The following is a 288,358-nucleotide window of genomic DNA, read 5'->3' as shown; positions in this document are numbered from 1 at the left end:
AACTGCAGTCAGGTCAAGAGCCTGGTGAGGAGGACGAGCACGCATATGAGCTTCTCTGAGACGGTTTCGGACAGTTTGTGCAGAAATTCTTTGCTTGTGCAAACCCAAAGTTTCATCAGCTGTCGGTGCGGCTGGTATCAGGCGATCCCGCAGGTGAAGAAGCTGGATGTGGGCTGGCGTGGTTACACGTGGTCTGCTGTTGTGAGGCCGGTTGGACGTACTGCCAAATTCTCTAAAATGACGTTAGAGAAGGCTTATGGTAGAGAAATTAACATTAAATTCTCTGGCAACAGCTCTGGTGGACATTCCTGCAGTCAGCATGTCAATTGCACACTACCTCAAAACTTGAGACATCTGTGGCATTGTGTTGGGTGACAAACTGCACATTTTAAAGTGGCCTTCTATTGTCCCTAGTACAAGGTGCACCTGTGTAATGATGACGCTGGTTAATCAGTTTCTTGATATGCCACACGTGTCAGGTGGATGGATATCTTGTCAAATGAAATGCTTACTAACAGGGCTGTAAACTAATTTGTGAACATTTGAGAGAAATATGCTTTTTGTACGTATGGAACATTCCCAGGTTCTTTTGTTTCAGCTCATGAAAGATGGGACCAACACTTTACATGTTGTGTTTATATTTTTGTTCAGTATAAATGTGTTTTTCAAATAATGTGGCCCGAATCAACTACTTCAATTGGAAGTATTTGAAAGTATTGTCAAATCATTTCCTATAAATAGCCTACAATTTGAAAGTATTTTAAAATACTTATTTGAAATACTATCTTCAAATACCTAGGTTACATGCATGATAGTGTATTTGAGTCAATGTTTTTGAGTATTTTCAAATACATGCCAATACTTTCCAAGTTTTTTCCCAAATACATTCCAATATTCAACTACTTGTCTGAAATAAAACATATCTGAATACTGACTTTGAAATGTATGTGAAAGTAATTTAGATATTAGAAATAGTATTTGAACCCAGGTCTGATTTCAATAGCAAGAAATCAAAGCAGAAATGTATCAGTTGCCTATTTATGTATTCGGCATTTGTCTACTTTTGCAGATAATCCACAATAGGGTAGGGTTGACCTAATTTACAAGACAGATGATCTTGCATGGTGGGTGCTGGGGGATTTTACAGTTAAACGCATTTCAGTTAACCAACAGATAAAAGCATTACTAAAAAGACACAGGGAGGACCCTGTCTATCAAAGGATTCTTTGAGTGCTTTTTTCAAAGAAACCACTGTCTGCACACGAGGCTCATCCCATCCTTCTGTCTGTTCTCTTTAAAACAGATCTGACTTCCGTCCAACCCCCCCCACTGGCCCCCCCACTCCCGGTGTGGGAGACATTCCTACAGCAGGATGGTTGAATGGCAGCCCTGTTGCATGTCAGCCTAGGCGGCAGCAACAGGCATTTTACAAGGTCCCTGCTGTGTGGAACTGTGACCTGGCCCTCTGAGCAGCGCTCCCAGGTGACAAATAAAACACTATCCCCCACATGAGTAGAGCAGGCCCTAAAGACTTCACAATGCTAATCTAATTGTAGCTCGAACTCCAAGTGGCCAGCTAGCACTTTAGCCCCCCCCCTCTCTCTCTCCCCCCCGCTCTCTCCGCTAGCCATTCAGAGGACTAGGTACTGCTAATTGGGTAATAACGGTGTGTAATAAATTGGTGGTTTTAATGTGGGGCCTTAAATGGTCACTTAATGTTCATGTTTCTCACACAGACATTGTTCGGTAGAAAAATAAAAAGTTTTGGACCTTTTTGAAATATTACAAATTAAACACTACGCATAGGTTGTTCAACACCATTATTGGTAATGGTGTTTCGATGTGTTCTGTTTGACTGCCAAAAGGTGCCTTTACCAATACAGCACAAATCAAATGACCTTTTATTTGTCACATACTGTAAAGCTCTGGGCGTAGTGGGTGAGAAGTCCGGCGCAGGAAGCAGAGAGTACAGGGTAGTGCTATTTATTGTACACACGGCGAACATAAGCCACCCCACAAAACACATGGTGCACACAAAACAAATGCCCCAAACACGGGGACTCAAACAGTCCGGAGAAAAACCCATGAACGAAACACGTCAACATCGAACGTGCTCAGAGCAACACAAAACAATCCCGCACACAGAGCAGGCGGGCCTACTGGCTAACATAGCCCGACTAATCAGCCTACACACAAAACAGGTGAAACCAATAAACAGAAAGGGGAAAAGGGATCAGTGGCAGCTAGTAGGCCAGTGACGACGACCGCCGAGCACCAGCGCGGCGTCGCTCATTCAGCCGACAGAAACTTTCAACCGGTTTTCCCCATTAAGCAACGAGTCGGAGTCAGAGGCCGTGCCTTCTCGTCTCTACTACTTCCGTTACGGGGTCTGAGATGCCAAATCTTCCCACCATTAGCTCTGACAAATTGAAAACTTTAGTCATTGGCGACTCCATTACCCGCAGTATTAGAGTTAAAACAAATCATCCAGCGATCATACACTGTTTACCAGGGAGCAGGGCTACCGACATTAAGGCTAATTTGAAGATGGTGCTGGCCAAAGCTAAAACTGGCGAGTGTAGAGAGTATAGAGATATTGTTATCCACGTCGGCACCAACGATGTTAGGATGAAAGAGTCAGAGGTCACCAAGCGCAACATAGCTTCAGCGTGTAAATCAGCTAGAAAGATGTGTCGGCATCGAGTAACTGTCTCTGGCCCCCTCCCAGTTAGGGGGAGTGATGATCTCTACAGCAGAGTCTCACAACTCAATTGCTGGTTGAAAACTGTTTTCTGCCCCTCCCAAAAGACAGAATTTGTAGAATTTGTAGATAATTGGCCCTCTTTCTGGAACTCACCCACAAACAGGACCAAGCCTGACCTGCTGAGGAGTGATGGACTCCATCTGAGCTGGAGGGGTGCTCTCATCTTCTCTACCAACATAGACAGGGCTCTAACTCCTCTAGCTCCACAATGAAATAGAGTGCAGGCCAGGCAGCAGGCTGTTAGCGTAGTCAGTGTAGTCAGCTCAGCTATCCCCATTGAGACCGTGTCTGTGCCTCGACCTAGGTTGGGCAAAACTAAACATGGCGGTGTTGTCACGTTTTTTCAAAATCGAACCCAGAAGCAGACCAGGACAAGGAGAGTAGGAAGAAGGTGAGTATTTATTTACAAGTGAATGTGAATGGGTAGATATATCCAGGTGGCGTAGCGGGCAGCGGTGGTGAGATGATGGGAGTAAATAGGTGGATCCAATGGGGTAGCGGAATCCTCCGACGAACAGGCGGGAATGGGGTAAATGATCCGGGTGAGTAATGTTCATGGCTAACGATCCGGCAGGGAATGGATGTCAGGTCAGAGCTTTTGAAGGGGAGAGGTGATGATCAGAACAGGTGTGCAGATTACTGATGGGATACAGGTGCGGGTGAACATCGATCTCCCAACAAGCTAATTCGCCTGGCAACCAGACAGGGTGCATTCCAGGACACCGGAAACACACTCCAGGACAGAAACACAGGCAAACACAGACTCAGGAAGCGGGATTCCTGACAGTACCCCCCCTCCGACGAACGCCACCGGGCGGACTACCTGGAGCGCCAGGGTGGAGGCGGTAGAAGTCACAAAGCAGGTCGTCATCAAGGATCTGATGCCGAGGAATCCAACTCCTCTCCTCTGGACCATATCCTTCCCAATTTACGAGATATTGGAAACCTCGACCCCACCGTCTGGAATCCATTATGCGGAGCACCGTGTAGGCAGGACCACCTCCGATCATCCGAGGAGGAGGAGGACAAGGAGGAGGGGGCAACAGAGGACTGAGGAGAACCGGCTTGAGGCAGGAGACATGAAAGGTGGGGTGTACTCGAAGCGTTGCCGGCAATTTGAGTCGGACCACAACAGGGTTAATGACGGACCAATGAACGTTGGTGACAGTTTCCTCGACTCAGTCCGTAGAGGAAGATCCCGTGTAGCCAACCAAACCTTATCTCCGATGGTATAAGCGGGAGCAGGAATGCGGCGACGATTCGCCTGGATCTGATACCGGTCAGAAACTCTAAGGAGGACCTTCCTGGCCCGATGCCAGGTCCGGTGGCAACGACGAATGTGGGCCTGGACAGAAGGAACCGAAAGATCCCTCTCTTGTGAAGGAAACAAGGGAGGTTGGTATCCGTACAGGCATTGGAAGGGGGACATCCCAGTGGCAGATGAAGGAAGGGTATTATGGGCATACTCGACCCAGGGTAATTGAGATGACCAAGAGGTGGGATCAGAGGAGACAAGACAACGCAGCGTGGACTCCATCTTCTGGTTGGCTCTCTCCGCCTGACCATTAGATCGTGGGTGAAATCCAGATGTGAGACTGACTGTAGCTCCAATGGCCAAACAGAAGGATCTCCAGACAGCAGAGGTAAACTGAGGACCACAGTCAGAAACAATGTCACTGGGCAATCCGTGGACCCTGAAAACCTCCCTAACCAGGATCTCGTACGTCTCCGTGGCAGATGGAAGCATGGAGAGAGGGACAAAATGAGCAAACTTGCTGAATCTGTCCACAATGGTCAGAATGACCGTGTCCCCAACAGAAGGGGGCAATCCCGTGACAAAATCCAGGGCCAGATGCGACCAACGTCGCCGAGGAATAGGTAGGGGGTGAAGAAGCCCAGAGCTGGGCCGATTGGTACTTTTGTTCTGAGCACAAACAGGACATGCGGCAACAAACCTCCGGGTATCTTCTCCCATGGCAGGCCACCAAAATCGTCTGCGCAGTAGCGCCATAGTCCGAGCAACGCCAGGGTGACAAGCTATCTTGCTGGCGTGAAACCACTGAAGAACAGCAGAACGGACCGACTCAGGAACGAACAACCGACCGGGTGGACCGTTACCGGGGCCGGGCTGCGTCCGAAGGGCCGCCATCACATCCTCCTCAATCCTCCATGTAACGGCTCCCACGACAAGGTTCTGGGGAAGAATCGTCTCAGTCTTGGCCCCACTCTCATCCGTCTTGGAGAACATCCGGGACAAGGCGTCCGCTTTGCCGTTCTTAGACCCAGGTCGGAACGTCAGGGAAAAATTGAAGCGTCCAAAAAACAAAACCCACCTGGCCTGACGGGAGTTGAGACGTTTAGCCGATTGCACGTAAGCCAGATTCTTGTGGTCAGTCCAGACCACAAACTGTTGCTCCACTCCCTCCAACCAGTGACACCACTCCTCCAAGGCAAGCTTCACAGCGAGAAGCTCCCGGTTACCCACATCGTAGTTTCTCTCAGCTAGTGAAAGACGACAAGAGTAGAAGGCGCAGGGATGGAGTTTACCATCAGTGGAGCTACGCTGGGACAGGATGGCGCCCACCCCCACATCAGATGCGTCCACCTCAACAACAAACTGACGGGAAGTGTCAGGTTAAGAGAGAATCGGCGCGTTGGTGAATCGGCTCTTCAAGTTCAGAAATGCTCAGTCTGCCTCAGGAGTCCAACAGAAACTTCTGGTGCACGACGTCAGAGCAGTTAAAGGGGCGGCCACCCGGCTGTAATCACGGATAAACCTCCAATAGAAGTTCGCAAATCCCAGGAATCTCTGGAGCTGCAATCTCGTACCGGGCCGGGCCCAATCCCGAACCGCCCGAACCTTCTCTTGGTCCATCTTGATCTCACCCCTGGAGATGATGTACCCGAGGAAGGACGTAGTGTGGGCGTGAAAATCACACTTCTCTGCCTTCACAAACAGACGGTTCTCCAATAACCGCTGCTGGACCTGCTTAACATGCTAGATGTGGCTGGAAAGCTCCTTGGAGAAAATCAGGATGTCATCCAGGTAAACGAACACAAACAGACCGATCATATCCCTCAGAACGTCATTCACCAAACTTTGGAACACTGCTGGAGCGTTGGAAAGTCCAAACGGCATCACCTGGTACTCGAAACGTCCCATAGGTGTATTGAATCCAGTCAACCACTCGTCCCCCTCTTTGATCCGAACCAGATGATACGCATTGCGTAGATCAAGCTTCGTAAACACAGTAGCACCCTGTAAAGAATCGAAAGCGGAGCTCATCAAGGGCAAGGGGTACTTGTTCTTGACCGTAATATCATTCAACCACCGATAATCAATACACGGTCGAAGAGAGCCATCCTTCTTACTCACAAAAAGAATCCAGCTCCCAGGGGTGATGACGAGGGACGAATGAGACCTGCAGCAAGAGACTCCTTTATGTAGGTCTCCAGGGCTTCCCGCTCAGGTCGAGAAATACTGTATAACCGTCCCTTGGGAAAGGCAGCTCCAGGGAGCAGCTTAATGGTACAATCATAAGGTCAGTGGGGAGGAAGTGACTGAGCTTTCTGCTTACTGAACACCTCACCCAACTCGTGATATGTTTCAGGAACCAGGGACAAATCAGGAGGAGCAGACTCACTGAGAACAGGCAGTCCTGAGGCAGTTAGCATGGCACTCAATGCTCCAACTAGTTACCTTACCGGTCACCCAATCGAACTAAGGATTGTGTTCTCTTAGCCAGCGGTTTCCAAGAACCAGAGGAACATGGGGGGAAGGCAAAATGAAAAATGAAATAACCTCTGAATGATTCCCCGACAACAACATCTTAACTGGTTCAGTCCTCATAGTGATCAAATCAAATCAAATCAAATCAAATGTATTTATATAGCCCTTCGTACATCAGCTGATATCTCAAAGTGCTGTACAGAAACCCAGCCTAAAACCCCAAACAGCAAACAATGCAGGTGTAAAAGCACGGTGGCTAGGAAAAACTCCCTAGAAAGGCCAAAACCTAGGAAGAAACCTAGAGAGGAACCGGGCTATGTGGGGTGGCCAGTCCTCTTCTGGCTGTGCCGGGTAGAGATTATAACAGAACATGACCAAGATGTTCAAATGTTCATAAATGACCAGCATGGTCAAATAATAATAAGGCAGAACAGTTGAAACTGGAGCAGCAGCACAGTCAGGTGGACTGGGGACAGCAAGGAGCCATCATGTCAGGTAGTCCTGGGGCACGGTCCTAGGGCTCAGGTCCTCCGAGAGAGAGAAAGAAAGAGAGAATTAGAGAGAGCATATGTGGGGTGGCCAGTCCTCTTCTGGCTGTGCCGGGTGGAGATTATAACAGAACGTGGCCAAGATGTTCAAATGTTCATAAATGACCAGCATGGTTGAATAATAGTAAGGCAGAACAGTTGAAACTGGAGCAGGAGCATGGCCAGGTGGACTGGGGACAGCAAGGAGTCCTCATGTCAGGTAGTCCTGGGACATGGTCCTAGGGCCCAGGCCAGTTGAAACTGGAGCAGCAGCATGGCCAGGTGGACTGGGGACAGCAAGGAGTCATCATGTCAGGTAGTCCTGGGGCATGGTTCTAGGGCTCAGGTCCTCCGAGAGAGAGAAAGAAAGAGAGAAGGAGAGAATTAGAGAACGCACACTTAGATTTACACAGGACACCGAATAGGACAGGAGAAGTACTCCAGATAAACAAACTGACCCTAGCCCCCCGACACATAAACTACTGCAGCATAAATACTGGAGGCTGAGACAGGAGGGGTCAGGAGACACTGTGGCCCCATCCGAGGACACCCCCGGACAGGGCCAAACAGGAAGGATATAACCCCACCCACTTTGCCAAAGCACAGCCCCCACACCACTAGAGGGAAATCTTCAACCACCAACTTACCATCCTGAGACAAGGCCGAGTATAGCCCACAAAGATCTCCGTGCCAGACTACTGCCGTTCAGAGTGGTTGCTTCAATGGCTTCCGGTAATTGCTCCTTGGAAAGCCCCAGCTGTTCCACTAAGTCGGCATCAATGAAGCTGTCATCGGCACCTGAATCGATGAAAGCGTTAATCGCTAAACTCTGATTCTTATTTATGAGGGTAGCAGGAAAACGAGGTCTGACAGGGCTCTTGAGAGGTTGAAACTGGCTCGCTAACAAACCTCCCAAACATAACGAACCTAGCAGTTTAACGGACACTGAGGACAAACGGAGATGTAATGTCCCAAGCTACCACAGTAGAGGCAGCTGTTGGTCTCACGTCTACATTGGCGCTCGTCCTTAGTTAACCCGTGCCGCCCCACTTGCATAGGTTCAGGATCTGGTGGCAGGACTCCTCCACTAGTCCCGTGTGAGGGAAAATGATCAACCCATTCTGGTCCACTTCCTGACCAGAATGGTAACCGAGTTGCTGATTGATTGGATGGGCCCCACTGCTTCTCCCTCCTTCTCTCTCGGACTCTATTATCTACCCGAATAGATAAAGTGACCAAGCTGTCTAGGTCACTAGGCTCTGGATAGGATATCAGCTCGTCCTTGAGTTGCTCCGACAACCCCTGGTAAAAAGCCGCTTGTAGTGACTCCTCATTCCAACCACTCTCCACAGACAATGTCCTGAACTCGATCATAAAGTCTGCCACACTGCGAGCTCCTTGGCGAAGAGTGAACAAACGTTGTATTTTCTGGGTCAAGGTTTGGCTTTTTCAAGTACACATCCGGTGGATAGAGAGACGTTTATTGTGTTCAACATAGGAGGGCCAAGCACAGGAAGCAGCTCTTTCAGTAGTTTAGTTGGAATAGCGTCCAGTATGCAGCTTGAAGGTTTAGAGGCCATGATTATTTTTATCATTGTGTCAAGAGATATAGTACTAAAACACTTGAGTGTCTCTCTTGATCCTAGGTCCTGGCAGAGTTGTGCAGACTCACGACAACTGAACTTTGAAGGAATACACAGATTTAAAGAGGAGTCCGTAATTTGCCTTCAAATAATCATGATCTTTTCCTCAAAGAAGTTCATGAATTTATTACTGCTGAAGTGAAAGCCATCCTCTCTTGGGGAATGCTGCTTTTTAGTTACATTTGCAACAGTATCAAGAAGGAATTTCAGATTGTTCTTATTTTCCTCAATTAAGTTGGAAAAATAGGATGATCGAGCAGCAGCTCTTCGATACTGCACGGTACTGTCTTTCCAAGCTAGTCGGAAGACTTCCAGTTTGGTGTGGCGCCATTTCCGTTCCGATTTTCTGGAAGCTTGCTTCAGAGCTCGGGTATTTTCTGTATACCAGGGAGCTAGTTTCTTATGATAAATGTTTTTAGTTTTTAGGGGTGCAACTGCATCTAGGGTATTGCGCAAGGTTAAATTGAGTTCCTCAGTTAGGTGGCTAACTGATTTTTGTCCTCTGACGTCCATGGGCAGACAGAGGGAGTCTGGAAGGACATCAAGGAATCTTTGTGTTGTCTGTGAATTTATAGCACAACTTTTGATGTTCTTTGGTTGGGGTCTGAGCAGATTATATGTTGCAATTGCAAACATAATAAAATGGTGGTCCGATAGTCCAGGATTATGAGGAAAAACATTAAGATCCACAACATTTATTCCATGGGACAAAACTAGGTCTAGAGTGTGACTTTCGGCAGTGAGTAGGTCCAGAGACATGTTGGACAAAACCCACTGATGGCTCCAAAAGCCGTTTGGAGTGGGTCTGTGTACTTTTCCATGTGAATATTAAAGTCACAAAAAATGTGAATATTATCTGCTATGACTACAAGGTCCGATAGGAATTCAGGGAACTCAATGAGGAACGCTGTATATGGCCCAGGAGGCCTGTAAACAGTAGCTATAAAAAGTGATTGAGTAGGATAGATTTCATGACTAGAAGCTCAAAAGACGAAAACGTCATTTTTTTGTTTGTAAACTGAAATTTGCTATCGTAAATGTTAGCAACACCTCCGCCTTTGCGGGATGCACGGGGGATATGGTCAGTAGTGTAGCCAGGAGGTGAGTCCTCATTTAACACAGTAAATGAATCAGGCTTAAGCCATGTTTCAGTCAGGCCAATAACATCAAGATTATGATCAGTGATTAGTTCATTGACTATAATTGCCTTTGAAGTAAGGGATCTAACATTAAGTAGCCCTATTTTGAGATGTGAGGTATCACGATCTCTTTCAATAATGTCAGGGATGGAGGAGGTCTTTATCCTAGTGAGATTGCTAAGGCGAACACCTGTCACGAATCTCGCTTCCACCGCAAATCCACCGACCACCCCTTCAGCAGTGAGGTAATGGCCCTGGCCAAAACCCCGGATAAACCTCCGGTAGTAATTGGCAAACCCTAAGAACCGCTGCACTTCCTTCACCGTGGTTGGAATCGGCCAATTACGTGAGGCCTTAACGCGGTCACATTCCATCACCACCCCCGAGGTGGAAATGCGATAACCCAGGAAGGAGCCGGCTCTTTTGGAGAACACACACTTCTCAGCCTTGACGTATAGGTCATGCTCCAGCAGTCTACCAAGCACCCTGCGCACCAGAGACACATGCGTGGCGCGGGTGGCGGAATAGATCAGAATATCCCCGATATAGACAACCACACCCTGCCTGTGCAGGTCTCTGAGAATCTAGTCTACAACGAATTGAAAGGCATGACGAGGTACTCATAATGACCCGATGTGGTACTAAACGCGGTTTTCCACTTGTCTCCATCCAGAATACGTACCAGATTATACGCGCTCCTGAGGTCCAGTTTTGTGAAAAACCGTGTTCCGTGAAATGATTCCACCGCCTTAGAGATGAGAGGTAGCGGGTAACTAAATCCCACCGTGATGGCACTTAGACCTTTATACTCAATGCACAGACACAGACCTCCCTCCTTTTTTCACAAAAAAGAAACTTGAGGAGACGGGTGAGATGGAGGGCCGAATGTACCCCTGTCCCAGAGATTCCGTGACGTACAGTGGGGAGAACAAGTATTTGATACACTGCCGATTTTGCAGGTTTTCCTACTTACAAAGCATGTAAAGGTCTGTAATTTTTATCATAGGTACACTTCAACTGTGAGAGACAGAATCTAAAACAAAAATCCCCAAAATCACATTGTATAATTTTTTTATAATTCGTTTGCATTTTATTGCATGACATAAGTATTTGATACATCAGAAAAGCAGAACTTAATATTTGGTACAGAAACCTTTGTTTGCAATTACAGAGATCATACGTTTCCTGTAGTTCTTGACCAGGTTTGCACACACTGCAGCAGGGATTTTGGCCCACTCCTCCATACAGACCTTCTCCAGATCCTTCAGGTTTTGGGGCTGTCGCTGGGCAATACGGACTTTCAGCTCCCTCCAAAGATTTTCTATTGGGTTCAGGTCTGGAGACTGGCTAGGCCACTCCAGGACCTTGAGATACTTCTTACGGAGCCACTCCTTAGTTGCCCTGGCTGTGTGTTTCGGGTCGTTGTCATGCTGGAAGAGCCAGCCACGACCCATCTTCAATGCTCTTACTGAGGGAAGGAGGTTGTTGGCTAAGATCTCACGATACATGGCCCGATACATGGCCCCATCCATCCTCCCCTCAATACAGTACAGTCGTCCTGTCCCCTTTGCAGAAAGGCATCCCCAAAGAATTTACATTTACATTTATTACATTACATTTAAGTCATTTAGCAGACGCTCTTATCCAGAGCGACTTACAAATTGGTGCATTCACCTTATGACATCCAGTGGAACAACCACTTTACAATAGTGCATCTAAATATTTTAAGGGGGGTGAGAAGGATTACTTTATCCTATCCTAGGTATTCCTTAAAGAGGTGGGGTTTCAGGTGTCTCCGGAAGGTGGTGATTGACTCCGCTGTCCTGGCGTCGTGAGGGAGTTTGTTCCACCATTGGGGAGCCAGAGCAGCGAACAGTTTTGACTGAGCTGAGCGGGAACTGTACTTCCTCAGTGGTAGGGAGGCGAGCAGGCCAGAGGTGGATGAACGCAGTGCCCTTATTTGGGTGTAGGGCCTGATCAGAGCCTGGAGGTACTGAGGTGCCGTTCCCCTCACAGCTCCGTAGGCAAGCACCATGGTCTTGTAGCGGATGCGAGCTTCAACTGGAAGCCAGTGGAGAGAGCGGAGGAGCGGGGGGTGACGTGAGAGAACTTGGGAAGGTTGAACACTAGACGGGCTGCGGCGTTCTGGATGAGTTGTAGGGGTTTAATGGCACAGGCAGGGAGCCCAGCCAACAGCGAGTTGCAGTAATCCAGACGGGAGATGACAAGTGCCTGGATTAGGACCTGCGCCGCTTCCTGTGTGAGGCAGGGTCGTACTCTGCGGATGTTGTAGAGCATGAACCTACAGGAACGGGCCACCGCCTTGATATTAGTTGAGAACGACAGTTTGTTGTCCAGGATCACGCCAAGGTTCTTAGCGCTCTGGGAGGAGGACACAATGGAGTTGTCAACCGTGATGGCGAGATCATGGAACGGGCAGTCCTTCCCGGGAGGAAGAGCAGCTCCGTCTTGCCGAAGTTCAGCTTGAGGTGGTGATCCGTCATCCACACTGATATGTCTGCCAGACATGCAGAGATGCGATTCGCCACCTGGTCATCAGAAGGGGGAAAGGAGAAGATTAATTGTGTGTCGTCTGCATAGCAATGATAGGAGAGACCATGTGAGGTTATGACAGAGCCAAGTGACTTGGTGTATAGCGAGAATAGGAGAGGGCCTAGAACAGAGCCCTGGGGGACACCAGTGGTGAGAGCGCGTGGTGAGGAGACAGATTCTCGCCACGCCACCTGGTAGGAGCGACCTGTCAGGTAGGACGCAATCCAAGCGTGGGCCGCGCCGGAGATGCCCAACTCGGAGAGGGTGGAGAGGAGGATCTGATGGTTCACAGTATCGAAGGCAGCCGATAGGTCTAGAAGGATGAGAGCAGAGGAGAGAGAGTTAGCTTTAGCGGTGCGGAGCTCCTCCGTGATACAGAGAAGAGCAGTCTCAGTTGAATGACTAGTCTTGAAACCTGACTGATTTGGATCAAGAAGGTCATTCTGAGAGAGATAGCGGGAGAGCTGACCAAGGACGGCACGTTCAAGAGTTTTGGAGAGAAAAGAAAGAAGGGATACTGGTCTGTAGTTGTTGACATCGGAGGGATCGAGTGTAGGTTTTTTCAGAAGGGGTGCAACTCTCGCTCTCTTGAAGACGGAAGGGACGTAGCCAGCGGTCAGGGATAAGTTGATGAGCGAGGTGAGGTAAGGGAGAAGGTCTCCGGAAATGGTCTGGAGAAGAGAGGAGGGGATAGGGTCGAGCGGGCAGGTTGTTGGGCGGCCGGCCGTCACAAGACGCGAGATTTCATCTGGAGAGAGAGGGGAGAAAGAGGTCAGAGCACAGGGTAGGGCAGTGTGAGCAGAACCAGCGGTGTTGTTTGACTTAGCAAACGAGGATCGGATGTCGTCGATCTTCTTTTCAAAATGGTTGACGAAGTCATCTGCAGAGAGGGAGGAGGGGGGGGGGAGGAGGATTCAGGAGGGAGGAGAATGTGGCAAAGAGCTTCCTAGGGTTAGAGGCAGATGCTTGGAATTTAGAGTGGTAGAAAGTGGCTTTAGCAGCAGAGACAGAGGAGGAAAATGTAGAGAGGAGGGAGTGAAAGGATGCCAGGTCCGCAGGGAGGCGAGTTTTCCTCCATTTCCGCTCGGCCTTCCGGAGCCCTGTTCTGTGAGCTCGCATTGAGTCGTCAAGCCACGGAGCGGGAGGGGAGGACCGAGCCGGCCTGGAAGATAGGGGACATAGAGAGTCAAAGGATGCAGAAAGGGAGGAGAGGAGGGTTGAGGAGGCAGAATCAGGAGATAGGTTGGAGAAGGTTTGAGCAGAGGGAAGAGATGATAGGATGGAAGAGGAGAGAGTAGCGGGGGAGAGAGAGCGAAGGTTGGGACGGCGCGATACCATCCGAGTAGGGGCAGTGTGGGAAGTGTTGGATGAGAGCGAGAGGGAAAAGGATACAAGGTAGTGGTCGGAGACTTGGAGGGGAGTTGCAATGAGGTTAGTGGAAGAACAGCATCTAGTAAAGATGAGGTCGAGCGTATTGCCTGCCTTGTGAGTAGGGGGAAGGTGAGAGGGTGAGGTCAAAAGAGGAGAGGAGTGGAAAGAAGGAGGCAGAGAGGAATGAGTCAAAGGTAGACGTGGGGAGGTTAAAGTCGCCCAGAACTGTGAGAGGTGAGCCGTCCTCAGGAAAGGAGCTTATCAAGGCATCAAGCTCATTGATGAACTCTCCGAGGGGACCTGGAGGGCGATAAATGATAAGGATGTTAAGCTTGAAAGGGCTGGTAACTGTGACAGCATGAAATTCAAAGGAGGCGATAGACAGATGGGTAAGGGGAGAAAGAGAGAATGACCACATGGGAGAGATAAGGATCCCTATGCCACCACCCCGCTGACCAGAAGCTCTCGGGGTGTGCGAGAACACGTGGGCGGACGAAGAGAGAGCAGTAGGAGTAGCAGTGTTATCTGTGGTGATCCATGTTTCTGTCAGTGCCAAGAAGTCGAGGGACTGGAGGGAGGCATAGGCTGAGATGAACTCTGCCTTGTTGGCTGCAGATCGGCAGTTCCAGAGGCTACCGGAGACCTGGAACTCCACGTGGGTCGTGCGCGCTGGGACCACCAGATTAGGGTGGCAGCGGCCACGCGGTGTGGAGCGTTTGTATGGTCTGTGCAGAGAGGAGAGAACAGGGATAGACAGACACATAGTTGACAGGCTACAGAAGAGGCTACGCTAATGCAAGGAGATTGGAATGACAAGTGGACTACACGTCTCGAATGTTCAGAAAGTTAAGCTTACGTAGCAAGAATCTTATTGACTAAAATTATTAAAAATGATACAGTACTGCTGAAGTAGGCTAGCTGGCAGTGGCTGCGTTGTTGACTTTGTAGGCTAGCTGACAGTGGCTGCGTTGTTGACACTACACTAATCAAGTCGTTCCGTTGAGTGTAGTAGTTTCTACAGTGCTGCTATTCGGGGGCTAGCTGGCTAGCTAGCAGTGTTGATTACGTTACGTTGCGTTAAAAGAACGACAATAGCTGGCTAGCTAACCTAGAAAATCGCTCTAGACTACACAATTATCTTTGATACACAGACGGCTATGTAGCTAGCTATGTAGCTAGCTACGATCAAACAAATCAAACCGTTGTGCTGTAATGAAATGAAATGAAAAATGTGATACTACCTGTGGAGCGAAGCGGAATGCGACCGGGTTGTTGAGTGCGGAAGTTCTATTCAGTAGACGTTGGCTAGCTGTTGGCTAGCTAGCAGTGTCTCCTACGTTAAGGACGACAAATAGCTGGCTAGCTAACCTCGGTAAATTAAGATAATCACTCTAAGACTACACGCTCTAAACTACACAATTATCTTGGATACGAAGACAGCAAAGACAACTATGTCGCTAGCTAACACTACACTAATCAAGTCGTTCAGTTGAGTGTAATAGTTTCTACAGTGCTGCTATTCGGTAGACGGTGGACGTTTGCTAGCTGGCTAGCTGCTGGGCAGATAGCAGTGTAGACTACGTTAGGACGACGAAATACGAAGTTGCAATAGAAGTGCTGACTGTTTCACTTTGTTGTCCTCTTTCTTTTCCTTTTTCTTCTGTCCTTCTTTTGTCCTTATTTTGTCTTCCTTTCTTCTGTTAACTAGATATTTTTTGTTGTTATTCTTTGTAAGCTAGCTAGCTTCTTCCAGGAGAGTCCCTAGCAACTGCTTAGCAACAAGTAAACAATTCTGCTAGCAATTCACCTAGCTAAGATAACTGTACAATTTTATGAAAAAAAATAGTTAATTTTTCAAAAGCCTGTCTTGTTTAGTTTGTTCCTTGTTTTGTCTTCTATTGAATCTTGCAGTTTTCTCTTGATTTTTTCGATGTACTTCACTCTAAAAAAACATTTAAATCTCAATAAATACAGGAGCTCATTTTTCAGCAGCTGCTCAATTTAGAACTCCGGAATTTCTGAATGATGATGAATGATGAATGAATGATGTTTCCACCTCCATGCTTCAAGGTTGGGATGGTGTTCTTGGGGTTGTACTCATCCTTCTTTTTCCTCCAAACACGGCGAGTGGAGTTTAGACAAAAAGCTCTATTTTTGTCTCATCAGACCACATGACTTTCTCCCATTCCTCCTCTGGATCATCCAGATGGTCATTGGCAAACTTCCGACGGGCCTGGACATGCGTTGACTTGAGCAGGGGGACCTTGCGTGCACTGGCAGCCCTGGCACCCAGCCGCCGCTCCATCGTACTCCCGCGGGAGCGCAAGATGAAGGGCGCCGGAGCCGGACACAGGAGGAGGAGGAGGTGGACTCATCGGAGGAACCGGAGGTGAAGAGAGGAGACCACTCCTCTCACATCGGTCCATTCTCTCCATCATCTGATCCATAGCCGATCCTATCCGATGGAGGATGGTGGTATGATGGAGGACACGATCCTCCATCGATGGTAGGGGGTTGGCAGCTCCTCCTGCTGACTCCATTGGCAAGGTGCGGTATTCTGTAACGCTCTGGGCGTAGTGGGTGCGAAGTCAGGTGTAGGAAGCAGAGATTACAGGGTAGTGCTATTTATTGCACACACGGCAAACATAAGCCACCACACAAAACAAATGCCCCAAACACAGGGACTCAAACAGTCCAGAGAAAAACCCATGAACGAAACACGTCAACATCGAACGTGCTCAGAGCAACACAAAACAATCCCGCACACAGAGCAGGCGGCCTACTGGCTAACATAGCCCGACGAATCAGCCTACACACAAAACAGGTGAAACCAATAAACAGAAAGGGGAAAAGGGATCAATGGCAGCTAGTAGGCCGGTGACAACGACTGCCGAGCGCCACCCGAACAGGAAGGGGAGCCACCTTTGGTAGGAGTCGTGACACATACGCCGAAAACATAAGGTGTAACAATCCCTCACACACCTTATGTTTTCGGCGTATGTGTCACGACTCCTACCAAAGGTGGCTCCCCTTCCTGACCTTAGAGTGAAATGCTTACTTAAGTCCTTAACCAACAATGCCGTTTAAAAAAATCTGTGTTATTTAAGAAAAAAAAATAAAGAAATAAAAGTAACAAATAAGTAAAGAGCAGCAGTAAAGTAACAATAGCGGGGCTATATGCAGGGGGGTGCCGGTACAGATTCAATGTGCGGGGGCACCGGTTAGTTTAGGTAATATGTATATATAGGTAGAGTTAAAGTGACTACGCAAAGATAATAACAGAAAGTAGAAGCAGCGTAGTGGAAGGAGGGGCAATGCAAATAGTCTGGGTATCCATTTGATTAGCTGTTCAGGAGTCTTATGGCTTGGGGGTAGAAGCTGTTTAGAAGCCTCTTGGACCTAGACTTGGCGAAGCCTCTTGGTACCACTTTAGAAGTCTCTTGGTACCACTTTCCGTGCGGTAGCAGAGAAAACAGTCTATGACTAGGGTGGCTGGAGTCTTTGACAATTTTTAGGACTTTCCTCTGACACCGCCTGGTATAGAGGTCTTGAACAGCAGGAAGCTTGGCCCCAGTGATGTACTGGACCATACACACTACCCTCTGTAGTTGCCATACCAGTCAGTGATGAAACCTGTCAGGATGCTCTCAATGGTGCAGCTATAAAACTTTTTGAGGAAATGAGGACCTATGTCAAATCTTTTCAGTCTCCTGAGGAGGAATAGGTTTTGTTGTGACCTCTTCACAACTGTCTTGGTGTGCTTGGACCATGTTAGTTTTTTGGTGATGTGGACGCCAAGAAACTTGAAGCTCTCAACCTGCTTCACTACAGCCCCGTCGATGAGAATGGGGGTGTGCTCGGTCCTCCTTTTCCCGTCGTCCACATTCATCTCCTTTGTTTTGATCACGCTGAGGAAGAGGTTGTTGTCCTTGCACCAGATGGCCAGGTCTCTGACCTCCTCTCTATAGGCTGTCTCATTGTTGTCGGTGATCAGGCCTACAACTCTTGTGTCATCGGCAAACTTAATGATGGTGTTGGAAGTCCAGGATCCAGTTGCAGAGGGAGGTGTTTAGTCCCATCGTCCTTAGTTTATTGATGAGCTTTGAGGGCACTATGGTGTTGAACGCTGAGCTGTAGTCAATGAATAGAATTCTCACATAGGTGTTCCTTTTGTCCAGGTGTGATACGCAATAGATTGCATCATCTGTGGATCTGTTGGTGCGGTATGCAAATTGGAGTGGGTTTCGGGTTACTGGGATAATGGTATTGATGTGAGCCATGACCAGCCTTTCAAGCATTTCATGGCTACAGACGTGAGTGCTACGGGTAGGTAGTCATTTAGGCAGGTTACCTTTGTGTTCTTAGGCATTGGGACTATGGTGGTGTGCTTGAAACATGTTGGTATTACAGACAAGGAGAGGTTGAAAATGTCAATGAAGACACTTGCCAGTTGGTCAGTGCATGCTCGGAGTACACGTCCTGGTAATCCGTCTGGCCCTGCGGCCTTGTGAATGTTGACCTGTTTAAAGGTCTTACTGACATTAGCTGCGGAGAACGTGATCACACAGTAGTCTGGAATAGCTGATGCTCTCAGGCATGCTTCAGTGTTCCTTGCCTCGAAGCGAGCATAGAAGTTATTTAACTCGTCTGGTAGGCTCGTGTCACTGGGCAGCTCTTGGCTGTGCTTCCCTTTGTAGTCTGTAATAGTTTGCAAGCCCTGCCACATTCGACGAGTGTCGGAGCCGGTGTTGTACGATTCGATCTTAGTCCTGTATTGATGCTTTGCCTGTTTGATGGTTTGTCGGAGGGCATAGGAACATTTCTTATAAGCTTCCAGGTTAGAGTCCCGCTCCGTGAAAGCGGCAACTCTAGCCTTTAGCTCAGCGCGAATGTTGCATGTAATCCATGGGTTCTGGCTGGGGTATGTACTGTACATACAGTCACTGTGGGGACAACGTCATCGATGCACTTATTGATGAAGCCAGTGACTGATATGGTGTACTCCTCAATGCCATCGGAAGAATCCCGGAACATATACCAGTCTGCGCTAGCAAAACAGTCCTGTAGTTAGTATCTGCTTCATCTGACCACTTTTTTACAGACCGAGTCACAAGTGCTTCTTGCTTGTAAGCAGAAATCAATAGGATAGAATTATGGTCAGATTTGCCAAATGGAGGGCGAGGGAGAGCTTTGTACTCGTCTCTGTGTGTGGAGTAAAGGTGGTCTAGAGTTTTTTTCTCTCTGGTTGCACATTTAACATGCTGATAGAAATGAGGTAAAACTGATTTACATTTCCCTGTATTAAAGTCCCGGGCTACTAGGAGCACCACCTCTGGATGAGCATTGAGTAAGGTTTTAGTGCCAGCAATGGTCTGTGGTGGTATGTAACAGAGATGATGTTTGAATGTATGCCATCTGTGATGTTTATGTTGACATTCTACGTATCTCACCTGGGTTAGTTTATGGATTAAATTTCATCTGTTTTTTGGTCCTCCCCTTATCGAGCTGTGTTGTGTTTCACATACTGTAATGTGAACTCAACTTACTGAATGGTTGTTCATTTAGTCCTATGCTTTCTTGGTTGGGACCATGCAAGTCTATAATTTGTGAAATTACTGAAAGAAAAGAGTCAATTAAATTGTATCAATAGTTTTGCCTCAAAATAAGGGAGGCAAGTGGGCAAATGCTAGATTAGAGAGTGTGGCAAAGGGAGATAGGTGGAGGTTAACTCAGGTAGTCACATGTAAAGCCAGACAAGACAAGTGCAGCTGCCATAGAAATAGAATCTCATTCCTGTTCTGTGGGTCCAGCCATGGTAGGTGTTGATGGAATGGTACAGCATAAAGAGATATTCTAGACTCAAGCCTGTAGGCCTACTGTACTGTAGTGATCAAAGTCTCAATCTGTTCTAAAATTAGACCAATAACAATTGCCAGAAACTGTAGACAGCTATGAAAAGTACAGATAAAAACACTTTGGGTAGATAGTGTGGTCTACAGCCAATCATGACATACTCTACCTCAGGCGAGCAAAACCTCGAGATTTCCTTAGATATCGTTCACCAGCTGTTGGTTACAAATATGCATAGGCCCCCGTTTTTAATGTCCCGTTGGTAGGATATTTGTTCCTTCAGTTCGTCCCATTTATTTTCTAGCGGTTTAACGTTAGCTATCAGTACGGAGGGCAAAGGCAGATTAGCCACTCGTCACCTGATCCTCACAAGGCACCCTGATCTCTTTCCGCTATATTTCAGTTTCCTTCTCCAGCGAATGACGGGGATGAGGGCCTGTTCGGGTGTTTGGAGTATATCCTTCCCGTCTGACTCATTAAAGAAAAACTCTTCATCCAATTCCAGGTGAGTAATCGCTGTTCTGATGTCCAGATGCTCTTTTCGGTCATTACAGACGGTAGCAGCAACATTATGTACAAAACAAGTTACGAACAATGCGAAAAAACTATCAAAATAGCACGGTTGGTTAAGAGCCAATAAATACAAATACATCTAACATTGATAAAGTCAATCATGTGAAGAAAAAAAAATACATTCTCTAACCAGGTCAACAAAATGGTCCCAGTGTCCAATGAGAATCATTGTAAATAGGGTCTCTGTCCCTTGGATCAAATGGGCAGGTTCTCAGCAGGCTATCAAGGTTGTTAACGTTGGCTGTAAACCAAACCTCCCCTGGGGGTCAAAGGTTGAAATGTTCGGGCTTCAGAGAGACGCCAATGGGTGAAGCATGGCCAGGATTTACAATGAATCCTGACACATAGTTACCGCCAATGACCTCTCCCCAGCCCCAACCTCGGCCATCAGGGAGTTCCATTCTCAGGAAACACACACACTACACACACACAAAGGCAAAAACTCATGCTCATACATAACAAACAGACACACACACGTACGGACACACACGACGTAACAGAAAGCAGAGAAAGCACAGAGATGATAAGGAATAATCTAAAGACTGATATGGATTGTTGTTGTCAGACTAACTCAAATTTACAGTATGGAATGATAATAACAAAGTCATTTGGTCATGAAATTTAAAACCATGACCACTGAAAGGGCTGGAAGGAATACTAGTGCCCCGACTTCATAATGACACCCAATGATGTCATGCTGTTGGTGAGTTACAGTTGTCAGTTAGGATTCTTAGTTGTTTCATCTAACAGAGATGATGTTTGAATGTATGCCATCTGTGATGTTTATGTTGACATTCTACGTATCACACCTGGGTTAGTTTATGGATTTAATTTCATCTGTTTTTTGGTCCTCCCCTTATCGAGCTGTGTTGTGTTTCACATACTGTAATGTGAACTCAATTTACTGAATTGTTGTTCATTTAGTCCTATGCGTTCTTGGTTGGGACCATGCAAGTCTATAATTTGTGAAATTACTGAAAGAAAAGAGTCAATTAAATTGTATCAATAGTTTTGCCTCAAAATAAGGGAGGCAAGTGGGCAAATGGTAGATTACAGAGTGTGGCAAAGGGAGATAGGTGGAGGTTAACTCAGGTAGTCACATGTAAAGCCAGACAAGACAAGTGCAGCTGCCATAGAAATAGAATCTCATTCCTGTTCTGTGGGCCCAGCCATGGTAGGTGTTGATGGAATGGTACAGCATAAAGATATATTCTAGACTCAAGCCTGTAGGCCTACTGTACTGTAGTGATCAAAGTCTCAATCTGTTCTAAAATTAGACCATTAACAATTGCCAGAAACTGTAGAAAAAATAGAAAATAAATGGACATCAACAACATGCCAGTCCAAGTGTATGAATTGGAAACCACAAGAATTTAGTCTGAGAAAGCAGTAGGCCATCATTGTAAAATAAGAATTAGTTCTTAACTGACTTGCCTAATTAAATAAAGGTTCAAATTAAAATTTAGAATTAAAAAATGATAGATGGTGAATGATCCCATCCATGTTATCCAAAATAGAAAAGCCAGAATGACTTCAACGGGAATTACGGCCGACAGGGGAATTTCAAATAATGGGAAGCACAATAGCCACTGTGTGTGTGTGTCTGAGATGCAGACTTGATAAGAGAAAATGCTTCATAAGAAAATGTGTTTAAATACCATTATAATAAAGTTCTACAGACTTTTTCAACAGAAAGGATGCACTGATCAATGCCCAAATAAAGCAATACATTAATCTGACGTTCCCTATAACGTTTTATAAATGAAATTCCACGGACAGATGCATAGATAAGAAATTTAGCAAGCTTTCCCTCTCAACTTCCTTTTTAATCATTTGGCAAGCAGCAGACTCTGGCAAGCACCTCAGTGTGCCTCTCTCTCCAGTGTGGTCTGCAGGATAAGAGAGGGATGATGATGATCTAGCAGCAAAGTAAAAGAACATTAGGCCCAGACCTTGACTGCTAGAGTGACGTGAGAGAGGGGAGAGAGAGCGAGAGAAAGAGGGGAGAGAGAAAGAGAGGAGAAAGCGAGAGAAAGAGAGCGAGAAAAAGAGAGAGAGAGAGCGTGAGAGAAAGAGGGGAGAGAGAGTGAGAGAAAGAGGGGAGAGAGAGTGAGAGAAAGAGAGTGAGAGAAAGAGGGGATAGAGAGAGGGAGAGGATGAGACAGCATCTTATCAGTGCATGGCAGGGAGCAGAGATTACATGAAACACACACCTGCTGGATCAGGGAGTTCTCATTTAACCGAACGGCTGCCCATCCAGGCACCTTGAATGGCAATAACACTAAGATTGAAAAGAGTTATTACAAATCACTCACCATGTAAATACATAATAAATACACAGAGAAGTTGGATTTAGTTCACATCATACAAGGGATTTGATTCCCCCATCTTCAATGGCGAGTCACCTATCATTCAGGTACACACTTAGCACTTTTTTTTCTATCTATAATCTAAAAGGGTTCTTCAGCTGTCCCAATAGGATAACCCTTTGAAGAACCCTTTTTGGTTCCAGGTAGAAACCTTTTGAGTTCCAGAGGGTTCTACATGGAACCCAAAATAGTTCTACCAGGAACCAAATAGGGTTCTACGTGGAACCCTTATTTCTAAGAGTGTACTTCCGAATGCTCGTGTTATGGGACTCCTCAAAGACATTAACTCAAATGCTCTAACTGTGGTTCTATACTATTTAAACATAATTTACTGCTTGTGTGTATATTCATTGGTTTATTTCCCCCATGTGACAGCTTCATCACAAAATTGGTATGATCTATCATCTGTCTGACTTGTCTAAGTATTTCAGCACATATTGTAGCAAATGGCAAATATCTAGATGTCAAATTAGTCCACTAATTTGACATCTAGTAAGCTGGAACAGTTAACAAGTAAAACAAAAACACAGACTGTTATGTGAGCATAAATAGGGAATAGTCAATCATTTCTGCTTTAAGATTTAGTATCAAATAATGTTTCTGGAGGGAATGATTGCCCTCTCGTCCCAGTGAGCAATGCCAGCGGAGGGAGCCCCTAGATGAGAGCTATTGTAAGAGCTGCTAATACGAACCAGATGTTAAACTTGTGTCCTCAAAATGAATGGGCCTATTGGGAAACCAAAGCTGGGTCTCCGGGGACATTCCAGTGAAGGCTAAGCTGATTGGTTCGTATTGAAACAACATGGCAAAGATAAACGAAAGATTTTCAAGAAAGGGGGTCTCTGGACTCTGAGTCTAAAATAAATCGCTAGTGCTAAAGAAGGATCTTAGCTCATCCTCTAAGGAAAAAAGAGAGTTTTGCAAGTGACTGACACACATGATGACTGTGGCGCCAGGGAACCTCGGTCTAGGGCCCAGTTGTGGGCTGCTGCCTGGGCTGCATGGGAAGTGGGGAGCATCGGGGGCCCAGGCCATGCTTCCTTTGTGCCGATGTCACATAGAATAGAGAATTCCTTTTTCCAAATTGTGATATTTATTTTCCCCGCATGACTTGGACTGACTGTTTTTGGAAGAGAACAGAACTCAGCTCAACTCAAATGGTCTTGTAAAAAGAAAGAGTAGCAGCAGCATAATGCTTTTGCTAATTCAATCTGATAGAAAAGCTTTCTAAATGTAATGGAAAGCATAAGTACAACAGCTTCTCTGATGATACATCTTCTCTTTGTTTATTTTCCAACCAAAATCCAGACAGTATGTGAACAATGGAAACAGTGTCATAGGGTAATAAATATATATAAAACCATAAAACATTCATTTTTAAAATAGTTTAAAACCCATTATTCCCAACATTTCATCATCTATTTGAATACTAATGTTGTGTATTGTCTTTAAAACAATAAGACTAAGAATAGAAAGTAAATACATTTGACAATAGCTATTTATTTTCTATGATTACGGGTAACAAACTTAGATTTTATCAGACCCTGATGACTGCAGAATGATTTTTTATTAAGTCTGACTTTCCAAAAATCAATGTGTTTGTGGAGCCTTTCTTTACAGCCCGTTGGCAACAAGAGTTTGGAGGGGGTTTTTCAACACAGGAAGCAGCTCTGTGGTCACAGTTTGCCCCCAAACTACCTCTAGCAGACAACAGTCCTCCCCATATTATACACATTGCAGTTGTTGACATAAGCGTAAATAAAATTTTAAACAGCCTATGAATGTGTTATGTATAGGTTATGAATGTGTTATGTATAGGTTATGAATGTGTTATGTATAGGTTATGAATGTGTTATGAAGTCCTAGGTACCCTTCAAATGATCGCTGATAATACAGCAAAGCTTTCTGTTCCAGTGAATTAGGGCAGTGATTTGACTGTACCATCTACAGCTAAAATGGTAAAAAAATCAAAAATAAAGTCAAGGTCACAACAGTGACATGTTAATTAGCTTGAGGCAAGCATGTAGCTACAGTAGGTGACGTAGTTACCGCCGGTGCCATGTCTCTTCCGGCTCCCAGAGCTGTGTCGGTGCTTAACAGTACAAAGTCGAGGTTCTAAAAAGAGAAGCACACTTCTACACAATAGCTGGAAAGCAGGAGTGTGGCGGTGCTTTCCTCCGCCAGTGGGCTGGCCCGCCTGTTTTGTAAGCACTTCCATCCTGTGAAAGCCCCTGGTAGACCTCCACCTGCTAGCTAGGCCCAGGGAGAGAGGGAAGGAGAGAGGGAGGGAGGCGCCTGCAAAGCCAGCCTCTCCCCCTCATTTCACTGGCGCCAGCGCTCAATGGGCCCTGCACTTTGATTATTTGTGTTAACAGTTAATGTAGCACCACAGACACATGTGCCAAAGCTGGCTTCACTTCCTCATGCATCACCAACAAATGTGACTTTTATGAGTTCCTTTACACAGGGCCACCCCCTCCACTCCTCTCGCCAACTCACTCTCTCTCTACCCCTCCACAGACACCCCTCTACCCCTAACTCCTTCTACCTCTCTCTCTACCCCTCCACAGACACCCCTCTACCACTAAAACATTCTACCTCTCTCTCTACCCCTCCACAGACACCCCTCTAACCCTAACTCCTTCTACCTCTCTCTCTACCCCTCCACAGACACCCCTCTACCCCTAACTCCTTCCACCTCTCGCTCTCTACCCCTCCACAGACACCCCTCTACCCCTAACTCCTTCCACCTCTCTCTCTACCCCTCCACAGACACACCTCTACCCCTAACTCCTTCTACCTCTCTCTCTACCCCTCCACAGACACCCCTCTAACCCTAACTCCTTCTACCTCTCTCTCTACCCCTCCACAGACGCCCCTCTACCCCTAACTCCTTCTACCTCTCTCTCTACCCCTCCATAGACACCCCTCTACCCCTAACTCCTTCCACCTCTATCTCTACCCCTCCACAGACACCCCTCTACCCCTAACTCCTTCTACCTCTCTCTCTACCCCTCCACAGACGCCCCTCTACCCCTAACTCCTTCCACCTCTCTCTCTAACCCCCCGACTCCACTTGCTTGCTGCTTGGTTCAGTCCCAATCTTTTACACATCTTACATGAGGGTTATTTCTGGCTCCTCTGTTCCCAATGTTTGCATTATTAGGAATACATTTCATGTCAATTTATGGTCGGTTAATACCACATACTTTTTTATTGAGATTTTCTCTCGATCCAGTTAAGAAGAAAAACCTTAAGCCCCCGCCCCTGAAAAACAAAAAGCTTCGGTCACATTTTCAAACAACTTTTCCCCCATTTGGATCATGCAGGGCTCATGAAAATAACTGCTGGAAGAATTAAAAGAATAAGTGTTTCGTAGCCTACTTATTGTCAATTACAGGCAGTAAAAGTGCAGACAGTTTATTGAAACAGTTGACTCCAAGTTTTATATTATAATAACCATAAGGACTACTGAACCCTTGAGGATCACTGTACTCTGAGAACCAACGTTTAGAAACCTCATTTTGAATGAATATCGAGATAAAGCTGATACTCTGGCTGCACATGTTCAGTTTCAGTGTAATGGAACAACTACTGTATATAGGCCCTCTCACTAAAAATCCCCACCCTCGGTTCTCAGTGGAACAACCCTCCCAAGGGTGTAGGGGAGAAAAGCATCTTGAATGACAATGTAAATGCCTAGTTGAACTCAGGCACTAGTACTTCAAGAGACTGGGAAGGGAACAGTGCTGAGAGTGCTCAAACTAGCCACAGCACACATGAGCTCATGCCAGAAATATGCTAGCAGAAGGCCACAGGAGCCATGGAAATATTTGGACATCTTTTTCGCTCCCTCTGCTCGTCTGCGATGATACCAACTGCATCATCTTTTATGGTTTAGAGGCGTTTTCATGTGGCTCGAGGGAGGCAGAGCGTTCAGAAGTTTGGTCTCGTGTTTTTGTCTTATGATATTGCATTTGAACCACTAAAAATTTGACCCATTGTCCCATAAGGTCGACCCATATGCCTGTTTGATTACAAACTCTCCAATCAACCATGATACCATGTCCTTTTATAACTGTCAATAATGAACATTGATTCAGCATATACCATAATGTTGCACAATGAAACAACAGTAAGGAGCTGCAAACTGTAAACATAGCGTCTGTTTGGCAGCTAGTTGTAAAAGGTCACCGTTTGACCTTGTTTGGTGTTTTCTAGTGTGTAGAGACTCCCGCTAGAAATGGTTATGAAAACATGATAATTACATTGACATAATTGTAACGTCGTTCGTCTGTTGAAGAAAGAGAGTCGGACCGAAATGCAGCGTGTAGGTTACTCATGACTTTAATGAAAGAATCGCGGTACATGAAATAACTGAAACTAAATACAAAAACAACAGAACGGAACGTGAAACTAATTACAGCCTATCTGGTGAATACTACACAAAGACAGGAACAAACACCCACAAAATACAAAGTGAAACACAGGCTGCCTAAATACGGTTCCCAATCAGAGACAACGATAAGCACCTGACTCTAATTGAGAATCGCCTCAGGCAGCCAAGCCTATACCACACCCCTAATCAGCCGCGATCCCAAATAATACAAACCCCAATACGAAACACAACATATAAACCCATGTCACACCCTGGCCTACCCAAACATATAACAAAAACACAAAATACAATGACCAAGGCGTGACAGAACCACCCCCCTAAGGTGAAGACTCCCGGACGCACCTCAAGAGCATAGGGAGGGTCCGGGTGGGCGTCTGTCCATGGTGGCGGTTCTGGCTCGGGACGTGGACCCCACTCCATTAATGTCCTAGTTCCTCCCCTTCGCGTCCTGGGATAATCCACCCTCTCCGCCGACCATGGCCTAATAGTCCTCACCCAGATCCCCACATAACTGAGGAGCAGCTCGTGACAGAGGGGCAGCTCGGGACAGAGGGGCAGCTCGGGACAGAGGGGCAGCTCAGGAAAGAGGGGCAGCTCGGGACAGAGGGGCAGCTCGGGACAGAGGGGCAGCTCGGGACAGAGGGGCAGCTCGGGACAGAGGGACAGCTCGGGACAGAGGGGCAGCTCGGGACAGAAGCAGCCCGGGACTGAGGGGCAGCCCGGGACTAGTAGGCTCCGGTAAATCCTGGCTGGCTAGCGGAACTGGAAGATTCAGGTTGACAAGCAGATCTGGAAGAGACTGGTTGTCTGGCAGATCTGGAAGAGACTGGTTGTCTGGCAGATCTGGAAGAGACTGGTTGTCTGGCAGATCTGGAAGAGACTGGTTGTCTGGCGGCGCTAGGCAGACTGGGAGCACTGGCGGCGCTGGGCAGACTGGGAGCACTGGTGGCGCTGGGCAGACTGGGAGCACTGGCGGCGCTGGGCAGACTGGGAGCACTGGCGGCGCTGGGCAGACTGGGAGCACTGGCGGCGCTGGGCAGACTGGGAGCACTGGCGGCGCTGGGCAGACGGGAGACTCCGGCAGCGCAGGAGAGGAGAAAGGCTCTGGCTGCGCTAAACAGGCGGGAGACTCCGACAGCGCAGGAGAGGAGAAAAGCGCTGGCTGCGCTGAACAGGCGAGGCGCACTGGAGGACTGGTGCGTGGTGCTGGAACTGGTGGTACTGGATCGAGGACACGCACAGGAAGCCTGATGCGGGGAGCTGCTACCGGAGGACTGGTGTGTAGAGGTGGCTCTGGATAGACCGGACCGTGCAGGCGCACTGGAGCTCTTGAGCACCGAGGCTGCCCAAGCTTACCTGGCTCGATGCCCACTCTAGCCCGGCCAATAGGAAGGGCTGGTATGTGCCGCACCGGGCTATGCTCCCGCACTGAAAACACTGTGCGCTCCATAGCATAACACGGTGCCTGCCCGGTCTCTCTAGCCCAACGGTGAGCACAGGGAGTTTGCGCAGGTCTCCTACCTGGCATAACTATTCTCCCTTCTAGCCTCCCCCCAATAATTTTTTGGGGCTGCTTTTCCAGCTTCCAACCGCGTCGCCGTGCTACCTCCTCATACCAGCGCCTCTCCGCTTTAGCCGCATCTATTTCTTCCTTGAGACGGCTATATTCTCCAGGCTGAGCCCAGGGTCCTTTACCGTCTAATTCCTCCTCCCATGTCCAATTCTCCAAGTGGTGCAGCCTCTCCCACTGCAACTGCTCTTCACGATTAACAGGGAGAGATGGCTCAGGTCTGAACCCTGACTCAGCCACTCTCTCTCTCTGCGCTCTCCCCCAATAAATATTTGGGAGTTACTTTCGGTTTTCGCTCTGCGTCGCCGTGTTTTCCTTTTAGACTCCATTCGTCTATAGCCCTCTTCGCACTGCTGAAGCGAATCCCAGGCGGGCGCCTGCACTCTCTCTGGGTCGGCCGCCCACCTGTCGATTTCTTCCCACGTCGTATACTCCATGCCTCTACCGTCCATAACGTCCTCCTTTAGATCCTGCCAGTTTAGACACTGCTCGGTCCGTGAGCGGTGGGTGTTTCTGTAACGTCGTTCGTCTGTTGAAGAAAGAGAGTCGGACCGAAATGCAGCGTGTAGGTTACTCATGACTTTAATGAACGAATCGCGGTACATGAAATAACTGAAACTAAATACAAAAACAACAGAACGGAACGTGAAACTAATTACAGCCTATCTGGTGAATACTACACAAAGACAGGAACAAACACCCACGAAATACAAAGCGAAACTCAGGCTGCCTAAATAAGGTTCCCAATCAGAGACAACGATAAGCACCTGACTCTAATTGAGAATCGCCTCAGGCAGCAAAGCCTATACCACACCCCTAATCAGCCGCGATCCCAAATAATACAAACCCCAATACGAAACACAACATATAAACCCATGTCACACCCTGGCCTACCCAAACATATAACAAAAACACAAAATACAATGACCAAGGCGTGACAATAATCCACTTTGCCCCCTTCTGTGGCAGATGGGGTTTAGTCTGGCCGGGCGCACCACTCCTCTGAGCACATGAGAGGTACCAGGAAAATCAGTGCATCCATGTAGGTTTCATTTCCTTAGCAATGTGACTAATCAATGTGACAAACTAATGTGACTAAGGCTGCAGATAAAAAGAAACTGGAAAATGGCCCCGAAAACAGCCATTGCTGCCATGCTTCTAGCTCTTACGAAACTTTGCAGTATTTCTTTTCTGTCTGATTTCTTACATTATTAGCCAAGAAATTGTTTTGTGTTATTGCATACAGCCGGGAAGAACTTTTGGATTTCAGAGCGGCGGTAACTCACCAGCATTACGACCAGGTATACACCTTTCCTGAATCAGATCCTTTGTTTGTACCCTCCTGGGCAATTTAACTGATTCCAGAGCATGTTCCAAAACACCGCAGGCAGACAAGAGGTACTCTTTGGACTTTTAGTCTGACTCAGGAGGCGCGAACGCCAACCACCACTTCCGAGTATATTACTCGCTAATTTTCAGTGTCTGGATAATAAAGTTGACGAGCTCAGGGCATGTGTAACGGCTGTCGTCGGTGGAAGAAGGTGAGGACCAAGGTGCAGCGTGGTATGTGTTCATGATTTTTAATATAATTAAAACTGAACACGAAACAAAATAACAACTAGGAAGAACGAACAAACGAAACAGACCTGTCTAGTGATGACACACAAAACAGAAAATAAACACCCACGAAACACAGGTGGAAAAAGGCTACCTAAGATGATTCTCAATCAGAGACAACTAACGACACCTGCTTCTGATTGAGAACCATACCAGGCCAAACTCAAAAACCAACATAGAAACACAAACATAGACTGCCCACCCCAACTCACGCCCTGACCATACTAAAACAAAGACAAAAAAAGGAACTAAGGTCAGAACGTGACAGAAAGGATTTCCTTCCAGAGAGACATCAGCAATTGTAACATACTCTGTTTCACTGAAACATGGCTCTCTCGGGATATACTGTCCGTACACTCAGTTGGGTTCTCAGTTCATCACGCAGACAGGAATACATATCTCTCCGGGAAGAGGAAGGCCGGGAGTGTATGTTTCATGATTAACTACTCATGGTGTAATTGTGATAACATACAGGAACTCAAGTCCTTTTGTTCACCCGACCTAGAATACCTTACAATCAAATGCCTACCATATTATATCCCAAGAGAATTCTCTATGGTTAGTCACAGCCGTGTATATTCCCCTTCAAGCCGATACCGCGACAGCCCTCAAAGAACTTCACTGGACTTTATGCAAACTGTAAACCACATATCCTGAGGCCGCATTTATTGTAGCTGGGGATTTGAACAAAGGAAATATGAGGAAAACGTTACAGAAGTTCTATCAACACATTGACTGTAGTACTCGTGCTGCTAAAACACTCGACCACTGCTACTCCAACTTCCAGGATGCCTACAAAGCACTCCCCCGCCCTCCCTTAGGAAAATCTGATCACGACTCCATTTAGATCCTCCCCTCCTAAAGGCAGAAACTCATACAGGAAGTGCCTATCCTAGTCTGTTGTCCCCACATGCTTCAAGAAGCCCACCATTGTTCCTGTACCCAAGAAAGCAAAGATAACTGAACTAAATGACTATCGCCCTGTAGCACTCACTTCTGTCATCATCAAGTGCTTTGACAGTCTAGTCAAGGATCATACCACCTCTATCTTACCTGACACCCTAGACCCACTTCAATTTGCTTACCGCCCAAATAGATCCACATATGATGCAATCGTCATCGCACTGCACACTGCCCAATCCTATCTGGGGAAGTGGAATACCTATGTAAGAATACTGTTAATTGACTATAGCTCATCATTCAACACCATTGTACCATCCAAGTTCATCATTAAGCTCAAGGCCCTGAGTCTGAACCCCGCCCTGTGCAACTGGGTCCTGGACTTCCTGATGGGCCACCCCCAGGTGGTGAAGGTAGGAAACAACCTCCACTTTGCTTATCCTCAAAACTGAGGCCCCACAAGGATGCATGCTCAGCCCCCTCCTGTACTCCCTGTTCACCCATGATTGCATGGCCACGCATGCCTCCAACTCAATCATCAAGTTTGCAGATGACACAGCAGTAGTAGGCCTGATTACCAACAATGACGAGACAGCCTACAGGGAGGAGATGAGGGCCCTGAGAGTGTGTTGCCAGGAAAATAACCTCTCACCCAACGTCAACAAAACTAAGGAGCTGATAGTGGACTTCAGGAAACAGCAGAGTGAGCACCACCGTATCCACACCAACAGGACCACAATGGAGAAGTTAGAAAGTTTGAAGTTCCTCAGAATACACATCATTGACAAACTGAAATTATCCACCCACACAGACAGTTTGGTGAAGAAGGCGCAATAGCGCCTCTTAAACCTCAGGAGGCTGAAGAAATTTGTCTTGGCACCTATAACCCTCGTAAACTTTTACAGATCCACAATTGAGAGCATCCTGTTGGGTTGTATCACCACCTGGTACGGCAACAGCACCGCCCGCAACCGCAGGGCTCTCGAGAGGGTGGTGCGGTCTGCCTAACGCATCACCGGGGGAAAGTTACCTGCCCTACAGGACACCTACAGCACCCGATGTCATAGGAAGGCCAAAAAGAACATCAAGGACAACAACCACCTAAGCCACTGCCAGTTCACTCGACTATCATACAGAAGGCGAGGTCAGTACCGGTGCATCTAAGCTGGGACCGAGAGACTGGAAAACAGCTTTGATCTCAAGGCCATCAGACTGTTAAATAGCCATCACTAGTACATTAGAGGCTGCTGCCCTATATACATAGACTTGAAATCACTGGCCACTTTAATAATGGAACACTAACACTTTACACATTTGCATTACTCATCTCACTCTTAAAGTGGCCAACTGATAGAGACTTATATCAATCCTGCCCTGCCTTTCTAAAGTCTTCGAAAGCCAAGTGAACAAACAGATCACCTACTATTTTGAATACCACTGTATATTCTCCCCTACGCAATCTGGTTTCAGAGCTGGTCATGGGTGCACCTCAGCCACGCTCAAGATCCTAAACAAAATCATCATCGCCATCGATAAAAGACAGTACTGTGCAGCCGTCTTCATCGACCTGGCCAGGGCTTTCGACTCTGTCAATCACCACATTCTTATCGGCAGACTCAACAGCCTTGGTTTCTCTAATGACTGCCTCGCCTGGTTCACTAACTACTTCTCAAATAGAGTTCAGTGTTTCAAATCGGAGGGCCTGTTGTCCGGACCTCTGTAAGTCTCTATGGGGGTGCCACAGGGTTAAATTCTCGGGCCGACTCTTTTCTCTGTATATATCAATGATGTCGCTCTTGCTGCTGGTGATTCTTTGATCCACCTCTACGCAAATGACACCATTCTGTATACATCTGGTCCTTCTTTAGACACTGTTAACAACCCTCCAAACGAGCTTCAACGCCATACAACACTCCTTCCGTGGCCTCCAACTGCTCTTAAATGCTAGTAAAACTAAATGCATGCTCTTCAACCGATCACTGCCTGCACAGACCGCCCGACTAGCATCACTACTCTGGACGATTCTGACTTAGAATATGTGGACAACTATAAATACCTAGGTGTCTGGCTAGACTGTAAACTCTCCTTCCAGACTTACATTAAGCATCTCCAATCCATAATTAAATATAGAATCGGCTTCCGCCTTCGCAACAAAGCCTCCTTCACTCATGCTGCCAAACTTACCCTCGTAAAACTGACTATCCGACCGATCCTTGACTTTGGCGATGTCATTTACAAATTAGCCTCCAATACTCTACTCAGCAAATTGGATGCAGTCTATCACAGTGCCATCCGTTATGTCACCAAAGCCCCATATACTACCCACCACTGCGACTTGTATACTCTTGTTGGCTGGTCCTCGCTACATATTCGTCGCCAAACCCACTGGTTCCAGGTCATCTATAAGTCTTTGCTAGATATAGCTCCGCCTTATCTCAGCTCACTGGTCACCATAGCAACACCCACCCGTAGCACTCGCTCCAGCAGGTATATTTCACTGGGCACCCCCAAAGACAACACCTCTTTGGCCACCTTTCCTTCCAGTTCTCTGCTGCCAATGACTGGAACGAATTGCAAAAGTTACTGAAGTTGGAGACTTATAGCTCCCTCACAAACTTTAAGTGTCAGTTGTCAGAGCAGCTTAACGGTTGCTGCAGCTGTAAGTTAGCCCATCAGTAAATAGCCCATCAAACCAACTACCTACCCCATCCCCATATTTGTTTTTCTGCTCTTTTGCACACACATATTTCTACTTGCACATCCTCATCTGTACATGTATCACTCCAGTGTAAATTGCTCAATTGTAATTACTTTACCACGATTGGCCTATTTATTGCCTTACCTCCTTACTTCATTTGCACACATTGTATACAGATTTTTCTATTGTGTTATTGACTGTACGTTTGTTTATCCCATGTGGACTCTTTGTTTTTGTAGCATTGCTTTGCTTTATCTTGGCCAGGTCGCAGTTGTAAATGAGAACTTGTTCTCAAATGGCCTACTTGGTTAAATAAAGGTGAAATAAAAAATATATATGTATATACTGTATTCTATCCTATTCTACTGTATCTTAGTCTGACATTGCCTGTCCAAATATTTAAATATTCTTAATTAAATTCCTTTACTTTAGATTGTGTGTATTGTTGTGAAATTGTTAGATATTACTTGTTAGATATTACTGCAATGTTGGAGCTGAAAACACAAGCTATTTGCTACACCCGCAATAACATCTGATAAACAGTTGTATGTGACAAAATAAAATGTTCTTTGATATGACAGATATGGGCCTGTTACTAAATAACAGGTGATTTTCATTGAAGAGAACAACGACAGCTTAATGTTGTGATGTTGTGTCAGCTCTGTGTCAATGCTTTGGAATAGTCTCTTGAAAAGAATAAAGGAACAACAAATCATGAAACATTAAATCAAAGACATCGGGAGATACCAGAGACAGAGAAGCCTTTATTATCATTCACAGAGCACGCAATGAGACAGGCAGAATGATGACCAAGCTAACTCAAGCCAAGCCCCGAGGGACAGTGAAGAGTCATTCATGGTGGAAAGCTCTTCTCCTCGTATCCTTTCTTCACTCTTCTCTTCAAGACAAGCCCAGGAGGACAGTGAGTAAGGAGTCATAGGGGGGGAAGGCTCTTCTCATCAAGACAAACAGGACTGATGATGATCACTAGCTTCCATCCAACACAAAGCCCAGGATTCCCTCCTCTTCCTTCCCAGCATTGTCTGACATCCTGCAGGGCCAGGTTCCCTCTGTGGCCCTGTGGATGCTGCATGCCACAATAGCACCAACCAACCAACCAGTAGGCCCTGGGCATGGGGGGGGGGGTGACCACGGGGACAGACAGCAGCAGTCAGCTCAGCTTGATGGGATGTAACCAATGACTGTTGGGGATGTGACACACTTCTTTTCCTCAACAATTAACTACACTACAAAGCAAAATACCTGACACGACATGAAAGTCTAACGTAACATTATAGTCATGATGGACTCTGGTTGACAGGTCTACAGTACTATGAAGACAAACTGTTTATCACGCAGTATGTACAAGTGGCCACATACTATTACATAATTTGGTGCTGAATATTAACTAAATGTCCTCCCCTTATAAATGTCCTTAAAAACAATATGGCACCGATCAATGCGGATATAGAATAACAAACATTTGAAACACAAGCTACATTATATAAAACACTGAGGGAAATGACATGATGGACTGAACCATCTCAACATGTTGCACATTCCATGTGGCGGTAGGGCTAAGAGAAAAGGAGGCTGGACAATCAGTCTGACTCCTCCAGACTTTGGTTACCATTGCACACAGTCCTCCTCTCAATATTAATAATAATATTACTGATGGCACTGCGCTGAGAGAGCAGGATTAGTCTTTATACTGCAGGATGAGAGTGGCCGGCCGCAGCGCTCCCTGCTTTGGCTGCTATACATATGGGATTTGACTTGACTTTCTTAAACACAGCAAAATGGGAAGTCAAACATATTTTTCATTTAAAAGCAATTAAGTGGATACCAGTCAGAATCACTGGCTCCAGCGCGCAGCGGAGCGAGGGAGTTTTTCTTTTTCTGGGTTTTATTACCCATTTCCTTTCCCCTTGCGCCAGCAGAAGGAACGCTCACTTTTCTCTCACTAAGCCACAATTCCAATGCCAGAAACACACATACAGGGAGCACCATGAGCCAGTGTTTCCCTAAACATGTGAGGAGACAATATAAGGGCCCTCTAACACTTGAGAAGTGTTGTGTTCCAACATTTATAGTGAGGTAATTAGAAACATCCAGCTGTAATTTAATAGTTCCCGCAGAGTAGAGACATGAAGTCTAGTGACTTTCCTTCCATCCGTATAAATAGCTTGAAATGCAATAAGAACACAGCTCATTTGCTAATAGGCTATTTTAATTGATGTTTCAGACAGTATGTATGTTTATTATCATAATACAACATTGGCCATGAGATAGAGAACTTCCCTTTGACTAGCTGATATATCGTTCTATGGATTCCAATAGCCGTGAGTGGTAAGCACAATGGGTCAGAGTATACACAAGCTGACTGAAGCCTAGCTATCTGCATGATTATTGCACTCTGTCTGTGAAGTGCATGTCAATTGCCCAGGGAGCCAAGAGTGCAAGCAGACATGTGGTTCTAATCTGTCCCTTTTCTCACAGTGAGAAGAGGCAATTCATGTACTAGCTCACTGTAAATACAGCACTTAAAACACACAACAGACCTTCCTTGTTTTCACAGCACCACACATTTTATATGTGAGCAATTCCCCCATTGGGAGTAAACAATGCCATTTTTTGTTATCATCAACATCATTTTTTCACATCCAAAAAATAGATAAACAATTACCCTAATACTGAGAAATATCATGTTCTCTGTTGTTCCACGTTGCCATTGTTGTAACAAATACAGTCTGTGCATCCATTCTTTGAAAATGGGCCTCAAATTGCTTCAAGCTCAGAACAAGTAAATGATCTTTATTTTTTTTTATTTATCTTTTACATTTATCTTTTTATTTGTTTATTCACTTCAACTAGGCCTATTATATGTTCAGACTCAATTTGCACAAACTCAGCCTCAGACAATCATGGGTAAATCCTGTGAAATGTATACAAAAATGTTGCTTCTGATAGACAAACATTCTCCATTTCCATTCATTCCTCCTATCTTGTGGGCTGTAAAAGAGCCAAAGCTTTTTACAGTACTGACAGACGGAAGACGTGACCTTTTGGCCCCGGGGGGCAGAAGGTGAGATCTCTGGGAACCCACTAAGGAGGTCTGGCTCCAGCAGCCAGTCTATAGACTAGCCTCATGTCCTCCTCACCGCATTCCTTCCCAACTTAGATCACTGAAACACTCTCAGGCTGCATTGAAATCAGTCACTCAAACCCAAACCAAGATTGACTAATTTCACACGCTTTGAACGGTGAGATACTGGTTGCCTGACTGCATGGCTGGAGAGCTGAGACTGAGAGGACAGAGACACTGTGGGTGTAAAAAGTGAAATAATCTCAGTATAAGCCTCCATTTGAGATTCCTGCAGAGAGAAAGAGCCTTGAGAAAATAAGAAAATTGATTAAATTGATGTCTTTGTTCAGAGCTAAAATTCAGATTAGAATGGTTAAAGAGTCAAGTGTGGATTTGCGGCCCCTATTATTAAGATGAATCTCTCTTAGGTTAAATACTTTATTATATGGAAAGCTCGTTGTACGACAGGTTAAATGGTAAATACCGTGCTGATTATCTTCAAACTGCCGCCTGTGCCACAGCTCAGCGGGGATGCCATTTTTTACCCCAGAATTTCTGGGGACCCCATTTATACAGTGGGGCAAAAAAATATTTAGTCAGCCACCAATTGTGCAAGTTCTCCCACTTAAAAAGATGAGAGAGGCCTGTAATTTTCATCATAGGTCCACTTCAACTATGACAGACAAAATGAGAGAAAAAAATCCAGAAAATCACATTGTAGAATTTTTTATTAATTTATTTGCAAATTATGGTGGAAAATAAGTATTTGGTCAATAACAAAAGTTTATCTCAATACTTTGTTATATACCCTTTGTTGGCAATGACAGAGGTCAAACGTTTTCTGTAAGTCTTCACAAGGTTTTCACACACTGTTGCTAGTATGTTGGCCCATTCTTCCATGCTGATCTCCTCTAGAGCAATGATGTTTTGGGGCTGTTGCTGGGCAACACGGACTTTCAACTCCCTCCAAAGATTTTCTATGGGGTTGAGATCTGGAGACTGGCTAGGCCACTCCAGGACCTTGAAATGCTTCTTACGAAGCCACTCCTTCCTTGCCCTGGCGGTGTGTGTTGGGATCATTGTCATGCTGAAAGACCCAGCCACGTTTCCTCTTCAATGCCTTTGCTGATGGAAGGAGGGTTTCACTTAAAATCTTACGATACATGGCCCCATTCATTCTTTCCTTTACATGGATCAGTCGTCCTGGTCCCTTTGCAGAAAAACAGCCCCAAAGCATGATGTTTCCACCCCCATGCTTCACAGTAGGTATGGTGTTCTTTGGATGCAACTCAGCATTCTTTGTCCTCCAAACACGGCGAGTTGAGTTTTTACCAAAAAGCTCTATTTTGCTTTGATCTGACCATATGACATTCTCACAATCTTCTTCTGGATCATCCAAATGCTCTCTATATAACTTCAGACGGGCCTGGACATGTACTGGCTTAAGCAGGGGGACACGTCTGGCACTGCAGGATTTGAGTCCCTGGCGACGTAGTGTGTTACTGATGGTAGGCTTTGTTACTTTGGTCCCAGCTCTCTGCAGGTCATTCACTAGGTCCCTCCGTGTGGTTCTGTGATCATTTTGACCTCACAGGGTGAGATCTTGCATGGAGCCCCAGATCGAGAGAGATTATCAGTGGTCTTGTATGTCTTCCATTTCCTAATAATTGCTCCCACAGTTGATTTCTTCAAACCAAGCTGCTTACCTATTGCAGATTCAGTCTTTCCAGCTTGGTGCAGGTCTACAATTTTGTTTCTGGTGTCCTTTGACAGCTCTTTGGTCTTGGCCATAGTGGAGTTTGGAGTGTGACTGTTTGAGGTTGTGGACAGGTGTATTTTATACTGATAACAAGTTCAAACAGGTGCCATTAATACAGGTAACGAGTGGAGGACAGAGGAGCCTCTTAAAGAAGAAGTTACAGGTCTGTGAGAGACAGAAATCTTGCTTGTTTGTAGGTGACCAAATACTTATTTTCCACCATAATTTGCAAATCAATTCATTAAAAATCCTACAATGTGATTTTCTGGATTTGTTTTCCTTATTTTGTCTGTCATAGTTGAAGTGTACCCTATGATGAAAATGACAGGCCTCTCTCATCTTTTTAAGTGGGAGAACTTGCACAATTGGTGGCTGACTAAATACTTTTTTGCCCCACTGTACCCCCAAAGTTCCCCAAATTTAAGGGCACAACCTTGAAATCGGCAAATTTAGATTTTTACATCAACAAATAACTTTCAATTCATTGCATTTTCATCTCTTCTCAAAATGAAACCAATAAATACATTTACTCAGTAAAATTATATTTTTCAAATAATCTTTCTCAAAAAGAATTGTATATTGTACCATATGTACTCTTCATTTTTTGTTCCAATAAAAGTATATATTTTTTATTGTATATTGGCGAACTCGACTTTGAATATCACCCTCTGTAAATCAACACATTTCACTGCACCTATCCTGTGTATGTGACAATAAAACATACTTTTTTATGGTGAATAGTATGCATAAATATATTCCTGTGTGTGTAACTGGGAATTGGTGGAGAGCGCTTCAGATTTGGGTTGAGTAAATCAGTTACAATAAAGACTTCAGATTAATGACTTATAATAAAAGTGTGCTGGTTGTCCCTACCTCCCACTAGTATATTTGAAAAAGAAGCATCTAGTCATCCAGCCTCAGCAGCACACACTGTACTTGTCCAGACAGAAAATTATTTATTGCATGTTCGAATAAAGTATAAATAGCATTGTATTGTAATGGAAAATTACTAGTAAAAATACATGTTGACCTTACTCTGTTCCAGTGATTGCTAATCCATATACCAACCAACAGCATATGTATTTGGACAGTGAAGCAAACATTTTAAAATGTGGCTCTATAATCTATAGCATTTTGGATTTGAGATCAAATGTTTCATATGAGGCGTGACAGTACAGAATGTCACTTTCTGTTTTACCGTTTAGAAATTAAAGCACTTTATGTATCTAGTGTCCCCCCCATTTGAAGAAGTCATAAGTATTTGGTAAAACTTCACTTATAGTGTATTAGAGTAGTCAAACATTTCATATTTGATCCCATATTTCTTGCATTCAATGACTACATCAAGCGAAAAACTAGTGAGATGGGCATTTGCAGTGTGTTTTGGTTGTGTTTCAAATTACTCATAGTGCTACTGGCCTGGGACTTCCCTCAGAGTACTGCCAACCACTCCACAACCAGCATGTCACATCAGGTCAGACATTATACTATCAATACTTTCAGTAGGTTACCATCCCTTTAATACTATTGTACCATACTTCCCTCATTTCCCCATGCAACCATCACACCCTCTATGGACACAAAACATGGTAAATAGAAATATATCAGCACACGGACCACAACTACAGTACCACTCAAAGGTTTGGACACACCTACTCATTCAAGGGTTTTTCTAAATGTTTACTATTTTCTACATTGTGATCTAAAAGTCTATGGAATGACACATATGGAATCATGTAGTATCCAAAAAAGTGTTAAACAAATCAAAATATATTTGGATTCTTCAAAGTAGCCACCATTTACCTTGACAGCTTTGCAGACACTTGGCATTCTGTCAACCAGTTTCAGGAATGCTATTCCAAAAGTCTTGAAGGAGTTCCCACATATGCTGAGCACTTGTTGGCTGCTTTTCTTTCACTCTGCTGCCCAACACATCCCAAACCATCTCAATTCGGTTGAGGACGGGTGATTGTGGAGGCCAGGTCATCTGATGCAGCACTACATCACTCTCCTTGGTCAAATAGCCCTTATAAAGCCTGGAGGTATGTTTTAGGTCATTGTCCTGTTGAAAAACAAATGATAGATAGATAGATAGATAGATAGATAGATAGATAGATAGATAGATAGATAGATAGATAGATAGATAGATAGATAGATAGATAGATAGATAGATAGATGGGATGGCGAATCACTGCAGAATGCTGTGGTAGCCATGCTGGTTAAGTGTGCCTTGAATTATAAATAAATCAGACAGTGTCATCAGCAAAGCACCCCTGCACTATCACACCTCTTTCCTCCATGCTTCATGGTGGGAACCACACATGCAGAGATTATCCGTCTCACAAAGACACGGCGGTTGGAACCAAAAATCTCAAATTTGGACTCATCAGACCAAAGGACAGATTTCCATCGGTCTAATGTCAATTAGATGGAATATTTCTTGGCCCAAGCAAGTCTTCTTCTTATTGGTGTCCTTTAGTAGTGGTTTCTTTGCAGCAATTCGACCATGAAGACCTGATTCACAAAGTCTCCTCTGAACAGTTGATGATGAGCTGTGTCTATTACTTGAACTCTGAAGCATTTATTTGGGTAGCAATTTCTGAGTCTGGTAACTCGAATGAACTTATCTGCAGCAGAGGTAACTCTGGGTTTTCCTTTCCTGTGGCGGTCCTCATGAGAGCCAGTTTCATCATAGCGCCTGATGGATTTTGGGACTGCACTTGAAGAAATTTTCCAGATTGACTGACCTTCATTTCTTAAAATAATGATGGACTGTCTTTTCTCTTTGCTTATTTCAGGTATTCTTGCCATAATATGGACTTGGTATTTTACCAAATAGGGCTATCTTCTGTATACCACCCCTACCTTGTCACAACACAACTGATTTGCTCAAACGCATTAAGGAAAGAAATTCCACAAATTAACTTTTAACAAGGCACACCTGTTATTTTAAATGCATTCCAGGTGACTACCTCAGGAAGCTGGTTGAGAGAATGCCAATCATTTATTTGGATTATTTAACATTCTTTTGGATACTACATGATTCCATGTGTTATTTCATAGTTTTGATGTCTTCACTATTATTCTACAATGTAGAAAATAGTAAAAATAAAGAAAAACCCTTGAATGAGTAGGTGTGTCCAAACTTTTGACTGGTACTGTACATTCAAAGCCTTCTGACAAAATTATGGAATAATAGTGTTCTCTATCTGGTTGCATTTCAGTCTCCACCGAGGACATGTTTTGAGAGAAATAATCAGTCATACTTTATTTGGATAGTCCTGATTTTGCCATCTTTAGATGCGCCAGATGGTCATACTTTCAACAAGCTATCTGTGGATAAGCAACTACTTGCTAAGGATACTGTTAGGCTTAGAACAAAGGTCAGGGTAAGGGTTAAGGTTAGGATAAGGGTTAAGGTTAGAGCTAGTAAATATTTCGTTGAAATGTTACTGACAGTCTGTAGAACATCTACAGATGGACTATACAAATAGTGTTACCAAATAATCACTTGCGGGTGTCTAGAATGATGACTTAATCACATCAATTAATAATTTATAGCTTGTGCTTTGGACACCAATTCAAAGACACAATGAGGAGGACACGCGGTGACTGCTGGCTAACAGACTGGCTGCACTGCACAACACGAGTAGCTAGCTAGTGCAATCATACTTCCCTTTGGCAATCAGTTCAGTCTAAAGCATGTCTCTTTCTTAAGAGTAATGTAAACATGCAGCATTGGACGCCCTGGAGACAAACCTAAGCAGCATCACACTGCTGCCCCTGCCTTTTAGAACCGTCATGGGCCCTCGAGCAGAAACCACAGCTAGATCACCCAGTAGTATTATCTCACAGGTATATAGCTCCCTCTAGGGGATGATGATGTCACAGCTGATTTATTATAGAAGGGCTGAAGCTACAGTATTTAATAAGACGGGGTGAATCTTTCATCGGATTTCCTTGATTCGTCAAGAATTTGAATTTTTTCCCTTGATTCCCACTTTAGCTCCTTCTCAAATCACACCAGAGGGGAAGATCCAGGATGGAGACACAAAGAATCAAGGAAAGATCATTGAGATTCAGTCCATCAGGGAGAAGAGATCCTCCACCAGGTCTTCCCAAAACACCTTTTCAAGGCTGGTTTCTTCCCAGCATCAGCACAAATGAACAGACAAATGATAAGTTGTACAGTAGTGACTCCATGATGTAAAGTGTAAATCACACTCCAAGTGTAAATCACACCAAAATATGCACTCAAGACATTGATGACATTTTTCCTGTGTACTCCTCCAGTAGATATTTCCTTTGTATATTTAGGTTGCTTTAATGAGTTAATATGCTGTTAGTGAGATGACCGTGCTGGTGTACAGTTCAACATCAGTGTTATTTACAGTAGAGGAAATATTCAGGAATGGGATATTTCTTTGTTTTCTTCCTCATCTTTTGGGATACCATTTACCCTTTATTTCTGCTGAGAATATATATCCATTGTTTATGTAAACCTATCATCTTGAGTTGGGATCTATAAACAAATACAGCAGAGAGAATGCATGAATACATTTAACAAAGGAAATGTTTGTGGTTATGCTGACATTGAGCTCTCCCATACTGAGGTTATGTGGTGTGTGTGTACACTACGTGTATGTGTGTGTGATGTCCAGTCCACAACGATATGGGCGGTCTACCCTGCAGTGAATGTGATGCTCAGCCACAAGACAGTCAAGCTGCTCTCAGTCAGGCCACTGCAGTGGGGGAGATTTATGTGGTCAGGTCATGTGGAGGACTGGCACGGTGGACTTGCAGTCACTAACCATTACAGTCACCCCCGAGTCTAACGTCACACAATCCTCTGTAACATGAAAGCTGTACTGTACTGATACTGACCCTCTCCTGCAATCCAGAGTTCTGACAGACAGTATAGGAAAAAGGTGTTAAATAACTGTCCAAAATCATGAATTTATCAGTATTGTTAATCAGAATGTATTGCATTTAACACATACAGCTCATAAATGTATGAAGAAGAAAAAGGGGCTCGTAAAAACTCAAGCTAACAGATCATTATAAAACTATCTGCTAATACAATAACTTGACTATGGCTTGGCAAATGGCTATTATACACTATCCAAATGGCCTGACATCCCCCTTGTAATTGTTTAGGTGCCAATTAAGTGATTAATCCCCGAACCCCATTTAAAGCATGAAAGCAAATGTCTTAAGGCTAACAAGTGCCAAACCATTCTATAAAGCATTCTATACAGCATCACAAATAGAGATAAAAAGCTAGAAAATATATTGCTGATCTATGAGAATTGTTGAGAGTCCAAGGCATTATTCAGAATGTATTCAATATACAGTGGGGCAAAAAAGTATTTAGTCAGCCACCAATTGTGCATGTTCTCCCACTTAAAAAGATGAGAGAGGCCTGTAATTTTCATCATAGGTACACTTCAACTGACAGACAAAATGAGAAACAAAATCCAGAAAATCACATTGTAGGATTTTTAATGAATTTATTTGCAAATTATGGTGGAAAATAAGTATTTGGTCAATAACAAAAGTTTATCTCAATACTTTGTTATATACCCTTTGTTGGCAATGACAGAGGTCAAATGTTTTCTGTAAGTCTTCACACACTGTTGCTGGTATTTTGGCCCATTCCTCCATGCAGATCTCCTCTAGAGCAGTGATGTTTTGGGGCTGTTGCTGGGCAACACAGACTTTCAACTCCCTCCAAAGATTTTCTATGAGGTTGAGATCTGGAGACTGGCTAGGCCACTCCAGGACCTTGAAATTCTTCTTACGAAGCCACTCCTTCGTTGCCCGGGCAGTGTGTTTGGGATCATTGTCATGCTGAAAGACTCAGCCATGTTTCATCTTCAATGCCCTTGCTGATGGAAGGAGGTTTTCACTCAAAATCTCATGATACATGGCCCCATTCATTCTTTCCTTTACACGGATCAGTCGTCCTGGTACCTTTGCAGAAAAACAGCCCCAAAGCATGATGTTTCCACCCCCATGCTTCACAGTAGGTAAGAAGCATTTCAAGGTCCTGGAGTGGCCTAGCCAGTCTCCAGATCTCAACCCCATAGAAAATCTTTGGAGGGAGTAGAACGTCTGTGTAGCCCAGCAACAGCCCCAAAACATCACTGCTCTCGAGGAGATCTGCATGGTGGAATGGGCCAAAATACCAGCAACAGTGTGTGAAAACCTTGTGAAGACTTACAGAAAACGTTTGACCTCTGTCATTGCCAACAAAGGGTATATAAATAATTATTCAGATAAACTTTTGTTATTGACCAAATACTTATTTTCCACCATAATTTGCAAATAAATTCATTCAAAATCCTACAATGTGATTTTCTGGATTTTTTTTCGCATTTTGTCTGTCATAGTTGAAGTGTACCTATGATGAAAATTCCATGCCTCTCATCTTTTTAAGTGTGAGAACTTGCACAATTGGTGGCTGACTAAATACTTTTTTGCCCCACTGTAACTGCTGCTATATAATCTTCATCTTCCACAGATATTTCATTATAGATTGAGTAAAAAGGAATCCAGTTTGCAACATACAGTATTTCTCAAGACAGTGATTTTAATGTCAGAGAAATCGCAATGTCATAAACTTGTAATTTTCTCTAGAAGTTAAATACATGGGGTATTTTTTTCAGAACAGAACAGGCTTGAACATACGTTACAATTCAAAGAGCTGCAGAACAGAAACATTATTGGAATCGTGTCAAATACAGATATACTTTTTTAAATCCTTCAAAACTTGTGACACTATATCTGGCCTAAAGCCATATTTTAATCTTCATCTGCATGATATGTCAACATACCTCCTACATTTGACTAAATTACAACTTAAATGTAGCTTTTGGTCAACTATTTATTTGTTAAAGCATGCCATCATACACACATTTCAATTATTTATTTTAGTCACCTGCCATTTGAAACATAAATTGTTTGAGTTGGGTATACACTTGGTGCCATTCTTCTCTTGTAAAGCCAACTTGATACATCTCACGATCATAAAGTGAATGGTCACACTAACCTCAATAGAAGAGAAATAACTGTGTACACTTGTGGTCTTAAAAACGTAATTTCACTCGCAGTGGGGACGTTCTAGAATGACCATAGGCTAACTAAAAGGAATGTCCAATCTTGCTCAGTCTAAATTCTTAAAATAGTGGAGTGAGAATCATCACGATTGGGATGGCCTACACAATCATTTCAAGGAGAATACGGTTTAAGACAATAGGGGTCAAAAGTAAACAATCCATGAACAGTTAATTACTGTAGGTTTGTCCTTCTGGTGGTTGTGGAAGCTTCATATTCTCTTTGGACATCATTAGACGCCTTAACTCTTGAAGAACAACTTTAATGCTATAAGAGGTTTGCCATTTAGATAGAATTGGTATGCTACGTGTATCCACCTGAGAGAGAGAGAGGAAAGGCAAATTAGTGATCATCCTTTGATGAGCACTAGGCACTGAGTTTACCAAAAACACATGTACATTAATAATTATATATACATATTTAGACCTGTTTCATTTGTACGGGCAAAAAATGTAAATGTGATGTTACTTACCATCCCATTGGAATTATTTATGCCATTCATGCTAACTTTTGTTACAAATCTAACAATTGGAGGTGATTCAGGATATTTAGGACCACATTCCACTTTCAGACTGTATATCCTGTTCTCATAATTAGTCTGGAAAACAAAACACAGAAACAAACATTGCTTGGTCCGGGTAATGGTGATGAGCTATGCTCATTACTGTGCCTGTCTTGACTTGCTGTTTTTTTTTCTTCTTAAAGCATTTTCAACAACAACATTTTGCCAAAGCGTGGTCTTAGAACACACAACTATTACATTTCCACTTCCTGGTGGAAATGGCACGGTGATGTGCTTATGTTACAGAGGTAGTTTGGTAATCAAACCTTGAGTGCGGTGTAACCTTGCCTGAGACTTTTGTTACTTTAGCTCAGCTGGCTAACACAGTCATGTGACGCGCAGATGTCTCTTACTTACTCCTGCTGCGGTCACACTTACTCGTGCCGGTCCGATGATCATGCCTGTCCACCGTGTTAGCGTCATATCTTCATCATCTTCAAGGCCCCAGCTGACTGTCCCATCTCCAACACCTTTTTGACCCTCTTCAAGCTCTTCCAACAAGCGAAAATTACGTGGAACTTTAACTCCTGAAATAAAAACAAGACAAGATTTTTAAAACTAGAAGAGGCAATCCTGGGGAGGGTTTGTCCATGCTACATTTACATTACATTTAAGTCATTTAGCAGACGCTCTTATCCAGAGCGACTTACAAATTGGTGCATTCACCACCCTCAACTGTTCATGCCACACAATACCATATCAAACTGCTCACGCAAGTTAAATGCAACAAATTCTTAGAACTTGCTATTTGCTTGTGGCTGAAAACAGGCAACCAACTGTCACTATCCCTTGTGCTGTATGTCACTGGAATGAATACTTACTTCTAATGGGTGAAGTCAATGCAGGGTACCATTTCAACTGTACACTGATGGTAAAACATCAGTCTGACCTGGCATGATCTTCCCTATCTGCCCATATGAAAGTTCATAATTAATCATCCTAACAGTCATGAACCTTATCTATATGTAGCCCATTGAACACTGGATAATTAGTGATGATGGCCTGGACTAACTTCATCCTACATGAATCCAGGGGGAATGATGAGATACAAAGATGCATATGTGCGATTTTGAGTGGGTGTTGTGTTCTGGATCATTCTGTATACCAGGATGGAACCAGAGATATGGAACCAGAGATATGGAACCCTCGTGCTTGGCTATGAAACTTATGGGATGCAGCCGTCATGATTGCTCAAAATCCACCAGCGCAATATCAGACCGGACATGGGCCAACTTCCTTTATTCTTACAGGCGCAATACAAACAGCGAACTGAGAAAGGTAATGTATTAATAAAAATGGATGCATAGTAAATGTGTGATATTACGTTTCCTTCAATTAATAGGAAACTTTGGTCTGGCATGCATATTAAACTGCAGCAACTTCACGCCCCACGGCTAGTATATACAAATCCAGTTAGCTACCTAGTACAACAGTTGCACGAGCGCAAAACCAGCTTCCTCTCCTTGCTGCATGTGAGTAGCGAGCGAACTATTATGAAAACCAGTGGTCTCTTCTAAAATGATGCAGGTTCTGTTTGCTACTAACTAGCGAGCTTATTGTAAAAATCTGCAACTATATAACCAAAGTTAGCAAAGCACCCAAGCTAGCTACTTAACGTTACCGAACTACTGTACTAGCTAAACGTAAATATATGCTACTGGTGGTAGGCTAACTAAATTATCCTAATCCCAGCAAATACTTATGCCAGTTTGTGACCAACTTTGTATATATAATTAAAATATACATATTCTGGTTTGGCTATGTTACAGAGTAGTGAATACACCACTGAATTTAGCTAACTAGTCTAGCTAGCTAACGTTAGCCGCCACTCGATTGCTGGCTAGCATGCTGCAAGCATTTCAGACCCCAGGTTTATCTTCTAATCATTGTTTTCGCGTAAACAGCACATAGTATTTTTATATTGTATGACTCCAATTATATAATATTTAAATCTTTGCACATTTCCCAAAGTGAAGCAGACAAACCTGAGGCCGCCATCTTCTTCAGCCAAATCCAGAAGCACACAAAAAGTGCCATAAACGAGGGGTGTGTCAGGTTAGGTGTCTGCAGAAAACGCTCCCACCGGTTCCTTCCTCGTATTCGACTATACACTACTAAATTTTGGACAATATTATAAGATGCATGTGGCTGACAAGGTGGTCAATAGCAGGAGGTGCGCATTACACAGCTACAAAATAAGCTTAAGAATAATGCTGAGTATATACACCGGACCTCAGCTGATCCAGCCAGAAGAGGATGGACCACTCAAGACTAAATGTAGGGAGTTTTTGCTTGCCCTTTTTGGTCTATGCTGGGTAACTAACACCCGACTGCTGAGAAAGGTCTTTATAAAATAATATACATTATTCCAAAGTGCAAACTACCGGTCACCATGGCACACCTTGTCAGAGTTGTGCATTGTAGCACTGGCATGTTTGTCATCAGCATTTGTCCTTGATTAGCATGAGTAAAACTGAGTCACCCTTCTGTTGGTCCAATGTTCATTGAAATATTATAGACAAATCAATAAAAGCAACCCTCAAAACATACAAAAGCATTTATTTATTGCGCACCATAATAACAGCTGAGACACCAAGCACTACCAGGAATCACAAAGTATACAAAGCTAGCCATCATCATGGTCAAACATTCTTTACACACCAGTATTCAGTACAGAGAGAAAGCTGTTGCTACAGTGAAATACATGCGAATTCAATGACTGTACAAGGAAAGAAGGGAGATGTGTGTATTTCTTTACAGCAGGCGAACAGTCTTTCCAGTGACGGTCAGATAGTCTTCATCTGCCAGGGCACGCAGAGCCTCTTCAAACATGTCCTTCGTTATTGCCTGAAAAAAAGATTCATAATTGGGTCAGATATACACCATAGTCAGAAGAAAGATATGCCTGCCATCCAATTAAAATGCATATCTAAATATATTTTAATGGTTTTCCCGTATAGTTAGTTCTCATCAATAGGAAAAGCAGAGCTGGTAGGTACTACTTACGGCTTCAGACTGTCCTCTGAGGTCATCAAACAGCTGCTGGTATTTCATGGCAGGGGTCTTTCCCTTGGACTGGATCATTTTCTTCAGAGCCTGGGCCACTTCCTCCTTACGCTTACGGGCCGTGGCACTCATTCCTGGGTTGAGTAAAAACAAGACAGGTTAATACTTGCTCCACAATACACATTTTTTAAGATACTGACTAAGGTTGGGTTTGCATAGCCAACCAATTCTAAACATTAAACTTGGCATGACAGGAATTTGAAGAGCTGTCATAGCACTGCACAGACATTTTAGTCATTTAGCAGAGCGACTTACAATTAGTGCTTTCATCTGAAGATAGCTAGGTGAGACAACATCAAAAATCGTATCAAGTCAATGTTCCCTTACAGTATTTGTGCTAGTGGTAAAAGTGTTGTTTTAGACAAAGGCTTCCATACCAGTTGTGAGAATGGAGATGTCTACGAAGCCAGTCCTGGGGTCTGTAGCAGACTGCTTGAGGGCCTCACGGTGTAGTCTCTTGGCCTCCTCCACGTCGACCGTCTCCACCTTGTCAGAGAAGCGCACCTTGGCATGGGCCTCAGCCAGTCGGATCAGAGACTCCAGCTGCCTGGGGTAGGCAGACACCATCCCCCGCCCGCTGCCGATCTTCCTCATGTCCACGTAGGCCTGGGAGAGAAAGATACCCATAGTCAATCCAGTTTCTTTATAAAGCCCTTTTACACTTGAAATATGCTCTCGCATATTTTAGTGCAATGTTTTGACCAGAAGGTCTTTGTCTGGCATAAACCTGGAACCAGCACTTCCACACAACTCTGGGCCAAAATGAAATATTTTCATCCAGCAGCCAGTGGATGGATGACATTTGTTTACTAGCCAGTCACTGAATACTTTTTTTTACCCATATTTATCTGGTGGCATGGTGCTAATGTCAGGCCCTGAAGTTACATCTACATCACAACCACTCATTTGGAGCATTTTATTTAAATATCCTACTTCAATGAGTGCCTGGCTGGCTTCTTCGTTAAGTCTGGGGTTGATGTAAGTGCGAGCGTATGCAATGTAGTCCTTCAGCACTGCCATGTCCAGGAACTCTTCCTCGATCTGCTCCTCACTCTGGTAGTAGAGCGCCACCAGGTGGTGAGCCAGGCGACGGTCGTACGCCTCGTCTTGAGGATCCAGCATCAGGAAGATCAGATCAAATCTGTAGGGAAGAAAATGGCATTTTGATTTGTTTGTGTGTATATACATATGAATGATATTTAATAGCTAACATACAACCTTATTTACAACAGTTCATAAGAATGTTGAGCCAGTAACCGAAAGGTCGCCAGTTTGAATGCCTGAGCAGACTAAGTGAAAAGTATGTTGTTGGGCCCCTGAGCAAAGCACTTAACCCTAATTGCTCCTGTAAGTCGCTGTGGATAAGAGCATCTGCTAAATTATTAAAATGTAAATGATATGCATGTTGTGAGTGCAACATTTATCTATGCCAACAAGGCTCAGTTGTTTGGGGTTCAGTGGCCGCCAGTGAAGCGACCCAAATAGGATATTATTAACAATCAGCACCATATATCAACAGTGTTCAGGGTTGTTAGGCTATCAGGTATTATTTACCTTGACAGCAGTGTGTGAGGGAGCTGGATGTTCTCGATGGTTGTCTTCTTGGGGTTCCACTGAGACTCCACGGGATTGGCTGCTGCCAGGACAGAGGTGCGAGCATTGAGCTGGCAAATAATTCCAGCCTGCACAAAGAGAAGAGCTTAGTGAGAAACTACCCTGTCGTTCACAGTTACTAACAATCTATCAAAACAGAAACAAATCAGAATGCTTCTACAGTAGTAAAACTATTTAATCATTCTGTTAGCAGCACCACATTCAAAACACAAATTTAACAGAGGCCTATACGTTTCTCAGAAGTGCACTGGTCATTAGGACTAGTCCTGAGCATTGCGCTGAAACTTCAGTCTCAACTTGTTTTGTCCTTCTCTAAACCCACCTTGGCAATGGAGAGAGTCTGCTGCTCCATGACCTCATGCAGCACAGAGCGTGTGCTGTCGCTCATCTTGTCAAACTCATCAATACAGCATATCCCGTTATCACTGAGCACCAGGGCTCCGGTCTGCAGTACAAGCTGCTTGGTCTCTGGGTCCTTCATCACGTAGGCTGTGAGGCCCACAGCACTGGAGCCCTTCCCAGACGTGTACTGACCGCGGGGCACCAGGTTGAACACATACTGCAGCAGCTGGGACTTGGAGGTACCGGGGTCTCCACAGAGCAGGATGTTTACCTCGGCACGGAAGTTACCGCGGCCTGTCTGGCTGAAGTCTTTACGGGTGCCCCCGAACAGCTGGAGAAGAATACCCTGTGGAAGAGAAAGTTTGTCCTGGTCATGACTTTAATTAAAATCTGAACGCAGGCAAAAATCAAACAATTGCTGCAGTAAAATGCCCTGGGAAAAGAATGACAAACTTTATAGTACTGTTCATAGATGTTGCATGAAAGCAAAATCCACTAATATGAAAGACTGCAGTTACACATCCCTGGCAGCAGAGGACGCCACACTCCTATGGTCATCTGAAGGGATCGATGAGACAGTTGTCCTGTGACGAGTTTCCCAAAAGCATTGTCGCACAAACATCTTATAACCACAGCAAGCAATGTAGAAAATATGATCTTAGAGCTGCAATGTTGCTTCTGGGAAACTCATCCTTGACTGATAGTTGCTAACCATCCCCACTGACCTTCTTGATATCCTCTTGTTCGTAGATGCTGGGGGCCAGGGCGGAGGAAAGACGCTCGTACACGTCTGGTTTGGCGGCCAGCTCCTTCAGTGTCTGGACGCGCTCCTCAGTGAAAAGCTTCTGGTCTGAATCCTCATCCAGCCCGTGAAGGCGCTTCTCGTCCGTCTTACGGAAGTGGATGACGTCGATGTGGGTCTTGTACACTGACTTCACGGTGCTCTGGCGAGGGTTTTCCCGCATAGGAACCGCTCTGTAGATCCCTGTTGTGGAGATGAGTTTAGTAATGACGATAGTCATTTTTTGTTTACGATCCAACGTCACGTTAGTGATGTACTTGCATCCTGACATCAAAAAGCTCTGCAGAAGGATAGCTAACACTGTTGGGAGTCTCATAAATCTTGACAAACTGAGTGAGTGATCACCATAAAAATAAACACACAAGGCTGATGGCTATAGCCATGTTGAACAAGTATATTATTCTTCTGGTTTTATCAAGCTCTATTTGGGATATATTACCCTGCCTCCCTGGCTTGCTAGGTAATCAATCCTCTGATGACATCTGCAATATTGTAGATGATACCCATTTGATTACGTGTTTGTTTAACTTGCACAAGCGGCATTTTATGTTGCATGTGATCATATCCACTGCTGGGTAAACAAAGAGGTTTCTGATGAACTGCGAGCACAACTTTTCATGACAAGGACAGAAAATGGGTCTATAGGACCAAACTGCAGTAAGTCACAGCAGCAGTATGCATGACTAGGGCCAATAGCTTTACCTGACACGTGACTGGACCAGGAAAACTAGGCCCATGGTTAGGCTTTAAAGGGGCAATCTGCAGTTGAATCAATAAAGTAGGCACACCGCCTCTTTAAAAAAAAAAAACATTTTAAATACTTTTTATAAAGCTGAGGGATGGGCTTAGAGAAATGTAACCATCCAACATATCAAAATGATAGCTTTAAGCATATTTTGAGGTTTTACAGTGTATACAAAGATTGAAGTAAAACAAGCTTATTTTGGTTTCTGGCAGTTCAACTAAGCTCATGAGGCACTTAAGTTATATTCCTCAAAAATCAATAAGTATATATATTAATTTACAATCAGAAAAATTGGTGTAGCAACTGCGGATTGCCCCTTTAACTAGAGCAGTCTTTCTTGGTCAGATCACATGGAAAGTTAAAACTCTTAGCCTGTGTGACCATATCAACAACAGCAAAGCTATACAGCCATCGGTTCACAGCTATTTCTTTTTGGGGTCAAACAGCTCACCAGTGATGTTGATGCGGTCTCCTGGCTGTACTTTGTCGACCAGGTCGTTGTGAGCGTACACTATGGTGGTGTGAGGGGTCTGCCCAGCAGGCATGTCATCAGGAGACTCCTGAACTTTGATCTGAAAAAGAGGAGAAAATGAATCAGTGCGAAATAAAGGCGCTCTGCTTTAGTTGTGGCTGGGAATACACTAGTATTGTACTTGTGAACAAACCCAAGAAGATGAGCTCTAATGGGTAACAACCATTATCTCATCAGTTCTGTTCAGCAGCAAAGTATATATTCCATTGAAAGTAAGCAGACTGTCGTACAGTATAAAGTCATCCCCTCTCCTTGGTAGAGGGAGGTTTTCAAGGATCCACCTGAATACCTGAGATCCGAGCGAGTCCGGATCCAGAATTCTAAATATTGTCAACGGTCTGAGTTGGATCGGATTGTCACGGGTATGTGTAACTTTAACTTAGCTGCAGGAGAGAGAGAGAAATTGTATACATTTATGCTGCTGCTCTTTTCATAATAGTGGTGTGTGTACCTTGTTGTTGGACAATCATAAGTCAAAGCGGCAATATGCTACAAATCATGTCACGTGTCAAATACAACAGGTGTAGACCTTACTGTGAAATGCTTACTTACAAGCCCTTAACCAACAATGCCGTTCAAGAAATAGTCAAGAAAATATTTATTAAAATGAAAGTAAAAAAATGAAATAACAAGGCTATATACAGGGGGTGCTGGTACTGAGTCAATGTGTGGGGGTACATTTTACCTCGGTGTGTGGAAAAAGTTATGAGATATCTAATAAATGGAAGATGGAATTAAAATGACAGAATTCAAAGTGAAAAGGAATTACGGGCTAAGAGACAGGCTGCTACTTAATATTTTGAATGGGGTGGTTTGTTATTGTGTAGGACGAGAACGCATGCCTTGATTGGCCTAGCTAGCTTAACTAGTTTCTCCTGGTTTGATGCAGTCAAGACAGGTACTACGTAATCATACTGGATGATAAATAACCTGGCTATGGGCAGATATTAGTCTACTGTAGCACGAGTCGGCTTGGTTGGTTGTAGTCTCTCCCATGTGTCACTTGCTCACACTCACAGTATCCTACACACACAGCACGGCCCCTGGATCGACCAGGTCTATACGGAACGGCTCTAGTTGCAGATGGTGGGGTAGTTCATGTATTGTGCATGTATTATAAAAAACAACTACTAGTGCCTTCTTCCTCTCCCCATAGCTCACCATCTGTTTGTCGGAGAAGGCAGAGCGGTTATGGATGAGGGCCAGGCTGTGGGTGGTGTTGCAGTTGCGGCACACTGCAGGTTCTGCGATGCGGCCACGGTCCACCTCCACACGGGTAGAGAAGGCACACACCTGGCACTGGAAGAAGGCCTCCTGCATCTCTGGGATCAGCTGGGAGGTCCTGATCACCATGCCGCTGATGGTGATCATCTGATCAATGTCTGGGAGGAGAGCGACAGCGAGGCAAGATTGTATTAAAAACGAATCATTAAACACCAGACCTGGGTTCAAATAGATATTTAGTCCCAAGTGTGCAAACCATTTAGCACTCTAGGACGCATGATCAAGTGCTTGAAATTGAAAGAAAACAAATACATGATTCACTCTTCATATGATTGTGTAACAGATCTGCATGAGTTGTTCAGGGAAGCTAGACATCCATAATATGACATGGCCTAGGCCAGGGGTCTCCAGACAGCTAGATCTTTTTCCCACATTGTTACGTTACAGCCTTAATCTAAAATTTATAAAAAAAAATATAAAACTAAAATTAATCAAATTTATAAAAATATAAAACTGAAATATTACATTTACATAAGTATTTTTATTTTATTTTACCTTTATTTAACCAGGCAAGTCAGTTAAGAACATATTCTTATTTTCAATGACGGCCTGGGAACAGTGGGTTAACTGCCTGTTCAGGGGCAGAACGACAGATTTGTACAGGGGGACTTCGGGGTTTGAACTCGCAACCTTCCGGTTACTAGTCCAACGCTCTAACCACTAGGCTACGCTGCCGCCCCAGTATTTCAGACCTTTAACTCAGTACTTTGTTGAAGCACCTTTGGCAGAGATTACAGCCTCGGGTCTTCTTGGGTATGACGCAACAAGCTTTGCACACCTGTATTTGGGGAGTTTCTCCCATTCTTCTCTGCAGATCATCTTAAGCTCTGTCCGGTTGGATGGGGAGCATCATTGCACAGCTATTTTCAGGTATCTCCAGAGATGTTTGATCAGGTTCAAGCTCAGGCTCTGGCTCTGGCTGGGTCACTCAAGAACATTCAGAGACTTGTTCCGAAGCCACTCCTGCGTTGTCTTGGTTGTGTGCTAAGGGTTGTTGTCCTGTTGGAAGGTGAACCTTCGCCCCAGTCTGAGGTCCTGAGTGCTCTGGTGCAGATTTTCATCAAGAATCTCTCGGTACTTTGCACCGTTCATCTTTCCCTCGATCCTGACTAGTCTCCCAGTCCCTGCCATTGAAAAAGATCCCCACAGCATGTCATGTGCCTTTTACTTAGGAGTGGCTTGCATCTGGCCACTCTACCATAGAGGGTTGATAGGTAGAGTGCTGCAGAGATGGTTGTCCTTCTGAAAGGTTATCCCATTTCCACAGAGGAACTCTGTCAGAGTGACCATTGAGTTCTTGGTCACCTCCCTGACCAAGGCCCTTCTTCCCCGATTGCTCAGTTTGGCCGTGCGTCCAGCTCTAAAACCTGTCTTGGTGGTTCTAAACTTATTCCATTTAACAATGATGGAGGCCACTGTGTTCTTGAGGACCTTCAATGTTGCAGACATTTTTCGGTACCCTCCCCAGATCTGTGCCTCGACACAATCCTGTCTCGGAGCTCTACAGACAATTCCTTCGACCTCATGGCTTGGTTTTGCTTTGACATGCACTGTCAACTGTGGGACCGTATATAGATGTGTGCCTTTCCAAATCATGTCCAATCAATTGAATTTACTACAGGTGGACTCCAATCAAGTTGTAGAAACATCAGGGATGATCAATGGAAACTTGATGCACCGGAGCTCAATATCGAGTCTCATCGCAAAGGGCCTGAATACTTATGTACAGTGTTTATGCTCAGACAATCCATTTTCATTGTTTGTCTATGAATATTTCTAATATGAATAGTTTTTTTTTAAACATCCCAAACCAGGGAAAATAATATATATATATATATATCATTTGATAGGGCCCCTTAAAGTTGTTTATTACCATTATTTTACCAGCTATATTGACAGACACAGCTATTGTACACCAGAGAAGAATGTGCCTATTTGAAAGCTATTTTTTAAAAGACGCAGTAGCTCAACATTTTTTTTGTAGCTCTCACACTAAAAAAAGTTTGGAGACCCCTGGTCTAGACTATTACCTTCAGGGTTTAGGCTCCTCATGTTCCTGGTCTTCAGGGCGTTGTATGGCCGCACCTGGATCTGGTGTTCCAAGATTGAGTCTGGGAAACGCTCGAAGAACAGCTCGTTGACGGCCATGTCAAATGTAGGTATGACTTCCTGTGATATAGATTTAGGAGAAACATTATGAATCACCATTTATATTGGTAAGCCCACATCATTAAACATATTGTGTCTCTACGGGCAGGCCCATGGTAATAAATGGCAGATGAATAATGAAAACCGCCTGTGCATGCTGTCACAATTGGATTTAATACGGTCATACGGGAATTTGTTTTAAACTTTGCATTCATAGCTCACTATCCTCCATTAATATTAACGTGCAACACCATCTGGCACATGTATGCATGTTTATTTACCTGGGGGTAGGAGATGAGCTGCCTGTACAGGTCTGCATCAAAGGACTGCACATGGCTGCAGTTGACATTCAGCACAGGCTCACCAATCACACTGATCTAGAGGGACAACAGAAAAAAAAATGATCACTGCAAAATGACAAGCAAAATGTTGCATTACTTTTCTCAAGAAAACCAAATACAAGATGAACTACAGGTAAATGGTTGATCACGGTTTTGGTGTCACACAGATGGGAGACCCTACCTCCTCCAGCTTCTGCATGTAGAGAGGCTCATTCAGGTCCAAACCAGCATTCTCATCCTCATTAGAAGTGGGGTCAATGAACCTCTGCAGGAATCTCTGTAGGAAAATTAACAATAGAAGCATTCAGATAACGAGCTACTATCAATCTAAATAGATTTAACTAAACTTTTCTTTATCAATGACATTTTCATGGTTTATTTTTCTACACCAATGAAGGCACACAACTTCCATACCTGAAACTTCTCCTTGCAAGTTCCCACATTGACATCAGTGCCCCAGATAACCAGCTTCTGTCCCGCTGCCTGCTCACTGGCTACTGCACTTGGCTGGTGGAGTAGAAAATGTCCTAAAGTGTTAGAGATTTGCTAATGGTATCATTCTATATCTATGTAGCATTAGCACTTCTAGAATTCCTGACTATAATTCTCCATATAGGAGTTTCCCTACTCACCAGCTCTGTGTGGAGGTCCACCTGGGGGGCCTTCCTGGCAGAGCCCAGATCAGGGCGCTGTCTGACTGGGGTGCCACGCACACCACTGTGTGGGGTACCCTCCACCCTGGAGCTAGGAGTCCCGTACATCAGAGGGGAGCTCATGTCCACCTCACTGGGGAGAACTGGGGAGAAGAGGATAGGACATTGACATGACATTCAGAGTGATATCATAGGGTCAGCATCTCAGTTCCAGTTTATTTTTTTTCAGTTGTTGCAAATTATCTGGGCCCGTATCCACAAAGCATATCAGAGTAGGAGTGCTGATCTAGGATCTTTCCATATGAAACTGATCCTAGATCAGCACTCCTATTCTGAGACGCTTTGCGGATAAGGGTCCAGATATCAAAGCCTGAAGAAGTGTTTCCGTACCAGAAATGGCAATACAGCAAAAATAATATTTTTTTGTAACTGCAAAAAGGGCACTCAAATAGCATCCTGCAGCATTCTGTGTGTCAATGATGGTAAAGCAGTTACCTGAACGGCGTGGGCTGGAGAACAGAGAGGTGTCATGGACTGCAGGGCTGGCAATATCTGTAGCTGGAGATGTGGGCATGGCTGGCAGATCCCCGTTGGATGAGTCCTGACCTCGTCGCCGCTGGGAAGGAGGAGAGGCCAGGCCATCACTGCTGGCTAGACAGAAAAATACATATCCAAGTCAACAATCAACATAACTCTGTAAATATGACTCAGATAAGCTGTTTCTGTATAACTTACGAGTGACTGGAATGTCATCCCTACTGCGCTTGCTTCCAACGGGAGTTGATGTTGGTGAAGACATCCTGAATGATCACAGGTCCTAGATATAAAATCTGGTTGAGTAGCTAAAACAGTCAAAAACAAAAGTGAAATACATGCATGCGTAATTTACTTTTACAAAAACATTATGCAACCAGCATGTAACATAGCTGAGTTGAGCTACAGTTAGATAATAATAACGCCAGACTAGTTGTTGGTACTTGCATCCTTTTGACATGTGCAATGAAAGTGAAACAATGCATACTAGCCAGCTAACTAACAACATTAGCTAGCTAGCTAGCTAGCTAGCTGAACAGTTGACTAGAAACTCCCGAAAAACTTGTAAACTAGAAAGAAATAATTTATTGTAAATCCTAAACTAGCTACTTCCTCTAAATTAAGCATCATCATCCTAATCATGTTGAATGAAATAACATAATGGCTGGCATGTTCAAGACAACTGTAAACAGTAGCTAGCTAACGTTATAGCGTGCAAGACACTCATTTAGCCGAGGAAACCCAGTAGATTAGAGTGACTTTACTTTAACTCCCAAACACATATAGGTCATCTGAATTATCTTTAATAGCATACAATATTCAATACGAAATTACCCATATCGTTAATTTATCTTCAGATACCATAGAAATATCTTACAATCTTACCTTCTGTAGGATGTAGCTATGTCGTGCGGCTGCAATGAATTTGGCGCGAAATTGTGGTTGGTACGTAAATATTCCCGGGAAACTTTGCACCAATAGCTTAGCAAAACTACTTGAGCGCAAACCATTAGCACTTGCACATCGAGGGGGATCAGGTGTCAATATCTTAGATCGGTAAATACGGTTGTTAACATTTTTCATGAAGTACATTAATAATTGTTTTTGTTGTAGCCTTTAATTCTTATTTTCAGTACTAGACCCATTCTGTTCACTGCAATAACTGTGTGTGTACCTAAAATTGCTGGGTAATCACCCCTTCTGATTTCGTTTAGCCCTACATATATTCCACTCAGGGGCCATAGTGTCAATGTTTGCCAGAGGGTTGCATATGTGTCACTAGAAATGTCTATGTGTTTTGAATATCATCCCTGGAAAAATACTGAATGCATATCCGTGGGAACACATCAAACATGCAGAATTGCTCTTATTAGTAATGACTGCATTCCTTGCTATATAAAATAAATTAATAGTAATTAATTTCCAGGGTCATCATGGACATTGCATTTAATTCACGTAGATAACTGCGTATTTTGAACAGCAAATGTTTAACACCAAATGTGTGATTATAAATATACTGAACAAAAATATAAACGTAACATGCAACAATTCCAATGATTTTGATGAGTTACAGTTCATATAAGGAAATTAATCAATTGAAATAAAATTATTAGGCCATAATCTATGGATTTCACATGACTGGGCAGGGGTGCAGCCATGGGTGGGTTTGGGAGAGCATAGGTCCACCCACTTGGAAACAAGGCCGACCCATTTTTCCCCCATTAAAAGGGTTTTATTACAGACAGAAATACTCCTCAGCATGACCTCAAACTTCACTTGCCTGTTTACAGGTGATTGATGCCCGTAGACCCTTTTCAGTACACTACACACTGACGTCACGCGCGACTCTTGGCTGCAGTAAGAAAGCCATCTCCAAATGTTTTTTTTTGTAAAATAATAATTTTGGATGCAGCAGTTGTTATCTAGAATGCTTATGCTCATTAGCATAAACTGTAGCAAAAGTTAGCCACTGGTTGAAGTTGAAGTGTTTTTTAAGCATCGTGCACTTGATTTGCGATTATGACACACACGTTATATTAAGCAGGACATTCATACGAGCCCTTAACATCCAACTATAATCCAAAAGTAGTATGAAATGCACTCATAAACAACATGTAAATAGAGGCTTTTTTGCTGGCGTTCTAACGCCCCCGTGTTCTGCCACCAATTTGCCCGCATCGCCCTCTTGCGGCAATGTTTGCAAATACAAAGGGGTCTATAAACTCTGGCTTGGTATACGCAGCATGAAATGATGCACTTGTAAATCAATCCACTCGTAGTAAAGAGGGTGGCGTAGTAAAGAGGCGACCACGTGATTCAAACTCATCTCTACTGGCTTGTCAAAGGGGGAGTTAAACCTTTGACGTAAGCAGGGGAAAGTACAAAATACACTCCGCGAAATACAGACGCTTCAGAGAAGTTAGGAACAGGTCATAACCTACAGTGACTATGCAGCCACTATTTTAGGATAAACCTAAACACCACTTGAAAGAAGCAACGGTGTGGAAAATAAAAAGAAGCTCCATTAATACAGAGTGAGCGTGATACATTGTTGCATTGTATCAAGCTTGTTCCAACTACTTGACTACTAACGAAATATATTGACGTCCGATCCCACGAGGGCAGAAAGCAGAGTTCATGTGCGACATATACAGCCTGGATTCTCAGTGCGTGTCTTCACAATGCAACATGAGTTGGGCGGTGGAGCCTATCAACTTCTACGACAATAAATTGAGCAGCGGTCTCCAGGGGGTCTGTAAACCCGGTAGAGGTGATCATGGCACGGCCGAGGAAAGCACCATGGCGGAGTTAAGTACAGCCCCTGCAATGTACGACGACGAGAGTGCCATCGACTTCAGCTCCTACATCGAGTCGATGACAGCAGTGCCACACCTGGAACTCTGCAACGATGAACTTTTCCTTGACTTATTCAACACTGTGAAGCAAGAAAAGACCGACCTATGCATGTCGGCCTCGACTACATCGTCCAGCAACATGCAACACATGTCAAGTTGTTCAACCAACGCATACGCATTTCGAAGCCAAAAAGAGTTCGAGAGGAAGCTCAAGGGGGGATTTGACAAGGGGGCCTTCAGCGCACCGATCAAGCAGGAATCGGACTGGAGCGACAGTGACATGTCCTCGTCGTTACCTTCACAGATAGAAACCTGCGAAAAGACCTCCGTGAGCCGTCTCATGGGACAACCAACTCCGCCAACAACCCCAGAGTCCATCTCAAGCCACTCCAGTGTCAGCTCAACCCAGTCCTCTCCTCGGAAGGTCGGCAAGGACAGAGGGAAAAAGAATGTTGACAGGTACAGTCATGAGTACCGCCAGAGACGCGAGAGGAATAACGTTGCGGTGAGGAAAAGCAGGGACAAGGCAAAGCAACGCAACGTGGAAATGCAGCAAAATATGCTTGAACTGGGTTCAGAGAATGACAGATTACACAAAACCATCGATCAGCTAAACCGTGAGCTCACTGGGCTGAGGGATTTCTTCAAGCAGCTTCCCAATCACAATTCCTCGTTTGTGGGGACCACGGGTGGGGACATCCGGTGACAAATTGTCACTTTCTAATGAACTGAACTGAGCTTTTGAAATACATACCTCAACAGACTTTTATTACCATCTGTGTAACAGATGCATTACAAACAAGCGTACATTTATGGCACTGGAAATGTACTGGAAACCGGAGGCCTACTCCCATATTGCTGCCATAATCGTTTTCGGGAAAAAATGTTTTTGTATATTAAATTATTTTACCACTTCATTTACATATTGTTATACCAGATATGATACGTGTTTTTATAATTCCAAACTTTGTATAAGAGCCAGAGCATGCTCACATTTTTATATAGTTTGTATAAAAAACTTGAAATATTTGTCTATATGGAATCTAATAAAAGTGGTGAAAAGTCATACAAATCATGGTCTGTGTGTGTTTGGGATGCATAGATTATTAGTATACATCAGTGATTATAAATGACTTGGAATGGTTAAAGTGGGTTTTATTTGGATCTGGCCGTGCCAAGAATCTACCTCAGTTGGAGTTGGGCCACCTCTGTAGAATGACATTTTCACGGCTATTTAAATAAAGACCAGAAAAAGGTCAAATCATTTTAAAAAATGAAAAAAGAATAACTATACATACACTAGCATAATACAATGTTTATTGACAGAGTATAAGTACCATTCATCTTCAGAAATATATTAGGAGGTAGGATTCAAGGACACAGAGAAACGTATGGCTATTTACAGTCACCAGTTGCACCCACGTGGGCCAAGTTCGACATATGTTGTTCCTCTCTGGTCTGTCAGTTCTAGCCTTGGGCTGTCAGCTCCTGGGTCCTAACCCATCAGTAACACACAAACAGATCTATTTCTTCACCAATTATTTACATTCTGTACAGAGAGAGCTTGTGGGGCTGGGCTGAGGAGGCCTCAGTCTTACAGATTTATTTCATGGGGTCCCACTCCCCACTCCCCACTTTGACAGCCTCAGAGGCAGATGTCTTCCAGGCCAATGCACAGGGCAGGCTTCCTGGTGATGGGGCCCACCTCCCTCCCCAACACATTCTCCATCTTGCAACCTGGAAACTCCAGCACATGGGCAATCAAAACCTAACCATGGATCAATAGTCTTAGGATATGGTCTTACATACAAGTTAGACATGCTCAATGAGAACACAAGTTGGAGCTAAGCTAACCATCGAATGTCAATGTTACTCGTATAATATAGTTTCTGACGACAAAACACAGTATTGTTATTATTAGATTGGTGGGGGGAAAACACCCAATGCAAAAATTCAATAGACAATATATGTATTGGATACGGTATGTGGTGCTGATCCACTTCAGTTAACCTGGGTTGCCCGGATTCTCAACAATGGATGTAAGCCAAGAATATACCAAGAATGCTTGTTGGTATATGATGGTCAGAGCCATACATTTAGATATATGGCTCTGATGGTGGTATGTGGTGAAACTAGTGGTTATATATTAGAAGGCAATATAGAGCCAACATCAGCGACACTAGTATCATGTGGCTTCTCTTACACTATTGATCTGTGTGAGTGAGTGAGGCCATTGTTCTAAACAGATTGTCACGGATCCCTCCGGAACTTTCATTGCGCACACCTGGCACCTATTCCCACTGATTGTATGTGTATATATGTGCCCTTTGTTCATCATGGTGCTGTCCATTATTGTTACAATGTACATTGGTGCGTGTGAGTACCTGTACTGTGTGTTTTGGGCTTTAGTGCAGTTGTGGATTGCGCAGATGATTACGGGTCTAGTCCCGTGTGTTAATCATTGTGCGTGTGTGTATATATTTGAGGTACTCCTCGCTCTTTTGTTTGGGTTTCAACCCTGTGTTTGTTTGGCGTTTGTCCCTGTGCCTTTACACGCCGTAATATGGGGTATAATTTAAAAAAACTTTTACGCATTCCTGCGCCTGTCTTTCAAATCGTTGTTACCAATGTGACACAGATCTCTTATCACAGTCTAACTACGGGACATTGGACAGATGACAATGATGTCACTGTGTCAGCAAATATACTGAGTTTGTTCTGACACATGGGAGGATCCAGATGCTGTACTGGTGCACTTAACCATACTTAACTGAGAGATAAGCACTGTCTACATACATAAAAGGAAGGTAATGTACCGTATATTACATAACAGGTGAGCGAGAGAGAACTCCCCTCATGGCCAGAGGCTGCAGAGTAACACACAGGCATGATGGTGCTCTGTTGGAGCTAGAAAACAGCAGAGAGAGAGAATAGTCACCATACTAGGTGTTTGAATGGCCTGTACTGGTCCATCAAACTACAGTTCTTCATATAATAATAATAATATAATAATAATATATGCCATTTAGCAGACGCTTTTATCCAAAGCGACTTACAGTCATGTGTGCATACATTCTACGTATATTATATTACAGCACATGCATTATAGAATGTTATAAGATATTATAAGCATGGATTTTATTTAGGAGCATTTTTTGACAGTTTCACTTTCTCATAACGATACAGTCAAAGACTTTATTTGACAGCGACACTGTAAGAAAATACAGAAGTATGAGGATACCCTTAAAGTGATACGATGTTTTGAGCTCACACCTTGATTAAGATTAGATTTGATCATACTTCAATTTCTGCTACTATATGCGTATACACTGCTATGACACATTGAAAATACAGACATTTGCCAATACACATTCACATAACTAGAACTCAAAATCACAGACTCTCACCAGGGAATCACAAGCCACACAATCGAATGCTTGACTAGAGACAGCACAGACATAAGGTGTTATAATACAGATGATGACTTCACATTTCCCAGCCATCCTGAGTTCCCGAGACCCCTCTGGGAAAAATTCAGTTATTATATTCTATTGTATTGGTAAACCAATAATTCAAACAGTTTATTAGGCTTATCCACTATAGCTTATCAGCAAGTGCATTGAAGACTTACAGCTTTTGGGGTGCCATCTCCAAGCAGTCACTCCCACATAAGCTGCAGACTGGCCAGGAGTAGGCTATGTCCTCATCCACACCAACTACCACACCCTGCAAACACCAACACAACTGTCAGTACCAGCCAGAGAAACCAACCACTACAGGACACCACACTGACCAACCTGGTTCACATAGGCAAGCAACAAGGGCAGAAACTGGGACTTAGCGGTTTAATCATCTTATCAATATTCCACTGTGGTTTGGCTTAAAAACTAAAGATATAACTAGCTCTGTGAGAAAATAAAAATGCAATTCTTATCTGTGAGATGATAAGGACAGCAAGCGTTTACTCCCTTAACCAAACTGACACATTCTCAGTTAATGGCCCGAGATGCGGCCGGGATCACACATGCACACCAACTTATGTAAGATACAGTGCCTTCAGAAAGTATTCACACCCCTTGACCCCCCCCCCCCAAAAAAAAATATTAGAGCCTCAATAAAAAATATATTAAATGTAGATTTTGTATCACTGGCCTACACACAATACCCCATAATGTCAGTGGACTTGTGTTTTTAGAAAATTGTACAAATTATTTAACAAGTAATAGCTGAAATGTCTTGAGTCAATAAGTGTTCAACCACTTTGTTATGGCTAGCCTAAATATGTTCAGGAGTAAAAGTGTGCTTTACAAGTCACATAATAAGTTGCATGGACTCACTCTGTGTGCAATAATAGTGCTTAACATAACTTTTTGGAATGACTACCTCATCTCTGTAGCCCACACATACAATTATCTGTAAGGTCCCCAGTCAAGCAGTGAATTTCAAACAGATTCATCCACAAAAACCAGGGAGGTTTTCCAATGCTTCGCAGAGAAGGGTACCTATTGGTAGAAGGGTAAAATAAAAAAAGCAGACATGGAATATCTCTTAGAATACGGTGAAGTTATTAATTATACTTTGGATGGTGTATCAATGCACCCAGTCACTACAAAGATACAGGCGTCCTTCCTAACTCAGTTGCCGGAGAAGAAGGAAACAGTTCAGGGATTTCACCATGAGGCCAATGGTGTCTTTCAAACAGTTACAGAGTTTAACGGCTGTAATAGAAGAAAACTGTGGATGAATCAACAACATTGTATTTACTCCACAATACTAATTAAAATGACAGAGTGCAAAGAAGGAAGCCTGTACAGGATAAAAAATAATGTACACTGGTGTTGGTAACCAAGTTACAGTTTTGACTTAAATCTGCTTGAAAATCTATGGCAAGACTTGGCTGTCCAGCAATGATCATCAAGCAACTTGGCAGATCTTGAAGAATTATAAAAATAATAATGTGCTAATATTGTACAACGCTTTAAAAAAAAGCTTTATTTAACTAGGCAATTCAGTTAAGAACAAATTCTTATTTACAACGACAGCCTACCAGGGAACAGTGGGTTAACTGCCTTGTTCATGGGCAGACCAACATATCTTTTCCCTTGTCAGCCCGGGGATTTGATCCAGCAACCTTTCAGGTTACAGGCCCAATGCTTTAACCACTAGGCTACCTGCCACCCAAGTATATGAGCGTAGATAAAGACATATTAAACCCTTTTCTATACTACAGAGCTGTACTGTGCTGGCCTGGTTACAGGCCCAATGCTTTAACCACTAGGCTACCTGCCGCCCAAGTATATGAGTGTAGATAAAGACATATTAAACCCTTTTCTATACTACAGAGCTGTACTGTGCTGGCCTGGTAACCATAGTTGCTGGAACCGTGCTGGAAAGGACAAGACCAGCTTACCCAGAAAGACTCAGAGCAGTCAAAGCTGCCAAAGGTGATTCTAACATGTATTGACTCGTGGGTGTAAATATTTATGTAAATTAGATATTTCTGCTTTTCATTTTCAATAAATGTGCTAACATTTCTAAATACGTGTTTTCATTTTGTCATTATGGGTATTGTGTGTAGATGGGTGAAAAACAAATACATTTAATACATTTTGAATTCAGAATTCAACACAACAAAATGTGGAATAAGTCAAGGGATATGAATACTTTCTGAAGGCACCATAGATCATTTCCAACTTGATTTAAAAAACTCTGAGCCTTCACACAGAGCCAAGGCAAGCTGCCAAAAGTTAGAAGGTACTTACGAGTGTAGATGAAGATATATTAAACCCTTTTCTATACTACAGAGCCAAGCAGAGCTGTACAGTGCTGGCCTGGTTACCATAGTTGCTGGAACTGTGCTGGAAAGGACAATTTGAAGAAAAAAAACTATCTGAGCCAGGACAGCATGGTTCAGGTTCTTGTAAGTAGTGTGATACAGGCATTGGTGTTTGTTGTATTATTCTGCCAGCTGATCAAATATGAAAGACCAGTGAGAGAGTCCTGAACTAATCCAGAGGGTTCACAGTTTGATCCAACATGGAAGACAAGGGAAGGAGACCTGAACTAATCCAGAGGGTTCACAGTTTGATCCAACATGAAAGACCAGTGAGAGAGTCCTGAACTAATCCAGAGGGTTCACAGTTTGATCCAACATGGAATACAAGGGAAGGAGACCTGAACTAATCCAGAGGGTTCACAGTTTGATCCAGCATGGAAGACAAGGGAAGGAGACCTGAACTAATCCAGAGGGTTCACAGTTTGATCCAACATGGAAGACAAGGGAAGGAGACCTGAACTAATCCAGAGGGTTCACAGTTTGATCCAACATGGAAGACAAGGGAAGGAGACCTGAACTAATCCAGAGGGTTCACAGTTTGATCCAACATGGAAGACAAGGGAAGGAGACCTGAACTAATCCAGAGGGTTCACAGTTTGATCCAGCATGGAAGACAAGGGAAGGAGTCCTGAACTAATCCAGAGGGTTCACAGTTTGATCCAACATGGAAGACAAGGGAAGGAGACCTGAACTAATCCAGAGGGTTCACAGTTTGATCCAACATGGAAGACAAGGGAAGGAGACCTGAACTAATCCAGAGGGTTCACAGTTTGATCCAACATGAAAGACCAGTGAGAGAGTCCTGAACTAATCCAGAGGGTTCACAGTTTGATCCAACATGGAATACAAGGGAAGGAGACCTGAACTAATCCAGAGGGTTCACAGTTTGATCCAGCATGGAAGACAAGGGAAGGAGACCTGAACTAATCCAGAGGGTTCACAGTTTGATCCAACATGGAAGACAAGGGAAGGAGACCTGAACTAATCCAGAGGGTTCACAGTTTGATCCAACATGGAAGACAAGGGAAGGAGACCTGAACTAATCCAGAGGGTTCACAGTTTGATCCAACATGAAAGACCAGTGAGAGAGTCCTGAACTAATCCAGAGGGTTCACAGTTTGATCCAACATGGAATACAAGGGAAGGAGACCTGAACTAATCCAGAGGGTTCACAGTTTGATCCAACATGAAAGACCAGTGAGAGAGTCCTGAACTAATCCAGAGGGTTCACAGTTTGATCCAACATGGAAGACAAGGGAAGGAGACCTGAACTAATCCAGAGGGTTCACAGTTTGATCCAACATGAAAGACCAGTGAGAGAGTCCTGAACTAATCCAGAGGGTTCACAGTTTGATCCAACATGGAATACAAGGGAAGGAGACCTGAACTAATCCAGAGGGTTCACAGTTTGATCCAGCATGGAAGACAAGGGAAGGAGACCTGAACTAATCCAGAGGGTTCACAGTTTGATCCAACATGGAAGACAAGGGAAGGAGACCTGAACTAATCCAGAGGGTTCACAGTTTGATCCAACATGAAAGACCAGTGAGAGAGTCCTGAACTAATCCAGAGGGTTCACAGTTTGATCCAACATGGAATACAAGGGAAGGAGACCTGAACTAATCCAGAGGGTTCACAGTTTGATCCAACATGAAAGACCAGTGAGAGAGTCCTGAACTAATCCAGAGGGTTCACAGTTTGATCCAACATGGAATACAAGGGAAGGAGACCTGAACTAATCCAGAGGGTTCACAGTTTGATCCAACATGAAAGACCAGTGAGAGAGTCCTGAACTAATCCAGAGGGTTCACAGTTTGATCCAACATGGAATACAAGGGAAGGAGACCTGAACTAATCCAGAGGATTCACAGTTTGATCCAACATGAAAGACCAGTGAGAGAGTCCTGAACTAATCCAGAGGGTTCACAGTTTGATCCAACATGGAATACAAGGGAAGGAGACCTGAACTAATCCAGAGGGTTCACAGTTTGATCCAACATGAAAGACAAGGGAAGGAGACCTGAACTAATCCAGAGGGTTCACAGTTTGATCCAACATGAAACCAGACCAACTAATCCAGAGGGTTCACAGTTTGATCCAACATGGAATACAAGTCCTGAACTAATCCAGAGGGTTCACAGTTTGATCCAACATGGAATACAAGGGAAGGAGACAAGGGAAGGAGACCTGAACTAATCCAGAGGGTTCACAGTTTGATCCAGCATGGAAGACAAGGGAAGGAGACCTGAACTAATCCAGAGGGTTCACAGTTTGATCCAACATGGAATACAAGGGAAGGAGACCTGAACTAATCCAGAGGGTTCACAGTTTGATCCAACATGAAAGACCAGTGAGAGAGTCCTGAACTAATCCAGAGGGTTCACAGTTTGATCCAACATGAAAGACCAGTGAGAGAGTCCTGAACTAATCCAGAGGGTTCACAGTTTGATCCAACATGGAAGACAAGGGAAGGAGACCTGAACTAATCCAGAGGGTTCACAGTTTGATCCAACATGGAAGACCAGTGAGAGAGTCCTGAACTAATCCAGAGGGTTCACAGTTTGATCCAACATGGAAGACAAGGGAAGGAGACCTGAACTAATCCAGAGGGTTCACAGTTTGATCCAACATGGAAGACCAGTGAGAGAGTCCTGAACTAATCCAGAGGGTTCACAGTTTGATCCAACATGGAAGACAAGGGAAGGAGACCTGAACTAATCCAGAGGGTTCACAGTTTGATCCAACATGGAAGACAAGGGAAGGAGACCTGAACTAATCCAGAGGGTTCACAGTTTGATCCAACATGGAAGACAAGGGAAGGAGACCTGAACTAATCCAGAGGGTTCACAGTTTGATCCAACATGGAAGACAAGGGAAGGAGACCTGAACTAATCCAGAGGGTTCACAGTTTGATCCAACATGGAAGACAAGGGAAGGAGACCTGAACTAATCCAGAGGGTTCACAGTTTGATCCAGCATGGAAGAACTAAGAGGGTTCAAGTTTGAGTCCTGAACTAATCCAGAGGGTTCACAGTTTGATTTGATCCAACATGGAAGACAAGGGAAGGAGACCTGAACTAATCCAGAGGGTTCACAGTTTGATCCAACATGGAAGACAAGGGAAGGAGACCTGAACTAATCCAGAGGGTTCACAGTTTGATCCAACATGAAAGACCAGTGAGAGAGTCCTGAACTAATCCAGAGGGTTCACAGTTTGATCCAACATGGAATACAAGGGAAGGAGACCTGAACTAATCCAGAGGGTTCACAGTTTGATCCAGCATGGAAGACAAGGGAAGGAGACCTGAACTAATCCAGAGGGTTCACAGTTTGATCCAACATGGAAGACAAGGGAAGGAGACCTGAACTAATCCAGAGGGTTCACAGTTTGATCCAACATGGAAGACAAGGGAAGGAGACCTGAACTAATCCAGAGGGTTCACAGTTTGATCCAACATGAAAGACCAGTGAGAGAGTCCTGAACTAATCCAGAGGGTTCACAGTTTGATCCAACATGGAATACAAGGGAAGGAGACCTGAACTAATCCAGAGGGTTCACAGTTTGATCCAACATGAAAGACCAGTGAGAGAGTCCTGAACTAATCCAGAGGGTTCACAGTTTGATCCAACATGGAAGACAAGGGAAGGAGACCTGAACTAATCCAGAGGGTTCACAGTTTGATCCAACATGGAAGACAAGGGAAGGAGACCTGAACTAATCCAGAGGGTTCACAGTTTGATCCAACATGAAAGACCAGTGAGAGAGTCCTGAACTAATCCAGAGGGTTCACAGTTTGATCCAACATGGAATACAAGGGAAGGAGACCTGAACTAATCCAGAGGGTTCACAGTTTGATCCAGCATGGAAGACAAGGGAAGGAGACCTGAACTAATCCAGAGGGTTCACAGTTTGATCCAACATGGAAGACAAGGGAAGGAGACCTGAACTAATCCAGAGGGTTCACAGTTTGATCCAACATGAAAGACCAGTGAGAGAGTCCTGAACTAATCCAGAGGGTTCACAGTTTGATCCAACATGGAATACAAGGGAAGGAGACCTGAACTAATCCAGAGGGTTCACAGTTTGATCCAACATGAAAGACCAGTGAGAGAGTCCTGAACTAATCCAGAGGGTTCACAGTTTGATCCAACATGGAATACAAGGGAAGGAGACCTGAACTAATCCAGAGGGTTCACAGTTTGATCCAACATGAAAGACCAGTGAGAGAGTCCTGAACTAATCCAGAGGGTTTGATCACAGTTTGATCCAACATGGAATACAAGGGAAGGAGACCTGAACTAATCCAGAGGGTTCACAGTTTGATCCAACATGAAAGACCAGTGAGAGAGTCCTGAACTAATCCAGAGGGTTCACAGTTTGATCCAACATGGAATACAAGGGAAGGAGACCTGAACTAATCCAGAGGGTTCACAGTTTGATCCAACATGAAAGACCAGTGAGAGAGTCCTGAACTAATCCAGAGGGTTCACAGTTTGATCCAACATGGAAGACAAGGGAAGGAGACCTGAACTAATCCAGAGGGTTCACAGTTTGATCCAACATGAAAGACAAGGGAAGGAGACCTGAACTAATCCAGAGGGTTCACAGTTTGATCCAACATGAAAGACCAGTGAGAGAGTCCTGAACTAATCCAGAGGGTTCACAGTTTGATCCAACATGGAATACAAGGGAAGGAGACCTGAACTAATCCAGAGGGTTCACAGTTTGATCCAGCATGGAAGACAAGGGAAGGAGACCTGAACTAATCCAGAGGGTTCACAGTTTGATCCAACATGGAATACAAGGGAAGGAGACCTGAACTAATCCAGAGGGTTCACAGTTTGATCCAACATGAAAGACCAGTGAGAGAGTCCTGAACTAATCCAGAGGGTTCACAGTTTGATCCAACATGGAAGACAAGGGAAGGAGACCTGAACTAATCCAGAGGGTTCACAGTTTGATCCAACATGGAAGACAGGGGAAGGAGACCTGAACTAATCCAGAGGGTTCACAGTTTGATCCAACATGGAAGACAGGGGAAGGAGACCTGAACTAATCCAGACGGTTCACAGTTTGATCCAACATGGAAGACAAGGGAAGGAGACCTGAACTAATCCAGAGGGTTCACAGTTTGATCCAACATGAAAGACCAGTGAGAGAGTCCTGAACTAATCCAGAGGGTTCACAGTTTGATCCAACATGGAATACAAGGGAAGGAGACCTGAACTAATCCAGAGGGTTCACAGTTTGATCCAACATGAAAGACCAGTGAGAGAGTCCTGAACTAATCCAGAGGGTTCACAGTTTGATCCAACATGGAATACAAGGGAAGGAGACCTGAACTAATCCAGAGGGTTCACAGTTTGATCCAACATGAAAGACCAGTGAGAGAGTCCTGAACTAATCCAGAGGGTTCACAGTTTGATCCAACATGGAAGACAAGGGAAGGAGACCTGAACTAATCCAGAGGGTTCACAGTTTGATCCAACATGGAAGACAGGGGAAGGAGACCTGAACTAATCCAGAGGGTTCACAGTTTGATCCAACATGGAAGACAAGGGAAGGAGACCTGAACTAATCCAGAGGGTTCACAGTTTGATCCAACATGGAAGACAAGGGAAGGAGACCTGAACTAATCCAGAGGGTTCACAGTTTGATCCAACATGGAATACAAGGGAAGGAGACCTGAACTAATCCAGAGGGTTCACAGTTTGATCCAACATGGAAGACAAGGGAAGGAGACCTGAACTAATCCAGAGGGTTCACAGTTTGATCCAACATGGAATACAAGGGAAGGAGACCTGAACTAATCCAGAGGGTTCACAGTTTGATCCAACATGGAAGACAAGGGAAGGAGACCTGAACTAATCCAGAGGGTTCACAGTTTGATCCAACATGAAAGACCAGTGAGAGAGTCCTGAACTAATCCAGAGGGTTCACAGTTTGATCCAACATGGAATACAAGGGAAGGAGACCTGAACTAATCCAGAGGGTTCACAGTTTGATCCAACATGAAAGACCAGTGAGAGAGTCCTGAACTAATCCAGAGGGTTCACAGTTTGAACCAACATGGAATACAAGGGAAGGAGACCTGAACTAATCCAGAGGGTTCACAGTTTCACCTCTGATCTCTGCTGTGACACAGGATGTTAACAGATGCAGCTTGTCGTGATTTACTCAACTTTCCCTACATTTGCATATAAAATAGGCTGTAGTGCAGACAGACAGTGAAAGGATTTGTTTCCAGTACCTTAAGGGCTTACATTACTCTTTAGTTTGATTTGATCAATCTCCACCCAAATACGATAGATTTTGCCATTTGTTTCAATAGTACATTGTTGATATGTTGATTGCATGTCAGCAATCAAGTTTTCAAGATATGTAACTTTCAAAAATCATAAATCTGGCCCGTATTATGCATGATCGCCAGATTTCTGTGTTTTGAAAGTTACATATCTTGGAAGCTTGTCTATTATCTCTTAATTACCATTAGTAAATCGAGAAAGAGCAGCTTGTCCTGATTGACAAGTCATTCAATAAACACATACCAAAACATATTGGATTAATCCAATAAAAAGAACACAAACCAGGTCAATTTAACTCACAAATGACTTTGCATTTATACCAACAAGGTGTGAGTGTTATAAAGTACATTCCTTGAATGATTTGTTCTTCAGTCCACAGCTAGCTATATTGGAGGGCCTTAAAAGGTTGTCAGAATCAGTGGCTCAACTGCTTGAGGGAAACTGTGAATAACAGCGGAAGAACACAATGCATTCGACTAACCACAAGAACGCCTCTCTGTTTCTCACAAAGCAAGACATACAGATAGGCTACAGCCACAAAACACTCAAAATAACAACTGTTTGTCTTTCTGTAACAAAACAACATCTGGGCCAACCCTGAAAATCATTGATAAAGGAAGACAGCGTGACTTTCAAGCCACAAAGGTGAATGACGTGTACAGTATATATACTGACCCGAGAACATGCAAAGAGAGTTAGGTGGTGTTTCTGGGCTCAGAGGATCCAGCCTCACAGGCTATGGTAAAGCCTGGGCTGGGCTTGAGGTAAGAGGCTGAGGTAAGTACTGGGTCTGAGACAATGCTAGTGACCATGGGCCCACTGTGCTTTCAGTATCTGGGCATCACACAGATACCAAAGGCTGCACAAATGACTGCTCCACGCACAGGATCCACACACAAACCTGAACATGGAGAGAAATAATGGCATAGCATCGTAAAAAAGTCGTTTGAACCTGACATTGGAGGTGATAAATGACGACAACCTGGCACTTGTCTTTTCCTACTAGCACTGACTTTGCTGATATTTTCTTTATTGAGATAGTGTACTGACTACGACTGTGATATGTGGTTGTCTCACCTAGCTGTCTTAAGATGAATGCAAACCCCCGGGCTGCAACTGCAGACTGACCCACATCACTACATTGAGACTGGAGGGGAGAGGGATGGGTGGAGATTGAGAGATATAGTGGGGGATGGGTGGAGAGTGAGATATATAGTGGGGGATGGGAATAGGAGGTATCATTCATATATTAGCCAATATCATAATAAAGAGAACAAGAGAAAAGGGAGAGGGGATCATTCATTACTGCAGATTAATAGAGAGAGAGAGAGAGAGAAAGAGAGAGAGAGAGAGAAGAGAGAGACAGAGAGAGAGTGAGAGAGAGAGAGAGAGAGAGAGAGAGAGAGAGAGAGAGAGAGAGAGAGAGAGAGAGAGAGAGAGAGAGAGAGAGAGAGAGAGAGACACAGAGAGACACAGAGAGAGACAGGGAGGGAGAGAAAGAAATGGGTGTGAGAGACTATGAGCTTACTTGGAAAGTACAATCCTAAGTGTACAGCACTCCCTTATGTGCTGCCTCAATAGACACACACACACACATACTGCTGACTCCAGTCCCTTAGTCAGTGTAAGACACTTATCAAGTGTCTTAGTGAATTAGTGAATTTCTGTCTAACTGTCAAATAAAAAGCACAAGGCTCTGCTGGTTCAGTGTGGTTGCTCTGATTCATTTATTTGATGACTGGCATGAAAAAGAGAGGTATAGACAGAAAGCATTGGACTTTGGCACTCACTTTGTTCTGGGCTATTACTGTTTCTCCCTCCCAGAGGTCAAAGTGTAAAGGTTTCACAGATCAATGGAAAAGAATGCCTGGTAGATATTTTAGTATGCACACAGATAGTGAAGGCTGCCCTCTACGTCAGTTGTTGCCTCTTGTCTTATCAACAGTCAGTTCAAATCACCAGCGTCTGTCCACCACAACAGGACGTGATCATGTTCCTGTCAACTCTTCAGTTGATTTACATCTACACGTCTCTAAGATACATATCACAGACGACAGTTTCTCAGTGATGTCTATACATTCTTATTGAATTCCAAGATGCATTTGAAAGTACCTGCATTTTATTTGTGGATGACAGCTAAAGCGATGGCTGCTCAGCTCACACTGAAACATATAACAGGTACTTACTTACAACAGGTTCAACAAAGAGTCAGAGTAAAGGAGAATGGTGTAGTCTGGAGTTAACAACTCAATACACGTTTGGAGGAATAGTTGGGGAGGTAAAAACAAGGAGGAGAGACGAAAGCATCTAAAACTGTTGAGTTGGGTTAGACCTCAGTTCTGTGTGTGTGTGTGTGTGTGTGTGTGTGTGTGTGTGTGTGTGTGTGTGTGTGTGTGTGTGTGTGTGTGTGTGTGTGTGTGTGTGTGTGTGTGTGTGTGTGTGTGTGTGTGTGTGTGTGTGTGTGTGTGTGTGTGTGTGTGTGTGTGTGTCACTAGTTACCTGCAGTATGTCTCAGGGTTTGTTGTGTAGGAGGCCGGTATAGAGGGGATACAAGCTGTCGCCTTCCAAGGTCTTTGCTGTTTGAACACAAAAGAGATTGACTTCCGACACTGTTCAGAGGTGCTAAGTACTGTCGGCAGGCAAACGTTTGACAATCCTACCGGTGTGTCTGAGCTTTAATTCAGTCAGTACAGAGAGTTTGCATAGGCAGTTTCTTATGCTCACATACATGAACCACAATACCATGGGTTCTCAATATAAATTAGAGTGGTATCACAGGTGGCCAGACTGTCTGTCAGGTAAGAGTTTGTTATACCTGCGAGAGAGAAGACGAAGAAGACAGTGAGGTACAAGCTATACAGGGAGGGAGGTGCAACAATATCACAGTTCATTTCACTTCTATGTAATCACAGATCTGTTAAGGCAGGGCACTTTATAGTTTCACAGAATCAACAGAAAGCATGCTGAGACTGGTGCGATACACACACACCTCCCTTTATCACTATCAATCTCACACACACTGAAAAGTGGAACTTAGAACAAACACCCTATGTAAATCACACACAAAAACAAGTATGGCTTCTATTGGTTTCAATTGACAGTTTTGATGGCTGAGGGTCTGGATGTCGCAAAACCTGAAAAAAAGCGATAGCATCCCCACCCCAAAACCAAACTGAATTAAACTTGTCCTTTTTGAGTTCAGGACCACCAGTTAGTCAGTGTGTGAAAGGTGGAGTTGACGTTGCTATTCCTCTACATGCTGTCACTCAGTCTGTTGTTAGGAACCAGTTCCCCAGGTCCTAATCACAGGGTATCTGTGTACATAACTGGCTCTGCAGCCCAGGCTGGTCCAACAGGTCAGGGTAAAGACTGAGCTCACCTCACACATTATTTCGTTACTGAAATCTGAATGTAGCGTTATTGTAGCTTTCTACATGTGGGAGCATGTGAGTGCTGAAAAGGGGGAGTCAAGGACAACACTAACATTTATCTTAAACTGACTGTACATCATTACATCAGCGTTATGTAATTGTTGATTTAATGATGGTTAAAATATGGAGGTTTTTAAGTGCCAACAAATGATTAATAACACTTGTTTAAGCCTTGATAGAGAGGCTTTTTAAAAGATTGAACACAGGCTGTTGTATATGACATGGATGTTTTCTTTTGCACAGAGTATAAGATGGTGGCTACATCTGTTCGGTGCAATCCAAAATGGACCCCTAAACCCTATGCACTTCTGGAGATCTGAGAGGATTTAACAGGTGTACGTAATATGTTTATCACACCACCTTGACCTCTGATAGGCTAGGTGGAAGTTTCACCGTATTGCTTTCACCTGCCCAATCCTCTCAGATCTCCACATGGGCACAGGGCTTAGGGGTCGATTTGGGATTGGGCCTTTGTTTTTGCTCCTGAAGGTGATATATCCATCATGGCTGACTGTAGACAACACCCTGCGAAATTATGGGATGCACTCTAACCCCTCCTCTAAATGTCCCCACACCAGTTCCTAAACTGTTACTAATCTGAGCTCCTGACTGTGGAAAGTAACTCATAGGTTCAGTGCGTGCACCGAGGATGTATCACTTTACATGTAAACATGGGACAGTGACATGGCAGGATGATCAGTGGGCGGCCATCTTGAACTCAGGATGGAAAGTTCTTATGAGAGGTACATAGGTTAAATGAGTGCAGTGGAAACTGTCCATGGCTTTCATATTGGCGACACATTTGGCAGCTATTGATCATTCACAGTTCACACCTGTTTTTGTAGCTTTAGCTTCAGGCTCGGATATCAGATATCACAGGCCTTAGTCCAGAGCTGTGTTGGCCCTGCTAGGGAGACTCGCAAATAATCACTAAAATCTTAATAAATACATGTGTACAGGAAAATAGAAACCTTGGACTAACAATAGTCTGTAGCCCTAAATTGAAGTTCAGGTGAAACGGCCTACATTAGATGGTGTGTATGTGTGTGTCTGTGTGTGTGTGTGTGTGTGAATCTGTGTCCGTAGGTGTGTGTGCGACTCTCTCTGACCTCCTGGTATAGAGGTGAAGGAGGTCCTGACAGGGTGTGGAGCTGGACCACACTGAACATCCCCTAGCAGTCCTGGACCAGCTCACACAGCCTGGGATCAATCCACATAGGAACAGGGAGAATGGAGGGAAATAAATTGAGGGTTGCAAGAAAAGGTTGTCGTTTGCCAGTCCATTGACTATCATTTATAATCTGTATTCATATAATAATTTATGTTGGTGATGGCGTAAGAATATAATATTAATCGAACCAACATTCTGAACCAAACTCACTGCTTTGAACCAAACCATTGCTTTGAACCAAACCATTGCTTTGAACCAAACCCAAACCCTCTGCTTTGTGAATAGGGTATATGTTGAATTGTGTGAGGTTGGTGGCTGGTTTGACAGGCTGGCTGCTGAGAGAGAGGACCTTTGGCCTAGTAAACAAGATGTGCTGCTCTGCTACTGCATACTGCTGCTCCCAGCGACCTAGGAGTAGAAGGACATAGCAGGAGGAGTTACTAGGACTAACAGAGAGATATCAGAGGGAGTTAGCAGGATAAGTTACTAGGACTAACATAGAGATATCAGAGGGAGTTAGCAGGAGTAGTTACTAGGACTAACAGAGAGATATCAGAGGGAGTTAGCAGGAGTAGTTACTCGGACTAACAGAGAGATAGAGGGAGTTAGCAGGAGTAGTTACTCGGACTAACAGAGAGATATCAGAGGGAGTTAGCAGGAGTAGTTACTAGGACTAACAGAGGGATATCAGAAGGAGTTAGCAGGAGGAGTTACTAGGACTAACAGAGAGATATCAGAGGGAGTTAGCAGGAGGAGTTACTAGGACTAACAGAGAGATATCAGAAGGAGTTAGCAGGAGGAGTCCGCAGGAGGAATTAGTAGGAGTTAATATGAGGAGTTAGCAGTAAGTTTTGGCAGAAGGAGATAGGAGTCAGCCCTTCAAGTCCAGACACAGCCCCTGTACTTACCAGTCCTAAGAGGGAGGTGAAAGACAGGTTAAAGACAACAGGGAGGGGACTGCTTCTCTTAGTGCTCTATGCCCTACGTTAGGAGAGAGGGAGGAAAAATAGGGGGAGGAGGAGGAGGAGAAGGGATAGGCTTGTAACAGACAAATGTTCCATTTTTATTTTCCAGACATTAGGAACGTTTTGAGTCTGTTGGTTTCCATTCTAGTCACATGATTGGATATATAAACGGTGTTGGTCAACATTGGCCTGTCTGTGTTCATTTCAAGGGACCTTCATTTAACGGTATAGTGTTAAATTAAGGTGTTGTTTTAACTGGTTTGGTAATTGACAATTACCCATCTAAATCCTACTCAAGTATAGGAGACAATGGATGAGTCCAATAAACAAAGAAGAAATATCAGTCTACTACACTTTTTGGCAAAGTTTCAATTACTCAATAAGGCAAATAAGGTAATCATCCATGCTTATACTGTCATTATTTATAGTAGTATATACTTATCAGAAAATAGTTGTGACAATTTTCTTTTAATATTTTTTTAATAAAACATTTTTTTTAAATACACTGCATATACAAACTTACACATACGAACAACAATTACAAGACGCACGCAAAAAATAAAAAAAATATTCTGTCCAGACTCACATGTTCACACCCCAATCCTTAGTGCCTACATTATTGTTTGTCACGTTGCCTAACACTGTATCAATTTGTTTTTCCTCGGTCACCCATGCTACAGTTGAAGTCGGAAGTTTACATACACCTTAGCCAAACACATTTAACCTCAGTTTTTCACAATTCCTGACATTTAATCACAGTAAAAATTCCCTGTCTTAGGTCAGTTAGAATCACCACTTTATTTTAAGAATGTACAATATCAGAATAATAGTAGAGAGAATGATTTATTTCAGCTTTTTTTTATTTCATCATATTGCCAGTGGATCAGAAGTTTACATAAACTCAATTAGTATTTGGTAGCATTGCCTTTAAATTGTTGAACTTGGGTCAAACGTTTCGAGGAGCCTTCCACAAGCTTCCCACAATAAGTTGAGTGGATTTTGGCCCATTCCTCCTGACAGAGCTGGTGTAACTGAGTCAAGTTTGTAGGCCTCCTTGCTCGCACACGCCTTTTCAGTTCGCCCACAAATGGAGGTCAGGGCCACTCCAGTACCTTGACTTTGTTGTCCTTAAGCCATTTTGCCACAACTTTGGAAGTATGTTTGGGGTCATTGTACATTTGGAAGACCCATTTGCGACAAAGCTTTGACTTCCTGACTGATGTCTTGAGATGTTGCTTCAATATATCCACATAATTTTCCTACCTCATGATGCCATCTATTTTGTGAAGTGCACCAGGCCCTCCTGCAGCAAAGCACCCCCACAACATGATGCTGCCTCCCCCGTGCTTCACGGTTGGGATGGTGTTCTTCGGCATTATGGCCAAACAGTTCTATTTTTGTTTCATCAGACCAGAGGACATTTCTCCAAAAAGTACAATCTTTGTCCCCATGTGCAGCAAACCATAGTCTGGCTTTTTTATGACGGGTTTGGACCAGTGGTTTCTTCCTTGCTGAGCGGCCTTTCAGCTAATGTCTATATAGCACACTTTTTACTGTGGATATAGATACTTTTGTACCTGTTTCCTCCAGCATCTTCACAAGGTCCTTTGCTGTTGTTCTGTGATTGATTTGCACTTTGTGCGAAAAGTGCAAATCAATCCCAGAACAACAAGTACGTTCATCTCTAGGAGACAGAACGTGTCTCCCTCCTGAGTGGTATGACAGCTGCGTAGAGTTTATACACTTATACTTGCGTACTATTGTTTGTACAGATGGACGTGGTACCTTCAGTCGTTTGGAAATTGCTCCCAAGGATGAAACAGACTTGTGGAGGTCTACAATTTGTTTTCTGAGGTCTTGGCTGATTTCTTTTGATTTTCCCATGATGTCAAGCAAAGAGGCACTGAGTTTGAAGGTAGGCCTTGAAATACATCGACAGGTACACCTCCAATTGACTCAAATTATGTCAATTAGCCTATCAGAAGCTTCTAAAGCCATGACATCATTTTCTGGAATTTTCCAAGCTGTTTAAAGACACAGTCAACTTAGTGTATGTAAACTTCTGACCCACTGGAATTGTGAATTATAAGTGAAATAATCTGTCTGTAAACAATTGTTGGAAAAAATTAATTGTGCCTTGCACAAGGTAGATGTCCTAACTGACTTGCCAAAACTATGGTTTGTTAAAAAGAAATATGTGGAGTGGTTGAAAAACAAGTTTTAATGACTCCAACCTAAGTGTATGTAAACTTCCGACTTCAACTGTATATCAATATTTCAATGATAAATAATTAGATATTTCCATTGTGTTAATGATGGCGGAGGAATTTATTTCCAAGTTTTTAGTCCATGTTTTTTCAAGATGAGTGATGAGACGAGAATCGTCCAGCCCATTAGCTATCTCACTACTCCCCCATGTACCATGCCTTGAAATGAAGCAGACAGACGGATTAAGAGTAAGTTTACATTGTAATACTTCTGACAGCCAACTTTTTTAGCTCCGCCCACAACTTCTGGACTTTTGTAATTTAAAAACAAACAAACAATGAAGGCAGGGACAGAGAAGCAGTCTAATTTTAAATTGTTTACAGTGACACTAAATATAGTGTTGACATGTCGCCTGTTACAGCTAGTATGTCTTTGTGCTGTGGTCAAGACATTTGTGCATTTGTGTATCTTAGTGCATATTAGTTACCAAACACATATTTACAGCTACATTCATTTGGAAGATTGATCATTTTGGGTGGAACTAAATAAAAAGACCCCTTACTCTCTGATTTAAACTGACAATCACTTCTCATTTTTGAATGTTAACAAAATTGCCCTGAAATCAGAGTCTGATCCAGAATAGCTCACTTTGTCCACAATGGCCAGTCTAAACAGTCACAGTTTTAGAGTTAACTGTGGCACAAAACTTAAGCCAAAACAAGTTTAGAATTTTGTCGACAGCAGAGCAGGTTCAAACCTGAAGACCTAAAGTGAGTATATAGAGATAGAGTTGGGGAGAGGGGTGAGAGAGAGAGAGAGAGAGAGAGAGAGAGAGAGAGAGAGAGAGAGAGAGAGAGAGAGAGAGAGAGAGAGAGAGAGAGAGAGAGAGAGAGAGAGTCTCGTGGTATTACCATCTTGACATAAACAACTACCCACTCAGCCTCTAAACTAAAACTATCCCCCATTCAGGCCCTCTTTTTAGCCTTCTCCAGAACCACTTCCTCTAACAGTCACAGGCTGATTTTGGGAATTTGTGAGCAATCACAGGAATTCTCAGCAACTCTGGGGTTCTTCCAGGAATTAAGATCCATTGAGCACACATACCTCCTCACACATTGACTCACCCACACACCACTTGGCAGGCCCCACAGTAAGTAAGCGACCCACACACTAAGAACACAGCCGAGAGGCCTCATTGGCAGGAGGTGTGGAGGCGGGATTCCTTCCTCTGTGCAGTCCACCAATCATGTCACAAAGTGTGATAAACATGCATGTAACTGGATCCCTTCAGCACATTGTGTTCCCTGCTCTACTGCGAAAATACCCACCCTCATCCTCCTCTCCTCTCCTCCCCCTCTTCTCTCTCTCCCTCCCTCCTTCTCCTCACTCCCCTCCTCTCCCCCTTCATCCTCTTCTCCCACCCATCTTGTCCTGCTCTCTCCCTCCTCGCCTCTCTACTCCTCACTCCCTCTCTGCAAACAGTTCATCTTCTTGTTTATTCAATTCCGAATTTACTGGAACTAAACATCTTCTTCTTTGAGCATAAATATAATCCTGGATTCCTCTGTCCCGTGTGTATGTGAAAGGAACAGTCTATAAATCCAACCACAACAGGACCAGAGAAAATTAGCTGAACAGAAGAGTGAGTCATATATATTGGGGACTGAGTACAAGGTCTTCAGGTCACCCATCCTACTTCCTTTAGCCAGACCAGGGACAGGCAACTTCGATGGGGGTGGGGGCAAACAAAAAAATCTGAACTCATCATGAGGGGCCACAGTGGCTCGCGGGTTTGCAAAGCCACATCCATACCCACACATGCAGTCAGGCCGGCTCCTAGCCTTTTGGAGGTTCCTAAGTGAAATTTTGTTGGGCCCACCTTGTGAGAAAAACACTTAGCGGCCCCCCTCTTGCCAGCGGAGAGAAAAAAATAAATGTTAAAGTTAATTTCCTGCAATTCTACACAGTTTGCCATAGAATGGAAATAAACACGTTTTTTATATAATATCTTAGTGAAAGTGACTAACAAAATCAATGGAGGCCCCCCGGTCAGTAACCCGACCATGTTTACTACAATTTTAGATAGCTTGCCACTAGACTAACTTACTAGTATAAAAAATGTTAGCAGACAAAAAATGCTTATGTAAAACCGAATGTCGAAATTGAAGCTTGTGTATTCTACTATTCTAACTCTCAACAGTAAGTTGAAACCACGACTGAGTTCCAAAAAATAACAAATATAAAAAAAAATTGGGGGGGGGGCTTTATTTGTGGGCCCACAAAAGGGGGGCTGCGACGGCCGCCAGTTGCCCATCCCTGAGCTAGATGACTTAAGGGGGCCATTGGGCCAGACTAGGCCTACATTGGGTTATAGACTAGGCCTACATTGGGCCAGACTAGGCCTACATTGGGCCAGACTAGGCCTACATTGGACCAGACTAGGCCTACATTGGGTTATAGACTAGGCCTACATTACACTAACATACAGTACCAGTCAAAAGTTTGGACACACTTACTCATTAACTGGCTTTTCTTTATTTTTTATATTTTCTACATTGTAGAACGCTCCGCTCCCAATCCATCAATAATACTCGGCTCCCAATCCATCAATAATACTCGGCTCCCAATCCATTAATAATACTCGGCTCCCAATCCATCAATAATACTCGCTCCCAATCCATTAATAATACTCGGCTCCCAATCTGTCATGTTTTGTCATAGATTGTCATGTCTTGTCCCTGTGCTTTCTCTTCTATTCGTTTCCCCCTGCTGGTCTTATTAGGTTATTTCCCTCTCTCTATCCCTCTCTCTCTCTCTATCGTTCCGTTCCTGCTCCCAGCTGTTCCTCATTCTCCTAACTACCTTGTTTACTCTTTCACACCTGTCCCCTATTTTGCCCTCTGATTAAGTCCCTATTTCTCTCTCTGTTTCCGCTTCTGTCCTTGTCGGATCCTTGTTTGCTGTGCTGTGTTCTTGTTCCGTCCTGTCGTGTTTTTGCCTTCATCAGATGCTGCGAGTGAGCAGGTGTCTCTGTCAGCTACGGCCTGCGCCTACCCGAAGCGACCTGCAGTCTGTGGCCGCTTCTCCTGTTATTCCCCTCAACAGACTAGAGGATTTCTGTTATTCCCCGTTTGGACATTTCCTGTTAAGGATTCAGGATTTGTCGTTTTCTGTTTGGACTTGAATAAACTCTGTTTCTGTTAAGTCGCTTTTGGGTCCTCACTCACCTGCATAACAGAAGGATCCGACCAAGAATGGACCCAGCGACTACGGATCCTCGCAACTCAGCCGTCGAGATCCAGGGAGCGATGCTCGGCAGACACGAGCAGGAATTGTCTGCTGCTCGTCATGCCGTTGAGACCCTGGCCGCTCAGGTCTCCGACCTCTCAAGACAGTTTCACAATCTCCGTCTCGAGCCACCAGCTACTTCCTGGTCTTCCGAGTCTCCGGAACCAAGAATTAATAACCCACCGTGTTACTCTGGGCAGCCCACTGAATGCCGCTCCTTTCTCACCCAGTGTGATATTGTGTTCTCTCTCCAGCCCAACACATACTCAAGGGATAGAGCTCGTATCGCCTACGTCATATCTCTCCTTACTGGACGGGCTCGTGAGTGGGGCACGGCTATCTGGGAGGCAAGGGCTGAGTGTACTAACGAGTATCAGAACTTTAAAGAGGAGATGATATGGGTTTTTGATCGTTCAGTTTTTGGGAAGGAGGCTTCCAGGGCCCTGGCTTCCCTATGTCAAGGTGATCGATCCATAACGGATTACTCTATAGAGTTTCGCACTCTTGCTGCCTCCAGTGACTGGAACGAGCCGGCGTTGCTCGCTCGTTTTCTGGAGGGACTCCACGCTGAGGTTAAGGATGAGATTCTCTCCCGGGAGGTTCCTTCCAGCGTGGATTCTTTGATTGAACTCGCCATCCACATAGAACGACGGGTAGATCTTCGTCACCGAGCTCGTGGAAGAGAGCTCGCGTTAACGGTGTCCCCCCTCTCCGCATCACTACCATCACCCCCCACTGGCTCAGGTGTTGAGCCCATGCAGCTGGGAGGTATTCGCATCTCGACTAAGGAGAGGGAACGGAGAATCACCAACCGCCTCTGTCTCTATTGCGGTTCTGCTGGACATTTTGTCATTTCATGTCCAGTAAAGCCAGAGCTCATCAGTAAGCGGAGGGCTACTGGTGAGCGCTACTACTCAGGTCTCTCCATCAAGATCCTGTACTACCTTGTCGGTCCATCTACGCTGGACCGGTTCGGCAGCTTCCTGCAGTGCCTTGATAGACTCTGGGGCTGAGGGCTGTTTTATGGACGAAGCATGGGCTCGGAAACATGACATTCCTCTCAGACAGTTAGGGGAGTCCACGCCCATGTTCGCCTTGGATGGTAGTCCCCTCCCCAGTATATTATGTGAAACACTACCTTTAACCCTCACAGTATCTGGTAACCACAGTGAGACCATTTCTTTTTTGATTTTTCGTTCACCTTTTACAACTGTTGTTTTGGGTCATCCCTGGCTAGTGTGTCATAATCCTTCTATTAATTGGTCTAGTAATTCTATCCTATCCTGGAACGTTTCTTGTCATGTGAAATGTTTAATGTCTGCTATCCCTCCTGTTTCTTCTGTCCCCTCTTCACAGGAGGAACCTGGTGATTTGACAGGGGTGCCGGAGGAATATCATGATCTGCGCACGGTCTTCAGTCGGTCCAGAGCCACCTCCCTTCCTCCTCACCGGTCGTATGATTGTAGTATTGATCTCCTTCCGGGGACCACTCCCCCCCGGGGTAGACTATACTCTCTGTCGGCTCCCGAACGTAAGGCTCTCGAAGATTATCTGTCTGTTTCTCTCGACGCCGGTACCGTTGTGCCTTCTTCCTCTCCCGCCGGAGCGGGGGGTTTTTTTGTTAAGAAGAAGGACGGTACCCTGCGCCCCTGCGTGGATTATCGAGGGCTGAATGACATAACGGTTAAGAATCGTTATCCGCTTCCCCTTATGTCGTCAGCCTTCGAGATTCTGCAGGGAGCCAGGTTCTTTACTAAGTTGGACCTTCGTAACGCTTACCATCTCGTGCGCATCAGGGAGGGGGACGAGTGGAAAACGGCGTTTAACACTCCGTTAGGGCATTTTGAATACCGGGTTCTGCCGTTCGGTCTCGCTAATGCTCCAGCTGTCTTTCAGGCATTAGTGAATGATGTACTGAGAGACATGCTGAACATCTTTGTTTTCGTTTACCTTGACGATATCCTGATTTTTTCACCGTCACACCAGATTCATGTTCAGCACGTTCGACGTGTTCTCCAGCGCCTTTTAGAGAATTGTCTTTATGTGAAGGCTGAGAAGTGCGCTTTTCATGTCTCCTCCGTCACATTTCTCGGTTCTGTTATTTCCGCTGAAGGCATTCAGATGGATCCCGCTAAGGTGCATGCTGTCAGCGATTGGCCCGTCCCTAAGTCACGTGTCGAGTTGCAGCGCTTTCTCGGTTTCGCAAATTTCTATCGGCGTTTCATTCGTAATTTCGGTCAAGTGGCAGCTCCTCTCACAGCCCTTACTTCTGTCAAGACGTGCTTTAAGTGGTCCGGTTCCGCCCAGGGAGCTTTTGATCTCCTCAAGAAGCGTTTTACATCCGCTCCTATCCTTGTTACTCCTGACGTCACTAAACAATTCATTGTCGAGGTTGACGCGTCAGAGGTGGGCGTGGGAGCCATTCTGTCCCAGCGCTCCCATTCTGACGATAAGGTCCATCCTTGCGCGTATTTATCTCATCGCCTGTCGCCGTCGGAACGTAACTATGATGTGGGAAACCGCGAACTGCTCGCCATCCGCTTAGCCCTAGGCGAATGGCGACAGTGGTTGGAGGGGGCGACCGTTCCTTTTGTCGTTTGGACTGACCATAAGAACCTTGAGTACATCCGTTCTGCCAAACGACTCAATGCGCGTCAGGCTCGTTGGGCGTTGTTTTTCGCTCGTTTCGAGTTCGTGATTTCTTATCGCCCGGGCACTAAGAACACCAAGCCTGATGCTTTATCCCGTCTCTTCAGTTCTTCTGTAGCCTCTACCGACCCCGAGGGGATTCTCCCTGAAGGGCGTGTTGTCGGGTTGACTGTCTGGGGAATTGAGAGACAGGTAAAGCAAGCACTCACTCACACTCCGTCGCCGCGCACTTGTCCTAGTAACCTTCTTTTCGTTCCTGTTTCTACTCGTCTGGCCGTTCTTCAGTGGGCTCACTCTGCCAAGTTAGCTGGCCACCCCGGCGTTCGGGGTACGCTTGCTTCTATTCGCCAGCGGTTTTGGTGGCCTACTCAGGAGCGTGACACGCGCCGTTTCGTGGCTGCTTGTTCGGACTGCGCGCAGACTAAGTCAGGTAACTCTCCTCCTGCCGGTCGTCTCAGACCGCTTCCCATTCCTTCTCGACCATGGTCTCACATCGCCTTAGACTTTATTACCGGTCTGCCTTCGTCAGCGGGGAAGACTGTTATTCTAACGGTTGTCGATAGGTTCTCTAAGGCGGCTCATTTTATTCCCCTCGCTAAGCTTCCTTCCGCTAAGGAGACGGCACAAATCATCATTGAGAATGTGTTCAGAATTCATGGCCTTCCGTTAGACGCCGTTTCGGACAGAGGTCCGCAATTCACGTCTCAGTTTTGGAGGGAGTTTTGTCGTTTGATTGGTGCTTCCGTCAGTCTCCCGGTTTTCATCCCCAGTCTAACGGTCAAGCAGAACGGGCCAATTAGACGATTGGTCGCATCTTACGCAGTCTTTCTTTTCGAAACCCTGCGTCTTGGGCAGAACAGCTCCCCTGGGCAGAATACGTTCACAACTCGCTTCCTTCATCTGCAACCGGGCTATCTCCTTTTCAGAGTAGCCTTGGGTACCAGCCCCCTCTGTTCTCGTCCCAGCTCGCCGAGTCCAGCGTTCCCTCCGCTCAGGCTTTTGTCCAACGTTGTGAGCGCACCTGGAGGAGGGTCAGGTCTGCACTTTGCCGTTATAGGGCGCAGACTGTGAGAGCCGCCAATAAACGTAGGATTAAGAGTCCTAGGTATTGTCGCGGTCAGAGAGTATGGCTTTCCACTCGTAACCTTCCCCTTACGACAGCTTCTCGCAAGTTGACTCCGCGGTTCATTGGTCCGTTCCGTATTTCTCAGGTCGTTAATCCTGTCGCAGTGCGACTTCTTCTTCCGCAACATCTTCGTCGCGTCCACCCAGTCTTCCATGTCTCCTGTGTCAAGCCTTTTCTTCGCGCCCCCGTTCGTCTCCCCCCCCCCCGTCCTTGTCGAGGGCGCACCTATCTACAGGGTACGGAAGATCATGGACATGCGTTCTCGGGGACGTGGTCACCAGTACTTAGTGGATTGGGAGGGGTACGGTCCTGAGGAGAGGAGTTGGGTTCCATCTCGGGACGTGCTGGACCGTTCGTTGATCGATGATTTCCTCCGTTGCCGCCAGGGTTCCTCCTCGAGTGCGCCAGGAGGCGCTCGGTGAGTGGGGGGGGGTACTGTCATGTTTTGTCATAGATTGTCATGTCTTGTCCCTGTGCTTTCTCTTCTATTCGTTTCCCCCTGCTGGTCTTATTAGGTTATTTACCTCTCTCTATCCCTCTCTCTCTCTCTATCGTTCCGTTCCTGCTCCCAGCTGTTCCTCATTCTCCTAACTACCTTGTTTACTCTTTCACACCTGTCCCCTATTTTGCCCTCTGATTAAGTCCCTATTTCTCTCTCTGTTTCCGCTTCTGTCCTTGTCGGATCCTTGTTTGCTGTGCTGTGTTCTTGTTCCGTCCTGTCGTGTTTTTGCCTTCATCAGATGCTGCGAGTGAGCAGGTGTCTCTGTCAGCTACGGCCTGCGCCTACCCGAAGCGACCTGCAGTCTGTGGCCGCTTCTCCTGTTATTCCCCTCTACAGACTAGAGGATTTCTGTTATTCCCCGTTTGGACATTTCCTGTTAAGGATTCAGGATTTGTCATTTTCTGTTTGGACTTGAATAAACTCTGTTTCTGTTAAGTCGCTTTTTGGTCCTCACTCACCTGCATAACACAATCCATCAATAATACTCGGCTCCCAATCCATCAATAATACTCGGCTCCCAATCCATCAATAATACTCGGCTCCCAATCCATTAATAATACTCGGCTCCCAATCCATCAATAATACTCGGCTCCCAATCCATCAATAATACTCGGCTCCCAATCCATTAATAATACTCGGCTCCCAATCCATCAATAATACTCGGCTCCCAAGCCATCAATAATACTCCACTCCCAATCCATCAATAATACTCGGCTCCCAATCCATCAATAATACTCCACTCCCAATCCATCAATAATAATTTCTTAAAACAAACACTAAATTTAAAAAACGAACCAAGATTCCTTCAAATATTGCATTACTACACCCAAAAAACACATGACAACATTATCACTTCAGTTGACTAAATGGAAACAATATTTTAAAATTGGGCAAATTCCTATTACTCAACACTGGACACTGAATAACAGGCTCAAGCAGAGAGGCAGAGAGGCAGGCAGGCAGGCAGGCAGGCAGGCAGGCAGGCAGGCAGGCAGGCAGGCAGGCAGGCAGGCAGGCAGGCAGGCAGGCAGGCAGGCAGGCAGGCAGGCAGGCAGGCAGGCAGGGGCATAATCTGAAATCCCAGACCTCAAAGCCATATCCTTGAGCCCCCAACCTGAGCCAGCTCAATCTGGTTGTGGACTAGTGAGGCTGAAGCCTGTGCATTGTGTTCCAATGTGTGCCTGTGTTTCCTGTGTTTATCAGCGGTAGCAGCATGGCAGGAGCAGAGGTGTCAAATTACTACCGCCGGTCAGGTGACAGCTTAGTCAGCTGACCGGGACTCTCCCCTTCCTTATACCCTAACATACCACTCCAGTCCTCATGTGTGCCTCACTGTGTTCCCAACGCACAGACACACAGACACCCCGCCCCAAAAACCACAGCCGTACTTTTCAGCAGCAGGATAGAACAAAAACAACAGGCCAGGGAAGGGAACAAAAGGTCATGTACTACATGCATGCATAAGGCAGGCAGGCCAGGAGTGGGCTGTAGTGTGCTAGTGTGTTCATTAACCAACACCACAAGACTTTAAAGTCACCGGAGTACTAAAAGTAATAAAGCATCGTAGCGATTCAACAATATGACTCCTAAACAAACATAATACTGCAAATGGCCATGCTCTCACATCCCAGCACTTTATTCCTTCCAGTGCAATTTGTAAATATATATATATATATAAAACGACCATCCCTTCCATTTTGAGCTCCAATCCAGAGTTCATATTCAGGCAACTGTCAACCCTGCCTAAAATAAAAATACATTTAAAAAAGCTATCCCCTAAAGCAAATAGCCATTGCTCTCTGAACAACATAATTAAATGGTCATATGGGGGTGTAATGAGAAAGCCGATAGGCGATTCTCTTCTCATCACTCATCTTGAAAAAAAGCCTAATAAAATGTGGAAATCAAATACTTCATTAACACAATGGAAAAATCAAATGATTTATTATTTAAATATGGAAAGTGCTTGGACAATGAAGAGAAACAAAATGGTGCGGTTTCAGACCATGTGGTAAACAATAATGCAGGCACTAGGGATGTGGGTGTGACCCTGCGGGTCTGGACAGATGAGAAGTAGTCATATGTGTGCGTCTGTAAGTGGTTGTTTGTTTGTATTTGGTGTGAAAAAAATATATATAAAACATTAACAATAAAACATTATTAAAATCAATAAATGGAAATTGGTTTCATGTAGGTTGCCATTTAATCAAAGGTTAGAGTGGGCAATACTGGGCATCCCCTCCCTCATCTCTGGGATGCTGCAGCCCAGCCAGGCCCCAACGGGACCCTCCCTAGAGCTCCACAACACAGCATGCTCTCTTTAGTTCCAGAGAATTGGCCTGGTGGAGCACGACTCACAGCACAGCAGGGCTGGATTAAATTAGAAATGTTTGTGTCCTTTGTCAAGCAATGCCATATGGCTGGAGAGTGGAGACAGAGAGAGCCCTCTGTGGAGGGGGTCTGTTCAGTTAACAAAAGATAGAAACTTAACTGGGGCACATGTTGCCACCAAGGAGAGCCAAGGCAAATGTCAGAGAAGAGGCAGAGAAACTTGCTGCAGAAAATAATCATTGAGGGTATGGTTGCACATTTTGAGGAATATTCAGAGGTGGAAACTTTCGGTAGGAATTAACGGGAATATATGGGAATTAACGGGAATATATGCAAATTAATATTAATATCATTTAAATGTAGATGTTTTTTGCATTGGAAATATTTACCATATCATATGGAGACAGAAACATAAACCTTTTACCTTATCATATATGATTAAATCCTTCCAATATAAATTTTTTTCAACTATTTAGTTACAAATTTAAATTTAACAAAATGAGTTGACTCTTCACATGGGAGGATTTCACTGAACAACACAAGAAAGGGAATATTAAATGATCCAATGATCCATAACATTAAACATACATATTTTACTATCTGTAAAATGATAGTCAATAAACTAAAGCTTTGGTTGTCTTACTCTCAGGCTTCCATGTCTTCTCCCTGGACCTCCTCAATGTCCACCTCTTGAATATCAGACTCTGAGGCCTCATCTTCACTGCCACTTTCCAAACTTATTGAGAATTTTTCAACCCTTGAATTGGTCGTCCTGTTGCGTGCTTTGGTCTATGGGTTCCCAAACAAGGCCCAGTTGCGCTTTGAAACAGCTGATGTTTGTGGGATTTGGAAGATGATGGAAGCAACAGGGGAAAAACAGGGGAAAGTCTCAGATCCACAAAGTCCCTTCCACCAGGTGGCTGATCAGATATGTTGGCACGACTACCATATTGCATCTCCATCCCAAAGCCCTTGCTTGGAAGTGTACTTCGCCCGACTGCCAAAAACATTGCCCTCATCCAGGCCAAGGTGGCAAGACATGGTAATGATGACACCATAGGCCTTGTTGAACCAGACAGGATGCGCTTGCCAGCATACTTGGGGTCCAACATGTAGACTGCGGTGTGTGTGGGCTTCAGACAGAAGTCTTCACGCTTTTTGATGTACTTCAGAACTGCAGTTTCCTCTGCTTGGAGCAACAGTGAAGATGGCAGGGCAGTACGGATTTCTTCTCTTACATCTGCAAGCAGAGTCTGAACATCAGACAGGATGGCATTGTCTCCCTCAATCCGTGCAAGGGCTACTGCTATACTGCCCTACCAAGCAAAAAGGCAGTAACTGCTCATTTGGTCGAAAATTAGTTAATGTTTAGTAGGGCAGTATAGGTTTCAGGTGTTTCAGGCTGCTTACCACTCTCTCCCAAAATACATCATCCTGGAGGATCCTCTTGATGGGGCTGTCCATATCAGCAGACTGAGATATTGACATTTCTTGGAGAGACTCCTTCCCCTCCAGGAAACTGTCAAACATGATGACAACAGCACCCCAACAGTTGTTGCTGGGCAGCTTCAATGTGGTGCTCTTATTCTTCTCACTTTGCTTGGTGAGGTAGATTGCTGCTATAACTTGATGACCCCTCACATACCTAACCATTTCCTTGACTCTCTTGTAGAGTTTAGAGTGTATCCATTGTTATCAGTGCCATGATGTCCTCGAGGAGCAGATTCAACGCATGAGCAGCACAGCCAATGGGAGTGATGTGAGGGTAGGACTCCTCCACTTTAGACCAAGCAGCCTTCATGTTCACAGCATTGTCTGTCACCAGTGCAAATATCTTCTGTGGTCCAAGGTCATTGATAACTGCCTTCAGCTCATCTGCAATGTAGAGACCGGTGTGTATGTTGTCCCTTGTGTCCGTGCTATTGTAGAATACTAGTTGAGGGGTGGAGATGATGTACTTAATTATTCCTTGCCCATGAACATTCGACCACCCATCAGAGATGATTGCAATACAGTCTGCTTTCTCTATTTTGCTTGAATTCTGATGAACTCTGCATCCAGCAAATTACTGGATAAACCATGTCTGGTTGGAGGGGTGTATGCAGGGCAAAGAACATTCTGATATTTCTTCCAATACACATTGCATGTGAGCCTCAAAGGTGAACCAGTTGCATACACAGCTCGAGCAAGACATTCATCAGCATTTCTCTGAATACGTTCCTCCATTGAGTCAAAAAAATGTCTGATTCCAGTAGAACCATGAGCTGTTGCTATCGATAAGGTGTCTGATTCATCATTTTCACCTCGAATAGAAGTAGAGGGACATTTGTCAGAGGTTGCTTGTTGTGAGCGCTGAGGGAACTGTATGCACTTCACCAGATGATTCTGCATCTTTGTTGCATTCTTCACATATGATTTGGCACAGTATTTGCAAATGTACACAGCTTTCCTTCTACATTTGCTGCAGTGAAATGTCTCCACACATCAGATAGTGCCCGTGGTATTTTCCTGTAAAGATTAGAAAAAAATGAGTAAAAATACAATTCCATGTAAAGATAAATAGTTAAGCAGTTCGATTGAACAACTCCTTTGTAAGATAAATGTTTTAAAATTAAACGTGTCACATCTGCTCCCTCTTCAGCCTCTAGGTCACCAGGTTGCTCGTTATGGTGCCACCTGTCACCATCGTTACGCGCATCTGTGCATAATGACACTCACCTGGACTCCATCACCTCCTTGATTACCTGCCCTTTATATGTCACTCCCTTTGGTTCCTTCCCCAGGCGTCACTGTTTCTGTTTCATGTCTGTGCGTTGTTTGTGTTTCTTGCTTTGTATTATGTTTCATTTATTGATTAAATTATTCACTCCCTGAACTTGTTTCCCCGACTTCCAGCGCACACTTTACAAAATGTATGGAAACAATTAACACTCCTCAGTAAGCAGGCTCAAGCAAGCTAAATCCCACATGATAGCAAAAACAAACTAGCAGAAATTGTTAACAAGTTAGACATTATTTAAACACACTTTGCTGTAAGCTACTATTTACTAGTTAACAAAAAATCATGTCATATAAAATATATTCACCCCACCCAGTTTTGTAATCAAAACTTACCAGAAAGCATGTGGTCCTTGGCTCAGACAGTGTAGTAGTGTGGGCTCACTAGTATCTCATTAGTGTGCAAGATATTGAGAAGCAGCTGTACATGTGATGGAAGAGTGCACTGTACATGTGATGGAACAATGTGCTGTGCATGCAGATGGTTAGATTTCCATTGAATTGGGGATAGTTTAACCAAAATATGCCACAAGACCTAGAATTACCTGATGTGTATCCCACAAAAAAGGTTCACTGTTGTCAGCTAAATTTTGATGAATTTAACGAAACTTCCCAGGATTAACTTCCCTTGGAAAATTTCTGGAAGGTTTCCGACCCTTTGCCACCCTAATTGAGGGCATAAACTTTCCATGTGGTCGAAAACCAAAATTATATTGTACAGTTAAATTCAATCAAATTCAGAGGAGGAAGTACATGGCCTACATGAGTAACACACAGTTTGAGCTTCAGTAACAAGGTAAGATGTGACGTCTATACTCTACCTGCTTTTGCCTTTATGGAGCGGGATCTGCCAGGGGTAACGTAAACCCTCTGGACTACCATCTGCACCAACCTAGCCTGGCCCCTCCCAGGAGGGAGTCACACCCCACGCTTTGTTAAGTGCAGGGCAGACCATCAAAATGATATGATAAATCAAACCTAGGTTCGCAGCAATAGAATAGAAAATAATAGAACTAAATAGAACTTTATTGTCCATCCAAGGTCAGATATGTGCCAGTAAATGTAATTGTAACGGCATTCCTCCTCTTCGTCTGAAGAGGAGGAATGGATCGGACCAATACGCAGCGGTGGTAAGTGTCCACAAACTGAACACGACAGAATACAAAAAAATAACAAAGTGAATAGAAACGAAACAGTCCCGTGTGGCACAAACACTGACACAGGAAACAAACACCCACAAACCAAAAGTGCAACCCAGGCTACCTAAGTATGATTCTCAATCAGGGACAACAATTGACAGCTGCCTCTAATTGAGAACCATACTAGGCTGAACTCAAAACCCCAACATAGAAAAACACACATAGACTGCCCACCCCAACTCACACCATGACCATACTAAATAAAGACAAAACAAAGGAAATAAAGGTCAGAACGTGACAGTAATGAAACCCAACCTACCTGGTTGACAGTGCTGTCTCCCTCTGGTGAGTTCTTGTTGATCTCCAGCTTGCCAAACGACCTGGTCAGACAGTATGGGATGCATCTCTCTCTACTGGAACCAGTGCCCTGGTGAGGGACATGCTGGCTTGTTTGGTGTCAGAGTAGACCTTCTGGCTGAAGTGTGTTTTGAGAATAATGGTATTGGGTTCACCCTCGCTCATGAGACTTTGACTGCAAAGAGTGGAGGGGGGGATCTGTTTGAAATACAGTTCATAATTCCAAACTGACATAAAACTACAGAAGGATTTTAAGGTAGATTATCTGTAACATAAGCAATATTGAGGTTTTAAGGGGCGTGGAAAGGGTTGAGTCAACATATAGAGGGGACTAGGGGAGTTCTGTTCTTGCATAAGGCTGCAGGCAGAGGCAGGAAGTCTGAAGAAGATGTATGATATCAAATGTAGATAGATTGATAAGAAGGCAGCCACCTCCACCTCCATTGATCTCTTCACTCTCTAAACACCCTCCCCCAGGCACGTAGCAGGTTCAGGTGGGTTAAACGCCCTCATGCTCCATGGGAAAATACAACTGAACTGATAAGTTCGGAATCTTTCACTGTATATAAAGGTGCCTTTTTATTTTCCAGAACAGTGAATTCAAACACGGGCTGCTCAGAATAGTGTGAGAAGCAAAAGCCCGACCAAACGTATTTCACAGTACCATCCAAAACTCTCAGTCAGAGAAAGTCGAGCCCTGGTTCTTTGCTTCTTTGCTGTTCTTTTGATGACATGCTCAATTTAAATTCTGAGTAATAAACTACAGTGCATTCAGAAAGTACCCTGACCCCTTGACTTTTTCCACTTTTTGTTACGTTAGAGCCTTATCCTAAAATTGATTTTAAAAATGTTTTCCCTTATCAATCTACACACAATACCCTATTTTTTTAAATGTCTTATTTATTTCACCTTTATTTAACCAGGTAGGCTAGTTGAGAACAAGTTCTCATTTACAACTGCGACCTGGGCATGATAAAGCAAAGCAGTGTGACAAAAACAACAACACAGAGTTACACATGGGATGAATGTAGTAAGATTAGGGAGGTAAGGCCATAAATAGGTCATAGTGGCGAAATAATTACAATTGACCATTAACACTGGAGTGATAGATGTGCAGATGATGATGTGCAAGTAGAGACAGTGGGTGCAAAAGAGCAAAACAATTAAAATAACAATTTGGGGATGAGGTAGTTGGGTGTGCTATTTACAGATGGGCTGTGTACAGGTACAGTGATCGGTAAGCTGCTCTGACAGCTGATGCTTAAAGTTAGTGAGGGTGATATAAGTCTCCAGCTTCAGTGATTTTTGCAATTCGTTCCAGTCATTGGCAGCAGAGAACTGGAAGGAAAGGCGGACAAAGGGGGTGTTGGCTTTGGGGATGACCAGTGAAATATACCTGCTGGAGCACATGCTATGGGTGGGTGTTGCTATGGTGACCAGTGAGCTGAGATAAGGTGGGGCTTTACCTAGCAAAGAGTTATAGATGACCTGGAGCCAGTGGGGTTGGCACCATAAAAGCCTAATTGGTGGAGATCGGCAGAGATGATTGTCCTTCTGGAAGTTTCTACAATCTCCGCAGAGGAACTCTGGAGCTCTGTCAGTTTGGCTGGGCGGACAGCTCTAGGAAGAGTGGTTCCAAACGTCTCACATTTAAGAATGATGGAGGCCACTGTGTTCTTGGGGACCTTCAATGCTGCAGACATTTTTTCAACACAATCTACACAATCCTGTCTCAGAGCTCTATGGACAATTCCTTCGACCTCATGGCTTGGTTTTTGCTCTGACACCTTATATGGACAGGTGTGTGCCTTTCCAAATAATGTCAAATCAATTTAATTTACCACAGGTGGACTCCAATCAAGTTGTAGAAACATCTCAAGGGTGATCATGGAAACATGATGCATCTGAGCTCAATTTCGAGTCTAATAGCAAAAGGTCTGCATACTTATGTAAATAAGGTATTTCTGTTTTTATTGTTTAATACATTTGCCAACATTTCTAAAAACCTGTTTTCACTTTGTCGTTATGGGGTATTGTGTGTAGATTAATGAGGAAAACAACTCATTTAATCAATTTAAGGATAAGGCTATAACGTAACAAAATGTGGAAAAGGTCAAGGGGTCTGAATACTTTCCAAATGCACAGTAGGTGCAATGATAGCTGCAGTGAAATGAAATGATTATATTTTGGGGGGAGACTAATCATGGAGAAACATGTGGTGTTCCTATTATACCAGGAGGACAAATACTGAGAAAATACACTTTTTTTAAATCAACAGTCAAGTATTACAGCTCGTAAAGGGGATTCACTTGAAGCTTTTTCCTGAACGTTAATATACCAAGAAATATGCAGCCTTTAAAAACAAGAAATCTTATTTAGATTGCATCATCTTTATTATGTGGATAAGACAATGCTCTGACTCTTTTGATGTTGATGTGGCACAGGTAATAACAACATGGCTCATAGTTGACTCAGAGACAACCACAGTCTCTGTGGAACCAGCTAGACCTACATGTTCCAGCCTGCCTCTGACTGGTGATATGATAGAGGAGGCAGGATAGTTAATCACACTTCATAAAAATGTAGGTTACAGGTGCTGTTAATATAACACATGAGCAATTTCATGTAATCGAGTTCACTTAAAAAACAATATGTTATCTGCTATTCAAAAGGTGTCATCAGGAAATATTCAAGAATGGACTAATGTTTGAGATGTTGGCCAGAAGTGAACAAGTGCACAACAAGTGCACACACTCTAGCTACACACGTGTAATGTTTTAGTTATAGTTTAGCCTGCGATTTCTCAATGTTAATAAACCCTCTTAATATAAAGGGTATATAGAGTGCCTCATCACACTCAATCAGTGTCAGTATTAAGTTTTCAAAGACTCCATATTCTAAATTGAATCTATACCTAAATCGCTCAACTATCAGTGATAAAGTCTTTCTTGGAGGAACAACAGTACATAAAGTGTTACCCTGCACAGTGCAGGTGACTGTTGGGAACTAGTACATGTGTCATCAGACAGGTAGTTAGGTTAAGGAGCGGCTGCTGTCGTCAGAGTAAAGGTGAATAATGCTGGCAGGTATTTCCGCTCCACTGTCTCACAAGGAGTGGTAGGCGGCTAGGCGGATGGAGGGGCCCAATCAGTGAAGGAGTATGGGGGTGGGAATCATTCACATGTCACACAGGAAGCTGGTAGATAAGAAGTAGAAATTTAACCAGTATCGAGGATTCTATGAATTACGTGCGTTTACCCCTTTTGGACGTTCTAAAATCTCTATATCAGCAAATAGGATATTTTGAGTAAAGTTGGGGGGGAGGGTATTTAAGGAAAATTTGTAGGCCTATATTTTAATTTACAAAATAAGACAATGGCAAGGACCATGAGTAGAAAGAGCATTCAAATAAATAAATTTGTTTATAAATGCTGAAATTAGTTTGCTTTCAATAACAGTCAGCGGAAGACTACTGTTCTCTACTGCTGGTGAAAATAAAACTGCTCTAATAATTCTAAATCAATGATACATTACACAGTGTGTGTGTGTGTGTGTGTGTGTGTGTGTGTGTGTGTGTGTGTGTGTGTGTGTGTGTGTGTGTGTGTGTGTGTGTGTGTGTGTGTGTGTGTGTGTGTGTGTGTGTGTGTGTGTGTGTGTGTGTGTGTGTGTGTGTGTGTGTGTGCAGCAGAGCAGCATGTGTTTTCAATCCGGTCCTTTTGGCTTCTTCCACATAGTTCCCAAATGCTCCAGAAAATAATCCCAGTGTGTTTTTTCCCAGGCCGGCTTGCTGGAAATGACCTAACTACTCTACTGCCAGGAAGAGGAATGTGAAGCATCATTCCCTGGAGCAGCTGGTGACGTCAGAGCTTAGAGTAGGCCCCTGGGCTTCCAACAGGCCAGTCCCCAGTCGGGATATTCCAAAGCTGACAATAGGCCCCTGGGCTTCCACCAGGCCAGGCCCCAGACTGGATATTCCAGAGGTGACCGCTGGACTCCCAAAGTAAACCCTCAACAGCTGGAACCAGCCTCTGCCTTTCTCCTGTTCCAAAACAACCTCACACGCCCCAACTACTCTGTGTATATAACACTACTGCACCGCACCAGAGGGCTATTGGGCCTCTCACTAGCCGAATAGTGCTTCCTGTTACGACACATTTTAAAACAGAAAGTACTGGTAGGCCTATATAAAAACATTTAAACTGGGTTCAACGCGAGATATGACCATAGCTTTACTGCATGAGGAGGATACGTGCTCGATGATAGATGACATAATGACTCTGGCTTTTCCCGTGCCATTAAAATTATAACATGACACCATAGCTGTGCATTACCAATACAGTAACTACTGCAGACTGGTGCACTCTCACCATGGTGGGTACACATCGATGATGTCTCTAGGTTCAGGCATGAGCTGGGCAGCTGTCTCCTTAATAAACAGTACCAGGATCCCGGCTCTGCTGCTGGGAGTGGTGAAGGTGGAGGGAGGGGGTCTGTGGTGGTCCGTAGTGGGGGAGTGGTTCTGGTTTTTTATTTATTTTTTTATTTCACCTTTATTTAACCAGGTAGGCTAGTTGAGAACAGGTTCTCATTTGCAACTGCGACCTGGCCAAGATAAAGCATAGCAGTGTGAACAGACAACACAGAGTTACACATGGAGTAAACAATTAACAAGTCAATAACACAGAGAAAAAAAAGGGGAGTCTATATACAATGTGTGCAAAAGGCATGAGGAGGTAGGCGAATAATTACAATATTGCAGATTAACACTGGAGTGATAAATGATCAGATGATCATGTACAGGTAGAGATATTGGTGTGCAAAAGAGCAGAAAAGTAAATAAATAAAAACTGTGGGGATGAGGTAGGTGAAAATGGGTGTGCTATTTACCAATAGATTATGTACATCTGCAGCGATCGGTTAGCTGCTCAGCTAGCTGATGTTTGAAGTTGGTGAGGGAGATAAAAGTCTCCAACTTCAGCGATTTTTGCAATTCATTCCAGTCACAGGCAGCAGAGTACTGGAACGAAAGGCGGCCGAATGAGGTGTTGGCTTTAGGGATGATCAATGAGATACACCTGCTGGAGCGCGTGCTACGGATGGGTGTTGCCATCGTGACCATCGTGGCTAGCTCTGGTGGTGAGAGGGGGTCTGTTGTGGTCTGTAGTGGGGGAGTGGTTCTGGTTAGCTCTGGTGGTGAGAGGGGGTCTGCGCTGGTCCGTAGCAGGGGGGTAGTGTTGCTCACACAGGGCCAGCTGCATGCAGCTCGCCACCTGGACTGTCAGGACGTCCAGATTCCCAGGCAATGGAGGAAGGACAAGAACAGCACAGATGGTGTCAGTGTCTGTGTGGGGCACGTTGTATTGCAGGGTTGGGGTCAATTCAGTTTTCAACTGAGGAAGTTGAATAGCAATTCCAATTTCTGAATCAGAAAAATCAATCAAGTTTCACTGTCAGTGTCACTCGTGATGTAATATCTCTTATGGCGAGAGATGTTGTGAATGAATAAAGTACACTACCATTCAAAAGTTTGGGGTCACTTAGAAATTCCCTTGTTTCTGAAAGAAAAGCATTTTTTTTGTCCATTAAAATAACATCAAATTGATCAGAAATACTGTGTAGACATTGTTAATGTTGTAAATGACTATTGTAGCTGGAAACTATTTTTTTTATGGAACATCTACATAGGCGTACAGAAGCCCATTATCAGCAACCATTATTCCTGTGTTCCAATAATTGTATTAGCTAATCCAAGTTTATAATTTTAAAAGGCTATTGATCATTAGAAAACCCTTTTGCAGTAATTTTAGCACAGCTGAAACTGTTGTTCTAATTAAAGAAGGAATAAAACTGGCCTTCTTTAGACTAGTTGAATGTCTGGATCATAAGCATTTGTGGGTTCAATTACAGGCTCAAAATGTCTAGAAAAAAAACAACTTTCTTCTGCAACTTGTCAGACTATTCTTGTTCTGGGGAATGAAGGCTATTCCATGTGAGAAATTGCCAAGAAACTGAAGATCTGGTACTACACTGTGTACTACTCCCATCACAGAACAGCGCAAACTGTCTCTAAACAGAAGTGGGAGGCCCCGGTGGACAACTGAGCAAGAGGACCAGTACATTAGAGTGTCAGTACATTGAGGTCTTGTGACTAGTCACAAGACCTCAACTGGCAACTTAATTAAATAGTACCCGCAAAACACCAGTCTCAACATCAACAGTGAAGAGGCGACTCCGGGATGCTGGCCCTCTAGGCAGAGTTCCTCTGTCCAGTGTCTGTGTTCTTTTGCCCTTCTTAATATTGAATTATTATTGGCCAGACTGAGATACAACTTTTTCTTTGGAACTCTGCCATTCCCCAATGTTGGAAGGTGGGCCCTGAGTGAAACCAGAAGGTGGGCCCCGAGTGAAACCAGAAGGTGGGCCCCGAGTGAAACCAGAAGGTGGGCCCCGAGTGAAACCAGAAGGTGGGCCCCGAGTGAAAAAGTTTGGGAACCCCTGCTTTATTAGACAGCAGGTGAATACAGGAAAGAGTGAACTGAGTCCTCTTTCTGTAATAAAATAATGAATCAACCTAATCAAGTGTGTGTGAAGAAATAACATAAATGACAGACAAATACATACAGTTAATTCCTGTGAGAATGAACACAAACAGGGGTCTTATAGCTCAAGCTAGTCATGTTCTAATAACTGCCATTATTTATTGTTAAGTCAACAAACAAGTGCCAACAGTAGTATAGCAAGATCCAGGAAAACCAAATACTCACTAGATGTCACATGACTCTAAAAACCAGTGATGGGGGAAAAAAAATCAATACAGTTACATTTCGCTTTATTATTTTTGTACAATATTACATTGATATGACTCCAAGTATCGATTTGTACAAAACAATTATAGATAGCGTTAGCTAGCGCATTAGATTGTTCTCCATCTTCTTTTTAAATAGTGAGCCAAAATGTTTTCAGCACCATTATTACCCTGACTGATCGTTTTCTCAGGCTCTTTTGTCTATCTGCAACAGATATACAGTGAATTCGGAAAGTATTCAGAACCCTTATTTCTCTCATCAATCTACACAAAATACCCCATAACGACAAAGAAAACATTTTTTGTGTTTTTTTTTTTGCAAATGTATAACAAATTAAAAACATAAATATCACATTTACATAAGTATTCAGACCCTTTACTCTGTACTTTGTTGAAGCACCTTTGGCAGTGATTACAGCCTCGACTCTTCTTGGGTTTGATGCTACAAGCTTGGCACACCTGTATTTGGGGAGTTTCTCCCATTCTTCTCTGCAGATCCTCTCAAGCTCTGTCATGACACCAGGGGTATTTTCACAGTCCATAAATGCAGAACAAATTCAAGAAAGTGTACAGGATTATATAGAGCCACTATTGCATCTCATATTGCTCAAATGAACAGAAAACCTGGTTTAAAAAATAAAGACAAAGCAACACCTCTTCCCTATTTGAACTAGATAGTTTGTGTGTATGTATTGGTATTGATATGTAGGCTACGTGTGCCTTTTGAAAATATTTTTTAATTGATGTAGTTCTGTCCTTGAGCGAGTTGTTCTTGTCTATTAATATTCTGTATTATGTCATGTTTCATGTTTTGTATGGACCCCAGGAAGAGTAGCTGCTGCTTTTGCAACAGCCAATGGGGATCCTAATAAAATACAAAATACCAAGTTGGATGGGGAGCATCGCTGTACAGCTATTTTCAGGTCTCTCCAGAGATGTTCGATTGGGTTCAAGTACGGGGTCTGGCTGGGCCATTCAATTACATTCAGAGACATGTCCCGAAGCCGCTACTGGGTTGTCTTGGCTGTGTGCTTAGGGTCGTTGTCCTGTTGGAAGGTAAACCATGACAACATTCCCACAGCATGATGCTGCCACCACCATGCTTCATCGCAGGGATGGTGCCAGGTTTCCTCCAGCCGTCATGCTAGGCATTCAGGCCAAAAAGTTCAATCTTGGTTTCATCAGACCAGAGAATCTTGTTTCTCATGGTCTGAGAATCTTTAGGTGCCTTTTGGCAAACTCCAAGCGGGCTGTCATGTGCCTTTTACTGAGGAGTGGCTTCCGTCTGGCCACTCTAACGTAAAGGCCCATAGGGAAGCACAATTGGCTCAGCATCGTCCGGGTTAGGGGAGGGTTTGGCCGGAGTAGGCCATCATTGTAAATAAGAATTTGTTCTTAACTGACTTGCCTAGTTAAATAAAGGATAAATTCAGAAATGTTTTAAAAAAGTGTGGAATGCTGCGGAAATGGTTCTGGAAGATTCTTCCATCTCCACAGAGAAACTCTGGAGCTCTGTCAGAGTGATCATCGGGTTCTTGGTCACCTCCCTGACAAAGGCCCTTCTCCCCCGATTGCTCAGTTTGGCCTTGCGGCCAGCTTTAGGAAGAGTCTTGGTGGTTCCAAACTTCTACCATTTAAGAATGATGGAGGACACTGTATTATTGGGGACCTTCAATGCTGGAGAAATTTGTTGGTACCCTTCCCCAGATCTGTGCCTCGACACAATCCTGTCTCTGAGCTTTACGGACAATTCCTTCGACCTCATGGCTTGGTTTTTGCTCTGACCTACACTGTCAACTGTGGGAACTTATATAGACAGTTGTGTGCCTTTCCAAATCATGTCTAATCAATTGAATTTACCACAGGTGGACTCCAATCAAGTTGTAGAAACATCTCAAGGATGATCAATGAAAACAGGATGCACCTGAGCTCAATGTCGAGTCTCATAGCAAAGGGTCTGAAAGTAAATAAGGTACTTCTGTTTTAGTTTTTTCTATAAATTTGCAAACATTTTTAAAACCCTCTTTCGCTTTGTCATTATGGGGTATTGTGTGTAGATTGATGGAAGAATCTATTTAATCAATTTTAGACAAAGGCTGTAAGTTAACAAAATGTGGTAAAAGTCAAGGGGTCAGAATTTTTCCCGAATGCACCGTATAGTGAGCAATATGTTTGGAACATCAAAATGCAATAAAATCGAAGTATCAAATCCCAATACATATAGAATCGTGAGAATCGCAATACACATATTGGCACCTAAGTATCATGATAATATTGTATCACGAAATCCCTGGCAACTCCCAGCCCTGCTAAAACTCTGCGAAATTTGTGCTAACTCTTTGCCTGAACATTCTATATTCATGTTCTTCTCTCACTCCGTCAAAAGAAAACCAAGTCATCCGTACTGACTGAACGTGAGTTGGAAAAGGTGGGTGTTTTTTGTGTTGTCTTTTTCCACGATCAACTGTCACGTTACAATAGTTGTTCAACCTAATTATCTAAGAGCCAATGACATTGAGTGACAAACTTGTGCTCCGGTTACACCATGGAAAGACAAAAAGCAAGTCAGCAAGCAGAGCGTTTCCTGTCACCTACATACTGGCCGCGACCAAGTTCACTGTTGCCACAACCAGCATTTCCTCCATGCGCCCTCAGTCTTCACGAGACCACAGATCAGAGCATAACATCATGCCCGCTTGAGAGAGAGCATAAAATCATGCCCGCTTGAGAGAGAGCATAAAATCAAAGTTCATTTTGAACCCTAAACGGAGAGTAGCTAGCGTGTGTAGGAGCGTGTGGTAAGAATGAGGCCCCTTTCATAAGCACCACTAGGTTTCTTTCCCCACCCTGCACAATTATGTTTTGTAACGCAAATGCTAATGTTTGTGCTGTTCTAATAACCAATTTCTGTGACCATGCAAGTGGCTACAAGTTTCATTTGACTTCTGTATGGTGTTTCCTTGTTTTTTACATGCATACTAAAGGTTAAACAATATTTAGGTGTTTCTCTATATTAGATGTGGTTACAGTAAAGTCAGATGGACTGGTGCGTTTGGTTGGTTGTTTGTACATTGTTGTCTGTATTACCTGTGGCTGCTGTAGTAATGTCAGAGATGGACTGGTGCCTCCAGAAGCTGATGGTTGACCTCTGCCTGCACTGGAGCCTGTTCAGTCACTCCGCCAGGCCGCCCCTGCAGGAAACCACACACAGACCCCACCTTCAGTATCCTCAACAATACTGTATGAATAGCACTCAATTCAGGTTGAGGTACTTTAAATGGATTTGTGAAAAGTCCACATACATGATTCTGTACATGGAACTGTAGAATTTCAAAAGAAAGTAAGTAGCTAGGCTAGTAGTTACACTCTGTGGAGAAAGGATGTCTTATCTAAGGGTCTTAACTATGATAGTGACATGTAGTACCGACATGATGTCACCCAGGTAGCCGTTTGATCAGCAGCATCGTCCTGGAAACATCTGCAGACCTTGTGTATGTTTGTGTGCGTGCCATGCAACGATGATTATTTCCCTCGCATTGTTTCTTAATATCCAAGATCTAGCTTATTATGAGAGAGATCATACAGTTGAAGTCGGAAGTTTACACACGCCTTAGCCAAATACATTTAAACTCAGTTTTTCACAATTCCTGACATTTAATCATAGTAAAAATGCCCTGTCTAAGGTCAGTTAGGATCACCACTCTATTTTAAGAATGTGAAATGTCAGAATAATAGTAGAGAGAAGGATTTATTTCAGCTTTTATTTCTTTCATCACACTCCCAGTTGCAACCCCAGCCTCCAGTCTGCAGAGGACACTCAGCCATAACCTCAGCCTCCGGTCTGCAGAGGACACTCAGCAACAACCCCAGCATCCAGTCTGCAGAGGACACTCAGCAACAATCCCAGCCTCTAGTCTGCATAGGACATTCGGCAACAACCCCAGCCTCCAGTATGCATAGGACATTCAGCAACAACCCCAGCCTCCAGTCTGAATAGGACACTCAGCAACAACCCCAGCCTCATGGCTGCATAGGACACTCAGCAACAACCCCAGTATCCAGTCTGCATAGGACATTCAGCAACAACCCCAGCCTCCAGTCTGAATAGGACACTCAGCAACAACTCCAGCCTCCAGTCTGAATAGGACACTCAGCAACAACTCCAGCCTCCAGTCTGCAAAGGACACTCAGCAACAACCCCAGCCTCCAGTCTGCATAGGACACTCAGCAACAACCCCAGTATCCAGTCTGCAGAGGACACTCAGCAACAACCCCAGTATCCAGTCTGAATAGGACATTCAGCAACAACCCCAGCCTCCAGTCTGCATAGGACACTCAGCAACAACCCCAGCCTCCAGTCTGCATAGGACACTCAGCAACAACCCCAGCTTCCAGTCTGCATAGGACACTCAGCAACAACCCCAGCCTCCAGTCTGAATAGGACACTCAGCAACAACCCCAGCTTCCAGTCTGCAGAGGACACTCAGCAACAACCCCAGCTTCCAGTCTGCATAGGACACTCAGCAACAACCCCAGCCTCCAGTCTGAATAGGACACTCAGCAACAACCCCAGCTTCCAGTCTGCAGAGGACACTCAGCAACAACCCCAGCTTCCAGTCTGCAGAGGACACTCAGCAACAACCCCAGCTTCCAGTCTGCATAGGACACTCAGCAACAACCCCAGCCTCCAGTCTGAATAGGACACTCAGCAACAACCCCAGCTTCCAGTCTGCAGTCTGCAGGACACACTCAGCAACAACCCCAGCCTCCAGTCTGCAGAGGACACTCAGCAACAACCCCAGCTTCCAGTCTGCAGAAGACACTCAGCAACAACCCCAGCTTCCAGTCTGAATAGGACACTCAGCAACAACCCCAGCCTCCAGTCTGAATAGGACACTCAGCAACAACCCCAGTTCCAGTCTGCAGAGGACACTCAGCAACAACCCCAGCTTCCAGTCTGCTCTGGGTCAGGGTGTCATTGCTCTTTCCTTCTCCCTGCCCATCAGACGGGTAGTTGGAGATGTCAGTGTCTGCCATTAGTCTATTATTAAGAGCTTTACACATCATACCATGATATCAATGTAATATGTTCATTACAACTGTCATTGTTTTGGCAGGTCTTTTCCTTCATTGAAATATTTGATCCAACACTTGGATGCCTTTATGTGGCATATTATCGCAAATCAAGTATTATGTACAATAGGATCAAAAACCTCTCTTAAACTGTCATCAATGAGGATTAAGGAACTTATGTGGAATTATAAAGGGTGGGCACAAAGGAACATGCTGTTACACTAACAATAACAGAACACTGTGTTTTACTACTGTTTTGTTGGGCACACACAGCTCACCTGGATATAGGTTCCCATGTGGAAAAATCCAAGACACTCTCTCTCCACCCTGTCATGTGCAGACAAGACCAGCATACCAGCCCCCTTCCCTGTCAGCCACCCACCCCACCCCAGTCCCCTTCCCTGTCAGCCACTCACCCCACCCCAGTGCAGCCTACCAGCCCCCTTCCCTCTCAGCCACCCACTCCAGTCTACCAGCCCCCTTACCTGTCAGCCACTCACCCCACCCCAGTGCAGCCTACCAGCCCCCTTCCCTGTCAGCCACCCACCCCAGTCTACCACCCCCCTTCCCTGTCAGACACTCACCCCACCCCAGTGCAGCCTACCAGCCCCCTACCCTGTCAGCCACCTACCCTAGCCCACACAGCAGCAGCCCAGCAGCACGCTTTCTTATTTGAATCAACTTGGCTCTGCTAGGCAGAGTGCCAGCAGACGTCACACTCTAACTAGCTACAGAGCAGGAACACGATGTTCCTGGCTTGTCCTAAAAAATGTGTTAGTTTACCCTGTCTGCACTGAATGCATTGGAAGTAAGTACACAGCTCTCCCTCTCTCTCGACCTATGAGGGCCAGGACCTGCCTCCTAGCTAGCATGTTGTTGCTGAACCAACAGTAGTAAAAGGCTGCTTTACAACCCTGCTGGCACCGCCTAGATGTGGTACCGATGAACTTATTAACCGTGTTGGCTACAAAAAGGCTGCGGCGGACCTGGGTTCAAATGCCATTTGAACTCTCTCTTTCAAATAGTTTGAGTGATTGCTTTAGTGCCTGCCTGGAGTGCCAGGTGGGCGGGGCTTGTACTTTTGGGACCTTTTTGGTTCCATTGCAACCGGTAAGCTCAATCAAGTGCAGTTATTTGAAATTATCTCAAATTGTTTTTGAACCTAGGTCTTGGCTTTGGAAGATTATGCTTGGGTGTGGATTTGCCTTCATCTGGCAAATGGCTAACTCTCTGGTCTTGAAATACATTGTCACCATGCATGCTCATTTTATCTACCCACCGCAGAGTTCTAGAACAATAATACAAATGAAAGAGCACTACACTGACATGGCAAACACAGATAAAGTGAGTCAGCCGAGCCGTGTGTTTTGTTTCAGCTTGAAATGAAACAATGCATTTGAGATCTCAAAATCTGTATCCTGTTAGATCCAATTTGATTTACTATCGGCAGTAACCATCCCATCCACCGCAGAGAGTAGAAAACGACTAACCCTTACCCTACTGACCCAAACTGTATTCAAATGAAAGGGAAACTGATAGCCACTGAGTAGAATAGGATGCGGAAACACTCGCTTTTAGTTTATAAATAATGGCCATCAATACGTCTGCATCCATTCATGTCAAAAGTAGTAGTTTTCACACTAATAGAAGGCCTTCAGAAAGTAGTTACACCCCTTGACTTTTTACACATTTTGTTATGTTACAGCCTGAATTTAAATTGAGATTTGTGTCACTGGCCAACACACACACAATAACCCATAATGTAAAAGAGGAATTGTGTTTTTAGATATTTTTACCAATTATTTAAAAATGAAAAGCTGAAATGTCTTGAGTCAATAAGTATTCAACCACTTTGTTATGGGCAAGCCTAAATAAGTTCAGGAGTAAACATTTGATTAACGAGTCACATAATAAGTTGCATGGATTCACTCAGTGTGCAACAATAGTGTTTAACATGATTTTTAATGACTACCTCATCTCTGTACCCCACACATACAATTATTTGTAAGGTCCCTCAGTCAAGCAGTGAATTTCAAACACAGATTCAAACACAAAGACCAGGGAGGTTTTCCAATGACTCACAAAGAATGGCACCCATTCGTACCCATTCGTGGGTAAAAATGAAAACATCTGACATTGAATATCCCTTAGAGCAGCAGTTCCCAAACTTTTTATAGTCCCAAGTACCTGCGTAATTGCGCACCCAACTCACTCGCTATATCACAGTTGACATTGTCAGTAAGCTTGAGTTCATTTGCAAACAAAAAAAATCATACAATGATGGAAAGACCTGTGTGTTGTCCTTGTTAATGCAGACAGAGAAGAGCTCCAACTTCTTAATCAGAGCCTCAACTCTGTCCCGCACACTGAATATATTTACGGAGAGTCCCTGTAATCCTAGATTCAGATCATTCAGGCGCGAAAAAACATCACCCAGATAGGCCAGTGGTGTGAGAAACTCGTCATCATGCAAGCAGTCAGACAAGTGAAAAACATCCCCCAGATAGGCCAGTGGTGTGAGAAACTCGTCATCATGCAAGCGGTCAGACAAGTGAAAAACATCCCCCAGATAGGCCAGTGGTGTGAGAAACTCTGTAGCTCAGTTGGTAGAGCATGGCGCTTGTAACGCCAGGGTAGTGGGTTCGATCCCCGGGACCACCCATACGTAGAATGTATGCACACATGACTGTAAGTCGCTTTGGATAAAAGCGTCTGCTAAATGGCACATATATATTATTATATAGGAAGGAAAGCACTTAGGGATTTCACCAGGCCAATGGTGACTTTAAAACAGTTTCAGAGTTTTGGCTGTGATAGGAGAAAATTGAGGATGGATCAACAACATTGAAGTTACTCCACAATACTAACCTAAATGACAGGGTGAAAAGAAGGAAGCCTGTACATAATACAAATATTCCAAAACATGCATCCTGTTTGCAATAAGGCACAAAAGTAAAACTGCAAAACATGTGGTAAAGAAATCAACTTAATGTACTGAATACCAAGTATTATGTTTGGGGCAAATCCAACACAACACTTTACTGAGTAACACTCTTCATATATTCAAGGATGGTGGTGGCTGCTTCATGTTATGGGTGTGCTTGTCATCGGCAAAGATTATGGAGTTTTTTTAGGATAAAAAGAAACAGAATAGAGCTTAAGCACAGGCAAAATCCTAGAGGTAAACCTGGTTCAGTCTGCTATCAAACAGACACTGGGAGACAAATTCACCTTTCAGCAGGACAATAACCTACAACACAAGGCCAAATATACACTGAATGTGCTTACCAAGACAGTTTTCTGATCCAAGCCCCTACATGTTTTTAAGGTATCTGTAACCAACAGATGCATATCTGTATTCCCAGTCATGTGAAATCCATAGATTAGGGTTTAATTAATTTATTTCAATTGACTGATTTCCTTAAATTAACTGTAAATCAGTAGAATCTTTGAAATGATTGCATTTACATTTTCTTCAGTATACTTACAGAGAGCGCCTCAAGAGGCTTGGCACATTTTGACTTGTCAACACTGTAACTGAACATACCCAAAGCCAAAATAGTAGAATATTCTGGAACTTTAGAAAACAATGGATTAGGGATTAACACCGGTAACCATCCTGTCCCAGGCCCATTCTTCACATTTTCCCCCAAAATTCAACGTCAAGACCCGGGAAATTACAAAGTTAACCCCCCAATGTCACACTAATGCAATTTCACAAAATACACAACAAGCATAGCAGCATTTTGGCAAAAATAAATAAAACTGCATATTATCCAAACAGGTTGTTGGAAGTCTTTAGCCTATCTTATTTACTTTACACAAAGTCGCCATCAAGTCAACCCACACTCATAATTGACACTGCCAGGCTGCACATGAGACCCGCATGCAGTTCTTCACATGGTAGAGGGGGGGGGGGGGTATATGAAGGGGTATTTTGAAAACACAGTATACAGTGCATTTGGAAAATATTCAGACCGTTGACTTTTTCCACATTTTGTTACATTACATTCATCATCAATCTACACATAATACCCCATAACGACAAAAAAAACAGGGTATTAGAAATTGTTGATCATTTATAAAATTTAAAAAACGGAAATATCACATTTACATAACTATTCAGACCCTTTACTCTGTACTTTGTTGAAGCACATTTCGCAGCGATTACAGCCTCGAGTCTTCTTGGGTTCGCTACAAGCTTGGCACACCTGTATTCAGGGAGTTTCTCCCATTCTTCTCTGCAGATCCTCTCAAACTCTGTCAGGTTGGATGGGGAGCGTCGCTGCACGGCTATTTTCAGGTCACTCCGGAGATTTTAGATCAGGTTCAAGTCCAGGGTCTGGCTGGGCCACTCAAGGACATTCAGAGACTTGTCCCAAAGCCACTGAAGCGTTGTCTTGGCTGTGTGCTTAGGGTCGTTGTCCAGTTGGAAGGTGAACCTTCGCCCCAGTCTGACATCCTGAGCGCTCTGGAGCAGGTTTTCATCAAGGATCTCTCTGTACTTTGCTCTATACATCTTTTCCTCAATCCTGACTAGTCTCCCAGTCCCTGCCTGTTGAAAAACATCCCCACAGCATGATACTGCCACCACTATGCTTCACTGTAGGGATGGTGCCAGGTTTCCTCCAGACATGAAATTTGGCAATCAGGCCAAAGAGTTCAATCTTGGTTTCATTAGACCAAAGAATCTTGTTTCTCATGGTCTGAGAGTCCTTTAGGTGCCGTTTGGCAAACTCCAAGCGGGCTGTTGTGTGCCTTTTACTGAGGAGTGGCTTCCGTCTGACCACTCTACCATAAAGGCCTGATTGGTGGAGTGCTGCAGAGATGGTTGTCCTTCTGGAAGGTTCTCCTATCTCCACAGAGGAACTCTGGAGCTCTGTCAGAGTGACCATCGGGTTTTTGGTCACCTTCTCCCCCGATTGCTCAGTTTGGCCAGGCAGCCAACTCTAGGAAGCGTCTTGGTGGTTCCAAACTTCTTCCATTTAAGAATGATGGAGGACACTGTGTTCTTGGGACCTTCAATACTGCAGAAATGTTTTGGTACCCTTCGCCAGATCTGTGCCTCAACACAATCCTGTCTCGGAGCTCTATGGACAATTCCTTCAACCTCATGGCTTGGTTTTTGCTCTGACATGGACTGTCAACTGTGGGACCTTACATAGACAGTTGTGAGCTTCTCCAAATAATGTCCAATGAATTGAATGTACCTGGGTTGTTCTGAACAGAATTAGCCTATTTTTGTTTATTGTGAAGAACATGTGTCGGGCCACACACACCTGAATGCACACGACTCCTTTCTATGCGCACCAAAATTACAATATGTTTCTCTGAAATGCCTTGTGGAGGCCGAACACTGTAAGATCATATTTTATAACTTATCTAGTCATATTGGCAATAGAACACGCTTTCAAATGATGTCCACCTGAACCAGCTAGAGATTTATAATGGACTGTTTTTGGATTGCGTAAACACCAACAGTAATTGTGTGATGGCGGGGATGCAGGGTTGTGTTCCAAACAACACAACTACAAGTGTGCTTGCTCTAGTTCCTCAACGGCACAGCTAGGAGAGCTCAAAAAGCACCTTATAGTTGAAGACTGTTGTTTGTGTCATTAAAATGCATTGAAATGTCTTAGGAACTGTGATCACTTTGGAGGGGTGTGTCCACTTGGAGACACCTGTTAGTCCCTTTCACACAAATAGAAAATGATTTGTCTTGTAATTTAGTACTTTAAAGAAAACATTATTTGTTATGTTGCACCTACCTCACATTTTCCAGGAATAGTCTTATCATGTTACTGAATGTTTCCAGAGTATTTTCAGATTTCGTTATCAACAAATGTGACGGAAAGTACAGTACATGTAAAATGCACATAAAATGTACAGTGTAATGTTTGGATTCAGTCTTGTGTCAGGTGAACTTTTGTGTCCTCACCTTTGGTTTAATAATTTTACCATAATCTCCAAACTGTTCTCTTTCAATTGCTACCATAGTTATGCATATGCTTATCTTAATTATTATTTATGGAACATTTCAATGTAGCCCTATCCATATAGGCCAATTCCCATGAGTGTAAAGGGTTAAGTGGCTGATTGCTATTCTGGAATGTGCCCTACCCTCTCCCCACATAAACAGTGCTCCATTCAGCAACACCACTGGGACAATTTAGAGCATGACCTGAAGATATAATATACAGTATGCCATTTAGCAGATGCTTTTATCCAAAGCTACATATAGTCATGCGTGCATACATTTTACATACAGGTGGTCTTGGGAGTTGAACCAACTATCCTGGTGTTGCAAGAGCCATGCACTCCCAACTAAGCTACAAAGGAAAATGCACTATGCTGTACTGTGTTGGTATTGGCCTGCCAGACTTAGACTGTCAGTTTGTTTTTGAATAATCCTCCCAATGGTAGAATGTCTAAAAAGGTCTAACAAATAATTATAACTACCTAGACCCTGTTGATGTTAAGATGAAATAGTCATGTTGTCTTAAATGTATAAATGCAAAGTCATGTTTCCTTAAAGGTATATAACAGTGTTGTGTTGTTGTGTACATCCCTGTTTACATGTGTCCTGATATGAGCTGCATTGGGCATATGCCAAAAATGTATCAGTTATAGCCTAATGGGGAAACCATGTGGCCCTGCTGACATCTAACATGTGTTACGGGAAACCACCATGACACTAATTACATGTTGCTATACACGTGCACATGTTTCCCATTATGCTCATACTGAGTGAAGGAAGGATATTTACAAATAGATTCAACTGGGATAGATAATGATAAATTCAGCACTGTCACACTGTTATATAAACACAGAAGGAAGAAAACAATGCACTGGAAGGTGCATAGCACCACCTAGTGTCATTGAACATGACTGCAACTTAGAATGCCATGCCTCTTCATTCACCTATATATGTATATTTTTGTAGTCTGTACTGTAAAGTTTGTGTACTGTATTGTTTGTGTATCATCATGGATTTTTAAAAATAGTATATTTGTCTTAAACCACTATGTGAAATGTCTGCGTTTTTATTTATTTAAATAAACATGATTTAAAAAAAATCTAGATGTGTTTATATATATTTTGTCTTACTGTTTTATGTAGCATTAATACGTTTTTTTTTAGTAAAGCTCTAGTTTACTCACCGTCGTACGTTTAGGTGATGATTATTTTGGTTCCTCAGCGTAGGACTCCGACTCACAGTCAGAGATTTTCCCCACACCGTTCTTCTCATCTTTATCTTCAGCCTCATCACTATCTATGTCTATAGTCGGAAGCTCATCTAAAAATACAATTTAAAACATTATCATGTGCGGCTGATGAAATTATGAACATACGCAGTATATTCTATTCTTAATTACAAACTTTCTTCACTGCAGTACTTGCACTGATGAAGGAGCAGTGATTAATGTTCTCTGAATATCATTCAAAGACAAATACATATTGAAAACAAAATACCAACCACAGATTGTGTCATATTCTGTGGATGTATTGAAGCAACATCTCAAGACATCAGTCAGGAAGTTAAAGCTTGGTTGCAAATGGGTCTTCCAAATGGACAATGACCCAAAGTTGTGGCAAAATGTCTTAAGGACAACAAAGTCAAGGTATTGGATTGTCCATCACAAAGCCCTGACCTCATTCCTATAGAACATTTGTGGGCAGAACTGAAAAAGCGTGTGCGAGCAAGGAGGCCTACAAACCTGACTCAGTTACACAAGTTCTGTCAGGAAGAATGGGCCAAAATTCACCCATCTTATTGTGGGAAGCTTGTAGAAGGCTACCTGAAACATTTGACCCAAGTTTTTTAAATTAAGGCAATGCTACCAAATACTAATTGAGTGGATGTAAACTTCTGACCCACTTGGAATGTGATAAAATAAATAAAAGCTGAAATAAATAATCCTCTCTACTATTATTCAGACATTTCACATTCTTAAAATAAAGTGGTGAACCATACTGACCTAAATCAAGTAGTTTTTACTGGGATTAAATGTCAGGAATTGTGAATAACTGAGTTTAAATGTGTTTGGCTAAGGTGTATGTAAACTTCCGACTTCAACCGTATATCACAGGAGTGTCCAAAAAGCTGGCTATACATCTTTCCCAGGACTTGGTAGCAGAAGTGGCAGTGATTGAAGGATCTCTCCTCACTTTTCTGACACTAACCACAGAACATACAATTGATGTCCTTGTAATATATTTTGCACCTCCATTTTGCTCTGAAAAATAAATGACCTCCTTTGTAAATACTGCAAAGTATATAACTAAACCAACCAACTACACTGAAAAAATATAAATGCAACATATAAAGTGTTGGCCCCATGTCTCATGAGCTAAAATAAAAGATATAAGAAATTGTCCATACAAACAAAAAGCGTATTTCTCTCAAATTTGTTCACATCTCTGTTAGTGAGCATTTCTCCTTTGCCAAGAGAATCCATCCTCCTGACAGGCAAGCATCCCAGAGTCGCCTCTTCACTGTTGATGATAAGACTGGTGTTTTGCGGCTACTATTTAATGAAGTTGCCAGTTGAGGACTTGTGAGGCATCTGTTTCTTAAACTAGACATTCTAATGTACTTGTCCTCTTGTTCAGTTGTTCACCGGGGCCTCCCACTCATCTTTCTATTCTGATTAGAGCCAGTTTGTGCCTTTTCTGTGAAGGGAGTAGTACACGGCGTTGTACCAGATCTTCAGTTTCTTGGCAATTTCTCGCATGCAATTGCCTTCATTTCTCAGAACAAGATTAAACTGACACGTTTCAGAAGGTTATTTGTTTCTGGCCATTTTGAGCCTGTAATTGAACGCACAAATGCTGATGCTCCAGATACTCAACAAGTCTAAAGAAGGCCAGTTTTATTGCTTCTTTAATCAGACCAACAGTTTTCAGCTGTGCTAACATAATTGCAAAAGGGTTTTCTAATGATCAATTAGCCTTTTAAAATGATACACTTGGATCAGCTAACACAACTTGTCACTGGAACACAGGAATGATGGCTGCTGATAATGGGCTATGTACACCTATGTAGATATTCCATTAAAAAATCTGCTGTTTCCAGCTACAATAGTCATAAACAACATTAACAATGTCTACACTGTATTTCTGATCAATTTTATGTTATTTTAATGGACAAAATGAGCTTTTCTTTCAATAACAAGGACAATTGTAAGTGACCCCAAACTTTTGAACGGTAGTGTATGTGAGAATGCTATTCGCTGACTACAGCTCAACACCATAGTGCCTTCAAAGCTCATCAATAAGCTAAGGACCCTGGGACTAAACATCTCCCTCTGCAACTGGATCCTGGACTGCCTGACGGGCTGCCCCAGGTCGTAAGGTTGGGTAACAACAAATCCACCACACTGATCATCAACACAGGCGCCCCCCAGCGGTGCGTGCTCAGTCCCCTCCTGTTCACTCATGACTGCACGGCAAGGCACGACTCCAACACCATCCTTTAAGTTTGCCGATGACACAACAGTTGTAGGCCTGATCACCGACAACAACGAGACAGCTTATAGGGAGGAGGTCATAGACCTGGCCATGTGGTGCCAGGACAACAGCCTCTCCTTCAACGTGATAAAGACAAAGGAGATGATTGTAGACTACAGGAAAAAGAGGACCGATCACGCCTCCATTCTCATCGACAGGGCTGTAGTGGAGCAGGTTGAGAGCTTCAAGTTCCTCCATGTCCACATCACCAACAACTAACATGGTCCAAGCACATCGAGACAGTCATCCCCCTCAGGTGACTGATAAGATTTGGCATGAGTTCTCAGATCCTCAAAAAGGTTCCACAGCTGCACCATCGAGAGCATCCTGACTGGTTGCATCACTGCCTGGTATGGCAACTGCTCGGCCTTCGACCACAAGGCACTACAGAGTGTAATGCGTACGGCCCAGTACATCACTGGGGCCAAGCTTCCTGCCATCCAGGACCTCTATAACTGTTCTCTCTGCTATTGCATGGCAAGCGGTACCGGAGCGCCAAGTCTAGTTCCAAAAGGCTTCTTAACAGCTTCTACCCCCAAGCCATAAGACTCCTGAACAGCGAATCAAATGTCTACCCAGACTATTTGCATTGCCCTCTCCCCCCTCTTCAACACTCGTGCTACTCTCTGTTTATTATCTATGCATAGTCACTTGAACTCTACCTACATGTACACATTACCTCAATTACCTTGACTAACACTTTAGACACTTCTTCACTTTGGTGATATAATGTCACTAAACAGAATTGATTATCTATGAAATAATCAATGTCGCATTGTTGTCGCCACGCAATGGAACCAGAGCAAGATAAGAGTTAGCTAACAGTTAGCTAGAAAGAAAGCAGACTAGTCAGAGAAAATGACCTTTCCTTGAAAAGTAATGCTGGCAAATAGCTATATGACGTTTTGTGTGAGTGGTATAGGACATGATAGGTCTAATCATACCTATGATAGTTTAGCCAGTAGAACTATATGAAATATATTGCTGAGCGATTAATGCTTTTTGAGGCCGGTTTGGTTTCAGTTAGTTTATTTAAAAAATAAAAAATAAAGATTTCCGTATCCATTATTTGAGTTGAATGCTGTAACACAGAATAAAACAATTAGTAAAAAGTCCCATGAATGGTCGTGACTGCCCATTACGGCGTATTACTTATTAACCATTATTTATTCACATTACTTTAATAAAATATTTATTTCATTGTGTATATTGCATTTGTTTTATTGATGACTTCATTATTTCACTCCAAGTCATATCATATCTACTGAGCTACTGCTTATGATTTCTGACTAAATCACAATTTTGTCGTTTTTCTAAGTAAATAAGGCATATTTTTATGATTGCTGAATACCAACTATCAATCACTTAGATAATGTATTTTCAGGTAGGGATACAAAGAAAAAAACGACGAGATTTGTGGGGATACCTCGCAAAGCAACAGCTGTTCCCTCATGATAGCGCATTCTTCTGGCTCTTCCTTAGCTGACATAAAATAAAAACAGAACAAGTAGATGCGCAATGGATTAAGGTCATTGTAGTTAATAACTACGTTTACTGCTCTAAACTATGTACAATATTGGTCTGTTGGAAACTACAACTCCCCTCTAAATCGCAGAGTTCATGATGGATTAGATTTTTCTCTCGAGAAACCAAAGTGTGCAATATGCGCATTAAATTTACATTAAACAAACGAAGGAAACGGAATTCAAATAATTGAACCGACATCGGTCAATTAGTTGTTTAAAAAAACAAAAAATAACCGACAATTCAGTTAATCGCCCAGTACTAATATGAAATTACCAGTTGGCTGTCCACAATTTTTCTTATTGGCGCACCATTTTCAGGAAGTGGTTACATTTTTATAATGTCCCATCAAAGATATTTATAACTAACCCAAGACAGTTCATCTGTATCGTTTACAGTGGGAGCAAATGAAGCATGGTGGGCAAAACAAGCATGGCAAGCTTGCGAGAACCTATTGGCACGTTGTAGCATGTCTTTGCATTTTTCCGTTAGGGAACGCCTCCTCGGTGAAGTGCGCGTGTGCACAAACTCAATTCGACCTTGCTCTCTTTCAAAAACCGCGCAATTTAAAAAAAAACGTTGGCCAAGCGTTATGTCTATAAAACATTGTGCACTGTGCTGTAAATATAAACATTTATTAAGATCAGATGTTTCATCGATGAGAAAATTCAGACTTCCTCTCACTACCACATTTGGTGGTGAGAAAACGTTCTGAACAGATGCGTCAGCTTTGTGACATGTCTGGGTTACCCCTTCTGTTTGTCCCACAACCACGAAGTCATAAACCCTGGCAATTATAGTTTCTCTTCTTAAAATCAGATTTTAAACCTAACCTTAAACACACGCGTAACCTTATGCCTAACCTTAAATGAAGACCAATAAGCACAATTTTGTTTTCATTAATTTTTACGATATTGACTTATTGTTGGCTTCTTGGAAATGTAGTACTAAAGGTTGGTGACGCACCTTGTACTACAGTCATTTGCTTGTTGAACAGTGCTGACGTTCATTAAATATAAAATGCTGGAAGCAGTTCGACACTGAAAAACTCCATTATTTGTTGATTTATTTAGGTTTAATTACTTAGTAGGTAAATAGCAAGAGGCTATATATCTACCACTTGTCAGGCTTCTGAGTTTGCAGCAGAGAACTTGGTTCTAAGCTGACAAATGTTAGAGGATTCATTGAGGAAATGTAATTTTAATGACTTCAATCAACTCTACAGTGCCTTACTGTTACTGCAATACATCATTGTAAATAAGAATGTGTTCTTAACTGACTTGCCTAGTTAAATAGAGGTTAAATAAATAAAAAATAAATAGACTGGAACAGAAACACTAGACAAAGTGTACTATTTTGGTGCAAAGCAAACCCAAATGGAGTCGGTTCCTTCAGTAAACACATCAAATAGACAGAGCCTGTTTTGGGCATCAATACCTCATTAACCACTGCACTGCCAAATCCAAATGAACAGTTTTCGTTCCTTACATCTAAAAAAAATATCAACTGTCACAGTGAATAATATTGAAGGTTGGATATTTGATGGATAATACGACAACATAATGAAAAACACAATTTGACTGAAAAGGTGAAAGGTTTTATTACAGTAAATCCATTCAAATCTCAACAGCTTTCAAAACGCAGGTTAAACATACAAAAACACATCTCACTTAATAGTTATTTTTTATTATTAAATATTTAAAAAGCAGGTCAAGTTATTCACAAATAAAATGCAAACATGCAACACGTTTTGGGGAATGCATAATGAGTGGGACATCAGAAAAAAAATATATAATTATTGACAGCACATGTTTACATTCCTTTTCATTTACACAATATATGACTAAAGCATTATGGTGCACTGCCAAGTTCAATAAGAATAAATGCAACATTTAAAAAAGGTATACAATGTACGTACTTGGAATATAGTATGTCAAATTACTCAGTGAACTGACTCACAACTTTCCCTAAGACATGTGGTTCAAAAGTCATATGAAAACATCTGAAATATACCTGACTTCCACTGAATACGAAGGTGGTTAGTTGCTGTTAAAACTAAAGTTGAAAATAATGTTCATTGTGGTCATACTAGTCTACACTAAAATGAGCTCCCTTCCCTTATGATGAAGCCATACCGAAACAAACTTGTTTCTGTCACTGACGCACCAAATCTGGTGCAAATTAGGCATTTTTGAGTACACTGATTAATTTATCAGAATTCTTAGAATTCATGAAGATAGACAAATTATGACTAGTATGTGACTAACTCACTACTGCTTTTCATTCATGATTCTCATGGACCATACTGCCTCACTTCATGTAAAGGCAATATCGAGTCTTCTAAGCTTTAATTATTGTTCTCGTATTTAATTTGTAATTGTGTAAATTGTGAATCTATGGACATACATTATTATCCATTCCAGAGTCAAATGTCAGTGCAACATATGGAGGAAGGTTATTTAGGAGATACTACGAGCCCTTCAGGGCATTTTATTGCATTTGCATGATTAATATGGTTGATATGTAATAAAAAAATCAAATAAACAATAACTTTGAAACAACGTACATAATGGAAGGATCATGGGACCGACCGAAGCTGGCAACATACATAACACTTGCTGACAGATAAAAACACCATCTGTCCACTCCATACTACAACATTTTGTCACATCTAGAATTTTGGATGACTTATTTTTTTCACCCTTTGTCACTGTCCTTGGAAACTTCTGTGATGTTCTGAGCTTGTCTGCATGTGGCAGTATGTAATAACAGCCACCTGCCTACAGCATTTCACAACAGTCACAATAACACACAGAATGTAGAACAGCAGAGGAATATATATATATATATTTATATATATATATAAAATAGGGTCATGTTTCTTTGCATGAGGTTGTTTCATGTGCTCAGTCTTCAGGAGAACAAAAAAATAAAACAAACCACGAGGGGAAGAAAATACAAATGAGAAAAAGAAAAGAAAAAAGAATTCTCACAAAACAAAAGGGCATGGTGTTGTGGTGGGGCCAGGGGCAAGGACAGGGAGTGATGGCAGTCAGTACTCATCCTGCTGATCATCAGGAACATCCTCTTCATGGACCCCTGGATCCACATCTTCTCCATCCACCTCTCCTGCACCTTCCTGAAGGGCCACAAGCAGTCATAACAAAATGTCAGGGCCAGAGCCACCATAGGTCTTTTCAAGTAATTAACAGCACCAGCAACCTAAATCAATTGATCAATCAAACAAGGGCCTGTGATTACAAAGAAAATGAGGTCCTTGAACGATTAGCAAAACCTTTGCTATCCAATCCAGTACCAACCTTCTAGAACCTAAAACAAACGTTGCACAACAGCAACCCACACCCAATCGCCTCTGGGAAATTCCTATGAATGATCAATCAATGAAGAGCCAATCAAATACAGCCGACTGACCTGTTCGTCTGCAGAGTACAGAATCTCCATTAGCCGCTCCACAAACTGGGCGCTCTCCTGACCTTGTTCTTGTGCCAGCACTTCCACATCCCGCAGCTTTCCAAAGTAAAAGTCCCTCTCCTTCTCCACACCCTCAAGTGCAAGTTTTAATGTGTTCACCTGTACACAAAATAAGGAAAAGTAGTATTAGTATCATACAGATAAGTTGATAGTCCTATCATCTATTTGTTTTACTTCACACACCACAATTTTCTTTGTGTGGAAACTTTTGTATAATGATGTGCAGTATTAATGATTTTTCCATTGTCAATAAAATACAAAATGGTCACAAAGTTGGACAGCGCACCATCTTAAAAATCTATCTGTAATACACCACTGTTCCTCTGATCCCCAACTGCTTATTACTTGGATCGTTTTCATGTTTAGGGTTTAACAGTAATCTAATCCTTGGAAAACCAGGATTATGGAATGATCATTCAATGCAGTTTGTAATTACTTGTCATATTGGTTTTGCCAAAAACAATACATACATATCCTTCTTACAAATCTAAACAGTGAGTCCAACTTAGATATATTAAATTGTAATGACGCTGTTGTATCAACTTATATATATTAAGTTGTAATTATTCTGTAGTAGTGACTTTATACCTGGTCGTTGAGCCCTGTGACCTGTGCTTCCAGTTCCCGCTCTCCTTTGGCCGGAGTTGTCGTTGGAGTTGCAACTGGGATTCTTTTCGCTGAAGAGGGTCTGGAGGATGGATGGGGGCTGCAGGGGTTTTGTTTTGGAGTTGTTGCACTTGCCCTGGTGGCTCCTGAACACAAAGATATGTTAGAAAATGTAAATAATCTGGTCATGCCAGGGTGTTCACACTTGGTCCTTTTCAGCCAATTTTTGTGAACTCACCTCGGTTTGTTAATTTTTCGTTCAGTGTGAACACTGGACTTGCCTAGTTGAATAAAAGTACAATTTAAAAAGGAACTCAGACCCTCAAAAGAGCCCCTGAAGTGAACCAAACTGAGACCATCAAGGGGTGGTCCGGTTCCCGTTTTTAGGGCAATGCGAATCCAAAGCTTCCCAGGTTCGCTTGTCATTATTACTGCACTACAGTAATGCAACACTGTTTCCCCTGCCATAATCCCTCACATTGGTGCTACAAAAGAGAAAAGATAAGGTTAGTGGAAAAAAACGTGTGCCGTTTTTGGATATTGATTAGCGATTGTCAAGAAAGCAGAGAAATGTCCAAATTGTGTGGAGTTTTCAGATGATTTGTTTGCACTATGTGAGCTATATGCTAAGAAAGCTTCATACGCTGTTTATTTCGTTTGTGGGGTTTGAATAATGTGAGAAGACAACATACTTGGCAATAATCACAACATAGGATACAAAATCAAGAGACGTGCTATCCGGGATCATTGGGACGTCCCAACTCTGACGTTACCACATGGAAGTTAACATTTAAAATAGTTAAGGAAAGGGTTAAGGTTAGGATTTAGAGTAGGAACGTCCCAAAGAGCCTCAATAGCATAAAAACAACGCTGGCTCTTTTTTATTTATTTAACTAGGCAAGTCATTCGTAAAGGGCCAGTGGGCTATATTGGGTGTAAAATGTTCAATTACAGCATTATTTAATCTGCAGTATTCTTCTGCTATTTATTCTGTTACCAATCATTTGTACATGTTAATATTATCTTCAAATTATAAATCTCATCTTTTAACTAAATGCAATCTATTAGCTTCCAAAAAGGATATCTAGATGTCCAATAACATGATCTGATAGAATGGCTTTGTAAAAACCCAGAGTGCATTGAGTGAATGTTGGAAAAAGATCTTGGTTCCTTTATAAACATAGCAATGTGAATGCGAAGAGGACTCAGACCAGGTCAAGTGAACTGGCAAAAGAGTTGAGTCCTTATTCAAAGGCATGGGTAGTGTGAATACAAAAAGAACATAGTTATTTTGCTTTTTACCCCAGAGTAAAGAGGACTGATATAGGTTCATTAAAGAGGACTATATGTGAAAACACCCTCAGACAGTTTCTTAATCTACATAAACAATGTCTGTTGTCCAGAGGGGTGTCCTACAAAACAGGATCAATGAGTTAGCAGGCTAACATTGATAAACAACCAGAATTAAACAAATGTTCTGGTTCATTAAGAAAGCTAAACATGTGTTTTTGGTTGTTGAGTCAGTTAGACCATGCTCATTTCAAGCACATCTTTAAAAAACAACAACATTATTTCCTAATATTTAGACAAGTTATCTGGCTAACACATTGATCCTGCTTTCTATTAGATAGACCCCTCAGGTAGCTGGTCTTACCTGCAGTGGGGGAGCTGGCTGCGTGGTGTTGGGACTTTTTTGGCAGGTTGAAGATCTGCTCACCGGGGTCAGGTGGGGGGATGGCATCCTGACCCTGTCTGGCCTGAAGTGGGTCGTAATCCTTACCGTCATAGTTGGCATCAAAGAACCTCTTAAACCACTGGATGAAGTCAAGGTTGTCCTGAAATCTGGCTTTCACAAGCTTCTCTACAGGAATAATCTTTAAAGAGGAGAAGTGGAAATAAATGATCAAGATAAACAATTACCCCAATTATTTTAATAATCTGGACTTCATGTGACTTGACAAATTAGAAGGAAAAAAATGAAGGAACTTTGTGAGTGTTCTATCTAATATAGCCTTGCCAATGCCACTAACTGTCATTAGCAGCTACGGGAGGTCACGTCAGGACACTACTTGGCCTCATCCTCTCACCTTGTCCACATTCATTCTCTTGAAAGAGGCCTGCAGCAGCTTGAAGTTATGAATGTACTCATGCTCGAATTTAGCCTGGAACTTAACCTTCTTAAGATGGACACAGCCAGGGAATAACAAATCCATGAACTGGCAGTAGGCTGCTCCTAGAAGGGAATTGAGATGTGTGAGAAAAATTACTGCTTGTTTCTCTTCTGATACAAACTAATGCAAACTAATGATATTTTTCAGGCACATGCTTGATGGAAATGTTTATCTGTACTGCCTTTAGCAAACCTGTGCACAACACATCCTTTCAATTAAAAGAGACTAGAGACCATGGAATTAGTACCATTAGCACACCTTGCGACAGGACTATGTGTGGTTCAGGAGAGATTGGATTACTTGGGGTAGCCATGGCATGGTAGGCACAGCAAGTGTGCACACTAGTTTTATTAATAGCACAGTCCGTCTTCTCTGTCAGAGCAAGGTTAGGTTAGGAGCAAGGTTGGGGTTACACCAGGTTTCTTTGATTATACATATTACTATGTATAATTAGAGGGTTATCAGCAGAAGTTGGGCATATAAGAGAGGGAAAAAATGGCCATCTGTTTCTCATCCAATACCTATAGTATCATCCTGCATCTCCCTTCTTATGCTAGGCCTATATCCTGAGGTCCTTGGTTCTGGGAGGAAGCACAGTTTGCAGCAGAGTTAAGAGGGTAATTATTCTTACCTGAGGAGAGCTGCTCCACTTTAGTGTAGTTCAGACCGAGAAGATCGTTAACCCAGGCAGTGATATCATGCCTGCTCATAGTCTCCTGGGTTATTGAGGTAGAATATACGTTGACCGCCATCCCCCAACTGCAAAAGACAGGAAGGCATCTCTGTCAGTTATAATTCACTTTCTACAAAACATTACCATCTTGTATCCCTTTTACATAATTGTTAGCCAATATTCTGTACACACAATTGTTGACCAACAGATAAAAACCTGCATATCATTTTCAACTACTGCCATTAAACAGAAAGATGCAGTAGCAAAGATTAAGCAAGGCAACAACAATACAAACCATCAAGGGGAAACTCACTGATTTGACAGCAAGCAAGTAAACATAGGCATATAACCACAGCTACTAGATACTGTACGAAATTAAGCCAAGGTCTAGTAATGTGATAACATGTTAGTAACACATATATAAAGATAAAGGATGTCCAATTAAACAGCAATGGATACACACTATCAACACTAAATATGCAAATACACTCATAACAGGAGAGGGCTCAAACAAATATGGAAAAAGCATTCAGGAGAGTATTGAATTTGAGTGAAGTTTGAGTATAGTTGTACTACAAATCTACATGATGATGAGGATACATTGCATGAGGATATAAAAAAACGTATCTTCATAATGAAGCTGGCTATTGTGAGTTAAGAAACATCAATGGAGCAAAGTGAAATGAACATGGTGTAAGCTCTCACAGTGCAAACAAATAGCATGAATAGTATAATGTGTGAAACTGTTGATAACCATAGTGATCACAGTAACTTCAAACATGGTCTTTGACATAACCATAGTGATCACAGTAACTTCAAACATGGTCTTTGACGAGTGTATCCTACATTATGCAAGAACATTGTAAAAGTGCAACAAAATAGCGCTTTTCACCGCTTTGGTATTATTTCATTCTAAATGATGAGGCTGGAACCCATAATGTCAAAATGTAAGACCCGAGTTGTTATCGCACCATTTCATATTCTCAGATGGGTATCAGAAATAAAAAACGGGCCTACTAGTGTTCTATCGCTCCACCATACCAAACACTTAGCTAATAATCTTTACATCCCACTGTCACAGATAACAAGAAGGGCTGGCCACTTAGCGGCAGACGGACTATGCATTTCCATTACGGTAACAGCTAACGTTAGGCTACAATTACAGCAAGCGCATAATTTATTCCAATGACCCAAACTGACCAAATTTGGACTGGAGTTTCGGTTTCGAACTATACTCTTTCATTGATTTCGCACTGATAAAAAGGACAGCCGTTCTCGTGTCAACAAAGCAGATGTACTGCTAGCTTTGTTAGCCAGTTAGCTCATTGGCTATACTTGACCCAGACAGAACACTTTATCATTTGAACAGACTGGTTTTATAACCATGTCATATAATACAAGGAATAACTAAGATAGTAAAGGTGCCCCTTGTCCCAGAACACACGATTAGGTAGGATTTGGACCAACAAAAATAGTATAGCAGCTACTTGCAATCATTAACGTTATAATCAAGACAGTGATAATGGAGCAAGCTAACGGGGTAGTCTTTTTGACAACGGTCTTATTTCCAACACGCCAAATAATTTGTGCGGTTATATCACTGTAAATGTCACGTATTTCGCTTTGGCAGAATTGTTAACTTGCAAAGGCCTCCTCAAAACGATTTAACCCATGATTAAGAAACAGCACGTACATGTTGGATTTGATAATGACAAGTCACCAAGAAGGCAATACATGCACTATTGCACGAGCCGATTCATTGTAACGGAATCGAAATAGCACTAGACCGTGGCATGGAAAACATTCAATGCTCGTGAAACAAATGGTCAGGGTTTTGCAGCAACCTTGTGCTCAAAGCCTTGCTATGAAACCACGCCAACTGCGGCATTTGCACTGATTTACCTGTAGGCGCGCTCTCCTCGCACTGTATTTTTTCTGTAAGGAATGCAGTTGGATCCGTCCGTTGGGATGATGTCGTTGTTATTCTCTCCATTTGGGGACAGTGCTTGGGTGGGACCAGGCATTGGGTCTCTAAAATATTGAACAGATTATCTGCTCTCCCTCTCTCTCTATGAAATGACGATGCAATATAAAGTGACGCACCTCGGGCTCGTTCTCTAGTCTGCTTATTCTTCACAAATCTGATTCTGGTGACGTCACGGCACCCTAACCAACCACGTGACTGATGGGGTGGCGGTGCGCTTCTTGGAAGGTGGACGGCGAATTCCACTAATATAAAACGAAGGAACATAGGGACCCTTTCTCACTCAAACGCAAAATGTTTTGTTTATTTCGTACCTCGGAGTCAATAGCAATAGTTGGCCTACTTGAAGACATTTAAATGCCAGGCCTTTATTATAAAATTATGCATCTATTGTGCTTCTTGGTTTTCTATATTCTCATTATTTGGGCGAGTGAGAACTCAATTGCTTGTTGGATTTAATTTACATAACAATATTAATGGTTATTATATTGCTGAAATGCAGAAGAATAATAGTGGATCTGTGACTGGGACATATAGGACCAATTCTAGTAAAAAAAAAAAATGGCATACTGGTAAGCAGTTTCATTAATGTTGCACTGAAAACCAACCCTCCGATGGCTAGTGCTGAGTATTAACAAATTTATTTATTTTTGGTTTCCAAAAACAACTAATTGATTGATGTTGGTTCAATTACTTAAATTCCATTTTGTTATATTTTTCCGTGAGCTCAATGCTTTAAATAACAGGCCAACAGTCTACATAGTTTAGCTGTGGTAATTAACTACAATAACCATCATCTATTGCATACCTACTTGTCCAGTCTGTTTATTTTATGCCTGCCACATTAAGTGGGACAGACACTGAGAAGAGAGAAAAATATGCAATGGAGAGGTATAGTGAGCAGTTGCTTCACGAGGTATCTCTCCCTAAAAATACATTATCCAAGTATTTGATAGTTGGTATTCAGCAGTTATAAAAGTATGCCTTATTTACTTTGAACTACTAAAATAGTGTTGTCAGACAGCATAGGCAGTAGCTCTATAGAGATGAGATGACTTACAATAAAATAAAGTCATTGACAAAAACAAATGCAATATGCAGAACTGAAATATTTTATAAAAGTGAATAAATTATGGTGAATAAGTGATAAGCAGTAATGGGACTTTTCATTTTTTATTCTGTGTTGTTACAGCATTCAACCACATAATGCATAGGGCATTTCACGCAAAAAAATAAAAAATAGAAACCAAAAACCTGATTTTTAAAATATTGATAATCGAACTGACCTCAAAAAAGGACTAATCGCTCCTCACTATGGCTTAAAAGGATTGCCTTCTAAAGTGCTGTACTACAATCACAAGTAGCAGAACAAAAACCTTTGTTGTTAGCCATACTATAAGGTACAGGACCAACCTTGGTCCTGGAGAGCTACTGAGCGTATGCTGGCTTCCATTCCAACCCAGCACTAACTCTGATCTGTATATAGGCCAGTTTATCAATTAGCTCAACTGAAACTTGTCATTGGCGCCCTGTGCACCACAGACTGTCCAGGAGTTGGCGGATGCTTTAGTCCAGGTCTGGGAGGAGATCCCTCAGGAGACCATCTGCCACCTCATCAGGAGCATGCCCAGGCGTTGTAGGGATGTCATACAGGCACATGGAGGCCACACACACTACTGAGCCTCTTTTTGACTTGTTTTAAGGGCATTACATCAAAGTTGGATCAGCCTGTAGTGTGGTTTTCCACTTTAATTTTGAGTGGGACTCCAAATCCATACGGCCATGGGTTGATAAATTTGATTTCCATTGATAATGTGTGTGATTTTGTTGTCAGCACATTCAACTATGTAAAGAAAAAAGTATTTAATAAGAATATTTAATTCATTCAGATCTAGAATGTGTTATTTTAGTGTTCCCTTTATTTTTTTGAGCAGTATATATATATATATATATATATATATATATATATATATATATGAGGGCTGCACTGTGAGACACTCGTGTCCCCCGGCAACCAGTTTGTTCATAAAACATCCTCCATTCAGGTTGCAAATGCGTCGGTTACTTGGTTTCCTCCTTGACTTGATTTAATGGTGCGCCTGTCTAAAAACAAAACTGGGAAAATATACATACACTCTTAATAAAACCCCTTTTTCCACCACCATACTAGTGGCTAATGCCACTTCCTGATGTTGCGTACACTGTTCAGCCATGGGTAAACAGACTGCTGAATGCGGTACACAACTTCCGGAAGCAGCATTAACCACTAACATGGTGGTGGAAATAGTTTAAGACAGAACGCATATTTTCCTGTTTTTTTAAGCTGGTGGACCATTAAATCAACTTGAAGTGGAAACCGGCACCTTTTCAGCCTGGTTTAAGATATACCTTGCTCTAGGGCACAACGGTTGTAGGTTGTATCAGACATAGTGATGCCAGAAACCTCTGGTTGCCAGTTGACTGATTACTGTGAATCCCGCAAGATTCTTCCAGTGACAGACGTAAGCCATGATTGCAACCCTCAGATTACCAGCCATTCTCTAACTGCCGCCCTGCCAAACCCTCAGGTGTTAGTGCTGGGCTAAAACAAAAGCCTGCTGCCTTGAGTCTCCATAACAGAAACACACGGTTATAGCCATGCAGAATTTATATACCTCAGGGAACAATAGACCTTTTTATTTTATTTTTGTATACAGTACCAGTCAAAAGTTGACACGTACTCATTCAAGGGTTCCTTTATTTAGACTATTTTCTACATTGTAGAATAAAAGTGAAGACATCAAAACTACTAAATAACACATTTGGAATCATGTTGTAACCAAAAAAAGTGTTTAACGAGATTCTTCAAAGTAGCCACCCTTTGCCTCGATGACAGCTTTGCACACTCTTGGCATCCTCTCAACCAGCTTCATGAGGTAGTCACCTGGAATGCATTTCAATTAACAGGTGAGCCTTGTTAAAAGTTAAATTTGTGGAATTTCATTCCTTCTTAATGCATTTGAGCCAATCAGTTGTGTTGTGACAAGGTAGGGGTGGTATACAGAATACAGCCCTATTTGGTAAAAGACCAAGTCCATATTATGGCAAGAACAGCTCAAATAAGCAAAGACAAACAACAGCCAATTTCTTTAAGACATGAAGGTCAGTCAACGTGGAACATTAAGAACTTTTAAAGTTCATTCAAGTGCAGTCGCAAAAACCATCAAGTGGTATGATGAGAGGAAGGAAAGGAAGAACCAGAGTTACCTCTGCTGCAGATAATTTCATTAGAGTTACTAGCTTCAGAAATTGAAGCCCAAATAAATGCTTCACACTGAGTTCAAGTAACAGACACATCTCAACATCAACTGTTCAGAGGAGACTGCGTGAATCATGCCTTCATAGTCAAATTACTGCAAATAAACCACCACTAAAGGACACTAAAGGACACAATAAGAAGAAGAGACTTGCTTGTGCCAAGAAACACAAGCAATGGAAATCAAACCAGTGGAAATCTGTCCTTTGGTCTGATGAATCCAAATGTTTAATTTTAGAGTAGGTGAACAGATTATCTATACATGTGTAGTTCCCACCGTGAAGCATGGAGGAGGAGATGTGATGGTGTGGGGGTGCTTTGCTGGTGACACCATGTAATTTATTTAGAATTCAAGGGACACTTAACCAGCATGGCTACCATAACACCTCCAGGCTCTGTAAGGGCTATTTGACCAAGGAGAGTGATGAAGTGCTGCATCAGATGACCTGGCCTCCAGTCACCTGGCCTCAACCCAATTGAGAGTTGGACTGCAGAGTGAAGGAAAAGCAGCCAACAAATTCTCAGCATATGTGGTAACTCCTTCAAGACTGATGGAAAAGCATTCCATGTGAAGCTGGTTGGGAGAATGCAAAGCGTGTGCAAAGCTGTCATCAAGGCAAAGGGGGGCTACTTTGAAGAATCTATAATATATTTTGATTCGTTTAACACTTTATTGGTTACTAGATGATTCCATGTGTGTTATTTCATAGTGTTGATGTCTTCACTATTATTCTACTATGTAGAAAATAGTAAAAATAAAGAAAACCCTTGAATGAACAAGTGTGTCCAAACTTTTGACTGGTATTGTATATGAATGAAATATAAGCCAGCCTGAGTAGTAACCCACTGACAGTGCACACACTGTTTATTATTCGTACAACTAGAACACAGTGTACTCCTCTGCGCACTGACCGAATAAATATTCAGTCAGTGTACATATGTCCTCAAGAAAAGCAGGAATTAAAACATTGCCAAAGACACAACATGAAAACGTTCTGATGATTAAACACATAGCTGTTCTCCATCTCAAATCAACACCGGGCAAATATGGATAATGATGACTGCAGAAATCATAACAAGGAAAAAATGCCAAGTTGAATTGGCCATTTCAGATCTCTTTTGCAGCTGCTTAGGGGCATCAGCTGTCTTGGACACCTAGCTGGCTGGTACTGAATTACTGTATTGATTTGCACTGTACCATTGTGGTGCCATGCTGTTCAATGTTGTGTTAAACCAGAGCAGCAGTCAGCACAGTGTACACATGAAGAAGTTTCTCTCTGGTGGCTGAGACTTGTCAAAGGACTTCATAGCTGAATATCTTTTTTTTTACAAGCATTATCTTGTTTTTTGATATCCACGTTGTTGTAGAGAGTTTTGGTTACAATTTGCAGTCCCCTTTCTCGCGGGAAGTGGTTCAAATGTGCAAAGTGTCACATACTAAGACACACACAAACCAAAGCGAAAGTGGAGTAGTGAGTGAAACTTCCAAACTAGTAGGTGGCTAGCTGTCAAACCAAATAGTTAGCATGCTAGCTATCTGGCTAATCAATGTATACCGGTAGCTATCACTACCACGGTAATGTACACTGCTGGACTAGCAAGCTAGCAATAATTACAAGCCCATTTTGACAGAAACCGGTAGCCAACATATACAGTATTAACCACATTACATCGAGTAGAATTCAACAATATACTGAGGTATACAGCCCGCCATATATGTCCTAAAACATGTTCAACAAGTTTGACAAAAAAAATCACATTGCAACCGTAGATTTTTTGACTCACCAGTGAACTCAGATTTCAGGTTATTCGGTGTTCAAAAGCTGCTATTTTCATGAGTCACCCCACCCTCTTTCCACTCATTGTAGGAGCTGATGACGCCGATAACGTACACATGTTTCATTCGACAAAGAACCAGCGTTGCTGAAGCCGATTGGCTTGATTGTAACATCTGGTGTGATTTCGACCAGTCATAAGTTGATGCGTTGCTCATTGTGTACAACTGACAGCTACTGTACGTGGGCATTGGAGTTGCCTCTGCACTCTCCTTTTTTAGTAACATGATAATACATTCCTGCATTCCTTTTAGTATTACAGAATAAGACAATATGCAATGTATACAGAGAAAATGCAGTATGTCATTTAATTTCTAATTCTTATTTTTTATATATTTCATTTTTCTTTTAAATGATCCAACTTGTACTTTTGTACTTCAAATGAAGGGTTTCACCTTCAAGATTCCTATGCCACATTGGATATGATAAGACTTATCTTGTTTCCAAATGTGCAAAATTAAGCTCCAAGACAAGAAACTTTCATGTACTCGTCTAAAATGTATAGTATGAGGCTAGGAATACCATATATATATATATATATATATATATATATATATATATATATATATATATATATATATATATATATATATATATATATATATATTTTCCTCATCATAAATCAATCTCTTTGGAGAGACAAGCTGTGGTTCAGAACAACAGGGCTTTCAGACACATTTAGTAGTAATCTATGATTTGAGGCTTGTAAGGAATTTGGTTTCAGGCCCCCAAAAAAACATTCACCAGAGCTGACTTGGTCAACTAATTTAATATATCAAAATATGTTAAACAAAACAAATGAGATATTCCCACAAGTGTGTGCAAGACATAAGGTCCACAGTTCCTAGGTACAAATTAAGCTCAATGAATCATCTCTATTAAGAATGCTTTTTAGTCATTTTTAGAATTTGTATGGTACCCAACTGGTTGGACCACTGCTTGTGTAGGAACAGCCTGGTTTCAAGACTAGATGTAACATAGTACATGTAAATCCGGGACACTCAAATTAGTAAGATTTGTTATGTTTGGTATGGTTACATAAGACAGAAGGATAAGGCAAAAACAAAAATGTTGGGTAATTAGTAACTTTGAAACTACTTGCTACTTTGCAACTGAACTCTGGACCCTGTCTTTCAAAGATAATTAGTAAAAATCCAAATAACTTCACAGATCTTCATGGTAAAGTGGTTAAACACCGTTTCCCATGCTTGTTCAATGAACCATGAAAACTTAGGACACTAAAGAGCCCTTTCTACTGACTCTGAAAAACACCAAAAGAAAGATGCCCAGGGTCCCTGCTCATCTGCGTGAACGTGCCTTAGGTGTGCTGGAAGGAGGCATGAGGACTGCAGATGTGGCCAGGGCAATAAATTGCAATGTCCGTACTGTGAGACGCCTAAGACAGCGCTACAGGGAGACAGGACGGACAGCTGATCATCCTCGCAGTGGCAGACCTCGTGTAACAACACCTGCACAGGATCAGTACATCCGAACATCACACCTACGGGACAGGTATAGGATGGCAACAACAACCCGCCGTTACACAAGGAACGCACAATCCCTCCTCAGTGCTTAAACTGTCTGCAATAGGCTGAGAAAGCCTGGACTGAGTGCTTGTAGGCCTTTTGTAAGGCAGGTCCTCACCAGACATCACCGGCAACAACGTCGCCTATGGGCACAAACCCACCATTGCTGGACCAGACAGGAATGACAAAAAGTGCTCTTCAGCGACCAGTCATGGTTTTGTCTCACCAGGGGTGATGGTCGGATATGCGTTTCTTGTCGAAGGAATGAGCGTTGATACATAGGCCTGTGTTCTGGAGTGGAATCGATTTGGAGGTGGAGGGTCCGTCATGGTCTGGGGCGGTGTGTCACAGCATCATCGGACTGAGCTTGTTGTCATTGTAGGCAATCTCAACGCTGTGCGTTACAGGAACGACATCCTGTAACGCACAGCATGACAATGCCACCAGCCATACTGCTCATTCTGTGCATGATTTCCTGCAAGACAGGAATGTCAGTGTTCTGCCATGGCCAGCGAAGAGCCCAGATCTCAATCCCATTGAGCACATCCTGGACCTGTTGGATCAGAGGGTGAGGGCTAGGACCATTCCCCCCAGAAATGTCCGGGAATTTGCAGGTGCCTGGTGGAAGAGTGAGGTAACATCTCACACCAAGAACTGGCAAATCTGGTGCAGTCCATGAGGAGGAGATGCACTGCAGTACTTAATGCATATGGTGGCCACATCAGATACAGATTGTTACTTTTGATTTTGACTTCCCCCCCTCCTTTGTTCAGGGACACATTACTTAATTTCTGTTAGTCACATGTCTGTGGAACTTGTTCAATTTATGTCTCAGTTGTTGAATCTTGTTATGTTCATACAAATATTTACACATGTTAAGTTTGCTGAAAAGAAACGCAGTTGACAGTGGGAGGACGTTTCTTTTTTTGCTGAGCTTACTTAGCATGTTACCTAACCCTTTAACCTAACTCCTAACCCTATAACCTGAAGCAGAACCTAGGCACCTAGCTAATGTTAGCGACACCATATTGGAATTTGTAACATATCATACATTTAGCAAATTCATGACATATTGTACAAACTGCAATTTGAAATATGTTGTATGAATTGCAATTCGTAACATATGTGAATTGTAATTTTCATAAACATTTACAAATTGTAATTCATAACATATCATATGAAATGAATGATGGACACCCACAAATTAATACATACATATGGTGTATCCTGCGTGTTTAGCCCTGTCCGGGGGTATCATCGGATGGGGCCACAGTGTCTCCTGACCCCTCCTGTCTCAGCCTCCAGTATTTATGCTGCAGTAGTTTATGTGTCGGGGGGCTAGTGTCAGTCTGTTATATCTGGAGTATTTATCCTGTCTTATCCTGTGTCCTGTGTGAATTTAAGTATGCTCTCTAGAATTCTCTCTTTCTCTCTTTCTTTCTCTATCTCAGAGGACCTGAGCCCTAGGACCATGCCTCAGGACTACCTGGCATAATGACCTGGCATGATCACTCCTTGTTGTTCTCAGTCCACCTGGCCGTGCTGCTCCAGTTTCAACTGTTTCTGCCTGCGGCTATGGAACCCTGACCTGTTCACTGTGATTACTATTATATGACCATGCTGGTCATTTATGAACATTTGAACATCTTGGTCATGTTCTGTTATAATCTCCACCCGGCACAGCCAGAAGAGGACTGGCCACCCCTCATAGCCTGGTTCCTCTCTAGGTTTCTTCCTAGGTTTTTCCTAGCCACCGTGCTTCTACACCTGCATTGCTTGCTGTTTGGGGTTTTAGGCTGGGTTTCTGTACAGCACTTTGATAAATCAGCTGACATAAGAAGGGCAATATAAATAAATTTGATTTGATATGAAACGTAACACATCATACCAATTGAAGTCCATTTCCCCCTCGTCACTTAGCCTACTGTTCTGACTTGGTGGTGCACCTGTAGTCTATAGCCTGTTCTAGAGAAATGTCATCATCGAATATTATAAGACCTTGCATTGTTTTCTTATATTCCCCCTTTATTTATCCTACAGGTCTGACTTGGTATTCAGGCAGAATACTGTAATACCAGTGCCCCCGCACATTGACTCTGTACCGCTACCCACTGTATATAGTCTCACTATTGTTATTTCACTGCTGCTCTTTAATTACTTGTTCCTATTATTTCTTATGCTTATTCATATTTTTTTAACTGCATTGTTGGTTAATGGCTTGTAAGTAAGCATTTCACCGTAAGGTCTACCTACACCTGTTATATTCGGCGCATGTGACTAATAAAATTGGATTTGATTTGAATTCTGTCGCTGTACATTTCAAAGGTGCTGAACGTATAGTTATTGACTATGTCTATCCTAGCTCGCTCATTAATGTCTTAGTGGAAATTACAGATGACCTCTTATTCGCTCGTCCTCCCCTTATAGTTTTTGCTATAGTTGTTACATCTCAATTGTCAGTAGAAACCACATTTGTTTAAGCAAGTCAGCCATATCAGCTATGTTTTTTTTCAAAAGGCAGTAAATTAGGCTGAATTAACTGTTTCGCTGCCAGACATGGCTCTGCTGATAGTCAGGTGAAGAAGTGGTAAGGATTAGTTCAAAGGTGCTGAAAAGAAAGCTCTGCTGTTGGGGCAGCTTTATGTAGGCCCTAACAGTTTGTGGGCATATTTGTCACCATAATAGTGCAATTAATTAATTGTTGTGTTGTGTAATGGCTTTGCTGGCATGCATCTAAAAAAATTTTGGGGAATTTGCCCCACCAAGATTTACATGCCAAAATCACTACTGGTTAGGGAATGGGTTAAGGTTAGGGTTAGGATTTAGGGTAGGTATGTCCCAAGGATTGTAGATAACACTAACATGACCTCGGATATAAACAGAGAGGAAGAGGAAGAGAAGCCCAACTCTGGGTAAAATCTGTCTCCTTCCAGCAGGTGACTCGTTGTTTTTTATTTTTTGTTTTTTATCTCACCTTTATTTAACCAGGTAGGCTAGTTGAGAACAAGTTCTCATTTGCAACTGCGACCTGGCCAATATACAGCATAGCAGTATGAACAGACAACACAGAGTTACAAATGGAGTAAACAATAAACAAGTCAATAACACAGTAGAAAAAAAGAGAGTCTATATACATTGTGTTATGCAGGTGAATGAGGACCCAAAAGCGACTAAACGGAAACAGAGTCTTTATTCCAGTTTTAAACAAAAGCGATAATCCTGGATATTATCTAGGTAAATGCAAAAACAGGAAAACTGAAATCCACTCGTCAGTAGAGAGGAACGACTGGAGACGCGACCACAGACTGCAGGTCGCTTCAGGAAGGCACCGGCCGTAGCTGACATTGACACCTGCTCACACGCAGCATCTGAAGAAGGTAAAAACACGACAGGGCGGAACAAGGACACAGAACTGCGAACATCAAAAAAGGATCCGACAAGGACAGAAGCGGAAAACAGAGGGAGAAATAGGGACTCTAATCAGAGGGCAAAATAGGGGACAGGTGTGAAAAGAGTAAATGAGGTAGTTAGGAGAATGAGGAACAGCTGGGAGCAGGAACGGAACGATAGAGAGAGAGAGCGAGAGAGGGAGAGAGGGAGGGGGAGAGAGAGGGATAGAAAGAGGGAAAGAACCTAATAAGACCAGCAGAGGGAAACGAATAGAAGGGAAGCACAGAGACAAGACATGATAATCAATGACAAAACATGACACATTGTGTGCAAAAGGCATGAGGAGGTAGGCAAATAATTACAATTTGGCAGATTAACACTGGAGTGATAAGTGATCAGATGGTCATGTACAGGTATAGATATTGGTGTGCAAAAGAGCAGAAAAGTAAATAAATAAAAACAGTATGGGGATGAGGTAGGTAAAATTGGGTAGGCTATTTACCGATAGACTATGTACAGCTGCAGTGATTGGTTAGCTGCTCAGATAGCAGATGTTTGAAGTTGGTGGGGGAGATAAAAGTCTCCAACTTCAGCGATTTTTGCAATTCGTTCCAGTCACAGGCAACAGAGAACTGGAACGAAAGGCGGCCAAATGAGGTGTTGGCTTAAGGGATGATCAGTGAGATACACCTGCTGGAGCGCGTGCTACGGATGGGTGTTGCTATCGTGACCAGTGAACTGAGATAAGACGGAGCGTTACCTAGCATGGACTTGTAGATGACCTGGAACCAGTGGGTCTGGCGACGAATATGTAGCGAGGGCCAGCCGACTAGAGCATACAGGTCGCAGTGGTGGGTGGTATAAGGTGCTTTAGTGACAAAATGGATGGCAATGTGATAAACTGCCTCCAGTTTGCTGAGTAGAGTGTTGGAAGCTATTTTGTAGATGCCGTCGCCGAAGTCGAGGATCGGTAGGATAGTCAGTTTTACTAGGGTAAGTTTGGCGGCGTGAGTGAAGGAGGCTTTGTTGCGGAATAGAAAGCCGACTCTAGATTTGATTTTCGATTGGAGATGTTTGATATGAGTCTGGAAGGAGAGTTTACAGTCTAGCCAGACACCTAGGTACTTATAGATGTCCACATATTCAAGGTCGGAACCATCCAGGGTGGTGATACTAGTCAGGCGTGCGGGTGCAGGCAGCGAATGGTTGAAAAGCATGCATTTGGTTTTACGAGCGTTTAAGAGCAGTTGGAGGCCACGGAAGGAGTGTTGTATGGCATTGAAGCTCGTTTGGAGGTTAGATAGCACAGTGTCCAAGGACGGGCCGGAGGTATATAGAATGGTGTCGTCTGCGTAGAGGTGGATCAGGGAATCGCCCGCAGCAAGAGCAACATCATTGATATATACAGAGAAAAGAGTCGGCCCGAGAATTGAACCCTGAGGCACCCCCATAGAGACTGCCAGAGGACCGGACAGCATGCCCTCCGATTTGACACACTGAACTCTGTCTGCAAAGTAGTTGGTGAACCAGGCAAGGCAGTCATCAGAAAATCCGAGGCTACTGAGTCTGCCGATAAGAATATGGTGATTGACAGAGTCGAAAGCCTTGGCAAGGTCGATGAAGACGGCTGCACAGTACTGTCTTTTATCGATGGCCGTTATGATATAGTTTAGTACCTTGAGCGTGGCTGAGGTGCACCCATGACCAGCTCTGACTTGGCTTTCGAAGACCTTAGATAGGCAGGGCAGGATGGATATAGGTCTGTAACAGTTTGGGTCCCCTTTGAAGAGGGGGATGACTGCGGCAGCTTTCCAGTCCTTGGGGATCTCAGGCGATATGAAAGAGAGGTTGAACAGGCTGGTAATAGGGGTTGCGACAATGGCGGCGGACAGTTTCAGAAATAGAGGGTCCAGATTGTCAAGCCCAGCTGATTTGTATGGGTCCAGGTTTTGCAGCTCTTTCAGAACATCTGCTATCTGGATTTGGGTAAAGGAGAACCTGGAGAGGGGCGAGTAGCTGCGGGGGGGGGCGGAGCTGTTGGCCGAGGTTGGAGTAGCGAAGGCGGAAGGCATGGCCAGCCGTTGAGAAATGCTTGTTGAAGTTTTTGATAATCATGGATTTATCAGTGGTGACCGTGTTACCTAGCCTCAGTGTAGTGGGCAGCTGGGAGGAGGTGCTCATGTTCTCCATGGACTTCACAGTGTCCCAGAACGTTTTGGAGTTGGAGCTACAGGATGCAAATTTCTGCCTGAAGAAGCTGGCCTTAGCTTTCCTGACTGACTGAGTGTATTGGTTCCTGACTTCCTTGAACAGTTGCATATCGCGGGGACTATTCCAATGCTATTGCAGTCCGCCACAGGATGTTTTTGTGCTGGTCGAGGACAGTCAGGTCTGGAGTAAACCAAGGGCTATATCTGTACTTAGTTCTGCATTTTTTGAACGGAGCATGCTTATCTAAGATGGTGAGGAAGTTACTTTTAAAGAATGACCAGGCATCCTCAACTGACGGGATGAGGTCAATGTCGTTCCAGGATACCCGGGCCAGGTCAATTAGAAAGGCCTGCTCACAGAAGTGTTTTAGGGAGCGTTTGACAGTGGTGAGGGGTGGTCGTTTAACTGTGGCTCCGTAGCGGATACAGGCAATGAGGCAGTGATCACTGAGATCCTGGTTGAAGACGGCGGAGGTGTATTTGGAGGGCCAGTTGGTCAGGATGACGTCTATGAGGGTGCCCTTGTTTACAGATTTAGGGTCGTACCTGGTGGGTTCCTTGATGATTTGTGTGAGATTGAGGGCATCTTAGATTGCTTAGATTGTAGGACTGCCGGGGTGTTAAGCATATCCCAGTTTAGGTCACCTAACAGAACAAACTCTGAAGCTAGATGGGGGGCGATCAATTCACAAATGGTGTCCAGGGCACAACTGTGAGCTGAGGTGGGTCAGTAGCAGGCAGCAACAGTGAGAGACTTATTTCTGGAGAGAGTAATTTTTAAGATTAGTAGTTCGAACTGTTTGGGTATGGAGCTGGAAAGTATGACATTACTTTGCAGGCTATCTCTGCAGTAGACTGCAACTCCTCCCCCTTTGGCAGTTCTATCTTGACGGAAAATGTTATAGTTGGGTGTGGAAATCTCAGAATCTTTGGTGGCCTTCCTGAGCCAGGTTTCGGCCAAGCAAGGAGTATGTATGGCTTATTTGCTACATGATATTTATTTGATTGAATAAAGTTTCGTAATGCTTAAATTGTTGCTAGTATAATATAAGTAGGACACGTGATGTCCCAGAAAGTTTGATAAACATCCCTTTATGTGGGAGTTGTCTAGAGATGGCTATGCATATCCATGGTGGCTAGTAGCATAGCATCTCTCTCCATTGAATACAGGCGGTTGATGTCAACAACCCTCATTGAAAATTCAAAAAAGGGAGGAGAGACATGCATCTTGTCAGTATGTCCATATTCTTCGATATAAAGTGTTTTTTTCTCAAAGTCTCCGAGATGTCATGTGTCCTACTTATATCAGTACACGCATAACAACCTAAGCATTAGGAAAAAGTATATTCGAGCAAATAAGCCATTACATTTTTTGTTGACCAAATTTGACACACTCATTGACTTCCATACATAATCTCCTCACTTGGTGAACTAACGCTAACCCTTTTTCTAACCTTAACCTAATTCTCCTAACTTGCTAGTTAAGTAAGTACTCCTAACCTGCTACAAAAAGTAAAACCTGTATCCCATCTGGTTAAAACCCTGTTGGTCTCTCGTGACAGACAATATTTGGTTCTGGGGGCTGAGATACTTGTTAAAAAAAATGTTTGTCCCTCTTTGGGTCTTGTCATTAAACCCACATAATGGAGAGTTCTGGTTGACAAGATGGCAGGTACGTCCCCGAATGGTTGTCGGACTTGGGGATGGAGTCAGGGGAAACCATAGAGGTCGGTAAGAAGGCAGGCAGGAAAAAAAAGACTATTGTCCATATTAAGAATAAATATGGAGTCCTGCAGGAAAAAAATGTAACATGACAAGAGTGAGGATGAATTAACTATGGTGGCATGTGCAGTGAAGACCGCCAAGTTCGAGCCTCGTCCTGATGGTGATAAAGATGTTTTTGCCCAGTGCGAGTGAGATGTTTGGAGAATATGGATCCTTGTCTTTTGGCTGATCCATATGTGGTGTCAGGTTGGGTGGAGAAGAGGTTTGGCAATGTTGGGTCAGTGAAAGTGACTCGAAGTTGAATCGTGTAGAATTTTTGCATTTCTGCCATCCAGAGGGAGCAAAAATTTGGGATTTTCTACACAATGCTTCTTATAAAAAGAAGAAGTGATGCAGTCAGTCTCTCCTCAACTCTTAGCCAAGAGAGACTGGCACAAAATGTATTTATATCAGCTCTCTGATTACAATGAAGAGCAAGACATGCTGCTCTGTTCGGGCCAGCTGCAGCTTAACTAGGATAGACCTCGCCCCATCTTTACAACCATTGAATCTATATGTTTTGACCATGACAGTTTACAATCTAAGGTAACACCAAGTAATTCATTTTCAATTTGTTCAACAGCCACACCATTCATTACCAGATTCAGCTGAGGTCTAGAACTTAGGGAACGATTTGTACCAAATATAATTATCTTAGTTTTAGAGATGTTCAGGACCAGTTTATTACTGGCCACCCTTTCCAAAACAGACTGCAACTCTTTGTTAAGGGTTTCAGCAACTTTATTCGTTGTGGTTGCTGATGCATATTTGGTTAAATCATCAGCATACATGGACACGCATGCTTTGTTCAATGCCAGTGGCAGGTCATTGATAAAAATAGAAAAGAGTAGAGAGCCTGGAGAGTTGCCCTGCAGTGCTTTACATGTTTGACATTAGAGAAGCTTCCATGAAATAAAACCCTTTGAATTCTATTAGATAGATAGCTCTGAATCCACAATATGGCAGAAGTTGAAAAGCCATAACTGTCACGTTCTGACCTTAGTTTATTTTTTGTCTTTGTTTTAGGTTGGTCAGGGCGTGAGTTGCGGTGGGTTGTCTATGTTCTTTTTTCTATGTTATATTTTCTACGTGTTTGGCCAAGTATGGTTCTCAATCAGAGGCAGGTGTCGTTCGTTGTCTCTGATTGAGAATCATACTTATGTAACGGATGTGAAACGGCTAGCTTAGTTAGCGGTGTGCGCTAAATAGCGTTTCAATCGGTTACGTCACTTGCTCTGAGACCTTGAAGTAGTAGTTCCCCTTGCTCTGCAAGGGCCGTGGCTTTTGTGGAGCGATGGGTAACGATGCTTCGTGAGTGACTGTTGTTGATGTGTGCAGACGGTCCCTGGTTCACGCCCGGGTATGGGCGAGGGGACGGTTTAAAATTATACGGTTACACTTAGGTAGCCTGTTTTCCCCATTTTAGTTGTGGGTGATTGTTTTCTGTTTTGTGTCTTCACCAGACAGGACTGTTTCGTTGTCGTTTCGTTCTTTCACTTTGTTGTTTTTTTATTCAGTGTTCAGTTGATTTATTAAATATTAACATGGACAATTACCACGCTGCGCATTGGTCCGATCTTGACTAATCTTCATCAGAGGAGGACGAATTATGTTACAATAACACATACATCTTTACCACTCTTGGGCAGGAATTACGTTGGCTCTGTAACATTCGTCGTCTTCCTCTGATGAGGAGTAAGAGAGGTCGGACCAATTTGTAGCGTGGTATGTGTCCATTTTAATAAGACAAACTGAACACTACACAAATACAAAATAACAAAGTGAAATGTGACAGGCTCCCTACAGGCCTGAGGACAAAAACTTTCCTCTAGGCTCAGATTAAAGATATGACAGATAAGAGTGGCTATAGAGTCAGCTACGATCCTCAGTAGCTTTCCATCTTTTATTTATTTATTTATTTCACCTTTATTTAACCAGGTAGGCAAGTTGAGAACAAGTTCTCATTTACAATTGCGACCTGGCCAAGATAAAGCAAAGCAGTTTGACACATACAACGACACAGAGTTACACATGGAGTAAAACAAACATACAGTCAATAATACAGTATAAACAAGTCTATATTCGATGTGAGCAAATGAGGTGAGAAAAGGGAGGTAAAGGCAAAAAAAGGCCATGGTGGCAAAGTAAATACAATATAGCAAGTAAAACACTGGAATGGTAGATTTGCAGTGGAAGAATGTGCAAAGTAGAAATGAAAATAATGGGGTGCAAAGGAGCAAAATAAATAAATAAATACAGTAGGGAAAGAGGTAGTTGTTTGGGCTAAATTATATATGGGCTATGTACAGGTGCAGTAATATGTGAGCTGCTCTGACAGTTGGTGCTTAAAACTAGTGAGGGAGATAAGTGTTTCCAGTTTCAGAGATTTTTGTAGTTCATTCCAGTCATTGGCAGCAGAGAACTGGAAGGAGAGGCGGCCAAAGAAATAATTGGTTTTGGGGGTGACCAGAGAGATATACCTGCTGGAGTGCGTGCTACAGGTGGGTGATGCTATGGTGACCAGCGAGCTGAGAAGGGGGGACTTTACCTAGCAGGGTCTTGTAGATGACATGGAGCCAGTGGGTTTGGCGACGAGTATGAAGCGAGGGCCAGCCAATGAGAGCGTACAGGTCGCAATGGTGGGTAGTATATGGGGCTTTGGTGACAAAACTGATTGCACTGTGATAGACTGCATGCAATTTGTTGAGTTGGGTATTGGAGGCTATTTTGTAAATGACATCGCCGAAGTCGAGGATTGGTAGGATGGTCAGTTTTACAAGGGTATGTTTGGCAGCATGAGTGAAGGATGCTTTGTTGCGAAGTAGGAAGCCAATTCTAGATTTAACTTTGGATTGGAGATGTTTGATGTGTGTCTGGAAGGAGAGTTTACAGTCTAACCAGACACCTAGGTATTTGTAGTTGTCCACGTATTCTAAATCAGAGCCGTCCAGAGTAGTGATGTTGGACAGGCGGGCAGGTGCAGGCAGCGATCGGTTGAAGAGCATGGATTTAGTTTTACTTGTATTTAAGAGCAATTGGAGGCCACGGAAGGAGAGTTGTATGGCATTGAATCTTGCCTGGAGGGTTGTTAACATAGTGTCCAAAGAGGGGCCAGAAGTATACAGAATGGTGTCGTCTGCGTAGAGGTGGATCCGAGACTCACCAGCAGCAAGAGCGACCTCATTGCTGTATACAGAGAAGAGAGTCAGTTCAAGAATTTAACCCTGTGGCAACCCCATAGAGACTGCCAGAGGTCCGGACAGCAGACCCTCCAATTTGACACACTGAACTCTATCAGAGAAGTAGTTGGTGAACCAGGCGAGGCAGTCATTTGAGAAACCAAGGCTGTCGAGTCTGCCGATGAGGATGTGGTGATTGATAGAGTTGAAAGCCTTGGCCAGATCAATGAATACGGCTGCACAGTAATGTTTCTTATTGATGGCGGTTAAGATATCGTTTAGGACCTTGAGCATGGCTGAGGTGCACCCATGACCAGCTCTGAAACCAGATTGCATAGCAGAGAAGGTATAATAATAATAATAATAATAATAAATAATGGTGAGGTATGGTGAGATTTGAAATGGTCGGTAATCTTTTTGTTGACTTGGCTTTCGAAGACCTTAGAAAGGCAGGGTAGGATAGATATAGGTCTGTAGCAGTTTGGGTCAAGAGTGTCCCCCTTTGAAGAGGGGGATGACCGCAGCTGCTTTCCAATCTTTGGGAATCTCAGACGACACGAAAGAGAGGTTGAACAGGCTAGTAATAGGGGTGGCAACAATTTAGGCAGATCATTTTAGAAAGAAAGGGTCCAGATTGTCTAGCCCGGCTGATTTGTAGGGGTCCAGATTTTGCAGCTCTTTCAGAACATCAGCTGACTGGATTTGGGAGAAGGAGAAATGGGGAATGCTTGGGTGAGTTGCTGTGGGGGGTGCAGTGCTTTGGGTAGGAGTAGCCAGGTGGAAAGCATGGCCAGCCGTAGAAAAATGCTTATTGAAATTCTCAATTATAGTGGACTTATCAGTGGTGACAGTGTTTCCTATCTTCAGTGCAGTGGGCAGCTGGGAGGAGGTGTTCTTATTCTCCATGGATTTTACAATGAGTTAGTGTTGCAGGAAGCAAATTTCTGCTTGAAAAAAGCTAGCCTTGGCTTTTCTAACTGCCTTTGTATAATGGTTTCAAGCTTCCCTGAACAGCTGCATATCATGGGGGCTGTTCGATGCTAATGCAGAACGCCATAGGATGTTTTTGTGTTGGTTAAGGGCAGTCAGGTCTGGGGAGAACCAAAGGCTATATCTGTTCCTGGTTCTACATTTCTTGAATGGGGCATGCTTATTTAAGATGGTTAGGAAGGCTTTTTTTTATAACCAGGCATCCTCTACTGACGGGATGAGATCAATATCCTTCCAGGATACCCCGGCCAGGTCGGTTAGAAAGGGCTGCTCACTGAAGTGTTTCAGGGAGCGTTTGACAGTGATGAGTGGAGGTCATTTGACTGCTGACCCATTACGGATGCAGGCAATGAGACAGTGATCGCTGAGATCTTGGTTGAAGACAGTAGAGGTGTATTTAGAGGGCAAGTTGGTTAGGATGATATCTATGAGGGTGCCTGTGTTTAAGGCTTTGGGGAGGTAACTGGTAGGTTCATTGATAATTTGTGTGAGATTGAGGGCATCAAGTTTAGATTGTAGGAGGGCGGGGGTGTTAAGCATGTTCCAGTTTAGGTCACCTAGCAGCACGAGCTCTGAAGATAGATGGGGGGAAATCAGTTCACATATGGTGTCCAGAGCACAGCTGGGGGCAGAGGGTGGTCTATAGCAGGCGGCAACGGTGAGAGACTTATTTTTAGAGAGGTGGATTTTTAAAAGTAGAAGTTCAAATTGTTTGGGTACAGACCAGGATAGTAGGACAGAACTCTGCAGGCTATCTTTGCAGTAGATTGCAACCCTTTGGCAGTTCTATCTTGTCTGAAAATGTTGTCGTTTGGGATGAAAATTTCAGAGTTTTTGGTGGTCTCCCTAAGCCAGGATTCAGACACAGCTAGAACATCCGGGTTTGCAGAGTGTGCTAAAGCAGTGAATAAAACAAATTTAGGGAGGAGGCTTCTAATGTTAACATGCATGAAACCAAGGCTATTACGGTTACAGAAGTCATCAAAAGAGAGCGCCTGGGGAATAGGAGTGGAGCTTGGCACTGCAGGGCCTGGATTCACCTCTACATCGCCAGAGGAACAGAGGAGGAGTAGGATAAGGGTACGGCTAAAAGCAATAAGAATTGTTCGTCTAGAACGTCTGGAACAGAGAGTAAAAGGAGGTTTCTGGGGGCGATAAAATTGCTTCAAGGTATAATGTACAGACAAAGGTATGGTAGGATGTGAATACAGTGGAGGTAAACCTAGGTATTGAGTGATGATGAGAGAGATATTGTCTCTAGAAACATCATTGAAACCAGGAGATGTCATCGCATGTGTGGGTGGTGGAACTAATAGGTTGGATAAGGTATAGTGAGCAGGACTAGAACCTCTACAGTGAAATAAGCCAATAAACACTAACCAGAACAGCAATGGACAAGGCATATTGACATTAAGGAGAGGCATGCTTAGTCGAGTGATCAAAAGGGTCCAGTGAGTAGTGAGGTTGGTTGGGGTCACGGCGATTTAGACAGCTCGCCGGGCCATTGGTAGCAAGCTAGCATAGGATGGAGGTCTGTTATTAGCCACCTCGTGCGTTTCCGTCGGTAGGATTAGTGGGGTTCCGTGTGGTAGAGAGGATGAATCCAATTCGCAAAAAAACCCAATAAATATAGTTATAGAGGCCCAATAATTTTTTAAAATAATAATTGTCCGATAGGTCTATTCAGATAGCAGATGGGTGTTCAGGTAACGTCGTGACGGAGGAGCCAGCCGGATAACTCCCTCGGGTAGATAACGTCGGTAGTCCAGTCGTGAAGGTCTGGACTACCAAGGGCTCCGCTTTGGCAGTAAAACGGGTCCTGATAGGTGATTGCCCAGGAGTGACTGATGGAACTCTTCAGCTGGCTAGCTCCGGAATAATTGATGTTTGCTCCGAAATCGACGAAAGCCGATAGTCACACGGATAGAAGCTAGCTAGCTGCGAGATCCAGGTATAAATGTCCAGAGTTAGCGGTTGAAATCCGGGGACATGGAGAGAAAAATAGGTCCAGTATATTCCGGTCCGAGCCGCGCCGTACAAAACTGGTGATAGATTTTCGAGCTAAAGGATAGCTGATGACCACAAACCGTGGTTAACTGAATACTAACGATTAGCCAGTAAAGAAGCTAACTAGCTTCTGATTAGCTTCAGGCTAGCTTCTGGATTAGCTTCTGGCTAGCTTCTGGTTAGCTTCTGGTTAGCTTCTATGGAGGATTACAGATTTGAGGTAAATAATACTTTCTTTAAAAAAATATATATAAATTGGTGAGATGGATTGCAGGAGAGTGTTTTGAAGATGAGTTTATAAAAAATATATATAAAAAGGTATGCGAAGAAAGTTGTAAATAGATATATATACGGGACACGACAAGATGAGGACAAAAGACGTCTGAACTGCTATGCCATCTTGGAGCGAATAATAATGAACATCTACATTTTCGATGCCAGGAGGTTTGTCATTATTGTTCGATAACGATCATTTTTCTACCTCTCCCACACTAACTTTACAAAAGTCAAACTTGAACTGCTTTTCTTTCTTATTTGTTTTTCTATGCATGAATACGAAGGCTCACTGTTCATTGTTGGAATTTCTTGCCTAAGTTTGCCCACTTGAAGTAATAATTCAAATAATTGGCAACATCAAATGGTTTTGTGATGAATAAGCCATCTGATTCGATGAAAGATGGAATTGAATTTGTCTTTCTGATCATGATTTAATTGAAATACTCTAAAGTTTTTTTCCCAGCATTCTTTATATCATTGATCTTGGCTTCATAATAGAGTTTCTTGTTCTTTTTGTTGAGTTTAGTCACATAATTTCTCAATTTGCAGTAAGTCAGCTAGTCAGATGTGCAGCCAGACTTATTAGCCACTCTTCTTACCCCCTCTTTCCACCATACAGTTTTTCAATTCCTCGTCAATCCACCATGCCTTAACAGTTCTAGCAGTCAATTTCTTAATAGGTGCATGTTTATCAATAATTGGAAGAAGCAATTGCATAAATTCATCAAGTGCAGCGTCTGGATGCTCCTTATTAATCACATTAGACCAACAAATATTTTTAACATCTCTTTCCACCATACAGACCAACAAATATTTTTAACATCATCCATGTAAGAGTCACAGCAAAATTGACTGGGGACAAGAACTGTGACATGTTTTTCTCTCCTGAGGCTCTGTCGAAAGGAGTGATAACTGGACTGGCATTAAGTGTTGAGGAGGGTTTGGTGAAGTTGATGATGAAGTTGAAGACTCCCGGTGTCTGTGACAACCACCTTTTGGTGCGCCACAGACCCGGTGGAGAGTATGGTGAAACAGAGAAGACACTGCCTGTACTACTGAATATTGATGCAGAGTTTTTTACCAGATAAAGTCAAGTTAGGATGTGCGAGTTATCCCGTGAGAGATTTTGTCCCAAACCCATTACGGTGTTTTAGATGTCAAGCTTATGGTGTTGGCAGCAGTCTGTAGGAGGGAGATTTCTAGATGTGAGAAGTGTGTAGGAGGACAGGAGGCAAAGGAATTTGTAGTAACGGTGGAAAAAGTTGTGTGTGTAAACTGTAGGGTTACGCATGGTGTTGGAGATCAGAGGTGTCCGTTGAGACAAAGACATGTTGAGGTTACCAGGATCAAAGTAGTGCAGAAGGTGTGGTATGCTGAGGCAGTGTTGAGAGTAGTCGAGGAAGATTGGTCCAGGGTGAGAGATCCTAAGAGGATCCCCTGTGAGTAGGCCGATGTCAATAGAGAGTGATAGGAATAAAATATGCTTCAGTAAGGTTGGTATTTTTGGCGTTCATGGCCAATCAGAGGATAGAAGTTGTGATGGCAGCTGCGGAGAAGTACTTGGGTGTATGAGATTTTACTGCAGAAGAGTTACAAGGTGTTTTGAACGATAGTGTCCCATCCTCCCAGGCTGTTGGTCTGATGTAGGATCAGATAGAGCCAAAGTAGTGGAATAGTGATGAGGTTTTAATGGGTGTAGGGTTAGTTGGTAGGGCATCTTTTTCACAAAGTGTAATGAATTCATTCTCCAGAATAGTTAGGCTGATATACAGCCAAGAAAGCAGGAGGAGTGATGCACCTATAACATTTGTTTGCGGACCGCCATAATACCAAAGAAGAAGAATATACTTGTTGAACAGCAGGGGGCACTCAAGTCCTACCTAGAGGGAGGAAGACAGAACAATGGAGTGGCATGTCAAGCAAGAGCAGGAGAGCAGAAACAGAGGACAGAGCAGGCAAAGCAATGAAACGATGGTGTCAAGTTCATAAATAAGTTAGGAGCAAGAAAGCATGAAATGTCATTAGCATTTAAGATTACCTTGGCTGAAATGCTTCGGCAAAGACCTTTTCTTTGGCCCAAGGGGTTATTTGACATACTTTCAGACGTTCAGTACCCGGCTGCTGCGTTCAAGTTTTCTACTGATATAAATTCTTAGGGAATCATGTCAACTTGAAGGCTACTTCTGAATTCGACAGAGACCCTATCTTATTGACAGTAGCCAAGGGATACACCTACAATTTGTGTGAGGTTATACACATGTAGTGATCCTATCTAGCAATGGTTGTCTGCTCTTTTGTTCTAACTGGGAGGGTGTGTGATGAATTAAATGCAGTGAGCTAGAAGCATTGAACTAGTGGCAGATAATAAATTGTGGGGCAGTAAAGCAAACCTATGGGAATTCATAGTGCTATCCTGGAATCCAAACTGATATTCTCAGTTTCATCATTGTTTCAAACAGATATCAGTTTGGATTCCAGGCTACGTAGGTGCCTTTTATAAGCAATGGATAAAAAGAAGAGAAATAGCTCATAGGCAACAACATTATCATGTTGTGTCAATTTGTTTATTATGCATCATCACCACCATGCAAAATCACTTATACGAACTAGCATAAAAATCATACCAGATATATTTCACACATTTATTGGCTTGCACCACATATTTTAAAGTGACTGGGTAACATTTACACACAATGAGCTTGGTTACCAAGTGTGTGACTGTGGGTGTATGTTTGTGAGAGATTTGTGTGTGAGTGAGTATAAGAACGCTAATAATTTGGTCAGAACATTTAAATGACAATGCAACTTCAAAATCTATGGTAAAACAGAAGATATCGATTCTAAAACATGGTAAACAAACAATGTCCTCTGTTCTTGCAAGTGTAAACCTTAGAATCTGGAGTGTTATAAACAAGGTTGTCCGTTATATGTACTGTACTGTCCATTCTATCTACTATGTACTGTCTACGTACTGTATTCCCTACTCCAATTTCATTTATGTCGTCACATCTTCAAACCTCAAGCAGCTAGTAATAAAATAAAATCAACTATAACTCTTAATCAAAGTATAGCTATTAGTTAACAAAATCCTTCAGTAGACAATATCACTTTCCAGCATTAGATGTATCATAGGTTCAGCTTCTTTGTCTTATACTGTCTGATTCTCTTAGTATCACCTAACGGCTTAATACTCCAGGTGGAATTAAATAAAATTTGCAAATGTGGCATACACAACATGCAGAAGAGGGCAAATAACATTGTTCCTCTTCTGCAGTTGTATTACGTAATACAGTACTATTAACTACTAGGCAATACTTGTGGGTGAAATAAACAAAGTGATTTTGACAGTGAATATAAATGTATCAGTGGCTGGAACAATGTTAGCTACAGTACATGCTGCATTGAAGGTCTGACTGTACCCCATCCAAATGTGAGCTAAGCTAACCAGCTAAGGCAAATAAAATAAACTATCTGACAAGCCACTCAATCAAAAAGCTAAACAGTCAAACAACAAACACAAAAGCGATACAACACCAGTATCATTCGACTGATGGGCCAACCAGGTCATAGCCTCAGTTTACACATATACCAAGTTTACTATTTGGTTTAAAAAGCAATCTCACCAGCAATACACCTACAGCAGGGGTGTCAAACATACCGGCCGGCCCGCAGGTCGGAGGGAGTCCAATCTGGCCCGTGGGTGGTTGGAGTAAAAATATACTTTAAAATGAAGAAAAAAAGGACTAAAATCTAATCACAACTGTGTAGAAATGATATTGGACCTATACTCATAGTTTATTGACAGTCCAGCTCGCTAATAAACTCTAAACAGAGAGCATAGAAAATTCCCAAAATGATAGATAGAGGACAATTTTTTGCAAATTTTGACAGCAAGGAAATATTTTAAACAATTCAGTGCGACCCTCCGGAACTCGTTGAAGACCGAATGTGGCCCCAGGGAAAAATGAACTACAGCACATACTTGCACAATTCTTCAACAACTCATACCCCAAAATAATATGATTAAAAATCAAATAATTCTCAACAAAGTTATTCGATTTTATGGCACCGGTGGTATAATAGATAGCTGTTTTGTTTAATAATCCATCCATATCGGTTCACAGTATTCACTTAAAAATGCTGTTGGTTTAAAAAATAGATCTTTACATAATATGTTGGATTTAGCAGTGTCATAACTTTGATCCTTCCTCCTTGTCACTTGTTTTTTAGTTTGACTTGCATGCATGTGGACCATCATCTCTCCACAGCCTTCTCTACATGCCTTCTCTTCTCATCCATCTTCCAGTGGTTTTCTACTTTTGTGGCTTTTCATATTGCTTACCTGTTGAGAGGACAGGGAGTTAAATACTCTGCCCATTTGTACTGGAATATAGCGTAGTGAGAAAAAATATATTCCAGACAGTGAATGAAATAAACACAGAAGATGAATAGTTATTTTTGTGCAGTGAACATCAAATGGTAAGAACATGTCAAAAAATGAATTAGTCGTCTTACCAGGAGACTTGTTAAACAAGATCATTGCTGCAAAGTCACCTGTACCGCACCAAGAAAACAACCAAAATGAAGTGAGAAGAATTCAAGGAATTTAAAAGGAATGTGTTTTGAAATGCACTTATTTTCCATAATAATAACTCAAACCATAGGTCACCATATGGGGTTTATCTTGCTCCCGTCTGTGTTTTAGTAGTTCCCCCATCTTCAGCTCATCCTCCAGCACCTGAACCAAGTCGTTCTCATAGTACTCCTCCTCAACTCCACCAGGGTTCCTGCCACCAAGACTATGTAGGTAAATCCAACATTACCATACTGCAATCTACTGTATATAATTTTGAGCTTTTATAGAGATTCATAAAGCATATCTACACACTGTGCATACTTCATACTGTAGTTACCGTGGTTTAGTGGTCATCTGTGCTAGAAGATCGGAAGTGGGAGAGGAGAACAGTCCATCCGTCTGAGAGTCCATGTTGCTCTCTGATTGACTTCCAGCCTCTGGAGAAGACAAAACACACGCAGCTTTAAAATGCTCGGAGGATATGAAAGGTATATTTTCAAACGTCAGAGACACAGTGAGACCATAGTATCACCTGAATTGAGCTCTTTAACCAATGAAGACATGGTGTTGGTGATGGAGTCAGCTGCAACAAGGAGGTCATTTCTCAAGTTCCTCCTGGGGCCTGGAGATAGAACCGAGGCTGGTACAAACACTGGCATTCCAGAACCTGAGGAGGCTACTGCACTCCTAACTGTAAAGGTGTGTGAGTGTGTGTATTACCCTGAGCGAAGGCCTCCTGCACGTCCCCTCCCACACCCATGAGTGAGTCCTGAGGGGTGTGAGTGGGTGTGGTGCCGGCAGACTCTGACTGGGTTGGCATGGGGATGGACCGACTGACTGTGTGGCTGGGAGACGAGCGGGGGGAGCCAGGTCCCTGAGTCTGAAACAGGAAACAGGAAGCATTGGTTAGCGTGACTCTAGGTGTCACTTCCTGTCACTGTTTCAGTAGTAGCAGTAGTACATCAGTGCAGTGACAACCAGTGATCATCCACATTGATCTATCTAATGTATGTGGAGCTATTTCTATACTGAATAACTCAGTTATTAGGATTCTCATTAGCTACAGCAGCTACTCTTCCGGTGGTACACATACATGACGAAGTACAGAACAGTAATAGATAAGAAGAACATAAGATATTACATTAAATATAAAATAGGGGCATCCCGAGTGGTGCAGCGGTCTAAGGCACTACATCTCAGTGTTGTGAGTCCTATAGGGCGGCACACAATTGGCCCAGTGTCGTCCGGGTTAGAAGAGGGTTTGCCCGGGGGGGGGCTTTACTTGGCTCATCGTACTCTAGCGACTCCTTGTGGCAGGCCGGGCTACTGCGAGCTGACCTCGGTCATCGGTTGAAAGGTGTTTCCTCTGACACATTGATGTAGCTGGCTTCTGGGTTAAGCGAGCGGGTGTCAAGAAGCGCGGCTTGGCGGGTCATGTTTTGGAGGACACATGACTCAACCTTTGCCTCTCCCAAGCCAGTTGGGGACTTGCATTGATGAGACAAGATCGTAAAAAAATATGAGTTATATATAGGAAAGACAACTAGAGACAACAAACATGCTATTTACACCCTATTCATATATATTAATATTATTATATACAGTACAGTTAAATTAGATCTTTAGAAAGAGGAGAAGCACTGTGGTACAATATGTTTTGTATCTGTTTTTTAAAGATAAACATCTGGTGGCAGAGTATTACATGATGACATGGCTCCATACAAAACAAAATCTGTTTTTGGTTTGGGTATCGTGAAGAAACCCATAGTGGCATGTCTGGTGGGATATGTATGTCTGTTCAAAGTGTATGCAAAAAGATGATTTAATAAGTGGTTAGCTATTTTCAACACACAAATGATTCTTAAAAAGACTAGAAGAGAAGTCGTCAATTTCTCCTCAACCATGAAAGACTATCATGCATGTTGTTGATGTTAGCTCAGTGTGTGAAGTTAAGGGTAAGGCGTGTTGCTTTGTTTTGAACCAGCTGCAGCTTTGCGAGGTCTTTCTTTGCTGCACCAGACCATATGGACAGTAATCAAGATCGGACAAGATTAAAGCCTGAACAACTAGTACAGTTGATCTTTGTGTCATAAACTCAAAGCATCTTTTAATAACAGACATACCTCTACCTCTTCACAATAACTTTGTCAATATGACTTGACCCTGATAACTGACCATCCAATATTACTCATAGGAGTTCAGCTGCTTTGAACCAAATACAATGCTTTTGGTTTTAGATGTATGTAAGACCAGTTTATTGTTAATTACCCATTCTGACACCGACTATAACTCCTAAGAGTCTCATTGAGCTCACTGGCTGTAGGTGCTGATGTGTGGAGTGTGCAATCATCAGCATATATAGTCATTTTGGCTTCTTGTAAGACAAGTGGCAAATCATTTGTAAAAAATAGAGTAGAGTAACGGCCCAAGGGAACTGCCCTGAGGGATACCACACTGTACATATCTGACATTCGAGAAGCTTCCATTGAAGAATACTCTCTGTAAATGTAGTTCTGTTGGATAAGTAACTCTCCAACCATGTGATGGCAGGTGAAGTAAAGCCATAACAAGTTAACTTTTTCAATAATGAATTATGATCAATAACATCAAAGGCTGCACTGAAATGTTACACTACAGCTCCAACTATAATCTTATTATCAGAGTCAGTGCAGAGCAGTACAAGTTGAGTGCACTTCCTTATATGCATGTTGAAAGTCAGTAGTTAACTTAACAAAAAAATAGCACTGTATTTGTTCAAACACAATTCTCTCCATCTGTTTACTAAGAACAGGCAGCAAACTGATTGGGCGGCTGTAAGAGACAGCAAAGGGCGTTTTATTATTTTTAGGCAATGAAATTACTCTAGCTTCCTTCCATGCCTGTGGGCACACACTCCTTTAGGCTTTGGCAAAAGGGGTGGTAATACAGTCTGCTACCATTCTTAATATTTCACCATTTAGGTTATTTATACCTGGTGGCTTATCATTATTGATGGATAACAACTGTTTTCCCACCTCTTTTGCCCAAATTCAAAACAGCAATCATTCTCTTTCATTATTAGATCATCAATACACAAATATGATGGTTCACTGTTCAATATTGTCATTTCACTTCTCAGTTTGTCCACTTTACCGGTGAAATAGTAATTGAAATGATTGTCTATATAAAAAGGTTTTGTGATAAATGACCCATCAGCTTCAATGAACGATTATTTGGGTTTTCTGCCCATAATGTCATTATTTTTAGAATTTATTTTGTTTTGGTAAAATATACAATACCAGTCAAAAGTTTGAACACAGCTACAAATGTAAGTGATTTTCTTTATTCTTTACTATTTTCTACATTGTAGAATGATAGTGAATAAATAAAAACTATGAAATTACACATATCGATTCATGTAGTAACCCAAAAAATGTAAAACAAATGAGATTTTAGATTCTTCAAAGTAGCCACCCTTTGCCTTGATGACAGCTTTGCACACTCTTGACATTCTCTCAACCAGCTTCACCTGGAATGCTGGGATGGGATGGCATATTGCTTCAGAATGCTGTGGTAGCCATGGTTAAATGTGCATTGAATTCTAAATAAATTATATAAAATCTCACCAGCAAAGCACCCCCACACCATCACACCTTCTGCTCCATGCTTCACGGTGGGAACCACACATGCGGAGATCATCCATTCACCTACTCTGCGTCTCACAAAGACACGGCGGTTGGAACCAAAAATCTAACATTTGGACTCATCAGACCAAAGGACAGATTTCCACCGGTCTAATGTCCATTGCTCGTGTTTCTTGGCCCAAGCAAGTCTCGTCTTATTATTGGTGCTCTTTAGTAGTGGTTTCTTTGCAGCAATTCAACCATGAAGGTCTAATTCACACAGTATCCTCTGAACAGTTGATGTTGAGTTGTGTCTGTTACTTGAACTCTGTGAAGCCTTTATTTGGCCTACAATTTCTAAGGCTGGTAACTCTAATGAACTTAACCTCTGCAGCAGAGGTAACTCTAGGTCTTCCTTTCCTGTGGCAGTCATCATGAGGGCCAGTTTCATCATAGCGCTGCATTGGTTTTTGCGACTGCACTTTCAAAGTTGTTGAAATGTTCCGCAATGACTGACCTTCATGTCTTAAAGTAATGACTGGCTGTCGTTTCCTTTTGCTTATTTGAGCTGTTCTTGTGGCCTTGGTCCTTTACAAAATAGGGCTATCTTCTGTATACCACCCCTACCTTGTCACAACACAACTGATTGGCTCAAACACATTAAGTGTTAACAAATAAACTTTTAACAAGTCACACTTGCTAATTGAAATGCATTCCTGGTGACTACCTCATGAAGTTGATTGAGAGAATGCCAAGATTGTGCAAAGCTGCCATCAAGGCAGCTAAATATATATAATCTAAAATATATTTGTTTTTTTTGTTAAACACTTTTTGGTGTTTAACCCTAACCCTAATTTCATAGTTTTCATGTCTTCACTATTACTCTACAACATAGAAAATCCTATTACTCTACAATGTAGAATAACTTGAATGAGTACAGTGCCTTGCGAAAGTATTCAGCCGCCTTGAACTTTGCGACCTTTTGCCACATTTCAGGCTTCAAACATAAAGATATAAAACTGTATTTTTTTGTGAAGAATCAACAACAGGTGGGACACAATCATGAAGTGGAACGACATTTATTGGATATTTCAAACTTTTTTAACAATATCAAAAACTGAAAAATTGGGCGTGCAAAATTATTCAGCCCCTTTACTTTCAGTGCAGCAAACTCTCTCCAGACTAATAATGATAAATACAATCCACCTGTGTGTAATCAAGTCTCCGTATAAATGCACCTGCACTGTGATAGTCTCAGAGGTCCGTTAAAAGCACAGAGAGGATCATGAAGAACAAGGAACACACCAGGCAGGTCCGAGATACTGTTGTGAAGAAGTTTAAAGCCGGATTTGGATACAAAAAGATTTCCCAAGCTTTAAACATCCCAAGGAGCACTGTGCAAGCGATAATATTGAAATGGAAGGAGTATCAGACCACTGCAAATCTACCAAGACCTGGCCGTCCCTCTAAACTTTCAGCTCATACAAGGAGAAGACTGATCAGAGATGCAGCCAAGAGGCCCATGATCACTCTGGATGAACTGCAGAGATCTACAGCTGAGGTGGGAGACTCTGTCCATAGGACAACAATCAGTCGTATATTGCACAAATCTGGCCTATGGAGAGTGGCAAGAAGAAAGCCATTTCTTAAAGATATCCATGAAAAGTGTAGTTTAAAGTTTGCCACAAGCCACCTGGGAGACACACCAAACATGTGGAAGAAGGTGCTCTGGTCAGATGAAACCAAAATTGAACTTTTTGGCAACAATGCAAAATGTTATGTTTGGCGTAAAAGCAACACAGCTCATCACCGTGAATACAGCATCCCCACTGTCAAACATGGCGGTGGCAGCATCATGGTTTGGGCCTGCTTTTTTTCAGCAGGGACAGGGAAGATGGTTAAAATTGATGGGAAGATGGATGGAGCCAAATACAGGACCATTGTGGAAGAAAACCTGATGGAGTCTGCAAAAGACCTAAGACTGGGACAGAGATTTGTCTTCCAACAAGACAATGATCCAAAACATAAAGCAAAATCTACAATGGAATGGTTCAAAAATAAACATATCCAGGTGTTAGAATGGCCAAGTCAAAGTCCAGACCTGAATCCAATCGAGAATCTGTAGAAAGAACTGAAAACCGCTGTTCACAAATGCTCTCCATCCAACCTCACTGAGCTCGAGCTGTTTTGCAAGGAGGAATTGGAATATATTTCAGTCTCTCGGTGTGCAAAACTGATAGAGACATACCCCAAGCGACTTACAGCTGTAATCGCAGCAAAAGGTGGCGCTACAAAGTATTAACTTAAGGGGGATGAATAATTTTGCACGCCCAATTTTTCAGTTTTTGATTTGTTAAAAAAGTTTGAAATATCCAATATATGTATATACACTTCATGATTGTGTCCCACTTGTTGTTGATTCTTCACAAAAAAATACAGTTTTATATCTTTATGTTTGAAGCCTGAAATGTGGCAAAAGGTCGCAAAGTTCAAGGGGGCCGAATACTTTCACAAGGTACTGTAGGTGTGTCATTTTTTTTTTACCCATTTCCTCCCCAATTTCGTGGTAGTTACAATCTTGTCCCATGGCTGCAACTCCCTCAAGGACTTGCGTCGTCTGAAACAACCCAGCCAAGCTGCACTGCTTCTTGACACACTGCTCGCTTAACCGGAAGCCAGCCGCACCAATGTGTCGGAGTATACATCGTACACCTGGCGACCGAACATGTCAGAATGTATTGCACACAGCCCACCACAGGAGTCGCTAGTGCGCGATGGGACAAGAACATCCCTGCTGGCCAAACCCTCCCCGAACCAGGACGATGCTGGGCCAATTGGGCGCCGTCCCATGGGTTTCCAGGTCACGGCCGGCTGCGACAGAGCCTGGACTCGAACCAGACCACTGTGCCACTCGGGAGGTCCATGTCCAAACTTTTGACTTGTACTGTGTATACAGTTGAAGTCGGAAGTTTACATACACTTAGGTTGGAGTCATTAAAACTCCATTTTTAACCACTCCACAAATTTCTTGTTAACAAACTATAGTTTTGGCAAGTATGTTAGGACACCTACATTGTGCATGTTACAAGTCATTTTTCTAACAATTGTTTACAGACAGATTATTTCACTTATAATTCACTGTATCACAATTCCAGTGGGTCAGAAGCTTACATACACTACGTTGACTGTGCCTTTAAACAGCTTGGAAAATTCCTGAATATTATGTCATGGCTCTAGAAGCTTCTGTTAGGCTAATTGACATCATTTGAGTCAATTGGTGATGAACCTGTGCAGGTATTTCAAGGCCTACATTCAAACTCAGTGCATCTTTGCTTGACATCATGGGAAAATCAAAAGAAATCAGCCAAGACCTCAGAAAAAAATGGTAGACCTCCACAAGTCTGGTTCATCCTTGGGAGCAATTACAAAACGGCAGAAGGTACCATGTTCATCTGTACAAACAATAGTATGCAAGTATAAACACCGTGGGACCACGCAGCTGTCATACCGCTCAGGAAGGAGACGTGTTCTGTCGCCTAGAAATGAACGTACTTTGGTGCAAAAAGTGCAAATCAATCCCAGAACAGCAAAGGACCTTGTGAAGATGGAGGAAACAGGTACAGAAGTATCTATATCTACAGTAAAATGAGTCATATATCGCCATAACCTGAAAGGCCGCTCAGCAAGGAAGAAGCCACTGCTCCAAAACCGCCATAAAAAAGCCACACTATGGTTTGCAACTGCACATGGGGACAAAGATTGTACTTTTTGGAGAAATATCCTATGGTCTGATGAAACAAAAATAACTATTTGGCCATAATGACCATCATTATGTTTGGAGGAAAAAGGGGGACGCTTGCAATCCGAAGAACACCATCCCAACCATGAAGCACGGGGTGGCAGCATCATGTTGTGGGGGTGCTTTGCTGCAGGTGGGACTGCAGTAGGAAAATTATGTGGATATATTGAAGCAACATCTCAAGACATCAGTCAGGAAGTTAAAGCTTGGTCGTAAATGGGTCTTCCAAATGGAAAATGACCCCAAACATACTTCCAATGTTGTGGCAAAATGGCTTAAGGACAACAAAGTCAAGGTATTAGAGTGGCCATCACAAAGCCCTGACCTTAATCCTATAGAACATTTGTGGGAAGAACTGAAAAAGCATGTGTGAGCAAGGAGGCCTACAAAACTGAGTCAGTTACACCAGCTCTGCCAGGAGGAATGGGCCAAAATGCACCCAACTTATTGTGGGAAGCTTGTGGAAGGCTACCTGAAACGTTTGATCCAAGTTAACCAATTTACAGGCAATGCTACCAAATACTAATTGAGTGTATGTAAACTTCTGACCCACTGAAATATATCATTCTCTCAACTATTATTCTGAAATTTCACATTCTTAAAATAAAGTGGTGATCCTGACTGACCAAGACAGGAATTTCTTCCTAGGATTAAATGTCAGGAATTGTGAAAAACTCAGTTGAAATGTATTTGGCTAAGGTGTATGTAAACTTCCGACTTCAACTGTACATATTTAGTCACAACATTTCTCAATTGACAGTATATGAACCAATCAGCTGAGCAGCCAGACTTGTTTGCCACCTTTTTTGCATACTTTCTTTGAACCATAACATTTTCAATTCACAATCTTTCCAGAAGGCTCTAACAGTTCTTAGTTAGTTTCTTAACAGTTGCATGTTTGTCAAAAATTGGCAGGAATAATATCACAAATACTCCAAGTGTTTTATCAGGATTCTCTTCCTTATACACATCAGACCAACATACACTACCGTTCAAAAATTTGGGGTCACATAGAAATGTCCTTGTTTTTGAAAGAAAAGCACATTTTTTTGCCAATTAAAATAACATCAAATTGATCAGGCATACAGTGTAGACATTGTTAATGTTGTAAATGACTGTTGTAGCTGGAAACTGATGATTTTTTATGGAATATCTACATAGGTGTACAGAGGCTCATTATCAGCAACCATCACTCCTGTGTTCCAATGGCACGTTATGTTAGCTAATCCAAGTTTATAATTTTAAAAGGCTAATTGATCATGAGATAACCCTTTTGCGATTATGTTAGCACCGCTGGAAAAACTGGCCTTCTTTAGACTAGTTGAGAATCTGGAGCATCAACATTTGTAGGTTGGATTACAGGCTCAAAATGGCCTTTCTTCTGAACCTAGTCAGTCTATTCTTGTTCTGAGAAATGAAGGCTAGAAATGAAGGCTTCCATGCGAGAAATTGACAAGAAACTGAAGATCTGGTACAATGCTGTGTACCTTCACAGAACAGTGCAAACGGGCTCTAACCAGAATAGAAAGAGGAGTGGGAGGCCCCGGTGCACAATTGAGCAAGAAGACAAGTATATTAGAGTGCCTAGATTGAGAAACAAGACGCCTCACAAGTCTTCAACTGGCAGTTTCATTAAAAAATACCGGCAAGGCCTCCCGGGTGGCGCAATGGTTAAGGGCGCTGTATTGCAGCGCTAGCTGTGCCACCAGAGACCCTGGGTTCGTGCCCAGGCTCTGTCGCAACCGGCCGCGACCGGGAGGCCTGTGGGGCGACACACAATTGGTCTAGCGTCGTCTGCGTTAGGGAGGGTTTGGCCGGTAGGGATATATATTGTCTCATTGCGCACCAGTGACTCCTGTGGCGGGCCGGGCGCACAGTGTTTCCTCCAACACATTGGTGCAGCTGGCTTCCGGATTTGATGTGCGCTGTGTTAAGAAGCTGTGCGGCTTGGTTGGGTTGTGTATTGGAGGACGCATGACATTCAACCTTCGTCTCTCCCGAGCCCGTACGGGAGTAGTAGCGATGAGACAAGATAGTAGCTACTAACAATTGGATACCATGAAATTGAGGAGGAAAAGGGGGTAAAAAAAAGTATCCGCAAAACCCCAGTCTCAATGTCAATAGTGAAGAGGTGACTCCGGGATGCTGGCCTTCTAGGCAGTTCCTCCTGAGAAAACATTTTGTATGATCTCTTATAAATAACTTTAGGCCCTTCCTTGTTATTGCCACAATATTATGGTCACTATGGTTTGGAGCAAATCTCCGCAGCATTGGTGAATATATAATCAATGCAAGTGGCTGTCACAGATCCACCACTATTGGACAACACTCTAGTTGGTTGAGTGATAACCTGAGTCATGTTACAGTCATTACTCACAGTAAGAAGCTTCCTCTTGAGAGGACAACTAGATGATTACCAGTCAATGTTCAGGTCACCAATAAAATGCATTTCTCTGATAGCATCAGGGTTCTTATCTAACATCACACACATTCTCCAGATACTGACAGTTTCCACTTGGTGACCTATAGCAGCACCCTAAAAGAAGAGGCTTCAGATGAGGCAGGTGAACCTTCAACCACAGCACTTCTACTTCACTTGTGATGAGATCCTCTCTGAGCTCCCCCTATAGAGATTCCTGTCTTTTCTATAGATGTTATATCCGTGTACTCCTACTGCTGTATCAAAGGTGTGTTATAAGAGGGTCTCAGAAATTGCTAATATATTCATATTATCTAAGATTAGCAAATTACTAATGTCATGAACTTTGTTTATGAGGTTACATATATTTATGAGGTAACTTTAACCCTTTCCTGGGTATCTTATGCAAAACTCAATGATAATAGGTTGTGTTTTTAATTATTCTATTTCTGATAATAAGAAAGAAGGAATTCATGGATTTGTTTGCAGATTCTGTTCAGCAGATGCCTCGTCTGGTTTAGCTCGGCTGCAGCAGGGTGCTCTATTCTTTGTGTTGCTACTGCATAGCTTTCTTGCTGGACTGTTGGTCTCTTGTGATTGGGGTGTTGTCCTGTTAGCATGGGGGGGTAGCTGGGTGGGTGGAATTCATGAAGTTATGAATCTCCATAGGTCTGTATGGGGAACATAAAGTAGGGATTGTAGTTTTGGTCAGGAAAACCTCAGGGCCCTACTCCTCATCACTGCGTGAAACCTCTAAGAGTTGTGTCAGTAATAGCATCATTCCAAAATGGTTCATTATAATATTATAAGACCCAGTAATGGAGCAAAAATGGCTAAAGTTCAGGCCAATCAAATTTTCTGCTGAAAAAGCTGTTATGTTAAGCATGTTCATCCAAAAACACATCCATGGTTGGTGAGCAACAAACATTGAGCACGTGCCATAATGCCTTTTAGGTCCCTTTAACAGCACTTTATATTAAGTCAAAATTATTTAAATATCTAACATGCTGTTAGTTCGTCTGACTGCCGCATTTTCAGTTCCCATGAGAACTGATCAAATATTGTCAGCAAAAACAACAAACATCACATTCAGAAGTTTCTTTGTAAGAAGCATTAGTTATTTTAGGTTTCACTGACAAACTTACAGCTTGCTTCCTTTCCTCCTCCTGTTGAGAGAAACGTTATTCATGTACTGTCCCAAAAGCACACAATAGTAAAATCAATCAATGAAGACAATTTCTTTCATATGTAAAAACTTATTGGGATTTTCTCCCATATAGTAGGCTTTAGCAAGTCTGATGCTAGCATGGTTATGCTAGATGGGGCTAACTGGTTTAGCATTGATCCCTTCATTGGAGTGATTAGATTGATAGCCTTACCATTTAAGTCAGTACAGTAAGCAGTTTATGTAAGGCTTCTTAAACCCTTTCTCCATTGACTGTTGTTGTGTCTGACTGACTAAATTGTATCCTATATCCAGTTTTATTTCGTGAGTTATGCTGTTTGTATGTTGTCAGTACATATGATCCAAACACGGTCTTTAGCAGAATGACGAGTAGAAGGTCTGGAAAAGGTTATATCTCAAACATTTTAACATGAAGAAACTGGGGAACACAAACACATTTTTTGTAAAGAGACGTATGGATTATGGTAAGAGGATGAGAAAGGAATACTTGTCAAACCAGAGCAACTCAGGATTTACTTAAGATATGGAAACTTCCTTATGATGAAGCCCCAGTGACATTTGAAGAAGTGCTCCCTCTAGTGGTGGGATAATGAAAAGTCTGTTGGATTTTCTACCCTTCTCATTAGCAGGCCAACATTACAGTAGAAATGAAACGGTATGGCTTGAAACTGTGTGGCTTTCTCACACACCTTCAGCAGCAGCATCAGCTGCTCCAGCTGTACCATGAGTTCCCTGCGACTCTCCTGCAGAGCAGACATCCTCTGCTCCAGCTCATCTTTGCGTTGCCTGGTAGAGGGAGAAAAAAACTAACTCAGCAAAAAAAAAACGTCCCTTTTTCAGGACCCTGTCTTTCAAAGATCATTTGTAAAAAGCCAAATAACTTCACAGATCTTCATTGTAAAGGGTTTAAACACCATTTCCCATGCTTGTTCAATGAACAATAAACAATTAATGAACATGCACCCGTGGAATGGTCATTAAGACACTAACAGCTTACAGACGGTAGGCAGTTAAGGTCACCTGCACAGCATCGGTACATCCGAACATCACACCTGTGAGACAGGTACAAAATGGCAACAACAACTGCCCGAGTTACACCAGGAACGCATAACCCCCCCATCAGTGTTCAGACTGTCTACAAGACTGTCAGACTGTCTAAGGGCTGAGAGAGGCTGGACTCGCGTTTATCACCGAAGGAATGAGCGTTACACCAAGGCCTGTAGTCTGGAGCAGGATCGATTTGGAGGTGGAGGGTCCGTCATGGTCTGGGGCGGTGTGTCACAGCATCATCGGACTGAGCTTGTTGTCATTGTAGGCAATCTCAACGCTGTGCGTTACAGGGAAGACATCCTCCTCCCTCATGTGGTACCCTTCTTGCAGGCTCATCCTGACATGAACCCCCAGCATGACAATGCCTCCAGTCATACTGCTTGTTCTGTGCATGATTTCCTGCAAGACAGGAATGTCAGTGTTCTGCCTTGGCTAGTGAAGAGCGGAGATCTCAATCCCATTGAGCACATCTGGGACCTGTGGGATCAGAGGGTGAGGGCTAAGGCCATTCCCCCCAGAAATGTCCGGGAACTTGCAGATGCCTCGGTGGAAGAGTGGGGTAACATCTCACAGCAAGAACTGGCAAATCTGGTGCAGTCCATGAGGAGGAGATGCACTGCAGTACTTAATGTAGCTGGTGGCCACACCAGATACTGACTGTTACTTTTGATTTTGACCCTCCCTTTGTTCAGGGACACATTATTCAATTTTTGTTAATCACATGTCTGTGGAACTTTGTGTCAGTTTGTGTTTCAGTTGTTGAATCTTGTTATGTTCATACAAATAATAACACGTTAAGTTTGCTGAAAATAAACATAGTTGAAAGTGAGAGGACGTTTCTTTTTTTGAGTCTATATACAAATTTAATTGTCCATTTAAATGGTCACAGATTGTTTTGTAGAAGAATTTGAGATGGGTCTACCTGAGAAGCCGTAGCTCGGCCAGCAGCGTGGGGTTCTGTTGGGACGTGCATGTGGGAGGCTGTGAGGCCTGCTCGTGCTGCACTCTCAGACGCTGGATCTCCTGCAAGATCTCTCTGTAACACACACAAACACAGGCCAGTTGAAGCTAGTATGTCACATATGTAGGCTTTCTGAAGTAGTTTTGTTTGTGTGATTTAGATGGTGTGATGGATTACAGGGGGGTCTACCAGCTAGCTTGACGACATTAAGACTTGAGTTGCTTTTGTATTTTTCTGGTACTACCATGCAAACAGGGTTACAGCTCATTTGAATAACTATCAACCACAGTTTGTGTGGGAAGCACATTGAGTACCACATTAAATAATCTATCACATTCCTTTCATGTAATTTGGCACGATGGCAGGGCTGGAAAAATAGGTGAACAGAGAGAGAAAAGCAAATCCAGATGGAAACCATCCCTGACCTGTTTTTGCTCTCTAGCTCAGCAATAAGCTGCCTCTGCTGCTTGTTGGCATCCAGAGAGAAAGAGATGTCGTTGGGGACCCTCTGCTGCTGTTGCTGGAAGACACATGACATAATCATTAAACACGGGGACACATGATATTATCATTACACACAGGGACACATACCATTATCATTACAAATGGGGACATTATGACATCATCGTTACACACAGGGACACATGACACCATCATTACCCACAGAGACATGACATTATCATTACACACAGAGATGTATGACACTATCAGTACGCATTACATTATCTACAGTATTGAGGTCATCTGGCTGATGTTATTTCCTTATACACTACTACATAGCAGTGTCATAAGCAGCCACAGCGAACACTGATGGGTCAAGATTACAGGCACAAGCGTTTCCTGAATGGGTAACCTGACTACGGAAAACAGGCCTTTGGAACAAATGTGTATTCGTGCTGGGCACATGTCAGGATGCTATTCACGGTATTTTCTCCCACTATGACCTCAGATGGCATGTGTGTCTCACCGCGGCGGCTGCGTCAGAGGCCAGTCTAGAAGCGTAACGGGCGATGAGACTGTGCTCTTCCTCCTGGTGGGAACTGCTCTCCAGCAAACTAATCAACAGGTGGAGAGAGGAGGGGAAGACAGTCATCTGTCATCTACATATTTACTGCAGTGAGGTAACTAGACACACAGACACAAAATATTGCTGCCAAATATAAAGAGTAGTTCTGCACTTACTTACATTACTGTACATCAATTTCAAATGATAATTGGAACAGTATCTGTATGATTGGTTAGTTAATTATAATGTATTTACATGCAAACTGGAGAGTAGTTTGTATTGACTCCCATGTCAATTGTTGATGCTATTTACAGATAAAACTATAAAAAGGTTCTCGGCTGCACATTTTTGGGCCAAAATCACAGCCATGTTGCTGAAGCCACGCACACACGCACACGCACTATAAGCACCAAGGAACAACATTCAGCTTATACAAATGCTATGGAAAGTTACATGCAGTTGAATCTGTAAGTGTTTTCCATCTGCAGAAAGATCTCTAAGATGATGCTACTACAGAGTCGGAGCAAAGCAGGAGAGAAGAGCAGCACGGACCCAATTTTTTAATTTTTAATTTTACCTTTATTTCACTAGGCAAGTCAGTTAAGAACAAATTCTTATTTTCAATGACGGCCTTGGAACAATGGGTTAACTGCCTGTTCAAGGGCAGAACGATTTTGTACCTTGTCAGCTCGGGGATTTTAACTTGCAACCTTTCGGTTACTAGTCCAATGCTCTAACCACTAGGCTACACTGCCGCCCCAAGCAGATGATTCCTACTAATCTTAGCACCCCCACAAAATAGTCCTTTCAGATGGATACTTCAGTAAACGGTCAGTAGCTTCCATTGTATAATTTTGTAAATGTCTGAGTTTCCTTTCAGAGAAATGAACAACATTACGGGTAGAAATAGTTGAGATTTATCATACAGCATTTGTTGAAACTCATAAAGACGCAATAAAGTCCAAGAAACAAAATCCAATCAATGTATTTACTGTAACAGTCCAAGATGTTATAATAAAGGACAAACATAAAAACAGATATTCTCTACAAATAACTGATTACTGCCACATCAAAGAAGGAAACGCAGCAAAGTCTAATCTGTCATCATAAGCACATTAAAATGACAATTCTAGGGCAAGAAACTAGGTTTTCACTATATGAAGAGCAAAACAAATGCAACTTTGTACAGCGCTGTAACAACTTCATGAGCAAAATAGCGTTGATTTAGCCTTCCAACACCTATTGCTTAGTAACAGCTGGCGAAAGCAGTATGGTTTCTGAAAAGTGTTTAGCTACATTACTGCATGACAACTTTTAAAAGACAAGTCAATGGCTTGCGAAAGTATTCACCCCCTTGGCATTGTTCCTATTTTGTTGCCTTACAACAAGGAATTAAAATGAACATTTTGGGGGTTTGTATCATTTGATTTACATGCCTACCACTTTGAAGATGCAAAATATCATTTATTGTGAAACAAACATCTTGAAATCCAAGATGGCGTAGCAGTCAGACGTCTTTGTCTTGTCTCGTCCCATGTGTATATATATTTTTCTTCGCATTCTTTTTAATATTTTTCTTAAACCTCAACTTCGAAATACTCTCCTGCAACCCACCTTACCCAATGTGGTGTGGATCTGTTTTTTTTCCTAAAGTATTTCTATTTACCTCCGAACTGGAATACCTCAACTGAAGCCAGCTAGCTAACTAGCTACCAGCTATCAGTCAGCTAACCACTGCTAGCAGTCATCAGCTAACCTTTAGCTCGGAAATCTCTCTCCAGTTCGTACAACGCGTTTCAAACCAGAGCATACCGGACTTATTTTTCTCTCCATATCCCCGAATTCCTACCACAAACTCGGAACCTTTTCATCTGGATCATCACAGCTAGCTAATCGCAATGGTTGACTACTCCTGGCTAACGTTTCCATCCCTGAGCTAGCACCAACTAGCCTGGGGCTAGCCCATGCTAGACCCATCTCCCGACTCAATCCTGGGCTACAATATCCGGACCCCTTCTACTGCCGGAACCCCGCCAATCCTCTACGACTGGAATACCGACATAATCTGCCCGAAGATTCCAACAGGCCCCTCAGGCGCGACGCCCGCTGAAGGCCCATTCTGCTAACCTGCTAGGACTGCTAGCTACCTAGAGCTACTTGGAACCCTCCTAACTCCACGACTGGTCTATCGATGTCACTGCACGATGATGCAAAAGCAGGCTTACCCCCATCGCGACGTCCCCCAAAGGCCAACTTGCTAGCCCCGGTCTGCTAACTGCTAGCTTGCCAGCCCCGGTCTGCTAACCGCTACCTTGTTTAGCCCCGGCCTACTAACTGTTAGCATCGGCCTGCTAACTGTCTGAATCGCCATGTTCCCAGTCAGCCCAACCACTCACTGGACCCATATGTTCACCTGGCTACGCATGCCTCTCTCTAATATCAATATGCCTCGTCCATTACTGTCCTGGTTATTGATTACTGTCTTATTTCACTGTAGAGCCTCTAGCCCTGCTCAATATGCCTTCACCAACCATGTTGTTCCACCTCCTACATATGCGATGACATCACCTGGTTTAAACATCTCTAGAGACTATATCTCTCTCATCATTACTCAATGCCTAGGTTTCGCTCTAATGTACTCACATCCTACCTTACCTTTGTCTGTACACTATGCCTTGAATCTATGCTATCGTGCCCAGAAACTGCTCCTTTTACTCTCTGTTCCGAATGTGCTAGACATCCAGTTCGTATAGCATTTAGCCATACCCTTATCCTACTTCTCCTCTGTTCCTCTGGTGATGTAGAGGTTAATCCAGGTCCTGCAGTGCCTAGCTCCACTCCCACTCCCCAGAAGCTCTCATTTGCATGTTAACATTAGAAGCCTACTCCCTAAGTTTGTTTTACTCACTGATTTAGCACACACTGCCAACCCGGATGTCTTAGCCGTGTCTGAATCCTGGCCTAGGAAAACCACCGAAAACCCTGAAATCTCCATCGCTAACTATAACATTTTCCGCCAAAATAGAACTGCCAAAGGGGGCGGTGTTACAATCTACTGCAAAGATAGCCTGTCTGTAACCAAGTCTGTATCCAAACAATTCGAGCTTCTACTTCTAAATATTCCTCTTTCCAGAAACAAGTCTCTCACTGTTTCCGCTTGCTATAGACCTCCCTCTGCCCACAACTGTGCCCTCGATACCATATGTGAATTGATTGCCCCCATTTATCTTCTGAGCTCGTGCTACTAGGTGACCTAAACTGGGACATGCTTAACAACCCGGCCATCCTACAATCCAAGCTTGATGCCCTCAATCTCACACAAATGATCAATGAACCTACCAGGTACCACTACAAATCCGTAAACACGGGCACCCTCATAGATGTCCTCCTAACTAACTTGCCCTCCAAATTCACCTCTGCTGTTTTAAATCAAATTCTCAGCAATCACTGCCTCATTGCCTGCATCCGTAATGGGTCTGCAACCAAACGACCACCCCTCATCACTGTCAAACACTCCCTAAAACACTTCTGTGAGCAGGCCTTTCTAATTGACCTGGCCGGATATCCTGGAATGACATCGACCTCATCCCGTCAGTAGATGATGCCTGGCTATTCTTAAATAAGCATGCCCCATTCAAGAAATTTAGAACTAGGAATAGATATAGTCCTTGGTTCACTCCAGACCTGTCTGCACTTGACCAGCACAAAAACATCCTGTGGCGTTCTGCATTAGCATCGAATAGCCCCTGTGATATGCAACTTTTCAGGGAAGTTAGGAACAAATATACACAGGCAGTTTGAAAAAGCTAGCCTTAGCTTTCCTAACAGAAATTTGCATCCTGTAGTACTAACTCAAAACAGTTCTGGGACACTGTAAAGTCCATGGAGAATAAGAGCACCATTCTTGTTATGCAGGTGAATGAGGACCCAAAAGCGACTTGGCGAAAACAGAGTTTTTAATCCAGAAAGAAACTTTACAAAACAAAAAGCATAATACTACTCGTAAAGACGAGAACAGACAGGAGACTTGATCGAGAACTGCAGGTTGCCTCGGGAAGGCACTTGAACCTAGCAGACTCAGACACCTGCTCACCACGCAGCATCTGAGGGAAACACGACACGACAGGGCAAAACATAGACACAGCACGGTGAATTATAGATGAGGATCCGACGGGGCAGGAACGGAAAACAAGGAGAGAAATAGGGACTCTAATCAGGGAAAAGGATCGGGAACAGGTGTGGGAAGACTAAATGATTGATTAGGGGAATAGGAACAGCTGGGAGCAGGAACGGAACGATAGAGAGAAGAGAGAGCGAGAGAGTGAGAGAGGGAGGGGGAGAGAGAGGGATAGAAAGAGGGAAAGAACCTAATAAGACCAGCAGAGGGAAACGAATAGAAGGGGAAGCACGGGGACAAGACATGATAATTAATGACAAAACATGACAATTCTCCCAGCTGCCCACTGCTCTGAGGCTAAGAAACATTGTCACTACCGATAAATCCACTATAATTGAGAATTTCAATAAGCATTTCTCTACGGCTGGCCATGCTTTCCACTTGGCTACCCCTACCCCGGTCAACTGCCCGGCACGCTCCACAGCAACCTGCCAAAGCCCCCACCATTTCTCCCTTACCCAAATCCAGATAGCTGATGTTCTGAAAGAGCTGCAAAATCTGGACCCCTACAAATCAGCCATGCTAGACAATCTGGACCCTCTCTTTCGAAAATTATCTGCCGAAATTGTTGCAACCCCTATTACTAGCCTGTTCAACCTCTCTTTCCTATCGTCTGAGATTCCCAAAGATTGGAAAGCTGCCGCGGTCATCCCCCTCTTCAAAGGGGGTGACACTCTAGACCCAAACTGCTACAGACCTATATCTATCCTGCCCCTTCTTTCTAAGGTCTTCAAAAGTCAAGATAACAAACAGATTACCGACCATTTCGAACGCCACCGTACCTTCTCCGCTATGCAATCTGGTTTCAGAGCTGGTCATGGGTGCACCTCAGCCACGCTCAAGGTCCTAAACGACATCATAATTGCCATTGATAAGAGACATTACTGTGCAGCAGTATTCATCAACTTGGCCAAGCTTTCGACTCTATCAATCACCACATTCTTATTTGCAGACTCGACAGCCTTGGTTTCTCAAATTATTGCCTCGCCTGGTTCACCAACTACTTCTCTGATAGAGTTCAAATCGGAGGGCCTGTTGTCCGGACCTCTGGCAGTCTCTATGGGGGTGCCACAGGGTTCAATCCTCAGGCCGACTCTTCTCTGTATACATCAATGATGTTGCTCTTCTGCTGGTGATTCTCTGGTACACCTCTACGCAGACGACACCATTCAGTATACTTCTGGCCCCTCCTTGGGACACTGTGTTAACTAACCTCCAGACGAGCTTCAATGCCATACATATGGTCCTTCTGTAGCTCAGTTGGTAGAGCATGGCGCTTGTAACGCCAGGGTAGTGGGTTCGTTCCCCGGGACCACCCATACGTAGAATGTATGCACACATGACTGTAAGTCGCTTTGGATAAAAGCGTCTGCTAAATGGCATATATTATACAACTCTCCTTCCGTGGCCTCCAACTGCTCTTAAATGCAAGTAAAACTAAATAAATGCATGCTATTCAACCGATCACTGCCCGCACCTTCTCGCCCGTCCAGCATCACTACTCTGGGCAGACTTAGAATACGTGGACAACAACAAATACCTAGGTGTCTGGTTGGACTGTAAACTCTCCTTCTAGACTCACATTAAGCATCTCCAATCCAAAATTAAATCTAGAATTGGCTTCCTATATCGGAACAAAGCATCTTTCACTCATGCTGCCAAACATACCCTTGTAAAACTGACCATCCTACCGATCCTCGACTTCGGTGATGTTATCTATAAAATAGCCTCCAACACTCTACTCAACAAACTGGATGCAGTCTATCACAGTGCCTTCCATTTTGTCACCAAAGCCCCTTACACTACCCACCATTGCGACCTGTACGCTGTAGTTGGTTGGCCCTCGCTTCATACTCGTCGCCAAACCCACTGGCTACAGGTTATCTACAAGTCTCTGCTAGGTAAAGCCCCGCCTTATCTTAGCTCACTGGTCACCATAGCAGCACCCACTTGTAGCACGCACTCCAGCAGGTATATCTCACTGGTCACCCCAAAGCCAATTCCTCCTTTGGTCGTCTTTCCTTCCAGTTCTCTGCTGCCAATGACTGGAACGAACTGCAAAAATCTCTGAAGCTGGAGATTCACATCTCCCCTCACTAGCTTTAAGCACCAGCTGTCAAAGCAGCTCACAGATCACTGCACCTGTACATAGCCCATCTGTAAACAGCCCATCTATCTACTTACCTCACCCCATACAGTATTTATTTATCTTGCTCCCCAGTATCTCTACATGCACATTCATCTTCTGCACATCTACCATTCCAGTGTTTAATTGCTATATTGTAATTACTTCGCCACCATGGCCTATTTATTGCCTTAGCTCCCTTATCTTACCTCATTTGCACTCAGTGTATATAGACTTTTTGTTTTCTTTTGTTCTACTGTATTATTGACTATGTTTTGTTTATTCCATGTGTAAATCTGTGTTGTTGTATGTGTAGAATTGCTATGCTTTATCTTGGCCAGGTCGCAGTTGCTAATGAGAACTTGTCCTCAACTAGCCTACCTGGTTAAGTAAAGGTGGAATAAAAAAAGTTTACAGCATTTACGGCTGCAAGTCTCTTGGGGTATGTCTCTATAAGCTTGGCATATCTAGCCACTGGGCTTTTTGCCCATTCTTCAAGGCAAAACTGCTCCAGCTCCTTCAAGTTGGATGGGTTCCGCTGGTGTACAGCAATCTTCAAGTCATACCACAGATTCTCAATTGGATTGAGGTCTGGGCTTTGACTAGGCCATTCCAAGACATTTAAATGTTTTCCCTTAAATCACTCAAGTGTTGCTTTCGCAGTATGTTTAGGGCCATTGTCCTTCTGGAAGGTGAACCTCTGTCCCAGTCTCAAATCTCTGGAAGACTGAAACAGGTTTCCCTCAAGATTTTCCCTGTATTTAGCAACATCCATAATTTCTTCAATTCTGACCAGTTTCCCAGTCCCTGCTGATGGAAAAACATCCCAACAGCATGATGCTGCCACCACCATGCTTCACTGTGGGAATGGTATCTCGGGGTGATGAGAGCTATTGGGTTTGAACCAGACAGCGTTTTTCTTGATGGACAAAAAGCTACATTTTTGTCTTATCGACCAGAGTACCTTCTTCTATATGTTTGGGGAGTCTGCCACATGCCTTTTGGTGAACACCAAACGTGTTTGCTTATTTTTTTCTTAAAGAAGCAATGGCTTTTTTTCTGGCCACTTTTCCGTAAAGCCCAGCTCTGTGGAGTGTACAGCTTAAAGTGGTCCTATGGACAGATACTCCAATCTCCGCTGTAGACCTTTGCAGCTCCTTCAGGGTTATCTTTGGTCTCTTTTTTTGCCTCGCTGATTAATGCCCTCCATGTCTGGTCCGTGAGTTTTGTTGGGCGGCCCTGTCTTGGAAGGTTTGTTGTGGTGCCATATTCTTTCCATATACTTTCCATTCTTTCCACTAATTATGTGACTTCTGAAAGTAATTGGTTGCACCAGATCTTATTTAGGGGCTTCATAGCAAAGGGGGTGAATACATATGCACGCACAACTTCGTTTTATTTTATTAGGTTATTTTTTAAATTTCACCTCGCCAATTTGGACTATTTTGTGTATGTTCATTACATGAAATCCAAATAAAAACCTATTTAAATTGCAGGTTGTAATGCAACAAAATAGGAAAAACGCCAAGGGGAATGAATACTTTGGCAAGGCACTGTACTTCCTTTATTCAGTTTGATGTGAGTAGTGTATGCGGTATTAAGGCTTGTAGCTAAATAAAAAAAGGGAGAACAGTGCCAGGGGTGGTGTAAATACTGTGTGAATACTGTAGCTAGTAGTTCCCCACTGTGTTTACTTTACAGACAGAGGAATCCACACTAATCATGACGTGGGGTTGTTTTGCATGAGATTCACATACAGCCCAATGAGAATATATTCATCAGCCAGCCTATTGGGCACATCAAGGCTGTAGTTTAACCTGGAACAGTGTAGGGTTTCAGAACACAAATGACACACATGATGAGAACAGGGAGGGGAAGAGAGTACTGGGCAAGGACAGGTCTGGAGAGAGCAATATGTCTAGTCTCCGTCATTAAATGAGTCAAAAGATGAAAACCAAACTGTGTTATGCTATCCCTTTGGGATACATCTGTTGAATTATCCTGTGAAACAATTACTATAGATATGAATGTGATACTGAACCTGTACTGCATTTTCAAATCATCTACAGTACACAGACAGAAAAAAAATAGGCATTTATATCTTGTATCATAATCTCCTTATGGGAATTTGATCTAAATAGTCAGTGTTTGGGTTTTCAACAGTGAAAGTATTGTAAGTAAGTGAATGTCAAAACTTCAATATGTCATTGGTTTGACATTTACAAAAATTCACAAGTAACCTATAGCTCCAAGATGCAAAGCCTAGTCATGCACGAACTACCACTCTGTCTAATAACGCTAATGATTTCAATAAGCATTTCAAGATTGAATGAGTGATTTTTGCTAAGTACTGTTTGCTTACAACACTCCCAAGACCAAAACCCAACGTTAACCACGTTGTCAACAGCCCTGAAATGCCAGAAGAAGAGAACATGCCCCCCTTCAACCTCTACTAATCATCACATCACATCATCACATGATTAGGGCTGTGGCGGTCATGACATTTTGTCAGCCGGTGATTGTCAAGCAAATAACTGTCAGTCTCAAGGTAATTGACCGTTAATTAACATAAACACATTTAGCATCTTCTGTCTTCCACGCATAGCCTACAAGCTACGGATGCTGACCTTTGGAACATCTACATTTTTAAAACAAAATCCATGTAATATAGCCTACACCATCACAATAAATCTATTATTTATTTTAGAGAGGTCTAAAGAAACATCATATGAAGAAAATGTAGTTTGCCTGTGATAATAAATGATCACTCTCTGAGAATAACTTATCCAGATGGGAGATGCGCATCACTTCGTAGTGGCATCTTATTCTCCTTTTGAAAAAGATTCTGTTCTATTACATCAAGTTTTTTTAAACTATAAAATAGGTGTCTTGACTGTGATAAGGGCTCGGGAAATAAGAGTGTCTGCTAAATTAAAAAAGCAAGGCTATTGCACGGCCACAGGTTTCTACAAGCAAGAGCAACTGCTGAGGTTACTGCCTTTTTGAAGATTGTGTTCAACGATATAATATAACTAGTTGATATCAAGGATTCAACAAATGTATCTTAAATTGCACTTGCTTTTTTATTGACTGAATATATATGGAGCAATTTAGCAATAAGGATTCGATATTTGTAATGGTCATGATAAATTGGCTTAGGCCTATAAATTGGCTTAGGCCTATATATAGATAAATGCGGACATATTTCTTCCAGTGCAGGCCGTGAGTTCTAAAAAATATATCATTTTTTAAATGTAAATACTTGAACAGTGAAACAATGTCAAATGCCCATCCCTAGAAGGTTCATATCTTTACAAACCTGGCTCTATGAATGGGGTCCGTGTTTAAACCAATGGAGCCTTTGTCTCATCCAAGGGCAGGTGCAGTTCCTATATGTAGAGATGGAGGACTCACTGACGCCAGAAAACTATGTGTGTAACTTCTCCTGTAACTTTCCTTGGTTCTACCTGGCTCGCTCAGTCAAATCAAATGTTATTGGTCACATACACATATTTAGCAGATGTTATTGCGGGTGTAGCAAAATGCTTGTGTTTCTAGCTCCAAAAGTGCAGTAATATCTAACAATTCACAACAATACACACAAATCTAAAGTGTGTGTGTGCACGTGTATCTACCGTGTACTTATATTATTCCAGAGTCCAAAGCTGACATTACAAGCCAGCAAAACAGAAAATAAAAGAACTTACAAGTATGTAAAAGGACCTGTAGTTGTATGTCAATCATTGTAAAAAATTGACAGGGAGTGATTAAGTTAAGTACATGTTCAGTACACTGAAAACAGAAAAAAGGAACTTGAGAGAGAGACTCAAAGCTAATATTAATGACTTGCAGCAGTTACTTTAACTCTCCCAGGTAATGTGGGACGCCTATGAAAAACATTGTAATAGATACTCTACCCTAATGAGCGGTGAATGGTCTTTACTATGCATACACCATCTAGCATATTTCAGATATATCCTTGAGTATCACTTTGTAAACACATAGGAAATCAGAAGAGTGACTGATTCCACTGCAGTGTATGCTCTATAATGACTATGTCTGCATCTGAAGATGTACCATATTCCCTACAATAGAGCACTTCTTTAGACCAGTCCTGGCCGTGGTCAAAAGTAGTGCACTATATACTGTAGGGAATAGCATGCCATTTCGGACCCAGCCTCAATCCATTTGAATTAGTTCACGTACGCATTTGAGCCACCTGTCATGCCCTGATCTGTTTCACCTGTCCTTGTGCTTGTCTCCAACCCATCCAGGTGTCACCCATCTCTCCCACTTACCTCTGGGTACTTATACCTGTGTTTTCTGTCTGTCTGTGCCAGTTCATCTTGTTTGTCAAGCTTACCGGCGTTTGTCCTGTCAGCTCCTGTCTTTCCCAGCCTATTTTTTTCTCGTCCTCCTGGTTGTTGACCCTTGCCTATCCTGACCCTGTACCCACCCGCCTGACCACTCTGCCTGTCCCTGTCCCTGAGCCTGCCTGCCGACCTGTACCTTTGCTCCTACTCTGGATTATCGACCCTTGCCTGCCTTGACCTGTCGTTTGCCTGCCCCTGTTGTTAGAATAAACATTATTACTTCACACAGTCTGCACTTGGTCTTACCTTGATCCCTGTTACCACCAAACCATTCTCCAAGGCAGTACGCCCACTTGGGTCACTTACCCCCTTCCTTTCAACAGATCTGAAGCAGCCCTAGCCAACATTTTTTTCTGCTCAACCTTTTCTTTTTCTTTTTTTTACTAGGCAAGTCAGTTAAGAACAAATTCCTATTTTCAATGACGGCCTAGGAACAGTGGGTTAACTGCCTGTTCAGGGGCAGAACGACAGATTTGTACCTTGTCAGCTCGGGGATTCGAACTTGCAACCTTTCGGTTACTAGTCCAACGCTCTAACCACTAGGCACCCTGCCGCCCCAACTTCATTATTCTTGGTACTATAAGGCAGCTATTTACACCAGACAAAAGAGTGAGACAACACAAACCTTCACAAATTAGCTGCATATATCCAAAAATGTTTAGAAAAATAAAGATTGGTTAGTAGGATTCATACTGACGTGTGGATTTTAAGGGGGCTTAGAGGTGTTCATGTTCATGACAAATATGTACAGTTAGGTAACCTAACTTCATTCTGTCTTTGAAAATTCTGTATACCCGGCATTATTGCAGACTTTCTGACTGATATATCAGATACTCACTTCTTAGTGGAGTAAGGGTTCCCTGATGTGGGCATGGAGTGGGAGAGCATGAAGTCATTGGTGCTATTCATTGGTCTGGGAGGCCTGTAGTGCAGGAGACAAACATGATCATGGTCAAACAGTCATCATCAAATGGAAGAGAAGCAACTGTCGCATAAATGTTTGTGTTTGTGTGTGTGTGTGTGTGTGTGTGTGCGTTCCTGCGTGCGTGCATGTGTGTGTGTGTGCGCATCGAGATCTCAGAGGGCCGAAAGAGCATTGAATGGGGCTGGGGAGTCGGAACACAATAGCTGCAGTTTTTGATTGTGACACATCACATAAAGAATGTGTGCGTGTGGATTTCCTCCTCACTCATCCGAAGGTCATTAACTCCTCATAATCTTATTGTTTACATGACCTAAAAAGGTATTCACATGTGGCGCAAAGGAGGGACAGAATAATTGATGCAGAAACCTGTAGTGAACTGCACACAAGTTTGTTGTGCTAAAAATAAGGTGCCACTTTGAGGAACTACAGGGCATAGTATATAAGGATTGACCCTGGAGGATCAACATGATCCGATTAAACAACAGACAAAAGAATATGGCACTAGCTACTAGTAATATAATACACTACCTTCTATAGTACTTGATCTAATTAAAATGAATAGCAGCATATTCTACATATTCTATGCAAGTATTCAAAGCAAACTTACCAAGTGTCTCTATTTTGCAGCAAGAAAAGAACAAAGAGATAAGTTACAATCACCCATGCATGCACTACAACGGCCACAGTGAGTGGTACAACTGAATTCACTTCCACATGAAAATAATCTACGTAGGTGTCAAAATCAACATTTGTCTCAGATTCTCAGCCCTTAGAATGCATTGCCACTCTTTTCACCACGACAGCTTAGACATCTGACTAGGGTTGCTAAATTTTGGGAACTTTCAATATATTCCCTGGTTTTCCAGAAATCCTGGTTGGAGGCTTACATTTCCTGCTTATTCTCTCCTGAATCCGGGTATCTTCCAACAGGTATTTCGGGAAAACCAGGACATTTATTAAAAATTCCCGGAATATAGCAACCCTACATATGACTTGGCTTAGCTGTTAAGGGTTGGAAAAGTAATGCATCAAATATATACTGTAGCACTAAAGGACCGTGGCTTCATATTGACATGGTTCATTTCCAGAACACACACAAAGAAAAATGGAGCAAAGATGAAACATCTGTTTTTACCAATTGTGGTTATTACTTTGGGGATACAGGGCTGTAGTATGGGATTATGGGATGGATCTGAAATTGACAGGAATTTAATAGGATGACTGTGGTCTTGAATACAAGTGATACTGTATGAATAGAATAGCTCCATACTTACACAATGTGGGCTAGGTTCAGAGGTTTTTCTGGCATGTCAGGAAACATGGGGTGTAAAGGTTCTCTGCTAGATGCACAGCTCAGTGATTTGCTGAGAGCATTAGATAACTTCTTAGCAGGCGATTTCTGGGAGAAACACAAACATTCGCTAGGTATGATTTCAGAGGGCAAGAAGAGGTACTTCAAACAGAGTAATTACTTTCAAAATATCATATAGGATTAGATGCCACTGACCAAAATGTCACAGCACATACAGTACAATCCATATATAAAATGCATTTCTCCACTGCCTATCCATATCATTTAAATGTATCTGGCCACATGCAGAACATCAGAGATCAAGGGAAATACACTGCATGTAATATTCCTTGCCACAGGTGAGGGAATCAAATCACACTTTCATCATCCATCCCTATAGCACTGTAATGTGTTGGGTGAAGCTGAGCAGAAATCGTTGGCTGGCGTCCCCCTCCACTCCCCACCCAGTCACCCCCCTTACCCATGACGTGTACTCCTTCATTTGGTGCTGGTTGCTATGGGAACCACTGGCATGCCCCCTCCAGAAGCAGTCCTGACAGAGCTGGTAATTATGACATTGTTGGCAGCGGTAGCGGAAGCCCATTATACTCTCACTGTGGCAGTAGGAGCACTCGACCGGGTGAAACACTGCAGGGGCGGAGGGGGCAAGGTGGGGGGGCACACACACCAACATGTGCATTCAAGTCCACATACACACAGGGGCGTACATATACACACCCACCCAAAACGTTGTTAATACAAACACAAATTGGTTTGCAACTGATATCTTTATATAAGACAACAGCACTGGGATGTTTTGCAGGTCTCTCAGACAGCGTTCTTCAAATAAAGGAGTGTGTTCTGTGAACATCAGTGTGTGTGTGAGACTAATGACTAATTTTGTACCTTGTCAATGGTACAGGGTAGGGTGATGTGATGGTGGATGTAGGGTGATGTGATGGTGGAAGGGTGTGTATGTGTGTGTTTGCGCAAGTGTGTCTACTATGTGGTGACTCAATGTGATGGTGTGATGGTGTGAGACAAAATTCATACCCAGTGCTACCCAGGAACGTGTTAAATATGCCGTGGTGGCGGTGATGGCTCACCATTCTCCACATTAGCCAAGCGATGCATGAGTGGTAACCACACCAGACACTGAGGAGGAGGATCTGACATCATCGTGTCCAGGAATGTGTTGAGGGAGACCTTTTTCTGTCAACATGCAGTGGAGAGGACAGAGTTACACATCACATACAAGTTATGCATATGGGGTAGCTAGTACTATAAGGAAAATATAGTTTTATAAAGGTTGTTATACACACAATTACAACATACATCCAGTCTCTATACCTATAGTGTGTTATTCATTCATTCATTCATTGATTTACTTGAAAATGTATGTTAATTTTCAGTGTAGATGGGGACTCTTACCTGCTGTGCAAAGCAGGTTCTTGTGGATTGCTCAGTATAGCCAAAGGAAGGCCCCTCAAAAACAGTCATTGGCAATTTGAGAACCTCCCTCAGAAACTGGTCGAATTGGGAGTACACCATTATGCCACCAGGGTCTGATATCTGTGAAAAAATATCTGTGAAGAAAATGGGAGGGGAGGCATTACTGCAAAATATATATAAATAATTTATCAAATTAATTGTCAGCTGTCACCATTGTTAGCTAATTGCAGCATTAGACAGTGCAATCATGCTGTGTATTGCATTTACAAAGAACAAAAACCAATTAAAGCTGTGTAGCAATACATAGTAATTACCACAAAACATAAGCTAAAATACCCTAACCTTCCATTTACTTTCCCCATGAGTTGCTGCGGCTGTCTGATGCACTAGATTTGGTGGATTATGTAATAAACCCTATCCTTCAGATTCTAAATAATGACTTCTCCCAGCCGTGGAGAGTTAAGGGCCACTGTTCTCTTTTTCATCTAGGAACAATAGTGCAGGCATACAGACTTCAAGGGGAAAAACCCACTGGAAACAAATGTTGTTGTATTACTAAATTCCTCAATAGAGAGAGACTTCACTGACTAAACACATTTTAAATTGTTCAGGATAACTATTAATAAGTTAACAAAAAGCTAACATTGACAATTCATTCTCTGCAAATGGTTAATTCTCTCTCTAATGTATTATTCTTAACAAAGATGAACGGGTGATCTTACATCTTAATTTATCCAAAATCTTTCCTCCGCAGATGGTTGCTAGGGCCATCTTCACAACAAAGACAGACATTTTTCCGAGGCCTTCCCTAAAAGAGGAAATGTATTTAGTATTTGTGTACTTGTATAATTTGAACAGGTCAAGAATATACAGTTTAAGAATAATACTTGCAATGATTTAAACACTTTAACATTAAAAGGACACTCCAGAGTCAGATGAACTCGTCAATACCATTTTTATGTCCCTGCGTGCAGTTTGGAGGAAGTTGCTAACTAGTGTTAGCATAACTGCTAACTACAATATATATACAAAAGTACATGGACAACCCTTCAAATCAGTGGATTCAGCTATATCAGCCACACCTGTTGCTGACAGGTGTATAAAATTGAGCACACAGCAATGCAATATCTATAGACAAACATACTGAAGAGCCCAGTGACTTTCAACCTGGTACAGTATTAGGATTTTTAAAATCGTCTGTCCTCGGTTCCAAACTTCCTCTGGAAGCAACATCAGCACAAGAACTGTTCGTCGAGAGCTTCATGAAATGGGTTTCCATGGCAGAGCACCCCACACAAGCCTAAGATCACCATGCGCAATGCCAAGCGAAGGGCTGGAGTGGTGTAAAGTTTGCCGCCATTGGACTCTGGAGCAGTGGAAACGCGCTCTATGAAGTGATGAATTACGCTTCACAATATGACAGTCCGATGACAAATCTGGGTTAGGCGGATGCCAGGAGAACGCTACCTGCCCCAATGCATAGTGCCAACTGCAACGTTTGGTGGGAGGAGGAATAATGACCTGGGGTTGTTTTTCATGGTTTGGGCTAGGCCCCTTAGTTCCAGTGAAGGGAAATCTTAACGCTACAGCATAAAATTATATTCTAGATGATTCTGTGCTTCCAACTTTGTGGCAACAGTTTGGGAAAGGCCCTTTCCTGTTTCAGCATGACAATGCCCCCGTGCACAAAGCGAGGTCCATACAGAAATGGTTTGTCGAGATCGGTGTGGAAGAACTTGACTGGCCTGCACAGAGCCCTGACCTCAACCCCATCAAATACCTTTGGGATGAATTGGAATGCCGATTGCGAGCCAGGCCTAATCACCCAACATCAGTGCCTGACCTCACTAATGCTCTTGTGGCTAAATGGAAGCAAGTCTCTACAGCAATGTTCCAACATCTAGTGGAAAGCCTTCCCAGAAGAGTGGAGGCTGTTATAGCAGCAAAGGGGGGACCAACTCCATATTCCATATTCCAATTCCCATAATTTTAGAATGAGATATTCGACGAGCTCGTGTCCACAAACTTTTGGTCATGTAGTGTAGCATTAGAGAAATGACTGGATGTCTATGGTAACTGCTAGCATGCTAGTAAATACCATAGAATTCCAGTCATTGCACTAACCGTAGTCACAAAACTATGTTTAACTTCCTTCATACTGGATTCAGAAACCTAAAAATGGTATCCATGAGTTCATCTGACTCTGGGGAAGTAAATAAAGGACTTCATTGCCAAAATCCTTAGTATCCCTTTAAGTTGCTCTTATACCTGTGCAACCTGCCTGGAACGGCAGGTAGCCTAGTGGTTAGAGTGTTGGGCCGGTAACCGAAAGGTTGCTTCATCAAATCCCTGAGCTGACAAGGTAAAAATGTGTCATTCTGCCCCTGACCAAGGCAGTTAACCCACTGTTCCTAGGCTGTAAATAAGACTTTGTTCTTAACGGACTTGCCTAGTTAAATACATTAAAAACAACGCTTAAAAAAAGCAAAAAGGGCCCAATTGCATTTATCTTCACTATGTAATTTTTACTGTTTACTTTCTCTTGTCTTTCATCAGAAGTAAAGATGAATCAATGGCACAAGAACATTATGAGACCATTGCATCGTTATAACAACATTCAGTCTGGACTTCCATACTCCCATGAAAGACCTTGTGTACTGTGGACAGATTTATCACCTATCAACACTTCCCTTCAATTAAATGACACACACACACACACACACACACACACACACACACACACACACACACACACACACACACACACACACACACACACACACACACACACACACACACACACACACACACACAGAAAAAAAAACATCCCATCATCATGCTCAGTTAACGTCCCACAGTAATGAGGTGATGGTGGATACTCACGGGTCATAGGCAGCCAGGAGAAAGTTGAGTAGCAGACTGATGGACTGTTCCACATTGATTTGGTGTGTGGTGGGCATGCGCTTGTTGAGCTGGTAGAAGATGGTCGATAGTATTGCTTCCAGGCGAGCCACAGTGAACTCTGTGTTGAGGTCCATGGTGTTCAGGCCGTTCTCTCTGAACGCCTCGATCACGTTCCAGATGTCCACCAAATGGACTGTAAAATAACAGAATGGAATAGAATCCAATAGAAATGCATGTACACTGTTCTCTTTTAGCGGTCATTTTTTAGAGACAACTTTACAACTATTACTATCAAACACAGGATATCACACCATATTCACGACTATTACTATCAAACACAGAATATCACACCATACTCACGACTATTACTATCAAACACAGGATATCAAACCATACTCACGACTATTACTATCAAACACAGGATATCACACCATACTCACAACTATTACTATCAAACACAGGATATCACACCATACTCACGACTATTACTATCAAACACAGAATATCACACCATACTCACGACTATTACTATCAAACACAGGATATCACACCATACTCACGACTATTACTATCAAACACAGGATATCACACCATACTCACGACTATTACTATCAAACACAGGATATCACACCATACTCACAACTATTACTATCAAACACAGGATATCACACCATACTCACGATTGCATTTCTTCTGAACGAATCTGAGTTTGCAAGCAGTTCTATATGTGGACAATCTTATGGAATCCAACTCTTGTGCCCCTGTAGGAAAAATACATTAATTGTGAAAGGCAATATGAAAAACAGTAACACAGGAATGCTGCTGAGGATAGACTGTGTGGAGCTCTTGGGAGAAAAGTGTTGCTCATAGGCTATTCATGTGGACATTAACACTAGATGTCTGTCTAGTTTTCCGAATGAACGCTGTTCTTCTGTGTAGGCCGATACTGGATGTAAATGATATTAATATTTTATAGAAGTAACCTAGTAAATGACTTGGTAAATGTCATTAATAACATTATTATGTATACTATAGTTATAATACTTGGAATGTGTGTCTCTCTTTAGAGATGGCCCTGGACACTTACGCATCTCTGCGAACAGTTGTCGTCTCTCCGCCATGATGTCGCCACTCCTCCCACGATCTTCAATCCTCCCACGATCTTCAATCATTCTGATCAGAAGGAGAGGAAAACTGAGTGACTATTCATTAGTAATGACTTAGCCGGATTACATCACTGGATATGACAGTTTACTTTCTAATAGTGATACCTTTATAATGGATGAATGTGTGCAGCAAAATATAGTGCTTCCCAGGTAATCATTTTGCCATTTGAATACATGAATGTAACACTACTAACTCAACAGCTTGTTAGTAGTTGTAGTATTATTCACATAGTAGTGCTACTGCTCAGCTGTAACTTCTATCATGTACTGTATGTCCTACGGTCCTACTGACTCGATGCATTTAGCAAGCCCTCAGTACAGAGTTAAACACACTATTCAACAAGCGCAACACTATCCCCTTGGCTATCACCACCATTACACTCTACATACTGTATCATCATCCACTTGATGTCACTATCCACACACTATTTTCTAAATTCACTTCATTGCCTGAATCCGAACAAGATACTGTATCAGTAGTTCCAAGAGGCCATCACTAAACATCATCTGTAAAATGATTGACACTTAGGGTCATTTTTTTCATCAATGCTGATCATTTTTTACCTCCTCACACTGCCCATCTTCACTTGAATAAATGGTGGCATGCATGACCAGTGTTTCCTCTATATGTATTTAAATGGTGGCATGCATGACCAGTGTTTCCTCCATATGTATTTAAATGGTGGCATGCATGACCAGTGTTTCCTCCATATGTATTTAAATGGTGGCATGCATGACCAGTGTTTCCTCCATATGTATTTAAATGGTGGCATGCATGACCAGTGTTTCCTCTATATGTATTTAAATGGTGGCATGAATGACCAGTGTTTCCTCTATATGTATTTAAATGGTGGCATGCATGACCAGTGTTTCCTCCATATGTATTTAAATGGTGGCATGCATGACCAGTGTTTCCTCTATATGTATTTAAATGGTGGCATGCATGACCAGTGTTTCCTCTATATGTATTTAAATGGTGGCATGCATGACCAGTGTTTCCTCTATATGTATTTAAATGGTGGCATGCATGACCAGTGTTTCCTCTATATGTATTTAAATGGTGGCATGCATGACCAGTGTTTCCTCTATATGTATTTAAATGGTGGCATGCATGACCAGTGTTTCCTCTATATGTATTTAAATGGTGGCATGCATGACCAGTGTTTCCTCTATATGTATTTAAATGGTGGCATGCATGACCAGTGTTTCCTCCATATGTATTTAAATGGTGGCATGCATGACCAGTGTTTCCTCTATATTTATTTAAATTGTGGCAGCCACTCTAAAAAATATGATGTAAAATGTTTTCATTGTAAACTTAAATGACTAAAACTAAATATGCTGTACAGTATGTAGAACATATAATAAAGCTATGCATTTTAAATAAGGTAATCTTTGAGAACTAACAAAACTGTCCAGTGTTTCCAGGTTCCTATGAAATATGACCTTTAATTACCTACACTATGAGTGAAATAGTTTTCATTCCAAAAACTGGTAGCTAAGTATGTTAAAAAGCAGATGTTCTATGTCGGAATGGTATGGGTGTACCCCAACAACAGAATGGTATGGGTGTACCCCAACAACAGAATGGTATGGGTGCACCCCAACAACAGAATGGTATGGGTGCACCCCAACAACAGAATGGTATGGGTGTACCCCAACAACAGAATGGTATGGGTGTACCCCAACAACAGAATGGTATGAGTGTACCCCAACAATAGAATGGTATGGGTGCACCCCAACAACAGAATGGTATGGGTGCACCCCAACAACAGAATGGTATGGGTGCACCCCAACAACCGAATGGTATGAGTGCACCCCAACAACCGAATGGTATGAGTGTACCCCAACAACAGAATGGTATGAGTGTACCCCAACAACAGAATGGTATGAGTGTACCCCAACAACAGAATGGTATGAGTGTACCCCAACAACAGAATGGTATGAGTGTACCCCAACAACAGAATGGTATGGGTGTACCCCAACAACAGAATGGTGTGGGTGTACCCCAACAACAGAATGGTATGGGTGTACCCCAACAACAGAATGGTATGGGTGTACCCCAACAACAGAATGGTATGGGTGTACCCCAACAACAGAATGGTATGGTTGCACCCCAACAACAGAATGGTATGGGTGTACCCCAACAACAGAATGGTATGGTTGCACCCCAACAACAGAATGGTATGGGTGTACCCCAACAACAGAATGGTATGGGTGTACCCCAACAACAGAATGGTATGGGTGTACCCCAACAACAGAATGGCATGGTTGTACCCCAACAACAGAATGGTATGGTTGTACCCCAACAACAGAATGGTATGGTTGTACCCCAACAACAGAATGGTATGGTTGTACCCCAACAACAGAATGGTATGGGTGTACCCCAACAACAGAATGGTATGGGTGTACCCCAACAACAGAATGGTATGGGTGTACCCCAACAACAGAATGGTATGGGTGTACCCCAACAACAGAATGGTATGGGTGTACCCCAACAACAGAATGGTGTGGGTGTACCCCAACAACAGAATGGTGTGGGTGTACCCCAACAACAGAATGGTGTGGGTGTACCCCAACAACAGAATGTTATGGGTGTACCCCAACAACAAAATGGTATGGGTGTACCCCAACAACAGAATGGTATGGGTGTACCCCAACAACAGAATGGTATGGTTGTACCCCAACAACAGAATGGTATGGTTGTACCCCAACAACAGAATGGTATGAGTGTACCCCAACAACAGAATGTTATGGTTGTACCCCAACAACAGAATGTTATGGTTGTACCCCAACAACAGAATGTTATGGGTGTACCCCAACAACAGAATGGTATGGGTGTACCCCAACAACAGAATGGTATGGGTGTACCCCAACAACAGAATGGTATGGTTGTACCCCAACAACAGAATGGCATGGGTGTACCCCAACAACAGAATGGTATGGGTGTACCCCAACAACAGAATGGTATGGGTGTACCCCAACAACAGAATGGTATGGTTGTTTTTGTCTAGCCACAGCAGTCAACTATCTATCTAGGTAGCGGTTTAGATTTCTAGCACATGATGTCATGTTTGTCATTTATTGTCATGTCTTGTCCCTGTGCTCCCCATGCTATTCGTTTCCCTCTGCTGGTCTTGTTTGGTTCTATCCCTCTCTCTCCCCCTCCCCCTTTCACTCTCTCGCTCTCTCTTCTCTCTGTCGTTCCGTTCCTGCTCCCAGCTGTTCCTATTCCCCTAATCATCATTTAGCCTTCCCACACCTGTTCCCGATCCTTTCCCCTGATTAGACTCCCTATTTTATCCTTTGTGATCCGTTCCTGTTCCATCGGTTCCTTGTTTTGTATTCCATGCTGTGATTGCGTTTCGCCCTGTCCTGTCGTGTTTTTTGCCGTGATTGTGTATCACCCTGTCCTGTCGTGTTTTGTGCCTTCTTCAGACGCTGCGTGTGAGCAGGTGTCTCAGTTGACTACGGCCTGCGCCTACCCGAATATGACCTGCAGTCTGTGGCCGCTTCTCCAGTTGTTTTCCCCTCTACTAATCTAGAGGATTTCAGTTATTCGGTTTTGAACATTAATAAACTCTGTTTCTGTTAAGTCGCGTTTGGGTCCTCCTTCACCTGCATGACAGAAAGCGAAAAACAACGCCCAACGAGCTTGACGGGCATTAAGTCGTTTGGCAGAACGGATGTACTCAAGGTTCTTATGGTCTGTCCAAACGACAAAAGGAACGGTCGCCCCCTCCAACCACTGTCGCCATTCGCCTAGGGCTAAGCGGATGGCGAGCAGTTCACGGTTACCCACATCATAGTTGCGCTCAGATGGCGACAGGCGATGAGAAAAATAAGCGCAAGGATGAACCTTATCGTCAGACTGGGAGCGCTGGGATAGAATGGCTCCCACGCCTACCTCTGAAGCGTCAACCTCGACAATGAATTGTCTAGTGACGTCAGGAGTAACGAGGATAGGAGCGGACGTAAAACGTTCTTTTAGAAGCTCAAAAGCTCCCTGGGCGGAACCGGACCACTTAAAACACGTCTTGACAGAAGTAAGAGCTGTGAGAGGGGCAGCAACTTGACCGAAATTACGAATGAAACGCCGATAGAAATTAGCGAACCTAAGAAGCGCTGCAACTCGACACGTGACCTTGGAACGGGCCAATCACTGACAGCTTGGACCTTAGCGGAATCCATCTGAATGCCTTCAGCGGAAATAACGGAACCGAGAAAAGTAACGGAGGAGACATGAAAAGAGCACTTCTCAGCCTTTACGTAGAGACAATTTTCTAAAAGGCGCTGTAGAACACGTCGAACGTGCTGAACATGAATCTCGAGTGACGGAGAAAAAATCAGGATATCGTCAAGATAGACAAAAACAAAAATGTTCAGCATGTCTCTCAGAACATCATTAACTAATGCCTGAAAAACAGCTGGCGCATTGGCGAGACCGAACGGCAGAACCCGGTACTCAAAATGCCCTAACGGAGTATTAAACGCCGTTTTCCACTCGTCCCCCTCTCTGATGCGCACGAGATGGTAAGCGTTACGAAGGTCCAACTTAGTAAAGAACCTGGCTCCCTGCAGAATCTCGAAGGCTGATGACATAAGGGGAAGCGGATAACGATTCTTAACCGTTATGTCATTCAGCCCTCGATAATCCACGCAGGGGCGCAGAGTACCGTCCTTCTTCTTAACAAAAAGAACCCCGCCCCGGCCGGAGAGGAAGAAGGCACTATGGTACCGGCGTCAAGAGACACAGACAAATAATCCTCGAGAGCCTTACGTTCGGGAGCCGACAGAGAGTATAGTCTACCTCGAGGAGGAGTGGTCCCCCGGAAGGAGATCAATACTACAATCATACGACCGGTGAGGAGGAAGGGAGTTGGCTCGGGACCGACTGAAGACCGTGCGCAGATCATGATATTCCTCCGGCACTCCTGTCAAATCGCCAGGTTCCTCCTGAGAAGTAGGGACAGAAGAAATGGGAGGGATGGCAGACATTAAACACTTCACATGACAAGAAACGTTCCAGGATAGGATAGAATTACTAGACCAATTAATAGAAGGATTATGACATACAAGCCAGGGGTGACCCAAAACAACAGGTGTAAACGGTGAACGGAAAATCAAAAAAGACATAGTCTCACTGTGGTTACCAGATACTGTGAGAGTTAAAGGTAGTGTCTCAATTTTGATACTGGGAAGATGACTACCATCTAAGGCAAACATGGGCGTAGGCCTGTCTAACGGTCTGAAAGGAATGTTATGTTTCCGAGCCCATGCTTCGTCCATGAAACAACCCTCAGCCCCAGAGTCAATCAAAGCACTGCATGTAGCACCAGAACCGGTCCAGCGTAGATGGACCGACATAGTAGTACAAGATCTAGATGAAGGGACCTGAGTAGTAGCGCTCACCAGTAGCCCTCCGCTTACTGATGGGCTCTGGCCTCTTACTGGACATGAAATAACAAAATGTCCAGCAACTCCGCAATAGAGGCACAGGCGGTTGGTGATCCTCTGTTCCCTCTCCTTATTCGAGATGCGAATCCCTCCCAGCTGCATGGGCTCAGTCTCAAAGCCAGAGGGAGATGGTTGCGATGCGGAGCAGGGAAACACCGTTGATGCGAGCTCTCTTCCACGAGCCCGGTGACGAAGATCTACCCGTCGTTCTATGCGGATGGCGAGAGCAATCAAGGAGTCCACATCTGAAGGAACCTCCCGGGAGAGAATCTCATCCTTAACCACTGCGTGGAGTCCCTCCAGAAAACGAGCGAGCAGCGCCGGCTCGTTCCACTCACTAGAGGCAGCAAGAGTGCGAAACTCAATGGAATAATCCGTTATGGACCGTTCACCTTGGCATAAGGAAGCCAGGGCCCTAGAAGCCTCCTCACCAAAAACTGAACGGTCAAAAACCCGAATCATCTCCTCCTTAAAGTTCTGGAATCTGTTAGAGCAATCAGCCCTTGCCTCCCAGATAGCTGTGCCCCATTCTCGAGCCCGGCCAGTAAGGAGTGAAATGACGAAAGCAACCCGAGCTCTCTCTCTAGAGTATGTGTGGGGTTGGAGAGAGAACACAATCTCACACTGCGTGAGAAAGGAGCGGCACTCAGTGGGCTGCCCGGAGTAGCAAGGTGGGTTATTAACCCTGGGTTCAGGAGGCTCGGCAGGCCAGGGAGTAACAGGTGGCACGAGACGTAGACTCTGGAACTGTCCAGAGAGGTCGGAAACCTGAGCGGCCAGGTTCTCCACGGCATGACGAGCAGCAGACAATTCCTGCTCGTGTCTGCCGAGCATGGCTCCTTGGATCTCGACGGCAGTGTAACGAGCGTCTGAAGTCGCTGGGTCCATTCTTTGGTCGGTTCCTTCTGTCATGCAGGTGAAGGAGGACCCAAACGCGACTTAACAGAAACAGAGTTTATTAATGTTCAAAACCGAATAACTGAAATCCTCTAGATTAGTAGAGGGGAAAACAACTGGAGAAGCGGCCACAGACTGCAGGTCGCTTCGGGTAGGCGCAGGCCGTAGTCAACTGAGACACCTGCTCACACGCAGCGTCTGAAGAAGGCACAAAACACGACAGGACAGGGTGATACACAATCACGGCAAAAACAAAGGGTGTACACGTGGTGCTGTATTCAGGGCGAAACGCAATCACAGCATGGAATACAAAACAAGGAACCGATGGAACAGGAACGGATCACAAAGGATAAAATAGGGAGTCTAATCAGGGGAAAGGATCGGGAACAGGTGTGGGAAGGCTAAATGATGATTAGGGGAATAGGAACAGCTGGGAGCAGGAACGGAACGACAGAGAGAAGAGAGAGCGAGAGAGTGAAAGGGGGAGGGGGAGAGAGAGGGATAGAACCAAACAAGACCAGCAGAGGGAAACGAATAGCATGGGGAGCACAGGGACAAGACATGACAATAAATGACAAACATGACACATGAACTAATTTGTTTGTAAACAATGAACAAGCTAGTTAGCTACCACATGTTCTTGTCAAACTGTCAACAGAGTAACTAGCAAGCAACAAGATATACCAAATAACACTGTAAAACCCACTTTAGGGCAAATAAATCAGATTTGACCGTTCAGACACAAGCCGTATGGCCAGGAATCAAATTTGTATCTGATTTCAAAAGAACCTATGAAAGTGGTTTAAAATGTGGCTTGAAATATACAATTCCATGTGCTTTTTGGCTGTTCGGGAATGCAGGAAAAATAACAGATTCAAGTGGGATATGCCAAAAAAATAGGATTTGAGTCAATTCAAACTGCCATGTGAACAAGGCTTAAGAGAAAACAGGCAAGCATTTTTTAAACGGTCTGTTTAAGATGCAAGTTAGTCTCCAATTTATGCTTTGGCCACAAATGCGAGTATAGGTTGAGTCAACAATATTATTTGGGTATGAGTTAACAGAATATGAACTTTTAAAAGTTACATTTTCACTGGACAGTTACTTCACAAGTCCAAATGTGTAGAATTTCAGGAAATTAGTTTTAACTGAAAATGTTCTCTCAGCACCATGATTTTTTGTTGTTGTAGAATTACAGGAAACTAGATTTAAAAGTGTAAAATATTATCTCTGCCCCATGGTAAAAAGTGTAGAATTGCAGGAAATGAGCTTTAAAACAGCAAAAAACAGTATATGCAGCCAAGAGGGACTCTAACACTGATGACAGATAGGTTCTTACCGGTTGACCTTCAGGACACACTAAAACATGTATGCAAACAAAAGTCAGGGCATTGAAAAACCTGAGTGAGACAAGGAAGAGTGTTTCACAGGGGGCAGAGTGGCAGAGCGAGCGAACGCTCACACCATGCCTCGCTGCACTGTCCAAGGCTGTCTAATACACATAGTCATGTGCTAAGTTGCCATAGTAACAAAGAATCTCATCACTCCATTGTCCATTAAAAAAAAATAGGGTGCAATGTCTTCGTATCCCCTTAGAGTGGTCCAAGTTTGTGGAGCAATGTTTTTCATCACCCTCTCATCATACATCTTCTCTTGAAGATCTAACAGGCACCACTAATGTTTGAATCAGGATTTGAAAACATTGTAATTACAAATAGAATAAAACTAGGATAGAACTTGTCAATTATACAATGAGAACAGATATTATACACAACTTTGACTCATTACACTCGTTCTACTAAGACGGGCCAATTTTCAACAAATAAGACTTTAGAATTTATAGAATTGAAAGTGATAAATATGCTAATATTATGCAGGAACTTCCAAATGTTTCATTACAAAGTCTAATTCAAGGTACTGTACCCATAAACAAAGATGACAACTATTTTTCTGCACACAGATCCTTTTCTGCAGAGTTACGCCCTCTATGGTAACACTGGGTAAAATTGGTTTTAAAAAAGTACTGAATTCATTAGACACGGTATTTATACAATAAAGATGACTGTAAACAAAAATGATCTGTCTGTAATGTAAAGTTTGAGTTGAAGTAAGTAACAACAATGTAAAACACTTTTCAGTTAATAATTCATGAATCATCCAAGAGCAATCTACGGTAGATGTCTCATTTACAGTAGTACAGAAACACATAACTAACTAATAATGACATGTTAACATACTCAAACTCCCTTTTCATATCACAAAAGTAACAGAGACAAGTTCTTGTGCTAAGTATTTGACCTTACAAAGGCGATTTTGAAACTGTGAAATAAATCACTAAGATTGACACAAACTACTTTTCCCCTGGTGAAGATTGAAAACTTACAAGCAACACAAATCAGGAGATTACAAACTTGTCAATGTTGAACGTACCCTTCAGAATGTACCATGTTCCTATGTTTCCTTCTCCTTCTCCTTGTCGGTCTGTGTGCTACTCCAAAGGTTTGTCTTTCTTAACAACTGTACAGAGTATGAAGCCCTCTCTACCAGGCAAGCGTGACAACAAAAGTAGCCAGCCTCAGTTGGACGGTGGTTAGCTTAGCGACAGTCAGATATCTGAAATTAGAAACGGTCAGGACACAGCTTGTGCTGCTGCCTCTATCTTTAACTTCAAATGAGCAGGCTCCACATTCTTGTACAGATTTGCTGGCTCTCCAGTTGCAGTCCCTTCCAACCTCTCGCTTGGCGCCTGCCCAGCAAGCATTACTCTTGCTCTGTGCCAGTGTCAAATACACTTGCAGTATTAGAAAATAACTGCCCTGAAACGAGTAAATCATCGTACACCATAAACTAAACATTGCAGATGACTTGTAACTCTCCACCTCTGCCAGAATCAAACTGAGGCTATAAAGTCAGTTTCTCTCAGCGTTATTAAAATGATCACATTTATTGCTGCATGGGGATATATACTCTCTTGCCCAGTTATTAACTGAGTTCCAGGCCCGCTGAACCATTCCCTTATAAGTCCCTTATTTATATTATGGCTCTATTTTTACCACAGGCGAAGAAAGAAAAGCACAGGAGACTGTGGTGTTTTTCATGTGTATTCTTAAACTACTTGGATCAGGTTGTCATACAGTATTTCCGGGACACGAGCAGTTGCTTGAGTTGTGACCCTGCATATGCACATAGCAGACTGAGTCATACGCTACATATTGCAGCTGTTCATGTATTTACTTCCATCCACTGATTGCCCAGTGTTATTTTTACATCATTAGAGTATAATTGATGTTGGCACCTGATTTCCAACCACAGTGTAGAGCTGGGTGTAGAGCTGGGTGTAGAGCTGGGTGTAGAGCTGTCTACTTTGTTCAGTTATGAAGTTAACTGTACAGAAATCACCAACAAAAAATGCCCATCACATATTGAAATGGTGTATTTATAGCAGCCTATATAGTCAGTTAATAAGAAGTCTAAACAGTCTTATGTTGTCTGTCTGGGAGTCTATTACACTGGACACTGCATGTCTCTGAGTTGCCCCAGTCAGTTATCTGCTCGTGGGGCCTCTGGCCTGGGCAGACAGCACTGAACTGGTACAACTCAGAGACATTGCAAAGAGGCCAAGGGTCATGGCTCCACAAGACAAAAACTCACGAGTGTTCTTGACGTGTTTATGGTTGTTGTTCCTGAATAGAACTGTGTGGTTCCTGAACTGACACTGTGTTCCAACGTGAACTCCTTGATGGAGGAAAAAAAACGGATACTGGCAACTTTATACTGGTGATTAGTGAAGCTGCTTCAGGTCATCTCTGCAACAGAAACAACTGGATGGGTAGGAAATGTATGCGCTCTATACCAAACTGTTGGTTAATGATGCCATTACAGTTTTACAACCAGCCATGATGGCCATGTCAATGACTAGATTATTTTATCTAGAATGGATCATGCTCAGCTCTAGTGTAATTCGGAAAGAATTGAGAAACAGTATGATATTTCAATGTTTTTGTCAAACACATATGATGAGTGAAGAAAGGCAACAGGCAGCAGATGACAGATTTATATGCACATCGATTGCAAAATAACCTGTATCCCTGTAACGACAGAAGCATCCCTACAAATGAGCGACATAACGGTGTCATTTTTACAACATCCAAATAGTCAATAGTTTAACCCTATTCATTGGCATGCATTTTGCCTCGTGATACATTTTTTTCTCGATCTCACTAGTTCCCACTACACAGTAACTTGGATTTTAAACGAGTGATAATGTCGTTTCACTACCGATGTTGCAGTGCATTTGTGCTGTCTGTACTTACCAGGACATCGAGGCATGGTCATAAAACTGCATTGTTTACCTCCAGGAATTGAAGTGTCAGCCGTATCCATATATATGATTACGATTCATTTAGATCAATTCACCATTACACCTAGAACGCTGCTTATCCTGTTATTACTAACGCTTTTTGCCGTGGTGCTGTATTCGAAATGTTCGCGTAATGTTAGCACTACCCAACATTTGCTTCGAGTATGTGGCCTCTGCCGATGACGTAATGCGAAATCTCTTAACTTGCGCCAGTGTACTCTTAACAAATATTGAAGTTGACAAAAGAAACATATAAACACATAATGATTCAACCCACCATGACTACAATGCACAGGAAGTATACGTGCCGTGTCTGGAAACAATCCCCATCAGATTGTTTTATTATTATCATTATTCAAAAGTTTGGGGACACAGAAATGTCCTTGTTTTTGAAATGGAAGCGCATTTTTTTGTCCATTAAAATAACATCAAATTGATCAGAAATGCAGACATTGTTAATGTTGTAAATGACTATTGTAGCCGGAAACGGCAGATTTTTATGGAATATATATATATATGCTTACAGAGGCCCATTATCAGCAACCATCACTCTTGTGTTCCAATGGCACATTGTGTTAGCTAATCCAAGTTTATAATTTTAAAAAGCTAATTGATCATTTGAAAACCCTTTTGCAATTATGTTAGCACAGCTGAAAACTGTTGTTCTGATTAAAGAAGCAATAAAATTGGCCTTCTTTAGACTGGATGAGTATCTGGAGCATCAGCATTTGTGGGTTCGATTACAGGCTCAAAATGGCCATAAACAAATACCTTCCTTCTGAACCTAGCCAGTCTATACTTGTTCTGAGAAATGAAGGCTATTCCATGTGAGAAATTGCCAAGAAACTGAAGATCTCGAACAACGCTGTGTACTACTCCTTTCATAGAACAACACAAACTGGCTCTAACCAGAATAGAAAGAGGAGTGGGAGGCCCTGGTGCACAACTGAGCAAGAAGACAAGTACATTAGAGTGTCTAGTTTGAGAAACAGATGCCTCACAAGTTCTCAACTGGCAGCTTCATGAAATAGCACACGCAAAACTCCAGTCTCAACGTCAACAGGGATGAGGCGACTCTGGGATGCTGGCCTTCTAGGCAGAGTTGCAAAGAAAAATCCATATCTCAGACTGACCAATAAAAATAAAAGATTAAGATGGGCAAAATAACACAGACACTGGACAGGGGAACTCTGCCTAGAAGGCCAGCATCCCGGAGTCGCCTCTTCACTGTTGACATTGAGACTTGTGTTTTGCGGATATTATTTAATGAAGTTGCCAGTTGAGGATTTGTGAGGTGTCTGTTTCTCAAACTAGACACTCTAATGTACCTGTCCTCTTGTTCAGTTGTGCACTGGGGCCTCCCACTTATTGCTTCTTTAATCAGAACAACAGTTTTCAGCTGTGCTAATGTCATGTTCTGTCCATCGTTCGTATGTGTTTTCCTTGTTTTAGTGTTGGTCAGGACGTGAGCTGGGTGGGCATTCTATGTTGTGTGTCTGGTTTGTCTATTTCTATGTCTGGCCTGATATGGTTCTCAGTCAGAGGCAGGTGTTAGTCATTGTCTCTGATTGGGAACCATATTTAGGTAGCCTGTTTTGTGTTGGGTTTTGTGGGTGATTGTTCCTGTCTCTGTGTTTGCACCAGATAGGACTGTTTAGGTTTTCACTTTTCTTGTTTTGTATAGTCTGTTCATGTATAGTCGTCTTTATTAAAAACATGAATAACCACCACTCTGCATTTTGGTCCGCCTCACTTTCACCAGAAGAAAACCCTTACAGCTAATATAATTGCAAAAGGGTTTTCTAATGATCAATTAACCTTTTAAAATGATAAACTTGGATTAGCTAACACAATGTGCCATTGGAACACAGGAGTGATGGTTGCTGATAATGGGCCTCTGTACACCTATGTAGATATTCCATAAAAAATCAGCCGTGTCCAGCTACAATAGTCATTTACAACATTAATGATGTCTACACTGTATTTCTGATCAATTTGATGTTATTTTAATGGACAACAAATGTGCTTTTCTTTCAAAAACAAGGACATTTCTAGGTGACCCCAAACTTTTGAACGGTAGTGTGTATATAAATATACAGTATCAGTCAAAAGTTTGGACACACCTACTCATTATTTTTATTAGTTTTACTATTTTCTACATTGTAGAATAATAGTGAAGACATCAACACTATGAAATAACACATGGAATCAGGGAGTAACCAAAAACAGTGATAGCCAGGTAGCCTTAATATCCAGATAGCCTTAATGCTTTAAGCTAACCCTAACCTTAAACTTTTAGCTAACCCTAACCCTTTAACCTAACTCCTAAACTTAGCCAAATGTCTCAGATTTACGTACAGAATAACACAAAATGCTCTGAGATCAGGTTTCCAATTTAGGCATATGTTAGAGGGCCTCTGCTTTGATGTCAGAGGGCCTCTGCTTCAGCACAGCAACCGGTGCATTAAATCACCAACAGGCTCCTGAACAGCTTCTATCCCCAAGCCAAAAAACTGCTAAAAAGCTAACAAAATGGCTACACGAACTGAGTTTTTTATTTGATATATTTCACCTTTATTTAACCATGTAGGCCAGTTGAGAACAAGTTCTCATTTACAACTGCGATCTGGCCAAGATAAAGCAAAGCAGTGCGACACACAACAGAGTTACACATGGGATTGTTGACCCTTGTATTTTATATTTTAGTCTCTATGCACACTCACAGGACTCTACACACTCATGAACACTGACACTCCAACACACACACACACACACACACACACACACACACACACACACACACACACACACACACACACACACACACACACACACACACACACACACACACACACACACACACTCACATACAATAATCATAAACGCTGCTGCTACTTTGTTTAACATATATCCTGATGTCTATTGCTGCAATATCCCTGCACATTGTAAATATGGGATTGGAACTGACCCTGTATATAGGTTACTTATTGTGTTCTTCTTAATTCTTTGTATGTGTGTGTTTTTGTTCTGCCTTATGTTATTTTTAGTACTACATTGATATTGATTACTGCATTGTTGGGTTAAGAAAGACATTTCACTGTACTTGTGCATGTGACATTACAACTCTACTTAAGAATGTGTTTGTTTCATATGGTTGTTTTGCTTTTCATCTTTTGTCCTACTGGGCACACACTGGTTGAAACAACGTTGTTTCCACATAATTTCAAGGAAATTACGTTGAACCAACGTGGAATAGATGTTGAATTGACATCTGTGCCAGTGGGGTGTAATTGATGTGTTTATAGATATGTATAGTGTAATTGTTGTTTATTGGTGTGTTCATGCAGAGCTCATGTGCGAAAGAGACCGCGGTCTCAGCATGACCCCCTGCTTAAATTAAGGTTAAAAAACAACCTAAAAAAATAAATGGTGGCTGTGTCGAGTGGAGTGAACTTGAGACAGCTGAGGCAGCAGAGGTATGTATTGTGTTTAATAGCTTACTGTTTTTTGGGGGGGGGGGGGGATTGAGAGAGCGTGCAGTTTTATTCACGTAACACCTTAGTCTGTTAGACCTTTGATATTGAATCCCTGTTGAATATTGTGTTTGCTGTGTTGCACTGAAAATCAGTTTGCTGTGCTTCCACATAAAATTGGCTGTGTTTTGTTTCAGGCCTTTGTAAAACTGTAAATTACCTTTGGTGACATCAATTACGCCTGACCAGTAAACTGGCGTACTTTACTATATTTGTAATACAATCTATATATTTTGTGATAATCCTATCTTGCATGCTTCCATACCAGTATCCAGTTAAGGTCTTATTGACCCTGCCCTATTTTAGAACCTGTCTCAGATCTAAGAATGGTAGGCATATAATGTCTGCTCCTTATTTTGTTTAACTTCTAGAGCATTCAATTGTGCTTTAAGTGGAAATGGCATTGATTGACAGTAGGAAGTGACATGTATTGTGTTGGTATCTCATCACTTAATGCTCAACAAACAGATAATTTTTATGTTGTACTTGTAATGAATGCATGTGCAATTGCTGCTTAAGCACAAATGTGATGCCCCATTGTCCTTTCATTCATAGGCTAACTTGCTTCATGACTATTTTCTACAACAAGCCTTACTTACCCTAGTATAATTACATTTGTTATTCCTCTAGTCAGCCAAACAGTTTCACTGGGAAACTTCATGCAACTTATCATACTAAAATGCTGTTATAGTGTCTCAAAATGTCTAGACTTTAGCCTAACCTTGGAGAAAACGTTCCTCTGAATTAATACAACACATAATATGTCCCACTAACTTAGATGGCAGACGAGCAATGCCTGTGCCATGCAAAGGGCCTCGAGAAGCCGTGAGGGGTTATTATTTGTCATATTATAAAGTACAATGAACAAACCTCTACTACTGCTCTTGAATGCAGCCCTTTGCTTGTTGCTTAGCAACCATGTGACACGGGAAGTTTACGCAGCCATTCAACGCGGAATAGAATCACACGGGACATTACAACTCCTTTCTTGTAACTTTCTGGTCATAAAATAAAGTTAGTTGAACATTTCATCGGATATATTGTTTCCAGATAACATAGTTACAGTAGCGCCTGAATCAGGATGTTACAATTTTAAAAGAACGAAGGCCTATCCATTCTGGGAACAAGTAAGTTGATAGCCAACTCGCTCACACCTTCGACTTTCTTTCATGCCATAACATAAGACATGACACACAGCTTTGCCATTAGTTTGCACAGTGGCAAGATGTAAAGGTAGCAAATAAGTGATTTAATTTCACCAACATTGATCTAACTAACAATCATTTGTTTTTTGCATAGTATTGTGGAGATTGCATATTGCGACAATGCCTGAAGTTGAACCACTTAGATTTCCATCAAGGGAGGACGGGCCAAGTTTACAAGGTTTGAATGAAATTTTGCACAAATAATAACCCCCTCACACACCTAAACACTTGAAAGGTAATTGAAACAGAACAGAGATACAGGTGGTAGCATTGTTATACAATGGGGATACTGTCTGTCATCGCACATTGTCTTGCTTCTAAAGAGACACTTGAGACAGATTGCCACAACAGCAGGTAATGTTCTCTCACATTACAGTCCATGACAAAAGGTGAAAGTCGCCCACCTGCTTAATCATATTTCATATGAGCGCTCCAGCTGCAGCATCATCTTACATAGAGTAGGCTATGTTGTGCCTTGGAAGCACTGGCCTAAAGTGTATGTTAGACTGAGTAGGATATCTGTTTCAATATTGTGCATTTAGGCCAGGAGCCATACTGCAGCCAGATGGCACCCTTCCACCGCTAAGCCTATATTGTCCTTGAGTCTGCCACAGGAGGCTCAAATTAGGCTTCCCTGGCCCTTGGCCTATTCCCTGATGCTTACAATACAGTGATTGGTTATAAGGACATTTATGGGTGATAGTGGAAATTACATAAGATCATTGTCTTATTGTCATAACACTGTGTACAGTAAGTCTCTTTCACACAAAGTGGAATATGTGTCCAATATACTATATGTTTGTGTCAGATTTTTTCATATTAATGATTCCTTATGTTATACTGTCATACTGTTGTTTGTATGTATCATATTTATGGGAAGCAGTTATGTGTTTTTGGCTTTTCATCAAGACAACCCCAAATTATCATGAATCGGGGCATAGGTCTAACTCTTCAACTTGATTTACGGCTGGTCATTTCTGATATCTTTTAAGATCAGGTAGATCTTCAAGCAGTGTGCCCCAGCAGACGTCGCAGTTGTGCCCTGGTTAACACACCCTCGCCGTGCGTCAACAAAGCTGTTTGCCATATTCAGGAGCTGAAGAGGAAAGTGGAGAACTGGTGTCAACAGGTAAGATTCAAAGTGTGATCATGCAAAAAAGCCTTTTGAGTTAATTATGAGTTAAAAATATGAATCTTTTTTTTTTCTGTCATTTGTCTGCCTGTCTCCTCTACCAGTCAGGAAATGTTCAGCATCAGATGTCTCATGAAAAACAGCAAAAAAGCAAAACATTTAGGTAAGATGTATCTTTTTGGTCCTATGTTATATCCTATGTGTCACCTCCAACTCCAACCCATTCAAAGTCCGATTAACCCCAAAATCTCATCTTAACCCTAACTCCTAACCCTAACATTTAACCCCTAACCCTAATTCTAACTCCAGCACTAATTCTAACCTAAACATGCTAGAAATAGCCTTTTTCCTTGTGGGGACCAAAAAAATGTCCCCTGTTGGTCAAATTTTTGTTTGTTTACTACTCTTGTGGGGTATAGTTTAACACGTCCACAACAACCCATTAACAAACCCACACAAGCACACACATGCACATTGACTCACACACAAATATACACACACACCCACACAAACACAGTCAACGTTGGTGTTCTATTATATACTATTGTCAACTGCGTGACCAAGACACAATATTTGTAAATACAGTCATACTGGACATAGCACATTCATGATCTATACTGATCTATTACTTGTTATTTTTAACTTGACTCTTATTATTGATATTTATTATTGGTTATTGTACTGTAATATTGAGGGAGTTAGCACACAAGCATTTTGCTGCACCTTTCAAACCTTCTTTAAACTGTGTACTTGATGAATACAGTTTGATTCATTTTTTTTTATTAGTCTTCATTTAAAGCTTTACATTTACAGCAATGAATGTTCCTATTTCTTCAGGTCTGTGAAGAAATGTGTTCTATGTTTTCCAGATTGAATTCCAGTGAATCTGTGTCTTCAATGATACCTACAGAGTTATACATCGAAGGCATTGGACTAAGTGCAAGAGGTGAAAGAGGTGAATATTTTTTATTTTTTTAAATCAAATGAGAGGGATACAGTGGCATCTATCTATAATGGAATCTATAACATGCACACTATTTTGAATCAACCATATACTATACGAGCATCTCTCTTCCTTCATACAGAGGGTGACCTGTTGTCTCCACTGCGTAAGGAAACCACGGACGTCCTGGTAGAAGTAGTGTATCTGATTGAACGTCTGGAAGCTGATCGCCAGGATGCAGAGGAGGCTCTACAGTCGGAGAAGAAGAGAAGGAGAACTTTAGGGAGGAAAATGTATAGTATTTCACTGTGGAAGCAGCAGGAGTTCCCTGTAGCTGTCCAGAAAGGTCAGTCAGTGGCAAAAGACAAATATCCCTTAAAGAAAGGTCATTCATGTTGTTATCACTCTTTTATTAGGAGTATTATTGTGCAACACTTGTTGTTTAAGACAAAATAAACTGTAATCTAGTAGGTTTGGTAAGTTCATTATATATTGCTTATAGTGCAACTTTACTTGAAACCTGGATATGTGCTGTTTCTCTCCAGAGCATGAGGCCTGTACCAGAGACATCAGTGAATTGAAATGGCATCTGAAATTGAGAAGAGATAAACTTCACCAAGTGACAGATAGATTGATCAAGACAGAAGTTCTGAATCGGCGGTTAAATGAGGACATTGATTTCATCAAGAAAAATGGGCCTCTGGTGAAGGAAAAACTGCAGCTGGAGAGCGATTTCATGATCCAAATTAATACGGCTCAACATAAGGTACTGTTCACAATTCATTTTGTTCAAGTTTTTTTCTACACTGTTATTATCACATATATATTGCATATATTTATATATATTTTTATTTTAGGCCCTTGAGACATTTTCAAAGACCTTCAGTGAACTGAAGAGTTTTCAAGAAGAGATGAGAAAGGAAGAACTGAAAGCAGATGAGGATAGAGGATTGATGTTCAATGAACTTAAGGGCATCAGGAATCTGCTAAATGACAGACTGTGAGTACAGTATACAGCATATTAAATAGTATTACAGTGTCACGCCTGCGCTCACTCCCTCTCTCTGGCACTCAAGGGTGCCAGGCTGCCCATCATTATGCACACCTATCACCATCATTACGCACATCAGCGCTTCATTGGACTCACCTGGACTCCTTACTTTGTTGATTGCTTCCTCTATATCTACAGGCGAAGTCGGAAGTTTACATACACCTTAGCCAAATACATTTAAACTCAGTTTTTTTACAATTCCTGACATTTAATCCTAGTAAAAATTCCCTGTCTTAGGTCAGTTATGATCACCACTTTATTTTAAGAATGTGAAATGTCAGAATAATAGCAGAGAGAATGATTTATTTCAGCATTTATTTTTTCCATCAGATCCCCAAGTTTACATACACTCAATTAGTATTTGGTAGCATTGCCATTAAATTGTTTAACTTGGGTCAAACGTTTTGGGAAGCCTTCCACAAGTTTCCCACAATAAGTTGGGTGAATTTTGGCCCATTCCTCCTGACAGAGCTGGTGTAACTGAGTCAGGTTTATAGACCTCCTTGCTCGCACACACTTTTTCAGTTCTGTCCACATATTTTCTATAGGATTGAAGTCAGGGCTTTGTGATAACCACTCCAATACCTTGACTTAGTTCTCCTTAAGCCATTTTGACACAACTTTGGAAGTATCCTTGGGGTCATTGTCCATTTGGAAGATCCATTTGCGACCAAGCTTTAACTTCCTGACTGATGTCTTGAGATGTTGCTTCAATACATCCACATAATTTTCCTACCTCATGATGCCATCTATTTTGTGAAGTGCACCAGTCCCTCCTGCAGCAAAACACCCCCACAACATGCTGCTGCCAACCCCGTGCTTCACGGTTGGGATGGTGTTCATCGGCTTGCAGGCCTCCCCCTTTTTCCTCCAAACATAACGATGGTTATTATGGCCAGACCAGAGGACATTTCTCTAAAAAGTACAATCTTTGTCCCCATGTGCAGTTGCAAACCGTAGTCTGTTTTTATGGCGGTTTTGGGGCAGTGGCTTCTTCCTTGCTGAGCGGCCTTTCAGGTTATGTCGATATAGGACACATTTTACTGTGGATATAGATACTTTTGTACCTGTTTTCTCCATCATCTTCACAAGGTCCTTTGCTGTTGTTCTGGGATTGATTTTCGCACCAAAGTACGTTCATCTCTAGGAGACAGAATGTGTCTCCTTCCTGAGTGGTATGACGGCTGTGTGGTTCCATGGTGTTTATGTTATACTTGGGTACTATTATTTGTACAGATGAACGTGGTACCTTCAGGCGTTTGGAAATTGCTCCCAAGGATGAACCAGACTTGTGGAGGTCTACAATTTGTTTTACTGAGGTCTTGGCTGATTTCTTTTGAGTTTCCCATAATGTCAAGCAAAGAGGCACTGAGTTTGAAGGTAGGCCTTGAAATACATCTACAGCTACATCTCCAATTGACTCAAATTATGTCAATTAGCCTATCAGCAGCTTCTAAAGCCATGACACCATTTTCTGGAATTTTCCAAGCTGTTTATAGGCCCTTTTACTTCCGGTGAAACTAGAGGGCGCGCACTTCAAATAAATAATCCTAAAAATGATGGATATTAAACATTTAGGTAAATATAAGTGTCTTATATCGGTTGAAAGCTTAATTTCTTGTTAATCTAACTGTACTGTCCGATTTACAGTAGCTATTACATCGAAAACATGCCATGCGATTGTTTGTGGACGGCGCCCCATTTCAAAATATTTTTCCACCGGCACAGGTTTCATAAATTCACAAATAGCGATTAAATATTCACTTACTTTTTGAAAATCTTCCTCTGATTTGTCACCCAAAGGGTCCTAGCTATAACATGTAGTGTTGTTTTGTTAGATGAAATCCTTCTTTATATCACAAAAAGGCAGTTTAGTTGGCGCCATCGATTTGAGTAGTCCACTCGTTCAACATGCAGAGAAAGGAATCCGAAAATCTACCCCTAAACTTTGTTTCAACAAGTCAAAATAGGTTTCTATTTTCTCCTCATATACCCTCAAATGTAATCAAACTATAATATTTATACGGAAAGAAGTATGTTCAATAGGAAACCAATTTTAGCAGGTCTTCATGGTGCGCCCAAACACACATTTCCAAGACTATGTCCTTGTCCTAAAACAAATATTTCTTATTCGTTTTTGAAGTTACAAGCCTGAAACCTTGAACATAGACTGCTGACACCCTGCACAAGCCATAGGAATTGCATCCAGGGTGTTAATTGTCAGTATGACCTTATTCTTGTTATTGTAAGAGGATGGTCTCTCAAAAACATTATTGTTAGTTTTACTTTGGATTTTCTCCTACCATATCTATTGTGTTATGCTCCTACATTATTTTAACATTTCTACAAACTTCAAAGTGTTTTCTTTCCAATGGTACCAATTATATGCATATCCTTGCTTCAGGGCCTGAGCAACAGGCAGTTTACTTTGGGCACGTCATTCAGGCAGAAATTGAGAAAAAAGGGGGCCTAGCCCTAATTAAAGGCACAGTCAACTTAGTGTATGTAAACTTCTGACCCACTGGAATTGTGATAAGTGAAATAATCTGTCTGTAAACAATTGTTCGAAAAATTACTTGTGTCGTGCACAAAGTAGATGTCCTGACCGACTTGCCAAAGCTATAGTTTGTTAACAATTAATTTGTGGAGTGGTTGAAAAACAAGTTTTAATGACTCCAACATAATTGTATGTAAACTTGTAACTTTAACTGTATCTGTTCCTCAGTTTGATCCCTGTGTCAGCATTAACGTCGTTTTGTTTCACCTATCCAGACGCTGTCCGTGTTTTGTTTCACCTATCCAGACGCTGTCCGTGTTTTGTTTCATGTTTGTTATTTATTAAATGTTCACTCCCTGTACCTTCTTCTCATCTCCCAGCGTCTGTCCTCACATACAGTATCTGATAGCTACCCAAAGTTTTTTTTAGGTTAAAAGGAACCAGAAGGAACCAAGGAATAATTGTCCAAGTAATCTGTCCTGTTAAATCTCAAATATCTCTGTAATCACGCGGTAACTTAACCTGACAGTGTTGTTATAAAGTACTTACAACTGTTGCGCCATGCTTGCAGTTTGCGCAATTAGACATACATGCAAAGTTTATGAATAATTTCACTTCAAAAGATGATTGTATTATTTTGTCCAGAACTGAGTTCCAGCAGCTGATAGATTATTGGGATGGCTACTGCATTACATTGAAGGAGACAGAAGAGAGGGTAGCTTTGAAGGAGGAGGAGTGGGGAGACATGTCACAACATATCCCTGTGCTAGAGGTGCAGGAGACTGCAGTCAATGATCTGGTGAGTACTGTACTGTGCTAACTGTGTACTGTATGTTACGTCAGCACATGTGAGCCAGTCTTTAACTTAAATGATTTTCACCACTGTGAACAACTGTATTTATCATAATTAATGAATGAACAAATTAATGAGGAATTTTACTTAAGGAATATGCTGAAACATGCACCAATGTTCCTTACACATTGAGAATACAATGTATAGTTATTTTTTGGTCACAGGTTGTGGAGTTGAACATATTTATTGAGGTTGAAGGTAGAAAAATTGCACAATTAAAGGAAGAGATTTCAGAGCTGCAGAAAGAAGTCCATGCAACCGTAAGTGATGATAGTTATTGTTGACGTTGAATATTTCTCACGATACTTTATTTATTCCATACGACTTATTGCATATTTATTGCTTCCTAACGTTGCATATTCCAGAGACTTGCAGGTGAAGCGGCGGTCTCTCACTCCGAGGAGGTGTTCTGCAAGAAGCATCAGGACATCTTGGCTCTCCATGAGGAAAACAAAGAGTATGAACTAGAGACTGAGGACTACAGTAACACAATATATGAGAGGTACTGTATGTAATTTGTGTGTGTGTGCATACTTACGTATGTGTGTGTATGTATGCATACTTACATAGCTGTGTGTGTGTGCATACTTACGTGTGTGTGTGTGTGTGTCCATCCATCAGTGAGCAGGCGGTGAAGCAGCTTCAGAAGGAGAGGAAGCGCATGCTACAGAAGATCAGTGTGAATGAGGAACAGAGAGAAGAGGCCAAAGAGGAGTTGTCCCAGGTGGCAGCAATGCATGCTAACACCAAGGTCAACCTGGAGGAGCTGGAGCAGCAGACCTTCATGGAGGAGCAGAGGATGAGGGTCCGTGTGGAAAGAGACATGCACTTAACTCGACATCCATACACTTTTACCTGTAGTATGATCAAGGCCACAGATGTAAGATCTTAATTTGCAATGCAGGACATTTAAAACGTGTGGTGTATTTGAGGTTTAAAAAGGATTGTGAGGTTTGTAATTTCCACTGAGATTTCAGACTTGATTTTCCCTTATGAAAAATGTATCAACCACTACAAAAATGTCCATGAATTATAATCCACAGAATCATTTACATTTCTTGTCGCTGCAGGATTAATTTCCTGCTGTAGCAAACTAGCTCAAATGAAGATCTTACATCTGTAGAGATCCATGCACTCTTACCTGTAGTACCATGCTCATAACACATAGAGATCCATTTTATCAGAATTTAAGAGGGTAAGTTAGAGAGACACTGATTTATAAATGAATCCTACATGAGGTTGCATATCCTCATTGACACAAGTGTTTGATGTGTTTGATGTTTAAATTCAAATTCCGTTAGATATTGTCAATCACATAATCTGCATTAGTTGTCGGTGAGAGAAGCACATGCTTTTAGAGATTCATCCATGCTTGGAGTCTCTATCAAGGTGGGTTTGTGAAAAGAGCCCTTGCAGATAGACATTCAGATATGCACTAGTAGATTCATGTACCATGATGAAGTGGGCTTCTTTACTAGTGTTACTGATGCAACACATATACATATCTCCTCAGAAAGTGATTGAGAATCTGAAGAAAGACATGATGAGCGAGATGAAAACCATGGCCATTCTAAAGGTAAATCTCTTCTGTCTGTCTTCTGTGGAGTTTTGACTTTCACGGTTGGTTCTGCCAAGCATCTTTTTGCAACCAGCTGTGTTCTAAAACCAGTAATCTCATAAAACTGATCTTGGAAGGTGATATGATTCCTTGTGTACAACAGTTTTGTTACATTTTTAAACTGTATTTTAGGATACATTAACAACATTTAAAGCAGAATTACACCAGGAGCAAACCAACACAGAAAACGCCAGATGGGAACTTCATAAGGAATTTGAAAAGGTGTCATCAGCTACAAAACAACTGGAAATTGAAATGGAAAAACTGAGAAAGGTTTACAATGATAAATCTGAGGTAATCTAACATTTTATGTTCAGTTTACTGTATTTCAAACATTTTAGTGAGATATGTTGAGTGTTTTAAATTCAATTGATTATTAATTTCTCTGTTTCAGAAAATTGAACGTTTAAGGGAGAAACTCTGTGATATTCTCACAGAACACAAAAAAACTACAAATTGTCTGGAAAAGGAAAGGAACCTGAAACTTGACCATCTAAATACAGTCAAGGTAAGATAAAGCAAGGATTTACACACAGTCACCATATTTGTAAAAAAATTGTGAGAAATGTAATTGATATTAGCACAACACATTTCATGATATAATGTATTACACCCAATACACACACATGATTTACAAGTGATAGTGTAATGTATTTGAAATCACAAGGTGGGTGGTGGGACTTAATAAAAGTTATTGATGTTGAAATCATGCTGCCAAGTTTCATTGTGGCGCGAGGTTCATTCATTTCAATCTTGGTTATTGTTGACAGGAATTACACCAAGATGTTACCAAGAGGTTTGACCACACCTTGAGCAGAATCACAGTCCTCACTGCTAAGTCCAAAGAGTACAGAACAGAGTCTGACAGGATGGAGGAAACAGCAGCCACAATGCCAGATGTCATTGAAGAGCTACAGTAAGAATCTCTCCTCTCCTCACAACCACCCTCTGTTCTGCCAATATAATATAATAGGCCTTCTACCCTATCTAGAGTATTTAGAATGTATTATCATTGTAAGCCTGCTGCACCAGAGACCCTGGAAAGCTTGAATGTATTAGTTTGATTCATGCTGTTCTCAGAGCGTGAAGCGTCACCATTAACATTGAAGCCTTGGCTTTTCCATCATTGATATTAGCACAGGAATCAGCTTGGTATTATTCCAAATCAATTGATTGCCGTTCACCTGTATTTATCAGGTCCGTCCTTGATGCCGTAGAGTTCAAAAACCAAACAGCTACGTTGATCATGAACACCTTAGAACGTGATATCAACAACTGTCAACAACGGATTGAGCAAGCAGTGCAAACTCACACTACTCTATTCACAACCAGACAGCAAAAAATGGAGGAAACCAAGGTAAAACACTGGGTCATTTGGTTAATACAAGGTGGTTTGGTTTATGTTGTACTCATTGTATTGGATGTTAGTGTTACTGGTATTCCTCATACAGCTAATCTTACTGGAATTGAGACAATGTACAGTAACATTTAGGTAGGCTAAAAGCAGGTAGGCTAAAAATATTTGTTAGTTTTCAAACAAATGCCCATTGGCAATTGTCTTCAAAGTGGTATATTGGTAACAAACACAAGAGAAAGTCTGAAAGGGTCCTCAGCTTATTGTGTAGTTATTTGTGGATTAGTGTCACTAGAATTACTCGCTACAATCCGTTGTGAGAAGACCACAACAGCATCCTAAGCAATTAGAATTACAAGCCAAGGTCAATCGTGTTGTGTTTTTTAAAGAAGTGACAACTAACTGTTGGAAAGTATTTTTCCAAACTGATAACCAACTGAACACAGACTTCAATTCATGTATCCCACGTTGGTTCAATGGAATTTCATTGAAATGACTTGAAAACAACGTTGATTCACCCAGTTTGTGCCCAGTGGGAAGGCCTCTCCTGTATTGGTGAATCTTTCTTGGTTGGACATTTGCTGTATTCAGTTACCTCATCATTAATTTAAACACAAGCCTATTCTTCCCAACCTCACACCATTGACAAAACACATTTTTACCAATGTAATGTTTTTTGTATTCACCTCAAAATGAGTGTAAAAAAAATCTCTGTGGTGTACATTGTTTTATATTTAAGCCTTGTTTTAAAGTGGCAATCAGCAGTTGAAAGAATAACCAAGGGTGTCCCCGCTCCTGTTTCGGTAAAAAGGTGAGGAATGGGACTGGAGAAATGTTACCACTCTCAAATTCATAGACAGAGCTATGGATGCAAGGAGTGATCATCAATGAGATCAACATTATAGTTTTAACCATGTTTAGAGGCTATAGAGTTTGTTTACATTTACTTTGTTTACAAACATTGCAGTTAAACAAGCTTATATTTTGGGTTCTAATGGGGTAAGACAGTTGAATTAAGCTCATGGGCCATTTATCAGTTATATTCTTCAAGAAACTTATAGGTATATATCATTAATTTATGAGTCCAAAAATGGATGTAGCAACTGCAGATTGCCTCTTTAATGGGAGAGCCCAATTTATTGTAAGGTTTTCATCTGCAGCATGCAGGATTATCAGCCCAGCCACCGCCTCGTGGCTGATGGGAGTCTCACATGGCTTATCTAATGTGAAATCGCCATGTGGTATAGAGTTTCATTAAACGGTGATCAAGAATGCATTAGTTCAAAACAAGAAAAGGCAATGGAGCTAGGCCGCCATGCATCCGCGAGTGCAGCAACTTTAAAGAAGTTGTTGGCGTGAGACAATTTAAGAATTAGGAAGTCTTCCTCATAGACACAAGTCCCATTAGCCTGATAAAAAGCAATCATGCAAAAATAGCTTTAGCCTTTTTCACTTGAAAAAATGTAATGGAAACAACAATAGGCCTATCGCCCCTCTCACCAAATAAAAAGATCAAGAGGACTGTTAAGTTAGAAGGAAATTGGTTAATTTGATCATTATGTTCATTAGGTCCTATATAACTACTGCTGTACACAGTTTCTATTCATATACTGTCCATACTTTCTATACGCGTTCTGAAATGTATTAACTTCTTTCTTTTTACTTTTTGGATTATGTGCGTAATCGTTTTGTATTGCTAGGTATTATTACTGCACTGTTGGAGCTAGAAACACAAGCTGCAAATCGCACCTGCAATAACATCTGCAAATATGTATACGAGACCAATACACTTCGATTTGATTTGAATATACAGCACACACATAATGTCCACATTAGCATAACGTAATAAGCACACTAAGCATTTGGAAACTGCCGTGCGTGACTCAGAGAACAAATAAACACAGTAATGACTGGACACATTGAGATATCAAATTACACAGGAGAAAGATGCTGACCTCATAATATCATTGGAAGGCCCCAGAGGTCACCATGGATGTTGACTGTTGGGATGTTAACTGTCAGGTCGAGCACATTAGTATTGCTAACAGCTCAGAGGAGGCTTGTGTTTGTGTGTGGGGAGACACTAAGGGGACTTTTTGACCTGCATCCCATTGACAGCCCAACTAGCCAAAATCTATAACCAACCCTTACCTTAACACTAACCTTAACAAAACCCTTAACCCTAATCTTAACCTAATTTTCACCAAAACACTGTTGTGTATCCACAAACAGTTCTATTCAACTCATGAAGTCGCCCCATACACTGAGTCAATTGAAATTAAATTAATCAAAATCAGCTGAAGTCCAGTTATTCAACAGGTACAGTGCCTTCAGAAAGTATTCATTTTCCCCACATTTTGTTGTGTGACAGCCTGAATTTAAAATAGATTTCATTTAGATTTTGTGTCAAAGTGTTGTGTTTGGAGCAAATTCAATACAACACATTACGGAGTACCACTCTCCATGTTTTCAAGCATAGTGGTGGCTGCATCATGTCATCGGTATGCTTGTAATCAAGGACTGGGGAGTTTTTCAGGATAAAAACAAATACAGAATGGAGCTAAGCACAGGCAAAATCCAAGAAGAAACCCTGGTTTGTCTGCTTTCCAACAGACACAGCAGGACATTAACTTACAACACAAGGCCAAATCTACACTGGAGTTGCTTGCCAAGAAGACAGTAAATAAAAGAAATATATACAGTATATATGGGGGATTGGAAATTATGCAGACAATTACATTGATAGAATCCACAATCTATCTGTAATTTTGCAATTTTATAGCTGAGTTATAGTTTTGACATAAATCTGCTTTGACATCTATTGTCACAACCTGGTCTGTTTCACCTGACCTTGTGCTTGTCTCCACCCCCACCCCCCCCTCCAGGTGTCGCCCATCTTCCACATTATCCCCTGTGTATTTATACCTGTGTTTTCTGTCTGTCTGTGCCAGTTCGTCTTGTTTGCCAAGTCAACCAGTGTTTTTCTACTAGCTCCTGTTTTTCTTTTACCCGTCTCTGTTTTTCTCATCCTCCTGGTTCTGACCTTTGCCTGTCCTAACTCTGAGTCTGCTTGCCTGACCATTCTGCCTGCCCCTGACCTCGAGCCTGCCTGCCGCCCTGTACCGTTTTGGACTCTGACCTGGTTCTGACCTTTGCCTGTCCTGACTCTGAGTCTGCCTGCCTGACCATTCTGCCTGCCCCTGACCTCGAGCCTGCCTGCCGCCCTGTACCGTTTTGGACTCTGACCTGGTTATGAACTCTTGCCTGTCCCCGACCTCCCTTTTGCCTACCCCTTGGACTATAATAAATATCAGAACTCAAACCATCTGCCTCTTGTGTCTGCATCTGCCTCTTGCCTTGTGTCGTTATATTATGCTAAGACTCTAGCAATGATCAACAACCAATTTGACAGAACTTTTAGAATTTTGAAAATAATAATGAGCAAATATTGTACAATCCCGGTGTGCAAAGCTCTTAAAGACTTATCCAGAAAGGCTCACAGCTATAATCAGTGCCAAAAGTATTCCTAACATATATGGACTCTGGTGTGAATACTCTAAATTAGATATTTCTGTATTTATTTGTCAATAAATTAGCTAAAATTCTAAAAATACGTTTTCACTTTGTCATTATGGGGTATTGTGTGCAGATGGATGAGAATGTTTTTATTTATTTCATCCATTTTGAATTCAGGCTGCAACACGACAAAATGTGGAATAAGTCAAGGGCTATGAATACTTTCGGAAGGCACTGTGAATGTCTGTCATGATCTCCAAACCCAAACGTTTCCAAAGCGTTTCCACCATCAACATAGTGTTTTCCTTCATTAATGTAATCAAGCAGCTAGCTGGCGTTCTGTGTAGTTGTCACCGTGGATAAAGTAAACAACGCAACCAGACTACAGACTTCTTATGGGCAATGAAGTGTAATTCGTTCCATTTACACTTCAGATAACAGCAGCCATCAGATGGGCTTAGTCAGAAGTGCTGCATGCCTTGCCTGCTGTAATTAAAACTGGAATCAATAGAAAGCATTTGTCATGTTTACAGCCCCCCCTCCCCTCTTTCTGCTGGGTTAAACTCATCACCTTAGTGCTGCTGCTGTTGTGTTTTACTGCAGAGACACACTTCATTATGTTCCTTCGCTCTGCAGGTACAGCACAGTACAGTCGAGACCACCAGGATACAGCAGCACAATGATCAAATACTCTGGGAATGAATGGGGCTGAGACTTGAGAAGAGGGCAGGCAGAGAGAGAGACAGTTACTCAGTCATTGTTATTTATTTGATTTCCAGAATAGTGTCCAGTCAGTGATTGTCTGTACTTGTCCCTGTGTGCCCTAGATTGTAAGACTCACACATCCAGTAGTATGCACACACATATAGTCTCACACACGTGTACTTGTTCCCCCTACTAAATAACCTATGACAAAATGTTATTGTAAATTCATTTTAAGCCTGTCATAATTATGAGTATACAGTATGCCCTAAATACATACTGTACATCGATGGATTCACTCCCAGGCCTATTGGTTCATGAGAGTGTTTATCTCTCCTTTCTATAGCCTTGTCTAGGACAGTGATCCATGTCTTTGATCGCTCCTACAGTAGCTGACATTCAACATGTACTGTATACAGTGCAGTATAACTGCTGCTTCAGCATGTATTGTTCCTTGGTAGGACTGTAGCAGCTCTCCTCCACTAGGGGTTGATGGAACCAACCACCATGATGGACCTCCTCAGTCATACTGTGCTGCAACCTGCCATGTCTCCTCAATATTTTCTGACTGTGGACCACACTCATAAGTCCGGTCAAGTGCTTAAAATTGTCATGACACCTTGTTGTCAATATATGTGAAACCTTGTAACTGAACGTGCGTTTGTATGTGTATGTGTTGTAGTCCGACCTAAAGGTAGCCCTAAGAGAGAACGTTGAGTTGGCCCACGAGTACAGAGCCCTTCAGAAAGTCCTGATGATCGTCAAGCAGGGGGCTGTTGGGGTGTTTGACAAGAGGAATCGAGCAGAGGCATCTTTTTATGATCACAAACAGGTAGGCTCTCTACTGAACGTGTCTACTTCCTAATGTTATAAAATTATAGAGCTTTACATATTGAATCATAATCACTATCATTGAATCATACATTTAAATCATTATATGATATGATATTATGTTAAATTATATTATATCCAGTTTGCCGTTTGATTGGAATGTTTCTTAGCATGGTCAGTAATTTTCAGATTGTTTTAGTTGGGTAACCAATGAGATGACTGCAGTAATCTGATCTTGATGAGATAACCTTAGTGTAGGAGGATGATGGATGTGATATAGTAGTATTTCTGCCCAGGGGGAGATTAGAGAGAGGATAGGTGGATGTAATTCATGCAAACGCATAAAGACTAAGCTCACTATACAGGTGTTCCAAGGTGACATGTTTCATTATGTTTGCTTCTGTTCACTAGGTTGGCCAATGGGTTAGGTGTCCAATGGGCTATGTGTCCAATGGGCTAGGTGTCCAATGGGCTAGGTTGGCCAATGGGCTAGATTGGCCAATGGGCTAGGTTGTCCAATGGGCTAGGTTGGCCAATGGGCTAGGTCTCCAATGGGCTAGGTTGGCCAATGGGCTAGGTTGGCCAATGGGCTAGGTGTCCAATGGGCTAGGTTGTCCAATGGGCTAGGTTGGCCAATGGGCTAGGTCTCCAATGGGCTAGGTGTCTAATGGGCTAGGTTGTCCAATGGGCTAGGTTGGCCAATGGGCTAGGTCTCCAATGGGCTAGGTGTCTAATGGGCTAGGTTGTCCAATGGGCTAGGTTGGCCAATGGGCTAGGTTGGCCAATGGGCTAGGTTTGCCAATGGGAGGGAGACACATAGCAGGCACATTGTCAATAATAGAAAAAGAGAATACACTCTCAATGCTAATACTCCCAAAGGTCTTAAATGAAAACTACAGAACAACGTATACTCCCAAAGGTCTTAAATGAAAACTACAGAACAACGTATACTCCTAAAGGTGTTGAATGAAAACTACAGAACAACGTATACTCCTAAAGGTGTTGAATGAAAACTACAGAACAACGTATACTCCTAAAGGTCTTAAATGAAAACTACAGAACAACGTATACTCCTAAAGGTGTTGAATGAAAACTACAGAACAACGTATACCCTCAAAGGTGTTGAATGAAAACTACAGAACAACGTATACTCCTAAAGGTGTTGAATGAAAACTACAGAACAACGTATACTCCTAAAGGTGTTGAATGAAAACTACAGAACAACGTATACTCCTAAAGGTGTTGAATGAAAACTACAGAACAACGTATACTCCTAAAGGTCTTAAATGAAAACTACAGAACAACGTATACCCTCAAAGGTGTTGAATGAAAACTACAGAACAACGTATACTCCTAAAGGTGTTGAATGAAAACTACAGAACAACGTATACTCCTAAAGGTGTTGAATGAAAACTACAGAACAACGTATACTCCTAAAGGTGTTGAATGAAAACTACAGAACAACGTATACTCCTAAAGGTGTTGAATGAAAACTACAGAACAACGTATACTCCTAAAGGTCTTAAATGAAAACTACAGAACAACGTATACCCTCAAAGGTGTTGAATGAAAACTACAGAACAACGTATACTCCTAAAGGTGTTGAATGAAAACTACAGAACAACGTATACTCCTAAAGGTGTTGAATGAAAACTACAGAACAACGTATACTCCTAAAGGTCTTAAATGAAAACTACAGAACAACGTATACTCCTAAAGGTGTTGAATGAAAACTACAGAACAACGTATACCCTCAAAGGTGTTGAATGAAAACTACAGAACAACGTATACTCCTAAAGGTGTTGAATAGTTGTGAGAGAAGCTACAGAAAACAACATTTCAACCGTTTCGGTTTTTATGGTCTGGGACGCAATTTAACTTTGATCTTAAAATAAATTGCAGATGAAGACCATATTCTATAGCCTAAACAGGAAATAAAACATGCACTGCTTCGGGCAATAAGCAATAGACATTATTTGTTTCTCCAAAATGACTAATACCTTTACTTGAGCAATTCCTCATCTGACTGAATGAATGTTATCAAGTAAAAAAATGCAGAAATAAAATCCTGCGGGCAGGATTCTCCACGCTCGTGATCAAAGCCTGATTTTCTTTTACTCTGTATCTAGCCTTCCTTAACCATTTCTGTTTGTTTCAGCTCTAGACATAGACATTTAGTACATAACCACCTACCAACATCTCTCATTTTCTCATTATAAATAGAAACAGATTTAATGTAATTCATTTGAGTTTTTTGGTTTCTGATTTGCATATCCCTCTGACAATCTCATTTCTATCAGTTGTTATTCTCAATACCCAATGTTACAGGGTTTTATTCATAGTGGCTAACGAACCTGCTTCTGTCCCAGAGAAGAAAGACTAGCTTCAAAGGACCCAGCACACTGGTGGGATCATATCATAGCACTCATGTTTTGACAGCCCATAGCAATACTGTGTACTGGAATGACTTGGTTCACTCCAAACATGGAAGAAGCTCTCAGTTGTTTGAAGAGCCTGTAAAATGTTTGATATTCAGCAGAGGGAGCCAATGGAAGCTCCTGCTAAGGCGCTCTACTGGCCTGACTCATCAAGCTAAGGTTTATAGGCTTTGGCCTGTTATAATACAAACGTAGTTAGCGCCATAGTAATAAGACATTGTACACAAAGATACATTCTGAATGTATTGCATTTGTTATTAGTTGACATTATACAATAAGTCACAATGTTACAATTGGTACATTTTTTTAATCACCTGCACATAGCTGAATGCTTCAATGCTCCAACCCAACACTTTCCTCAAATTTGAGGCAATATCAAAATACCTTTTTTTGTATAATGGTTACCTACCATACCTACCCCCATCTACTCGAATAGCACTAACCTAAAAGTGGTTTTCAATTGTGATGTGTTATTTCTCCTCCAGTAGCACCAGTTACCTTATGGTTCATTTAAGTGGCCTCATCACTGCATGTAAGCATGGTTTTGTTTATGTGGATGGAGCTCTCAGCACAGGTTTTTACGCTATGAAGAGAATTCCTGTTATTGTCTGTCCTTCAGCAGTAGATGGCTGAGCTAATTCGCTTTAGTTTCTCTATGCACTGGGGAACACATTGCCAAGCAATGATAAGCTTTGCAGGAAGAAAGCAGAGATGGAGGGAGAAAAAGCAATGGCATCTATCAGAATTGAAAGAAACCCCTTTGCTTGAAACTGTGTTCAAATAATAAAGCAAGCGAGCATCATGTCTTTCCAATAGACTAGGAATAATTTCTAGTTTCGGTGGGGGGTTCATGACTCTGTGTGTATGTGTAAAATATGTCTTGAGGGGATTGATATAAAGTTAAACTGGGTGAAGTAGAAATATTTTACTCATCAGCTTTGCAGTCACAGAGTTTGCCTCAGCTAGAACAAAACTGCTGAAGCATTTAGAGAAAATTAACCCCCCATCCTGGCAGCCAGATGTGACTGGATTCTGATGACTGCACACGAGTGGGCAGAGAAACCAAGAGACTGTGAAATTCCTGTCAGGCCTGTGTACTGCAGAATGGGCTATTGACTGCTTTCTCTATTCCCCTCCATCATTCTTCTTGAACACTGCCATTAATTTCCTCTCCTGCCTTACCAATTCCTTTTTCTCTCTTCTCTCTTCCCTTCCTTCTTTCTCCCTGTCTGCCCCCTCCTAGATTTCTTTGTTGCAGAAGAGGATGCACAAAGCTGTGGTGAAATACTTCAGACAACGCAGCCTCTATAGCCAGGCTGAACTGGCCCGCTTCCAGACCCTCTCTAACGAGAACAACCAGAAAATAAAAACTGTCCAGGTATGTATGTTTCACAGGATGAATCCACACACATACAACATTACAACCATTCCAGTTCAATGAGGTTTTCTTCAATTCTCCCATCCGCCTGCCTAGTCCTGCAGTATATCACAATCATCAAGTGTTGGGAAGATTCATGGGATGAGTAGATTTTTATTAATTTAATGGGAGTGTAATATTTTATGACAGCATAATGACTTCGTGTAATGCTGAGCATGTGTGGCATCCCAAAGTTAAAACATGTTGAGCTGAGCGTCATGCCTCCATTGGCAGGGAACTAACCAGTCCACTAACCCACAGTAAAACATTCACCAGTCACCACAGCCGTCTGTAGCGTCATCACACTACAGTTATTAAACACGCCACCATCACCCTTCCTCCATATATCCAGTCATCACAACGCCGGCACAGTGACGTGATTGACGATGTTTCGGTGCGAGTGCCTATGACATGTTGCGACCCGGTATGTAAAGCTAGCCCTTTCTCCTCTCCAGAGAACTATACATTCACTCTGTTAGGGTGCATATTTATTCACTACATTACGTTTGGCTGTGTGGCTGCCTTATGTTTATTGTGTTGTTACTACTGGATAACTATCTATGGTACAACTACAAACCCTCCTGTGTTCCTAGGTTGAATAACCCCGAGCTAACTTTCTCATGTTTTGCTGAAAAAGTAGTAGGCACGTAATTCTAAATCTGCAGGGGTGCATGGAGAAGTGGAGATCTTCAATTACTGGATAATGGGTGGCTAATATGTGGTGAGATGTGAGAGGAGGTCAAAGCGGACAGAAGGAGAGTGATGAATCTTTATCAAGAATGTCCTGTCCTGTAGCACCCTCACCAAACATCATAGTGTAGCAGGCAGGTGCCATCCAACCATGAACCATTCAACATTCTCTCACCCATTATATTTTTTATACAGAGGTGTTTACATTCAGCATTGTTTCCTTGCCCCTGCTTTCTATCCAGGTGTGACAGCCAGCCACGTCTATCGGCTTTTCCCAAGCTAGCACTACCATTACCTACGTCACAGTCCCACACACTTAGACAATACGAGTTTTGTCTAGGTCTTCATTGCAATTCAAATTATAATTCTACTGATTTGATTCGATCAGACTTCTTACCAGATATAATTTTTTTGACATAATTTCAGACCCTCTGTGTCTAGTCTTCTCTACACAGTGAGCAATAACACATTCAGTCATTATTTCCCTATCCATCCATTCCTTCCCCCTTTGTATTGCCGACATGCTTTTTGATTGGTCTTATCCAGCCAGACATTACAGCCAGTCAGTCAGGGAGGGAGGGAGCAGTCATGTCTCCCAGGTCTAGCCCCGAAGAGAGGAGGGGAGGCCCTAGGCAGCTGAACACAGAGCAGAGGGTAGAGCAGAGCAGGGAGGAGTGGAGCATGGAGGAGGAGGAAAAGGAGGAGGAGGAGGGAGGAGCTATCAGGGAGCTGCAGAGTGTGAAGGACAAAAGAGCTGGTGTATTGAAGCGCAGCGCACCGTCACCCGTCACAGCCCAGCACAGGGTCCCTCAGAGCAGAGCAGCTACTCACATTAAACCCCCAACCCGGCTCCTGCAGACTAAAGCAGGCTTTACTACGCACTATGCACAGCTTCCTTACTAAGCTTCCTTACTCAGGGTCCTTAGAATAGTGCACACCCCTTAGAAAGACCCCTTAGAGTAGTGCACACTTTAAGCACAACGACCCTCAGAGTAGTACACACTTAAAAATCAAAGACCCTCTAAGTAGTGCACACTTACAAATAAAGCAGTGCAAACTTTTAACAGAAAGCCCCTCCGAGTAACGTTCATGTTAAAACCAAAGCCCCTCAGTGATGCACTGCATATTTTACATACTGATGGTGATGGCCTCATAGCAGTTCCCACTTCGCACCAACAGAACAAAACATAATGAAACAAATGTACCAAAATGGAGTCTTCATGGACTGAATCCTGCTGGGTACTATACTAATCCATCCACCTATTTGGCAGAAGATCAGAAAAGTCAGGTCTGCACTTCCACCACCAAGGCGTCAGGTCTGCACTTCCACCACACTAGCATTATGAAGCCAAATGTAACTTATTTTCTTGCTTTGCAGTAGCTTCAGAGGAGGAGGCAATGGGCGGTGTGGGATGGTGGGTGTGTGTGGTGGTGGGGGCGCTGTCATCCTGTAACACCGCTGCCAGAACTGGCAGTTGAGTTTTTGTGTTCTGCCAGTTTACACCAGGGATGGCATAATTGACAATGGCTCACAGTGCAGAGTGCTTGTTGAATGGCCAGTAATGATAGTAGCAGACGCCCACTAGCCCCAGTCTCCAGGGACAGTAATCCAAGATCCTGTTTCTGATATAATTGTTAGTCAGAGAATTTCTGCATGGCTAGGCCGGTTCAGATTCCCAAGTTGGTTGACAGTGCAAGGCAGTTTAATAGAAAAACTGGATGCTGAGATTTTTAAAACACAGGCGCACTGAACCTGGACCATGGTTCAACCAGGAGCCTCTCTCTCTCTTGTACTTGTTCTCGCTCTCTCCTTCCACAAAATAAAGAACAAGACCCTGGGCGTAACTTACTCTCACTATCTCTAGACAATACGTCGAGCAAGCAGCAAGTAGTGAAACAGACAGAGAACGGAGAAAGCATCACATCAACACTAGAGTTGTCTTTGTCTACTGTATGTCTGTCGTCAAAGCTGCTGCTCTCCCTCTCTAATCTCCCCGACTCAACGTCGTCTGACTACTGTCGTCACTCTGTTTTCTTAATTAGAATGTATTCATTGATTCTATTTGCTCTCTTATTCAAACAGGAGGAGTTGTCAGAAGCAATCCGGCGCATTTCTGCCTTTCTGCACTCTCTGGCAGATGACTCAACAACCAGTGAGGATGCTCCGACGATGGAGACAGCAGCAGGGAACAAACAAGCGGGTCTGGATGCCATTGGGTTGAACAAGAAGAAGATGCCTACAGTTCAGATAACAGTGTAATTGGACATTCACCTGGTGCCAGACAACTTACTTACCCCAGCACGCTTCACTCACTCACTATCCCCCCCCCCTCTCTCTCTCACCAGCAGCAGATCCATAACAATGAAACAGGTGACTTTCATGCTGCTGCCAGGACTGATCTAATTTTAGCAGGGTGAATGATTGCAATTGGCTTTGCCTCATCAGATAATTAATCTATGTCACCATTAATTGGAAAAGAGAATAATTACAGGCAGTGTTGACAGAAATTCTAAGCTTCTCCAGATTTGGAGATCTAATCAGGACTACTAAAACCCACCGTGACCTTAACTACCACTTAGTACACTACCTCGACCACCCGGACCAATGTCCGAGCAAAACACTTCCTCTCAGGAGACAAGCACACTTGTTGTTGTTTCATTTTTATCCCTCTCTCATTTTCTCTCTCCCTCTTCTAGAAAGCTGTCTCCCTCAATCACTTTTCAATATTCAATCTTAATTTTGTGGAAGTTTAGCATTTTCAATGAGCTGGAGATGAATGATTAATGAATAAATTTAAATGCTTCATTTTGTCCATGGATCATTAGTTAAGTCCTTTGTGGGAAGGACCTGAGAAAGGAGTGAACATTATTGAGACATTAGCCTGGAGCATTCCAGGGGTAAATAGTGTGCACATTACAAAAGGATGTTGTGTAGCGGGGTGCAGTAGCCAACTGGCTTTCTAACGGAAGAACCCCCAGGTAACGCTGCTTTCAATTTGCCACAGCTCACCTGAATCACACGTAGTTTTTATTTGGAAGAGAAAACAAATGTTTATTATTTCATCAAGCATTCATAAAACATTAAGCATTGCTTCATAGGCCCAATAATGATGTGGCACATTAATATTTATTAAACACACTTCAAAAGTTTTTATTTTCCTCTTTCATAAATATTAGTGATACAAGTATTATTACCACAACATTGTTTATATTTTGATTATTGTGATGGGACAATTTCAGACTATGGCTGAAATGGATTATTAAGCTATGGAGATGGCCATTGGATTCATGTAAGATCTGTTCCCGCCAAGATGTTCTTGAAGTCACCTCAAGTAGTGACAGTGATTTCCTATCAGGTCACTCAGCCAGGTGATAGATATTGTTGGTCCGGGTCTGCAGTCTTCTGGTTGATAGAGACGTTTGTATGTTGATGACACCGAGGCCTATTCCCTCCCTTCCAGGGCAGAGGGGGGCAGTATGAAACAACAAGCTCAGAGAGGGAGACAGTATCTCGGTTTCCATCCAATTGGCGAAAGATTTTCATGCGAATTTTCAAAAATCTGCATAAAGAAAATATGTTAAAAAGTTCAATCAGTTTCCTTCACATTTTCAACTCTGTTGCATTAAAATAGATCATTTGCCTGCTCTGGTCTAAGCACTTGCTCTCTAGTCAACAACTCGCAGAAACAGGTGGTCTAGGCCTACATGACGAGATTATTATGGATAAGAGCCAGACGATTTTTATTTGTCAAACGGCATCATCATGTCACCAGAATCAGACCAGCCTAATAAACTGCTTGGTTTCCAGTGTCCTAGTGTTTGAACCACACAACATATTGCATGAATCCCAAGTTTACTTCGATATGATGATTATTATATCAATATTTGTGCGTAAAGGCATTTCCACGTCCATTTCTCGCATAATTAATTTTACAGATAAAAAGATGTAAAACAAAGGAATTATCTGTTGCCATTTATAAAATTGTATGGAAACTTCCTGTTCCTATCACAGCTGTGTTTAAAAAAAAATACAGTATGACTTCACTCACATAAAAACTATGGATGGAAATGTGGTTATTGAAATCACCATTGACTTTAGCAACACATGCTCCATTTCCACTGCCATGCCATAGAATAGCATCTTATTGAATCACCTGGTAGTCAAGTTGGCCTTATGAAAGTGTGTGTTTACTATGATAATTTTGACCTTTTGACTGTAAAGATCAGTAGTAAAGATGTTCCTGTTTGGGGAATAAGGCACTCTAGGTGCACTTTATTTTTTAAAATGTATATTTCACCTTTATTTAACCAGGTAGGCTAGTTGAGAACAGGTTCTCATTTACAACTGCGACCTGGCCAAGATAAAGCATAGCAGTGTGAACAGACAACAACACAGAGTTACACATGGAGTAAACAATAAACAAGTCAATAACACAGTAGAAAAAAAAGAAAAAAATAGTCTATATACATTGTGTGCAAAAGGCATGAGGAGGTAGGCGAATAATTACAATTTTGCAGATTAACACTGGAGTGATAAATGATCAGATGGTCATGTTGTAACGGTTTTGACTTGAGGTTATTATTTATAGGGGTGCCAGGTAGGTTGTGCCTACCAGAGAAAACATTAGTTTCTCCTTTTAGTTTGGGTGGGAATGAGTCCCATCTGGTCCGTCAAGTCTACACCAATACAAAGGACGTATGTAAAAGTCAGGATGGAAATAAACTTTTCATAAACCCTTAAAACATTGAAAAGAACTTCAAAAACAATTATATTCTGTTGCGTGGGTTGTATTAGCAACAACAATGATTACACACATATATAATAATATCACAATGAGTTCTGGTTCCTCCAGAAATGTCCTGTACCTCGGGCCTAAAAAGAGTCCTGCCTGGTAAAGGAGTTCAGTGAACTCAAGTGACTTTTGTCACGCGATGTTTGTCCATTCGTTCCGTGTAGCGTAAACCCAGTATTAAACATACAATCAATATAACAATTACTTTACCACAGAACCTTAAAGCGGATCAACTCTTAATTAAGTCCTCAACTACCACTAACTACACAAATCACAGTATACATCACATCCAAACAAATGAAATACCGTATACAAAAAGGTGGTAGTCAGTCGGTCAGTCAGACAATCCAATCCGCCAATAGATCTCCAGCGGAGAAAGGCCACGAAGAACTGAGAGGTGTAGTCCAGGGACGCAAAGAGTGGATCCGATCCTGGGTAAACTCTCTTAGGCTACAAAACACACGTTTAACGGCAACAAAACAAACGGAATAGAGAAGCTTCGGAACTGAGGGTTGAACACATCCTCATGCACGTCTCCATCACAACCCCCCCTTTCGTGCAGCTGATGCTGGCTATTTAATTGGGAATTAAAGGGAAAGCGCCCTATTGGAAGGAGCTGCACTGAGACGGTTCAGAAAAATTCAGGGCCGTCACACACCCCCCTCCCCTGGAAAAAGCCGACCATTGCCCTGGAAGGCACATCTTGGTCGGGGAAACCGAGAAAGGTCTCATCACTTTCCTCTACAAAAAGATTCATTACTTTTTGGAGCTCACGCTCCTCAGCTGAGAAGTCACAGGCCCTAAGGTGCGAGACTTCTGGGTCTGGGAATCCGAGAAAAGTATCCTCACTATCCTCTTCAAAGATATCCAGGACCTTGCGGCGCTCAATCGCCTCCAATTCCTCAGCCGAGGGGTAACAGGCCTTAAGGCGTGAGACATGGACGATGCGCATATCTTCACCTGTGTCCTCTTTCACCACTCGGTAGTTCAAAGGGCCCATCTGCTCCACAATCCTATATGGTCCTTGCCATTTAGGAGCGAGCTTGGCCGAGAAGAATTGTTCAGCTTTCGAGTAAGGATGAGAGCGAAGCAACACCCGATCACGAAGCTGGAACTGCATGTCTCGTCTGTTCTTATCATAATTTCTCTTCTGCTTGAGTCGAGCCTGGATCATGTTCTTTGAGACAAGAGCTCTCAAGTCATGGAGATGGCCTACCTGGTCATAGCAAGCAGCGTCTGGAGTAAGCTGCTGGGGCTGTAGCACCATATCCAGGGTCCTCGGAGAGGACGACTTAGGTTCAGCTCTGCAGGTGTGACTCCAGTGGACTCTTGCACAGCAGAATTCAGGGCAAATCGAAACTCATGAAGGTGCTTGTCCCAGTGTTTGTGCTGGGTCCCTACATAGGAAGCAATCATTGTCTTCAAGGTTCGATTTACTCTCTCAGTGAGATTGGTCTGTGGGTGATAGGTCAGGTCAACTTCTGCCTCAGGTTCCATCTTTGGCAGGTCTCCTCAAAGAGATCAGAGACAAATTGGGAACCTCGATCAGACAGGATGTAATCAGGCACTCCCCAGCGAGTCAGGATCTCTTTCGTAAGGATGTTAGAGACGGTCCTTGCTGTGGCCTGACGCAGGGAAAAGAGTTCCACCCACTTTGAATAGTAATCAACAAAAACAAGTATGTACACATTCTGATTGGAGCTTCTAGGAAATGGACCCATCAAATCCACTCCTAACATTTCCCAAGGTCGGGTAACCACCGTTTGCTGCAACTTGCCAGCAGGCTTTCTACCTTCTGGTTTGTACATTTGACAAACCTGACAATTTCGGATGTGTGACTTCACATCCATGCTCAGATGTGGCCAGTAGAGTAACGCTTGCAACCGCTTGTAGGTTTTGAACCTGCCCAAATGACCAGCTAATGGGTCTTCATGGAAATGTTGAAGCAGTTGTAGGCGTAGAGTGTCCGGTATGTACATTTGGTAGAGTGTTCTGTGAGGTAGTTGTACGACTCGGTAGACTTTATCTTCAATGATGGTCAGCTTTGTGGTAGGATTGACCATCTTTTCTCCATCTTCCAGGATAGTCTGGTACAAAGCCTGTACTTCTGGATCATCCTGTTGAGCTTTCCATATTGCCTCATCAGAGATGGGAAAGTCTGTTTTGGGCGAGTCTCGACTGCTTGACAGGACAGTAGCACATGTAAGATCAGGGCCACCGTTATCACAAGTAGGAGCTCTGGACAAGGCATCTGGAACAGTGTTGTATTGTCCTTTCCTGTATTCCACTGCAAATGTGAACTCTTGCAACCGTAGAGCCCATCTTATGAGTCTGGTGCTTGGTTTGTTGGTCTTGAACACCCACACAAGGGAGGAATGGTCAGTGACCACAGTGAAGTGTCTTCCCTCCAAGTAGTACCTCCACTTTTCCAAAGCCCAGACCACTGCAAGGCACTCTTGCTCTGTTGTGGAGTAGTTCCGTTCTGCTCCATTCAATGTCCGACTGGCGAACGCTAGCACTTCTTCAGTGCCAAGTCCAGTCTGTTGGACTAGGACAGCACCAAGTCCAACATCAATTGCATCAGTGTAAACAACAAAAGGGCAATCAAAGTTGGGATGACCTAAAATGGGAGGTGTGACGAGATGTCGTTTCAGGGTTTCAAAGGAAGTCTGGCACTCTGCCGCCCATTGGAATTTCGCTCCTTTTCGCTTCATCGCGTTGAGAGGTTCTGCCACCTGGGAGAAGTTCGACACAAACCGATGGTACCATCCAGCCATACCAAGGAACCGTTGAAGGGCCTTGAGTGTGGTTGGCACAGGGAAGTCTTGTACAGCCTTTGTCTTTTCAGGATCCACATGAATGCCGTCGAAAGACACAATATGGCCAAGGAACTTCAGGGAGGTTTGGCAGAAGTTGCTCTTCTTCATATTTAAGGTCAGACCAGCTTCTCTTAGCTTGTCCAACACTGCTTGAAGATCTTGAAAGTGACTTTCTGTTCTGAGAGTAGATAATTATATCGTCCAGGTAGACGAAACAGATCTTCCCTTTGAGCTCACCTAACGCAATCTCCATGAGTCTTTGGAAAGTGGCAGGGGCATTCTTTAATCCAAAGGGCATCACCTTAAAGGAAAACAAGCCCTCGGCACAGACAAACGCAGTCTTGTCCTTGCTTTCCTGGTCCATCTCAACCTGCCAATAACCACTATTGAGGTCAAGGGTAGTGAACACAACAGCGCCAGACAATGACTCCAGGATCTCATGGATGGTGGGAAGAGGATAGGCATCAGTCTGGGAAACATTGTTGGTCTTCCTATAGTCCACACAAAATCTAAGACCACCAGTCTTTTTTGGGATGAGGACAACAGGAGCAGCCCAGGGAGAGGAGGAACGTTCTATTATATCTTGGGTTAACATATCATTTATGAGTCCCTTTTGGATGATTAGCTTCGCTGGGGACAAACGATATGGCTTTTGCTTGATCGGCATTTCCTGTGTAAGGAATATTTTGTGCTTCAGGAGCCTGGTGCGTCCCAGCTTTGAAGTACATACATCAGCATTATTCTGCAGCTGTTCCAACAGCCTTAACTCCTCTGGCTGTTCCAGCTGAGCTCTTCTCACAGCCTGTAAAAGGAGATCGTCAGAAGGATTATCGAGGGTTAGTGGTACCGGAGCAATGGCAGAGAAGACTGCCACATTTGAACCCCAATCATGTAACTTCATAGCTTCTGATTGGAAGAAATGCTTCTCGCTCGGATTGTATGGAAACCAGTAGCAATTGTGTGCGATATCAATCTGGACACCACTGAAGTACATGAAATCAATTCCCAACACGACAGGAAAAGCAAGGTTCCTGGTTTGTAGGATAACAGAAGGAATCATATAGGAGCGGTTACACAGGCGGAACTCTACCTCACTCCATCCAAGGGGTCGTCTAGCCTCACCATCAGCCAGATAGAGTGGACCTTCTGTCCACGGCTTCAAGTTGTATTGTGGACCGTTAACCTCCTTCCACAGTTTCTCATTGAGCAGTGTGTAGGATGACCCGGTATCCAAGATGGCTCTTCCTGTCCATGGGCCTATGGACAGGGGTAACACCAGTTGGTGCGGTATTAACTGAAAGGAAGGGGATGTCGATGGGGGCGTAGGCAGTGACTCTTGGGGTTTCAGCTCTGGTTAAAGCACCCAGAGAAGGATGGTCATTGCTGCGAAGAGAGTTAGGTGTGTTGGCCTGTTGTGATTTGTGGTTTCTGGAAGGGTTTACTTGATACGGTCTTGGACATGTAGCTGAAGAATGTCCCTTTTGGCTACATCTCCAACAAAACATGAGAGGGGTCTTGGCTGGAGACTCTGGCTGTTGTTGAGGGTCTGTCTTGGGTAACTGTTTGGGTGTCTGTTTCTTTCTCTGGTCATATTGCTGTTGGCATTCTCTGTCCTTCTCAAACTGCTGTCCCAAGCGAACCAGTCCATCGACAGTGGTGACTCGTTCTCGGAGTTGACTGGCTAGTAGTGGGTTGATGTTCTTCAAGATCAATTTAATGACCTCTTCCTCCTCAATGCCAGGTTTCCACCTTCTGCACAGGGAGTGGTAACCGTATGCAAAGTCACGGATACTCTCTTTCTCTCCTTGTACTCGATTTCTGACTCTGTCTGCCAATTCATCTGTGTAGTCCTCAGATAGAAATGCAGAGGAAAACTTGGCCTCAAAGTCAGCCCAGGAGGTAGTGGTGAGACGTGCCACATCCCACCAGTCTCGAGCTGTCCCATGCAACACATTCCTCAATGTGGCAAGGAGTTCTTCGTCAGCCAGGGGATTGAGGGCAAGAAAGTCACGACATCTTTCTAGATACATTAGCGGATCAGGACTGTCATCTTTTTCCCAAAGGTGGGAAATTGCAATTTAATGGGCATCGCCCCACATGACGTCTACTCAAATCACCATGAACAAACGAGCTAGGAGGGATTGAGGAAGTAGAGGGGAGGGCGTTATCGGACAATGAAAATGAACACCAGGATGCATGGTGGATTGCATCCTGCAAGGGGTGGCTGCAGCATGGCCTGGTCTTGGCTGTTCAGAGGTGCCAGCTTGGCCCTCAGTGGTCTGAACTGAAGTGGACACCAGGGAAACTCTGTGTAAGGAGTTGTGCCTAATGGAGGCCATGTCCACAGACACGTCATCCAACATTTTAACACAATTAGAGAGTTCTCTCTGCAAGTGGTCTACAGTGTTAACCATGGGAGAAAAACAGAATTAACGTCCTGAGGACCTCAGTGTGGTGATGTTGCAGGCGCCATTGGAGAGTGGCAGTGAGTTGGTTTCGTTGGTAGTCAAACTGCCTGTCCATGGCACCAGTCATTTCCCGTCTTCCACTCTCACTGAGCTCTGTCAGCGTGTGGGTTAGAGTGCTCAGTGAGTTTCTGAATTCCATGGCACTCTGTTGTTGCTCTTCCCTCAGACATTTGAATTTATGGTGGATAAGAGTTTGGAGATGTTGTTGAGTCCGACGAATATCAAGGATGTCACCTTGAAGTTGTAAGACTACAACCTCTGGAGATAAACCAGACAATGGAGGAAGGTTGGGTGTCAGAGGGAGGACTAGCTCAGTACTTCCACACAGATCCATGTCAATAAGTGAGTAACTGGTTAGACCTCCTGTGGCCTGTGGCTCAGACCGAGCATTCAGATTCCCAGGGCTCTGGCCCAAATCAACTCCATTATCTCCATTCACATTATGATTTGTATTGTCAGCTTGATGGTCAGAATGGCCCTGTGTATTCCCATTGACAGGTATGACATGGATGAGCACATTATCTTGGGGTGAATCCATTGTTTTAATTCCACACAAAATATTTGCTTTGGTTAGTTCTCAATGTTGAGCTGTCCCATCTGGGGTGCCATTTTTTATGTAACGGTTTTGACTTGAGGTTATTATTTATAGGGGTGCCAGGTAGGTTGTGCCTACCAGAGAAAACATTAGTTTCTCCTTTTAGTTTGGGTGGGAATGAGTCCCATCTGGTCCGTCAAGTCTACACCAATACAAAGGACGTATGTAAAAGTCAGGATGGAAATAAACTTTTCATAAACCCTTAAAACATTGAAAAGAACTTCAAAAACAATTATATTCTGTTGCGTGGGTTGTATTAGCAACAACAATGATTACACACATATATAATAATATCACAATGAGTTCTGGTTCCTCCAGAAATGTCCTGTACCTCGGGCCTAAAAAGAGTCCTGCCCGGTAAAGGAGTTCAGTGAACTCAAGTGACTTTTGTCACGCGATGTTTGTCCATTCGTTCCGTGTAGCGTAAACCCAGTATTAAACATACAATCAATATAACAATTACTTTACCACAGAACCTTAAAGCGGATCAACTCTTAATTAAGTCCTCAACTACCACTAACTACACAAATCACAGTATATATCACATCCAAACAAATGAAATACCGTATACAAAAAGGTGGTAGTCAGTCGGTCAGTCAGACAATCCAATCCGCCAATAGATCTCCAGCGGAGAAAGGCCACGAAGAACGGAGAGGTGTAGTCCAGGGACGCAAAGAGTGGATCCGATCCTGGGTAAACTCTCTTAGGCTACAAAACACACGTTTAACGGCAACAAAACAAACGGAATAGAGAAGCTTCGGAACTGAGGGTTGAACACATCCTCATGCACGTCTCCATCACAACCCCCCTTTCGTGCAGCTGATGCTGGCTATTTAATTGGGAATTAAAGGGAAAGCGCCCTATTGGAAGGAGCTGCACTGAGACGGTTCAGAAAAATGCAGGGCCGTCACAATGTGCAGGTAGAGATAATGGTGTGCAAAAGAGCAGAAAAGTAAATAAATAAAAACAGTATGGGGATGAGGTAGGTAAATTGGGTGGGCTATTTACCGATGGACTATGTACAGCTGCAGCGATCGGTTAACTGCTCAGATAGCAGCTGTTTAAAGTTGGTGAGGAAGATAAAAAGTCTCCAACTTCAGCGATTTTTGCAATTCGTTCCAGTCACAGGCAGCATGGAACTGGAAGGAAAGGTGGCCAATTGAGGTGTTGGCTTTAGGGATGATCAGTGAGATACACCTGCTGGAGCACGTGCTACGGGTGGATGTTGCCATCGTGACCAGTGAACTGAGATAAGGCGGAGCTTTACCTAGCATGGACTTGTAGATGACCTGGAGCCAGTCGGTCTGGCGACGAATATGTAGCGAGGGCCAGCCGACCAGAGCTTACAGGTCGCAGTGGTGGATGGTATAGGTGCTTTAGTAACAAAACGGATGGCACTGTGATAAACTGCATCCAGATTGCTGAGTAGAGTATTGGAAGCTATTTTGTAGATGACATCACCGAAGTCGAGGATTGGTAGGATAGTCAGTTTTAATAGGATAATTTTGTCAGCGTGATTGAAGGAGGCTTTGTTGCGGAATAGAAAGCCGACTCTAGATTTGATTTTCGATTGGAGATTTGATATGAGTAGGAGAGTTTACAGTCTAGCCAGACACCTAGGTACTTATAGATGTCCACATATTCTAGGTCGGAACCATCCAGGGTGGTGATGCTAGTCGGGCGTGCGGGTGCAGGCAGCGAACGGTTGAAAAGCATGCATTTGGTTTTACTAGCGTTTAAGAGCAGTTGGAGGCCACGGAAGGAGTGTTGTATGGCATTGAAGCTCGTTTGGAGGTTAGATAGCACAGTGTCCAAGGAAGGGCCAGAAGTATACAGAATGGTGTCGTCTGCGTAGAGGTGGATCAGGGAATCAGCCGCAGCAAGAGCAACATCATTGATATATACAAAGAAAATAGTCGGCCCGAGAATTGAACCCTGTGGCACCCCCATAGAGACTGCCAGAGGACCGGCCAACATGCCCTCCGATTTGACACACTGAACTCTGTCTGCAAAGTAGTTGGTGAACCAGGCAAGGCAGTCATTAGAAAAACCGAGGCTACTGTGTCTGCCGATAAGAATATGGTGATTGACAGAGTCTAAAGCCTTGGCCAGGTCGATGAAGACGGCTGCACAGTACTGTCTTTTATCGATGGTGGTTATGATATCGTTTAGTACCTTGAGCGTGGCTGAGGTGCACCCATGACCGGCTCGGAAACCAGATTGCACAGCGGAGAAGTGGGAGATGGTCAGTGATCTGTTTGTTGACTTGGCTTTCGAAGACCTTAGATAGTCAGGGCAGGATGGATATTGGTCTGTAACAGGTTGGGTCCAGGGTGTCTCCCCCTTTGAAGAGGGGGATGACTGCGGCATTTTTCCAATCCTTGGGGATCTCAGACGATATGAAAGAGAGGTTGAACAGGCTGGTAATAGGGGTTGCGACAATGGTGGCGGATAGTTTCAGAAATAGAGGGTCCAGATTGTCAAGCTCAGCTGATTTGTACGGGTCCAGGTTTTGCAGCTCTTTCAGAACATCTATTTGGGTAAAGGAGAAGCTGGGTAGGCTTGGGCAAGTAGCTGCGCGGGGGGGGAGCTGTTGGCCGAGGTTGGAGTAGCAAGGAGGAAGGCATGGCCAGCCGTTGAGAAATGCTTGTTGAAGTTTTCGATTATCATGGATTTATCGGTGGTGACCGTGTTACCTAGCCTCAGTGCAGTGGGCAGCTGGGAGGAGGTGCTCTTGTTCTCCATGGACTTTACAGTGTCCCGGAACCTTTTGGAGTTAGAGCTACAGGATGCAAATTTCTGCTTGGAAAAGCTGGCCTTTGTTTTCCTGACTGACTGCGTGTATTGGTACCTGACTTCCCTGAACAGTTGCATATCGCGGGGACTATTCGATGCTATTGCAGTCCGCCACAGGATGTTTTTGTGCTGGTCGAGGGCAGTCAGGTCTGGAGGGAACCAAGAGCTATATCTGTTCTTAGTTCTGCATTTTTTGAACGGAGCATGCTTATCTAAGATGGTGAGGAAGTTACTTTTAAAGAATGGCCAGGCATCCTCAACTGACGGGATGAGGTCAATATCCTTCCAGGATACCCGGGCCAGGTTGATTAGAAAGGCCTGCTCGCAGAAGTGTTTTAGGGAGCGTAAAACAAACTTAGGGAGAATGCTTCTGATGTTGACATGCATGAAGCCAAGGCATTTTCGATCACAGAAGTCAACAAATGAGGGTGCCTGGGGACATGCAGGGCCTGGGTTTACCTCCACATCACCCGCAGAACAGAGGAGGAGTAGTATGAGGGTGCGGCTAAAGGCTATCAAAACTGGTCGCTGGGGACAAAGAATAAAAGAGGCAGATTTCTGGGCATGGTAGAATATATTCAGGGCATAATGCGCAGACAGGGGTATGGTGGGGTGCGGGTACAACGGAGGTAAGCCCAGGCACTGGGTGATGATAAGAGAGGTTGTATCTCTGGACATGCTGGTTGTAATGGGTGAGGTCACTGCATGTGTGGGAGGTGGGACAAAGGAGGTATCAGAGGTATGAAGAGTGGAACTAGGGGCTCCATTGTAAACTAAAACAATGATAACTAACCTGAACAACAGTATACAAGGCATATTGACATTTGAGAGAGACATACAGCGAGGCATAAAGTAATCACAGGTGTTGATTGGGAGAGCTAGCTAAAACAACAGCTGAGACAACAACAGCTAATCAGCTAACACAGCAACAGCAGGTAAAATGACGATGACTAGGCAGAGAGGGTCGGATTAACTACACACAGAGCCTGAGTTCGCGGCTGGGGCCGACAGATAAAAATTAAATTAACAGAATGGAGTACCGTGATTAATGGACAGTCCAGCAGGCATCCGCTATGTAGCCAAGTGATCATAGTGTCCAGGGGGCAGCAGTAGATGGAACAGGGAACCCGCCACTACGCTAGCAGGCGACAAGGCGTTTAAAGTTAGTAGCCCTCCGACGGAGGCCAGTTGAAGGCACAGCGGATGGAGTATTCGTCGGCAGACCAGTCGTGGTGGTGCGGCGGGGCGCCGTGTCGACAGAGAATTCAAGCCAGATGGCGAAAGAGGTATTGTATAATTTAGTTTGCTGGCCGGGAGATGCGCCTGGCTCACGGCTAACTGGTGCTAGCTTCGTGGTAGTGGCGTTAGCCATCTTGGACACACTACTACTGAGTTGTGTTCTTTTCATCACATGTCAAGGGTAGCAATTTAGTTTACTTATTGTATTGTGTGATTCCTCAACAGGGCTGTTGTCTAAGATGGCCATGCAGGTTAATGGATCTAACACAGTCTTTCAGATCCAGCTCTTTCCCCCAAAACACCTTAAGGAAATAGGAGTATTTAGAAAAATGCACTGACTCTGCTACAGATGTATGATCCTAATTTGAGCCTGTTTGCTTCAAAAGCCTTTTTAAACGTCAAATACACTACACGTTTAAGTTCTTCTGCAACAGGGTGATCAAATCAAGATCCTATATCTGTATCTCTTAAACATTATAGCAATACCTCAAATTTAGGCTACTTCCCAAAACATTAATCTCATTTCCTTGCATCAAATCAATCCCCCATAATAAATGACACAGAAACAGAGCTGGCTGTCATCACATTTGTCTGGAGACAAGACTAGGTACACACACCTGAATGTTGCTACTTGTTAGTAGGTGTACTGATGTGTACATGTACGTGTATGTGTGTGTGTGTGTGTGTGTGTGTGTGTGTGTGTGTGTGTGTGTGTGTGTGTGTGTGTGTGTGTGTGTGTGTGTGTGTGTGTGTGTGTGTGTGTGTGTGTGGAGATCTTGATGTAAAAATTGCTAGGCCTACTGTACAGTATTTTATGTTTATTACATGTTATACACACTGGTGTTATTATGTAAAGTCTATGATGAGTAAACAAAATTCAGAACATGTGTCACAAACAACACAGCGGGCATACATTGAACAGTACCTCTGGTATTTCATTGTAATCATTTGTGACATGCCAGTCAGTGAAGGGGCTTTCACTATAGCACACAGACAGGTTGTACAGATATTGTGGTAGGACCTGATTTACAGGTTATCTATTACTGGGTGTTTGTTTGAATCATGGATAATGGGGGTCAGTTTGTTACCTTTACCCTAGAGCCATCATCTCTAGTTGTTTGTGGAAAAGAAGAAGTTGAAGATGAAAAACTATTCAGCATATTTGACAGTATGCTTAAAAACATTTTACCAGGTAAATTGACATAGAACATATTCTCATTTACAGCAACGACCTGGGAAATAGTTACAGGGGAGTGGAGATAAATGAGACAATTGGAAGCTGGGGATGATTAGGTGGCCATGATGATAAGTTCCATGGTCTTTTAGTGACCACAGAGAGTCAGGATACCTGTTTAATGTCCCATTTGAAAGACAGTACACTACACAGGGCAATATCCCCAATCACAGCCCTGGGGCATTGGGTTATTATAATTTTTAGACAAGAGGAAAGAGTGCTTCCTACTGGCCCTCCAACACCACTTCCATACAAAGTACAGTAAATATATACAATGTACATTTGAATGTTGCTTAAAAAAGTATGTATTTATTGTTAAAGCCAACGTATTTCAGTGCAAGCCTTCATCAGGGTATTTACAGAAAGAGCACAATATGGATTTATGTACCTTTCAAAATGGCCAGAGTTGGGAGCCAAAAGGGTTCTATGTGGAACCAAAATGGGTTCTCCTATGGGGACAGCTGAAGAACACTTTTGGAACCCGTTTTTCTAAGAGTGGAGAATTGAGCCGTGGGGGCAAAGGAATAGTAGAGTGGAGAAGTACTACTGTGTCTAACATATCAATGAGGGAGACACTGCTTTCTTTTAGTGGACACAACAAGGATAGGGCCTGGACTTGACAAAGAGACGACCAAATAGTACTGTGAAGGTTCCCAGATGAACTGTTTCAAACTTTTAGTCATGCAGACAGTGGAGCTAAGCATGGTTGTCAGTTTCTGTCTTCCCATCGTCTCAGTGGGAAACCATTTACAAATTGTCATTTGTCGTTTCTTAGACCAGTGTTTCCCAACTCCGGTCCTCGAGTTCCCCCAATAGCACACCTTTTTGTTGTATCCCCGGACAAAAATATCTGAATCCACTTGTCAAGGGTTTGATGATTAGTTGACAAGTAGAATCTGGTGTGCTTGCCTGGGGCCACAACAAAATGACGCACTGTTGGGGGTACTCTAGGACCGGAGTTGGGAAACACTGTACGACTTAGACAACTGAAGTTTGGATAGTACACAAGTTTCCATTCATTGATACTAATACCAATCTTGTATGACTACCAATACATTCATATTTTGAGAATAAATGTGAAATCTGCATACAAGCTTTGTAGGCTACTTTTTTCATTGTGTGGTAACCACATGGAAAACATGCCAAATAAAAATGATCACGGAAATAATACTACTGTTCCCTGTGTTTACACACTCCTTTGATTTCCCAGACATTTATCTTAACAGGATAGTAATTTGTGAATGTCTGTGACATTGTGGCTAGCTAGCATGATAATAAATCCATGGCTCGGAACATTTTTTAGTTAATTAGAGTCAATCAATCCAAACTTTGCTCACTTACCGATGTGAACCCAGAGTATAATGAGCAGAAATCAGCATGGTGATTGGAAAACACAAATTACAGCTGTTAAAGAGAAACCCATCCACACTTTCTGTTGATGCCAAGTCCTGCTGTGCGGATTTAAACATGGTGTGACATTCTTTTAATGGATGTTGGAAGGAAAAAAAGTGATCCACAACCATTTTTTTAAATAAACCTTTCAAAATGTCCCATGGTAAAACTGCATGCCGATATTGGTTGGCTGATGAACACATTACAAGTAATCCTTTGATTTTATATAGGAAAGGCTTTATCTGCATGAAGTGTAATGGCAACTCTTACCACAACCCCTCGAACTTTATGTCTTGTGTGTTGATATTGTGATTGTGTGCTTGTACTTTTAGCGTGTGTTATATTTATGTCCTATATTTCTGTGTTGTGTCTGTCTATGCTGTGCTCTTATGTGTGATTGTGCTACCTATGCGCCTGTATGTACACCATGCCTCTGTGATGGTCAGTGGTGACCCTGCTTGAGTTGCTGTAAATTGTATGTACTGTACTGTATATTTATGGTCAGGCTGTATTCATATGTTCCTGCCATCCACCAGAGCCACAGCATTAGCTATGTAATGGTGTGAGTAATAATCTGGTAATAACCTGATGTTATTAATGAGCTCTTGTAATGGGATTTATATCCATTCTATGGACTGGAAACCAGACTGCACAGGCATGTCTGTCCATGGTGTGGACTGTGCATCATCATCTATGATGACCTCACAGACTGCTGACTACATCATCAGCTATAATGACCTCACGGACTGTGTGGTGACTATATCATCAACTATGATTACCTCACAGACTGTGGTGACTACATTTAATATATATGTATGTATTTAACTAGGCAAGTTAGTTAAGAAAAAAATAGAATTTTACAATGGCGGCCTACCAGAAGGCAAAAGGCCTCCTGCGGGGTCGTGGGCTGGGATTAAAAATGATTTTTTGTTATTTGTATAAAAAGGACAAAACACACATCACAACAAAAGAGACGTCACAACACTACATAAAGAGAGAACTAAGACAACAACATCATCAGCTATGATGACCTCACAAACTGTTTGGTGACTACATCATCAGCTATGATGACTTCACAGACTGTGTGGTGACTACATCAACAGCTATGATGACTTCACAGACTGTGTGGTGACTACATCAACAGCTATGATGACTTCACAGACTGTGTGGTGACTACATCATTAGCTATGATGACCTCACGGACTGTGTGGTGACTACATAATTAGCTATGATGACCTCATGGACTGTGTGGTGACTACATCATTAGCTATGATGACCTCATGGACTGTTTGGTGACTACATCATTAGCTATGATGACCTCGCGGACTATGTGATGACTACATCATTAGCTATGATGACCTCACGGACTGTGTGGTGACTACATCATTAGCTATGACGACCTCACGGACTGTGTGGTGACTTCATCATTAGCTATGATGACCTCATGGACTGTGTGGTGACTACATCATTATCTATGATGACCTCACGGACTATGTGGTGACTACATCATCAGCTATGATGACCTCACGGACTGTGTGGTGACTACATCATTAGCTATGATGACCTCACGGACTATGTGGTGACTACATCATTAGCTATGATGACCTCACGGACTGTGTGGTGACTACATCATTAGCTATGACGAACTCACGGACTGTGTGGTGACTTCAGCATTAGCTATGACGACCTCACGGACTGTGTGGTGACTACATCATTAGTTATAACCTCACGTGTAGCTGGAGGTAGTAGTTTCCTTCCTCTCGACAATTGTTCTAAATGGGAGAGCTTATGTTCTTGAGCTCATGTCGGGGGTCTTGCCATTGTATTAATTATTGTCATAGGAATCCAAGGGGAGTCGATAATACAGAATGCACTGGTTGGCCCCTGTTTGTTTCACTTGTCAGTGGAGTGAATAATTGGGAGTGCTGACCATATTAGACACAGATAATTTTCTAGAAGATACGACTGCGAGAGTCAGAAACAAAAGTAGTGGCAAAAATTCAAAGGCTTGGTAGGTCCTTGTTGCCAAGGGAATTTACTATGGGAGTTATATTTTATGTGAATACACCAGTTCTATGCTGTATCTCAGCCTAACTCAGTCGGCTTTGAGATACCAAATTATGCGATACATCCCCTTTCATACTACTATGATATTCATTGACATTCATACTGTAAATTAAATTATTGATTATATAATATGGTTAAAAAGTATGCATAATTTAAAAAAAATGGAATACACCATTTGCTTTGTTGATACCACAATTTCTTAGACACCTAAAAAAATCACACTTCCAAGGCTCAACAGCATTGATACAATTTGGGTTGTGGTAGTGGGGGGGAGATGGTAATACAATGGGGCTCATCTCCCAATTCTCCCAAGGAATAACTATCAGTCATGCAACAGCAGCTCCAGCATCCCTAGGTGACCGCGCCAGTGAGCCTGTGCTCGCTCCACCGCACCCCACTCCACGCCTGCTGCCACCCTGAAGGTAGATGCATCACGCTGGGGAGACGCTGGGGAGACATCGGCACCCCCTTACTCCCCCCAGCCCCCACACAGTTCTCCACTCTAGACTACTACCACCATGGTTTGGCTTGCCCCCCTGTGCCCAGTCCTCCACACCTTGGTGTCCTCTCCAGTCTCCCCCACACCTCTTCCTGTCCCAGTAGTCCAGCTAGCCGCTCCCAAGGTGAGTCTTCCCTCCCTCCGTACAACTTTCCCTGTTCTCTCCCTCTCTCCCTCCTCTATTGCTCATCCACTCTCCTTTGTCATTTGAGAATAGAATGCCTCAGTCACTTACACACACACACACACACACACACACACACACACACACACACACACACACACACACACACACACACACACACACACACACACACACACACACACACACACACACACACACACACACACACACACACACACACACACACACACACACACACACACACGTATGCTTCTGTGCTCAGTCTGGAGGGGACACCGCCTGTTCATCCCTCTGCTCACCTCCCGGCTGCTGGCTGACTCTGTGAGCCTTGTCTGTGTCTGTGGTGCCTACACTATGCCATGTCTCTGTGGTACCTACACTACGCCATGTGTCTGTGGTGCCTACACTACGCCATGTGTCTGTGGTGCCTACATTACACTATGTGTCTATGGTGCCTACATTACGCCCTGTGTCCATGTCTGTGGTGCCTACACTACGCCATGTGTCTGTGGTGCCTACATTACGCCATGGTTCTGTGGTGCCTACACTACGCCATGTGTCTGTGGTGCATACATTACATCATGGTTCTGTGGTGCCTACACTACGCCATGTGTATGTGGTGCCTACTTTACGCCATGGTTCTGTGGTGCCTACAATATGCCATGTGTCTGTGGTGCCTACATTACGCCATGGTTATGTGTCTGTGGGGCCCACACTACGCCATGTGTCTGTGGTGCCTACATTACGGCATGGTTCTGTGGTGCCTACACTACGCCATGTGTCTGTGGTGCCTACACTACGTCATGTGTCTGTGGTGCCTACATTACGCCATGGTTCTGTGGTGCCTACACTACACCATGTGTCTGTGGTGCCTAGACTACGCCATGTGTTTGCGGTGCCTACACTACGTCATGTGTCTGTGGTGCCCACACTACGCCATGTGTCTGTGGTGCCTACACTACGCCATGTGTCTGTGGTGCCTAGACTACGCCATGTGTTTGCGGTGCATACACTACGTCATGTGTCTGTGGTGCCCACACTATGTAATGTGTCTGTGGTGCCTACACCAAGTCATGTGTCTGTGGTGCCTACATTACGTCATGTGTCTGTGGTGCCTACACTACGCCATGTGTCTGTGGTGCCTAGACTATGCCATGTGTCTGTGGTGCCTACACTACACCATGTGTCTGTGCTGCCTAGACTACGCCATGTGTCTGTGGTGCCTACACTACGTCATGTGTCTGTGGTGCCTACACTATGTCATGTGTCTGTGGTGCCTACACTACATCATGTGTCTGTGGTGCCTAGACTACGCCATGTGTTTGCGGTGCCTCCACTACGTCATGTGTCTGTGGTGCCCACACTACGTCATGTGTCTGTGGTGCCTACACAAAGTCATGTGTCTGTGGTGCCTACACCAAGTCATGTGTCTGTGGTGCCTACACTACGTCATGTGTTTGTGGTGCCTACACTACGTCATGTGTCTGTGGTGCCTAGACTACGCCATGTGTTTGCGGTGCCTACACTACGTCATGTGTCTGTGGTGCCTACACTACGTCATGTGTCTGTGGTGCCTACACTACGTCATGTGTCTGTGGTGCCTAGACTACGCCATGTGTTTGCGGTGCCTCCACTACGTCATGTGTCTGTGGTGCCTACACCAAGTCATGTGTCTGTGGTGCCTACACTACGTCATGTGTCTGTGCTGCCTAGACTATGCCATGTGTCTGTGGTGCCTACACTACGTCATGTGTCTGTGGTGCCTACACTACATCATGTGTCTGTGGTGCCTACACTACGTCATGTGTGAAGATCTGGTGGTTTCAAACAGCAACCAATAAGAGCACAATAATTAATACAAAGTAGACTTTGGATGAGTACTAACACTAACTTTGAACTGAAGGGAAGCTGAAGGGAAGCTGAAGGGAAGCTGTACTGTAGACATGTTGATAATTCACAAGGGTTATGGTCTACATGGTAGAGGACTTTATCATGTCATTTAGTGCACCGCTTTAGTTCTCCTTACAGTAAATAATTAGCAACTGGTGCTATACAGACAACAACACCTTTCACTCTACAAACAATGAATCTCCTTCCTATGGTTAACAGTTCAGGCAAATAACGGGCCTTATCGATAAACTGAATTTTATAAATGGACTGATTTTGTCTCCAGCAAACTCCACCTGCTTTATGACTAGACTGTGCAGAGGACAGATGATTCAACTGGTAAACTAGTGTCTGAGACAGTTAACAATGAATCGGGTTCTGGAGCAGTGAACTGGATTTGTACCCCACTACATCTTCAAGTTTCTAAATTCACACTAACAATATAACTCCAGTTGTGAAGCTCTTATCAGATTTAATGAAAGCATACAGTGACAGATTAAACGAAGAGGTAAAGAGCTTGAGGTTACAGTAGACAGGTTCAGGGGTAATTTGAGTTAACAGTAGACAGGTTCAGGGGTAATTTGAGTTAACAGTAGACAGGTGCAGGGGTCATTTGAGTTTACAGTAGACAGGTGCAGGGGTAATTTGAGTTTACAGTAGACAGGTGCAGGGGTAAATTAAATTTACAGTACACAGGTGCAAGGGTAAATTGAGTTTACAGTAGACAGGTGCAGGGGTAATTTGAGTTTACACTACACTACGCCATGTGTCTGTGGTGCCTACATTACACTATGTGTCTATGGTGCCTACATTACGCCCTGTGTCCATGTCTGTGGTGCCTACACTACGCCATGTGTCTGTGGTGCCTACATTACGTCATGGTTCTGTGGTGCCTACACTACGCCATGTGTCTGTGGTGCATACATTACATCATGGTTCTGTGGTGCCTACACTACGCCATGTGTCTGTGGTGCATACATTACATCATGGTTCTGTGGTGCCTACACTACGCCATGTGTATGTGGTGCCTACTTTACGCCATGGTTCTGTGGTGCCTACAATATGCCATGTGTCTGTGGTGCCTACATTAAGCCATGATTATGTGTCTGTGGTGCCTACACTAGGCCATGTGTCTGTGGTGCCTACATTACGCCATGGTTATGTGTCTGTGAGGCCCACACTACGCCATGTGTCTGTGGTGCCTACATTACGGCATGGTTCTGTGGTGCCTACACTACGCCATGTGTCTGTGGTGCCTACACTACGTCATGTGTCTGTGGTGCCTACATTACGCCATGGTTCTCTGGTACCTACACTACACCATGTGTATGTGGTGCCCACACTATGTCATGTGTCTGTGGTGCCTAGACTACGCCATGTGTTTGCGGTGCCTACACTACGTCATGTGTCTGTGGTGCCTACACTACGTCATGTGTCTGTGGTGCCTACACTACGTCATGTGTCTGTGGTGCCTAGACTACGCCATGTGTTTGCGGTGCCTACACTACGTCATGTGTCTGTGGTGCCTTCACTACGTCATGTGTCTGTGGTGCCTAGACTACACCATGTGTTTGCGGTGCCTCCACTACATCATGTGTCTGTGGTGCCCACACTACGTCATGTGTCTGTGGTGCCTACACCAAGTCATGTGTCTGTGGTGCCTACACTACGTCATGTGTCTGTGGTGCCTACACTACACCATGTGTCTGTGGTGCCTACACTACGCCATGTGTCTGTGGTGCCTACACTACACCATGTGTCTGTGCTGCCTAGACTACACCATGTGTCTGTGGTGCCTACACTACACCATGTGTCTGTGCTGCCTAGACTACGTCATGTGTCTGTGGTGCCTACACTACGTCATGTGTCTGTGGTGCCTACACTACGTCATGTGTGAAGATCTGGTGGTTTCAAACAGCAACCAATAAGAGCACAATAATTAATACAAAGTAGACTTTGGATGAGTACTAACACTAACTTTGAACTGAAGGGAAGCTGAAGGGAAGCTGTACTGTAGACATGTTGATAATTCACAAGGGTTATGATCTACATGGTAGAGGACTTTATCATGTCATTTAGTGCACCGCTTTAGTTCTCCTTACAGTGAATAATTAGCAACTGGTGCTATACAGACAACAACACCTTTCACTCTACAAACAATGAATCTCCTTCCTATGGTTAACAGTTCAGGCAAATAACGGGCCTTATCGATAAACTGAATTTTATAAATGGACTGATTTTGTCTCCAGCAAACTCCACCTGCTTTATGACTAGACTGTGCAGAGGACAGATGATTCAACTGGTAAACTAGTGTCTGAGACAGTTAACAATGAATCGGGTTCTGGAGCAGTGAACTGGATTTGTACCCCACTACATCTTCAAGTTTCTAAATTCACACTAACAACATAACTCCAGTTGTGAAGCTCTTATCAGATTTAATGAAAGCATACAGTGACAGATTAAACGAAGAGGTAAAGAGCTTGAGGTTACAGTAGACAGGTTCAGGGGTAATTTGAGTTAACAGTACACAGGTGCAGGGGTAATTTGAGTTAACAGTAGACAGGTGCAGGGGTAATGTGAGGTTACAATAGACAGGTGCAGGGGCCATTTGAGGTTACAGTAGACAGGTGCAGGGGGAATGTGAGTTTACAGAAGGCAGGTGCAGGTGTCAAATTGAGAGTACAGTACACAGGTTCAGGTGTAATTTGAGTTTACAGTAGACAGGTGCATGGGTAATTTGAGTTTACAGTAGACATCAGGTGCAGAGGAAATGCGAGTTTACAGTAGACAGGTGCAGGGGTAAATTGAGTTTACAAAAGACATCAGGTGCATGGGTAAATTGAGTTTACAAAAGACATCAGGTGCAGGGGTAATTTGAGGTTACAGTAGACAGGTGCAGAGGTAATTTGAGTTTACAGTAGACATCAGGTGCAGAGGAAATGCGAGTTTACAGTAGACAGGTGCAGAGGTAATTTGAGTTTACAGTAGACATCAGGTGCAGAGGAAATGTGAGTTTACAGAAGACAGGTGCAGCGGTAATTTGAGTTTACAGTAGACAGGTGCAGGGGGTATTTGAGGATCCAGAAGACATCAGGTGCAGGAGTGTTTTGAGGTTCCAGAAGACATCAGGTGCAAGAGTGTTTTGAGGTTCCAGAAGACATCAGGTGCAGGAGTGTTTTGAGGTTCCAGAAGACATCAGGTGCAGGAGTGTTTTGAGGTTCCAGAAGACATCAGGTGCAGGAGTGTTTTGAGGTTCCAGAAGACATCAGGTGCAGGAGTGTTTTGAGGTTCCAGAAGACATCAGGTGCAGGAGTGTTTTGAGGTTCCAGAAGACATCAGGTGCAGGAGTGTTTTGAGGTTCCAGAAGACATCAGGTGCAGGAGTGTTTTGAGGTTCCAGAAGACATCAGGTGCAGGAGTGTTTTGAGGTTCCAGAAGACATCAGGTGCAGGAGTGTTTTGAGGTTCCAGAAGACATCAGGTGCAGGAGTGTTTTGAGGTTCCAGAAGACATCAGGTGCAGGAGTGTTTTGAGGTTCCAGAAGACATCAGGTGCAGGAGTGTTTTGAGGTTCCAGAAGACATCAGGTGCAGGAGTGTTTTGAGGTTCCAGAAGACATCAGGTGCAGGAGTGTTTTGAGGTTCCAGAAGACATCAGGTGCAGGAGTGTTTTGAGGTTCCAGAAGACATCAGGTGCAGGAGTGTTTTGAGGTTCCAGAAGACATCAGGTGCAGGAGTGTTTTGAGGTTCCAGAAGACATCAGGTGCAGGAGTGTTTTGAGGTTCCAGAAGACATCAGGTGCAGGAGTGTTTTGAGGTTCCAGAAGACATCAGGTGCAGGAGTGTTTTGAGGTTCCAGAAGACATCAGGTGCAGGAGTGTTTTGAGGTTCCAGAAGACATCAGGTGCAGGAGTGTTTTGAGGTTCCAGAAGACATCAGGTGCAAGAGTAAATTGAGTTTACAGTACACAGGTGCAGGGGTCATTTGAGTTTACAGTAGAGTGGTGAAGGGGTGATTAGAGGTTACAGTAGACACCAGGTGCAGGGGTAATTTGAGGATACAGTATATTTCAGGTGCAGGTGTAAATTGAGTTTACAGTAGACAGGTGCAGGGGTAAATTGAGTTTGTAGTAGACAGGTGCAGGGGTAATTTGAAGATACAGTATATTTCAGGTGCAGGGGTCATTTGAGTTTACAGTACACAGGTGCAGGGGTAAATTGAGTTTGTAGTAGACAGGTGCAGGGGTAATTTGAGGATACAGTATATTTCAGGTGCAGGGGTCATTTGAGTTTACAGTACACAGGTGCAGGGGTAAATTGAGTTTGTAGTAGACAGGTGCAGGGGTAATTTGAGGATACAGTATATTTCAGGTGCAGGGGTCATTTGAGTTTACAGTACACAGGTGCAGGGGTAAATTGAGTTTGTAGTAGACAGGTGCAGGGGTAATTTGAGGATACAGTATATTTCAGGTGCAGGGGTCATTTGAGTTTACAGTACACAGGTGCAGGGGTAAATTGAATTTGTAGTAGACAGGTGCAGGGGTAATTTGAGGATACAGTATATTTCAGGTGCAGGGGTCATTTGAGTTTACAGTACACAGGTGCAGGGGTAAATTGAGTTTGTAGTAGACAGGTGCAGGGGTAATTTGAGGATACAGTATATTTCAGGTGCAGAGGTCATTTGAGTTTACAGTACACAGGTGCAGTGGTGATTAGAGATTACAGTAGACTCCAGGTGCAGGGATAAATTGAGGATACAGTATATTTCAGGTGCAGGTGTAAATTGAGTTTACAGTAGACATTAGGTGCAGGGGTAATTTGAGTTTACAGTACACAGGTGCAGGGGTCATTTGAGTTTACAGTTGACAGGTGCAGGGGTAATTTGAGGATACAGTATATTTCAGGTGCAGGTGTAAATTGAGTTTACAGTAGACATTAGGTGCAGGGGTAATTTGAGTTTACAGTACACAGGTGCAGGGGTAAATTTAGTTTACAGTACACAGGTGCAGGGGTCATTTGAGTTTACAGTAGAGTGGTGAAGGGGTGATTAGAGGTTACAGTAGACACCAGGTGCAGGGGTAATTTGAGGATACAGTATATTTCAGGTGCAGGTGTCATTTGAGTTTACAGTACACAGGTGCAGGGGTAAATTGAGTTTGTAGTAGACAGGTGCAGGGGTAATTTGAGGATACAGTATATTTCAGGTGCAGGGGTCATTTGAGTTTACAGTACACAGGTGCAGGGATAAATTGAGTTTGTAGTAGACAGGTGCAGGGGTAATTTGAGGATACAGTATATTTCAGGTGCAGGGGTCATTTGAGTTTACAGTACACAGGTGAAGGGGTAATTTGAGTTTACAGTAGAGTGGTGAAGGGGTGATTAGAGATTACAGTAGACATCAGGTGCAGGGGTAATTTGAGGATACAGTATATTTCAGGTGCAGGTGTAAATTGAGTTTACAGTAGACAGGTGCAGGGGTAATTTGAGGTTACAGTAGACATAAGGTGCACGTGGTAATTTGAGTTTACAGTAGACAGGTGCAGGGGTAAATTGAGTTTGTAGTGGACAGGTGAAGGGGTTATGTGAGTTTACAGTAGACAGGTGCAGTGGTGATTAGAGATTACAGTAGACACCAGGTGCAGGGGTAATTTGAGGATACAGTATATTTCAGGTGCAGGTGTAAATTGAGTTTACAGTAGACATTAGGTGCAGGGGTAATTTGAGTTTACAGTACACAGGTGCAGGGGTAATTTAGTTTACAGTACACAGGTGCAGGGGTCATTTGAGTTTACAGTAGAGTGGTGAAGGGTTGATTAGAGGTTACAGTAGACACCAGGTGCAGGGGTAATTTGAGGATACAGTATATTTCAGGTGCAGGTGTCATTTGAGTTTACAGTACACAGGTGCAGGGGTAAATTGAGTTTGTAGTAGACAGGTGCAGGGGTAATTTGAGGATACAGTATATTTCAGGTGCAGGGGTCATTTGAGTTTACAGTACACAGGTGCAGGGATAAATTGAGTTTGTAGTAGACAGGTGCAGGGGTAATTTGAGGATACAGTATATTTCAGGTGCAGGGGTCATTTGAGTTTACAGTACACAGGTGAAGGGGTCATTTGAGTTTACAGTAGAGTGGTGAAGGGGTGATTAGAGATTACAGTAGACATCAGGTGCAGGGGTAATTTGAGGATACAGTATATTTCAGGTGCAGGTGTAAATTGAGTTTACAGTAGACAGGTGCAGGGGTAATTTGAGGTTACAGTAGACATAAGGTGCACGTGGTAATTTCAGGTTACAGTAGACAGGTGCAGGGGTAATTATAGTTCACAGTAGACAAAGGTCCAGGGGAAATTTGAGTTTACAGTACATATGTGCAGGGGTTTTTTCAGGTCCAGTAGACATCAGGTGCAGGGGTAATTGAGTTTACAGTAGACAGGTGCAGGGGTAATTTGAGGATACAGTATATTTCAGGTGCAGGGGTAATTTGAGTTTACAGTACACAGGTGCAGGGGTAATTTGAGTTTACAGTAGACAGGTGCAGGGGTAAATTGAGTTTGCAGTAGACAGGTGAAGGGGTTATGTGAGTTTACAGTAGACAGGTGCAGTGGTGATTAGAGCTTACAGTAGACACCAGGTGCAGGGCTAATTTGAGGATACAGTATATTTCAGGTGCAGGTGTAAATTGAGTTTACAGGAGACAGGTGCAGGGGTAAATTGAGTTTGTAGTAGACAGGTGCAGGGGTAAATTGAGTTTGTAGTAGACAGGTGCAGGGGTAATTTGAGGATACAGTCTATTTCAGGTGCAGGGGTCATTTGAGTTTACAGTACACAGGTGCAGGTGTAAATTGAGTTTACAGTTGACAGGTGCAGGGGTAATTTGAGGATAAAGTATATTGCAGGTGCAGGGGTAATTTGAGTTTACAGTAGACAGGTGCAGTGGGTAAATTGAGTTTGTAGTGGACAGGTGAAGGGGTTATGTGAGTTTACAGTAGACATGTGCAGTGGTGATTAGAGATTACAGTAGACATCAGGTGCAGGGGTAATTTGAGGATACAGTATATTTCAGGTGCAGGTGTAAATTGAGTTTACAGTAGACAGGTGCAGGGGTAATTTGAAGTAACAGTAGACATAGGTGCACGTGGTAATTTCAGGTTACAGTAGACAGGTGCAGGGGTAATTATAGTTCACAGTAGACAAAGGTCCAGGGGAAATTTGAGTTTACAGTAGACAGGTGAAGGGGTTATGTGAGTTTACAGTACATATGTGCAGGGTTTTTTTCAGGGTCCAGTAGACATCAGGTGTAGGGGGAATTTGAGTTAACAGTAGACAGGTGGAGGGGTTTTTTCCAGGGTCCAGTAGACATCAGGTGCAGGGGTAATTGGAGGTTACAGTAGACAGGTGGAGGGGACAATTTGAGATTACAATACACAGGTTCAGGGGAAATGTGAGGTTACAGAAGACATCAGGTGCAGAGGTAATGCGAGTTTATAGTACACAGGTGCAGGGGTAATTTGAGGATACAGTAGACAGGTGCAGGGGTCATTTGAGGATACAGTAGACAGGTGCAGGGGTCATTTGAGGATACAGTAGACAGGTGCAGGGGTCATTTGAGGATACAGTAGACAGGTGCAGGGGTCATTTGAAAATACAGTAGACAGGTGCAGGGGTCATTTGAGGATACAGTAGACAGGTGCAGGGGTCATTTGAGGATACAGTAGACAGGTGCAGGGGTAATTTGAGTTTACAGTAGACAGGTGCAGGGGTCATTTGAGGATACAGTAGACAGGTGCAGGGGTAATTTGAGGATACAGTAGACAGGTGCAGGGGTAATTTGAGTTTACAGTAGACAGGTGCAGGGGTAATTTGAGGATACAGTAGACAGGTGCAGGGGTAATTTGAGGATACAGTAGACAGGTGCAGGGGTAATTTGAGTTTACAGTAGACAGGTGCAGGGGTCATTTGAGTTTACAGTAGACAGGTGCAGGGGTAATTTGAGATTACAGTAGACAGGTGCAGGGGTAAATTATATTTACAGTACACAGGTGCAGGGGTAAATTGAGTTTACAGTACACAGGTGCAGGGGTAATTTGAGGATACAGTAGACAGGTGCAGGGGTAATTTGAGTTTACAGTAGACAGGTGCAGGGGTCATTTGAGTTTACAGTAGACAGGTGCAGGGTTAAATTGAGTTTACAGTACACAGGTGAAGGGGTTATGTGAGTTTACAGTAGACAGGTGCAGTGGTGATTAGAGATTACAGTAGACATCAGGTGCAGGGGTAATTTGAGGTTACAGTGGACATCAGGTGCAGGGGTAATTTCAGGTTACAGTAGACAGTTGCAGGGCTAATTATAGTTTACAGTAGACAAAGGTGCAGGGGACATTTGAGGTTACAGTAGACAGGTGCAGGTGTAATTTGAGATTACAGTAGACAGGTGCAGGGGTCATTTCAGTTTACAGTAGACAGGTGTTGGGGTTATGTGAGTTTACAGTAGATATCAGGTGCAGGGGTAATTTGGGTTTACAGTAGGAATCGGGTGCAGAGGTAATTTGAGTTTACAGTAGACATGCGCAGGGGTAATTTTAGGTTACAGCAGCCTGGTGCAGGAATACATTGAGTTTACAGTAGATTTGTGCAGGGGTAATTTTAGGTTACAGCAGCCTGGTGCAGGAGTAAATTGAGTTTACAGTAGACATGTGCAGGGGTAAATTTGAGATTACATTAGACATCAGACGTAGGGGTTATTTGAGTTTACAAAAGACATTAGGTGCAGGCGTAATTTGAGGTTACAGTTGACATCAGGTGCAGTGGTAATTTGAGATTACAGTAGACATCAGGTGCAGGGGTAATGCGAGTTTACAGAAGACAGGTGCAGGGGTAATTTGAGTTTGTAGTAGACATCAGGTACAGTGGTAATTTGAGGTTACAGTATTCATCAGGTACATGGGTCATTTGAGATTAGAGTAGACAGGTGCAGGGGTAATTTGAGGTTCCAGTAGACATCAGGTTCAGGGGTAATTTCCGTTTACAGTAGACAGGTGCAGGGGACATGTGAGGTTCCAGTAGTGTTATGAGCCTCCTTAAAGGAGGGAGGTGTCGGAATCAGGAGCAAGAGAACAAGGAAGTCCCAGTGGCACTATCTTTTATTTAAGACATCCCAACTCAGCAAGAACATGGGGGAGAATACGCCCAAACAAGGTCGCCACCCACAGGGAAATAAACGTTACACACGGAGGAGAAATCTCTACTCCTAAACACATACCAAACGGTACAATCTGCAGTGTAAAAGAAAACCCTATGGTGCAGACACACACCCCTAACAAAGATACCACAGCAAACAATCCCTCATAAAGGCTAGCAGGCAGTTGAGGACCGCCTGAACAGGGTGAGGACCCACCTTCGGTGGAAGTCGTGACAAGTAGACATCAGGTGCAGGGGTCAATTTGAGTTTACAGTAGACAGGTCCAGGGGTATTTTGAGTTTACAGTAGACAGGTTCAAGGGTAATTTGAGTTTACAAAAGACATCAGGTGCAGGGAGTATTTTGAGTTTACAGTAGACAGGTTCAGTGGTAATTTGAGTTTACAGCAGACAGGTGTAGGGGAAATTTGGGGTTTCAGTAGACAGGTTCAGTGGTAATTTGAGTTACAGTAGATTGGGTCAGGGGTAATTTGCGTTTGCAGTAGACATCAGGTGTAGGGGAAATTTGAGGTTACAGTAGACAGGTGTAGGGGTAATAAGAGTTTACAGTAGACAGGTTCAGGGGTAATTTGAGTTTACAGTAGACATCAGGTGCAGAGGTAATTTGAGTTTACAGTAGACATCAGGTGCAGGAGTCATTTGAGTTTATAGTAGACAGGTGCAGGTGTAATTTGAGGTTACATAATACAGGTGCAGGGGTAATTTGAGTTTACAGTAGACATGTGCAGGGGTAATTTGAGTTTACAGTAGACAGGTTCATGGGTATTTTGAGTTTACAGTAGACAGGTGCAGGAGTAATTTGAGTTTACAGTAGACATTAGGTGCAGGGGTAATTTGAGGTTACAGTTGACATCAGGTGTAGGGTAAATTTGAGGTTACAGTAGACAAGTGTAGGGGTAATTTGAGTTTACAGTAGACATCAGGTACAGAGGTAATTTGAGTTTACAGTAGACATCAGGTGCAGAGGTAATTTGAGTTTACAGTAGACATCAGGTGCAGGGGTAATTTTTGTTACAGTTGACATCAGGTGCAGTGGATATTTGAGATTCCAGTAGACATAAGGTGCAGGGGTATTTTGAGTTTACAACAGACAGGTGTAGGGGAAATTTGAGGTTTCAGTAGACTGGTGCAGGAGTAAATTGAGTTTACAGCAGACAGGTGCAGGGGAAATGTGAGGTTACAGTAGACACCAGGTGCAGGGGAAATTTGAGGTTATAGTAGACATCAGGTGCAGGGGAAATTTGAGGTTACAGTAGACATCAGGTGCAAGGGTATTTTGAGGTTCCAGTAGACAGGTACAGTGGTAATTTGAGGTTACAGTAGACATCAGGTGCAAGGGTATTTTGAGGTTCCAGTAGACAGGTACAGTGGTAATTTGAGGTTACAGTAGACATCAGGTGCAGGGGTAATTATAGTTTACTGTAGACAGGTACAGTGGTAATTTGAGGTTACAGTAGACATCAGGTGCAGGGGTAATTCTAGTTTACTGTAGACATTAGTTTCATGGGTAATTTGAGGTTACAGTTGACATCATTTTCAGGGGTAATTTGAGTTTACACTTGGGAAAGATTGCTGTTGCTATCGTAAAGTTAGTAAGTGATCATAAAACATGATATTAACATGTTACAAACAGCAGATATTTTGTATGGAATTTCTATTATGTGTGTATATCTTGTGCACCTTATAAGGGATACCATTGGTGATGATACACAAAAAATGTACAGTATGTACATCAATTTTGCCACATAATTTGCATGGGAATATCTTCATATTTTTTTCATTTTTAAAAGATTTTAACCTGCCACATTTCCACCCACCTAGATATAAATTAAAGCTTTCCCTCTGAAGGATGCCATTGCAGTACCACCCCACTTAGTTACCAAGATATTTTTTTACAAACAAGATGATATCACCCTCTCCATGATATTAATATGATATGTTCTGTGATCTGTAAACAGCTGGTTATCTTGTTTTTCCATGATAAGAGAAAGTGCTGAGGATTTCTGGTTTGTGAGCACATTTGGGCTGAATCTTTCACACATCACAAATTGCAGATGGGAAGCAGTGATCTTGAACAGCCGATCACATTTCCGTGACCATCTGACACCTTCCATTTAGGAAAATAATACTTTCTATCTTAGCATACCCTCTGCTGCTATTGCAGCCAGCAAAAGGAATTATGCCTGGTAGACTTTGTTATGCTGTAACTTCCAGATAGATTCTCCATGTTTTGTTTCATTGATTAGATTAAATGCTCTAATCTTTTATCTGTTTATTCTAGGCTGTAATCATCAGAGCTGTGTGCATATTATTGACTTTTCCCCCTGTATTGTTGTTGATATGCCTGTCAATGCAATGCGATTTCAATTATTGACACTGTAAGAGCATCAATATACAGTATGTGGTGATGATTGTGTATTTTAACAAAAATTAATAGACTATTTAACATTTTGTAGATCTGCACAAAGCATATAGTATTCACGTTTCTTAACTATTCCTACATTCCCGCACTATTTCACACTATTTCACATTATTTAGCATTTTCTTTCTCTGCATATCCTCTTTGTAGTAGGGCAGTGGGCACCAACCCTGGTCATTGATAGCTACAGGGTGTGTCAGCTTTTCTTTCAGTCTAGAACTAACAGAATTGATTCTGCAAATCAAGGTCCTGATAATTAGTTGATTATTTCAATCAGGTGAGCCTTGCTGGAATAAAAACCTGTAAACCCTGTGGTTCTCAATGACCAGGACTGGAAAACCCTACTGTGGTTAGTCCTAACCTTAACCCTAGTCATAGATCGAATACTAAACTCAAAACAAATTCATAGTCCATGCCTAGCGCATTCATAAGCAGTTCATACTGTAAGCAAGTCAACTCAGGTCAAAATAATCACACCTGGTTTTTATTTGATAAAAGAGTGGATGTAATGTTCAATCATATTTTTCAGAACATTCAATTGCGTTCCATAAAAGAAATACAGAATGGTGCATGTAATGTGAATGTGACAGATACATATGAGCTGGGTTAACTGGTATGGAGAGAGTTGTAAATCACTGTACAGTGATTCTCTGTCTCAAGGGGTTTAATTAGTCCAGAATCTCTTCTCTTATCTGATGACCAACCCCCCTCCCACCCTCCCTGCAACAACCTACCACCATATAAATGCCCTGAAATTTGAAGACCAGTGGCCTCAGGAGACTGAGTTGCTACAAAGAGCTGAAAGAGTTGGAAATGGTCATTTCATAGCACTAGGGTGGCTCTCTGGAGACTTGGTTAATGTCATCCTAATTGACTGTGGTATTATCTTTGGCAAACATTAGAGTCCCAGACAAACTCCAAAAGAGGTTATAGCTAGGTACTAGAACATATGATACTGTATGTTGAGTATTTTAAGGTTGGAGTACTGTATAATCAAAATTGTTATGTTTAACTTGATAAACACAAATTCATTGAGCAGTATCCAGTGATGGACATTGCTTGAAACATGTATAGAGTACCACAATATGAGTCATAATACCCGTAAATCATAGCGGTCAATTGTTTTTCCATTTATTTTTACCATAGGGGATTTTAGAAAGATTTAAAATAATGTCTGTGTTTCGTGTAGGCTTACCCTGCCAAGATGTTTTGATAGTCGTGTAAATCTCTCTAGGACAAGGTGAATTTTATCAATATATTCACCCGTATTTACCCCCATCAAAATGAAATGCTAATTAGCTGCTAATGTGGCTATCATAAAGAACTACAAATGCCATGATGACCTGGACGAGACTGCCGAATCGAGGCAAAGGTGAGATTCTCTGGATTAACTTTCTAATGTTAGCTACATTTGGTCAGGAATAAATTGCGTATATTTATTTAAATGAACAATTCTGTGAACTGTCTTCTGCAAGTTTTAAATTTACACAATAACTGTAAGCAAATAGATGATGTGCAAGAGCTTGCAGGGATCTGTAGTATTGCATGATGTCTACTTTGATGCGAATTATCTTTTTTGAATCTGAGAGTAAATAGTGCCAAATATATTGATAAAAGTCAACTTGTCCGAGAGAGATTTATATGGCTATCAAAACGTCATGCCAGGGGAAGCCTTTCCCTATGGGAAAAATTGTATGGTGGAAAAGTGATTGGAACCATTTCCCTGTTTGACCGCTAGGTTTTATGGGAATTATGAAACCTCCACTGTGGGGCTCTATAGCCAAACCACTAAATGAGTACACAAGATGCTCAGATGGTCTGGTTTACATTTTACAAGACTCCGGTAGTAGCTGTATGATCTATAAACCACACTGGGTTGAGAGGTGGTACTGTCCTGTTGTCAAACATTTAACCATCAAAAGGCATCAAGAAAGATTCTATCTTTTATTAATGTTAAAACCCACTGTTTGTGTGGCCTACTATTATCAGATGGTGTTGCTCTATTTCATAGTACCTGAACAGGCTCATTTATCCTTATCCGTCATTTTATAACTTGTGAGGAGGTATCTGTCAGTTCTGGTCCCGGGGGACCCTTGGATGTGCACGTTTTTGCTCCAATTGCGCTCTTTACTTAATTGACAGTTCAGTCCAACCTAATAAGTGCTATAACAGATTTCAAATTGATTTGCTTGAATGTTTTGTTTTCATGGTTTGCTTTGTGGGAAAGACATGTTTCATCAACTTGCTTTGTTATTTAGCCCCTCAATATGACAATTGTGACGATACAACAACCTACATGCAGCATATAGTCAATTAAGAATGACAATTTAATTGTATGTGATGAAATAGTATAGGTAATTTTATGTGATAAGATATAGTGACACTAAAACCACATAGTTGTAGCACCAAACAGTTGGATCAAACAGTTCTGAACATAAGATGTTACCTCCCAAGATACTGTGTAAAGTGTTATAACAATGCTTTCATAACAGCATTATGTATGGGGTGGCAGGTAGCCTAGTGGTTAGAGCATTGGACTAGTAACCGAAAGGTTGCAAGATTGAATCCCCGAGCTGACAAGGTAAAAATCTGGAACCCACTGTTCCTAGGCCGTCATTGAAAATAAGAATTTGTTCTTAACTGACTTACATAGTTAAATAAAGGATTTTTTAAAATGGCTTTCTGACATATTTACAGTGTATTCTGAAAGTATTCAGACTCCTTGACTTTTTCCACATTTTGTTACGTTACGGTCTTATTCTAAAATTCATTTAATTGTTTTTTCTCCTCATCAAACTACATACTATACACCATAATGACAAAGCAAAAAATGTTTTTTAGAAATGTTTGCAAACTTATAAAAGATAAAAACAGATTAAATATCATATTTACTTAAGTATTCAGACCCTTTAATCAGTACTTTGTTGATGCACCTTTGGCAACAATTACAGCCTTGAGTCTTCTTGGGTATGACGCTACAAGCTTGGCACACCTGTATTTGCTGTGTTTCTCCCATTCTTCTCTGCAGATCCTCTCAAGCTCTGTCAGGTTGGATGGGGAGCGTCACTACACAGCTATTTTCAGGTCCCTCCAGAGATGTTTGATTTTGTTCAAGTCCAGGTTCTGGCTGGGCCACTCAAGGACATTCAGAGACTTGTTCTGAAGCCACTCCTGCATTGTCTTGGCTGTGTACTTAGGGTCGTTGTCCTGTTGGAAGGTGAACCTTCGCCCCAGTCTGAGGTCCTAGGCGCTCTAGAACAGGTTTTCATAAAGAATCTCTCTGTACTTTCCTTTGTTCATCTTTCCCTCGATCCTGACTAGTTTCCCAGTCCCTGCAGATGAAAAACATCCCCACAGCATGATGCTGCAACCACCATACTCCACCGTATGGAGACGTGCCTCCAGACGTGCCGCTTGGCATTCAGGCCATAGAGTTCAACCTTGGTTTCAAGGTTGAACTCAGACCAGATAATCTTGTTTCTCATTGTTTGAGAGTCCTTTAGGTGCCTTTTGGCAAACTCCAAGTTGGCTGTCATGTGCCTTTAAATGAGGAGTGGCTTCCGTCTGGCCACTCTACCATAAAAGCATGATTGTTAGAGTGCTGCAGAGATGGTTGTCCTTCTGAAAGTTTCACCCATCTCCACAGAGGAACTCTGGACTCTGTCAGAGTGACCATCGGGTTCCTGGTCACCTCCTTGACCAAGGCCCTACTCCCCGATTGCTCAGTTTGGCTAGGCAGCCAGCTCTTGGTGGTTCCAAACTTCTTCAATTTAAGAATGATGGAAGCCACTCTGGTTTTGGGGACATTCAATGCTGCAGAAGTGTTTTGATACTCTTCCCCAGATCTGTGCCTAGACACAATTCTTTCTCGGAGCTCTACAGACAATTCCTCTGACCTCATGGCTCGGTTTTTGCTCTGACATGCATTGTCAACTGTGGGACCTTAAATAGACAGGTGTGGGCCTTTCCAAACATTGTCCAATCAATTGAATTTACCACAGGTGGACTCCAATCAAGTTGTAGAAACACCTCAAGGATGATCAATGGAAACAGGATGCACCTGAGCTCAATTTTAAGTCTCATAGCAAATGATCTGAATACTTATGAAAATAAGGTATTTCTGTTGTTTATTTTTAATACATTTGCAAAATTGTCTAATTATGGGGTATTGTGTGTAGATTGATGAGGAAAACAATTAATTTAATCAATAAGGCATAGATTAATTTAGAATAAGGCTGAAAAGTAACAAAATGTGGAAAAGAGTAGGTGTCTGAATGCACTGTATATACAGTGGGGCAAAAAAGTATTTAGTCAGCCACCAATTGTGCAAGTTCTCCCACTTAAAAAGATGAGAGAGGCCTGTAATTTTCATCATAGGTACACATCAACTATGACAGACATAATGAGCATTTTTTTTAAAAATCACATTGTAGGATTTTTAATGAATGTATTTGCAAATTATGGTGGAAAATAAGTATTTGGTCAATAACAGAAGTTTATCTCAATACTTTGTTATATATCCTTTGTTGGCAATGACAGAGGTTGTCACGCCTTGGTCATTATATTTTGGGTTTTTGGTATATGTTTGGGTAGCCAGGGTGTGACATGGGTTTATATGTTGTGTTTTCGTATTGGGGTTTGTAGTAATTGGGATTGTGTATGATTAGGGGTGTGTCTAGTTAGGCTTGGCTGCCTGAGGCGATTCTCAATTGGAGTCAGCTGCTTATCATTGTCTCTGATTGGGAACCGTATTTAGGCAGCCTGAGTTCGCGTTGTATTTTGTGGGTGTTTGTTCCTGTCTTAGTGTTGTAGTCACCAGATAGGCTGTAATAGGTTTCACGTTTCGTTTGTTGTTTTCATATACAGTTATTTCATGTACCGCAATTATTTTCATTAAAGTCATGAGTAACCTACACGCTGCATTTCGGTCTGACTCTCTTCATACAACAGACTAACGGCGTTACAGAAACACCCACCACTCACAGACCGAGCAGCGTGTGAACTGGCAGGATCTGAAGGAGGACGTTATGGACAGCAGAAGCATGGAGTATACTACGTGGGAAGAAATCGACAGGTGGGCGGCCGACCCAGAGCGAGTGCAGGAGCCCGCCTGGGATTCCCTACAGCAATGCGAGGAGGGCTATAGACGTATGGATTCGAAAAGGAAAGCACGGCTATACAGAGCGAAAACGGAAAGTACCGGGGGAAAGCGCAGAGAGAGAGTGGCTGAGTCAGGAGTCAGACCTGAGCCTACTCTCCCTGTTAATCGTGAAGAACAGTTGCAGTGGGAGAGACTGCACCATTTGGAGATTTGGACATGGGAGGAGGAATTAGACGGTAAAGGACCCTGGGCGCAGCCGGGAGAATATCGCCGTCCCAAGGAGGAAATAGAAGCAGCTAAAGCGGAGAGGCGCAGGTATGAGGAAGCAGCACGGCGACGCGGTTGGAAACCGGAAAGTCACCCCAAAAAATGTATTGGGGGGGGGCTAGAGGGGAGAATAGTTATGCCAGGTAGGAGACCTGCGCATACTCCCTGTGCTCACTGTTGGGCTAGAGAGACCGGGCAGGCACCGTGTTATGGGGTTCTGTAGCTCAGTTGGTAGAGCATGGCGCTTGTAACGCCAGTGTAGTGGGTTCGATCCCCGGGACCACCCATACATAGAATGTATGCACACATGACTGTAAGTCGCTTTGGATAAAAGCGTCTGCTAAATGGCATATATTATTATTATTATATTATTATGCTATGGAGCGCACAGTGTTTCCAGTGCGGGTGCAGAGCCAGCTGCGACACATACCAGCCCTTCCTATTGGCCGGGCTAGAGTGGTCATCGAGCCAGGTAAGCTTGGGCAGGCTCGGTGCTCAAGAGCTCCAGTGCGCCTGCACGGTCCAGTCTATCCAGAGCCACCTGAGCTTCCTCTCAGTACTAGGCTTCCTCTCAGTACCAGGCTGCTGTCCTGAGATGCCCCTCTGTCCTGAGCTGCCTCTCTGTCCTGAGATGCCCCTCTGTCCTGAGATGCCCCTCTGTCCCGAGCTGCCCCTCTGTCCCGAGCTGCCCCTCGGTCCCGAGCTGCCCCTCAGTTATGTGGGGATCAGGGTGAGGACTATTAGGCCATGGTCGGCGGAGAAAGTGGATTATCCCAGGACGCGAAGGAGAGGAAATAGTACATTAATGGAGTGGGGTCCACGTCCCGAGCCAGAACCGCCACCATGGACAGACGCCCACCCGGACCCTCCCTATGCTCTTGAGGTGCGTCCGGGAGTCCGCACCTTAGGGGGGGGGGGGTTCTGTCACGCCTTGGTCATGAGTAACCTACACGCTGCATTTCGGTCTGACTCTCTTCATACAACAGACGAACAACGTTACAGAGGTCAAATGTTTTCTGTAAGTCTTCACAAGGTTTTCACACACTGTTGCTGGTATTTTGGCCCATTCCTCCATGCAGATCTCCTCTAGAGCAGTGATGTTTTGTGGCTGTTGCTGGGCAACACGGACTTTCAACTCCCTCCAAAGATTTTCTATGGGGTTGAGATCTGGAGACTGGCTAGGCCACTCCAGGACCTTGAAATGCTTCTTACGAAGCCACTCCTTCGTTGCCCGGGCGGTGTGTTTGGGATCATTGTCATGCTGAAAGACCCAGCCACGTTTCATCTTCAATGCCCTTGCTGATGGAAGGAGGTTATCACTCAAAGTCCCACACACATGGCCCCATTCATTCTTTCCTTTACATGGATCAGTCGTCCTGGTCCCTTTGCAGAAAAACAGCCCCAAAGCATGATGTTTCCACCCCCATGCTTCACAGTAGGTATGGTGTTCTTTGGATGCAACTCAGCATTCTTTGTCCTCAAAACACGACGAGTTGAGTTTTAACCAAAAATTTATATTTTGGTTTCATCTGACCATATGACATTCTCCCAATCTTCTTCTGGATCATCCAAATGCTCTCTAGCAAACTTCAGATGGGCCTGGATATGTACTGGCTTAAGCAGGGGGACACGTCTGGCACTGCAGGATTTGAGTCCCTGGCGGCGTAGTGTGTTACTGATGGTAGGCTTTGTTACTTTGGTCCCAGCTCTCTGCAGGTCATTCACTAGGTCCCCCCATGTAGTTCTGGGATTTTTGCTCACCGTTCTTGTGATCATTTGACCCCACGGGGTGAGATCTTGCGTGGAGCCCCAGATCGAGGGAGATTATCAGTGGTCTTGTATGTCTTCCATTTCCTAATAATTGCTCCCAAAGTTGATTTCTTCAAACCAAGCTGCTTACCTATTGCAGATTCAGTCTTCCCAGCCTGGTGCAGGTCTACAATTTTGTTTCTGGTGTCCTTTGATAGCTCTTTGGTCTTGGCCATAGTGGAGTTTGGAGTGTGACTGTTTGAGGTTGTGGACAAGTGTCTTTTATACTGATAACAAGTTCAAACAGGTGCCATTAATACAGGTAACGAGTGGAGGACAGAGGAGCCTCTTAAAGAAGAAGTTACAGGTCTGTGAGAGACAGAAATCTTGCTTGTTTGTAGGTGACCAAATACTTATTTTCCACCATAATTTGCAAATAAATTCATTAAAAATCCTACAATGTGATTTTCTGGATTTTTTTTTCTAATTTTGTCTGTCATAGTTGAAGTGTACCTATGATGAAAATTACAGGCCTCTTTCATCTTTTTAAGTGGGAGAACTTGCACAATTGGTGGCTGACTAAATACTTTTTTCCCCCCAATGTATATGTAACATGTTGATAACATGGGTAGACATGGTTTGACTCATGGAACCATCATATGAGTTACGAGACAACAAATATCAGATATGTGGTGTGTCTTTATTGGAGTTGACAGTGCATCTGTACACCTACTATAAGGTGAAATTACTTAGAAATGCTGTCAAAATGGGTTGTGAGGCCTATCCTGTATGGGCTCATTTGTAGGGACAGGCCACCAGAGGTCTCTTCACAGTCCCCAAGTCCAGAACAGACTACTGGAGGCTTACAGTACTACATATATCCATGACTACATGGAACTCTATTCCACATCAAGTAACTCATGCAAGCAGTAACATCTGATTTAAAAAAAACAGATACAAAAACACCTTATGGAACAGGACTGTGAAGAGACACATACAGGCACAGACACACGCACACACACACACGATAACATACGCACTATACACACACACGTACACATCGATTTTGTGATGCAGATATGTGGTAGTAGAGTAGTGGCCTGAGGGCACACACTTAATGTGTTGTGAAATCTGTTGTGAAATGTAATGCAATGTTTTTAATTGTATATAACTGCCTTAATGTTGCTGGACCCCAGGAAGAGTAGCTGCTGCCTTGGGGATCCATAATAAATATAAATACACTCATTCCTTTCTATTGTGTAGGCCTACAGTAGACCTATGTCCATGTCACAATAACTATTCTATCAAGCTACAAATATCTGATAACTTCTGCTTTTAGATACTAAAATAGCTATATAATGGATGTTTATATGCATGGCAATTTAACTTGCTACAATGTGGCTGGTTATTGGAATGAGGATGAATTTATGCTCCCAGAACACAATTTTGTCAAACATACACAAATATGTTTTAGAATTAAAATTATAAAACTATTATTGGTAATATCATACTCTATGTCCAAATGTGAGGCATATAATCCACTAAAGTTGGACTAGCAGGAGCAGAATGAGATGAGAGGTTATTTTGGCGATGGAGATTAAGGCAGGGGCTTTTTGTCATTTGTGCGAGACAAGCCATTCATTCATCCATCCAGTTCACAGCCAAAAAAAGGCTGGTCCCAGAAATTAGCAGTTTCAGCTCAGCAGCAAAGTCGTCGGGCTGTGAAGGCAGAGAGAAATTGACTAATTAGCAATGCGCACTAAAACTTGACGGTTCTCTCTATAACAGCGAGGGAAGACTCGGGTTTTCTCCCCCTTTCTCTTTTCTTTCTTCCATAGATGTTTGAAATCGCAGTCATTTACGCTCGACAGTTTTTACAATAGCCTTGAGCCATAATTTTGCGAGTCTCTCCAGCATCCATACCCCTGCATGGTCTCTCTCCACTGGCCATGCACGACCGTTTCTCTCCCCAACCGTGGATTTCCTATTACTCTCGTTACGACTCACTGAGCCCCAGGCCCAAGGATAATGATGTGTTGTTTCTTGGTAGCATAATTTGTCACACGTATATTTCTTCTTCTTCTTCTCTTGCAGAAAGCACAGCTCCCTCTCACACACTCACACACTTCTTGTTAATTCAGAAGAACAAATGATCAACGCCAACAAATAACCTGAAATAGTGACTTTGTGAGTGAGAATCAATAATTATTCTGTGGCTCCGACCATAGACTTTTAAAGGAAAGGAACACATCTAAAGAAAAAGGAGAACAAAGAAAAATCAAGTGAGATTATTGGGAACCTGAAGCTTTTTACAAGCTCGTAATCAGGTAAGTTTGGCTTGATCTGAAGCAAGCTGCTCACATCATTTAGTTGTGACAGGCGCTTTAGAGAATGTGGCGCCTACGAAACAAGGTAGTACAGGACGCTTATATCAAGTTTACAAACATTTTTCATGTAGTAAATGCATTTTTAGCGTTGTTTAACTACATACACATGTGCATGTTTCATTTATATTGTTGAATTGCTGCACTGGATGAATCATTTCCGATACTCATGTCTGAATAGTCGTAACTCAGGTAAAAGGGGAAAAAGCTTCCGCACCGAGCACAGTGATGTCGGCTGTGTGAGGGGACAAACTAATTGCTTTTGTATCACTCCGTGCGTGCATTTGTGGATGTGTAAATTTGATCATTGTGAGAGTGCAGCAAGATAAGGGGAGAACGATAAGTGTTAGCTGAATGCTGCATATTATCTTTGCATAGGGGTTGCCTTTCCCTTATTCAACAACTTAAATTGCGTTATCAAAGAGAAGGCGCTGCAGCATCTCCTCTCATAGTTTGTTTTGGCAATGCGCGTCAAACCGCAGCGTCAATTGAAATGATCTTGTCTTGAAATAATGCAAATAGCAATTGAATGGCACATTCTTGGGACAATAGCTTTTTATTTGCTCTTGTCTTCCGACATGAGCCAAAGCAAAGTTGAAATGATAGCCAACCGGTCCGAACTATATTGTTCATTGCAGAATAGTATCGGCGGGAGCAGCATGATGGTTTACCGGTTCGATCCGATGCATATTCATTTAACTAACCATTATGATCGGTATAACGTGAAGGTATTAGAGACAATTCCCTCCTGACTGTGATGATGATATCGTGTTATTTTATTCATAGATAAATGGTCTAGATGTAGGCTAAATGGCTTGCATGGTGTATTTGTTGCCTAGGTGAAGTCATGTCCAGATCGGGTGATAGAACATCCACCTTTGACCCTACACACAGTGACACCCTGCTGCACGGGCTCAACCTGCTATGGAGGAAACAGCTTTTCTGTGATGTGACTCTCACTGCCCAAGGACAGCAGTTCCACTGCCACAAAGCAGTGCTGGCGTCCTGCTCTCAGTATTTCAGGTGTCTCTTTTCCAGCAGTCATATGCTCAACAACGAGGGGACCAACAACAACAAGGACCAGGGGAGCAGTGGTACCCCGTCTTCCTCCCCAGATGACAAGCTGATGGCAAGCACCCGGTCCATCAACAACCTGGTCCTCCAAGGCTGCTCCTCCATCGGACTACGGCTAGTGCTGGAGTACCTGTACACTGCCAACGTCACTCTCTCTCTGGACACTGTGGAAGAGGTGCTCTCGGTCAGCAAGATCCTTAATGTCCCCCAGATCACCAAGCTCAGCGTGCAGTTCCTCAATGACCAGATCTCTGTACAAAACTACAAGCAGATCTGCAAGATCGCAGCACTGCACGGCTTGGACGAGACCAAGAAGCTGGCCAACAAGTACCTGGTGGAGGATGTGCTGCTGCTGAACTTTGAGGAGATGTGCGCCATGCTGGACGCTCTGCCGCCCCCGGTGGAGTCAGAGCTGGCCCTCTTCCAGATGTCTGTGCTGTGGCTGGAGCATGACCGGGAGACTCGCATGCACTACGCCCCGGACCTGATGAAGAGGCTGCGCTTCGCCCTCATTCCGGCCCCGGAGCTGGTGGAGAGGGTGCAGTCGGTTGACTTCATGAGGAGTGACCCAGTGTGCCAGAAGCTGCTGATGGATGCCATGAACTACCACCTGATGCCCTTCAGACAGCACTGCAGGCAGACCACAGCCAGCAAGTGAGGATGTACACACACACACGCACACACACACACACACACACACACACACACACACACACACACACACACACACACACACACACACACACACACACACACACACACACACACACACACACACACACACACACACACACACACACACACACACACACACACACACACACACACACACACACACACACACACACACACACACACACACACACACACACACACACACACATAATGTTGGTAAAGACACTACCTTGTACACTTGGATATGGTTAGGGTTAGTGAGGATGCTTTAGAATGGTCTAATCTACCTTATTTTCCATACCATCTCACACTATAAATGTGTTAACTCTCACTACATTTTTTTAAGTGCTGAAAAGATGGAGAAACATAACTTCAGTCAATAGGAAGATAGTTGAACAGTACATTCAGGCATTTCTTCCAAAATACGAGTTATCACATTATTCCCAAAAATATATAGGTCACTTATAATTAAACATAGACACACTTGTCAAACATATTACAGAAGAGCACATGAAAACTGCTATTGACATAACCTGGGTAGATATAACCTATAAATACATAACCGATACATTTTTGAATAGCTTGACAAGAGCAAGGAAACAATTAATGGATTATAGAGTTGTAGATCTGGGTGATCCATACCGAGAATGGCTGCTTTGTCTGCCTTACCTACAGTACAACCATGGCTTGTCATGGTGTGTTCGTCATGATCAGCATTTTCGAGACAGTTAATGGACAGGAGTTGCCAGGAAGATGATTGATTGGTGGTGCTTGAAGCTGCTGTTGTTGACAGCAAACACCTTAGTTAAAAACCTCTTGAAACACCGGAGTTTGTATTATAACTCTGAAATATTATGGAGCAATTTTGACTGTTACATTTGTTGAACATTATCTTCTTAATTCAGAAACAGTAGGCTTTATGATTGGAAAACTAATCTCACAGTATTGGAGAAAATAGAAATAAACAATTATCTTGCACTTGTGGTGTATAATGTATTTACCAGAGTAATTTATAGCATGGTTCATTTCCTTATTTATTTCTCACAATATCTTTATGGAGCACACTACTGTTTCCCTATCTAATGGAAATCAAAGAAAAAGTTATGAGCAATGGAGAGGACCTGCATGACCTGTAGCATGTTGCCATGCCTAGTAGTCTCCTTAGTGAGATGTCCATACATGGGTCCAAATGCAGCACGGATCTAGGATCTAAACTTCTCATATTAATATCACATGCCACTGTTTCTCTCCCCTCAATTCATCAGCATTATCTATGTCCAGTGGTCAATTGCATATGAGAATAACCCCAAAAAACACGAGTGGGCCATTATCCAAATGGATGCACTGAGACGGTGGTCATTTAGTCATCAGAAATAACAAAACAAATGTCTGGAATTAATTGCCAATGTTGTTAAAACGACTGTTACTTTGTGGTTAGTTGTTTAATTGCATTGAACTTCATTCAAAACAAGATTGGACTCAATACACAGTAAAGTTTGTGGCTCGGCTATTTCACGAAACAAACCCCCAGAACTCCGGAATATGTTGAACAATTGGTTCAGAACTGCCACATGGAGAGTCTTCACCAATGGAATAGCCACATTGATCTACTCTACTGTATATTGCCCAGTCATATCTGCATCCCTGTATGACACCCTTTAGAAAAGTCTGATGACTTCACACCTAATTGAACAGATATCTTTAGGGGTTAAACCCCCTTTGGACAGAAAGCATATGAAAAGTAAGCAGGTTCATTTTTTCACATCAATTCAGAGACAAACTGTTGTGATGTTACAAAGTCTAGTTACTCTGTTATTACCATGTTATTAAATAGATACAGTGTTCAGGTTAATACACAATGCTGTTAAGATGTTACTACTGTGATCTACATAGCTCATATAGTGTTGGCCAATAAGGAAGTGTCTACATGATGAGGAACATTATTTTGTTATCTAAATCTTTCATATAGGATATGCTACAGTTCAATGACTCCCAACACAATGAAGTTGTAGTGATCAGTTGCAGTTGGCTTGGTGCTATAATGGAAAATCTTGTATTTTTGTTTGATGTTGGTGGTTGTTTTATTTAATCTATATCAGTTATGTAATCTTTGTGTTTCCTACCTCTTATCCCCACACTTCAAACCCCCTCCACCCCAACCCCAACCCCATCCAAACCCCAACCCCTCCACCCCAACCCCAACCCCATCCAAACCCCAACCCCTCCACCCCAACCCCAACCCCATCCAAACCCCAACCCCCAAACCACCCCCCAACCCCAAAACCCCATCCAAACCCCAACCCCTCCACACCCACTTTACTCCAGGATTCGTTCCAATAAGAGGATGCTGTTGCTGGTGGGTGGCTTGCCTCCTGGACCTGATCGACTCCCCAGTAATCTGGTCCAGTACTATGATGACGAGAAGAAGACATGGAAGATCCTCACTAGTGAGTAGTAGCGCCGTCTTTTACCTGAAGCTTCTTCTGTTATAAGTGTCAAATTAATCAACATTCTATCAACGTCATATTTTATATTTTGTTGAACATCCATCGTTTTTTGGGGATGATTTCACAAAAGGTCATACACAGTTTATGTCTAATTTTAGCCAGATTTCAACCCACAAATCAACAATAGGATTTCAAGGGTTGGTTTATTTCAAGTTTAATGTTACGAGGCTTTACCTTTAACACAAGTACATTTTCTGGTCAAATGAGGGAAGAAGGAAGAAGTTCCTCAAATTCTTAGAGGTAATGGTGTATTACTAGCACTTTTAGTACGTTTTTAATCAGAGCATGACTTTACAGGCACACCACCATGGCATGGAGTTTTCCTTGTTTTTGCTGAAATCTCCTGGCAAAGACGCATGGCCAGATTTATAGTCATCTAACGACATAGTGGCGTGTAGATTAACATTATAGAATTACTGTCCAATATATTAAGATACAATATATTATTATTGAATATTGAGTATGCCAGACAGATAGTAGAGAGATAAAGAGAAAAGAAACATCCCTCCAAGCTAATAAAACCATTTTGGTTTTTGGACATGCATCGACAACTTGAAAAACCTTGCAAAGCTAAAAGCACATTTTGTGGATATTCTTTGCCCAATAACTTACAGATGTAGGATCTTAATTTGAGCCAGTTTGCTACAGCTTGAAAATAATCCTGCAGCAACAGGAAATGTGAATAATTATGTGGATTATAATTAATGGACATTTTTGTAGGGGTTGACACGTTTCGTTAGGGAAGTGGAAATTATGAACTTTAGAAGTCTTTTTTAAACCTTGAATACACTGCAAGTTTGCATTTCCTGATGTGCAACAAAATAGTCAACAAAGTAGCCCTTTACACTCATACCTGTATACAGATTGAAAATGGAAGATTTGGGCACTGATAAAACGGCTAAATTGGAACGCAGTGGCTGTACAGTAACATACTATACATGATGTCAGAGCTCCATCCTTGTGCTTCACAGCACTGTTTTGACTGACAGCTATTCTGAACTTGAGCACCCAGCGCGACAAGAAGTTGCCCCGATTGGGCAACATTTGCTCATTATTTGATGTCTGAGTGAGGGAAATGCTGTAAATTAAGAGGACTCAATGTATTTTGAAAGATGACTCATTGAGGATTATAATAAATACTGCTTTGATGTCACACATGCAAGCCAAACACCTGTTAGTCCAAATGTGCACTTGTCATATACAGTGTCAACGTTTATGATCCTTATGTTCGATGTACAGTTATAAGATGACATGATGTCATACCCTGGGTTGTTCTGAACAGAATTAGCCTATTCTTGTTTATTGTGAAGAACATGTGTCGGGCCACACACACCTGAATGCACACGACTCCTTTCTATGCGCACCAAAATTACAATATGTTTCTCTGAAATGCCTTGTGGAGGCCGAACACTGTAAGATCGTGTTTTATAACTTATCTAGTCATATTGGCAATAGAACACGCTTTCAAATGATGTCCACCTGAACCAGCTAGAGATTTATAATGGACCGTTTTTGGATTGCGTGAACAAGAACAGTAGTTGTGTGATGGTGGAGATGCAGGGTTGTGTTCCAAAGGAAACAACTACAAGTGTGCTTGCTCTAGTTCCTCAACGGCACAGCTAGGAGAGCTCAAAAAGCACCTTATAGTTGAAGACTGTTTTTTGAGTCATAAAAATGCATTGAAATGTCTTAGGAACTGTGAACACTTTGGAGGGGTGTGTGTCCACTTGGAGACAACAACAAAAATAAGTGTCGTTTTTGTGTCTTGTGTTGCACCTACCCCACATTTTCCAGGAATAGTCTTATCATGTTACTGAATGTATCCAGAGTATTTTCAGTTTTCGTTATGATCAAATGCGGCGAAAAGTACAGTAAATGTAAAAGGCACATAAAATCAAGTCTGGATGTTGGATTCAGTCTTGTGCCTGGTTGTTTTCTAACCTTTGGTGTAATAATATCCCCATAAACTGCAAACTGTTCCCTTTCAATTGCTACCATAGTTATACATGTTCATATTTCTTCTATAAGAAACATTTCGATGTAGCCCTGTCCATATAGGCCAATTCCCACGAGTGTAAAGGGTTACGATCCTACATCTGTAATGCTTCTGCAAATACAAAGAACAAGCTTTCTATTACACTACTTGCCTCAAGATATAGTGTCCTATGCTCTCTCTCCCACCTGTCTATGTTGACCTTTTGAGAGACACCACTATATTCTTGCCAATTTCCAAAGGTCAAACAAGTGCTAATGGAAAACCTTATCTGTCCTTTGCATCATCATCATCTGTGTCCATATTGAGTTGTTGTCCTCTGGCCTGGCAGGGAGCATCTCTCACTAATGTGGCTCCATTCATACATATTACCCACTGGTGTACCTCCCTACTGTCATCTCCTAGACCCTGTACACTCTATTCTCCCAATATAATACAACTTTATTGTCCATTTGTCAGAACTGCTTTCAATCACTCCCATTCAACACACTAACAACACTTGTCTCACACATGCCCATAGTTATTTCTGGTCCTGGTCTGATATTGCCAGTGTCATGTACCATGATACCATTTCAACACATACCATCTGTAGCTGTAGACAGAATTGTAGCAGTGGTTCCAAATACTATGCACCTGTCTGCTGTCTGTCAACACTCAACAAGCTACATTTCTGCGCTGTTATCATCAGTGTTACATTAATGGTATTTTAACATTTCCTCTTGATTTTGTCAGCCATGTTACCAGAACAGGCATGCATACACAACGACTTTCAGCCTCATTGGTATTTCAGTATTGACATTTTTCTCATTAAAGCTCATTGGTATAAAGTGTAACAACCAAAAGGTCAATGGGGATTTCCATTATTCAAAACTAAAAGTTAACACTCAAATGGTCCGTGTCCGTGTGGAAGGACAAAACTGCAAAATCATCCCCTTAACGTAACACATCGATAACCACCTGATGTAGCTGCGACACAATGGATGTGGAATAGAGGATGATTAACATTCAATCATAACTTTTCAATGAGGCGAAGCCTGAGAGGGATAGCGTTTGATTAAGACATTTATCAACACAATTTAGGGAGAGTCTGATCCCTCTTGTCGCGTCAGATCACTGCAGCTCGTCTGTTCTAGAAACTAGAGGAACTCTTGCTTGCCATCTAGTGTACCTATCGCACCGTGAAGAAGCAGGGAAGGGAAGGAAGACAAAGACATTGGCTCAGTTAAAGTAGTGACTCTGTCCACCGCTGCCTGATCCTACAGTACCTGAGCCAACCTGGCATTAACACCTCATGGCTTCAAAAATCCATCTTGATCTAAGCACAGTACTGAACAAAAGGATGCAATGTGGTGGGATGCAACACTAACGATGTTAGATGGCTGTAGTAACGCAACGGTTGATTGGTGCAGTTGCCGTGGAGTCATTCAGTCGACCCCAACCAAGTGTGTTTCTATGCTGAGGTGTCTGACTCCCTCTAGTGAACCTGAGAGCTTACTGTAAAGCCAAGGCAAGGCCAATTCTAAGGGATTGGGTTTCTGCCACGTAGTGGTTTTACAGTTTCGGCTCCAGTGGTAAATATGGAACAATTTAAATGTATTTTGATATCAACATCTATGAACATCATGATCCCTGATTCAGAGATAGATCTTATCTCTTTTCAGGCTGTAATGTACAAGACTATCAGAATAGGAGTAAAACAAATAAATTAGCAAACTTGAACATAAGTTATGGACAGTAAATCCATCGTTCTGAGTCTATTTATCCTCAATACCATCTCATTTACCCTCAGTGGAGTGCAATGTTTTTTTTTACAGTATCAGATGTTGTTTACTAAGAGCAGAAATCACAACACAACAAAAATAACCACTCGTTCAAATCTCTTAACATCTACTAAATGATAACATTAAGGCATGTGAACGAAATCTACCACCTACACCCTTTTGCCAGTGTGGTGCACTGAAGTCAGGGAGTAGAATCCACTTCCCTCAAGATAAAGCTGTTAGTCCTCCTATCTACCCTATCTGAGGCTCTCCACCTTCAATGGAAGACCTCTGCATGTCACACACCCTTATTGAAGATTAAGCTGTGTAAGTCAGTATCTGTCTGAGATAGACTCCCCTCTATGAGAGGAAGACCCCTGCATGTCAGCCAGCCACAGCTTTTGAAATTGCAGAGCTGAGGAGAGGAGAGGCCAATCGGAAAGAAATGAGATTCAGGGCTGTCTAATTTTACAGCAACTGCAATCCATCAGACTAGCGTGGAGGTGACGGTGGAAATGACGGATGGAGACAGACAGGTGGGCTTTACCATGCCACTGATTTACGCTCATAAGCCCACGCACGGTACGGGCCTCTAGATTTATTGAGTGAACATGATCATGTTCATTATGACTGTCACCTAAGACCGTTTCTCTCCGTCTCAACGGGGGTCACTTTAGCAGGGGAAGATGGAGTGGAGAGAGGGAGAGGGATAAGGAGGTTCACCTAGACACACAGTAAACAGGCAGGGAGACTTCACCACCACTGGGTGGTTGGGAGTGTTTGCCTTCATGCAGTGTGTTGTCGAATGTGAAACAACACCAATTGTCTGAATACTGGATTAAAATAAATTGTTTTGATTCTTTTGGTTGATTTTGTGCTAGAGTTTGGAGTGCAAGTTACTGCTCTTTCAAACACACAGAGTTTTTACTGGATGTCAAGTTGTGACATGGTGAGGTAGAACCCAGGAGTAGAGAAGAGAACCAGACAAGGAACCCGTGCTTTAGGAAAAAATGTAAATACTTTACTGGAAAACGTTCAACAGAAGGTACAAAGTAAAACTGGGAAAACAACCAACACTAAGAGTGGAACTCACTCAGGAGACAACGCACACAGCAAACAGAACAAGCTTCTGCAAAGGGTGACAGAAAACATACCTCTCTTAAAGTAAATAATAATTAGTAACAAAAACACCTGTGTCAATATAGTCTCTAGGGTGGCCTCTGCCGCCCTCTGGTGACAGGTGGAACCATGACACCACCATTCTGTGTCCTGCCTCAGCCAGTTTCTGACATCCTCCACTGTTGTCTTGTGTCTCCCAGTAATGCCTTACAACAGTGCCCATCACTGTGTGGTGGAGGTGGAGAACTTCATACTACTGCTGGGTGGAGAGGACCAGTGGAACCCCAATGGTAACATCACTACTGATACTACTACTAATGCCAATAGTTATACTAATACAAAAAAAAGTATTCATGTATATATAGTATTTCAATGCATAATTCACATTTTAGAAAGGAAGTGGCCATATGAACTGTTTCTGGATCTTGATTCTGACATGTATTTTGCAGGAAAGCACAGCACTAATCATGTCAGCCGGTATGATCCACGATTTAACAGCTGGATACAACTTCCGCCTATGCAGGAAAGGTAAGTCAATGCAAACTAAATTGACAAAATAAAGCAATACAAATAGATGTGGGAATTATTGTACTGATTATTAACACTGAATTATTGCAGGTTCTGAATGTTCTAACCATTCCATACAAATAGCTTAGAGGTTAGAGCAGTTAGGGTCAGTAACTAAAGGTTGCTGATTCTAATACCTGAGCCGACAAGGTAAAAAAAATCTACCAATGTACCCTTGTGCAAGGCTCTTAACCATCATTTGCTCCAGGGGCGCCTTACTACTATGGCTGATACTGTAAAACATCACATTTCACAGCACCTATCCTGTGTATGTGACAATAAAACATCACATTTCACAGCACCTATCCTGTGTATGTGACAATAAAACATCACATTTCACAGCACCTATCCTGTGTATGTGACGATAAAACATCACATTTCACAGCACCTATCCTGTGTATGTGACGATAAAACATCTTTGTTTATTGTTTATTTTTTACATACAGAGGTTATACCTGAGTTGTAACTTTGTCCAACAAGGCATCCACCACCCACCCACACCACACACACACACACACACACACACACACACACACACGCACGCACGCACGCACACGCACGCACGCACACGCACGCACGCACGCACGCACGCACGCACGCACACACACACACACACACACACACACACACACACACACACACACACACACACACACACACACACACACACACTGTCCTGGTTGTTTTAATGATGTTGTCTGGTTGACACATCCTCCTCAGGAGAGCCAGTTTCTTTGCCTGCTGCCTGGATAAGCACCTGTATGTGATTGGTGGAAGGAACGAGTCAGGCTACCTCTCCAGTGTGGAATCCTACAACCTGGAGACTAACGAGTGGAACTACGTGTCCTCCCTGCCCCAGCCCCTAGCCGCACACGCTGGAGCAGTGCACAATGGGAAAATATATATCTCAGGTCAGACCTCACTCATTTGATTTAACCTTCATTTTAATAGGTTGTCCCATCGAGGTCAAAATACCTATTTTACAAGGGGGACCAGATCATCTCAATGGACATAAGTTCATATTGAAAATGCAAAGCTGAAAAATGACTAACTCAGACACAGTAAAAATGAACTGAAAAAATCTATTGATCTGGAGTATCGTGATTAGTGCAGGACCGCTAAATATCACCTATCAATGCATACATAGACTTGTTGATTTCCCTGCACACTTAGTCAGGATGTGTAAGAACCGACGCTGGAGATGAGAAGTAGGTACAGAGAGAGAACATTTAATATAGCACAGACATGGAACAGGGCAGGAACAGCGTCAGAACTGGGGAACACAACGACATACGACAATCTATGCTGAAGCGGGGAACAGAGCTGGGGAACAGACAGATATAGGGGAGGTAAGCAGAGTGATGGGTCAATTGATCTTGATGTGTCCATTCATAGCTAATAATAACATCTTTATGTGTGTGTCTGCTATACCACTATAGGTGGAGTCCATAATGGAGAATATGTTTCCTGGCTGTATTGCTACGACTCCATCATGGATGTGTGGGCCAGGAAACAGGATATGAACACAAAGAGAGCCATTCATGCCCTGGCTGGGATGAACGACCGCCTCTACACTATTGGGGGCAACCATCTGAAAGGTAAAGACTGGCATGTCTCAGCTACTCCATTTTTTGCACTTAGCCACATGAATGAATGTGGAGTAGAAGATGGAACCTCTGAATACTAGTATATTCTCTATATTCTCAGGGATGCTGTCCACTAATGCTCAATTGGATTCAATAGCTTGACCCATAAAACCATATGACCCCTCTAGCTTGTCCTCAGTTGAGCATTATTCTAGGAATATTGCCGTGTGGGAAATCACAATGAGGGTTCCTCATTGTGTGTCCTTTCTGCTGTGCTCAGGTTTCTCTCACCTGGACGTAATGCTGGTGGAGTGTTATGACCCCAAAGCGGACCAGTGGAACATCCTCCAGACACCAATCCTGGAGGGACGCAGTGGCCCCGGCTGTTGCATCCTGGACAACAGCATCTTCCTAGTGGGAGGATACAGCTGGAGCATGGTAAAGGCTAATCTCACTATCTTTATCCTACGTTAACGCTTATCCTAGGTTTAGTTGAATCGCTATACAGTATGTATGATTGTGTGTGAGTATGAAGTTGTATTTTCTTGTTTTAAAAGCACAATAGCTTAGGGTATGTAGGCCTACAGTATGGGTTTAGGAATACCAACAACCTGGTGGCTAGATTAGTTTCAGTCCTGATAGAGACGGTCATAGGTGGGACACCGTGAAATACCTTTAAATTACCTTGAAACACCTTTGAAAAACCTCAAAGTCACATGCCCATGTATGAATTAATATAATAACGATGTCTCAACTGCTGTATTGCAGGGAGCCTACAAGTCTTCCACCATCTGCTTTAACCCAGAGAAGGGGACCTGGACAGAGCTGGAGGGAGAGGTGGCAGAGCCCTTAGCAGGCCCATCCTGCTCCACTGTCACATTGCCTGCCTGTCTGCCCTTCAACAAATAACACATCACTAGGTACGACAGAGTAGCAGGAGAAGTAGGTGAGGAAGAGAATGGGGAGATGCAGTGATGGTGGAAAGGACCATCGATAAACGAACAGTTGTTAACACATTTTGTCATGAAGTACTCCAATCAGCCGATGGGATGTGTAGAAATTATTTTTTTACTGGTTTGACAAAAGAGCACTTTCGTTATTATTGCCTACTGAAGGTTTGAAAAAATAAGTTATCATGTATTTCCTGTATTTAAATCCCCATCTGTGTTGAACTTCTTCCAGACAATGGACACATTTCATATCAGATTTTTCTTTAATCGATAGTAAGTGTTTTTGGCTTATCTTGATATAACTAGCACGCATAGTGTTGAACTGAATTGTTATAGCTTTCAAAAATCCATTTGTATCTTGTTATTAGTAGGAGACATCAATCAAAAACAGAATGCAGTGCTGTTAAAAATAATTGCCACTGGAAACTGTCTGTCAACCAAATCACACTGAAACGGAACTCTGGTTAATACCCACTGGGCACAGAGGTCAGTTCAACGTCTACTTTTGATTTACATTTGGTTGAGTTGTCAACTAACTTTAATTCAACGTGAAATCAACACAAAATCTCACAATGTCATTGGATTTAGGGTTAAAAAAGTACGAAATAACCTTACGTTGATGACTTTTTGCTAATCTAATTAGTTTTCCACGTTAATTCAAAGTCATCACATTGATTTTTGGGGTTGAAATGACATGGAAACAACTTTGATTCGACCACTTTGCCCAGTGGGTATGCTCATCTTTTAACAACCAAAATCATGATTCTGTGTACAGTATATTGTAAAGCAGAGACATACTAACAGTTGATCTGCTTGTTAGATCGTTGCCATACTGTACATGTGGCAAAGGAATCCTTCTCCCTTCAAGCTGCAAGCAAGAACAATTTTTACATTCAAAATCTACTCTGATCTTTGTAAAAACGGCACTAATAAGTGATATGATTATTTAAGGGTGGTACAATCAAATTAGTATTATTTATTGCTAGCAATTGGTATACATAGGTAGCAATGTTAACTGAGTGATAAGGTGGGTTTTCTGTTGTTTTGCGTTCAATGTTACCTGTTAATGTTTAACAGAGCCTATTTCCAGAGATCACAATTCCCCTCAAAAAGAGTATATCCCATTTAAGATAAGGATAAAGAATACAGTGGTCCTTAATGCACTAATAGTGAACTTTAAAAACACTGTGTATAAGAATGGTTCACAAAACTAAAAGTTTGCTGAATTGTTGTTACCTTTAGTTATACTAAGTTCAGAAACATGATGAAAAGTGAATTCAACTGTCATGTATACATCCTACTCTTTTGTTTAAGTAAGTGTGCAAGGTCCACACTGAATATTGGGAACCTGTTGAAATACATATAGATAGGGTATGTTGATTTTCATTTTTGTAAATAATCGCTTGCAGTGGAAACATTTTTGTGCACTCAACCTGGGATTTATTCTCAAATCCTGTTATGTCCTTTGCATTTTAGAATATGAAAATAAAAAGGAAACTTGATGATTACAACAGTCTCTGAAGCTTGTTGAAAATACTGCAAATACATCCAGTCAACAAACCCTCACTTTACATAGAACTTCCAGTATACAGTGCCTTGCAAAAGTATTCATCTTTGTCATATGGTGGGTGTAGCTGGTGCATGGAAGTCAGGCGCAGGAGAGCAGAGATGAGTGAACAAAGAAGCACTTTACTGAGGCAATAGTAAGAACAGTACGCAACCGCGTCACAAAAAGAGATGCCCAAAGAACAAGTGAGGCAGCACAAAGTACAACAACCAAGTCCAAAGTACCGGCTGCCACAAATCCCCGGCGCAACCCAGCCGGAAGCGTGCCAACCTAGACAATAAACAATACCCCACACAGACATGGAGGGAACAGAGGACTAAATACACATAATAATCATGAGGAGATGTAAACCAGGTGTGTGGAAAACAAGACAAAACAAATGGAAAAAATGAAAGGTGGAGTGGCGATGGCTAGAAGACAGGTGACGTTGACTGCCGAACGCCGCCTGAACAAGGAGAGCGACCAACTTCGGCGGAAGTCGTGAAATTCCCCCTTGGCATTTTTCCTATTTTGTTGCAGTACAACCTGTAATTTAAATAGATTTTTATTTGGATTTCATGTAATGGACATACACAAAATAGTCCAAATTGGTGGAGTGAAATGGAAAAAATTACTTAAAATTACTTACTATACTTAAAAAATAAATTAAAAATTAAAAATGGAAAAGTGGTGTGTCCATATGCATTCACCCCCCTTTGCTATGAAGCCCCTAAATAAGATCTGGGGCAACCAATTACCTTCAAAAGTCACATAATTAGTTAAATAAAGTCTAATTGTCACATGATCTGTCACATGATCTCAGTATATATACACCTGTTCTTAATTAAAGGCCCCAGTCTGCAACACCACTAAGCAAGGGGCTCCACCAAGCAAGCGGCACCATAAAGACCAAGGTGTTTTACAAACAGGTCAGGGACAAAGTTGTGGAGATGCACAGATCAGGGTTGGGTTGTAAAAAAATATCAGAAACTTTGAACATCCCACGGAGCACCATTAAATCAATTATTAAAAAATGGATGAATATGGCACCACAACACCATCCCCACAGTGAAGCATGGTGGTGGCAGCATCATGCTGTGGGCATATTTTTCGTCAGGGACTGGGAAACTAGTCAGAATTGAAGGAATGATGGGTGGCACTAAATACAGGGAAATTCTTGAGGGAAACATGTTTCAATCTTCCAGAGATTTGAGACTAGGACAGAGGTTCACCTTGGCGCAGGACAATGACTCTAAGCATTTTACTAAAGCATCACTCGAGTGGTTTACGGGGAAACATTTAAATGTCTTGGAATGGCCTAGTCAAAGCCCAGACCTCAATCCAATTGAGAATCTGTGGTATGACTTAAAGATTGCTGTACACCAGCGAAACCCGTCCAACTTGAAGGAGCTGGAGCAGTTTAGCCTTGAAGAATGGACAAAAATCCCAGTGGCTAGATGTACTAAGATTAATACCTCAAGAGACTTGCAGTAAATACTGTAAATACAGTGGGGGTCATGAATAGTAATGCACGCTCAAGATTTCATTTTTTTTGTCTTATTTCTTGTTTGTTTCACAATAACAAGAATAAGAAATATTTTTTAAAGTCTTCAAAGTGGTAGGCATGTTGTCTAAATCAAATGACACAACCCCCCCCAAAAAATCCATTTTAATTCCAGGTTGTAAGGCAACAAAATAGGAAAAGTACCAAGGGGGTGAATACTTTCTCAAGCCGCTGTACAAGGGTGTTACCAGATCCATTTAAATCTATAGACAAGAAAGCTATTGAGACATTTCAACGTAACAACTCTCAAGTAGATTCAGTACTTCTCTCTCAGATCTATATATCTATAGGGGTGAAATATGCTATGAAAGTGACACAGCATTTTTCAGGAAGTAGCCTTGTATTTTTTTTGTTGCCTTTGTAGGCTTTTAGAATGGTCTTCAATGGGCAAAAACGTAGCACAATGGTCTTCAGTGCAAAAACGTAATAAAAGGCATCTGGCCAAAGTAAATTCATCCACAAACACAAATATAATTATATATATATATATATTTCACACAATTTTGATAATATATTCGTCAAGCCCATTCAAAATATTAGGGGACAGGACCTGGAAGTATGAAGTACGAAACAGTTCGGAAGATCCAGATTGAAAGTTTAAATAATAATAATTTGGTGGGTGCTTGTAGATATTTGTCCTATTTCACACATGTGAAGTGGAAATGTGTTTTATGCATATCCCAACTCACCCCGAGATACCTCAGAGAGGGGTCACGGTCAGTGTTGGCCATTATTAATGGCGACCATGGAACAATTAGTGTAGATAGTTTTGTGTATGCTTAACTAGCTGGCTAGCAGATTTTTCACCTTGTCAGCTCAGGGATTAGAACTAGCAACCTTCAGTTGCTGGCCCAACATTCTAACCACTAAGCTACCTGCCACCCCAGGTAGTTTATAGTTTTCCACTATAAAGGTGGAAAACTGCAGAAAGTAATGCTGAAAGACTACTTTGTGATAACCTTCAGACTCAGAGTATACACAAACAAACACAAGCAGCAAAAATATGTGCATCTGCTGGTTGTCATTCCTCTCTTTATCTGGTAAAGGACACCAACAGTGTCCATTTTCAAAGAAGCTGTTGGTCATCTACATTTTGACCGCAAACTCCTGCTGCTAGCTAGTCATTTTTATGTTTTTATGTTTTCAATATAGGTTTTCAACTTTTAATTATTTGGGGAGCTTGGCACACCTGTATCTGGGGAGTTTCTCCCATTCTTCTCTGCAGATCCTCTCAAGCTCTGTCAGGTTGGATGGGGAGCGTCGATGTACAACTATGTTCAGGCCTCTCCAGAGATATTTGATCTGGTTCAAGTCCGGGTTCTGGCTGGGCCACTCAAGGACTTTCAGAGACTTGTTATGAAGCCACTCCTGCGTTGTCTTAGCTGTGTGCTTAGGGTCATTATCCTGTTGGAAGGTGAACCTTTGCCCCAGTCTGAGGTCCTAGGCGCTCTGGAGCAGGTTTTTCATCAAGGTTCTCTCTCTACTTTGCTCCGTTCATCTTTCCCTCGATCCTGACTAGTCTCTAATTCCCTGCCACTGAAAAACATCCCCACCGCATGATGCAGCCACCACCATGCTTCACCGTAGGGAATGGTGCAAAGTTTCCTCCATGATTGGTGAAGTGCTGCAGAGATGGTTGTCCTTCTGGAAGGTTCTCCCATCTCCACAGAGGAACTCTGGAGGTCTGACAGAGTGACCATCGGGTTCTTGGTCGCCTCCCTCATCAAGGCCCTCCTCCCCCGATTGCTCAATTTGGCTGGGCGGCCAGCTCTAAGAAGAGTCTTGATGGTTCCAAACTCCTTTCATTTAAGATTGATGGAGGCCACTGTGTTCTTGGGAACTTCAATGCTGCAGAAATGTTTTGGTACCCTTTCCCAGATCTGTGCCTTGACACAATCCTGTCTCGGAGCTCTACGGACAATTCATTCGACCTCATGGCTTGTGGCTTTCCAAATGATTGATTTTGTACCCCTTTTTCTCCCTAATTTCGTGTATCCAAATGTTACTAAGGGTCTTGTCTCATCAAGTTCGAGAGCCGCGTGTCCTACGAAACACAACCCAACCAAGCCGCACTGCTTCTTGACACAATACCCACTTTACACGGAAGCCAGCCGCATTAACGTGTCGGAGGAAACACCGTACACCTGGCAACCATGTCAGCCCGCCACAGGAGTCTCTAGTGCGCGATGAGACAAGGACATCCCTGCCCGCCAAACCCTCCCCTAAACCAGGATGACGCTGGGCTAATTGTGCACCGCCCCATGGGTCTCCCAGTCGCGGCCGGCTGCGACAGAGCCTGGACTCGAGCCTTTCCAAATGATGTCCAATCAATTGAATGTACCACAGGTGGACTCCAATCAAGTTGCAGAAACATGGATGATCAATGGAAACATGATGCACCTGAGCTCAATTTCGAGTCTCATAGCAAAAGGTCTGAATACTAACGTAAATAAGGTATTTCTTAGCAAAAAATAAAACAAACTGTTTTTGCTTTGTCATTATTGGGTATTGTGTGTAGATTAATGAGGAAAAAACAAATTTAATCAATTTTAGAATAAGGCTGAAACGTAACAAATTGTGGAAAAAGTCAAGTGGTCTGAATACTTTCCGAATGCACTGTATCATACCCCGCCAAAAATTCTAACCTCCCCTGTTATTGTAATGTTGAGAGGTTAGCATGTCTTGGGGGTATGATCTTCATTCATGATTATCCGTAATCATTGTAGCATCCACATTAATGTAGAAGTGTAGAAGATTAATGTAGAAGAAATATATTCTATACTTATTTAAAATAAAAGTCTCCAAAATGACAATACATTATTTACCATTAATTTCTATTGGGCACAACATAATCTGAAACACAACCAAAACAAACTGCAAATGCTTCCAACATGTTTGTAGAGCCACAAGCTTGATGTAGTCATTGCGTGCTAGGAATATGGTACAAAATACTCAATGTTTGACTACATTAACACACATATAAGTGAATTTGTCAAAATACTTGTGAAAGCTTGGGGGTACTAGATGGATAAAGTGCTTTCATTTATAAAAAGAGAAACAGATAAGTATGAAAATACCCTCAAATAAAAGGTGACATTCTGATATGTCGCCTCATATGAATAGAGTATAGAGACAAATATAATTTGTTTTATTATTTCATTTTTTATTTTAAAAGATTTACCCACCTGCTTGTTACAGCCTTGTCTCATCTTGGCAACTCGTCAATGGGCCGGGAGAGGCGAAGGTTGAGACATAAGTCCTCCAAAACATGACCCGCATAGCCGCCTACCTTACACACCGCTCACTTAACCAAGAAGTCAGCCGCACTAGACCACTTCCACACTCCATCCCCCAGGGCAGCAACAGCCAGGTCCAGGGGCTGGCAAGGTCTGATTATGCATTGGTGCTGCCAATTAAGGTTATCATCAGTCAGTCTGCAAGCTTGCAAAGCCTTGAGGATGTAAGTTTTCTTGGTGTCCATGAGGCCTTTCATGTTTGGTTTGAATCCTTAGTTTGGGCTTGACTGTTTCCAGTTTCCTTTCTGTATATATTTATGTTCATCACCCCAAACTGAACAACAATAATCTGTTTGTTCTGGCCAACCAAGAAGTATTTGGTATTTTATTAGGATCTCCATTAGCTGTGAAAGCATTAGTTTCTCCTCCTGGGTTCCACACAAAACATGGAACATGACATAATACAGAACATCAATAGACAAGAACAGTTCAAGGACAGAACTACATACATTAAAAATGTCACACATAGCCTACATATCAGTACATACACACAATATATAGGTCAAATAGGGGAGAGGCATTGTGCCGTGAGGTGATGCTATATCTGTTTTTTTTTAATCATGTTTCCTGTTCACTTGAGCAATCTGAGATGTAAGGGAGTTTTATGAAATCATGGCTCTATATAATATTGACATTTTCTTTAATTTGTTCTGTATTTGGCGATTGTGAAAAGACTGGTGGCAGTATCACATCTGTGTGTAAGCTGACTATGCAAACAATTAAGAATATTCAACACATGAATGTTTCTTAGAAAAAGAAGTGCTGTAGTCAGTCTCTACCTTTAGCCAAGAGAGACAAGCATGCATAGTATTGATATTAGCCCTCTGATTACAGTGAAGAGCAAGATGTGCTGCTCTGTTCTGGGCCAGCTGCAGTTCTTCTAGTTCATTATTTGCAGCACCTGACCACATGACTAGGCAATAATTAAGATACAACTGTGGTCTAGAACGGGGAATGATTTGTACCAAAGATAATGCTCTTAGTTTTAAAGATGTTCAGGACTAAATATATCACTAGCCACTTTAAACAATGCTACTTAATATAATGTTTACATACCCTACATTACTCATCTCATATGTATACAGTATGTACAGTGGGGAGAACAAGTATTTGATACACTGCCAATGTTGCATGTTTTCCTACTTACAAAGCATGTAGAGGTCTGTAATGTTTATCATAGGTAGACTTCAACTGTGAGAGAAGGAATCTAAAACAAACATCCAGAAAATAGCATTGTATGATTTTCTACTGCATCTTTATGTAATACATGTATCACTAGCCACTTTAAACTATGCCATTTTGTTTACATACCCTACATTACTCATCTCATATGTACAGTGGGACAAAAAAGTATTTAGTCAGCCACCAATTGTGCAAGTTCTCCCTCTTTGCAAATAAATTCATTAAAAATCCTACAATGTGATTTTATGGATTTCTTTTTCTCATTTTGTCTGTCATAGTTGAAGTGTACCTATGATGAAAATTACAGGCCTCTCTCAACTTTTTAAGTGGGAGAACTTGCACAATTGGTGGCTGACTAAATACTTTTTTGCCCCACTGTATATACTGTACTCGACACCATCTACTGCATCTTGCCTATGCCGTTCTGTACCATCACTCATTCATATATCTTTATGTACATATTCTTTATCCCTTTACACTTGTGTGTATAAGGTAGTAGTTTTTGGAATCGCTAGGTTAGAATACTCGTTGGTTATTGCTGCATTGTCTTAACTAGAAGCACAAGCATTCCACTACACTCGCATTAACATCTGCTAACCATGGTGTATGTGACAAATACATTTGATTTAATTTGATTTGACTAGTTATTCACCATTGTTGCCCTTTCAGAAACATGGTTGACTGAAGAACCATGCTTTATCACGTCTCCTAATAATGCTGTTCACCACTGTAGGACATCAAGAGTGGGAGGAGGAGTGTCCATTTTTGTTCATAGACATTTTCAATTATTTGTACAAGTGGACCTCACACTTACATCTGTGCGAGATCCACTGATGTTGAATCTCTTTTCATTTACATTTTTTGGTAGTAAAAAAGTGGTAATTGGATGCATCTATTGGGCACCTGATTCGGACATTGGTAGTTTCTTTCATATCCTTGCATCAACCTTGGATTTGATTAACAATGAAGATTAAAAACATGTATAATCAGGCCGATGTGGAGTATTTTCTCCCATCTTTCAATTATGTGTTTCACCACTGCTCTCTCTTAGTTAACCACATAAGAGAGAAGCAGAACGGTTCTGGAAACCTTGGTTTATAACCGGTCAAAATCCCCATAAAAAAAAATATTAAAAAAATTGGATAAAATTCTCATAAATCCCTCTCCCCTGAATACTGCGAATTACGAAAAGTAATTCCAAGAATCTTTAAATAATATAAAGTAAACTTGGAGAATCATCAATCAGCTATTGAATAAAAAAAAGCATCTACAACTATCCCAACTCAACGTATTGTTGTATATTAGCCCTGTAGTGATCCTGATGGTATTTCATGTGAATTTAATAACTTTTTTGTGAATGTGGGTTCCTCTCTGTCAAATAAGATTTAGAAAATTGATAGAAATCCCTTGGATTACATTAAGGGACATTTCCCTTCTCTGCTTCAGTTTGATACCCCTGATGTAATGGAGGTGATTTACATTTTACATTTAAGTCATTTAGCAGACGCTCTTATCCAGAGCGACTTACAAATTGGTGCATTCACCTTATGACATTCAGTGGAACAGTCACTTTACAATAGTGCATCTAAATCTTAAAGGGGGGGGGTGAGAAGGATTACTTATCCTATCCTAGGTATTCCTTAAAGAGGTGGGGTTTCAGGTGTCTCCGGAAGGTGGTGATTGACTCCGCTGTCCTGGCGTCGTGAGGGAGTTTGTTCCACCATTGGGGGGCCAGAGCAGCGAACAGTTTTGACTGGGCTGAGCGGGAACTGTACTTCCTCAGTGGTAGGGAGGCGAGCAGGCCAGAGGTGGATGAACGCAGTGCCCTTGTTTGGGTGTAGGGCCTGATCAGAGCCTGGAGGTACTGAGGTGCCGTTCCCCTCACAGCTCCGTAGGCAAGCACCATGGTCTTGTAGCGGATGCGAGCTTCAACTGGAAGCCAGTGGAGAGAGCGGAGGAGCGGGGTGACGTGAGAGAACTTGGGAAGGTTGAACACCAGACGGGCTGCGGCGTTCTGGATGAGTTGCAGGGGTTTAATGGCACAGGCAGGGAGCCCAGCCAACAGCGAGTTGCAGTAATCCAGACGGGAGATGACAAGTGCCTGGATTAGGACCTGCGCCGCTTCCTGTGATGGAGGTAATTGGTAATTTAAAGAAATCAGCAGCAGGTCATGATGAGATTGGTGCCTCTTTGGTGAAATCAGTATCTTCCTCGATTACTGAGCCTCAGTCTCACACTACTGTTCAAAAGTTTGGGGTCACCTAGAAATGTCCTTGTTTTAGAAAGAGAAGCATATTTGCTGTCCATTAAAATAACATAAAATTGATCCGAAATACAGTGTAGACATTGTTAATGTTGTAAATTACTATTGTAGCTGGAAACGGATGGTTTTGTTTTTGGAATATCTATAGTCGTGGCCAAATTTTTGGAGAATGACACAAATATTAATTTTCACAAAGTTTGCTGCTTCAGTGTCTTTAGAGTTTTTTGTCAGATGTTACTATGGAATACTTGTCACGCTCGTCGAAATGATCGGACCAAGGCGCAGCGTGGTGAGCATACATTATACTTTTATTTCGAATGTCGCCAACAAAACAAGAAATAACAAAAGAACGTAAAGCTACATAGTGCTCGCTGGCCACTATACATAGACAACTACCCACAATCACAGGTGGGGAAAAAAGGCCTGCCTAAGTATGAACCCCAATCAGAGACAACGATAGACAGCTGCCTCTGATTGGGAACCACACTCGGCCAGAAACAAAGAACATAGAATGCCCACCCAATTTACACCCTGACCAAACAAATAGAGACTTAAGAAGGCTCTCTAAAGTCAGGGCGTGACAATACTGAAGTATAATTACAAGCATTCCATAAGTGTCAAAGGCTTTATTGACAATTACATGAAGTTGATGCAGAGTCAATATTTGCAGTGTTGACCCTTCTTTTTCAAGACCTCTGCAATCCGCCCTGGCATGCTGTCAATTAACTTCTGGGCCACATCCTGACTGATGGCAGCCCATTCTTGCATAATCAATGCTTGGATTTCGTCAGAATTTGTGGGTTTTTGTTTGTCCACCCACCTCTTGAGGATTGACCAGAAGTTCTCAATGGGATTAAGGTCTGGGGAGTTTCCTGGCCATGGACCCAAAATATCGATGTTTTGTTCCACGAGCCACTTAGTTATCACTTACGGCAAGGGCCTCCATCATGCTGGAAAAAGCATTGTTCGTCAGCAAACTGTTCCTGGATGGTTGGCAAAATTGTGAGGCAAAATTGTGAGTGAGCCCACTCCCTTGGCTGAGAAGCAACCCCACACATTAAAGTCTCAGGATGATTTACTGTTGGCATGACACAGGACTGATGGTAGCACTCACCTTGTCTTCTCCGGACAAACAAGTCCGTATGCCCCAAACAATCGGAAAGGAGATTCATTAGACAATATCCTTGCCTGTGAAGCCCTTTTTGTGCAAAGCAATAATGACGGCACGTGTTTCCTTGCAGGTAACCATGGCTGACAGAGGAAGAACAATGATTCCAAGCACCACCCTCCTTTTGAAGCTTCCAGTCTGTTATTTGAACTCAATCAGCATGACAGAGGGATCTCCAGCCTTGTCCTTTTCAACACTCACACCTGTGTTAACGAGAGAATCACTGACATGATGTCAGCTCGTCCTTTTGTGGCAGGGCTGAAATGCAGTGGAAATGTTTTGGGGGGATTCAGTTCATTTGCATGGCAATGAGGGACTTTGCAACTAATTGCAATTCATCTGATCACTCTTCATAACATTCTGGAGTATATGCAAATTGCCATCATAAAACCTGAGGCAGCAGACTTTGTGAAAATTAATATTTGTGTCATTCTCAAAACTTTTGGCCACGACTGTACATAGGCATACAGAGGCCCATTATCAGCAACCATCACTCCTGTGTTCCTGTGACGTAGAATTCCATCACTGGCAGCATTTGGCTCTTTAACGCACGCATACATTCATCACTCCTCCCTGCTCCATTATCAGATAAGGTAACAATGTGGGTCGACACACAAGTTAACTTCTCTGTCTTAGTGCATACATTTCACACTTGTCAATGTTCATATTTAATATAGGCAATATTTTACTTATCGATGTTATGGATGAGCGCACGTTTTCTCTCTCTCTCTCTCTCTCTCTCTCTCTCTCTCTCTCTCTCTCTCTCTCTCTCTCTCTCTCTCTCTCTCTCTCTCTCTCTCTCTCTCTCTCTCTCTCTCTCTCTCTCTCTCTCTCTCTCTCTCTCTCTCTCTCTCTCTCTCTCTCTTAATGGCTCATTAATGTAAATGGGCATATTAAAAGACACTGTCAGTAGTGATGTAATTTTGTAAATGTTGTGGTGATATTGTTTAGAAAACATGTTGCAATGTATATACTTTAGTATGTTTAGTTAAATGGAAAATGTAGGTTTGTATAGGTAATTGCTTAATTAATTAGTGTTAATTGTTTTGAGGAGAGGGGCTAGCCCTACAAAAGGAGCCTCTCTTTCAGTTCATGGGGAGGCCATTTTGGATTGAGCTGTAAATGGGGCGGCATTGTTTTTAGCTGTCCCATAAGGTATATGTTTCATGGCAGTACTGTTGTTTTTGTTCTGGAATCACTTTGTAAATAAACACCTTTACACAGAAGAACATTTGCAGCTCTGCCATCTTTTTATTTTGATGGAGATTAGGTTTTCCAGTATAGCCTTCTGGCCTACTCTACGCGACAGTTCCAATGGCACGTTGTGTTAGCTAATCCAAGTTTAACATTTTAAAAGGCTAATTGATCATTCAAAAACCCTTTTGCAATCAGGTTATGTTCGGGTTGCGTCAATCGAATCTGGTATCAGGATAAATATGACATTGAGTCACCGATTGTATACTATGTTTTTTATTAGCTAAACAATAAGTGGTAAATAAAATATTTGTATATACGGGCTCTCTGTCCCACCTCACAGGGCAAACAGAGAACTGACTTTTTCCTGACAAAGATATTATAATACACTCTGAACAGAGGTATTTCCTGCTTCCAAGCCGGCCTGTCAGAGTAGAGACTGGGCGTGGTTTAGACTCACTCAGCCTATCGTTGATTGTTGGCACAGAGCTGGTCCCGGCCCCCGGGACCTCCAGCGGTCAGTAGTTGTGTAGAATATACAGTTATCAGGCACCTGGCTCCTGTTATCTAACAAAAGACTGTTTGTTCTCGCAACACTACGTTCTGAATGTGCCACCCCAACTCATTAAACAGTTCCTGCCTTCATGTTAATCTGTATTTATCCATCATGAGAAAGGCCCATGGCCCTGAAACTGTTAACAATGTCTCAAGTCAGTTGTGTTTCATAACACATACATTCACACAAGCCAACAGCAGATAATATTCAATCACATATATGGTAACGGGCTACAGTGCATAACACTAAATCCTCATAGTTATCACAGCTAAAAACTGTTGTTCTGATTAAAGAAGCAATAAGTGGGAGGCCCCAGTGCACAACTGAGCAAGGGGACAAGTACATTAAAGCGTCTAGTTTGAGAAACTTACACCTCAAAAGTTCACAACTGGCAGCTTCATTAAATAGTACCCGCAAAACACCAGTCTCAATGTCAACAGTGAAGAGGCGACTCCGGGATGCTGACCTTCTAGGCAGAGTTGCAAAGAAAAAGCTAAATCTCAGACTGACCAATAAAAATAAAAGATTAAGATGGGCATAAGAACACAGACACTGGACAGAGGGACTCTGCTTAGAAGGCCAGCATTTTTGTCCCCACCAGTTTTATTATTGCAGCTAAGGTGTGCTTTAGGACCGGATGGACGCCTCCGAGTGGTCGGGTAGGCTGTTTGAGGTGTTCAGCCGGCTGGATTTAGGCCCATGCAAACACCACTGAGCAGGCTGATAGGCTGAGAGAAGGCAAAGCTTCGGGAAGGCTGGCTGGATCAGCACAGAAGAATTGAGCATAGTTCAGTGTGTATGTGTTGCGCTCTTTCACCAAGTTGTAAAAGCAAGCAGAGCAGAAACTGCAGAAAACCTAACTAGTGAAAGCTGAAAACCTAACTAGTGTTTATTAGTTTCTATTCATTTTTATTCAGTTTTTTTTGCTTCAATCAAACTAGACCTACAGTACCAGCCAAAGGTTTGGACACACCTACTTAATCAATTATTTTTTTCTTTAAAAAAAACTATTTTCTACATTGTATATATTTTCCCAGAAAAATGGAGGCTGTTATATCGGCACAGGAGGGACCAACTCCATATTAATACCCATGATTTTGCAATGAGGTGTTCGAGCAGGTGTCCAAATACTTTTGGTCATGTAGTGTATTTATAAAATGCTTGCTGGCATCAATCAATCAAGAGGCAACAGGTCATACTATTTTGTTCCAGACAACATCAGATACATGGGCTACACAGACTGAGACGAGGGGTGGCGCTTTTTCACT

General features: G+C 42.8%; 7 protein-coding genes and 3 long non-coding RNA genes across 22 annotated transcripts; 4 read left to right on the top strand and 6 right to left on the bottom strand.

The window, feature by feature from the left end:
* Positions 1–45,118: 45,118 nt before the first annotated feature.
* Positions 45,119–48,457, bottom strand: LOC124009118 (ubiquitin-conjugating enzyme E2 variant 2). 2 transcript variants are annotated; one of them, XM_046320614.1, is made up of 4 exons: positions 48,211–48,457; positions 46,583–46,752; positions 46,136–46,261; positions 45,119–45,980 (listed from the first exon to the last, which is right to left on the bottom strand). In XM_046320614.1, exons 1-4 carry the CDS (start codon positions 48,260–48,262, stop codon positions 45,834–45,836), a joined length of 495 nt encoding a protein of 164 aa, XP_046176570.1. In that variant the 5' UTR covers positions 48,263–48,457; the 3' UTR covers positions 45,119–45,833. The 2 variants fall into 2 exon arrangements, with proteins under 2 accessions (XP_046176570.1, XP_046176571.1); XM_046320615.1 differs by having other exon boundaries at positions 46,604–46,752; positions 48,211–48,454.
* On the top strand, positions 47,358–55,066 carry LOC124009119. Its single transcript, XR_006834224.1, has 3 exons — positions 47,358–47,503; positions 51,998–52,382; positions 54,483–55,066. It is a non-coding gene; the product is annotated as an uncharacterized LOC124009119 (long non-coding RNA).
* LOC124009115 (DNA replication licensing factor mcm4) lies at positions 48,765–59,636 on the bottom strand. 4 transcript variants are annotated; one of them, XM_046320609.1, is made up of 17 exons: positions 59,172–59,636; positions 58,488–58,552; positions 58,248–58,403; positions 57,732–57,895; positions 57,514–57,606; positions 57,281–57,376; positions 57,040–57,135; positions 56,641–56,779; positions 54,488–54,708; positions 53,246–53,366; positions 51,973–52,232; positions 51,228–51,593; positions 50,846–50,973; positions 50,225–50,432; positions 49,669–49,897; positions 49,232–49,365; positions 48,765–49,072 (listed from the first exon to the last, which is right to left on the bottom strand). In XM_046320609.1, exons 1-17 carry the CDS (start codon positions 59,294–59,296, stop codon positions 48,980–48,982), a joined length of 2,694 nt encoding a protein of 897 aa, XP_046176565.1. In that variant the 5' UTR covers positions 59,297–59,636; the 3' UTR covers positions 48,765–48,979. The 4 variants fall into 4 exon arrangements, with proteins under 4 accessions (XP_046176565.1, XP_046176566.1, XP_046176567.1 ...); XM_046320610.1 differs by having other exon boundaries at positions 58,488–58,594; positions 59,172–59,288; XM_046320611.1 differs by having other exon boundaries at positions 58,488–58,569; positions 59,172–59,246.
* A 1,037-nt stretch (positions 59,637–60,673) lies between these two features.
* LOC124009117 (CCAAT/enhancer-binding protein delta-like) lies at positions 60,674–62,213 on the top strand. Its single transcript, XM_046320613.1, has one exon. It carries the CDS (start codon positions 60,924–60,926, stop codon positions 61,845–61,847), a length of 924 nt encoding a protein of 307 aa, XP_046176569.1. The 5' UTR covers positions 60,674–60,923; the 3' UTR covers positions 61,848–62,213.
* Positions 62,214–62,833: 620 nt separating this feature from the next.
* On the bottom strand, positions 62,834–76,984 carry LOC124009120. Its single transcript, XR_006834225.1, has 4 exons — positions 75,783–76,984; positions 64,773–64,867; positions 63,958–64,048; positions 62,834–62,878 (listed from the first exon to the last, which is right to left on the bottom strand). It is a non-coding gene; the product is annotated as an uncharacterized LOC124009120 (long non-coding RNA).
* A 28,150-nt stretch (positions 76,985–105,134) lies between these two features.
* Positions 105,135–118,321, bottom strand: LOC124010167. The gene is made up of 3 exons (XR_006834373.1): positions 118,043–118,321; positions 114,267–114,403; positions 105,135–105,224 (listed from the first exon to the last, which is right to left on the bottom strand). It is a non-coding gene; the product is annotated as an uncharacterized LOC124010167 (long non-coding RNA).
* Positions 118,322–119,715: 1,394 nt separating this feature from the next.
* LOC124010022 (microtubule-associated protein RP/EB family member 2-like) lies at positions 119,716–132,232 on the bottom strand. 2 transcript variants are annotated; one of them, XM_046322327.1, is made up of 7 exons: positions 132,147–132,232; positions 125,041–125,168; positions 124,326–124,471; positions 123,893–124,112; positions 122,221–122,384; positions 121,573–121,731; positions 119,716–121,279 (listed from the first exon to the last, which is right to left on the bottom strand). In XM_046322327.1, exons 2-7 carry the CDS (start codon positions 125,159–125,161, stop codon positions 121,193–121,195), a joined length of 897 nt encoding a protein of 298 aa, XP_046178283.1. In that variant the 5' UTR covers positions 125,162–125,168; positions 132,147–132,232; the 3' UTR covers positions 119,716–121,192. The 2 variants fall into 2 exon arrangements, with proteins under 2 accessions (XP_046178283.1, XP_046178282.1); XM_046322326.1 differs by lacking the exon at positions 132,147–132,232 and adding an exon at positions 126,985–127,236.
* A 17,851-nt stretch (positions 132,233–150,083) lies between these two features.
* On the bottom strand, positions 150,084–195,822 carry LOC124010141 (dystrobrevin alpha-like). Of its 6 annotated transcripts, none has more exons than XM_046322510.1 (22): positions 195,789–195,822; positions 184,472–184,557; positions 184,065–184,145; positions 183,364–183,577; positions 181,203–181,288; positions 180,460–180,614; positions 180,135–180,240; positions 179,510–179,676; positions 179,012–179,136; positions 178,345–178,353; positions 177,651–177,734; positions 166,099–166,186; positions 165,557–165,651; positions 165,093–165,206; positions 163,810–163,906; positions 163,080–163,100; positions 152,835–152,994; positions 152,647–152,736; positions 152,452–152,551; positions 152,208–152,325; positions 152,054–152,092; positions 150,084–151,880 (listed from the first exon to the last, which is right to left on the bottom strand). In XM_046322510.1, the coding sequence occupies exons 1-21, from the start codon at positions 195,809–195,811 to the stop codon at positions 152,075–152,077; spliced, it is 2,037 nt and encodes a 678-aa protein (XP_046178466.1). In that variant the 5' UTR covers positions 195,812–195,822; the 3' UTR covers positions 150,084–151,880; positions 152,054–152,074. The 6 variants fall into 6 exon arrangements, with proteins under 6 accessions (XP_046178466.1, XP_046178468.1, XP_046178465.1 ...); XM_046322512.1 differs by lacking the exon at positions 195,789–195,822 and adding an exon at positions 195,218–195,439 and having other exon boundaries at positions 152,208–152,337; XM_046322509.1 differs by lacking the exon at positions 195,789–195,822 and adding an exon at positions 193,335–193,584 and having other exon boundaries at positions 152,208–152,337.
* On the top strand, positions 194,607–222,727 carry LOC124010140 (coiled-coil domain-containing protein 178-like). 3 transcript variants are annotated; one of them, XM_046322507.1, is made up of 21 exons: positions 194,607–194,733; positions 198,612–198,740; positions 200,097–200,180; positions 200,995–201,131; positions 201,239–201,297; positions 202,004–202,089; positions 202,220–202,423; positions 202,623–202,843; positions 202,935–203,077; positions 206,271–206,424; positions 206,643–206,738; positions 206,844–206,980; positions 207,100–207,283; positions 207,992–208,054; positions 208,229–208,390; positions 208,491–208,604; positions 208,867–209,012; positions 209,294–209,453; positions 214,351–214,500; positions 218,181–218,315; positions 221,128–222,727. In XM_046322507.1, the coding sequence occupies exons 3-21, from the start codon at positions 200,123–200,125 to the stop codon at positions 221,302–221,304; spliced, it is 2,586 nt and encodes an 861-aa protein (XP_046178463.1). In that variant the 5' UTR covers positions 194,607–194,733; positions 198,612–198,740; positions 200,097–200,122; the 3' UTR covers positions 221,305–222,727. The 3 variants fall into 3 exon arrangements, with proteins under 3 accessions (XP_046178463.1, XP_046178464.1, XP_046178461.1); XM_046322505.1 differs by lacking the exons at positions 194,607–194,733; positions 198,612–198,740 and adding an exon at positions 199,704–199,924; XM_046322508.1 differs by lacking the exons at positions 194,607–194,733; positions 198,612–198,740; positions 214,351–214,500; positions 218,181–218,315; positions 221,128–222,727 and adding exons at positions 199,701–199,924; positions 212,336–212,806.
* A 39,004-nt stretch (positions 222,728–261,731) lies between these two features.
* Positions 261,732–275,752, top strand: LOC124010149 (kelch-like protein 14). Its single transcript, XM_046322525.1, has 9 exons — positions 261,732–262,033; positions 262,930–263,818; positions 266,165–266,286; positions 271,419–271,508; positions 271,668–271,746; positions 272,506–272,696; positions 273,225–273,383; positions 273,652–273,809; positions 274,140–275,752. Exons 2-9 carry the CDS (start codon positions 262,938–262,940, stop codon positions 274,278–274,280), a joined length of 1,821 nt encoding a protein of 606 aa, XP_046178481.1. The 5' UTR covers positions 261,732–262,033; positions 262,930–262,937; the 3' UTR covers positions 274,281–275,752.
* The last annotated feature ends 12,606 nt before the right edge of the window (positions 275,753–288,358 follow it).

The sequence above is a fragment of the Oncorhynchus gorbuscha genome, linkage group LG22, assembly GCF_021184085.1.
Source record: "Oncorhynchus gorbuscha isolate QuinsamMale2020 ecotype Even-year linkage group LG22, OgorEven_v1.0, whole genome shotgun sequence".
Lineage (NCBI taxonomy): Eukaryota > Metazoa > Chordata > Actinopteri > Salmoniformes > Salmonidae > Oncorhynchus > Oncorhynchus gorbuscha.
Note: the sequence above shows the minus strand (reverse complement) of the source record. Positions and strands in the feature narration are given on the sequence as shown.

Excerpts from the sequence above, each read along its gene's own strand:
- LOC124010022 (XM_046322326.1), bottom strand. The coding sequence starts at position 127,106 with ATGCCTGGTCCCACCCAAGCACTGTCCCCAAATGGAGAGAATAACAAC. Across the intron at positions 124,113-124,325 it reads AGAGAATGAATGTGGACAAG|ATTATTCCTGTAGAGAAGCT; the intron begins GTGAGAGGATGA and ends TCCTCTTTAAAG. Across the intron at positions 122,385-123,892 it reads AGCCAGCTCCCCCACTGCAG|GAGCCACCAGGGCAAGTGCA; the intron begins GTAAGACCAGCT and ends CTTTGTGTTCAG.
- LOC124009118 (XM_046320614.1), bottom strand. The coding sequence starts at position 48,262 with ATGGCACTTTTTGTGTGCTTCTGGATTTGGCTGAAGAAGATGGCGGCC. Across the intron at positions 46,753-48,210 it reads GAAGAAGATGGCGGCCTCAG|GAGTTAAAGTTCCACGTAAT; the intron begins GTTTGTCTGCTT and ends TTTTTATTTCAG. Across the intron at positions 45,981-46,135 it reads TAAATAATTCCAATGGGATG|GTGGATACACGTAGCATACC; the intron begins GTAAGTAACATC and ends TCTCTCTCTCAG.
- LOC124010149 (XM_046322525.1), top strand. The coding sequence starts at position 262,938 with ATGTCCAGATCGGGTGATAGAACATCCACCTTTGACCCTACACACAGT. Across the intron at positions 266,287-271,418 it reads GACATGGAAGATCCTCACTA|TAATGCCTTACAACAGTGCC; the intron begins GTGAGTAGTAGC and ends TGTGTCTCCCAG. Across the intron at positions 272,697-273,224 it reads TGGGAAAATATATATCTCAG|GTGGAGTCCATAATGGAGAA; the intron begins GTCAGACCTCAC and ends ATACCACTATAG.
- LOC124009115 (XM_046320609.1), bottom strand. The coding sequence starts at position 59,296 with ATGGTTTGCGCTCAAGTAGTTTTGCTAAGCTATTGGTGCAAAGTTTCC. Across the intron at positions 50,974-51,227 it reads AGACTCTCTCCATTGCCAAG|GCTGGAATTATTTGCCAGCT; the intron begins GTGGGTTTAGAG and ends CTCTTTGTGCAG. Across the intron at positions 49,898-50,224 it reads CCAGCCAGGCACTCATTGAA|GCCTACGTGGACATGAGGAA; the intron begins GTAGGATATTTA and ends TTTCTCTCCCAG.
- LOC124009117 (XM_046320613.1), top strand. The coding sequence starts at position 60,924 with ATGTGCGACATATACAGCCTGGATTCTCAGTGCGTGTCTTCACAATGC.
- LOC124010140 (XM_046322507.1), top strand. The coding sequence starts at position 200,123 with ATGCCTGAAGTTGAACCACTTAGATTTCCATCAAGGGAGGACGGGCCA. Across the intron at positions 208,391-208,490 it reads TTTACAATGATAAATCTGAG|AAAATTGAACGTTTAAGGGA; the intron begins GTAATCTAACAT and ends TCTCTGTTTCAG. Across the intron at positions 208,605-208,866 it reads ACCATCTAAATACAGTCAAG|GAATTACACCAAGATGTTAC; the intron begins GTAAGATAAAGC and ends TATTGTTGACAG.
- LOC124010141 (XM_046322509.1), bottom strand. Across the intron at positions 179,677-180,134 it reads CTTGGCTAATGTGGAGAATG|TGTTTCACCCGGTCGAGTGC; the intron begins GTGAGCCATCAC and ends CCGCCCCTGCAG. Across the intron at positions 163,101-163,809 it reads AGCTGATGCTGCTGCTGAAG|GAGGAGGAAAGGAAGCAAGC; the intron begins GTGTGTGAGAAA and ends TTCTCTCAACAG.